This window comes from Pristis pectinata, chromosome 3 (genome assembly GCF_009764475.1).
Source record: "Pristis pectinata isolate sPriPec2 chromosome 3, sPriPec2.1.pri, whole genome shotgun sequence".
In the NCBI taxonomy this organism is placed as follows: Eukaryota; Metazoa; Chordata; class Chondrichthyes; order Rhinopristiformes; family Pristidae; genus Pristis; species Pristis pectinata.
Window position 1 is genome coordinate 37,389,353 of NC_067407.1, and position 288,358 is coordinate 37,677,710.

At 40.6% G+C, this 288,358-nt stretch overlaps 6 protein-coding genes across 13 annotated transcripts; 2 read left to right on the forward strand and 4 right to left on the reverse strand.

Moving 5' to 3' along the window:
• The first annotated feature begins 275 nt into the window (after positions 1–275).
• cpt2 (carnitine palmitoyltransferase 2) lies at positions 276–14,313 on the forward strand. 3 transcript variants are annotated; one of them, XM_052011863.1, is made up of 6 exons: positions 276–593; positions 1,903–1,983; positions 4,218–4,324; positions 5,593–6,897; positions 8,104–8,457; positions 14,295–14,313. In XM_052011863.1, exons 1-5 carry the CDS (start codon positions 397–399, stop codon positions 8,433–8,435), a joined length of 2,022 nt encoding a protein of 673 aa, XP_051867823.1. In that variant the 5' UTR covers positions 276–396; the 3' UTR covers positions 8,436–8,457; positions 14,295–14,313. The 3 variants fall into 3 exon arrangements, with proteins under 3 accessions (XP_051867823.1, XP_051867822.1, XP_051867821.1); XM_052011862.1 differs by lacking the exon at positions 14,295–14,313 and adding an exon at positions 12,374–12,448; XM_052011861.1 differs by lacking the exon at positions 14,295–14,313 and having other exon boundaries at positions 8,104–10,904.
• Positions 11,031–25,241, reverse strand: czib (CXXC motif containing zinc binding protein). 5 transcript variants are annotated; one of them, XM_052011866.1, is made up of 8 exons: positions 25,189–25,241; positions 24,994–25,077; positions 22,232–22,288; positions 21,146–21,227; positions 15,347–15,378; positions 15,075–15,152; positions 12,760–12,825; positions 11,031–11,273 (listed from the first exon to the last, which is right to left on the reverse strand). In XM_052011866.1, the coding sequence occupies exons 1-8, from the start codon at positions 25,207–25,209 to the stop codon at positions 11,196–11,198; spliced, it is 498 nt and encodes a 165-aa protein (XP_051867826.1). In that variant the 5' UTR covers positions 25,210–25,241; the 3' UTR covers positions 11,031–11,195. The 5 variants fall into 5 exon arrangements, with proteins under 5 accessions (XP_051867826.1, XP_051867827.1, XP_051867824.1 ...); XM_052011867.1 differs by having other exon boundaries at positions 25,161–25,230; XM_052011864.1 differs by having other exon boundaries at positions 24,959–25,077; positions 25,161–25,224.
• A 2,257-nt stretch (positions 25,242–27,498) lies between these two features.
• magoh (mago homolog, exon junction complex subunit) lies at positions 27,499–34,070 on the reverse strand. Its single transcript, XM_052012008.1, has 5 exons — positions 33,919–34,070; positions 31,731–31,789; positions 31,420–31,530; positions 28,403–28,485; positions 27,499–27,875 (listed from the first exon to the last, which is right to left on the reverse strand). Exons 1-5 carry the CDS (start codon positions 34,034–34,036, stop codon positions 27,776–27,778), a joined length of 471 nt encoding a protein of 156 aa, XP_051867968.1. The 5' UTR covers positions 34,037–34,070; the 3' UTR covers positions 27,499–27,775.
• A 9,706-nt stretch (positions 34,071–43,776) lies between these two features.
• Positions 43,777–67,754, reverse strand: LOC127567737 (cytochrome P450 4B1-like). The gene is given in 12 exon segments (XM_052010721.1): positions 43,777–43,942; positions 47,103–47,185; positions 50,721–50,785; positions 51,911–52,044; positions 52,773–52,963; positions 54,428–54,531; positions 54,883–55,034; positions 56,092–56,216; positions 59,031–59,158; positions 61,321–61,365; positions 65,484–65,628; positions 67,692–67,754. Coding segments are annotated over 12 exon segments (1,401 nt in total).
• Positions 67,755–75,869: 8,115 nt separating this feature from the next.
• Positions 75,870–158,105, reverse strand: LOC127568144 (cytochrome P450 4B1). 2 transcript variants are annotated; one of them, XM_052011522.1, is made up of 12 exons: positions 133,862–134,141; positions 128,295–128,439; positions 119,261–119,305; positions 116,790–116,917; positions 111,479–111,606; positions 105,289–105,440; positions 101,765–101,871; positions 92,836–93,026; positions 85,974–86,107; positions 83,779–83,843; positions 81,250–81,332; positions 75,870–80,200 (listed from the first exon to the last, which is right to left on the reverse strand). In XM_052011522.1, exons 1-12 carry the CDS (start codon positions 134,057–134,059, stop codon positions 80,032–80,034), a joined length of 1,545 nt encoding a protein of 514 aa, XP_051867482.1. In that variant the 5' UTR covers positions 134,060–134,141; the 3' UTR covers positions 75,870–80,031. The 2 variants fall into 2 exon arrangements, with proteins under 2 accessions (XP_051867482.1, XP_051867483.1); XM_052011523.1 differs by lacking the exons at positions 128,295–128,439; positions 133,862–134,141 and adding an exon at positions 157,854–158,105.
• A 113-nt stretch (positions 158,106–158,218) lies between these two features.
• Positions 158,219–208,059, forward strand: efcab14 (EF-hand calcium binding domain 14). The gene is made up of 9 exons (XM_052011524.1): positions 158,219–158,649; positions 159,956–160,104; positions 165,948–166,093; positions 168,646–168,744; positions 170,118–170,228; positions 189,736–189,924; positions 195,700–195,811; positions 203,242–203,376; positions 205,712–208,059. Exons 1-9 carry the CDS (start codon positions 158,468–158,470, stop codon positions 205,876–205,878), a joined length of 1,290 nt encoding a protein of 429 aa, XP_051867484.1. The 5' UTR covers positions 158,219–158,467; the 3' UTR covers positions 205,879–208,059.
• The last annotated feature ends 80,299 nt before the right edge of the window (positions 208,060–288,358 follow it).

A 288,358-nucleotide genomic window follows, 5' to 3' on the forward strand; every position in this document is an offset into this window, starting at 1 on the left:
CCCTCCTCACCCCCTCCCTCCCCCCCTCCCTCCCTCCTCACCCCCTCCCTCCCCCTCCCTCCCCCTCCCTCCCTCCTCACCCCCTCCCTCCTCACCCCCCTCCCTCCTCCCTCCCCCTCTCCCTCCTCCTCCTCACCCCCTCCCTCCCTCCTCACCCCCTCCCTCCTCCTCACCCCCTCCCTCCCTCCCTCACCCCTCCCTCACCCACCCACCCCACCCCAGAGCAGGTTGAGCCGTATCACTTTGCTCGCTCGTCACTTCCTGCGGTACTAGGTTGCAGCCCCGGCCTCTGCCGGAACTACCCTGGGATCGCGGAGCGGCAGGAGAGCCGAGGCGCTGATCTTTAAATCCGTTCTCCCTGGATTGTTTGCAGAGCCCTTGCGGTTTCCTGCTGCGATGGCTGCCTTGCGGCTTCCCCCTGTTGTCAGTAGGCTGAGCGCGGTGGGGCGGGCGGCGTCGCCGGCCGGGTGGTGCAGAGCCCGGATTCCGGTCGGCGGCGGGACTCTGCAGCGGGCGAGCAGCTCGACCCCCGACTCCGACTACCTGCATGAGAGCATCGTTCCCACCAACCATTTTCAGAAGAGTCTCCCGCGGTCAGTGCCACTTTCTTTCTCTGCGGACCACTGGGTGAAAGGGCATCTTGCAAAACACCAGGGTTTTTGAACCGCACGTTTGTTAAAATGCTGGTGCAAGAAATTGTGTTTTAAGAAAATACTTGCACAGTTAAATTTCTGCAGCGACTGGCTGCACTTTGAATGGATTGTGGCAGTGGAGGTTTCTGGCACTTTTTAATGCCGAGCAGTGTTGACACATTGGCAAAACACGTTACCCCATTCGTGAAAGTTCTGTTTTCCCTGAGTTGCTGCAGTTTGCAAGTGTCACTTGTGCCCCGAAGCTTCTTATTCTAAACTGTAAAGTTAGGCAAATATCACCCTCCTGCTGCTGTAAGTTGGTTACAATTATGAACCTGCTTAAAATAAAAGTTCACAGGGAAGGGGCCTTTTGCAGATTGGCAGCCCGTGGCTAGGGATTGGTGTTTGTGGCCCACCTATACACAATACATATCAATGACCGAGGGGGCCAAGTGTTAGGAATTCCTATTCCTAATTTTGATGTTCGTGTTTGGAATTTTCAGAGGATTTTTATGTTTATCTGAAACTGAGGTTACTATTAATGGATCGCTCAGAGCGTGGAAATAGGCTCCCTAAAGGCCAACAAAAAAAAGTGTAGTTTTAATATTGGTTGATCATCATTTTTGTGTGCTGTATAGGTGCAAACTCAACCCCTTGTTGGTCCTTTAAATTTGTTACTTGCTATAACAACCCATAGCACTCAGCATGCACCATCATGCTTTTCCTGAACAAGAGTTACTTGATATTGATGCCAGCTGCCCAATGCTATGATCCTTCCTCAAAGTTATTAAAATGCATATTATGTCATGTGATGCAGTCTTCCGGTAACAGCAATTCCCAGTGATCATTTTTGGATATCAAGATGGTATTTTGCCTTTATCGCCTGTTGAACTGAGGAAGGAGAACAAATTGGGTGTTTTTTTAAAATGGAATTTCAAGTGATACAAATAATTTTGCAAAAATCTTTTTAATGATCTTACTTTTCAGGTGTTGAAATGAACATTACAGTGACATAAACACTTAATAAAAGCTTAATATCATAACAACCCTCTCTCCAGTGCATGAAGTAATGGCTTTGATGCCAAGCAACAATTTGTATAAAATACAGTACCTTCAGGCTGTACCTTGTGTTAATAAGTAATATTTTATACAGCTGTATAAATGAAAATTGAAAATGATGTAAATTATATTTCAGCTTGTAAACTAATTATCCTGCAGGTTTAGGCTCTGCCAGTGAGCTACTTCCTAATTTATTTTCTTTATCCCAAAGGTTACCCATTCCAAAGCTGCAGGATACAGTCCGCCGTTTCTTGAATGCACAGAGGCCACTTTTAGATAATGACCAGTACAGGTAAGCGAATAGAGTTTTAATTAGCTAGTGTTTTAGAATTGTTATCATATTCTACCAATTTGTAATACTAAGAAGCAAACATCCAGGGCTTTGATATGAGTGTTTTCCAATATTTTAATGTATGATTTGTCCTTGGAATTTTTCCCATTCAGCCTCATTGCACAATCGGTAGCAGTTACCATACCTGTTAAAATGGGCAAGTATTTAAATGTACAAATTATACTAATCTAATGTCCTATTGAGATCACAGTAATATATGGACACAAGATGTGGACAATCCAGAAATTTGCATATTGTTTATTTTTATACTTTGCATTAAAATAACCTTATAATGTTTTGAAACCAAGTCTTTATCTTTCAATGTAAAACCCTCCTACAGTTTATGATATGTGCAGCCTATTTGCTGAAATTATGTCATGCATGAGAAAGTTTAGTGATAATGCTGCAAAGTACAGACTATGAGTCAGTATTGTAAAGAGGTGGAATCTAGATTGACCACAGCTAAGGCCTCCTTTCTACATGGAGAGGGGGAGAGACCAATTACTTGAATGTGCTCTGAGCAGGTGCTTTAAATCTTCAACTAGGTCATGTAAGGATTGCATTTTGGGAATATTGAGAGACAAGTATGTGTTTTGTGTAGGGGAGACAAAAGAGAAGGAATTAGGGCAGGCATAATGGCATATCTTTGTTTCAATATTACTTTCAAGTTTCTTTACAAAAATACATACATTAATATTTTCATTTCATTGTTTGGAAAGATGCGGATTGAAGCTTCACATCCTGACCAGAAGTTACAGGCTGACCCTTCAATCAGTACCCAAGAAGTGCAGTGTTGTCAGAAGTACAGTATTTCAGGTGCTTTATCTGTCTGTTGAGAATAGTTATTTGAATGCAGAAGGTCTGACACTAATGCCACTGCTTAACCAAGGGAATGTCCAACATCACCAACATTCCTCTTCTAAACAATACCATTTAAAAATATTAAGTGGCTTTCTATTTGTTGGATACTGGATTTGCTTTTGAAGACTTTAAAGCTAATCTGTTGTTGATGAAGTTATTTGGAATGGCATGATACAAGAAGCATAGCTATATGTTTCCCTCTTCAACTACTAGTGAACCTTGATAATGTATGTTTTGTTGGCCTGTTCAAATTCTGAACACTGTCATACCCTAACAAACTGATATACTTTCCTCCAGCAGAGATCAGTGAACAATGATCAGGACCTGTGAATGCTGGCAAAGTTTTCCCTTCCTTTCATGTGAAGTTGAAAAGCCTCAGTTGGGATCATTTAACTGGGAATGGACTAGAATCATCCTGGTGTGCTGAGCTTAGGTTCTCATTATATGAAACACAGTCAGCCACTGAGGAACTGCATCAGTGATTTTTGCACAAATCACTGATTTCTATATGCACCTTTATCATCAGCAGATATTGGTTTGCTTTTATAGCTTAATATTTTATATAAAAGATGAATATATAATTTGAAAATTGGTAATTTTGCAACCTATTTGCTGAATCATCTTTTCTCAAAAAGATGGTAGTGGGATATCACAAGGAGCTTTTGTGTTTCCAGACAAGAATGGTAGAGCATCAAATTCTGTTTTCCATTTCTGTTCACCAAATGTCCTGCCAAAGTTGTATATCTACAGACATCTCATGAAAATTGAATCTGGCTTGACAGTGAGTGATCTATGGAAGACTAGCCTACTGGTTTTCACTGTGTGGAGGTGTGCAGGGAAAATGGCCATCTTGAAGAAGCACCAGAGAGTTTCTTGCACCTTGGACATACTTGTGTATGAGTCAAAATCTGCAGAAGAGGCAGGTATCGGATTAAGAAAGGTGTATACTTTGCAGCTTTATCCAGCTTTATTGTGCTTTTAAAAAGATGGAAAAAAAAATAGTCATAAACGACTCTTGAAGCATAATCTTTCTTTAAATAGCTAATGTTTACAATTGACCAGGATTGCCTAGTGTTTGAACAAATCATTCAGATACCTCTGAGGTGTACTTAATTTGGAAAGTCCATGAAAGACTTACTAAGGCTTAGCACATGTCTTCTGATAAGCAGACATCTGAGTTCCAGCTGTGATCTTGCCTCTCTGTCTGATTTTAGATCTGGCAACAGTGGCATTTAACACATCAAATATTTTATTTCCATGCGAAGTGCACTGGCTTCTTGCTCGGTCTGATTATGTACATACCTGCCACATGTAACGTGTTTTTCTTGTTATAGGAGAACTGAACGGCTGGCTCAAGATTTTGAGCAGGGAATTGGTAAACAGTTGCATGAAGAACTCGTGGCTCAGGACAAAAGAAACAAACACACCAGTTACATTTCGGGTGAGATCCTCAAGCTGTTTGATCTGATCTGCTAGAGCAAAATTAAAGAGAAAACTTTCAACTGCTATTATTGTCCTGAAAAGATAACTCCTTTAGTATCATAACTGGAAAGATGACGTAAATAGTGCTAAATGCTTGTATTTGCTATAATAATTGTCTTTGTCCCTTTTGCCAGCTTGAAGCAAATCTGTTAATTGGTGAGAATCTCAATGGAAGTATAAATTATTGCCTGGCCATTGTATTAATTGATACAGTTTGATTTTTTTTAAATCATTCACATAATGTTCCTTGTTACAATGCTCAGTGCATGAATTAATGTAGCTTCTCTACCTGATGGCATACTGAATACTTTTAATAGGAATTATGATTGACATAAATGTCTCCAGGTTCTAGTCTGTGATATTGGTTGACTTCTGAAGATATAAGAGACTGCAGATGCTGGGACCTGGCGCAAAAACAAACTGCTGGAAGAACTAAAGGGGGTCAGGCAGTATCTGTGGAGGCACAGGGATGGTTGATGTTTCGGGTCGAGACCCTGCATCAGGACTCGCCCGCATCTTGTCCATTTCCAGCACCTCTGCTCTCGCCCCACCTGCCCCCCAAACAAAACAGAGCTAGAGTTTCCTTGGATCTTGTGTTTCACTCTACCGGCCTCTGTATCCAGCACATCACTCTTCGTCATTTCTGCCAGCTGCAACACAATCCCACCACCAGTCACATCTTTCCCTCCCCATCCCTTTCTGCTTTAGCAAGGACCACTCCCTTCATGACTTGCTGGTTTGTTTATCCCTCCCCACCTGTCAACTTTCCCTTTGCCTCCACAGACACTGCCTGACCTGGTGAGTTCCTCTAGCAGTTTGTTTTTTGCTAGTTGATTTCTGACTTGGTAGAAGTGCACTAGTTGGACTTGGGACCCCTGGTTTAGGGTAGAGGGAAAATTGGCAAATTTACCTTTGATTATTCAGTGATCCCAGATGGTAAGAGCTTGTCTAAGTGAACAAGAATAGGATCAAATTCAACTTTGATGTGGGCCAGTTGAATCTTTTGCCAACACTTGCTAACCTCATATGTGGAGAATGTTGTTTGGGTGATTTACTGGAGGACTGAAATGCCTGAACTGTATCATGAACAAGTAAATCAAGAAAAATGAAAAAGATGCTAGCAAACAAATTGGATAAATAAATAAAATGTTCATTATGGGACACATTATATTTTAGTGTTTAATATATGCAGAGCTTTTAGAAAACTTTTTTCTCATTTATTTTTAGGACCATGGTTTGACATGTACCTCTGTGCCCGTGAATCAGTCGTCCTGAACTTTAACCCCTTTATGTCTTTTAATCCTGATCCAAATCCTGCATTCAACAGTCAGCTAATTAGAGCAGTGAACATGACTGTGTCTGCAGTACGTTTCATGAAGACTTTTCGAGCAGGCTTACTAGAACCTGAAATTTTCCACCTCAATCCTGCTAAAAGTGATACAGCTCTTTTTAAAAATATCATTCGCTTTGTTCCCACTTCTGTTTCATGGTATGGTGCCTATATGGTTAATGCCTATCCACTTGATATGTCTCAGTACTTCAGACTCTTCAACTCCACTCGTATTCCCAGACCCGTTCGAGATGAGCTTCTTACAGATGACAGTGGCAAGCACTTGCTGGTGATGAGAAATGGACATTTCTATATATTTGACGTTATTGATCAAGATGGAAGGATCACAAAGCCTTCAGAAATCCTGGCGCATTTCAAGTATATTTTGTCTGATTCCTGTCCCCCTCCTGAATTTCCTCTTGGGTACTTGACGAGTGAGAATCGGGATGTCTGGTCCTCGCTAAGACAGAGGCTGTTGGAGGCTGGGAATGCAGAGGTATTGAATAAAATAGATTCTGCTGTCTTCTGCATTTGCCTTGATGACATCACCATCAAGGACCACCTTCAGCTCTCCCACAACATGCTTCATGGAAATGGCCTCAACCGCTGGTATGACAAGTCATTCAGTTTCATATTAACTAAAGATGGCAGTGCAGGTGTGAACTTTGAACATTCATGGGGGGATGGTGTGGCTGTCCTGCGTTTGATGAATGAGGTTTCCAAAGACACGACCAAGAGGCCTGCCGTTTCACCAACAACACTGCCTGCAGCAGTTGACTCCTCTCAGAATGTGCAGAAGCTTGAGTTTAAACTTAATGACGTTCTGAAAGCAGGTATTTTGAGTGCTAAAGAGAAATTTGACACCTCTGTGAGTGCCTTGACTGTTGAAGCAACTGTGTTTAAAAAAGGTGGGAAAGTGTTCCTGAAAAAGCAGAACCTCAGTCCTGATGCGGTGGCTCAACTCTCTCTTCAGATGGGGTTCCTGAGGCAGTACAACAAAACGGTAGCCACTTATGAGTCTTGCAGCACTGCAGCATTTAAACATGGCCGTACAGAAACTATCCGCCCTGCCACCATTTACACCCAGAAGTGCTGTGAGGCATTTGTGAAGCAGCCTTCAAAACATAGCATATCAGACTTGAAAGCAATGATAGGCGAATGCTCCAAGTATCACGGGCAGTTGACCAAAGAGGCTGCAATGGGTAAGTGCAGATTTGCTTGCTTTGATAGCTTGAGTTTAATTTTCTTTCTTGTATTCTTCCTCCTAAAAATGTTGAAATGTGTAGTTTTTACACCCTTTAACACCACTGGCAGCCTTCAGTTATCAACACTACATCCAAACCCAATCCTCTGCAACTAACGTCCAGTCACGCACTTTCCATTGAAGCTTGCTTTAGCAGAGCGGGGTGATTAGACCATTATGCTTTACTGGTTACTCAATTTTTATCATTTTTTTTATCAGAGTGCACATGGCAGTTATTAAGAGCAGAAAAGCAAGGTTTTTGTTTTCTTTTTCCTTAGCTCAACAATTCAGATGTCTGCAGTTATACTATATCTTTTATACTTAAATTAGAATCATGTAATCAAAGTACAAAACAATCGTGGAATATTCATTTTACCCCAGTCAGAAAAACTCATCCAATCAGCAGCCTTGGAGGCTGTCTTGGATAGGTGATACTTCTCCTTAAATAGTAAATGTGACCGTGATGCTTCTTGATTTTCTTACAGCTAATCTTAGTTAAGATATCCTATTTGGAAATTAGCCCATTTTCAAGAAACCATAAATGAGCTATTAATGCCATGTGTTAGCCTATTCTGCACTCCAACATGGCTATTTAGTGGCACAGGTAGTTTGCAGGCGTGCGTCACAGCTTCTCAAAGGTACAGGGTGAATCAGTGTTTGCTGTGCAGCTGGAAATCTGTTGCAGGGGTTCTCTATTCTTTGGGTCTACAAGAGGAATGTGTGACCACTGACCATGGTATTTCAAACTGAGAATCATTCCTGTGGCCTTTGTTTGAGCTTTTTCCAAAACTACATCATCACCCACTGTGTAAGGGACTAAAATTATGCTCCGTATACTAAATGAAGCCTGACTACAATCTTGCACCATGACAAAATTGTATGTTTAAATTTAGTATATATTTTAAAAAAACCAGAAATGCTGGAAATACTCAGCAATACTTATGGAGAGAGATTGCATGATAAGTCATCAACCTTTACATTAATACCATTTCTCTCTCCACAGAAGCTGGCTGACCAACTGAGTATTTCCAGCTTTCTATTTTCAGACTTTTATTATCTGCAGTTTCTATTGATGTGTTTATATTCTATCAAGCATAAAAGGTGGTTAATTTTCAAAAGGGTCTTTCAGACATTAGTCATGAAATTTTTGTTTTTTTTTCCACAGCTCGGGGATTTGACCGCCATTTATTTGCCTTGTCTTACCTGGCAAAATCTAAAGAAATGCCTTTGCCAGAACTATTCCAGGATCCATCGTATATTCAAATTAACCACAACATTCTTTCCACCAGCACCTTAACCAGTCCTGCCATCCACTTTGGAGGCTTTGCACCTGTTGTTCCTGATGGTTTTGGTGTTGGGTATGGTGTTCATGATGACTGGATAGGTTACATTGTTTCCAGCTATCCTGCTCGAGACGTTACGGAATTCCTCAAGTGTGTCAACAAAAGTCTGGATGATATTTTTGATGTATTGGAAGGACAACTCATCAGTGGCTGAGTTACAAAAATTGAAGTGGAAGGTGAATTAATATTATTCTGCTGTTATTGAATTTGAGGTCTTAAAATGTTATACTTTAATGGTATCACTGTTAATCAGTGTATTAGAAAGAATTAAAAAAACACGCACTTGATTGCAGAGTTTTTGAACGTTAATGTAGGTTAGACATTAACAGTTAATCCCTCTAATCTGGGTCAAAGCAGACCAGATTACTTAGGTGAAAATGTCTTCCAATACCAATGCGATGTCTATTGTGAAATGTCTATGGACCCCAAGCCAACTGCCCAAAAACATAAACTTGACATTCTTAACTAAGGAGCAACAAATTACTGGAAGCATAACTCCAATGTACACTTCTGTAGCTAGAGTTGAGGGGATATCATTTGGGGACCTTTAATTTGTATTCAACTGTGTTACCTCTGACTTGGACGTACTTGATATTAATACAGGATACTGGAAATGGTGTGTTCTGTAATCAATAGCATTAACATCGCTAACCTCGATGACCATGTACAGGCCATCCCTGGGTAATGAGCAGCTTCCATTTTTAAGGGTGTTTACAAGTTGATTATATCCATAAGTTAGAAAATACACAAAAATCACTCTATGGTAATTTTATCTCCACAGTATTATAATGAATGGCATCAAAAACACTTAAGCCTGATGAGAAAGATCAATTACCAAAAGTGGAGAGATGAAATTCATTCTGCCATTTGTACAAACGTTGAATTTTTAATTTAGTATTATGGGAGCTCTTTCATATTTAGGGGTGTCTGTAAGTCGAGCACTTGTAACCCAGGGACAGCCTGTGTTTTGATTAGATTTGTTATGTGCCTTCCTTCTCCACCTCAGACTGCTCCTTGATAAATCTACAGCTGTTGTTATTTTACTGTTATGGAGCTGAAAATATCATTCAGCCACTGGTGGATATTTCTTTTATCTATTATACTGTATTTAAATCCTGGTTCAAATCTTGATTAACTAAAGAGGAATACCAATGTGCATTAATATTAGCTTAATAATGTTTAATTTGTTTTATTAACCTGTTTGAGATGGTTTTTTAATCTATTTTTTGATCAATACATTCATTTATTCCTGTACACTTTTTGCCATAAGAGGACAGTGATGGAATCATACAATGCACGCACATTGGAAGTTAGGACTAGCCTTTTCTAAACATTGCTAATAATGTGATTGAAGGTTTTAAGGTCGGAAATTGCATTTAATGATGGGATAGAGCACTTCCTTTACAGCTTTATTTTATGAAGTTTTATGATGTAGGAAGAATTCTACATATGTATTTTGAAACATTTACAAAGAATTGTTAGGAATTGGAATATTATTGTCACTTGTCCTGAGATAGTGAAAAATTTGTCTTGCAAAATTTGATTGGGACTTTGTATTGTGTTTGTTGTATTCAGAGCAAAGCATCCATAAATTGCATTGAGTTTGCATAATTAGAAGCATTATTTCAATTTTAAACAGTTCATATTGTTGGAGTTTTCTGAAAAATACTTGATTTACCAGTTACAATACATAAGACAAGTATAGGTTTACTGGACCAGATTGGTCAGGAAGTTGGCAGTTCTAAAATAATCTAAATCTTCCACGACTGCCAGAAGGTGAAGCTGATCCTTGCAACAGTCCACCTATTCAATTTTGCTTGCTTTTTCCCCTGTCAGTTTGATAAGTGTACAGCCAAAATACCTATTCTTAGCTTTTTTTTTAAATAACACTTATTTCATGATGACAACATTAACATTAATCCTAACATTATACTTAATATCAGTGTCAGGAAAACAAAGGCTTATTTTATACAAATTAAAATTGAAGTGATGCCTCTAATTATGCAAACTTAAAGCAATTTCCAGGTGCTTTACATTATGTTCATTTTGTATTTGAATCAATAGCAGGACAAGTGCTTGGCTTATCAAGTTTGTGTGTTATTAGCAGATAAATTAAAATGCAATTGGCCTAATACTGATGCTTAAGCAAAATGTAAAGGAACTGCTTGAATATGATTGCTATTTAAAAATGAAACTAAAAATAAAATTACTTGACACTTCCACTGGGATTTCTTAGATATTCTATTTAAATAGTTACTTAGTTTGATGGCAGCTAGAATTTCCTTGAGGCTTCTGATATTGTAAATGCCAGAGGTTTAGGTGGAAACCCATTCACAATTGAAGCCTGCAATGTACACAAAGTTCATATGTAGCAGGAAATGTCTTCTTCCACCCGCATTTTTAAAATTTAAGACCGACTAAACCTTCTGATTTCTATTAGCTTTATTCTTTGAAAACTTAACTTACAGTATAAAAGGCATTTAGAGCAAATGACCTCTTATGTGAAATGTATAACAGGGCCCAAGAAAACTGAGCTGCAACAAAGACCATACTTGTGAATGACGAGCTCTACTTGATGTATCTTTGCAGTTTCAATAATAAATAAACGTTATTTAAAATGTAATTTTTTTTATCTCCACTATTGAGTATTTTGTATTTATGCTCCTTCAAACTAAATATTCAGCTTTGCTGCAGTGGTATAAAAATGTTGGGAATGAAAAGAATTTCACAAATTTAGGTTACAGTCATGTACCATGTTGATTAATTTTAATGTAAACAAACTTGTTCGACCATGGTAGATGTCGCAAATCTATTGCAATGGCAAACAAATGCCAAATGGGGACAAGCTGTTTAGCTGATTCCGGGAATTGTCCATTTAAGTAGAAGAGTGAAAAATATCAGTTGGGAGTACAGTTCATATTTTAACAAACTTGTGAGTGACATCATAGATTCCCACCGACTCTTGGATTTTCTCATCATAATCATTCCAATCCTAAACAAAAGAAAACATTAAATTATATTAGCATTTGTACATAAGCTATTTGCACTTTTGCTGCATTTTACAAGTGACAACTTTTATCAAATAAGAGGGTTCTGAGTCCCTTGCTTGTTTCCCACCTCCGGAGTTACAACATTTCCAGAAATCCTTGTAATGATTTTGGTTCCACATAAAAATTAAGAACTGAATATTTGTTTTGTTAAATTTAAGTTAAGAACAAGGTAACAGCTTGACAAGGATAGGCACATATAGAAGTTTTAAGTTCAGCCTAGTTCAGTCACTTATCTTCACTGATGTCATTACCGAAAGATACTACACTGTATTCAGAGCATTCACTCCAAAATATCCCAAGGTATTTTGCCAAACTTCGTTTCAAGGAGCTGGTTGACAAAATGTCAACAATTACCAATAACTTTTAAGAGGTAGAGGGTAGCAGTTTAGTTTCAATGTTATCATTAAAGCCCACATAGATGCAGCAGATTGTCCCCTTTAGAATTCTGGAAAATGAATATTAAATTTGTTGAGTTAAGAAAGATGTGCTAAGAGCTTTGGTCAATTCAAAGTCGAGTTTCTTAAATGAATGTCACTGATTTGAGTATAAATCACACATTGCACTGAAAGTGAAGATAAACCTCAACTGCAAAGAAACCCAGAATTCATTGACCCATCTTTGGCCTTCATCAATTTTGCAGAATTAGTGGCTTTGTGCTTTAGAAACATCTCTGCTGCCTTGATGTTCTTTAGCTCGCATGGTTGAATAATGAAGCAGGTTAGCTTTAAGATATCAATAAAACAGAAAATATTGCAAATACTCAGGCAGCACCTGTGGATAAAGAAACATCTATTGCTTCAGGTGGTATACTTTCATCAGCACAGTTCTAATGAAAATTCACTGACCTGAAACGTTACTCTTTCCAGTATTTGTTTTGATTTTCAGCTTTTTGCTTCTGTAGTGGTCAGGTTAAAGAATTAAATATAACTGGTATTTCATGCCTTCCCTTATTTATATGAAGTTGTCCCATGTATTAATTTACATTTAATATTGAGTTTAAATGATTTTGCTGACTTTGGTTCTACTTTCCTTTATTTCAAAGGTTTGAGGAAAAGTGGGGGAATTTCCCTCATACCTGTCACCACGAGGCAGGTACAAGCCACATCTGATAATTGACACCATCCTGTACTGGCTGATCGTTACAGTTGAGATAGTCCAATTAAACATAAGTGCAATTGTACTAATTCTTGACAGATACAAGTATATATTTTCCAGGTAGCATGCAGTTAATTTTAGGGCATGTTATTTATTTATTTTTAAATCCTTCAGATTTTAATTATTGTTGGAGATTTAATAAAAAAACATTTAATTTTTTTTTATTTTACTTTCTAAACCCGACTTGATATTAGATGTTCTAACTTGCAATTCAAGTCACTATACCCTCCCCACTGCAATCTAGTTGAGAACCCCTGAATGCAAGTAACTTACCTTTTCCAGCAGATTAATTTCACCAAATTGTGTTCCAGACTCTGTTCCTTCTGCAGCAAATCCAGCCTAGATCCAGAGAATAACGTTCAGTTAATATTGCAACAAAAACATGATAAAAATTTCAATACTTATTATTTTAATGGACAATATTTTGCACTCCACGGCACCAATTGTTCCTTTCAGTTCCATCTGCGCAAAGGGTGGCTGTGGGATCTTGCAATGAATGGAATGTGATTACCAAAGCTTTTTGATACAGTTGTCGCTTAAAGGGATCTGAGATCTGTGTGAATATCAAATTGGGTTCAGAAAGCAAAATAATAAGGGAAAAAAAGATAGAATTGAAAAACAAATAAAATGTTACTAAAACCTTAAGGAATGAGAGTCCAGACTTGTAAAAGTTAATTTTGAACATCAAAAATGTTGTTTGGGAGCAGTCAACATGCTTTTCAAAATTAACACTTTAGAGTGAAAGAACCTTAACTTTTTCCCGGGAGTTTAGAGTATCTAGCATATCAGATAAGTACAGCAACTTCAATATTTAATTTATTTCAGTGAGAAATGCAGTAATGAAAACAGGCTGTTTGGCCCACCAATTGTGCTGCCCATCAACCACCCACCTACACTAATCCTACATCAATCCCAAATTTTTATCAACTCCCCCCAGATTCTATCACCCGCACAATAGGGTTAATTTACAGCAGCCAATTAACATACCAACCTGCACGTCTTTGGGAGGTGGGAGAAAACTGAAGGGAGCTGACATGATCACAGCAAGCATGTGCAAACTCCATGCAGACAAAATGAGGTCAAGATTGAACCCGGGTCTCTGAAGCTGTAAAGCAGCGGCTACTACATTACAGTGCCACCTGTCTTGATGAAATGACATATTCGGGGCACTTTCTAGAAGAGAAGAATACTCAACACTTGTAGGTACAAGGGTTTAAGGATCTGGTTAATCTTCATGATGATCAGAGTGTTGAATAACTAGATGATTTTGAAAGAGGCGAGCGAGGCCCAGTAGAATTTCTTCTGGTCTGCCAAGAGCTAGCAATGGAAACCCAAGTTTGCTAGAATGACAAAATTTAAGGGAACAAATATAGGACCATTCCCAGGGAGATAAAGCATCCAAAAATTGAGGCAAGGGATGTTTCAAATGTAAAAAAAAGTCACTGAAAGGGTGAGAGCATTTCAAGGAAGACCAGCATTGTCCTAATGGTGACAAAGTGCTGTCTTTGTCCAACCCAAAGCACCTTTGGGAAGGTGGAAGCAGGCTGCCTTCCTTAGCTGTTAGGGTCCATGTTGTAAGTACTCCATACAGTTAATTAAAATTGCTAGAGTCGCAGTGAAGGAATGGCAAAATTTAACAAGTTCAGATCCGTGGAAAGTGGAACAGTTAACATTTCAGATCAAAGACTTCACCAGAACTGTGAAAGAGAGAAAACAAGTTAGTTTTGAATTGCAAAGAGGGGGATAGGGATGAACTGCCACCTTCAACCAGATTCTAACACTAGATACATCTATCCCTCTCCTTTCAGCATTGCAAAGAGATTGTTCCTTCTGCAACTCCCTGGTCTACTCTCCACCAACCATGGCACCTTTACAACCATCCAGAGATCCAGTCCCTTCAGGAATCAAGTACAGCTTGGAATACAGCTCAAGTTTCTGACACCTCACAGCACCTCTGACTGGCTTGCTTTGGACTGCTAAATTGGTTTTGAATCTATCCCAACTAGCAGAATAGCAGTGCAATGTAAAACAATAGACACCATCTGCAGTGAAAGACAGCACTTTGAACCATTAGGACAATGTGGTCATGCTTATCTGTATCATTATGAATAGACATATCTGCAAGTGAATTAGTAGATTGCAAGATCAAGTAGGTATTTCTCAGATGTTGGCTCCCTTACCATCTGCTGCAAGCCAATAGCTCAGTAAGTATGGTGGAAATTGAAGTCCAAATTGTGGAGTTTTAAACTGCAGCAGGTAGTCAGAAAGCATTACTTTCCTGGACGCAGGATCAAAAGAGAGCACAGAAACATGGATGATAAGCAATACAAATTGGGGGCTGGAAATGGTCTAATTAGTAACTGAGCAGATGAAAGTAAGGACAGCAATGGGAAATGGCAGATTCAAAGTAATGCATCTGATTACGAATAAGAAAGTTTATATCGAGGGAAAGGTTTGGGAAAATATGACTGAAGTGAAATTAGAGGAAAGAGGACAAGCAAGATGAGTTTGAACCCGAGAACATCTCGGTCAGTTGGTTTAGGTCTAACCAGAAGGGAATCAGGCTTATTATACCAAGGAGGTCTTACCTGTGGTTGAAAGTCAACTGGCTCCAATCCTCTACATTCAAAATGTACAATAGTCTTAAATTTTTCACTGTCTTCAGCCTTTGTATAAGAATTACAGCCTGATTAACATTGTATTTACAGAATCATTCTGTATGCAAATACATACAAGTAGAAATATAATTCAACAATTGTTTCAGGAAAAACAGAAAGGTACATGTTCAAGCAAAACAGATTAATCAACCACAGCATGGTACAGAATAGAAAATGATTTGTATGGTCAAAAGCTCACTTACATTATATGGCTTGATGGTGTCCTTCAGAATATCTAAGAAAACAAATCACAATTTAAACCAAAATGAAATTTTAAATTGTTGCAGTCAATAACACACACATTAAAAAGCACTTAAATTAATTCAGCGCTGTAATAGCCTATATACTATAGGTTTTAAATATCATGGGATTAAAATGCTAATAATTCTACTTCTCAAATATTTGCAAATGTTGGGCAAACAAATATAAATAGTGCATTTTTGTTTTTTAATCAGGATAATGTTTTCACTTTACAAAATAATAATTATGCAAGTCTCAAGAATACATTTTAATAGACAATTATATCCCAATTACTAACTGCAAAATCTACCTGAGCCCCAAGTAATAAAAATTAGTGGCAAGCCCTGAACAGGACACTGTTCTTGGCTACTGTTTCTGAATATTGAATATAACTACAAGAAGTCAGAAGTGACAATGATTATTCATTGCTGAACAAAACACTAATCTACTTACAAATTAGCGCAAGTAGTAATAAGCTGTCTAAAACAAGGCAAATGCCACTGATAATTTCAATATATTAAAAGCTCTTTCCCACTAAGTTTCACAGTTTCAGATATCTCCCTTATGACCAAGCTTGCTGGCATCAGCTATAGGGGTATCAATGAAATGCTGTGTATATAATTCTACAAATTTGTACAATTTTTAGTCACATTACTGATCTTGGGACAATAAACTACATTTAATGTGGCATCTCCTATGCAGTAAAATATAGCAGGCTACTTCACAGAAGTTCAGTCCAACAGAATTTCATAAACAGCTGGATAAGGAGATAAACTTAGGCAAAAGGCAGAAAGAATTAGGGATGAAATTCCAGATTTTGGGGGCAAGATTGTTAACAGTAAAAAAGCCAATTGTATTAAAACTCCAATAACCTGCTCTTCAATTGTTCAGATCGGGCTCACCAGGTGCTAACTCCCACATTCCCTTTAACAGACTGATGCTTTGGTTCCCACGCTCCCTTTAAACTTAACAAGTTCATTGGGAAACTGTATTAAAGTGTAACATCTCATTAAAAAAGTGAAATACAAGTCTGTTGGCATATTGATTGGAATGCCATCCAATAGTCTGGAAATTCTCAGTCCAGCACAGAAGTCCCAAGCATGCTGGCTTAAAGGAGTTCATGCCAAGGCAAAGAAAAATTGACAAAATATATTAATGCAGTTCTCTGAAGGTTGTAGGGCTAATAAAAGAGATAGGAAAGGAGCAAGTCCTAAAGAGATTCAAAAGACACAATTTTAAATCTAAAGTATTACTGGACCAGAAAATGTTGTTTTGCCACTGGAGAACTGAACCTGGTGCAGGTTACAGCACAAGTAGCTGCATCCAGAAGTTCAAGTTCAGGAGGGTGGCAGATCAGCCAGGACGACATTGGAATAGTAAAGGCTAGAGATCAGAAAGACATGAATGATAGTTTCAGCAGCAGATATGCTTGAGCAGTGATGGAGATGGGGGCAAAAGAGGCGTTTGTGAAGAGGGGATACGGTATTTTATGTTCAGAAGTCACAAAGAATCCATTTCTGCATCAGATTGCAAGGTACATAAGCACTAGACACTCAAATAGCACTGGATGTGTACAGCATGGTTTTTGCTTCATCAGCACCCAAGCCCAAGAAAAACCCAAGCGTCTACTCCATAGTTGACATCATTAAAATCCTTAAATGCAGAGATTTCAGAAAAATTAAAATATCAATAAACATGAGAATATTGCAGAGGAGCAGTATTTTACTTTTTACATTTTTGCACACTTATTTAAGAATGGATATAATAGTATTGAAGGCAGCCCAGAAGAGATTCACCAAGCTAATTCTTTGGATGAGAGGATGACTAGAAAAGTTAGACCCATATTCTTTGGAGGTTAGGAGGAGGGAAAAGGGCAGTCATTTACAACAGAAGTGCTTTAGAAATTCTTCCCAAAGGGTGGTAAATCTCTGAAATTTTCTACCCCAGAGGAAGTGGGGTAGATCACTGGAGGTATTTAAGAGGGAGGTTAACATACTTTTGAAAGATTAGTCATTATCATATTGAATGGCAAGTCAGGCTTGAGGGGCTATGTGGCCTATTTCTGCTCCTATTTTCATGTGTGTAAAAATAACGGTAGCTGAGCCAAAAAAAGGAGATATTAAAGCAGATGGCCTAATGTGTGTAGAAAGTGGTAAGTTTTAAGGAAAATTTTTGAAAATGAAAGAGAAGTGGAGAGGATTTGAGAGGTAACATCAGAGGCCATGGCAGTCGAAGACACAACTGCCTGCAGTGAAGAATTCCAAGGTTGCTCAAGAAAACAGAACAATCCAGCACAGGAACAGGCTCTTCTGCCCACGATGTCTGCGCTGAGCATAAAGCCAAATTAAACTAATCCCTTATGCTTACACATGATTTGTATCTCTCCATTCCCTGCACATTCATGTACCTTTCTAAAAGCCTCTTGAACGTCACAATTGTATCTGCTTCCACTACCACCCCGGTAGTGTGCTCCAGACACCTACCACTCTCTGTGTAAAAAACATTTGCCCCACACATCCACTTTAAACTTTCCCCCCTCTCACCTTAAACCTATGCTCTCTAGTATTCAACATTTCAACCCTGGGGAAAAGATTCTGGCTGTCTACCCTATCTATACCTCTCAATTTTATAAACTTTCATCAGGTCTCTCCTCAGCCTCTGACACTCCAGAGAAAACAACCCAGGTTTGTTCAACCTTTCCTTATAGCTCATACCCTCTAATCCAGGCATCTTCCTGGTAAACCTCTTCTGCACCCTCTCCAAAGCCTCCACATCCTTCCCGTAATGGGGCAACTAGAACTGCACACAACACTCCAAGTGCGGCCTAACCAAAGTTTTATACAGCTCCATCAAGACTTCCTGACCTTTATACTCTATGTCTCTAGGAATGAAAGCAATCATGCCATATGCATTCTTTACCACTATCTATGTGCATTGCTGCTTTTAGAGAGGTATGGACTTGGACCCTAAGATCCTTCTGCACATCAATGCTGTTAAGGGTCCTACCATTAACTGTATACTTTCCCCTTACATTTGACCTCCCAAAGTGCAACACCTCACACTTGCACAGATTAAAGTCCATCTATTTCTCTGCCCATAACTGTAACCGATCTATATCCTGGTGTAAATCTAGAAGCAACAAAATAATGTTATGGAGGTGGAAACAGGCAGTCTTAAAGATGGAATGGATACAAAGTCTGAAACAAAATCAGGGGTCAAATATGATACAAAGTTAAGGAAGAATTTGGTTCCATTTCAAAGAGAGATTATGGTAGGATCTAAAAACAGTGGCCTTCGATAAGAAGCAGGCAAGTGAAGTCATAATTTTGCTCATCCACTGAGCTGGATCACCGTGGTGAGGCTTTGGAGCAGGATGATATGACCTGCACGAAAGGCTGCAGTTGAGAAGGACAGGATAGAGTGTTTATATGCAATTTCATAGAGTGTCTTTTAGTGACCAAGATCAGAGTTGTTTTAGTACCATGGTTAAATCTGAAAGGAGGGAATCAAATAGAGATTTCCAGGCAGCATGGAAACAAATTTGATTTGAAAAGACCTGAATGAAAAGTGAAATTGGAGACAGATCCTAGTCTTTGTAGACTGCCACCCTATGAATCATACCTTTTCATTGCAGTGAAAACAAAAATTTAAAAAGTTGTCATTTTGTCCAAAACTATTTTCACTATTAAAGGATTTCACTTATTGCTATAATTTTTTTTTAAGAATCTTAAGGTCTTGTGATGCTAATTTCCAAAATACTCCTGCAGCTAAGTGCAGGAGATCATTTTAAGGAAATGGAAGCAAAGTGATTAATGTAATGGACTAGTAATCCAGAGGCATGGATTCAAATCTCAAAAGACCAGCTGTGGAACCTAAATTTAGTTAATTAAAATAAATCTGGAACTTAAAAAAAAGCTAATATCAGTAATGGTGACCTTGAAATTGTGTGATCTCAGAACCACAGTAATGCCTTGTGAAAAGTTACAGCAAACCACTTACTTGTATCAAGTTGGTACAACAAAACATAATAAAACTATATGGACTATCCAGTACCCACGTAGGTAGTGGATTTGGATTTGACAAAGGCATATCCACCTAACCATCCAAATCCTTCACAGAGACATCTTGGGACATTCGTAAAATGGGACAGCTATCCAATAGGATAGTCTAAAAAGAGCCTCATAGAATTATATCTTTCAGCCAAAGTCCTGGACTTCTCCATTCTGATCCTTGTATATGCCCTGTCCCAAGACATCACAGGACTATCCGAGGTGACAGAAAAGTGGTAACATTTCAGTGGATTATGTCTGTAATGTTCCTCAACAGTGACTCTGGATTTCTTAAATCTTGTGGCATTGTGTCAAGCACACGCAAGAAAACCTCCTGCTGATTAATACCTGCCACTCTCTCTCAGATGATGAAACAGTATTCTAAGTTGAACACCATCCAGATAAAGTACAGAGTGTAGCCAGTCCACAAAATGCTCTCATTACAGACATTAGCAAAATTACCAGCTCTGGTCAAACCCTAAAGATCTTGGCTGCAAATCTGGGCCTTTGCAAGTTGTGCAAGACCAACAAAGAAAAAGCTACTTGGTACATTCTCACCAATCCACCTGTTGCTGATGCATCTATCCACATTGGTAGATCAGTCACCACACAATCCTTATGGAGTTGAAGACAGCCTTTAATGGGTTATGTGGCATTACCATTGAGATTAATTCAGAACAAATGTAGAAGCTGAGAACTGGCAAAAATGAGGCTCCATGAGCCATCAGCAGCAGCTATAATTGCATTAGGCCACAACTTATAACCTTATAGGTTGACATCTCTCTCATTTTACTATTGAGGATCAATCTAGGTCACCAATGCTGGTTCAAAATCATAAGCTTGAAAAAACCAGGTAGTAGATATATAGAACCAGCTGCCAGAGGAAGTGGTTGAGGCAGATACATTAGATACATTTAAGAAGTATGTGGACGGGTATATGGATGAAAAGAGTTTAGAGGGACATGGGCCATGTGCTGGGAAATGGGATTAGCTTGAATAAACATCTTGGTTGGCATGGACAAGTATGGGCCGAAGGGCCTGTTTCCGTGCTGTACAACTCTATGACTGTAAGTAACTAACTCCTTGAATAAACAAATTTGGCAAATGCCAAAAATAAAGTTGTAGTGTCTGCATCCATCTTCAGCCAGATGTTTGAGAACGTGGTTCACTTCTGCCTCATCTTGTGGTCCCCAGTGCTATCTAACATGGACCAAAGAAGAATTCCACAGGTGAGGTGAGAAAAATTCCTCATGATATCAAGGTGGCATTTGACCAACTGTGGTGTCAAGGAGGCCTGGTAAAACTGAATTCAATAGGAAAAAGCAAAAAATCTCTAGTTGCAGCCATAATCAAGCAAAAACAAAAATGGCTGCTCTAACTTTGTTTTGCAAAGTAAACATATTGAACTTAGAGTGTCCACAGCAAATACAGAACTTGCTTCCAGTGTTAGCAGCTGCCAACATGTGTCATTAACAATTTAATCCTTTGTTGTACATTTTTGTAAGGTTTTCAATTTATGTAGGATACAGACCAAAAACACTCAAATGGAAAAATATTTAAACTTTGATATGCATTTGCAAAATATTAAAAACTCCTGTCATTAATATAATATGCTCTTAATCAATATATGATTTGTAGTCAGAGAAGATCTGAAAAGGGCAGAGTAATTAAAACACCAATTATTGAAGTTTATTTCTTCCATCTTTTACCTACCAATGGAGTTCTCTCTTGAGCACAACTTGCACTTTTGTATCATATTGGCACTTCCTCTCCCACCTTTGAGTGGGGCACTGTTCTGTACAAAACAACAACAACTTGCATTTATGTAGGAACCTTTAACATAGAAGATACTCTAAGATATTTTAAAAAATAGAATAATACTGAAAAGACTGATAACCAGGGAATGTCCACAAGGAAAACAGGGAACCAATACATTTCAGTTTCATAATCATATATGTGATAATTTGACGCCTTAACTGAAGAATATACCATAGAGGGATTGGATGTACATGACGAAGAGAGAAAGGATGAGGCCAGAACCCATGAATATTCTAAAGGTTATTGCTGTGGAAACAAAAGTAATAATTGCTTGTAATGCATTGACTTAGTTTGAAGGAGGAATGGAATCAGACACTGATATCCCACAGAGCTTCAGCAGAGGAGATAAGGTGATGCACTTATCAAGCTTTTGTGGATGAAACACCATCACCACTGCCAAAACAGGATATAGTTTGGCCAGATAGTTATGTCTGGATAAGGCAGAATACAAAATGGAAGCATTCAAATGGTAAATTTTGGAACAGTTGGATTTTGAAGGCTGGCAGAAAACAATGAATTACTATTTCATTTAACATGGGGGCGTTATGGAAAGGGGTTCAACGTTAAAAAAGCAAATGTATCCCATAGGGGAAATGAGATTGTACAATTAAGAGTGATGAGAAAGAATTGTGCAAGTCAGAAACACGTGGGCATTGAGAGAGTAAGAGGAAAGAAAATTAGGGGTGAAGGTAATTATATGAATCGTGGAAATCAAGAAAACCATAAAATCATCATTGGAAATGAAGATGGAAGAGATGGAGAAAATTGGATCTGAGGAAATGATTATTAATAGTAAGCTTTGTTCATATACTGACTGGAACAGGCTGAGAATATATAAACTGGCTGACCTTAGAGCATCAGATTAGCATTTTAAGCAGAAACTTGACCAATTAAGACCCTGTGACTTGATAAAACCTGTGAAGTTATTTAATTTCAATGATTAATGGGGAATCAATAAAAGACATTCAAAATACAACTCACCATTAACGTGACATACTGCCATTTATCAGAAACTTCACCACAATTCTGACATTTCAACTATTGTAAGAGCAGACAGAAATTAATTAGACTATTTACAATTGTGCAGTATAGTTCAGTGAATTATGATACAATCATCAATTAATAGCAAACATTATGTTAACATTTAAGTTTTGCCTGGAGAACTATGTGTCCTTCCCAAATACCATCACGGGAGCATTATCATTTTAAAAATTCCAGTGGTTCAGAAGGAAAATCCACAATCTTGAGGCTTGAGAGAAGGGGATCATCCAGTAACTGAGTTCCCCCAATGCACCCAGACACAGACACAACCATGGGCTGAGGGAGAGAACGGGAGTTGGAAGAGAAATGTTGTATCATCTGACAATAACTGGGCTCCCCTGGCAGAGAAATCTCTTGTGGGTGGGGAGGGAGGGAGGGAGGGGTGGTGAAGGTACTAAAACCCAGGTACAGCCATGAAGCAGTGCTGATGCTGTGATGTGGTCAGAAAGTGGTCTATCCAAAAACACTGAAGGACAGTTATAAGGCAGTTTTCAAGACTGGAAGTTATGGGGTTCTAGATGCGACGAGACAGTAATTCTTTTAAACTAATTCAAAACTGACTCAGAGGTAGGAACCAGAGGGTGGTAGTTGAAGGTTGTTTCTTGGAATGGAGGCCGACGACTAGTGGTGTGCCATAGAGGTCAGTGTTGGGACCCTTGTTAGTCATTATTTATATAAATGATTTGGATGCGAATCCATAAGGCTTGATCAGTAGGTTTGCAGATGACACAAAATTAGGTGTTGTTGATAGTGAAGAAGGATATTGTAGACTACAGAGGGATATTGATCAGTTAGGGAAATGGGCCAAGGAGTGGCAAATGGATTTTGTATGTGGTGATGCATTTTGCAAAGTCAAACCAGTGTAGGACTTATACTACGAATGGTAGGGCACTAGGGAGTATAATGGAACAGAGGGACCTAGGAGCACAAGTACATAGTTCTTTGAAAGTGGTGTCACAGGTAGACGGGGTGGTGAAAAAGGCCTTTAGCACGCTGGCCTTAATCAGTCAGGGCATTGAGTATAGGAGTTGGGACATTATGTTGCAGTTGTATAAGTCGTTGGTGAGGCTGCACTTGGAGTGCTGTGTACAGTTTTGGTCACCCTGTTATAGGAAAGAAGTGGTTAAATTGGAAAGAGTGCAGAAAAGATTTAAGAGGATGTTGCCAGGACTAGAGGGCCTGAGTTATAGGGAGAGGTTGGCCAGGCTGGGTCTTTATTCCTTGGAACGTAGGAGAATGAGGAGCGACTTTATAGAAATGTTTAAAATTATGAGACATAGATAAGGTGGATGGTAACAATCATTTCCCCAGGGTAGGGGAGTCCAAAACTCAGGAGCATAGATTTAGGGTGAGAGGGGAAAGATTTAAGAGAGACCTGAGGGGCAATTTTATTCCACACAGAGGGTGATGAGTATATGGAATGAGCTGCCAGAGGAAGTGGTCAAGGCAGGTACAATGGTATCACTTAAGAAACACTTGGACAGGTACATGGAGGGGCAGGTCTTAGAGAGATACAGGCCGAAGGCAGGAAATTGGGACTAGCTGAGTGGGCACCATGGTCAGCATGGATTTGTTGGGCTGAAGGGCCTGTATCCGTGCTGTATTGCTCTATGACTCCAACAAACAAAAACATCTATCGCACAATTTTTCTGAGGTGGTTGATCAGACTGGGCTGCCTTCGGTCCTAACCTTTTGTACCAACAGGCAAAGTCACAGAGCAGTGTAGTTGTGCAGCTTGATCATTGTCTTACAGTGCAGATGTTCTTTCCTCAGGCTCAGTCCTCCACCCATATCAGATACAGAGCAGTATGTCCCACAGTCACTGGGGGTCCTCTGTCCTGCACCCACGCCCAGCGTGTCCACGGTTACCGGGCGCCCTGCACCCACGCCCAGCGTGTCCACGGTTACCGGGCGCCCTGCACCCACGCCCAGCGTGTCCACGGTTACCGGGCGCCCTGCACCCACGCCCAGCGTGTCCACGGTTACCGGGCGCCCTGCACCCACGCCCAGCGTGTCCACGGTTACCGGGCGCCCTGCACCCACGCCCAGCGTGTCCACGGTTACCGGGCGCCCTGCACCCACGCCCAGCGTGTCCACGGTTACCGGGCGCCCTGCACCCACGCCCAGCGTGTCCACGGTTACCGGGCGCCCTGCACCCACGCCCAGCGTGTCCACGGTTACCGGGCGCCCTGCACCCACGCCCAGCGTGTCCACGGTTACCGGGCGCCCTGCACCCACGCCCAGCGTGTCCACGGTTACCGGGCGCCCTGCACCCACGCCCAGCGTGTCCACGGTTACCGGGCGCCCTGCACCCACGCCCAGCGTGTCCACGGTTACCGGGCGCCCTGCACCCACGCCCAGCGTGTCCACGGTTACCGGGCGCCCTGCACCCACGCCCAGCGTGTCCACGGTTACCGGGCGCCCTGCACCCACGCCCAGCGTGTCCACGGTTACCGGGCGCCCTGCACCCACGCCCAGCGTGTCCACGGTTACCGGGCGCCCTGCACCCACGCCCAGCGTGTCCACGGTTACCGGGCGCCCTGCACCCACGCCCAGCGTGTCCACGGTTACCGGGCGCCCTGCACCCACGCCCAGCGTGTCCACGGTTACCGGGCGCCCTGCACCCACGCCCAGCGTGTCCACGGTTACTGGGTGCCCTGCACCCACACATTTACTCAGACTCTTTCTTCCAGCCGCTCCACCTTCAAGAACCAGCGGAAATCCTCTCCGTCCGGCCGCAACTTGCTGACATTCTCCAAAGTCGCTTTGAACTGGAGTCCAAACTTCTGCAAAGAGAGCGCAATCTTAAAATCAACCCCCGCGAAGAGAATGAACATGTTTACACAGAAACCTCGGCACCGTCACTCACCCCCATCCCGGGCCCGACACCAACTTACGGCCTGTCGGCGTAGAGTCATTACGACAACCGTCCGCGCCGCCGCTGCGCCCCCTGCAGCGCAATCAGCTCCTGCGCAATCAGCTCCTGCACATCGCTGCCGCCGGGGAAGACGCGGGTTAACTCTGCTGTCAATCACCCTTGGTGACCACGTAGCTATAAGTGACACTGATTTATTTCTAAATTTACAAGTCACCATGATTCATTCACTGCATTTTAAGAACACAAAAAATAGTAATCGGGTCTTCAGCCGGTCTTCCTTGCGTTGCCATTCAGTAAAATGATGGCTGATGTATGTCAGCTCGACCTTTCTGCAATAACCACCCATCCCTCAATTCCCTTATCTAAAAATCTATTCCCGTGTTGAATATGATCAACAACTTAGCCTTCTCAGCTGTTTTGGGTAGCAAATTCCAAAGATTCATTACCCTCTGGATAAAGACATTTCTTCTCATCTCTGTTCTGTCTGACCTTATTCTTGTTCTGTAATTGCTGGTTGCAGGCACCCCAGCCAGGGAAAATATCAACCCTGTATTCACCCCGTCAAGATCCATATGAATTTCGTCCGTTTCAATGCGGTCAGTACTCATTCTGCTTAACTTGAGAGTAAAGGCCTGGTTCATTTAATTTTACAAACCCACTGTCCCAGAAAGCAATCTGAAGACTAGACCGGTACACAATATTCAAGACATGGTCTCACCTGGGCTCTATATACAGTAATTGGAGCATGACTTCTCTGCTCTCAAATTTTCTCGTACTGAAGGCCAACATACCATTTGCCTTCCTAATTACTTGCAAATTAACTTTGTTGACAGCATTGCCAATAAATACTTTCAAAGAATACACCACTTCAATGACAACTCAATGGCTTTATCCTGGAAAGTTTGTGGGGAAAATGCAGCTTTGCTGTGTTTAAACTATTTCATTTAAATGCTTGTTAAGTGAATTTTCCAGAAAGCTTGTTATTCATTTTTAGTTTGTGCTATTGCCACCTGGACATCATGGGAATCAAGCATCGTGTAGATAGAGCCAGAAAATGGCACCAGTCAGGGTCTCAACAAAAATAAACTGCATAGGATGGAAATCTGAAATAAAAATTAGAAAATGCTGCAGACACTGAAGAAGTCAAGCAACATCTATGGAAAGAAAACCATCCTACCACTTCCTCTGCAAGTTATTGTTATCTTTATCAGACAAAAGACAAACTGTTTACTGTTTCTTTCCACAGATTTTGCCTGACCTGCTGAATGTTTTCAGCATTTCCTGTTTTTATAATCCTAATGAATGGTGGAGCAGACTCAAAGGGTTGGATGGCCCACACCTATTCCTACTAACATTTACAAAACCTCCAATTTATAATAGGGATACATTTTTTGGTCTCTTTATTCCTGTACATTATGTAAGTGAGTTCCTCCAAATGGACCAAGTGACATGCAAGAAACAGGGTCTTAGGCTGATTTTTCCATATCATAATCAAAGCTTAGAAGAAATTTATTATGCCAACTAATACATGACTGAAATCACCTGGGAACCCTGAAGCTTTTTTTTGAAAAGATCCTACTTTCTTTTGCATCTCATGGCTATAATGTTGGGTAGTTTTCAGACCTCAAAAAATCTCTGGTGTAACCATATACCCAAATAAACTTTTAATGTAGCTACTTTCTCTTGCACATTATCCAAAAATCTGAGCACAACTTCCAGTGTAAAATCTGAAAAGCAAATGGGAAAATGAACTGTGAATCTAATGTAACAATGCACAGCAGTTTCTTGAGTAAACACAGAACATTAAAAATACTACAGGAAAAAAAATGATTCTTAGAGAGACAACTGTGATACTGTGTGAAGCTATTGGAGATAAACAGAAAAGTAACTAATGAAAATAAAATTCTTAATGGCTTTTAATTATTTCCATCATATAGGCAAACATCTAGCCACTAATCACCAGAGTGGTCATGATCTTTCTGCTGACAATACTGTTGTTGTTCTGGTGTTGCCAGCAAGTTAAAGCATATTCAGTTATGGAAAATGCTGTAAGAGGACATGAACCCCCTTTCATTTTAAAAAAATATATAAATACCAATTGCCTGTGGTTAAAATGATACAAAAGCCCTAAACTTGGCTTCATACTGACCTCTAACCACTAAACTGTATAAAGATATTTATGGCATGTTTAGCAGAAGCTGTTAAGTACCACAAAACAGATATTTGTTTTCTAGATTAAGGAAAATATTTAAAGCTCTGGACAAAAAATGTTGGCTTGCCTGCTATGAAGTATCATTAAACCTTCAGTGACATAATTATGAAATAGCAATACAGTTTACAGTGAATTCTTTAATTCTTTAAAAGTGAACTTCCAGCAGCAAACACAAATGTAATCAATGTTTATTTTAATATAAAAAGAAATATTTTATAAAGATGGAATTGTTTTATATTCACATAAAAAAATTACCAAATCCACGATCCACATTAGACAAAGTTAGTTGCTGTAACAAAGACTCACACCAAGCCAATTATTATTATCCTATTTCCCCCCGCCACCCACTTCAATCCATCCCCAAATCCATCATCCTTGTGTGAACTTCAAACTCTTAGATGGGCTTGATCTTGAAGTGCAGCCCGATAAGACTGAAAACTAGACATTTCAAGTCCTGGACCAGGTAGTAGAATACGCGCAGACCCTCTGGATCCCTAAAAGCAAACACATTTTGTTCCATTTAGAAAAGGCATTGCCAGTAGAATAACTTAAAACATACTAGCCAGATTTCTACCCAATTATTGTTCTGTGCAAAGGTAAAGCACATATGTTTTAAATTATCACAGTTATTTATTTTACCAGACCACGCCCTCTTCCTTCGCCAAAACATTGACTCATTCTGGAATCCATGATTGAAGGCAAGGACTTCTTTCTCTGCATCTCATTAAAGTAGCCATCCTTCATTTGCAGATTTTAACTTAATCAGGAAGTTATATGGTTGTGAGAGAATCATGACAAAACTAAACCTATCTTAGGATGTGGGACCTTTTTTTGGGTGCTAATAATCAAAGGAAGGATTTTAAGCATATTCTCTAGCATGATGGTGGTGACATGGATTACAAGCAACCCTACCGTTATGGGTACTGACTTGTTTTACAAGATATATTACCACTACTCAGTAAACTGATATGTTGTCTACATTTTTAATAGTTTTTCCCACCCTTACCAAAGATACACTTACTTGGATTGGTTTACATCAATTAAAGACCCAATCTTAGATGTTGTAAATGAAATATGTTCATCTCCTATTACAATCTCGAGTTCCTGTTATAAACAAAACATGAGAGGATAATTATTTGTGCATGTTTCACAATAGGATCATTTTAATTGCTAAAGGTGACCCATTTTGTTCATCGTCCACTACATTAGTCACATGCAATCAATCATCATCAATGAATGTACAGAAGACCCAGACATGATGGGCTTTGGAAACTTGAATCAAAGACACCTATTCCTTTCAACATGGTTACAATTACAAAGTTGTTTCAAAATTATTCCTGTTTCCCAATGTCATTTACTGAAACATCTGTCTTGCATTAATCAACACTATCTGTTTGCACTATATTCTCACAGTCTCTTTACACAGGTTGACTCCTCAAATGAGAAAATGTTTCCAAATATTAGTTGCAAGTTTGCCGTTCAGGACAAACTGAAAAAGTTATAGTCGTTAGTAGTCCCTTAGGACTCTCACAACTGTGATCACTTTTCAACTTTTTCTATTCCAGTGAGAGCAGTCCCAGTCACCTGCAGTCACATCTCATAGTCCAGTCTTTTCATCATCATGTTTGCTCTCTTTTGCATTCTTTCAATAACCCCAGTATCCATTTTGTACTGTGACCATCAGAAAAGTACACCGTGAAATCAAACCAATAAGTTATGTGGGCACTATAACTCAATATTTTGGCTCAATATTGACAATTTGATATAATCTCAGCACTTTTACCTACTCTTAGTACTACTGAGGGAGGTTCCACTTTAAACCAGAACCCGAGATTTCTAACATCAATGAAATTATTTCTTTTCAGCTATCAATGATTTGAACTAATATCAGATCTTTAATTTGGAAAGTTCCAAAGAACTTGGGAAACAGGTGACAAAGTCTGCATGGAATTGGAGAGATGGAGAGAAATGCACAGAGGTTTAGGAAAATAATTCTATGGAATACGATCCAGATAAATGATGGCTTTGTTGTCTAGCAATCGAAAGGCAAGTGTGACGCACAAAAACCCACTTCACTTTAACAATGAGGGGAAGGGTGGAGTGGGATGGGGAATGAATTACAGATGACCAAAAAGATGGTGGAAGGAGGTATGGAAGGATTTAAATACAAACAATTCAATTTAATGGTTTGGGGACGAGAAAGTGAATGTAGGTCATCAAAAACAGGTATAAAGAATAAGATGGATTTGAAGTGAAGCAACAGGATAGGTGCAATGGAATTTCGAATCGGCTTACATTTGTGGAGAGCACAGTGATGTAGTCAAGCCTCAAGGTGACAAAAAAAACATGCACAAGGATTTCAGTGGGAAAGCAACAGAGATGGTCTGCAATTCAGTGAGGACTCTGAAGCAATCTGAAACTTAGCATGGAGGTGAATTGTCATTTCCTCTCTCAATTAGCATTCACATTCCAACAACTGATGTTAGTAATGAACAAAGACTGTTGAGTACATATCTTAGTTACAAATTAAGCTATACTTTTACCTCCAGGAAGCCATTTATCATATTGCTTTTCAATACTATGTACAGTTCTATAGTATTTAGGGTGGCACCCACCATATCAATCAAAATGAGATCATTAAATATATCCTTGATGACATATTTAATGTGTTGTCAACCACAAAATTTCTCTTGGATATGGATGTTAGTTGTATAAATTTAAGGATTTGCATAAAAACAGCCAACAGTGCATTTTTTGGTTGGTTGGAGTACAAAATAGCATGGTTTCAGTTTTCCCCATGCTGACTTGGAAATTGCTGCGAATCTGTCAGCCAAAGGACAACATCTTCACAGAGCTGAAACTCAGCAAAAGTGGAGTAAGGATAAAGTTGCATGCAACTGATGCATGTGTAAAGGCCAACTTTATGTCATTGAGATGATGTCACCAGAAGCCAAAATAAAGATGAGAAATAGGAAGAAGCCAACAATGGTTTATTATTGTCACATGTACTGAGAAAAACTTTCGTTTGCGTGCCATCCAGGTACATCATGCCACACACAAGGACGTCGAGGTAATAAAAAGAAAACAGAATGCAGGATACAGAATATGGTGTAGCAGCTGCAGAGAAAGTGCAGTGAAGGTAAACAAATAAAGTGCCAGGGCCACAATGAGATAGATTAGGAAATCACAAATTCATCTTTAGCATATGAGAAGTTTGTTCACGACTCAGATAACAGCAGGATAGAAGCTGCCCTTGAGTCTGGTGGTACATGCTTTCAAGCTTTTGTACAATGGTTCCTTGAAGAATGGGCCAATGTTTAGTGCTAAATACACAAATTATTACAGTACTCTGAGAAGGAAGACTTCTGTTTATAGGAGGACCTTTCATGACATCAGGAAATCCCAAAGTGCTCTATGGATAATGATATATATTAATGATATTGCTCGCTTGTTGGTAAAAAAAAATTAATCCTTTCAATTAATATTCTTAGCCATCAACAAAAAGATAAAATGCTGCTGGACAAAACTAGCACCAAGCTTGCATTAAGGTGTACAAGCAAAAGCAAAGTACCCCAGATTCTGGAAATAAAGCACAGAAAGTATTGGGAATACTTAATACGCCAGACAGCATCTGATGAACTGTCATTGATATGGAATGTTAACTGCTAATATTAAGCAGATGCTGCCTGGCATGCTCAGTATTTTCAACATTCTGTTTTTATTTAACACAGGTTGTGTCTAATAAATTGGTTAGTGGTGCCATCAGAGCAACACAGTCAATTACTATTTAATAATATTGGTGAAACTTGAAAACAATCATGTGTTTTCCTACTTGAATTTTAATCCAAAGTGGGTTAGTTTTCAGGGAGAGGAATCTACATTTAAAAAATCCCAACATAGTGCAATCGACACACTAAATTTGATCCAGGCTTCATCAGCTACATGAACTGGAATCCATCATCATTTTCTGGTGAGCTTCATAACAGTTGCCAAGCAGTAGATTTTTTTTGATAGAAGAAAAAAGGCAAACGTACTGACCTGTCGCCCTACTCGGTCAGGTGGAGGCCACAAAGCATCATCTTCCTTTGTGATTTCACTATCTTCTATGATTCGCTTTAGCTCTTCCATCACACTTTTATGAACATATGCCTAACATGGTAATACATGTATCAAAACTCACATCGCAAGAAAACAGAACTATAAAATTGCAAAATGAGCTTTCATCAAATTTAAACTAAAGCATTCTCAGAAAAAAAAATGCAATTTTACCATCCAGATAACATCTAGCTCAGAATTTAACTGCCACAAATTATGGATTTTCTCCAATACAAAGTTTTAAATATGCTTACCTCTTTCCTAATCATAACATCATTTTTGTAATTGCTGTTGTTTGCATATCTGAGTTTACCTGTCAAAAAACATACATATTTCATTCTTTCCCCAAAGGTAATTAAAAAATTATAATTCACGTCTTAAATCACTTCCCTTTCTCCAACTACCATTACCCTCTATATTGAAGTGTGCAGCACATTCCTAAGCTACCAACATAGAAAGTTTAAATGTTAAAGAATAGAAAATGCTGTGCCAGTGATGTGTTTAATTCAAAATGAATAAACCTAAAGCTTGTATTTCCTTCACTTGAAAAAGTGAAAATAGTTGATGCCGTTAACTCCAGTTGAGATAAAGTCCAGAAATTTCAATCTTTCTCCCCCAGCATCCATCTCCTTCCTCCCTTGCCTGAAGGACATCACCCCTCCTTGCCGCATATTTTAATAAACAGAATACCCTATCAGCAAGTTCACATAAATTTACTCAAAATAACAACGTTTAACAGCAAATTTACTAAATATGTTATGCCCATTTTCTGTAGTTATTCACCAAGGCTTCAATTCCAAACAAGATTCTTCTCAAAATCTATCAGACCAAGCCCTTTTTCACCACTGAAATAACTCAGGCATTACTACCCATCTTCTTCACTCCATAGGTCATTTCCTTAAAGGGAGCGTAAAAGCTGAATTCAGAACTGATAATTCTGTAAAATTATGGGAACAAAGGAAAGGTGAATTTGATCTCAGATTTTGCCACAAGAAATGAGGCCCAGCGACAAGGCAGTGGATCTGATGAGAGCCACAAAAATCTTATACCATTGATTTACTTTTACAATCTTGAGTTTGGATCCAAAAGGTAACTGTCACCCAGCACTCCTGACCATCAATCCACATCTGTGTAACAAGCACCCCTCCAAAAAAAACTTAGTTTTACTACATATTAACCGCAATTTTGTTCCACTAATAATAACTTAACTGCCCAGTGGATACACTATCAAAAACAACATGTTCAGATAGGAAGGAAACAACAGCACTTTCTAGCTGATTTCCCTTGCAAATTTTGCAGAATATTTCAAGTTTTCAACCGAGTGATATTGCTGCATCTTGAAAAGTTGCACATTCTAAATAACTGCTATATTTTCTACTTTTTTTTTACAGTAGTCAGCGCAGGAAGACTAAGGCATTACCAATGCATTGATAAGGAAAGTAAAATCCAAGTCGAGCAAGAAACATAAAGGTTGTTAAAGCTTCGAAAGATACATTAAGGGAAAGACTAGCAAGTTAATGTAGTCCCTTAAAGACTGAAAAAAAAGATAAATTATAATGGAGAATAAGGAAATGGCAGGGAAATTAAAACAAATATTTTGAGTTTGTCTTTATGGAAGTAAAGGGTCCAAACCGCAATAAACTCCTAAGACCTGACAACCCACATCCTAGCATTTAAGGTGATCACTATAGAGATAGTTGATTGTGTACTGATGTTCAAAGCGACCCAGATTTGCCTGTACACTAGTCACTGAAAGCCAAAATGCAGGACCAGCAAGTGATGAGGATAAATGATATGTTATCCTTTATTATGAGAGGACTTGAAAACAGAAGTAAGGAAGTCCTATTGCAATTGTATGGGGCCTTGACAAGGCTGCACTTGGAGTACTGTGTACAGCTTTAGTTTCCCTATCCAAGGATGCACTTGTCATTGAGGACATGCAGCAGAGATTCACTGGACTGGTTTACCATATGAGGAGTCTCGGACTGTATACGCTAGAATTTACCAAAGTCTTAAACCCTACAGATTATGTAGGGAGGTTGTTTCCCCAGGCTGAGGAGTTTAGGACTGGGGGAAGGGGCAATGAAGAGGGAGAAAGGAGTGGAAGTGAAGCGAGAATGATAAGAAATGGGGAGAGTTATGTGCAAGGTAAGACACCAGCATGGACCATATGGGCCGAAGGGTCTGTTGCTGTGCTGTACATCCACCTCAGTGGAAACCCTCGCCATCCTTCGAGAGTGTGGAGGGGATGGACCGACCCCGGGGACGGACCGAGCCCGCCCTGCGGGGTGACCGGACCGGACCGGCCCGGCCCCGGGACCCCGAAGCTCCCGCTTCTGCCCGACCCAGGCGGCGGCCATGGCGGGACAGGACAGGCCAGGCCCGTCCCTCACACCAGCCCCCGCTTCGCCGCACCGGACGGCAGCTCCAGCCACCACTTACCGTCCGGCCTGAACTCAAACTCCAAGAACTCGTGGCCGAACTTGCCCTTGTGCCCGACATAGTAGCGAAGATAAAAATCACTCGACATGCCGCCTTCGCTAAGGCCGCCCCGCCGCATCGGACACCGCCTCCTCACAGCCACGCTCGGTGTTACGTCATACGCACGCAAAACGTCACATGTCAATCATTTCTATGGCCATGTCAATCATCTATCATGCCGGTGGGAAGTTGGCTGCTAGTGGGTTGGTCTCCCAGGGATTGTTTGGTCTCTCGAAGATGGAACTGCGTTTATAAGGTTTTCTGCCAATGAAATGCTTTGTTTTAAAAGAAAAAGTATCACTGACGTACAACTTGTACACAGCAATTCCTCACAACAGCAATGTGCAAATGGTCAACTAATCTGTTGGTGGCATGATGAATGTTGGCCAGAACACCAAGATTCACTCCCATCCTCACCAAATCAGAGCATCGGGGGCCTAAGAAAGCGGGCAGGACCACCGTGTAATGCGTCATGAGAAAAAAAAGCATCTCGAATAGTCCTGTGGTAATGTATCATAAAGTATACATTTTTTTTCTGCTGAAGTCTTTGGAGTTAGTGGAGATGTATTTGAATCTAGAACATTGGCTCTGAAGTGTTTGAGAGATTTAGTCATAAACACGGAGATTTAGTCATAAGCCCCTTCAGCTCACCAAATCTGACCATTGTGTACCCATTTGCGCTAATTCTGCGCTGATCCTATTTTATTCTCCCTACATTCCTATCAACTACCCCCAGATTCTACCATTCATCTCCATACAAGGGGCAATTTACAGTGGCCAATTGACCTACCAACCTGCACCAGGAAGGTGGGATGAAATTGGAGCACCTGGAGGAAACCTACTTGATCATAGTGAGAACATGCAAACACTATACGGACAGCACTTGAGGTCAGGATTGAAACTAAGTCTCTGGTGCTGAGGCATTAGCTCCACTAGCTGTGACACTGGTAACATATTCACCTTTACATTAGTTTAATTAAAGAGTAACATTAACACCTTACAAATGGCAGGCAGTGATCACCTCTGACGAATCTGGGATGGATGGGTTGTCTAATCAGGAAAAGTTGAATAGGTCAGGCGTGCATCTGCTGGAGTTTAGAAAAGTGAAAGAATGCAAACATCCAGCAAGTGGAGAGTATTCCATCACACTCCAGACTCCTGCTTTGTGGATGGGATAAACATTGGGCTATAAGGAGTTTAGTCACATACAACTGAATACTCAACCACTGACATGTGATTGTAGCCACAGTATTTATGTGGCTAGTCTAGTTAGGATTTTGGTCTATGGTAACTTCCAGGGTCTTGTCTGTGGGGAGTTCAGCAACAGGAATGTTGCTGAATATCATTTGGAATAGTTTGACTCTGACTTGTCAGAGATGGTCATTGCCTGCTACTTGTATGGTGTGAATGTTACCTGCCACATATCTGCATCTGCAAATGTCTAGAACTTAGAGCATGAAGGCATGGATTGTTTCATTACCTAAGATGTTACTAATAGAATTTAACATTGTGAGATCTTCTGTGAACATGATGCAACAGAGGCCACTGCTGAAACAATTGGACCAAGGACACTCCTGAGGAATTCCTAAAGTGTCTTCTTTGGATTGAGCCTCAAATACCCATTATTATTTTCCTATGTGCTAAGTGTGAATTCATAATTTTCTTCTTGTGCCCCTTTGGCGAGACTTACCAGGGCCTCTTGATGCCACAATTGGGCAAATGCATTTTGATGTCAAGGGCAGTCCTGCACTTCTGGAATTCTGCTTTTGTCAATCTTTGGGCCAAGGCTGTAAAAGAGCTCCGGAGCTGAGTTATCCTGATGTAACCCAAATGACCAATAAGTGGATTATTGATGAGAAAGTGCCAATGGACAGCACTATCAATATCTTCCATCACTAAGGTGATGACTGAGAGTAGACTGATTGGGCAGTTACTTGCCAGATTGAAATTATCCTGGTTATATGGACAGAAGATAACTTGGGTAATATTCCGTGTTGTAAGGTAGATGCCAGTGTTGTAGCTGTGCTGAGACAACTTGGCCAGGGATGTTGGCAATTCCTGTAGCTTTTGGTGTTTATTCAAACTCTCAGTAAAGGCTGGTTCATGTGATGGAAACCTGAGGAGGATGCTGGGATAGATCATCCTCATAGCCCCTAACTGCTGAAATACTTTAGCCTTTTCTTTTATACTCATGCACTGAGTTCCACCATCATTGAAGCTCTAATGCTGATGATGCATTCTTATCTAATTACCTGTTTAATTGTCCACCACTATTCATAATCAAATATGACAGGATTACAGAGCTTTAATCAGGTCTGATGTTAGTGGGATTGTTAAACTCTATCTATTGGTTGCTACTTCTGATGTTTAGCATGCACGTACAGTAGTCTGTGTTGTGACTTCACCGTGTTGGCACCTCATTTTCAAGTAGGTCTGATGCTACACTTGCCATGCTCTTCTATGCACCACCTTGAGACAAGGTTGGTCCCCTTCCCTGATGATAATGTAGCATGTGAATACGCTAGGCCATGAAATCACAGGTTGTGGTGAAATACACCCTGCAGTTGATGATCTGTAGTTTCAGATTTTGAGAGTTAGGCTTATTCTGAATCTATCCTATTTACTGTAGTAGTAGTGCACACATATGATGAAGGGCTTCCTCATTATGTGAAAAGAGCTTTGTCTCTACAAGAATTATGAAGTGGTTTCTCCTTACAATACTGAAGGTGAACATGCAACAGTTAAATTTGTGAGGATGACCAAATCTCTCATAATGGTTTTCTTCTACCTGCTATCAGCCCAGTCTGTCAGCTATGTCCAACAGGACCAAGCCTGCTCAGTCAGTGATCATGCTACAGAGACACTCCAGATGATAAGCATTGCAGTCTCAAACCCAGTGTACGTTCTGTACCCTTCCTATCCTCAGTGACTCTTCCAAGTGTTATTCAACTTGTATTCAAGTTGCCAGTATCTCAGAGATTGTTAAATTCACTTCTTTTTTTCTTAGGTTGGCATGTTACAGTAAGTGTAGTTTGATTGATGAGAGGAGGACGTATTCCAGAAAGCTACATTGGTGGGGTGTACTAGAAGCCATAAAACTAATGCAGCCAGAGAACGGTTTATTTTCTATGTAGCAGTTTTATTGTGATGCTGTAGCTGAGGAAGCTGGATTTCCAAGGGGCCTTTGTTAGCAATTATCCGGTGCATTGAATGGTACTGATGCAGTTTTCCTTTCATCAGGGAAATTTCAGAATCAGAAATTTGCAGTCATAGTTTCAAACTTTGTCCAAATGCACATCTGCAATCCAGTGTTAGCAAAGCAGTTTCCTCTTCTGCTCTGACTCTTCCACACTTCATGAGCAGGCTGAATCTAAAGTGCCACCAGCAGCATTATCATATCATAGAAATGTTTACTCTATTGTTAATCTTCCACCAGTGTGTAAAAAGGTACTCAGGGGATTTCTTATTTATCATTAAATTGTTTATTAAAATTCTACTGTTAGATCACATGGAGAACATTTTCTTCAGCTAGATTGCTTTCTTGTTGATTCACCTTATTTGTTTAAACAACAGCTCACACACATAGATATAATAAAGGATGAGAACATTTTTGAATCACCATACACACATTTCAAGAAAAAAACACGTAACTACAGAAAAGTATCATCCCAAGTTTACAAAACATACTAATTACATGACGTAAGCAGTTAGCGCGCAGGCAGTTTAAAAAGCAAACTGCCATATCCAGTGGGCAGCGTTGGAGCGGGCAGCTGAGTGAGAGGGAGCAGAGTCATTGGGCTTTGGCTCAACAGGCTTAGGCGTAAGGGGGCAAGGCGGGTGAGTAGCTGGTAGGTAAAGGTAAGGTTTACCTGTTACCTGTTATTGTTATAAATATTAAGTAGGATAAAACTAGGTAGGGAAAGAATTAGTTCAGATGGAGGACATGGTGGTGTGCTGCAGCTGCTTAATGTGGTAGCTAGTGGACCCTGCTGTAGTGCACGGTGACCACATCTGCAGTAAGTGCTGGAGGCTGGAGGAACTTCAGCTCAGAATTGATGAGCTGGAGTTGCAGCTTCAAACACTGTGAAGCATCAGGGAGGGAGAGAGTTATGTAGATACTGTGCATCAGGAGACAGTCGCCCCCCCCCCCCCCCTCCCCTTAGAGCAGGTACTTCTAGGGTCCAGGAACCAGATAGAAGGGTGACTGTCAGGGGAGAGAAAAAGAAAGGGAACAGGCAGATTGTACAGAGGACCCCGGAGGCTGTTCCCCTCAGTAACAGGTTTTCGGCTTTGGAAGCTGTTGAGGGGGATGACCTGCAGGGATCAAGCAACTGGGACCGGTCCTGCTGCTCAGAAGGGAAGGGAGGAGAAGAGGAGGGCAGTAGTGATAGGGGACTTGATAGTCAGGGAAACAGATAGGAGGTTCTGTGGCAGTGAGCATGAATCCCGGATGGTATGTTGCTTCCCAGGTGCCAGGGTCTGGGATGTCACTGATCGGGTCCACAGTATTCTTGAGCGGGAGGAAGAACAGCCAGAAGTAGTGGTACATGTTGGTACCAACGACATAGGTAGGAAGAGGGATGAGGTCCTGAAAAGTGAGTTTAGGGAGCTAGGCAGAAGGCTGAAGAACAGGACCTCAAGGGTAGCAATCTCAGGATTGCTGCCAGTGCCACGTGATAATGAAGGTAGGAATAGGAGGAGATGGCAGATGAATGCGTGGCTGAGGAGTTGGTGCAGGAGGGAAGGTTTTAGATTTTTGCATCATTGGGATCTCTTCTGGGGAAGGTGGGACCTATACAGAGAGGACGGGTTACACCTGAACCCGAGGGGGGGCCAGTATCCTTGCAGGCAGGTTTGCTAGGGTGGTTCAGGAGGGTTTAAACTAGTTTGCGAGGGGGATGGGAACCAGAGGGGTAGGTCAGAGGAAGAAGGGGATGGGGAAAAGTCAGATCTAACACGTAGAGAGGCTTTGAGGAAGGAGAAGCAGAGTACAGGGTATAAAAGTAGAAAGGTGGATGGGCTGAAGTGCATTTACTTAAATGCAAGAAGTATCAGGAATAAGGGTGATGAACTGAGAGCTTGGATAAGTACATGGGACTATGATATTGTGGCCCTTGCAGAGACTTAGCTGTCACCAGGGCAGGAATGGATATTGAGTATTTTAAAAGGGATAGGGAGGGGGGGAGAAGAGGAGGAGGGGTGGCATTACTTGTCAGGGATACTGTTACAGCTGCAGAAAGGGTGGATGATGTAGAAGGATCCTCTCTAGAGTCAGTATGGGTGGAAGTTAGGAACAAGAAAGGAGCAGTTACTCTACTGGGAGTATTCTATAGGCCCCCCCCCCCCCGGTAGCAGCAGGGATACTGAGGAGCAGATCGGGAGGCAGATTTTGGAAAGGTGCAAGAATAACAGGGTTGTTATCATGGGAGACTTCAACTTCCCAAATATTGATTGGCACCTGCTTAGTGCCAAAGGTTTAGATGGGGCAGAGTTTGTTAAGTGTGTCCAGGACAGATTCCTGTCACAGTATGTTGACAGGCTGACTAGAGGGAATGCCATATTAGATCCAGTATTAGGTAATGAACTGGGTCAGGTGACAGATCTATCAGTGGGTGAGCATTTGGGGGACAGTGACCACCGCTCCCTAACCTTTAGCATTGTCATGGACAAGGATAGGAGCAAAGAGGATGGGAAGATATTTAATTGGGGAAGGGCAAATTATGAGGCTATAAGGTGAGAACTTGGGAGTGTAAATTGGGATGACATTTTTGAAGGGAGATGTACTATGGAGATGTGTTTGTTGTTCAGGGATCTCTTGCAGGATGTTAGGGATAAATTTGTCCTGGTGAGGCAGAGAAGGAATGGCAGGGTGAAGGAACCATGGGTGACAAGAGAGGTGGAACAACTAATTAGGAAGAAGAAGGCAGCATACATAAAGGTGTAAGCAGCAAGGATCAGATAGGGCTCATGAGGAATATAGAGTAGCAAGGAAGGAACTTAAGAAGTGGCTGAGGAGAGCAAGAAGGGGACATGAAAAGGCTGTGGCGAGTAGGGTTAAGGAGAATTCCAAGGCATTTTTCACGTACGTGAAGAGCAGAAGGATGGCGAGAGTAAAGGTAGGACCGTTTAGAGACAAAGGTGGGAAGATGTGCCTGGAAGCTGTGGAAGTGGGTGTGGTCCTCAATGAATACTTCTCTTCAGTATTCACCAAAGAGAGGGGTCTTGATGACGCTGAGGACAGTGTTGGTAAGGTTAATGTTCTAGAGCATGTAGATATCAAGAGAGAGGATGTTTTGGAGCTGTTAGAAAATATCAGGACAGATACGTCCCTGGGGCCTGACGGAATATTCCCCAGGCTCCTCCGCGAGACGAGGGAGGAGATTGCTGAACCGTTGGCTTGGATCTTTGAGTCCTCGTTATCCACGGGAATGGTACCAGAGGATTGGAGGGTGGCAAATGTTGTCCCCTTATTCAAGAAAGGTAGTAGGGATAGTCCAGGGAATTACAGACCAGTGAGCCTTACGTCTGTGGTGGGCAAGCTGTTGGAAAGGATTCTAAGAGATAGGATCTATGAGCATTTAGAGAATCATGGACTAATTAGGGACAGCCAGCATGGATTTGTGAAGGGAAGATCATGTCTTACAAGCCTGATAGGGTTTTTTGAGAAGGTGACTAGGAAGATTGATGAGGGTAGTGCAGTAGATGTGGTCTACATGGATTTTAGTAGGTGTTTGACAAAGTTCCACATGGTAGGCTTCTTCAGAAGGTCAGAGGGCATGGGATCCAGGGAGGCTTGACCATGTGGATTCAGAATTGGCTTGCCGGTAGAAAGTGGAGGGTTATGGTGGAGGGAGTGCATTCAGATTGGAGGGCTGTGACTAGTGGTGTCCCACAAGGATCGGTTCTGGGACCTCTGCTTTTCGTGATATTTATTTATGACTTGGATGAGGGGTTAGAAGGGTGGGTTAGCAAGTTTGCAGACAACACAAAGGTCAGTGGTGTTGTGGATAGTGTGGAGGACTGTCGAAGCTTGCAGAGGGATATTGATAGGATGCAGAGCTGGGCTAAGAAGTGGCAGATGAAGTTCAGTCCGGAGAAGTGTACACTTTGGAAGGACAAACTCCAAGGCGGAGTACAAGGTTAATGGCAGGATTCTGGGTAGTGTGGAGGAGCAGAGGGATCTGGGGGTTCATATCCACAGATTACTGAAAGTTGCCTCACAGGTGGATAGGGTAGTTAAGAAAGCTTATGGGAGGTTAGCTTTCATAAATCGTGGGACTGAGTTGAAGAGCCGCGAGGTAATGATGCAGCTCTACAAAACTCTGGTTAGATCACACGTAGAGTACTGTGTCCAGTTCTGGTCACTTCATTATAGGAGGGATGTGGAAGCGTTGGAAAGGGTGAAGAAGGGATTTACCAGGATGCTGCCTGGATTGGAGAGTATGGACTATGAGGAGAGACTAAGGGAGCTAGGTCTTTACTCGCTGGAGAGAAGGAGGATGAGGGGAGATATGATAGAGGTATACAAAATATTAAGAGGAATAGATAGAGTGGACAGCCAGTGCCTCTTTTCCAGGGCACCAGTGCTCAATACAAGAGGGCATGGCTTTAGGGTAATGGGTGGGAAGTTCAAGGGAGATATCAGAGGGAGATTTTTCACCCAGAGGGTGGTTGGTGCATGGAATGCGCTGCCTGGGGCGGTGGTGGAGGCAGATACATTGGTCAAGTTCAAGAGATTGTTAGGTAAGCATATGGAGGAATTTAAAATAGGGGGATATGTGGGAGGAATGGGTTAGATAGTCTTAGGCGTGGTTTAAAGGTCGGCACAACATGGTGGGCTGAAGGGCCTGTATTGTGCTATATTGTTCTATGGTTAATTTCAGTAAGAACTTTGTGCTTTTACAATGTGATTCTTTAAGAATCTCTTTGTGGAGGTTTTTCCTGTCACCACATAGAAGTACATGTTCGACTTGAACACCATAGTGGATCTAAAACATTTGCCACCATTGGTAAACTTTTCTCACTACTCATTTCTTGGTTACTTATGTATATGTCCACCCAATGGGAATGTATTATATGCATTTCAGATTATAGGCCTGATCCACACTGACATTTTGAATGATCATGGTCAAAACCAGCCAGCATGGTTTTAAATGGCAAAATTCTGAGATATGATTCTGAAGGTCCACTCAGACACCACATCAACAGAGAGAAAAAATGCACTTACAAGCTTATCATACAGTATTTAATTCAATGGAATACTTTTCAAATGATCATAAATATTAGTTTAGATAATTTAGAATACATTCTGAGAATCAATGGATTTAACATTTTCTCCTTGTTTTCTTGCTGATAGACACAGACGCACATACCAACACAGGTATAATACAGGATCAGAGCATTATTGAGTCACCATACTCATTATACAGAATTTCATTCAATCTTGCACATTGTTACCCCACCTAATTATCACATTCCAAGAGTGCCTCAAATAAAATACAATTCCATATACAGTAGATAATTTGAATATAGGTATATTGCATTGTATATAAATTGTCAGTCAAAGATAGTAAAACAGGGGTTTGTTAAGGGATAATGAAACAACAATAATGATCCTAGTAAAACTAGAACCCTACTAATCCCTATTAATTAGTGCCATACTTATTGTTAATGCCAGCATTTTCTGTGAGAACTCATCCCTAATTGCCCATTAGAAAGTGATGGTGAATTGCGTTTTTGACCCATTGCTATCCTTCTGGTGAGGGCATTTCTACCATGCTGATGAGTAGGATGTTCCATGATTTAGATCCAGCCGTGATGTAGTAATAGTGATAAATTTCTAAATTAGCATTATATGGATTAAGGGTAGCCAGGGGCAAACCTGGCAGAAAGAGTTGTTAGGGTGAAGGTTAAAAGATAGGAAGCTCAGAGTCTTGTTTTAGAAGTAGGCGATCAACAGTAAGTAGCATCCACTTGCTTATGTAAACAAGCAAATGTTGGGATAATTACAATACATTACATAGATTAATGGATTTGCGGGGCCCATACCACAGGCAGTACATTCTATCCACAGGACTTCTGATATTAGCAGTTACGTTAATAATCATCTTCTAACATGATTGATTGTTAGGTGTAACAAGTGGTTGATTTTCACTCTTTCAATTTGCATGAGTTAAGCCAAAATTTGCAACATTTAAATCAAATGTAAATTAAAGCAGCATGGAACCAGGATTAGAGTTGACACGTCTGGTTGCCTAATGTAACAAATACCTGTTTTCCATCTTATTAATTACATAATATTTTTAGTTGGTGAAAGAGAAAAGAAAAAAAAATAAAATTACTCTCATTAATTCCTACTGTACGTATTACATAAAAATAACTGCTATAAACTATTGGAGCATTATTTTAATGATTTATGATATCGCAAGATTCCAAATTTACAATCATTGGAAGATATCCAGTATTCCATGTGGCATAATGCATGAGATGAGACTGCAGTAGTGGTGAAAAACAATCTCACCAAATGTTTATGCAATAGGTTAATCCTCTTTAAGATCACAGGAGTAGCTTTTGACTTGGTATGGTGGTGTAAGCTGAGAAATGGGGTATCAGAAGGCAAGATACATTCTCCTCATTCACTATTACCCATTTTACATCATCACACAGAGTCCCAAACCACTGCAGAGTGAGAAACATAAATTATTACCCATTTCCAGATCGATTTCTCTGGTCTTGTAGTTGCTACTTTGAAGTTCATTATTATCTTATTGATTGCCGGAAGCAAACTCTTGAGAGAGTTTGCTTGATTTTCCTTCTCCCTCAAGTTTTTTTAATCTTTAGGTATACTCCATTTTTGGACCGGAGGACCAGCTGGGGCACTTTGATTGGTAGTTTTGATTCATCAACTTCCAGCTCAAATTGGTTAAGGATTAGTGCAATGGCCACCTTCATTTCATTCATGGCAAAGTGCTGACCAGTGCAGTTCCTGCAAAAGAAGTGAAATGCTTTAAACTTACAAGGAAGCATTTTCAAATCTTCTTTGAAAATCCAGTCAACAAGGGAAGTGCATTCTACAGAACCAATATCACAGCATTCATAATAGGACACCTTTGCTTCCACAGCCCCAGAGTTTCTGTTAAGATCTACTACTATGTGGTTTTAAATGACATACCGTCATACAATTAACCAGCTATGCCTGTGGCAATTTAGTTATATTTTATGAATAGTGGCCTGCCTCCTAACTGCAAAGGGAGTGATTTAGAATCTCTGCCCACTTCAAACATAATCCCCTAGGTCAGTGGGCACAGTGGTGGGATGGGAACCTCCTTATTTCTAGCTTACCATCCACACTCAGATCAGCATAACTGTTTAAATGTTCAAAAGCATTTTTGACAGACCAGCCAGTAAAACAGCAGTCTCTATGAACTAATGTCTATGGGGTGCAGGTTAGTGAACTCATGGCATTCTACTAGCAACCTACAACTTACAACAGCTTTCTCTCCAATTCTACAGGTAAAATTGAGTCTTCTTGGAAGGAAAGGATGAGCCCAAATATTCACCCCACTATGTCCACCCAAAATCTCTGCATCAACTACCCTAACCTCTGATAATGGAAGTAAAATATCATTTCCAAAATTGTGACCATTCACTCCATGTTTTCTTTCCTAGCCTTACCCTCATCCTGATTCCCATCACAATGTAGTCCTCACTTTCAATGCCTTTCGGCCTCTCTCACGCACTCTCATTAAACTTAATTCATCTATGAAGCCAGCACATCCCTTAATAATGTTACAGAAGGGAATGTCTTGCAGTGTGTTACTTTCCCACTTTTGTACCCAAACCATCCCTGTAATTAGGCCTTATCCCCACTCCTTTCAAACCACTGTCATCATCTGCCTACTTGAAATAAAAGTCCTCAAGCCTTCCAAATACAACCTTATCTGTTATTTACTCACAGGCCAGGCCCTTGGACAGTGGTAGTAATGTCTCTCAACACACTGAACATGTCTAAATCAGGCCACAGCATTGTATTAGTCCTGATCAATATAACCAATTACAATGTTGACCTACTCACTATTTCACTTTGATTTCTCTGCTTGAGTTTAATACTGTCCACTACCTTCTTTCTCAGTGTTGGGAATGTACTTCTTCATGATGCATAGTGTTCACATCACCAAAGGTTGTCAGGTCAATCTGAATAGCCTGGGCAAGTGCCTGCTACATTCGTGGAAGATATAATGTTTCTACCTGTCTGGCAGACCATGAAATCTAACAGAGTTGTGTCTATTATTGAAGGGTTGCTCCCAAGGCTTTCACAAAATGACCTCGAGTGCCTTGTTAAGTCCCTTTGTATGGGGGCAAAAAGTTTTAAACAATTCTGCTATTACTTGGGTCTGAGTAACATTCCAGGGATAGACCTCAAGGTCGAGTACCTTTGCTCCGTCTGCCACAACAGCCAGGATCATCCAGTGGCCGCCATTTTAATTCCATCTCCCATTCCCACACTGATGTGTCTGTCCACAGCCTCCTCTACTGCCACATTGAGGCCAGACGCAGGTTGGAAGAGCAACACCTCATATTCCAACTCAGTAGTCTCCAACTTGATGCCATCAACATCGATTTCTCTAACTTCTGGTAACCACTCCCCTCTGTTTTCCCCCCCCCCCCTTTGTTTTCCCTCATTCCTGTGGCCCCTTCACCCCTTTTCTTTCCCCTCTCCCACCTTCATGACCTGCCCACCTCCTTCCCTTTATTCCATGGTCTACTGTCCTTTCCTATCAGATTCCTTCTTCAGCCTTTTGTCTCTTCCACCTATCACCTCCCAGCTTCTCATCATTCCCTTTCACCCCTCTCCCCCACCTACCTACCCTACCTCCCCCCTCTTAATTGGACTCACCTATCAACCTGCCAGCTCATGCTCCTCTCCCCCTACCCTTTTATTTTGGCTTCTGCCCTCTTCCTTTCCAATCCTGATATAGGGTCATGGCCCAAAACATTGACTTCATTTCCCTCCATGGATGCTGCCTGACCTGCTGAGTTGCTCCAGATTTCCAGCATCTGCAGTCTCTCTTATGTCATAGATCTCTAGGTGGTCCCCACTTCTGGCATTTGGCAATCTGGTAGGTTTGGCCTCAACCAGGCTGGATAATTAGGAATCCCCATGCTGTTCCCAGGTGCAGTCCTAATGTGGGTCCCTGTTTCCCCATTCTCACTTGAGCTACAGTGAGGGCTGTGCCTGAGGGGCCATGGATTTTCCATATGTTTGTTTCGAAGACCCTTCATAGGAATACACCTTACAACTTCGGTCTTCTCCATATCTCTGACTTTATATTTCTTGTTCCACATCTCCCTGGATGAGGTTGCATTTCAGCCTTTACAGTCCTGCATTTTGAAACGCAATGGCCCTTACTACTAAAGGCCTAATTTTTCAACTCTACCCATGAGGAGAGGTTAAACAGAATAGGCCTATGCTTTCTAGATTTTAAAAGAATGAGAGATGATTTCTTTGAAATGTTCAAAATTATTATGGGGCTTTACAGAAGAGATACAGGGATAATGGTTCCCCTTCCTGGGGTATCTAGAACTTGGGTCCACAATCTCAAAATAAGAGATCATCCATTCAGAACTCAGATGAGAAAGGAATCACCCAGGGGGTGGTGAATCTTTGGAATTCTCTACCTACAATGACTGTGGAGGTTCAGATGCTCAGTATATTCAAGAAATAGATTGATAGATTAAGGAATTCAAGGGATATGGGATTAATGCAGGAAAATGGCACTGAGGTAAAAGATCAGCCATCTTCTTTCTGACTGGCAGAGCCAGCATGAGGGACTGAATCACCCGCTCCCATTTCTAGTTTTTATGCTTGGTCTTTCCCTGTCAAAATGTTTCCCATGACATTTCAAAGTACGTTGAGGTACCCATTAATGTGAGATTACCTTCCACCCCATTCCATCCCCAGATTGCTTTATGTCTAAGTTTTTCATCTTAGTGTTTCTGCTTTAAATATCAGACATTATTTAACACTAACACAGGGATATTGCAGTTGAATTAGAATGTGTCCATTTGCTGTAAACTAGATTCTTATAAAATAATTAGTGTCAAAGGCAATGTCAATTTAATGGTCAAATACTTTGTTTTCCTACCTTGGTCCAACAGAGAAAGGTATGAAGGCATGATGGTGCCTGTGTTCTGAATTTTCTGGGCTAAACCTCAAAGGGTTAAACTCCTGATACATGGAAAGCAATAGTACACATTACCACTTCGGATTAATCAGAAATATATTGTTTATATACTGTATAATTACAAATTCACACAAAGATTCTCCATTGCTACATCACAATAAACCTGCTTCAGAAAGAATTCGTTTTGACAAAAGCAGTAATACCTGTCCAGATTGTTATTTAAAAATTCCTATAACAATAACTTTTAGAGGATATTCTATAGGAACTTCCCTGCAAATGAAGGAGCCAAATAGTTGCTGCATGACTAAAAGATCAGATATATACATTTATCTTACAGCTAAGACCAATTTTACATTCTATTTATGTACATTACACTAGGGTTTCAAGTATATTAACATTTTTATTTCAATAATGGATTCAACCTATTAAATTTGACTATAACACACAGGAAATGTATCTCAAATCATCTCTCTTTAAAGAACATTACACAATAGTACACTTGTTTAAATAAAACAATCCAAAGTGCGAGATGCTTGTCTATCACCATCACATTCATGCTGGTAAGACAGTGAGAGTGGGCTTCAACAACCACAATGTTACTAGTTGGAATGTGGAATTGGATTTAATGTTAGAGGGTTTCTTTAAGACGTTTGAATTGTTGAGATCAAAATAAAACCACATATATGATTATGTGTATTCAGAAATAGGTTTCAAGGCAGTAAAAACATTATTAAATAACAATCCATGAGAGCAAAGTTTGGGTGGTTTATCAAAGTTGTCTCAATTGATAAACAGAAAGTACGAGCAAGAGTATGTAAAGAGCAATTAAAAATAAGTTGTGGTATATGCTGTAATAACAATAAACATTTCAGGCATAATATGAGGAAATAAAATGAAGATTGGGATAATGGTCTGGAACCTCAATTACAAGGCATAATGTACAGTAAGTGATGGAATTTCATTGGAAAACTGATCTCTAAATGGGTTAACACATTGATTTTGAGTGCTACCATTATTTTACGGGATCCTCTATGCGTACGATGAGCTAACACGTATTGGTTGCTGGGACATCTGCAATGACATCCAGCAACATGCAACACGTACAGATGCAGCTTCTGAGAATTAAATTTATTCATACATGGCTGGAGGACAGCTGTACAAATGTGAGCCCTATCTTGGCAAAACTTAATATGGACCTGCTTCAGAAAGTCACAAATTATTGACTCTGCCACTGGCAACTGGCTGCAGGTAGGTTCCCTTTTAGGTTAAGATACCCCTTGCTCTCGCTCTTCTTCCAGCCCCCCCCAAACCACCCCCTCCCCCAAATCATTCTTAATACTCCACCAACCTCCACAACTTAAACTTGGCCCCCTCCCAATCCAATAACAATATCACTTGCCTCCAAGAGATGGTAGCTAATTGTTACCTGACCCTATCCATGATGATCTGATTGACCTTTTAAGTATGATGCTGAAACCCTTCCAACCCTCACCCCAGACTTCTTTCCAACCTTGTTCCCCTGCCATGCTGAACAGTTCCCTTATACAATGAGATGGACTCTTGACCTCACAATCTACCTTGTTATGACCTTGCACCATATTGTCTACCTTCAAAGCACTTTCCTGTAGCTGAGACACTTTACTCTGTATTCTGTTATTGTTTTTACCCTGTACTACCTAAATGCACTATGTTATGAATTGATCTGTACGAGCAGTATGCAAGACAAGTTTTTCACTGTACCTCAGTACAAGTGACAATAATAAACCAATACCAATACCCACACTCTAACTGTTATCCTCTGCATTATGAATCAAGTGGAGAGAGGTCTTTGAGAATATTGTTCTACTGCACATGGAGCTTTATGTCTTGAATTCAATAGGATTTTGCAAGGACAGTCACTCACATAAAACATACATTGACCTGACTTGCATACCAAATTTAGTATGCCTTTCCATGACAGGAAAATTTCAGGCCAATATTGATAAACTACTCAAGCTTTGGTACTGCTGCTTATAAAAATATTGCTGTGTTTTGCTATGGAACCTACTACTCTTGACTGCATATTATCCTGTATATATATTTCTTTTGATTACAACAATTTAAGGTCTTACAGAAGTTCCCTATCATGATGTACTATCCCACATTTCAACTGGTGAATTATGATTGTTGAATGTTGTTCTTAGCACTGTGGAACACTGCATTTGACAGATACCAAAAGCTCGACCTGCAGGAGAAATACTCTAATGCCTAAGTAGAAAATGTGTAAATTTCAATAAGGTTCTCCTGACTATCTAGCAAAATTCCAGTGGAGGATTGGTGGAATCATTAGAGAAAAGGTGCAAATGACAATTTTAGTAGCTGAACATGTCATTTCTCTGGGAATTACACTGATTAGCTGTTGGAAAATCCTTCTCGCCCTTGGAATTGCAAAATGCCAATAAAAACAAATGGACTCAGTTGTGTTTTGTCAGTCCTTGCCTGCCATTTTTCATCAAAAAATTATAGGGAATTTCCTGTCAGATGCAGGTGTAGGAGATTACACAGCAAATTTAATACACATTCCTTCTAACACAATTGTTTCTTCTCGCTTTCAGGCATAGAACTGGAGATTAAAATTCCACAGCCAGCTACATTCTTAATACAAGAACATAAGAATATAATTAATTGGAGCAGATATAGGCCATCTCAGCACCTTGAATCCTATCTGCAATTGAGCAAGATCAAGACTGATCTGATCTGTGTTCCAAACCCCACTTTCCTGCCCACACTATTTAACCCTTTATGTCTCTATTGTCTAATCCCTGTGCCACTGCACCAGTTGCAAAATGTTTTCTGAAAATGACCCATTTAACCTTACTTTTCTCTTGTTACCAATCCTTTATCCTACCCTGAAGCCTTTGAGCTTTTGTGCAGTCACCTTTTATGTGGCACTTTACCAAACACCTTTTGAAAATGCAAACATGCTGCATCCACTGTCTTCTTTTTATCAACCTTGCTAGTTACATACACAAAGAACTCTTATAATTTTGGTAGATATGATTTTGCTTTCCTAAAATATTTTGACTGCTTAATCATGTTATATTTTACTAAATGCTCTTTTATCATTCCCTTAATAATGAATTCCTACATTTTCCTGACAACAAGTGTTAGCCTAAATGGTCTTTAGTTCCCTATTTTCTCTCTCACTCCTTTCTTGAATAATAATGTTTTCCGATCTACTGGACTCCTTTCTTGAGTAGTAATGTTTTCCAATCTACTGGAATTTTTCTAGAATTTAGGGAATTGTCAGAATCTAGGGAATAATATACTTTTTCTTAAACATCCAAGCTATAAATGAGACACTAATACTATCAAAAAAAATGTAAAACTTCAAACAAGTGTTTCAAAATCGCAACTTTTCTCAAAAGCTGAATTACACTGTCTGCATTTATAGTAGATACAGTAAATGATAATTAAAGTAATGCAGCTCATAGAAAAAGGACTTGCTTACGGACACACTGGTGAAATGTTTGACAGTAATAGACTACTAGCATGGCTTTAATTTAATGATTTTGTTTTATATATGGAAAAGGAAATTACCTCAGGTTTTTTCCAGAACATTGGATTCCTGTGGAGGCAGTAGATGCTCAATGCAACCAGACAACCTGTGAAAATATAATCAAATAACCTCAGTCCAACTCATAAATGTCAACTGACTTCTCCTGTTAGAATTTTCATGCACGACACTACTTTCCTGGCCATTTAACAGCTAGGCAGTCTTCCTCAGTCTCCTCTAATAATACTTGTGATGCAGACTCAGAAGCTGGCAAAGGCCTGATATTCTTCTGTTAGGGAACAATTCCTGATTTCTAAATGATGATTTCCTGATGCCTCACCAACATTTCAGCTGCTGCTTTGACCACACTGGACTTAGTAAATCATGAGGCTCTACAGTATATTTAGAAATGCATTGACACACCTAATTTAACTTTCATTACCTCAAAGAGCTTCATACGTATATGTGCACCTGAGTTAAGGTCAATGACTGAAACTCATTCCCATTAACTATAGGTCCAGCATTTAATTAATGATGTTTTCTTGCATCTCCTTTCTCTTGTTGACTATTCCTCTTGGAACTCATCAAGTCTTTAATAGAACTGATGAACAAATTCTTTCACTCTAGTAAAGCTGATGATGTGATACTTTAAATAGCTCTTCCACCATTTCAAGACGCAAACTCTCAGACCACTCATTTCCCAGTAGGAGCATTCAGGAACTGAACAATGGAGGAGGAAGCTTTTTTCTAGATAATGGCACATCCATCCAACCTGACCCACCCCTTGAAAATTATAACAGGTAGGTGTGCCATTTGCAACACTAAGACCATTCATTCTTAAATCTCTATGAAATTAGAGTCTGCAAGAATAATAAGGGCAGGATTCTAGGTAGATTTCTAAGAAAACTTGCAGATGCTGGTGACTGCATTGATAATGCTCACACTCACTTTGCACAGTCCCACTATGCTGTTGTGGGCAATCCAAAATTTTAACTGAAAGGATTCACTGACTTCTTGCATGATTTTGATTAGGTATAGAAACAATATAATGACTGTTATAGTGCCAGACATCAACAATACTTCACTTATGCCACCATACATCTAATATAGAACTCACGACACCTGTTGTTCAGGAAAGCAGTTGTTTACAAACATAATGGATCCACCAAAAGTAATTCAATGGATCAATAGATAAGAGTTTTAATTCATCTTAAAAATTAATGAACTGCAAGACCTGCAGGAACTTGCTTTCCATCAGGAAATACAAGAGGTTTGGTCAGTTTCCTGGAAAGTCCTGGTAGAGGGGGGAAAAGCCGTAGAGACTCCTTTATACACATTGTGGTGTATGGCATTGTACTCAGGAATTCCCTGCGAATACAGAATAAAAGCAGAATTCTTAACAAAAGTTTTATTGAGGTGTGGCATGAACCAATAGTGAACAAAAATAATCTGTTTGCATCCAATGATTAAAACACCTTAAATAAGTCTACTTTGAGAGATCACGTGTTTAACAGTGTTATTGGTGAGTAGATGATGGTAAAAAATGTTAAATCCAGGAGAGACTCATTTACTAGTGTTGGTGTGGTTAATGAGATTTGCAATGGTCAGCTACAGAACCTTCACAAACACAAGCAGTTTTTTTTCACCACCAAATGTGGTGAGGTCTAGATCGGGTATTCTGTTTGCAGGTGATTTCCTGACACACAATTGTTCATCGTAAGGGTTTGAACTACCAGAATAGTCTTGTACAATGACCTCTGATTCTTCTTTCATAGCTTAATTTACATATTCTAGTCTTACTACATTATTATAACTCAGTGAGGGTTACTGTTAACTATTTTTCTGGATGCAAAATCATTGAACTTTAGGAATCACTTCACTTCACCCTGTCCCTTATCATTGGAATTTGTTCTTTTTACCTGCTTTATTGCCTGGAGGTGTTTTCCCCATGAAGTGCCAATCAGAATTAAAGGATTGAGCAATTTTGCATGCTATCTTGTGTAAAGCATAATAAGCTCAAGTATTTTCCTTGCTCAGGATGTTTGGTTTTTGGATCATGGAAACTTATATATATAAAAAATTATTTCAAAACCCACCACCTAAATTCATCGTGCCCATCCAGAAGTCCCTGGATTTCTTCCCTACACTTTTGCTGGTGCTCTGGGTGTTGGGCCAGGCAATACATGAGCCAAGAGATCCCACTCGCTGTAGTGTCATGGCCTTCAAACATGAAAGTTTCAACCTCTGCGTGTAAGTCTTCATCCGATAATCCAACTCCATTTTCATCCTAAAATAAGTACGTTACACTGAGTCAAAATCTACATACTTACTTTCACTGAAAAAAAAGGCAGTGGAAGAGAAATAAACTATATGTAGTCAAAAGAAAAATCATTAGAAAATGAAATAAATTATTTATTCCTCCTTTTCTAATACATTCTTGGGAAAAATACAGCTAATTGTGAAAGCATATTCAGAAATTTGAGCCTTTTAAGGATCAAATGGTCTTTATAACCCAGTGTGATCTATGCACTCTGCAGGCAGGAATTTTACTCACCAAACCTCTCTAACGCTAACCCTTCAGTAAGTTTCAGGAGCCAATAGGGAAATTGTATGAGATGTAGGGGTTTGTGGAAATTAGGAACTTCTCCACTTAAAAGGTTGCAGCAGCAAGCTGTGGAACCAGCATCTAAGGGGAAATGTGGGAGTAGAATGCTAGCTGGCTCACTTGGATGGCTATTGTCTGATTGTTGTACTTAACAGTGTACCTTCAAATGGAAGACCTCAAGAGTCACATATGGAAGGAAGTAAGATATTGAGGGAGACACAAGTACACAGCAATGTCTATATGACAAATTTCAGGAATTACTGGATGTGGTAGAGCTGTCGAATTCGGTTGGAGAGAAGACTCAAAAGACCACTGTTCTCGTTCAATCTCTTTGTTACTTGATCCGAGGAGAGAGCACCAAGCCAGGCACCTACGTCCCGGACCGGGTGGTCTCTGAGATGCATTGATCTACATACATTCTTATACTTTTTCAGAGGTGCAAACAATTACCATACAAGGAATGATCATGCATTAGTCAGGCAGCATGGCACTTATTTTCTACATCGTGATTGGTTACAGACAAAGGAATTTACTTAAAAACAGTTACTAAAGCTATAGTTCCTTAATCTTTTCAGACCATCTTGTTCCACCGGTTATCTTTGTATACGTAAGGTTTCTCATGGTGGGCTCAGGGTCAGTTTAGTGGAGCAAGAGTCAATTGTGCAGACTTGCTGAGACAGGAACTAATTGTACTTGGTATTATCACACCTCAAGGCTGAAGAAAACTAGCTGAAGCAAGCAAAATCTCTGAAGCAAGGCACTGCAAAGCGAAGCACAGCTATTTCAAGCAGTCTATTACAGTCATAGTGATGTACCCTTTAATTCTCGTTTCAGGGCTCACAATCTTTTACTCTCCTAACCTTTCATTATACACATTCTCAGAGCAGAGCAGAAAAAGATGTCTTGCATATATGTGGAAGTGACTTGGTAGAGGTACTGAGTGGCAAAGTAACACACCAACCATTATCCCTTTTCTTCCCATTATATCTGGATACTAACCTGATCATCTCATAAACTGAAAAGTTGCACAAATAATTCATCACGTTGCACCACAGAAATTCTAGAGAATGACATGATCATCACTTTGACTAATAGCATGTGGCAAAAGACAAATATTCATAACCATGATTACCTCTGGGCACCAACCTTTGAGCACAGAAGAATATCCAAGAAGTCACGATGTTTCTTTTTGATTCTTTCCGATTCTTTCTCATTTTTCAGTGCTTCCTTCCTTTGGCATATCACTTTGTCTGGTAAAAGAATAATTTGGATGAATGTGTCCCAGTAGAGAACTGGACAGAACACTCCATAGTAGGTTATGACTTTATGATAACAACAGGGAAAGGGAAGTCAATGTGAGGAATCATTGGTCTAAAGGCATGAGTCACTCAGCATGAGCCTATAGCTTCTCAGACTAATGCAAATGTGGTAAATGTTGCATATACCTCAGATTGAATCATTCTAATGTATTTTTCAGGTCAATAATATTATAAAAATGTATTTAAATGGAAAGAGAGGTAAGTAAATGATCTTCAAATTCCACTTTGATAATTCTTTTAAATAATGTAGAACAGTGAGACACACTGACAATTATTGCTTACCTGTGTGTGCATGTGCCAGGTCATAGGCTTTCTGGAATCGGTATCCATGAGGTGTGAAGTAGTAGGTGAGGTCATAATGATATTGAAAGGTTTTAAATCGGTGATTGGCAAGGAAACCGAGTTCATACACAGCCTGGATGTATGAGTTATGGCTACAAAATAAAGACAAAATTCAAATCAAAAGTATTGGATGTCATTAGATTAATGGTATTTGCATTAATGTATTATTCTTGGAACAAAATTCATTCCTTGCTATTTATAAAAAAAAGGGCATCAAAAATCAGTTTCAACTGTGTTCAGTTGGTAGAACACTGGTCTTTTTTTAAATGGGTCCTTTATCTTTCTACTATTGTTACAGCCTGTCTCCCTCACAAGCATTGCATCCTTTCCTCCAATGCCCACTTTCCAGGCAGTCAGATAGTTGACTGTCTTTCTTATTCCCTCACGTCTGAAATGCCCTTTTGCTCATTCCTTAGCCCCTGTTCCATGCTGTATGCCTATTTAAATGTTATCAGGCTATCATAACCAGAGTAATATACCATTGTCACAACATTTCTGGAAATGTAGTCTTGAGATGCTTCTCTGAACTGCAGCCTTCCCTACTATGGTTATTGCAGTCTTAACCCTAGGTTCTAGAACTTGCTGCTCCCCACCTCCATTTCCTGGCTGAGAAGGTCATGGCGGCAGGTACTTTCACAACATTTAAAAAGTATTCGGACAAGCACTTGAAAGCAAAACATAGAAGGCTATGGACTAAGCGCTGGTAAATTGGATTAGTATAGATAGGTAATTGAGAGATGGCATGGACACGGTGTGCAGAAGGGCCTGTTTTTATGTCGACTATAAGTGAACAGGAATCATTGAGAGAAGAAGAGGGAAAGGGAGAAAAAAAGGGTGAATAAAGTTAAAGTGGAAAGCAAACCTGACAATGAATTTCTTTCTTTGCTGTTTTTTAAATAAGTATTAAGTGAATAACTAATGCCCTTGTTAAAATAGGAGGAGTTTGATAGGAGTACATTTGAATGATCAGGACATATTATTCATACTAAATACTAGACTAGAAGATGAAAAACAAGTAATTGTACATTGGGGGATAGGCAAAGTCAGACTCACAGAAAGAGTAAGATTCCTGTTTTAACATTTAAGTCTAAAATTAATATTTTAACATTCAACCATTAATAATAAAAATAATGCATAAAAAGTTCTAACCTTTCAATCTGACAATTGCTGTGATAACTGAAGGCACACTTCAGGATACTGTCCAGTGTCATAAGGCTCAAGTGATGGTAGAGCTCCACAGATTTTCCATTTGTGCTGAGCAGTTCCCATTTGTCCTGTAGAAAGAGATGTGTTATTCACAGTCCAGTGTCCACTGATGGCACAGTGGAAGACTACACTCCTGAGTTTGATGCTTAGTTACAGAGCTGAAGGGAATATTGGAATACAGCTGAGTCAGGTAGGGAAAATCTTAGGCTAAGGAAAAGGTAACCTCCCTGAGTTTTAGCCCCGATTATTATTCAGGCATCCAACCATAATCTGACGTGGCTCTCAGATATACATCAATTAATTAGGACTTACACTTACCAATGCCTTGCCAAGCTAACGCTATTATAATTTACAAGATCAACTTATTTAAATATACAATTATCTACTAAAAATCCTATATCAAACAATGTTTTATGTTTGTACATCAGGAGTGAAGCCATTCTGTGCCAAAACAGGGTGAAAACATCTATATTCTGGGAGATTTAGAGTCATAGAATATTACAGCACAGAAAAGGGTCCTACGGCCCTTCTAGTCCATGCCGACCTGATCTTCTGCCTAGTCCCATCTACCTACACCTGGACCATATCCCCCCAAGCCCCTCCCATCCATGTACCTATCCAAACCTCTCTTAAATGTTACAATTGATCCCGCATCCACCACTTCCACCACCCTCTGAGTGAAGAAGAACCCGCTCAGATCCCCCTTATATATTTCACCCTTCACACTAAACCTATGTCCTCTAGTTCTAGATGAAAAAGCCTGCATGCATTCATCCTATCTATACCCCTCATAATTTTGTATACCTCTATAAGATCTCCCCTCATTCTCCTGCGCTCCAGGGAATAAAGTTCCAACCTATTCAACCTTTCCCTATAACTCAAGTCCTCAAGTCCCGGCAACATCCTTGTAAGTTTTCTCTGCACTCTTTCAAGCTTATTGATATATTTCCTGTAGGTAGGTGACCAGAACTGCACACAATACTCCAAATTTGGCCTCACTAGCGTCTTGTACAACTTCAACGTAACATCCCAACTCCTGTATTCAGTGCCCTGATTTATGAAGACCAAAGTGCCAAAAGCTCTCTTTATGACTCTATCTACCTGTGATGCCACTTTCATGAACTATGGACCTGTATTCCCAGGTCCCATTGTTCTACCGCACACCTCAGAGCCCTACCATTCACTGTGTGAGTCTTACCCTGGTTTGTCCTCCCAAAGTACAACGCCTCACACTTGTCTGCATTAAATTCCAAATTGTTTGGAATGCAGAATTCACAGCCGGGTAGTTGTACAGGATGCCTCATGTTCCACATTTCAAGAAAATCTTGTATTAGCAGTCTGACACAGAAAGCCAAAGAGGAAGGCAGTCATTTCAAAAAGAAATAAATAAAATTGAGTTAGTCCAATTTCCGTATGCTCTTCAGGAGATTCATTCAAAAGTACCTCAAATCATGTGGCACTGTCACCACAGACCTTCAGAGCAGTGCTACAATAAGCATAGTGATCTGATCAGGTCAGGCAAGGCCATGAATTAGTTGTTTCCTGTTTTTAATGAGTGCTGTTAGGACAGACATGTTATCCAACCTCTAATTCCTTCATATCATATGCTTGTTAAGGGAATCATTAACTTAGGATCAAATTGTGTGTCTCTGCAAACAGTAATTCCTTGCATGCAGAAACTTAAAATCCATTTGGCTACTGTTATAATATGGTACCACCAGATCTCTTACAGCATTTGTCCAACACAACTCAGAGATTGTGCTTTAATTGTTAGCCTTAACCTAATTTAATTGTCACAAGTGATTTTGTCCACCAGAGGGGATATCTGTTACACTTGAGAATTTATTCTCTAAAAGGAGCTTGCCAAAGAGCAACAGAAGAACTAGTATTCTCTAGCCTGAGGATGCACCAAGGTTGGTAACACTGCATTAATATTAAGTTCACTGGGTGAACATCTCTACAATCGTAAATTTCAAAACATTCAAGGCCTTCTCAATCTACTTAATTACAGACCATTGCTGATGGAGTTTCTTTTCAGCAAACCCATCCAGGAGAATGAAAGACAGATGAGAGAAAGAAGAAGACAATAATGATAAAGAAAAGGAGATGAAAAAAAGGAAAGTCATTCTATTACACTATGCTGATGATGATTGTGAAAAAGAGAAAAATAGCGTTCAAGCCATCAATGACTCTCTGGACCTAAATTGTAGCTTATGTTCCTCTATTGCAAATTCCTCCACGTAACCCGCTTGGTCACTTGCTAATTCACTCCCACGCACCACATTACACACTTTATTTAGGAAATTGGTGTTAGTGGGGATATTGCACTGATTGATTTACAGAATATGAAGATCTGGAAGAGTGGAGAATAGAGGATGATGTCTTAGGAGAAGCCATGGAAAATTGTGACCATGTCTTTGCAGCTGTGGGAAACAGGAATTAGGGGTACTCACCCGAAAAGTAGAATGTTTGTGGAAAATCACATCAAACTGGAGACTCTGAGACCAGGTTCCTAAAGCGGTGTGACTCTTGACTTTATATTTTATTTCAGTTAGAAATGTAATTCTATATTATGGAGGGGGATATATTCTTTTGCTTTTCCACTGTAACTTGGTCACATGAACAGAACCTCCGACAAAATTCTGTCAACGTTATGATGGTCCAGGAGGGAAATCCAAAGGAAATTCATCTCATGGTTGTTTGGAGCTGAGTCCCCAGCAAATGGCCCAAACACATTTCATGTAAGAAAAATTAAAAAGTGGAGACTGGGTTGGTTAAAATGCTTCAAGTGTGAAAGGCCAGTAATCATTTCAATAACCAGTGTCCCTTCCTTACTGGAAAATCACAATTCAAGAATTATTGGAAGCCTCAAAGGCACATACCAGCATGATTCTGGTGGACTCTGCAATTTCCTGCACATACGACTTCAATATATCATAGTGGAACCCAGGTGTCAAAAGTCACCGATGACGATACCACTTCTGACCACTGGACATTAGCAAGCCATGACCTGAAATTCATAGAGCATCATTTCTAAATACAAGCGGTATTCACCCTTTGAAACTGCTAGTGAAATTAAAGGACTTTTGCTCCTGTAAATAGTTGGATGGTTAATTTGAAATGAAGCAATTATGGAGCCCTTCCAAAATGACTCAGTTGATAAATACATTGAAAAATATGAAACTAAAGCCTAGAAATTAGGAAGATCCAAAGAGTTAATTCTTCATAACTTCAGCTAAGGTGACAGTTTGATCATTTGGTGAGCCTCAGAGTTCTTGAGGGTAGGAAAGGTAAAATTAACCAGGGTGGATACTCTTGCTTACTATGTAGTGTTGCACCAGTTTAGTTGAGAGTAACATCATACCGGACTGTGACTGTCTCTTGATCCCACAGCCTGCTGATGTTCACTACCTCATCTCTCACATGAAGAATGTCAATTTACTGAGGAGGAGGAGGTGGATAGGGGTGAAGTACAGTGACAGGCACTCATTGGACAATACTCATTGAATTAGCTCCTTCAAGGAAGGAGCAGAGAACTAGATCACAAAGCAAAATCAATTCTAAGCATTGTATTTGCCTGCTTGTATGTGAAAACAGTTGTGAAGGTCACTGTTACAGCGGCTAACAATTGATAAAGATTTATTAGGCATTTTTCAATTAAGAGCAAACTTGTAGCACATATAGTTACACCTTCATCAGAGTGTTAACTCAATACATGATACATTACACAAAGAATGTGTTTATCTCTGTTTATCTATCCAGTGAATATAGGGAAGACTGGCAATTAAAATTAGCTGGAGGATTCACCATCTGTTTACCTGCTTCACTTCTGGTGCCTTCTATTTGAACCCTGTTGTGCCGAACAATGACATTCACATGAAGCTAGCTCTATTAGGTAAGAAGGCAAACAGTTGTAGTTTTAATGATGGGGAGGAAAGCTGGGCCAGAGAGGCATAAAGAGAAAGCTGGGCCATTTTAACCACCTTCTCTTACTTTCTCTAATTTTAACTGATGTTAGGAGTGGCAGAAGTGCTCCTCAAACCCTACAAGGAAAGCTTAGGCCTTCCAATATAAATCCCCTTCCCTTGACTTTGTCATGTGGCAGCAAGGAAATATAGACTGCTTAGGAAACTGGCCAAGAGGGTGATAGATAGAGTGAAAAATAATGAATTATTCACTTCAATAGGAAGAACAGGAGAATCATTTTACATGTAAACATTGAAATGCAGGGGAATTTGGGGGTCCTTTTAGAGTCCGCACCTAGAGGAAAGAAACAGTCAATGTTACAGGTCTGATGAAGGGTCCCAGACCTGAAATGTTAACTGTTTCTATTTCCACAGGTGCTGCCTGACCTGCTGAGTGCTGCCTGACCTGCTGAGTGTTTCAAGCATTTTCTGCTTTTATTTCAGATTTACAGCATCTGCAGTTTTTCTTTGATTTTTCATTTACTATGTCCAAGGATTGGTCTCTCCACAGAAGAATATGCTCCCCCTAACAATGAATCACTAGATTTGATTCCTGTGACTAGAGAACTGATTTATTAGAAGTGATTGAATAGAATGGCCCATATTTTCATAAGTTTAGTTAAATGAATAAATTTGTATAAATTTCTTATGGGATCTGGTAGGGTGGAAGCTGAGAGGCTGTTCTAAGGATCATAGTCTCATAATAAGCAGAAAACCCGTCTAAGAATAAGGTAATGAGAAATTGCTTCACTCAAATGGTAATGACACTTTGGAATTCTCCACCTCAACAGACTAACAATACATAATCTATAAGAATATTCGGGACTAAGACTGCTAGATCTTTAGACACTAAAGAAATCAAGAAATATGAGGATAGGGTAAGAAAGAGCATGGAAATTTTGCCATGACCTTATAATGCTCTTCTGATAAAATGTGCCGGGCCTCGTGTACTATTGTTACTAGAGTTCAGCTGCTCCTAAGCTGATTTTACTGTAGTTTAAGCTTGAGAGTTTGGTATACTAAACCAATTAAATAATCACAGGGTTATTGAAAGGTAAAAACTGTAAGCTGTGTAATGTATTCTGACATAAAGGATATTTTTCCATGTAATTTAAGTCACAAAAGGTGCTAATTTATTGTACAGAGTTTGTGATAAAGCAATGCCTAACAGTGTAAAAATGCAATGATTAGGGCTCACAGTACATACCAGTCCAAGGAAGCATAAACCGGTAGACCACATCATCTTTTGGTTCTGAAATATATAAACAGAAGCAGATAGTTCAATAGTCCAAGTTAAAGAAATAACTTGTTAATTTCTGCATTATTCATCTGATTTTTTAAAAAGGTGAGTTATTTTTCTCCCAACTTTTTCCCAACAAAATAAATCTCAGTTTCTTCACAAATTAAAACTAGAAGTTTGTCAATGATCTTTATTGCCATTCTCTAAGATTAATCTCATGCATTATTTTCATACTGAAGATGTTTGGTACTAGACACATTTGAGGGCTGATCCCCCAGCAAGGTATTAGTTGGGAATTTTATCCAAGCAAATCCTGATTTTTCATCTATTTAAGTTAACAACGGGAAAATCAAAGATTGTGGACCCAGAAGCCCCTGACTAATACTACCTGTAAGGTCCATTATTGTTGGGGAAATCACTTAATTATTTCAACAATAACTCAGAGAAAATTTAAAAAAATCTAATTTAGCTTACGCCAAGTGGCTTTGAGAAAAAGCCAAATCCTTGTGGATAACTGTTTCATATGGATTTGATATTTTCACTGAATGGCCAGCAAGCATCCAAAATTATTTACTGCATTTGCTAATGGGCTGCCCCCTCATTCTGTACACATTTCAGGTGTCCTGTGTCAAAGCATATAACCTTATATTTCTCCACAGTGAAATCCAAGAAGTATGCACTAATATCTTTTGAATTTTATCAGTCCATCTTTTCTTACTTGAATTACAACAAGTTTTTTTTATATTTCATGAAATATACTGATAGCTTCTTTTGTGTACATTGAGAAACTGTTAACAAAGCTGAACTCTCAGGGTAAATAACACCAGTTCTTTAATCCTTCTTTTCCAAATGGCAATAAGGCTTGACTTAAAATGACTGATTTACTGCATTCTATCTACAAGTGAAGATAGATTGAGGAGTCACAGCCAAGCAGACAAACACCAGCCAGAAGTGAGAGATAGAGGGTGGTATAGATTGAGTAAAAAGGAGCAGGAAAGTAAGACTGGATAAGATAAATGAACATGGAAGTTTTCAAAGAAGCAGAATAAAGAGTTAACAAAGAGTCAGAGCAAGAACAGTGTGCTCCCACATATTATACAATGCTGGCAGCTCAATATTCCAGAACTCTGATATTTTAGGCACGATAGAGAGGAAGATATTAAAGGGGGAGGGGAGGCTTTACTCATCAGGGAAAATGTCACGGCAGTGCTCAGAGAGGACATACTGGAGGGCTTGTCTACTGAGGCAATATGGGTGGAACAGAGGCAATACGGGTGGAACTGAGGAATAAGAAAGTGATGACCACGTTAATGGGACTATATTATAGACCTCCCAATGGTCAGTGGGATTTAGAGGAACAAATTTGTAGAGAGATAGCAGACAGTTGCAAGAAATATAAGGTTGTTATAGCAGGTGATTTTAACTTTCCACATATTGACTGGGACTCCCATACTGTAAAGGGATTGGATGGGATAGAGTTTGTCAAATGTGTTCGGGAAAGTTTCCTTAATCAATATGCAGAGGTCCCAACTAGAGAGAATGCCATACTAGATCTCCTCTTAGGGAATGAGACAGGGCAGGTGACTTTGGCTTTAGTGATCATAATTCCATTAGTTTCAAGATAGTTATGGAGAAGGATAGGACTGGTCCCTAGGTTGAGATTCTAAATTGGAGTAAGACCAATTTTGATGGCATCAGAAGGGATCTGGCAGGCGTGGATTAGGATAGGTTGTTTTCAAGCAAAGAGATGCTTGGTAAGCGGGAGGCTTACAAAAGTGAAATATTGAGAGTACAGAATCTGTATGTTCCTGTTAGAATAAAAGGCAAAGCTAGCAGGTTTAGGGATCCTTGGTTATCGAGGGATATTGAGGCCCTGGTAAAGCAAAAGAAGGTGGTGCTTATCAAGTAATCAGGTATAGGCAGTTAGGATCAAATAAGGTGCTTGAGTAGTATAAGAAATGCAAGAGAACATTTAAGAGAGAAATCAGGAGGGCAAAAAGAGGACGTGAGGTTGCTCTGGCAGACAGGGTGAAAGAGAATCCCAAGGGTTTCTATAGCTTTATTAATAGCAAAAGCATAGCAAGGGACAAAATTGGTCCTCTTGAAGATCAGTATGGTCATCTATGCATGGAGCCAAGAGAGATGGGGGAGATCTTAAATGAATTTTTTGCATCTGTATTTACTCTGGAGACAGACACAGAGACTATAGAACTGAGGCAAAAGAGTAGTGAGGTCATGAACCGTATCCAGATTACAGAAGAGGAAGTGCTGGCTGTCCTGAGGCGAATGAAGGTGGATAAATCCCCAGGGCCTGACAAGGTGTCCCCTGGGACCTTGTGGGAGGCTAGTGCAGAAATTGCAGGGGCCCTGGCAGAGATATTTAAAAAGTCCTTAGCTATGGGTGAGGTGCTGGAGGACTGGAGGATAGCTATTGTTGTTCTATTGTTCAAGAAAGGCTCTAAGAATAAGCCAGGAAATTATAGGCCAGTGAGCCTAATGTCAGTCGTGGGTAAACTATTAGAAGGCATTCTAAGGGACAGAATATATATGTATTTGGATAGACAGGGCCTGATTAGGGAGGAGTCAACATGGCTTTGTGCATGGTAGGTCATTTCTAACCAATGTTAAAGGCGGTGGACGTCGTCTACATGGACTTTAGCAAAGTCCCGCATGGGAGGCTGGTCCGGAAGGTTAAGTCGCTTGGCATTCAGGATGAAGTAGTCAATGGGATTCAATATTGGCTTAGTGGGAGAAGCCAGAGTGTGGTAGTAGATGGTTGGCTTTCTGACTGGAGGCCTGTGACTAGTGGTGTGCCGCAGGGATCAGTGCTGGGTCCATTATTGTTTATCATCTATATTAAAGATTTAGTTGATAATGTGGTAAATGGGATCAGCAAATTTGTGGATGACACTAAGATTGGGGGTGTAGTGGACAGTGAGGAAGGCTATCAAAGCTTGCAGCCTGATCTTGACCAGCTAGGAAAATGGGCTGAAAAATGGCTGATGGAAGCTTGAATGAGTTTAGAGAAAATTTACAAGGATGTTGCCGGGACTTGAGGACCTGAGGTGTAGGGAAAGGTTGAATAGATTAGCATTTTATTCCCTGGAGCGCAGGAGAACCTTATAGAGGTATATAAAATTATGAGGGGTATAAATAAGTTAAATGCATGCAGGCTTTTTCCCCAAAGGTTGGGTGAGACTAGAACTAGAGGACATAGGTTTAGGGTGAAAGGTGAAATATATAAGGGGAATCTGAGGGGAAACTTCTACACTCAGAGGGTGGGTGAGTGTGGAACGAGCTGTCAGTGGAAGTGGTGGATGCGGGTTCAATTGTAACATCTAAGAGAAGTTTCGATAGGTACATGGATGGGAGGGGTTTGGAGGGATATGGTCTGGTGCAGGACTAGGCAGAAGATCAAGTTGGCACAGACCAGATGGGCCAAAGGGCCTGTTTCTGTGCTGTAGTACTTTATGGCTCTAATGGTAGTATACCATTGTACTTGTACTTTTACAACTTTTAGAATCGTGAGATAAATTTGTATATTTTGTTTTCTTTTATATATCAATGAAAATAACCGTAGGAAAGAAATCATTTTTCTTTAATCATCCATATTGTAAAATCCCATTCAATTAAGTGGCCACTTCATTTCCTGTGGATAAGACATTGCAGAACCACCAAAACACAAGCAGTCCCTGGGTGACGTAAGGCTTCCCTTCCTGAGAAGCCAATTTCTCTATAAGTCAGAAAAGTCTGTTTTCTATCGTAACCCATATCGTGCTCCACATACTTATGTTATAATTCTTTCATTTCATTTAATAGTCACTCTAACACTACCCATAATTAAACTAATGAAACATATACTATATCCAGCCATTAAGGAATACCATGAAAAATATTATTATTACTAGCTTGAAAAAAGCTTCAAAAGTGTATGGGAGAATTTGTGTAAAATCGGATTTCTATAAGCCAGGTCATTCGTTACCCAGAGAGCCCCTGTAATGCCATTTTTGTAGCAGATGAGATACAATTATTGTGGACACATTTTCATTTGGATAAGGTGATGATATCTCTTAAAAATTAACACTAAAACCTGCAGTTCATATGTCTAGGAAAAATCTAAAATTCCTCACCTGAAACTGCAAGTAATGCCTTGGCATGATCAGGATGGTATAAAGCTAAGAATGCCGTAAATGGACCAATCCACACTTGGTGGCCATATGGATAGCTCTTTGCCCATTGCACAGCCTTATCCAAATCAGCCACATCTTGAGCAAGCTATAATGAAATTCAACATGATAAAATAAAACATTGATAAGCTTGAAAGATTTTACCTCCAGAAACCATGTCAGACTTGACATTGTTGAACAGACCTCTTATATGATAAAGATGAACTCGTGATCTCTCACTCCACCTTATCATGGCCTTGCACTTTATTTGTTTACCTGCACTGCACTTTCTCTGTAACTGTAACACTATATGTTGCATTCTGTTTTTTTTCTCCATTTGTACTGTACTTGATGTACATATGCTTGGAATGATCTGTTTGCATGGCATGCAAACAAAAAACTTTTCACTGTATCTCGGTATGTGTGACAATAATAAACCAATTACCAATTACATTCAGAGTAGGTAATCACCAAAAGAAATGAAAGGCTTGAGGTAGACGTGAATAGCACAAGAAAACTGCTTTAGCCGCTGAAAATGAACAAATGCTCCTGTCCTAAATCAGACAAGGGGGGAATAACTTTTTTTTAAACAGGTTTTAGCCTTCCTCAAGGTATTGTTTCTTATTGCAGGCTTAATCCTATGAATTCCAGCAGTTCTTCAGAACATTATCCTGCAGAAGTAAAAATGTTATTAGGAGCTTTGTCCATATCACATTTGAGCATGATCCTTTATTTCCCACTTAAAATTCATGGGCGTTCCAGAAAGGGTCCCTAGATATACAAATAAGAATCCTGAATGATCTATTCCTCTTTCATTCAGAGCCCCTGAGGCTAATGTAGTATCTATTGCAGCTGCCTGCCTGTGTGATTAACTCCATAGCTGAAATAGATCCTGGGACTGCCCATTGGAAACAGCTTAGTGCGGTGATCAACAGATACATCAGGAAGTTGCTGTAACCTTTCATTATTAATAATGATAATATTTGAATGGACTTATTCTGGACAATGTGCTGAGTGAGCAAAATCTAATAATTTTGTTAATTGAATCTTAAATTGGTGAGTGATACAGGAGGTATCATCAAATAGGATTCAATAACTACCTGGACAGCCAAACCTCTGGAGGTTTTCATTCTTTTAGCTAGTCCTACCTTCAGTTTAATTAAAACTCAGTGTGGACAAATGTTTCTTTTGAGTGTTAGAATCATCTTCTAGCATTAAACAGTTGTAAAGATCAGGTAGGTAGACAAAAGTCGTGCAGGAAAAAAATAGGGCATAAAATATTCAAAGATCATTCAGCAGGGAAGGGAAAAGAGCGTTGAGCAAATATGACTTGTGAACAAGAATGCAGATAAGAGTAGAATGGACAAAATCTCAGTGAGGTGACAATATCTGAGAAAACAACATAAGAGCACTCAAAGGAGAAAGTGGGACCATACAGAACAAGCCAGGCTATGTTTATAGAACAATGTAAAACAGAAAGCAAATATTTTTATATTATAAGTAGTAAATTCATTGCCACTGTATAATAATATCACACAGCACTTTATACAATTAATTTTAAACTGAAGTAGCTTGATACATAAGCAAACTGAGCAGCTATTCTGTCATAAAGAGGAATGAGATGAATGATCAGCTAATCTGTTTTATTTTGATGACATTGCAAGGAAAGAACAAGGGCTAATAGCAGGAGAACTCAGTGACCTTCTCTAAATAATGTAATGGTTCATTGGCATGACAGACCTGAAGAGGAAATTTCCCAGATGGGGCAGTCTCTGCACAATTTCCTACAATGTATTCTGGCAATCAATGATCCTCAATGCAGGGAAGATTTGCTTCATTTCAAGAATGGCAGTTTTGATCATATGGTGCTCCTTCTCTGCACTGGAGCACCAATCTGAAGTGTAAACTCAAACCTGTCGTAAGGCTGAAACTCAGAACCTTGATCACCACAAATGAAGATGTTACTACATGACCTGAGCAGTCAGAAATACACAATGATAAAAACAGAAAAAATACCTGTTTTCCCTGTAGCTACATAAATTATAATTTGAAGCAATAGCAAAATTCAATTAATCCAAAAAACTGCAAGTATTGGCTATTACCAATATTGCTGAGAAAGGTAGTTCTCAGAGAACAAGGCAACTTCATTGACTTAATGAATTTTATACATACCTCATGTGCATGCCCATACAACCAGTGCGTAGGGGGTCCTGGGAAAGGTTTCATTGCCTCCATCAACATCCATCTCTTGCGAAAAAGATTCAATATTTTGATCAGAATGGATACTACAAAGGTACCAACTATTAGCTGAAGTAATTGATACAGATCTATAGTGTACGAGAGCATTTTCTGTAATTGTTCAAATGATGTTATTTGGATGGCAGTATTCAAAGAGGTGACTAAACACCTGAGTCTGAACTGAGAAGACTTCACACTGAATCTACCTTTTAACAGCCAAACCTCCAGTATTTATCAAATTCTGACAACCAATCCAATGCAAATACTCCAACTCTCTAACATATCTTGTTTCATACTGCAGTTTTGCAAGTGAACATTTAATCAGTTATCTGCTGCCTAGATTTGATTTTTATGATTAATTCCTCTTCAAATCAGAAATACTGTGAAATTTATAGCAGTTTTGTTTCCTCCCACCATGAAACACAGCCTTCCTGACATACATCACCATGGCAAAAAAAATTGGTTATCCTGCCTGATTAACTCAAGCTCAAAGGAAGATAAATTGTAAAACACAAATAAGCATTCTATAGAAAATTTGCAATAGCTGACCACAATCTTCCATAGTAAATATGCATAAGCTGTCCAAATATTGTGTAAATAGGAGGCAGTATCTCGAAGTTATATATTGGATATTATTCAGAATGCGATCTATAGGAGTCGTCCTGATTAAAGAAAAAATGCAGAGAGTTGTACAATGTTTGACCCTCCCAGGTCAGGCTGAATGCAGTGTAATATTCTCTTTAATTAACCTTAACAAAGTACCTTATTCTTAAGCCCAGAAAGGCTGCCTTGCTACAACAGTGTGATTTTACTGTTTCCCAAGAAGTCAAAAAACTGCAACTTCATAATGACAAAGTGTTTGTTATAGTGACTCAGCTAGAAATGCAGATACATGAACCTCAATCACAAAGTTTGCTTGAGCTGACTTTTTAAAGTAATTCAGGTATAGAAACATAGAAGAACTACAGCACAATTCAGGCCCTTCGGCCCACAAAGCTGTGCCGAACATGTCCCTACCCTAGAAATTACTAGGCTTACCCATAACCCTTTATTTTATTCAGCTCCATGTACCTATCTAACAGTGTCTTGAAAGACCCTATCGTATCCGTCTCCACCACCGTTTCCGGCAGCCCATTCCACACACTCACCACTCTCTGAGTAAAAAACTTACCCCTGACAGCTCCTCTATATCTACTCCCCAGCACCTTAAACCTATGTCCTCTTGTGGCCACCATTTCAGCCCTGGGGAAAAGCCTCTGACTATCTACCCGATCAATACCTCTCATCATCTTATACACCTCTATCAGGTCCCCCCTCATCCTCCATCTCTCCAAGGAGAAAAAGCAGAGTTCCCTCAGCCTGCTTTCATAAGGCATGCTCTGCATTCCAGGCAGCATCCTTGTAAATCTTCTCTGTACCTTCTCTATGGCCTCCACATCTTTCCTGTAGTGAGGCGACCAGAACTGAGCACAATACTCCAAGTGGGATCTGACCAGCGACCTATATAGCTGCAACAATACCTCTCGGCTCCTAAATTCAATTCCCCAATTGATAAAGGACAATACACCATATACCTTCTTAACCACAGAGTCAACCTGCACAGCCGCTTTGAGCGTCCTATGGACTTGGACCCCAAGATCCCTCTGATCCTCCACACTGCCAAGAGTCCTATCAAATACTATATTCCGCCAACATATTTGACCTACCAAAATGAACCACTTCACACTTATCTGGGTTGAACTGCATCTGCCACTTCTCAGCCCAACTTTGCATCCTATCTATGTCCCTCTGTAACCTCTGACAGCCCTCCAAACTATCCACAATACCCCCAACCTTCGTGTCATACTTTCTTCAAGAAAGTGTTTTTAAAAAAAAAACAATGGTTTATTTTCTTATTCATAGGTTCTGTGTGTTGCTGGCAAAGCCAGTGTTTTTTTCACCCTTCCTCATAGTACTTGAACTGACCAGCTTAATCCACCATTTTAGAGGGGAGTTAAAGGTCAACCACATTGCTGTGAGTCTGGAGTTATACACAGGTCAGGTAAGAATGAAGGACATTAGTGGACAAGATCAGTTCTTAACGACACTCCAGTAGTTTAACAGACTCACTGACAATAGTGTTTTATTCCACATTTATGTAATTAATTGAATTGAAATTCTGTAACTGGCATGAACTCATGGCGATATGATCTCATGTCTCCAATCACTGTCCAGACTTCATGACTACCAGATGTCATGCTACTCTATGCACAAATTGCCGAACATTTCATCCAAACAGTTTCAGCTTGCCTTGAAACTCGTCAAAGTCCTGCATTGAGAGATTCCTTTAATAAGCACCTTTTCAACCACCTCTGCCAACTTCCTCCTCTTTCAAGATCCCATCTAATGTTTCCCCTCTCCCTGAAATCACATCTTTCTCTGGTTTCTCTCCTACAACCACATATTATTTCTCTGAGCTCACCTTGCCCATGAGATCCACTTCCTTCTTCCCTGACTCTATTCCAACTAAACCAAGCACCAACTAATTTCCACTCTTTGCTTCACCTTAGCTGATATTGTTAATGGATTCCTTTATTCGGGTTAAGCACCCCCCTTATCTTCAAATCTACTCTGTTCAGTTTCCTGTTTAAAAATATCCAGCTCCTAATTACTGATGCCTTAGCTTCACCACCCCTTTCCTCTCCAAAATCCTTGAACATGTTGCCCCTTGTATCCCCACCCTTCTTTCTTGTAGATTGTGTTCAACTCCCTCTAATTAGGTTTTCCCTTGCCAGAGGACTTAAACAATGCTTAATAGATCACAAATCACTTTGGCTGTGACTGCATCTTTCCATGACACATATTCTAATGACATACAAACACAAAAAAAACTGGAGCAAGAGTCAGCCTTGAATCTATTTAATGACCCAGTACCCACATCATTCTTGTTGGTAGAGAATCCCAAAGGTCCACAATCACCTGAGAGAAGTAATTCCTCCTCACCTCAGCTTTAACTGGGCCCTTATCCAGACTCCATGTCTGCTACTTCTAGATTTCCCCATTAAGGGAAATATCCTCATAGTATTTAATATGCCAAGCCCCCTTAGGATTTTATATGCTTCAATAAGTTGCAAACATTTGTCTAACTTCCAGAAGAGATCACAGGCCTAGTCTACACAATCTTTCTTAATAAATTAATAACTTTGTTCCGGAACTAATCCAATGAACATTCCCTGCACTGCCTCTCTCCTGTCATCCAGCCGGCTGTAATTGCCCCTATCTGGTTTCTGCCTCATCTCAGCTGTTCTCTCCACTCTCCTGCACTGTTAGCTCTGGAGTCCTCAACAACTTAAATTGGTCTCTTTCATTTCTCAACTACATGCTGCCTCTTGATGATATTTTCAATAAGCTTTAGGTTTCACCAACACGCTGACATCAGGTCCACAATCACCTGAGAGAAGTCATTCCTCCTCACCTCAGCTTTAACTGGGCCCTTATCCTTGCCACAACTCAACCACGCCACCATTTCTCTCCACCCTTCCATTTTATTGGGTTTGGCACGCTGCTTGTCCAACATCAGGTCCCTCCTAAACAGCGGTGTGGACAGGGTTACTCCATGTGGTATTAATAGTGAACTGGGCAGGGGAGGGGCACAGCTGATGAGTCACGCGGAATCCGTGAGCGCAAGCTAAATAATATCAGGAATAGCGAGGAAACGGAGGACTATCAGTGAGATATCAGTATATTCCTTACACTTTGGGTGTTTTTCCCAGGATACAGGGTGATGGGGAGTCCCACATCCAGCAGCTATATTTAGCACAACAGAGATGTGGAACTCCAGCCACGAGAAGAAACCAGTGGAGAAGTACAGATATTCGAGGCATTAGCAAGGCTTTAAAAACCTTCACTACTTCTGGCAGAAAGGGATGCAGGAACCCACTTCCAGTAGGTGCAGAGTACTATTTGATTGCTAAATACTCTGGACCTTGTGAACCTCTCCAGGGACACTGCAGCTCGATCCTCACAGCAGGAATCTGTCTCACTATCCTTTCTGGTTGCGATATAAGCTCGCCTGGTTCTCATTCAGACTTGAGGTTTCAGAGTCTGCCTCACCTCGGACAAAATAATGGACTGATGGCAAGAGAGATTATTTCTACTGGGACGGTACATTTCCCTCTCGCTGGTTTCTGCACATCTCTTTTCTGCATCACCCTTGAACTAATAAACAAAAAAAATGCCTAAAACACCGGCAGTTGCTGAGGATTGCAGTTAATAGCCAACAACTCAAGAAACTGAGCACTGTAAGGTCAACAACCATGAGCACCCCAAGTCTCAACACCATTCAGAATGGCCTTCCAGGAGCCCCTCTCTGTTGTGCCAAAGTTAAGCAGGATTCTTCACAGATCCGATAGAAATAAGTCTTGCACACACAATTTTGCACACAACACACTTTATTGCTAAGTTACAAGTGGTACTTACCTCGGAAGCGCCTCTGAGCCCGTTTAACTGCAGCGCCCTGTTCCAATCGGTCCACAGTGTCAGTCGCGACCTAACCTGTGGTGAGCCCAAATCCAAGAGACCTCACCACCAGTGTGCTCACTCTTTTATACCCTGGTCACTTCTCTCCGCCCCTACCTGGGTCAATCCTTTGTCCAGGTCGACCCATCACGTGACCATAGCCTCGGCCACTGCAGGCTCATGTCTGCAGGGACAATACCTTGGTTACCTAGCACCCAGGTCACCCTTCCCCTGCACACACACATTTGATCCCAGCAATTGTTCCTTGTGCTCTCTGGCCGTTGTTTCAGGATTCTTACTATACTCTCAAACTGCAGTGATTATTCTCTGTTGAAGCAGAATTAAACTCCTTGTTAAAAGGAGTGCTGTGAGCCGCGTGTTTCTTTGCAAGAACTGTTTGTTTTGGTATCTGGGTTAAAACATTCATCCCGGACACCTTGGACTCTACAGTGTTTGTGGAGCAGCTGTGAGTCCACCTTGCTACTATAATGATAGTGTGAACATGGTCTGACTCAGTTTAAGATCAAGTGATGGGGATGAAGGAATTTGTAACTGAGGGCAGTAGGACCATTAGTGCATGGAAGTGATGTCATGAATGGAGTTTAGATGGAGGACTGATAGTGAGATATCAGTATATACTTTGCACCTTGGGTGTTCTGCAGGCCTTCTGTTTTAGTCATAGCTTACAGCCTGATCATCAACCTCTGATAACTCAAGTGCCCTTCTCCTTTCTGAATATTTTAGGCTCTCCATCGTACAATGTTATCAAGGGCACAATATTGTCACATGGATTTGCAAGGCTCTGACTGTGGAGCCGTAGGATCTCACAAGGCACCTGAATATTAACTTGAGGCAGCTGCCTAACTCATGTCTGATGTCTAATATGAGTGTAAAACAGATGTTCCTACTGCACAAACATCAAATAGAAGATTCTCCTCACTGTGAACCCATTCTCATGCACTCACTCACATGTATCTTTATTAGTCACATGTACATCAAAGCACACAGTGAAATGCATCTTTTTGCATAGAGTGTTCTGTGGGCAGCCCGCAAGTGTTACCATGCTTCTGGCACCAACATAGCATGCCCAAAACTTCCTAACCCAGACGTCTTTGGAATGTGGGAGGAAACCAGAGCACCCAGAGGAAACCCATGCAGACACGGGGAGAACTCCTTACAGACAGTGGCCGGAATTGAACCCGGGTCACTGGCGCTGTAATAGCATTACGCTAACTGCTGCACTCCAGCATTAGGGGCCTGCTGTGCCCTCTTGTCAGGGGTTAACAGACCCAATATGGCAGAAGGAAAGAAAGTGGACATTCTGTCCAGACGTGCACTACCTGCTGCATTGGAAATGAAAAAAAATCAGTGTGCCAATGCCTGGAAGTGATGGTTACACTCTGCTTATGTTAAGAAGAAGCCCAGTAGTTGTTTAAAGCCCCAATGCAATCCTGTTTGCTCTGACGTAGGTGGATTCAGAAATGTAAGATCTTGCAGCCAGAATGCAGGTCGCCATGTCCTCCACCCAGTTCCTCACCCTCCATCCAGGGAATGAGGTGCATGTTACGCATATAAATTTACAAGAGGCAGTTCATCAATTCTCCTATTTGAAAACTGAAGGGACTTGGGTATGAGAGAGAATGTGGCTAAAGAGAGAAACGGACAGAGGACAAGAAAGCTGAAACCTGGCAATGCAAGTAATGAGGAAGGTTGACTCGTTATTAGCTCTGGGTTTTCTGAAGAAAACAACATCGGCTGCTAACCATTCCAGTGCTATTCTCGAATTCACTCGGTATTTGTCAGGGACATAGAAGACGAAAACCTGGAGTTTCCTCCTGCATTCACCACCCTACCCCCTGCTTGACGCTTGCCCTTATCAGAGCGTCCACCTCCTGGGTGTAGTTGACTCTGACATTCAGAGATGTTCAAAAACCATTAAAAATTAATGACACAGTTGAAAAATTAATTAAATTTAAAAATAAAGGAAAATTAAAACATTAACAAACAGAAAATACTTCTAACTATAAAATACACCTAAACAATTAAGTTAAAAACCTGTAAATTACTTGTGTTGCTCACTGTCCTTCCCCTCCTTGGAATCGAATGTAATCACTAAATGTGCTGAGAACTGCAAGTGGTTAATGCCCACGTGGATCGCAATGCAGTGCACAGCCAGGAAATGCCAGTGAGAGTATGTCAGGCAGAACAGAGGTCCACAGTCATGTGAGAATCCAGAGCTTCCAGATAGTGACATGGAAATGCTGACATTTCTCAGGAAAACAAAACCCACATTATTCCTTCTGCAGATATGTGTATTTTGTTTATCAGGAGTCTGTAGCTTTTTTGCCTGTTTTCTTTCTCCCATGGGGGTCCCTGTTGGTTCACCTCTGTGACTGGGAGTCCTAAAATACGCAGCAGGCCGCAGAAATTCTTTGAATACATGTTAGTCTATGTCCTGGATCTTTCCAGTACCGTCAACATGTTTTGGTGCACCACATGATATCTCTGATGAATGCATTCATGTTTTGCATTTATTTGAAGCAAGACATATACTGTATAACACAATTTATGGTTTCCGAAGAGAAGCCTGATTCTCCGTAAACTATATATAACCATGTTAAATGATCCATTGGGGGATCAGATAAAAGTGGGCTATCTAGAGATAAAGGGTATCAGATGTCATTGAACTATTAGTTTACCAAAGCAATTACTGATAGTCACAAGCAAACTGCACATTCATTGAGTGGAATATTTGTTCTATTTGTGTAGGTAGCAGCAATGTGTAAGAACTTGTAGATCAAAGTATATGTAACTTATAAAATCCAAGAGGTCCCTCAAAGACTCTCCAATTTACACAACCACTCATAATCCTCTGTTGTTGCTATTATGAAAACTGCAGGCTATTCATCCGTGATTCTCCAATAAACTGCCCACTGTGGGTGAACCCTTACCAGCTACTCGTTGCTTCTGAAACTTAAACCCTTTCTGGCAATGACTCCACTGTGAACAAACCCAAAGTGTATTATAGCTATTCAAACAAGAGGTCCTGAATCTCATGGCCTTCACTGGATTTGTTAATGAACTGTTTTGGAATTAGATGGGACAGTTTCCACAACCAAGGAAGCTTCATTAATGTGGTAAGAACCTCATTATTTTCTCTCTGTTTTCCTTCAGCATTCTCTAATTTATGGGAGCTCTGGTCCCTTTTCCATTGGCTGTTCTACAAAATTTAGCAGAGCTTCTTTCCTAATTATTTTTAGCTCATTTATTTCCCACCTGAACATATATTGCATAATATTTTGAGTTCTGGTGTAATTTGCTGAAAGCGGAATCATTCTCTGCTGTATTGTGGTTATCTCAAGGCCATTTTCATAATTTTCTTGTTTTGGAAGATTTTAAAATTATCACTTGTAATCTCATCAACCAATTAAAATAATAATACAAGACACATTAGCTAGCATTGATATACTTGCTCAATTGTCAAAGAGTGCAGAGTTGCGATGTTATTCTTCCCCTTTTATGCTACCCAAATCATTTATCTTCTGGCGGAAGCCAGACTCTTGTTTTGAGACTTAGATTAATTCCAGGACAAGCTAACGTTTCAACACATTTTAAACTACAAAGGACAGAACTTTATTTTTACATTCTTTAAAGAAATTAAAAACAGTAGTTATGGTCACACATAAAATGTAAGCATAATTAAAAATACAAAGTTCACATTTTTAAGTACTACAACATTAATTTTAGAAAAGGCTTTGATTTTGGATAATGTCACAAAACAATTTTAGGCACAGTTTTCAAGCTGCCACTTGTATGAACTTATCACCATTTCCACTGTTCCCCCTGCTGACAGTCAGTTATTCCATGTTCTATATTTTCTGCAATAGGAACATTAATACAACATAATGCGCTATGCTGGTGGGATATACCTGACTCTTAAAGATGTACAGGATGAAGGTAGTATCAAAACTCCTCCTTTACAGTCACTGCTCAACATAAGGGCTTTGTCATCAGGACATTTTACACATTTACAATTTATTTGGTTTGTTTAATGAATATTTCGCTAAAGTAGAGTGACAAAGGCTGTAAGGAATGCACCAGGCCTTTATTTCCACCCCCCTCTCTGGAATCAGATTTACATGAAGTTAAACTGAAGATCCTCAGTTACCTTTTTCATCCTGCACTGCCAATGTGATATGGAATAGATTCCAAATAAAAAGTTTACTAGGTCCAAGATTATCTGGAAACCAATGCAATAATAATTTAGAGGAAAAATAATTCCAAGCCACTGAAGAACTTATGTTGTTTATGAATGAAGAGGTTGAAGTTGGAGTTCAGGCATACAGAATACCTTCAGAACAGATCCTCTAATTTTAGGCATTGCATGTGGTTGACAGGAATCCGTGTTAATGTACTGTCTGAGATATCCAAGATAAACTAGGAAGGACGGGCATTAAAAGAATTCAGCCAGATACCTGGACCACAATGGGAATAGTATGGTTACCCTTCAGAAGGGAGAAAAAAAATGACAAAATTAATTGTAACCAACTGCATTAAATAACACCATTGGAGCCTGGTAAATAAATCTGCCCCTGTTCTTACAACTATGTTTTCAATTCCAGAGAAGGTCTGGGCCAGGACAAAGATCTGTAAGCGTAATCGAGTCCAGAGTGTACTGATCATATAGCCAACCCTGGGCAGATATGAAAAAATTCCCAGCTTTAAAGGTCCTTCAGCACACCTTCTAATATCTAGGACTATGTTCTGACCTTATCTGACTACTAGCCCAATTTCTGGTATCTCCTGTTCCAATCAAAACAGAATTATATTGGTGTTGTATCTCTAGGGAGTACCAATTTTCATTCTTAAGAATATTTGTACAAGTTACCTAACAAACATAGGTCCACCCCTTTCAAAAATATGAAAACTTCAGATCTAAAATTTAATAGCAATAAGATTAATGGCATTGGAAGCGGAAGGGCAACCTGATAGATAAAATTATGAGGGGCATAGATGGGGTAGATTGTCAGAGTCTTTTGCCATGGTGGAAATCTCAAATACAAGAGGGCATAGGTTTCAGGTGAAAGGGGAATAGTTTAAACAAGATTTATGTGATTTTTTTCTCTTACACAGAGAGTGGTAGGTATCTGGAATGCCCTGCCAGGACAAGTGGTGGAAGCAGATATGATAGCAATGTTTAAAAGGCATTGAGACAGGCACATGAACAGGCAGCGAACTGAGGGATACAGACCACATACAGGCAGATGTAGAGTTTGAATGAGCATCATGCGGGGCACAGACATCTTGGGCCAAAGGGCCTGTTCCTGTGCTTTACGTTCTATAAGGTCTGTAATAATGTCAAAAATATTGCCAACTGCTCTGAAAAATATTTTAATGATGTAAAATTGTTCCTAAAAATTTTCAAGGAAATAAAATTCTAAATTAGATGGGAAGGGATGGAGGATTTCAAATATCATGATATTTATCAAAAATTTCTGGTTTAGGTGATATCAATCAACTCAAATTAGTGTCTTTTTAAATTTTAAATAAACCAACACTTAGCAATATTGCTTGGTGTTGGGAATATTTTTCGTTATAACATTCTTTCCCCTATAATAATTGACAAGTAAATTGCTTCACTTGAAAATTTACCAATTGCTGCACTCACTCAGCTACTGCTGCCAGCCTAAATTTCATACCGATGTTATTATTTTCTAGCAGCTGCTGTCTTAGAAGGACTTGGCTCTTCTATTTGTACAGTGTTCAGATGATAAACCAGAGAGAAGAAGTTCATATTACACACAACAAACAACCTGCTGGAGGAACTCAGCGGGTTGAGCAGCATCGATCGGTCAAAACCCTGTATCGGGCAGGCCTGATGCAGGGTTTCGACCCGCAACATCGACAATTCCTTTCCTCCCGCAGATGCTGCTCAACCCATTGAGTTCTTCCAGCAGGTTGTTTGTTGCTTTAGATTCCAGCATTTGCAATGTTTTGTGTCTCCAAATTACACATAATACTTCTTAGAAGTTCCAGCAACACTTCATTTACTTTTGTCCCTCATTTGAAAGAAATTGTCAAGAGCAGCAGGATTCAGATGTTATCATTTTACAATATTGTACGAACACGTTTATTCTGAAAATATTTATTCTTTTACTAGCATATTCACTGTAGTATTGCCCATGGGAAGACAGAACAGAGAGGTTTTGTTCAGAGCTTATTAGTGATATTGAAGAAATGGTTATGGGAATCTTATAAACTTCCATCTAGTGGCTGAAATGCTTTTTAGAGGCAATGACAGAATGTCCCAAGTTAGTTATCCACATGATGAGTGTAATCAAGCACCATAGAATCTTTAATAGTGAAGTAATATTATAAAATGTTTAACAACTGATTCAAATTTATGTAAATTTGAAATTGTCACAAGCTTTTACTCTTTTAACTTAATAGAGTATGACAAATACAAGTTTGATATCAGATTGGGTATGTTTATATTCATGTATTCTGAATAATGTCAAAAATTAAATGGAGGTGCTGCTGTCAGATTTTCATTTAAGTGAGTTCTTATAAGCTGGCACAATTACCTTTTACTGACTTCCAGAGACATCCTGCCAGTTGCTGCCACAGTATGAACTTTCCTATTGACTGAATGATGGGTTAAGGATGGAGAGATTGAAAATACCTGGGAAAAATTCAAGTTCCGATATAGTGAACCAGTAATATTAGAACTGCAGAATCTGAGAATACAATCCAAAATCCATCCTTAAAGTTTACTTGGTGTCAAACCATGCAATATAGTGCAGACCAATTTCTCCTGCAACAGAACTATACAGGTTGAAGCACGCAAGTGAAAGTGAAGGAAAGGGCTCCTATGTCATTTTCCTATCTGTAACCTGATTTGGGAACTTAGCTTTTCGTGAATTTACTTTATGTTGGAAAGGGCTGATAGCTGCAATTGGAGAAATAAGTCACCCTGGAGTGACGGAGGTTAATTACTGTTTCTATTCCTGGCCTGCAATTATGGCTACATTTTGTTGTAACATTAAATTTAATAAAATGTGGAATCACTCAAATAAAAATTACTCCTTTTCTATAACTCTGGTCAGACTCTGACATGACATTATTAATTAACTGTGGGTGTTAAGTACTGTTATTTCCCAGCAATTTTGTTTATTGTGGGGTTATTAAATCACAATTGCTATATGTTCAGTACAGGTATTGTGACATATGAATCATATGAAGTTGACTGTCTATCAAGTCCACTAATAGTTGGAAACAGAATAAAGTTGTCCCCAGTGAACACCTGGAGTACATATACTTTATGTACTCTATACATTGTGTGAGGGAGGAAAACAATGATGGTAGTAATCATTTTTGGGATTTGAGCATTACCAGCAAGACTGACATTTATTGCCCTTGAGAAGCCAGTGATGAACTGCCCTCTTGAATGACCAGAGTCCTTTTGGTAAAGGTACTCCCACAGCGCAGATAGGCAGGGAGTTCCAGGAGTTAGGATAAAGGAACAGCAGTAAAATTCCAAGTCAGGATGGTGCACAACTAGGCATTTTGCATTTTCTGAAATAATTTGAATGTTTCATGACATTCCAACAATAACACGAGTAATGAACAGATTTAACACAGACATGCAAGTTTTTAAAAAATATTCCTTAGTGTCATAATTATTCCCTGAATCATCTGCTTATAGGTTAATTTGTCTGACCTTGAAATTATCACTATTTTAATGTTTTTCAAAATTTATTTTTCCTGGCATCTGATTTTAATCCAATTTTTTAAGTTTTAGATGTATTCCATTTTTGGACCGGAGGACTAGCTGGGGTATTTTAATTGGTGGCTTTGAGGCATCAACTTCCAGTTCAAATCGACTGAGGATCAGTGCAATGGCCACCTTCATTTCATTCATGGCAAAGTGCTGACCAATGCAGTTCCTGTAAATGAAGTGAAATGGGTTTTGAGTCGAATTCCATGAGAAGTTTATTAAACCAGAAATATATTTTACTTAAATAGAAAATAGTCAGCCCAGGTACCTAAAATACCTTTCATTCTTCCCTTGTTCCTGGGTTTTACTCTTTCAAACTTTTAATTGAGGGAAGGCATTTGTGTAAATTGATCCGTTCAAAATGACGAAGCCCCTTTCTGAGGCTACATAAACTGTAAGTATGTCACTCGAGAGGTATTTTCTCTTGCACTCAACTCTAAGTTACATCTCACCAAGATAACAAGCAGGAACAAGATTGGGGATGGGTTGGGGGTAGTGGGGAAGAAGTGACAGAAAAACAACTATGGGCCACTACAATCTGTATTCTGAAGCCAGTCAGTGGAATATCAACTGAGCACATCACACAAACTGCCCTTAAAATTTCTGGTTCAATTTCTTACATGTACAGTTCCTAAAGTTTCAACTGTCTGGTCTATCTCAGAAATGTTAAAGGCCACTATAGCTTGTCAGAAAATACAGCAAAATACTCAGAGTTAAAGTAAGTAAATAATGTCCTAGAAACATCAGTCACAAAGCTAACAACAAGAGATTTTAAGTAAACAGTTCACTGCTTTCTCCCCTGCCACACTCATATTTTGAGTGGATCATTTACAGCAATCTGAGATTTAAGGAAAAGAACCCAAAATCCAGAAATATAAATACACAGCTGGGAATGACAAAAAACATGCCCAGGTCTCCATTCTGTAACATTGGAAATAATGGTTATCCAACTATTTAGGAGGCCCTACAACTTTAAGCAATAAATCTTACAGTCAAAACACCTGGCCATTTCACTTCTCCTTGAAGATTCAGTTATATGCTGTAATTCCCAAAATCAAATGTCAGTCCACATTGGCAAAAAAATATTTAACTACGTCTGTGAACTGGAACCCTTCTATTCAAAACAAACTGGGCCTTCATGGAAAATTATTTGCTCAAAATAACACCAGATTGACAATCAGATGCTCAACTGTGGTGGTATTAGAAATACTTTGCTACCTTGGTCCAGCAGAGAAAGGTATGAAGGCATGCGGATGTCTGTTTGCTGAATTTTCAGGAGAAAATCTTAAAGGATCAAATACCTACAAAAGAATAAGACAATATAAGTTTCAGATTTAGTTCTTCATTTGAGATTAGAATTACATAGAAATACTACATATTGCTAGGTAATTAGATCTGAAGAGCTTTCCCTATCAGGACTGATTGAAAAACCAAGACTGCAGAGTCATAGAGCAAGACAGCATGGATACAGGCCCTTTGGCCCAACGAGACCACGCCGACCACAGTGCCCACCCACCTAGTCCCAATTTCCTGCATTCAGCCCATATCCCTGTAAGCCCCACCCCTGCATGTACCTGTCCAAGTACTTCTTGAATGATACCATTGTACCTGCCTCAACCACTTCCTCTGACAGCTTGTTCCATATACTCACCACCCTCAGTGTGAAAAAGTTGCCCCTCAAGTCCCTTTTAAATACAGGAAGTCCCCGGATTACAAACGAGTTCCGTTTTTGAGTCTGCTCGTAATTCGAATTTGTATGTAAATTGGAACAGTTACGTACAGTTCACATCTAGTGTCAATTAGTCAAATGCTTGTCTTAGTATATAGTATATATTTTACCTAAAACATCATAAATATAATAATGCAGTAATAATAATAATTATTATTAGTGTTTTGAGCGTCACGCAAAGTAGTCTGCCCGTTTGTGAGTACGAACCATTGTGTGTAACTCGATTTTCTTAAAATAATGGGCTTTACAGAGGTCGGTTCGTAAGTACGGGCGTTCATAACCCAGGGACATATTTTTCCTCTCACCCTAACCCTATGCCCCCTAGTTTTGGACTCCCCTACTCTGGGGAAAAGACTGCTACCATCCACCTTATCTATGCCCTTCATGACTTATAAACTGCTATAAGGTCACCCCTCATTCTCCTACACTCCAGTACATTGTATAATACATTGAATACTGATTCAAATACACTGACTGATTAGAACCATAGAACCATATAGCACAAAACAGGCCCTTCGGCCCACCATGTTGTGCCGTCCATCAAACCACCTCACACTATCTAACCCTTTCCTCCCACATATCCCTCTATCTCACATTCCTCCATGTGCCTATCCAACAAACTCTTGAACCTGTCCAATGTATCTACCTCCACCACCACCCCAGGCAGTGCATTCCATGCACCAACCACTCTCTGGGTGAAAAACCTCCCCCTGACATCTCCCCTGAACCTCCCACCCATAACCTTAAAGCTATGCCCTTTCGTCTTGAGCATTGGTGCCCTGGGAAGGAGGCGCTGGCTGTCTATCTATTCTGCTCAATATTTTATATACATCGATCATGTCTCCTCTCATCCTCCTCCTTTCCAGTGAATAAAGCCCTAGCACCTTAAGCCTTTCCTCATATTCCATACGCTCTAATCCAGGTAGCATCCTGGTAAATCTCCTCTGCACCCTCTCCAACGCCTCCACATCCTTCCTATAATGCGGCGACCAGAAATGAACACAGTACTCCAAGTGTGGTCTAACTAGAGTTTCGTAAAGCTGCATCATCACTTCGCGGCTCTTAAACTCAATCCCACGACTTATGAAAGCTAACATCCCATAGGCCTTCTTAACTGCTCTATCCAAGTTCAATAAGAAACTGAAGAGCAACCAGAAAACCCAGAAGGCTACACACAAGTGAGATTAATTTCATATTAAAAGTGTGACATTTATCATTTTGCTTACAGAAAGTGAGAATATCATTTAATTCCATATTGCACTGCAGTCAGGTTCAGTGACATCAGAAAGACAGCCATTAAATACACAAAGGCCAAGAAAGAACTGATGCTGGAGAAGTTGATGGAGTGGTAGGGAGGAGGAATACAAGCTAAAAGGGTGTGGGCTCTAGATCAAAAAGGCAGAGGAGTTAGAGATTGGATGGGATAGGGTAAAAGTAAAGCCCTGTAAGAGACAGGAAAGGAAGAGTCATATGGAAAGCAGGTGGGCAGAAGTAGAACTCACTGTCATGCCTGTAACAGCTTTTTATGTTGCAAAAGGCCAGGGGAATCACATCTACTCAATAAAGATGGAAACTACATCCACTTTAATATACAGGGCATTCTATATCTTCTTTCTTCCTTGGACAGCACTCTGCCTTCTACCAAAATACCGGATATTAAAAAAGTCTAAACAATCCCATCCATTATCCCATGACTTTTAAATATTCTTCTTTGGGATCCAAGATGCTTCCACTCTAAAAGTGGACTCTGAGGTGGTTGATGAAGCCAAGACAGGAACCACAGTCTCTACCACAGGTGCCTTGTTGTCTTAATCTGACAGGATAACAGATGAATCCATTAAAATATACATATAGCCAAGAGATTTTCTCAAATTTCAAATTGCACTTCCTCTGAGTTTGATGTTGCAGGTTAACTGAATATAAAGACATGCAGTAGCATTTCTATCAATCTACTGACACAATCTATATAAGCAAAGAATACATATTGTTGATATGAGTGGAATAGAAAAGCAAGTTACCTCTGGGTTACTCCAAATCATGGAATTCCTGTGAATACAGTAGATACTTATACCCACCAGGCAACCTATGAAACACAAATGAACATTAACAAGAGTTTCGTAAGCCTACAGAGATACACAATTTTGCACACACTCTACATTATTTTCCTGCCTTTCACATGAGCTCAATACAGCCCCCACATCTCTTTCCCAGTTCTGATAAAGGGTCTTCAACGTGAAACGTAACTGCTTCTCTTTCCACAGACACTTCCTGACCTGCAGAGTGTTTCTACTATTTTCTGATTTTACTTGAGATTTCCAGTATTTGCAGTATAGTTCAAATCAGAATGCCATGATGGACAAAAATTGTCTTTTGGTCCTAATTAAACATTTGACTCCAATTTACAAGAGTTCACGTGGCCTTGGATTGCTTTGAGTGGGAACACTGACTTTCAACACCACAGATCAAACTGGAACTGGTGGGCAATAAGTGATGCCAACACATTTTCCCAGTCATAACCTTTGTTTCAGGTGCAAATGGAGTGATGAGCAAGTAAAAAGCACTCTCATTGTCTTCATTGTGAAAGTATTGAAATGATACAGGAAGATACTTGTTCCATGAACATGGAGGAAAAAACATAATTGATGCTGCACTCTGTCTATTTTTTTTAAAATGGCCCAGATTAGTTAGAGAGGTGAAAGAAGGACCACATGGAGCTGTTGACAAGTCCCCACATGAAATCCTGCCAGGAGGTGCAGGGATGAATGCAGAAGTCCCCACCTTGCTGATAGCTGTTCCCCAGCACTGATGATTGCCTTCTGATGCTAATAGGCTGGCCAACAAACCAGTGCCAGTTATTTCATTAGAGAGGAAGAGCTGTGAAAGTTAAGGTAAATAGTCTTGAGTTATTTTAGTTTATTTAAATGTTCCTTTCTGATTCAAAATATTTTATTAATACCTTTTTATGAAAAAAATGTTTGATTACATTTTAATGGTTCTTGAATAATTTTGAATCTCGAAATTCTTGAAACTTTGAGAACTGATCGAGCTGGGGCATGGCTTAGCAGCATAGCTGAATGCAGTGCATGTACTGATCCATTACTACTTTGCTGCCATATGTATAAAGCCCTCTGGACAGCTTAGACACTGGTCTCAATATCAAGTGCAAGCAGGAATCCCAATGGCGTACTAGCCACGAAATACCCCAGCCCCACATTGGCCATGAACAGTTAAAACCTACGAATACGTACCTAAATTGTGAAGAACTAAATGAATGGAGAGCAATAATTACCTTTGCAGTTAGCAACAAAAAAAGCCTATAACAAAACAAATATAATTCATCATCATGTACTCTGTGTGCCTCAGGGAGAAAGCGTATAAATTGTTCAATTTCTTCAGGGAGGTGAATAACTGTGGGTCAAGTAGTTAAAATGGTAAGCACTTTTGAAATTTCTTCATTTCTACAAAGGTAAATGAAGGCATCAATTAAACAATGATCTGTTATGTAAGGAGACCACAGAAATGGGCAACCCATCTCTGCTTTCAGAAGAATGGAACAGCTGATGCAACTATATTCCATACTTTTCAGCATGGGTGTAGGCACTAAGATAGCCAGGAAAAAAAATCATTTTTTCCTGAAACCTAGCATATAGAAAGAAATAACTTCAACAATTTGTTCTTCAATGGGCCATAGTCAACAGTGCAGTGAAAACGGTGACACCGTTAAGCACACCAACAGTTCTTTAATTAAATGTTCTGCTCCATCAAATGAAGTCAGTGTCCGAACTGATTAATGGATTATAACATCATGGGTTACATAGGTTATCAGATTAAAGGAAGGAAAAGCTAAAGCATTCAGAGGAAGTGGCAGCTATGCCAAGAGCATAAGCATTTTAGAAATCTGGCAATGATAACATTTAAGAGCCACCCAGTTGAATGTGCATGGTTAAACTCAAAGTTATCACAGCATTGAAAAGAAACATTATGAGTGTCAGCATTAATCACCTTGTGAAGCTTTTATTTTGACTGGATAAACAACTACTGATATGCTGGCATACGGCATGATTACACTCCATGCGCTTTACAATGTTAGATTCAGTGCACTATGTGGGAGAAAAGCCAGTTTATATAAAAACCAAATTAGAAATGCACAAACTCAGAAGTTCAGAGCTTAAGAAGAATTCTCTAATATTATAAATGTAATTTTAAATGAAACCTTCAGGTAGCGTCCTCCCATCAAAGAATGTGAGTGGTTTGTTCAGCCTCCTGGCTATTCCTGGGACAGGGGGGCAAAGACGCAGAGACTCCTTAAGGCACATTGTGATATAAGGCATCTTACTGAGCACATCCCTGCCAAGCAATAAAGAGATGTAACTTACTACGAGAAGGGCAAACTTGTATGCAAATGCCAAAGCGCAGAGGGGTGCAAGTTTACTAGTTAATGAAGAGACCACAACATATGCATGAACCAGGAGAATTGCAATGGGCCAAAACTGAGATTAAGGCCACATTAAGTAGCTGGCCTGTCTGAAGAGAGGAGTTTTTGAACTACTCACAATGAATCAGCTGTGGAATGGTTTGAATGTTCCTGGTCTTACGTTTATTTTTGGTCAGCGATTGCACTTTGACTGTTTAAGAATGCTGGAAAAAGTCAGCCCAGTTGCTGAGCCACTCTGAATTTTGACCTTTTTGGCCAGGGGACCTAAAATGTACAAGCATTCCACCCTCCCCTCCACACACACACACACACACACACACACACACAATCACAATCTCCCTCATGCTAATAAATAACCAGCCCAAATAAAACTGGCACGTTCTGTACACAGCTGATAATCAAGAGTAAGAATCTGGGTGGGCAGGGGACAGACTGACAGTCCAGAAATGACCTTAACTCTTCTGCTTTCTCTGTACTGTCGATCAGCCACCAAAACAGAAGGGGAGAGCCACCCAATGGGCAGAATGCCACCTCAGGTGAGTGGAGGGCACCAACTACCATCAAAAATCAGCTCACAGACTCTCAGGCAAGTTGAGAGGAGAGCATCTGGGAGGGTAGGGAGAGGGAGAGCTCACAGTAGAGAATCCTGAAATGAACCAGGGTTCTGGACCTGCTCATGCACGTCAATGCTTTCCCTGATAACTTGAAACCATTTTCTGCATGTTTAAAGGACCTCACCAACTACGGCTCCACATTTTTACAACTTGCTCAGGAGAGTGGATTGACACTGAAGGTAGGACCTGTGGTTTCACTCATGGACGTGTCAGGGTTTGTTCTATTTATTCATCATTTTGGGATCTGGGCATCACATGCAATACCAGCATTTATTGCCCATCCCTAATGGCCTTTCAGAAGCCAGTAGTGGACTGCCTTCTTGAACTGCTGCACTCTTTCTAGTGAAGGTACTGCCACGGTGAATAGAGAGTTCCGGGATTCAGACCTGGCAACCATTAAGGACTGGTGATATCTCTGCAAGTCAGGAGTGTGTGCAATTTGAAGGATAACCTGCACATGGTAATGATCCTGTGTGTCTGTTGCCTTAGTCCTTGGTGGTGCTGGTCTTAGGTTTGGAAGGAGCTGTTAAGGTAGCCTAGGCAAGTTACTGCAGTGCCCTTTCTGGATGGCACACACTGCAAGCCACTGTATTCCAGAGGCAGAGGGAATGTACTGTATGTTTAGGGGAGTAGGTGGGGTGATGCTCGTGAGCTGCCTTGCCCTGGATGGTATTGAGTGTAGTTGGTCTTGCACTCATCCAAGCAAGTGGAAGGTGTTCCATCACACTCCCAATTTGTGCCTTGTAGACGGGGCAAAGGTTTTGCAGTGTCAGGAGCCAAGTCACTCACCACAGGATGCCCAGCTTCTGACCTGTTTTGCAGCTGCATTACTTATGTGGCTGGTACAGTTGAGTGTCTGGACAATGATGACCCCTAGATGTTGATGATGGGGGCATGGTAAATTCTAACTGCACAATCAGCTGCTTCCTGTCAAGTGGACACATTTAAAATCTGGTCCTCCCAGACATAGGCTTCACTGGGGAATCCTCAGCAACATGAAATTTCATGAGTTGTTGGGAGAGAGCGCTGGGTGGTGAGAGTGCATCAGCAGTTACAAGATTTCACTGCCGTAGATAACTTGCTTGGATACAAGGACAAAATACATCTCCTTGTTCTGGCCTACAGTGGTACAAACACATGTCACAGCAATAAACACAGCTGCTGTTCTTTAAGAATATAGGGAGATTTTGTACAGTTACAGGGTATTGGTGAGGCCACACCTGGAATACTGTTTACTGTTTTGATCCCCTTACCTACAAAAGGATCTATTAGCATTGGAAGCAGTCCAAAGGAGATACTCCAGGCTAATTACCAGGATGAGAGGGTTGTTCTCTCAAAACAGGCTAAACAGGTTGGGTTTGTATTCTTTGGAGTTTAGAAGAATGAGGGATGACCTATTCAGATATACAAGATCCTAAGGGGGCTCGATAGGGTAGATCTTGAGATGTTCTCACTAATGGGCAAGTCTTGAACAAGGAGACATAGCTACAAAGTAAGGGGTTGGTCATTTAAAATTGATGTGCTTAGAAATTTCTTCTCTCAGGAGGCACTGAATTTTTGGAACTATCTGCCCTCAAGGGTGGTTGAGGCCAGAGCATTAAGGTGGAGACAGCTAAATATTTGAAAGATCAAGTAATTGAGGGAACTGACACAGAAGAGGAGTTGATAGTCAGCACAAATCAGCATGATCATATTGAACAGCAGGGCAGGGTTCAGGGGCCGAGTGGCCTGTTCCTATTTCCTTATGCCCAATCCTCTCCTCCTGCTGGGCCAGATGGGAAGGGGCAGTGTACAGGGGAAGGTTCTGAGTAAAAGGTTTAACAGTATCTCCATAGTTTCTGTTACACTTTAATCTCATAATGGATTATTTTTTTAATGCCAGTGATTACCTGCAGTAAAGACTGTGTCTTATACTTTTCACACAAGGCTGGCAAGCTCTGCTCAGCGCAGCCGTTGATCTGGTTATTCTCTGATTTTCTGCCAAACTAAAGATAAGTGGACTGAGACAACAGAGTAGATTTTTCAATAGATTGCACCCTGCCAAACTAAAGATAAGTGGACTGAGACAACAGAGTAGATTTTTCAATAGATTGCACCCGATGTAAGGTGATTACATCCAGTCAGAAAACGCGGTGGAGTTCTGTGTTCCAGTTCAAGAATGCTGCATATTTCTGGAGGGTGACATGCTGACCACAGGTGACATTGTTGAAACAGGTGATTAAGTTGTTTCAATGTTAAGGTGGAGACAGGTAAATATTTGAAAGATCAAGTAATTGAGGGAACTGACACAGAAGAGGAGCTGATAGCACAAATCAGCATGATCATATTGAATGGCAGGGCAGGGTTGAGGGGCCGAGTGGCCTACTCCTTGGCTCAATGATCACAGTTAGAAATATTAATGCAATTTCCTGACATTTGTTAATACTTGATAGAGTCATTTAAACACCCACATGATGTGAGCTCAAAAGATTCATATAAATTAAACTGAAAGCAAAATTTAATTTAAATACCAGTTTAAAAAGAATCCTCTAGCCTAAAATCCTGCTGTGAAGTCAGGGGTTGAATTTCCCACCAGGTGCCAAAACAGGCATAAAGGGTACGGTATTGCTGTTCTCCAGGTTAAACCAGTTTTCATCTGCACAGCAGTGAGTTTTTTTTTGAGCTGTGTGAGGGAATTGTTAGGCCATAGATATTCAAGTAGCACTTTCAATCCTGCCTAAGAGCTTCCTGCTTCCATTTAGGAGGCCAATATTTTTCAGGGGTGAATGTACCAAAAAGAATACTCTCTCAATGCCAATGTTAACTGCAGGTGAAGATAGGTTGAATTCCTCCCCCCCGCCCCCCCCCATGTCTTTTATGGCATCCTTTATCCAACTCCAATCACAGAGTATATATGCACTGAATGCTTCCTTTCTCCATGTGGTAGTTTAAACTTGAAATCTGCCACTGTTCTGCCCAGATCTTATATATTAAATGCAACATCAGATTAACCTGTGATTTATTAACTTATTAGTTTCTAAAATCTCACAGCATTTTCTTTGATTTTATCTCAATAGAAAGCATAAAGATCCTCGATTCACAATATTTATTCAAAGTGAAGATCCTATGCTATAATACAGAGACTTCCTTAGCAGACAATGGAGCAGATCTTCGGCTAACCTGAGATTACTGTGTCCTGGACCATGGCATGCTCCTGGTTGCAGTCTTCCATTCAGAACCCAGCTCCCTACGTGTCGGCGGGCAGGGACTCTCCTGATGCGAGTGGCAACAGTACTTACAGTGGTGAGGACCCGCAGCCCACCCATTGTGCCTGCTCCACTCCACCCCCTAGTTCTCTTGAGATCAAACCTATTGTCTAGATCAATGTGAATGTATTTGACGTTCACAATCACTCAGGACCAGTCATAAACTGGTGTTAAAATATTTTAAATTAATTTTTAAAATGTTTCATGTTTAGAAAGATGCATACACTTAAAAGAACAAGAACTTTAAACTAACAATTAAATCAAATAAAAACCTTTCCTCAACTTTCTCCCAGCAGCTTATTTCTCCCATTGACATTCAATAGGTTCACTGTACTCATGCCAGGTTAACCTTGTGTGGATTCAGTGGGTAGATTTTTGAGCCTGAGAGCTGGGAAGATCTATGGAAGTTTGTGCTGCCCATTGGACTCCATGCAGGCAGCACAGATGTTCTGGGAGTCACAGAGTTGTACAGCACAGAAGCGGGCCCTTTGGCCCAACTTATCCATGCCGATCACAATGCCTATCTACGCTAATCCCACTTGCCTGCATTAGGCCCGTATCCCTCTACTTCTTCCCTATTCAAGTACCTGTCCAAATGCTTTTTAAATGTTCTTGTAATTGTATCTGCCTCCACCACCTCCTTTGGTAGCTCCTTCTATATAACCACCATCCTCTGAGCGAAAAACTGCCTCTTAGATCTCCTTTAAATTTCTCCCCTCTCACCTTAAACCTGTACCCTCTAGTCTCCCACCCAAGGAAAAAGACTGTGACTATCTACCATATCTATAACCCCAATAATTTTATAAACCTCTAAAGGTCACCCCTCAGCCTCCTATGTTCCAGTGCAACATCCTGGTGAATGTTTTCTGCTCTCTTTCTAATGCTACCACATCCTTCCTGTATTGTGGTGACCAGAACTGTACACAATACTCCAAGTGCAGCCTGACCAATGTTTTGTACAGCTGCAACATGTCGTCCCAACTCTTATACTCAATGCTTCGGCCTCTGAAGGCAAGCATACAAAATGTCTTCTTCATTGGCCTATCCACCTGTGTCACCATTTTCAGGATGCTATGAACTTACACCACAGGGTCCCTCTGTACATCAACACTGCTGAGGTCCCTGTCATTTACTCCATATGTGCAGTTGGTATTTGACACCCCAAACTGCATTACATAAATCCCAAAATGCACTGGACTGGCACAATGCTGAGCAAAGGTTGTGCTGAAGCCTGTTGTGGATCGTGGCCTTGAGGATCATTTGTTTACATTGCAAAGAAAGAAAGATAAAAAGAGAGGCTTACATCCATATTATGCCTTTTATGGAATCCCTGAACCACTTTATAGCTGATACAAAGTTATTGTCAATTCTTGCAATGCAGAACATGAGAAACAGAGGCAGGAGGTGTTATGTTTGTTCTTCATCAAGAGACAAACTTCATGTGGGTTTAACATCTGAACATTTATTAAAACAAAAACAACAGGCTGCAACAGACAGGCTGCCTTGCTTTCCCGCTCTTTTACAGCCACTTCTTGTTCCCCCACGTGACCCCTTGCGTTGCCTGCTGGGAACTGTAGTTCTTAATTATAACTACATAACAACACATAATAACACAGGAGGTGGTCATGAAGACTGCGTTGGCCCACAGAAAGATGTGGATGATCCTCCATCTCAGCTCAACATCCCCACCACTCAGCTACGTTGTCTCCATCCTCCCTTGTTTACCTCAGGATGTGCAACTATCACTCCTTCGATAGTTACAGGCGTATCATCTGCTTATATGAGGGTGAAGGCTAGATAGTTGGTTTAATTTTGAATTATTCATTCGTATGCTGGCAATGCAGATATTTATTGTCCATTCTTAATCACCCCCGAACATCCACATCTAAGCGGCGGGAATCACATACAGGCCAGACCAGGTAAGGATGGCAGATTTCCTTCCCAAAAAGGAACCAGATATTTTTTCAGAACAATTGGGTTACTATGACAAAGACTAGCACATTACAAATTTATTTAATTACTTGAACTTAAATTTCCAGCTTCCATGGGGAGATCTGAACTCATGTCTCTGGATCACTGGCCCACTCAGGCAGCTTGTCCAGTAGCTAATTTACTATACAGCATGTCTTTAATGCAACATGATCTGGCTTGCCAATTCGTTAATTCTCTTACTGCACAAAAGCCTCATTGTTGGATGTACCCAATGACTGAGCATCTGGGGTAGAGGATTCCACTGAGCAGGATACATGATAGTCAATTTGTACAGAGCCCATCCCTTCAAACATCTGTTTGAAAGTGAACAAATCATTTTTCATTAAGAGGTGTTGGTTGAGGGATAAATGTTCACCAAGAGATTTTGGATAATTCTCCTACTCTTCTTCAATATAATTCTTTGGGGTCTTTTACATGGAGTCTAATTTGAAAGACAGCACTAGATGCGTGTTTTGTGAAAAACAACATAGATAAAACATGTTGTAACAGTAAAAACATGCTAAGGTGCATCTGATCTGCAGCTCTCATTATGATTGTGTTAGTAGTACAAGTTCTTTGAAGTCAACTGCAGAATTGTTCGAACATCAGTGGAATAATGGCTGCATGGTTCATAAGGGAAAATATTGTACCATATACTTGAAAATGTTCTGTAGCCAAACTCACTTACAGTCCAGTAGCTGGTTCAGGCAGAGAGAAATACTGAAAAATCATTCTGAGGCTTTTTGTATAACAATCTCAAAGCCTAGAAAAGTACAGTAACAATATACAAAAGGTTTATTTAAAACTCACCATTCAATTTGTTTGTGCTGCATGAGGAGCTTCTGGATTTCTTCCCTACACTTTTGCTGGTGTTCTGGGTGTTGGGCCAGGCAATACAAGAGCCAAGAAATTCCACTTGCTGTAGTGTCATGACCTTCAAACATGAAGGTGTCAACCTCTGCTCGGATTTCTTCATCAGATAGTCCTTTTCCATCTTCATCCTGAAGCATATTAAATGAGCCTTAAGTGAACCTCAGTCTTGTTAACAATTAGGATTTTCAATAGACATAGAACAAAAAAAAAGTCTGTGATTAATACTCTTAAACAGCAGTTATGGTCTTGCTTTCCCAAGTATGCAACACACAGCTGTTTGGAATTTTACCAAGGAAATCTGATTTTCTTTACAGTTTTTTTGTAGACTATCTGTATTCAGCAAACTTCCTTTAGTTGTTACAGAGAAATCACATTACAATTTCTCTAAAAATTCCAGGGAAACTTTTCCCTGATCTGCTTACATCACTGTTCACTAGGAGGAAATTATCTTCCTTTTTTCTTTAAATAACAGCAGCCACCACAGTTGCAGTGAAATATACAACAACTCACACCTAATAACCAATGAAAAATACATACTCAATGTTTAAATTCATCATTTTGCAATTAGGGATTAACTTCCCCAATCTGTTGTTGAGTTTTATCACCAAGAATAGATACAAGATAATAGGGCAGGCTTTTCTGACTATGGAAATGAATGGTAGGAAAATTGTGAGTAGGAAAACTACTGAATCTGAAAATAGTTTATTACCCAGAAACCTTTGTTAACCAACAACTTAGCATTCCACAATCTTTTGACTTTAAAAGAGCTACCTTAGTGAGTTTTAAAAATGATGAAGAGTACAGATAAATATTGATAATTAGATAATCTAACTTGGAAACTATAGGTGAGAACATTTTGTTTCTTCCTATTGTGCATCTATGCCCATGTTATTACATGTTCAAGAGGCTCTTAGATAAGCACATGAATGTGCAGGAAATGGAAGGATCTGGACATTGTGCAGGCAAAAGAGATTAGTTGGGCATTTGATTAGTTCGGCACAACATCGTGGGCCAAAGAGCCTGTTCCTGTGCTGTACTGTTCTATTTATTAGCAGAAAAACTGTTCAGAAAATATCTAATTGTACTCCATCACTAAATGATTCCACACTTGTGTATGTTTTCCATGATATATGCACAATGCCCATTTATGTTTTTTTTTGAGAATAACAAATATTTTTCAGCTGGTTCTTTCAAAAGGCGGCTTAAAATGTGGTTCATGACACTGACTGATTGAATGGACAAAAACCTGGCAAATGGTATTTAATGTGGGAGTGTGTTTAAGTGTGAGGTCATGCACTTTCATTACAGGAATCAAAAGGCAGATTATTATCTAAATGGAAAGAGATTGCAAATGAATGAAGTTCATAAAGATCCAGGTTTTCTTGTGCATGATGCACAAAAAATTAGCAGGCAGATGCAGCAAGTAGTTAAGAGGGCCAACAGCATATTGGCCTTTATTGCAAAGGGACTGTTTTGTTACAATTGTACAGTGTGTTGATGTAGCCACATCTGGAGTACTGCACCTAGTTGTGGTCCCCTTACTCAATGATATGGTAGCACTGGAGGCAGTCCAAAAGAGATTTTCCAGCCTAACTTGGGATGAGAGGCTTGTCCAATCAAGAGAGGCTAAATAGGTTGAGATTGTATCCTTTGGAGTTTAGAAGAATGAGAGGCGACTTTATTCAAAAATACAAGATCCAAAGGAGGTGTGACAGAGTAGATGTTGAGACGTTTTCACTGGTGGGAGAAGCTTGAATGAGGGGACGTAGTTTCAAGGTAAGGGGCCAGTCATTTAAAACTGATGTACGTGGAAACTTCTTCTCACAGATAGTGATGAATCTCGGTAATTCTCACTCCAGAGAATTGCAGAGGCCAAATTATGAGAAGTAATTAAAGTGGAGGTAGATCATTTTTTTTTTGAAAGATGGGGATGATTGAGGGTTTTTGGGATCTGGCACAGAGAAGGAGTTGTGGCTATAATCATATTAAATGGTGGGGCAGGCTTGAGGAGCCAAGTGGCCCATTCCTGCTCCCATTTTCTTGTCTTCTGGTGTTCTTCTTATATCCTGCTGCAAAGGTTACATGGCTGATAAGTAGCACAGGTATTTCAGAGGCAGAATTGGATATGTGCACGAACTGTCTTCTGTATTTTTACCATTCTTTAAACTCTAGAATGTCTCTCCGAGAGCTGGCAGAGTGGCTGTGGTATGGAAGATGCACATAGTTGTTTGTAGAAGAACAGCAATGTGGCACAGGAGAAATGACGAGTGCAGGATGGAGACTGAAGGAAGCTATCAGAAGCTCAGCAACTTTTGGAGAAAGCAATAGGTTCACTAGCTGTTGATCAATTCATTTTGGGGCCTTTTTATGTTGCAATTGTAGTGGTTGCTACCGCGGAATAAAACAACTCTACTCGGAGGATTGCCAAACAGAACTGGTTTATTTTCCCACCTTGCGCGGGCCCTTTAAGGGAGAATGTTCCCGCCCAAAACAACCGGCAATGACGTAAGTCCTACGTCATCAGGACTTTCCCGCGCGCGGGTTCTCCCCGTCGCTCGGAAAGACGAGGCCCGCCGCCATCTTGGGCCTCGTCGCTCCGACACCGCGCGACCCGACTGCCGAGCTGGTTCGCCCGACTAGACGGTGAGTCGCCACACAACCCCCCCCAGAACCGGCGAGACAGTCCCCAAGGTCCGTGGGCTGTGCCAGCTGCCGCTTAGGGGGGCAGCCTCTGCGTCGCGGCGTGGCAACCTCGACAGGCTGTTGCAGATCCAAATGGGCCGGTTTGAGGCGGTCCGCCGTGAAAACCTGTTCCCTGCCTCCAATGTCCAAAATAAAAGTGGATCCGTTATTCCGTATGACTCGGAACGGTCCCTCATATGGTCATTGCAATGGCGCCCGAGGTGTGCCCCTGCGAACGAAAACAAACTTACAGTCCCGTAGTTCCTTGGGCTGACAGGATGGGGCTTGACCGTGCCATGAGGTGGGAATCGGGGCCAAGGCGCCAAGCTTCTCGCGCAGTCTTTGTAGGACTGTTGGGGGTTGTTCCCCTTGGTCCCGAAGGGCAGGTATGAAATCCCCGGGGACAACTAGTGGCGCCCCGTATACAAGCTCAGCTGACGAAGTGCGGAGGTCTTCTTTGGGGGCAGTGCGTATGCCGAGCAGGACCCAAGGCAGCTCGTCAACCCAGTTAGGTTCCTTCAGGCGGGCCATCAAGGCCGATTTCAGATGGCGGTGAAAGCGTTCCACCAACCCGTTTGATTGAGGATGGTAGGCCGTGGTGGTGTGCAGCTGCGTCCCTAGCAGGTTCGCTAATGCAGCCCAGAGACTGGAAGTGAATTGGGTGCCTCTGTCTGAAGTGATGTGGGCCGGAACACCAAAACGTGAGACCCAAGTTGTGAGCAGCACCCGGGCGCAGGAATCAGTTGTGATGTCAGTCAGGGGGGTTGCCTCAGGCCACCTCGTGAACCGGTCCACGATGGTAAGGAGTTACCGGGCTCCTCTTGAAACCAGCAGAGGGCCCACGAGGTCGACGTGTATGTGGTCGAACCTCCTACGGGTAGGCTCGAACTGCTGTGGTGGGACCTTGGTGTGTCGCTGGATTTTTGACGTCTGGCAGTGCGGACAAGTCCTGGCCCACTCACTGACCTGTTTGCGCAGGCCATGCCAGACAAACTTGCTGGCGACCAGTCGGACAGTAGATCTGATGGACGGGTGCGCCAACCCATGTACCGAGTCAAAAACGCGTCTCCGCCAGGCTGCAGGGACTATAGGGCGGGGCTGACCAGTCGCAACATCGCAAAGTAGGGTCCGCTGACCTGGACCAACCAAGAAATCTCGGAGCTGCAGACCCGAGACTGCGGTTCTGTAGCTGGGCAGTTCGTCGTCAGCTTGCTGTGCGTCAGCTAGGGCTGTGTAGTCGACACCCAAGGATAGGTTGTGGATGGTTGGTCTGGAAAGTGCATCAGCAACGACATTATCCTTTCCGGAGACATGTTGGATGTCAGTTGTGAACTCGGAAATGTAGGATAAATGTCTCTGCTGACGAGCTGACCAGGGATCGGAGACTTTGGAGAAGGCAAAGGACAGAGGCTTATGATCGGTGAAAGCGGTGAAAGGCCTGCCTTCTAGAAAGTATCGGAAATGCCGGACTGCCAGATACAGCGCTAGAAGTTCCCGATCAAAAGCGCTGTACTTCAGTTCGGGCGGTCTAAGGTGCTTGCTGAAAAATGCCAAGGGTTGCCAGTGGCCTTCGAGTAGCTGTTCCAGTACCCCACCCACCGCGGTGTTGGACGCGTCTACCGTGAGGGCAGTCGGGACGTCAGTCCTGGGGTGTACCAGCATCGTGGCGTCTGCCAGGGCGTCTTTGGCCTTAACGAAAGCAGCCGCAGCCTCGTCAGTCCAGGTGATGTCCTTGCCCTTACCAGCCAGCAGCGAGAACAGAGGGCGCATGATACGGGCTGCTGCAGGGATGAAACGATGGGAAAAGTTGACCATCCCAAGGAATTCCTGTAGGCCTTTGACTGTGTCGGGGCGGGCAAAATGGCGGATAGCATCCACCTTGGCGGGTAGGGGTGTTGCCCCGTCGCTGGTGATTTTGTGGCCGAGGAAATTGATAGAGTCAAGTCCGAATTGGCACTTGGACGGGTTAATCGTGAGGCCGAAATCGCGGAGGCGGGAATACAGCTGGCAGAGGTGGGAAAGGTGTTCCTGGCGGTTACGGCTGGCGATCAGTATGTCGTCCAAGTAAATGAACACGAAGTCCAGGTCTCGGCCTACCGCGTCCATCAGCCGCTGGAAGGTCTGCGCGGCGTTCTTAAGGCCAAACGGCATCCGAAGGAATTCGAACAGGCCGAATGGGGTGATAATCGCAGTTTTGGGGACTTCATCCGGAGGGACCGGGATTTGGTGGTATCCCCTAACGAGGTCCACTTTGGAAAAGATGCGGGCCCCGTGTAAGTTCGCTGCGAAGTCCTGGATGTGAGGGATGGGATAGCGGTCCGGGGTGGTGGCGTCATTCAGCCTGCGGTAGTCGCCGCAGGGCCTCCACCCTCCGGTGGCTTTGGGGACCATGTGCAGGGGGGAGGCCCAGGGGCTGTCTGACCTGCGAACAATCCCCAGCTCCTCCATGTGACGGAACTCTTCCTTTGCCAGGCGGAGCTTGTCTGGAGGTAATCGTCGTGCTCGGGCATGAAGGGGTGGCCCTGTGGTAATGATGTGGTGCCGTACCCCGTGTGTGGGCCTAGAATTTGTAAACGAAGGTGCCAAAATCGATGGGAATTCGGCTAGGAGCTTGGCGAAATCGTCGCCAGAAAGGGAAATGCAGTCCAGGCGCAGGGCTGGTGGGCTGATTTCTCCCAGGGGATAGGTCTGGAGAGTGCTAGAGTGAACTAACCGCTTCCTTCGCAGGTCGACTAACAGGTTGTGGGCCCGAAGGAAATCGGCTCCTAGGAGTGGTCGGGCGACGGTGGCAAGGGTAAAGGTCCAGGTAAAACGGCTGCCGCCAAAGTGTAATTGAAGCGTACGGGTGCCGAAAGACCGTATCGTTGTACTGTTGGCGGCATTGAGTAGAGGACCTGGTGGCCTGTCACGAGTGTCGCGGCCTGTCGGGGGCAAAATACTGACCTCTGCTCCAGTATCAACGAGGAAACGCCGTCCAGATTTCTTGTCCTGAACGAAGAGGAGGCTCTGTCGGCGGCCAGCCGCCGTAGCCATCAGCGGCGGCTGGCCCTGGCGTTTCCCTGAAACTTGCAGGGTGGGCGGCATCGATGGGCCTCCGCACCCCACCTCTGATGGTAGAAGCACAGCTGGTCACCCGTGTCGTCGTCTGCGTTCCTGGGGCGTGGCTGCTCGGTTGCTGGGGCCGGGTGAGGTGGGCGTTGGGCTCGCGGCCTGGTGATTTGACTGACGGACGAACCGCTCTCGCGCTTGGCCCTCCACAGGACATCTGCCCGGGTGGCCACCTCACAGGGGTTGCTGAAGTCGGCGTCAGCTAACAACAAGTGGATGTCATCGGGGAGCTGTTCGAGGAAGGCCTGTTCGAACATCAGGCATGGCTTGTGTCCCTCGGCCAGTGCCAGCATCTCATTCATTAGGGCGGATGGGTATCTGTCCCCCAGGCCATCCAGATGAAGCAGGCGGGCGGCGCGCTCACGACGGGAGAGGCCGAAGGTCCGGATCAAAAGGTCTTTGAAAGCCGGGTACTTATCTTCCTCTGGAGGCGACTGGATGAAGTCTCCAACCTGGGCGGCTGTCTCCTGGTCCAGAGAGCTAACCACATGGTAGTACTTCGTGGAGTCGGAGGTGATCTGCCGAAGGTGGAATTGCGCTTTGGCCTGGTCAAACCAGACGCTGGGCCGAAGTGTCCAAAAGGTGGGCAGCTTGAGGGCCACTGCGTTGGCTGCTGCGCTATCGTCCATTTCGCGGGTCCAAAAGCCGTTTGGACCGTCGGGGTCACCAATGTAGCGGTTGCTACCGCGGAATAAAACAAGACTCTACTCGGAGGATTGCCAAACAGAACTGGTTTATTTTCCCGCCTTGCGCGGGCCCTTTAAGGGAGAATGTTCCCGCCCAAAACAACCGGCAATGACGTAAGTCCTACGTCATCAGGACTTTCCCGCGCGCGGGTTCTCCCCGTCGCTCGGAAAGACGAGGCCCGCCGCCATCTTGGGCCTCGTCGCTCCAACGTCGCGCGAACCGACTGCCGAGCCGGTTCGCCCGACTAGACGGTGAGTCGCCACACAATGGATTTTTTTTCATATAGAGGAACAACTGGTTCCCAAAGTGTTTGTTTTTGTGTAACTGTGTAATTTTAAAAGTACTAATGCACATTTCCCTGTGATGTCCATGAGGAGAAGCCAGCTACTGTGAATCAATGGGCATTGTTTATATTTCTCCTCAGCTGGATGTTCTGGTGAAATGAGTGTCAGTGACCTGCTTGATGCAACTGTGCTCTTTGGATTAACAAACACTACACTTATCCCACCAGAATGACTTGATGCTTTTGAAGTTAGTTACCATGCAGTTTTTGATAGCAGACAATAGCAAGGATATAAAACCAAGACAGAGGTCAGCATAGTTTTACTCAGAAGTTAAGAGAGATAAATAGTTGCAGTGAAGAAAAGAAGAATGTTTTCTTTGACCATAGCTGAGAAAGCAAAGGGGTGGCCTGATAAAAGCAACCGAAAAATAAATGGAAGATTACATTTGGATAAATGGTGACAGATTATTTTCACTGAACAGTGACATGGTGCCAAGAGGATTTAAAATAATCCAAAAAGAATTAAAAAGGCGATTAGGGAAATGTTACTTATATTGATGGTGATTAGAATATGAAATTCTCCATCACACATCATTATGAATGAGTATTTTTAAAGGGGAATTAAATGGAACCTTGAAATATAAAGAGAATCAGGAGATAAGCAGGAGAGTAGGATTCAACAGTGCAGCTCATGTGGAGACAATCGTAGTGCACACTTGAATATCTGAATGCTCTGTTGTTATGCCATAATATTTTATGATTCTAAGTTGATATGAAATTTTGAGATTGAGGTGTTTTGAATGACTACAAAGGATTTTTTTCTCCTGCAGCCAAGCTAGCTGTACCTGGATCTGGAAACATATCTCAGTGGATGTTGCCGACACAGATGCAAAGCTTCTAGTTTAAGAGCACATACCTGGCATCCTTTAATTCCACATCTTCATCTGCAAAGATCACAGGGTAGGAGAGACACAAATATCCTACTTATCTGCCATGTAGCACATTTAAACTATTAACATGTCATATCTTTAAGCAGGCAAGCTGAATGTTCCAGACTGTCTGAGACAACGGCACACCGCTGCAGAACAGGCTCACCATAGGACTTTCCTATTCAATAGGATCATAATATGAACACATGCATGAAAACAGAGAGAACAAGATAGCCATGTGCTACAGATTGCTGTACCCCTATTTTCCACAATTTTAGCTGCAGGAGTAAAAGTCCCAGTGCACTGCTTCCTGATTGTGTGGAATAGACTGCTATTCCCCATTTTAAGACCAGGCATAAACCAATATGATTCATTATGAAATATGAAACTTCTGAAAAAAATTAAGATATTCAAAGGCAGACATTAATTCATTATGGAAATCTTGTGGGAAGTTAAAAGTAGTTATGAGATCTTATTGCTCCTGAACAAAATTTAATCAGGCCCATTAATTATGTTTTGTGTAAAATCCAGCCCCACTGGGATACAAGGGAAGGTTGAAGCATTGAACATTTATTGATTAGAATAGTAAATATAATTGGTGACCAACAGGGTGTGTTGTGGACATAAATAAATGCAGTCTAATTTTACTCCTTTGGGATGTAGTGCCTCATAGAATAGCAAGGAGTCTGCCTTCAAGGTTTACTGTAAATCCAGTGATTTAACTGGCTAATTATCTCAAATGCCTTGAATTGATGTCTTGGTCAAGGCAGGTGTAGGAACTTGTTTCTTTTGGTAGCTTCTCCAGTCACCTATTTGGAGATATACAAGGGCAAAAGGCAGATGACAACCTCAGACCCTCAATGGAGGACAAGGTCTCATCTTAACCATTGCTCTTTTCATCACATCACTATGAAGCAAGGAATCTTTCAGTCATGGCTCTTAAGTGTCTGTTCCAAGAACAATGAAACGAGCTTAATCAAATGATATATGCTGATCATGTATCAATACCTTGATATCATTAATAGTATTCCTGATCTATGCTTTGCTATTAGTATTAAGGCTATAAGGAAAATCTGAAACCACTGTAGATATCACTGCAAAAGTTATTTACACAGCAGAAAACATCTACTTTATGCTTAACCAGAACTACTAACTATTACTATATGTAGTCACTTACCCTTGCACAAAGCAGAATATCCAAGAAGTCCAAATACCTCTTGTCCTTGATTTTTTCCAATTCTTTCTCATCTTTCAATACCTCCTTTCTCTGGCATATTACTTCCTCTATTAGATAGAAAAAACTCATTAGGACTTAATGTACACTCAATTATCATTACAACTAGGATGATTATACTGCTGCAGGGAGGCAATAATGCTGAGCAGAAACATTTCCATGTTTTCATTTATGTTCTTTCTAAAGGCTTTTTTATCTGTTTGGATAAAGTTCTGTGGCATCGACTTAAGGGATGTTGATGTTGAGAAACAGGTAACCCTATATTGCTTACTAGGTGCTTGAATATTGTTTTGTCTTGAGCATACATTTCCAATTGAGAATTGGAAATGTATGCTCAAGATAATGGGTGAGCCATTTAGGGCTGAGAAGAGGACAAATTACATGCCTATTTAGGATTAGAATCAACAGATTTTTGGAACAAAAATTGATTAAGATAAGTCATGAACTTACAGAATGATGGTACAGGTTCATGGCCTACTCCTGCTGCTATGTTCCTATCACAATCAACATCAAGTGCTTCCAGGTCAAGGATTATAAAGGTCAAAGAAGCACAAGAACTTTAAAATGGCAGCAGGGCATTCAACCCAAGTTAATGCTTAACCTCCAGCAGTAACCTTCATTGCCTGCACACACCTTATTCCTCTCCCTTTTAATTATCATTCCTTTCAATCACTTGCTCTCAGATTGTGACGTTTTCTGCTTCAATTACTAATTCTGCAACACTCACCAAGTAAAAAAAAAAGTTTCACCTGCTCCTGTTCTAAATCTTTATTTCTTCCTTCTGCATCACTCAACCAATGCTGAAAGTATACATTAATATTTTGTTCCATGTCTCATAATTTTATGCATCGATATTAACTTTCTATAAATTTCTACAATCACCTAAAACTCCTATAACCAAACTGGTGAGCGTTGCACAATTAGCAGAGTAATCCCTGGCAGTTTTCTAGTGATCCAGTTGCGTAGATGGTTTACTGCCACAATATCATCCTGATGTTAATGTGTTCATTTTTCAGGCAAGGCCATCATTTGTTGCCCATCCCTAATTGCCATTGAGCTGAGTGGTTTTCTGGGCTATTGCAGAGGGCATTTAAGGGTCAACCAATCACCGTGGTGAATCATATAGGCCAGACTGAGCGAGGATGGCAGATTTCCTCCTCTGCTGGACCCAAATGAACTAGATGTGGTTTTACAATGATCCACAGGTTTAGTGGTTATTACTACCCATGACCAGGGCTTTGCCAGATTGAGGCAGAACACAAAGCAACACAAAATCCTTTCCAACATCCTCAGCCTTCCATCACTATAAAACCTTGAGCCCAAACATTGTCAAGTACCCATTCCCCATCTTCACCCCCCCCCCCACCCTATGTACCAATCTTCTTTTCAAGTGTCTCCTACAAAACCATATTCCCCACCCCACCTCTAGCCGGACCCTCTCTGACCACGCTCCCACCTCGCTGATATCTAGCACAGCCTTCTCCACCTCAATTGTTCTTAAGCATAAACCTCTCTGATCTCCATCCTCACCCATTCAAACCGAACCCCAAGCATACAGCACAGAAACAGGCCCTTTGGCCCAACTGGTCCATGTCGACCAAGACGCCCATCCAAGCTCGTCCCATTTGCAAACTAATCTCCAGCCCAAACTTCTATCACCACTCTAAGTTGCAAAGTTGTCCTTCCACCAAACATAAGCCAGACGCTCACCATCCAGCAGCCAAAGGCAGCCCAGCCCTTCTTCCCTCATCTCCGATGACCTGAACCACCAGACTCATGGTCCTGACTTCATACTTTCCTGTTCTCTCCTCTGCATCGCAAACAATGCCTTCGACCTTGTGTAGAATAGAATTTTGTAGTTTTGAGCTCTCAAATGAAATGACATCACACAATTTCTAGACTAATATTTTTGACCTTTATATTCTGTACCACTTGTAATTAAACCCGGTGCCTTGCATTGTCCTGTAAATCTAAAACCTTTGCTCTTCCAGACCATCAGTATGGGATTTTGGGTTTTTAATTAATAGAAACCAGAAAAGCAAGAAAGTTATGCTTTTTTTTATATAAATCAGTGGTTAGACCTCATCTGGTGTCTTATGTCCAAGGCAGGTAGGAACTGAGATTTTAGAAGCATGCAAAGGCCTTGAAGAGAGTGCATGGCACCAGGGATGAGGGGGGTTTGCTTGGTGCGATAGATGGGAGTTAGCATCATTCCTAGAGCAGAGATTAGTGTGAGACCTAAAGAGGTGTTTAAAATTATGAAGAGTTTTGAGGGAGTAAGCAAGAGAAACGGTTTCTTCTAGACATGGACTTAAGGTAATTCGCAATGGAACCTGAGGGAAAATGAGGAGATCTTGTTTCACACAGTGAGTTGTTGTGATCTGAATTCTCTGTCTGAAAATAATTATAAGATAATTGGATATATACTTGGGAAGAGAAAAAAAAGAGCACAGCCATGAAGAAAGAAGAGATAGACAAAACAACACAAGCTTAAAGGGAAAATGGCTTAAATGCAGCCTCATATGTTACATGATCCTATGAAACTTTATCCACATCAGATGTTATACTAAATGATCTATTGTTATCCAATGGTGATGCACTACCAATTCTACAGCCCTATACAGCAATTTACACATTGGAGGACTGAAACATTCTACCCAGCTTCTATTAACACTTCATTAACTTCCTTCAGTGACCTGTTTGAGTATCATAAGAAGCCAATGACATCCATGTAAATTTAATTTTTTTAAGGAACAATTACTTCTACCATCTCTAACAAATTTTCCATATCCCCTACAAGTACACTGACATGCTCTGGGTGTCAACCTTGCCTCAGGGTCAGAAGGTTGTGGATTCAAGCCCTACTTCAGGGGTACGTAGATGATCTGACCAACTTTTCAGAGTCAATGGTGCTGTATTTCAGAGGAGACTAGAAGCCCTCCACCTTCCCTCTTCAATAGACGTAAAAGATTCCATGCTACTGTTTGAAAAGAGGTGAGTACTGGCAGATATTTATTACTCAACTTACATCACTGAAACAAGTTACATGGTTATCTTTCCTGGCCAAGATGATACCCCTGAAGTAGGGCTTGAATCCACAACCTTCTGACCCTGAGGCAAGGTTGACACCCAGAGCATGTCAGTGTACTTGTAGGGGATTGGTTCTATCATTTACTAATGTTTCAGGGAACATAAGCAAAAATAAACAGCCTTGTTGTTTCAATACAATTTTTTGAATCACTACTCACTATTTTAGTATAGCTGATAATGAAAGTCAAAATGGGTTAAGGTTTTTATTCCCCTTATTGACTTTCTTCAATTTGATGAGGAAAAAAGTCATCAAAACATGCAAAGATATATTCAATGACAAACTCCACAACTCTCACAACCTTATTTTACTTTTGAACACTTTATTAGAGCTTGTATATTTAATGACTGCATTAACATGGCAAAGGCTTCACATTTACCAGTATGACGGTGTGCCAAGTTGCAGGCCTTCCGAAAACAAAATCCATGAGGACTCAGATAGTAGATAAGGTTGCTGTGATATGGAAAGGTTCTAAACCGCTGATTGGAGAGGAAGCACAGCTTGTACACAGCCTGGATGTATGAGCTGTCACTGGAAAATTAAAAAGGGCTCCTTAAAACTCCATTCAGTTAATACTCATTCCAATAGATAATGCAATTAAAATCTGACATTTACAAGAGCAGCATATTAGAAATACACGTTTATCAGGAATTCATCAGGATGTGAATTATGATTCAGATCTGACCGTGCAGCATTTCAGGAATTTATGAGACCAGGTCAGGAACTCCCCTTCTCCTTTATGTGAGGAATATCTCCAGCAATGGTAGGGGCTAAGGGTTAGGTCAGATGCCTGCACCTGATATTAGAGGCACTTACATTTTGAAAAAAGCTCTCTGTAGTCACTGGGAAATGGTATCATCTTGGGGACGGAGCTTAACCACTCCCACTTCATCAATGACCTCCAAGTGATTGACAGTATGCTGGAAAATAGGGCATGGTCGTAATTCCTTTCCTACAACATTCAACCTAAACACCCCTCACACTAGTGAAAGTTCAGAAGTGGGAGGATGCATTTCACTTATGTGTGTAATTTCAATACTAACAATGACAGACTTGCAGAGTGGGTTGTGTGGGCTGATCCATCAAGGAGCTGCTGCATCTACCCCTAACATTTTTTTTTCACATCCACAGGAGAATAGCAAATTGATCAGTTTGTTATCTTGCAACTTTTTTTTTCCCAATGGTAAATTTAATTGATTCAACTGGGCAAACTTCAACAAGACTGTCAGCAATAGAGGTTATTTTGTGAGTCTTTAATATCCTGAATTGCTTGTTTGTTGAATGAGCAGCATTAGAGAATTATCACTTTGTCAGGGTGTCCACAGTCAATGGGTAAAATTATTAATGAGCTGCCTTATTAAATTTGGAATTACTGGTGAAAGGTGAAATCAATTTTTTTTAAAAAATGAGTGAATTTGTATATTAGCAGGAAACTCTCCTTGGACAATAAAAATAGCCAGTGGAATACTTTTAACTTTACTATCATGACATTCTTTTGGACATGTATCATGATCTTTTTCCAATGTTCTCTTAATCACAATCTGCTGTTTTTCTACAATCAAGTTAATTTTAAATCCAGCTACTTTCTATGTTAGTAATGCATTATAATCCTTTTAAAGCCTTTATTCAAAACCTCAGTAAGACAAAATTAAACAAATTAGACTGAACTAAATTGCATCCTTCTTTCATCAGTTCATTTATTTCCTATTTCAGATTTGCTTGGGTGTAAGGTTAAAATCCCAGCCTGAATCCAAACCGACTACAGCCAGTCCAAAACTGACCAAAGCCCAAGGACACATAGTCAAGGTTGTAGTGGCACAGACTGGGGAGGTAGGTGCTACAGTGAAGTCACGCATTGAAAAATAGGAACTGCTTCCTATGCTACCTCCACTCACCTGGATTTTGTGGACAATCAGCATCATCATGTCCCATACCACCAAGTCGGTGCATTTATTTATAACGAGCTGGCCCAGCCCAAGCCAATCCAAGCCCGTGGACTCATTATTTCTTTTTATACCCGGCCTGACTCCAACACGTGTAGTTGGGCTTCGTCAGGCTCTAGTTAGGAGGCCAGGCTGTGTCTCATACAACAATCCTAACAGATTGGTCAGACACAACCTGTGTGCCTAGATCTGCTGAAAGACCCATGTATACAGGGTAAATGTTTCACATATGATGTACACCACAGTCTTCGAAACATATTGAAAAGCTTTTCAAGGAACACACACATATCATGTCACATCTCTGGGGCATTTCCAACCTTATCATTCTTGAAAAAGTTAATCTGTGGATCTATCTCTTGTATATGTATCAAGCCCAGGTTGCTGCAACAGCTTCTATCTTGTCCAGATTCCTAGGTAAGTATTTGGTAAAATGCGAAGCAATTTAAATGGAAAATCCTCTATGTTGAATGTTTCCAGAAACTGGGCATAACCTTTGCTTTAACTGAAACTCTATTGCTTTAGCTAAGTAATTAAGGCATCGTGCTTTTAGAATTTAAGATTAAGTACATTTTAACAAAAGACAAACAATGATTAAGTAACCTAGTTATCAATTTCTAGTGTAAAGACTATTATCGGATTCAAGTAGAAAAACATTGATAGAAAGTTCAATACCAGAGCTGTCACTTTGTAAATAACTTTCCCATATGCAGAGTGTCCTGGACTTTCGGAAAAAAATGCAGTTTGCCAAAAGAATCAGGCAGAAAAATCTCCTGTGGAAATTTCACCACAAAAATCATCTTCTGCAATAACCGTGAGCTACCTGACAGATGCCCATGCCAAATATACATTGGGAAGGATCATGCTCAAGTGTCCTTCAAGATGTCTCCTCATTCCCACATTTTTACTAGATCTGCAAATTGCTGCCACTATGGTGAGCCAGTGGGGCTGCTTAGGTGCTTTGAGAGCCACAGGCAAGAAAATAAAATGGGAAAATTAAAAGGTTACAAGGCAGTGAAACTCCACAGCTGGGAGTTATTCTCATCACTTGCAAGCTGCAGCATATGAGCTTTACAAGGTGCTCTGATAAGCTCAAAGGGAGCCTGAACACAAACATAATGACCCAAGATATTGTAGCAGTTCTGCATGAAACTACTGGCATTTCCTTATGGAGCTGTCAGGGATTTTTGGTCTCCCACACCTATTTGATAGGATTTTTTATTCCTGCTTGTGTACTGTGTATGGTTTTGTTGTTCACATTACAGGAAAAATGTGATTGCCCTGGACGGAGTGCAAAGGATGTTGCCAGTACTGGAAAGTTGTAGTTATGAGGAACAATTGGCTACGGATAGGGTTTTTTCCTGATTGACCAGATGATCTATACATTCCTATGTTCTAGATTCTTTATGCCACATTCAAAAACTAAGAGGTAAACTACAGTTAACAACTTGATCCACTAGGACATATGTGGGAAATGGGAGGAAACTCGAGCACTGGGGGGCACTCATGCAGTCATAGGGAAAGAAATTCCACACAGATGGCACCCAAGGTCAGGATCAAACTTGGGTATTGGGAACAATGAGACAGCAGAGTTAATTTGCTTATTCTCAGTTAACTGCAGTCAAGGCAGTTTTGCCATTATAAAGGGGAAAAGAAAATGCTGGAAATACTTAGCAAATCAGGTAACCTCTGTGAAGAGAGAAACAGAGTTGATGTTTCAAGGTCAATGACCCTTTAACAGAACTGGAAACATGAGAAAACAAATCAGTTTTAACTTGCCGTGAGGGGAAAGAGAAGAAAAGAACCGTCTGTAAAGGGGTGGATACCAAGGTTGTCCAGATAACAATTTTGGTGCCAGCACTTAGAGACAGAAAAGAAACATGAGAATATGACAAAACTGGCAAATTAACTTGATAGTTACTGGAAATCTGAAACAAAAGGGAAGGCATTCAGTTTTTTTAATCTCAGCCTTTTCTTTCAGACTTCTGGCAACTGCTGCTTTCAACATCTAACAATTCCACATTCTTTTTATTTTTCCCTGTAATTGTTAATACTAAAAATTACCTGGACAACCTTTATGTTTATCCTATCAGAGACATTCCTTTGTTCTTTGTTTCCAACCCTCCCCCTCTGTAACTTAAAACACATGTGTTTTCTCACTTTTCCAGTTCAGTGAAACTGAATATCAAGAGGGTAACTAATCAGGTGCATGCCAGTTCCCATAGAACAATCCCACTGGTCTATTCCCTCTTTTATTTCCCTGCAGCCCTGAAATTTATTCTCACCCAACAATTCCCTTCTTATTTAGCCACTTGCCTACACTAAGGAGCTAATTCCAATAGTTGATTAATTTATTGCCACATCTTTGGGATGTGGAAGGAAGCTGAAGCACATGGTGGAAACCCACATCCATAGGAAGAAGATGCAAACTCTACTCAGGCGGATTGGGATTGAACACAGGTCACTGAAGCTGTGAGGCAGCAGTGCTTCCAGCTGCATCACTGTGCCACCTGTCAGAGCATTGTGGCACAGCATTAGTGGTTGGTTTTACATTGAAGTCCTCTAAAACTGAAGGGGCACCTAATAATGAGCCTGGTGACCTTGCAGGAACTGGTCAACACAAAGACACTACAGTGGTGCCAGTACATGATCACTATGATGGAAAACATGACGATGCTGGAGGAACTCAGCAGGCCAGGCAACATCCATGGAGAAAAGCAGGCGGTCAACGTTTCGGGTAAGGATTCTTCTTCAGGACTGAAAATAGGTAAAGGGGAAGAAAAGCAGAGCAGTGATAGGTGGACAAATAATCCAGTGATAGGTAGACAAATGATAGGTTGACACGTGATCACTATTTCTGAGCAAAGGAACTCTGAGTCATCCATGGGGTTAGTCACCATTGGCACTGTGGAAATGAGCAGCCTTTAGGGTTACATGCATCTGCAGTGAAATACTCTGTTTCCTTCTGACTGCCAATCTATACTTTTGAGGCATGATTTCTTAAACCGAACTTTTGTATGCTGCCTTTCATGGCCTTGGGTTGTTTCTAAGCACAATTCAGCCAATGACGTGCTTTTGAAATGTAGTCACTTCTGTAATGAGCAGCAAAGTTGAATGGAGCAAACTCCCTCAAACAGTTATGCTTTAGTAGCCAGACAGTTGGTTTTACAGTTTAGGTGAGGGATAGATATAGCCTGAACACTAGAGAACAATCTGCTTTTCTTTATAGTGGCACTGAATCTTTTAAATGCAGCTGAGACAGACAGCAGCTTCAGTTTAACTTATCATCCAAAAGATGACCCTAAAGGCAGTGCAGCACTCCCTCAGGACTGAAACACATTTAGATTTTTGAGCTGAGATCTCTGGAGTGGAACTGGAGCCTTCAACTTTTGAGGCAAGTGTGCTACCAATACGTCACCCAAAACCATGGTCTTTATAAGCTATCCTAGCACCTAAGTTTTCCCCTACATGAATATACTCACTTATTGGCATACACATTCAGCCATAACAACCATGGCCCATCTGAAAAACATTCTACCTCAGTTTCTCACTGGCATTCTCCTTATTTATCCCAAATCATTCGAGACATCATCTGATTGCTGATAAACTGGAAGAAGACCTATGAGTTACGACACTTTTTACTGCCAGTGTTTCCTTTTGATGCCTACAATTCTTTCAAACAACTAAACTGAGGTTCAAATTTGGCAGATTGATGTTATTGAAGGTGACTGAAGTTACATGGAGAAGGAAATGGAATGAAAACCAGCTGTAATAGGGGACACAAAATACAGTAAAAATGTTTCACTAAAAATGATCAAAAAGAAAAAAAAACTGCAGATGCTGAAAATCTAAGAGAAACAGAAACAGGTCTGGCTGCATCTGCAGAAAGAGAAACAGAAAATTCCTTTACTAATCCTTGCGTTGGCCTTTGAATAAAGGAACACACAGGGGAAGCAAGGGTCAAGGATCCTTCATTTTAGGTGTGCAGAAGGCCAGTTGGCTGAAAATATAGAATGTTTGTTAGGGTGCACTGTCACTGTGTTTAGGGGCCTTCTGTTAGGTCTTTGATGGTCTTCCAGAAATAAGACATCATGTGAAGCAAATAACACTTTGGTCTCACTACCTTCCACCGCCTCAGGAATGTGCCCCTTCAGGAATACTTTCCTATGGGCAGAAAGACAGGGTACACTTTTGGCTATGATTGGAGTCCAAAATTTGGGAATCTGTTGCTGAAAAGAACAGTTAAGACATTACAGAAATCTGAAATGGTTTAGGCACAGAAGGACAGATATGCTTCCTGGATGGGTTTTATGTGTAGCTACATCAGCTTTTCACTAGGTATTAATTTTTACAGGATGAAAATAACATGGGGAATCAGCTGACAATGAAATTAACCACTGAAAATTACACAGAGTCATGGCAGGAACAAGGACAGAGGTTTAGTCTTGATAAACTTGCCATTGGGAAAATATTCTATTCAGTTTTTATATGTACAGATTAATATTAGATTCAAATTACTTAGAGCTCTTCCTCCTTCTGACACATTATTCCAAGCACATTTTTCATGCATTTCTTAACAAAAAAAAATTAGTACCGCAAGTTATTTTGTAATATTTTCCAAATGCTGACCTTTCAATCTGGCAGTTACTATGGTAACTGAAGGCACATTTCAGAATACTATCCAATGTCATGAGGCTGACGTGCTGGTAGAGCTCCAATGAATTATTTCCTTCTGCGCAAAGTTGTTCCCATTTGTCCTATACACACACAGATATTTATTTTCAGCTTATTTTTAAAAAATTTATAAACGTACTATTTAAAATATTATTAATCAGCACTGAAAAGAAAAAAAAACACACATCTTTATCTCTCTTCTCAACCAGATTCATGATTAAATATGAGAGAAAGATAGAGCGAGAAATAAATAAAAGAGTAATCTGAAAAGGCATACTTAGATCTTTCAATGGATTTTAATAAGGGTTTGCCTTGTAGATATATGACCAAAGTCAGAGGAAAAGTAGCAGAGTGACTAGCAAACCATAAACAGAGCCGAGATTAAAGGAAGTTGCTTAGGCTGGCGCAGGTTCCACTAGATTCAGTGCTGGGATCTTTGCTGTACACCATTTCCAAAGAACCAGTTGTACATCACTCTCCTCCTCACTATCAGGTCAGAAGAATCTAAAGCAATTTCAAAGTTTAGAGATAACACCAAGTTAGGGAGCAAAGTTAATACAGAGGAGGTCTGTGACCTGTGACACACAATACAGCATTAATAAGTAGTGTGTAATAGCCACAAGAAGTTCAATGTTGAAACATGAGAGCTGGTCTATTTTAGCAAGAAGAATGGACCTCTCTCTCTCTTAGGACCAAAATTCTAGCTTTGCTTTTACTGAATTTCAGTCAATTATTGCCAAATCCCTCAAGAAGTACTGCATAGAGTTTTGGTCTCCATTTTTGAGGAAGGATATACTTGCAATGGAGGCAGTGCAGAGAAGGTTCACCAAGTTGATTCCTGGGAAGAGAGGATGAAGAGAGTTTGAGTAAGTTAGACCTATGCTCACTGGAGTTTTGAAGGAGGAGTGGTGAGTTTATTGAAACTGTAAAGATTCTGAGGGGGATTGACAGGATATATGCTAAAAGGATGTTTCTTCTAGCAGGGTTATCTAGAACTTGGGAGCGTAGTTTCAGAATAAGGAGTTTGGCATATAAAATGGTGAGGAGGAGATTAATATACATTTGAATTACAAGGGAGTTATGAATTATGGGGGGAGGGAGGGAAAATGGTGTTAAGGCAAAATTAGACTGCCATAATCTTATTGAATGGTGGAGCAGCCAAATAGCCCACTCCTGCCCTTATTTCTTATGAACTTAGGCTGACAAATTTTGTAATGTTGGGAATACAGTACATCTGTGTTTAAGCTATTACAGGTTCACACACTTCTGCGGTTTCAGTTGGAATTTTTGGAAACTAAATGTGATAGCCGGCTGAAATTGGTGCCAGGCTCATGAATCATGATGCACAATGGAGGCAGTCTGACAATTTCAGAGTCCACCCAGTGCAAATTCCTATATCTGGGAACTCTATGGGTTAGACTTGGAGTCCTCAGTAACTGGAACTTTGGAGGAAACTTATTGGCAGAGCTGCACGCGTCTCCAATACTGAACTTACTGTGCTGTACCTTAATTGCCTTTGGTACGTGGAGGAAAGTATGTGGGAAAAAAAAACAAACTGCTGGTGAAATTCACTGGATCAGGCAGCACTCGTGGAGACAAAGGGATAGTCAATGTTGATGCAGTCCTATTGCAGAGTCTCAACCCAAAATGTTGACTATCTCTATCCCTTCGGCCCCACATAGCAAGTTTGCAGATGACACCAAAACTGGGGTATAGTGGACAGTGAAGAGGTCATCTAAGATTGCAATGGGATCGAGATCAACTGGGAAAGTGGGCCAAAGAATGACAGATGGAATTTAACTTGGACAAGTGCAAGGTGTTGCACTTTTGTAAGTTAAACCAGGGCAGAACTTGCACAGTAAGCCCTGGAGAGTACTGTAGAATAGAGACCTAGGGGTACAAGTACATAAGTTCCCTGAAAGTAGAGACACAGGTAGACAGGGTGGTGAAGGTGGCATTTGGCATGCTTGCCTTTGTTGGTCAGGGCATTGAATACAGGTGTTGGGACATTATGTTACAATGCACAAGTCTTTGGCGAGACCACACTTGAGAGCATTGTGTGCAATTCTGTTTGCCCAGCTACTGAAAGGATGTCATTAAGCTGGAAAGGGTGCAGAAAAGATTCACAAGAATGTTACTAGGACTGGAGTGCTTGAGCTATCTGCCTGCATCTACTGGTCACCACCTTGTGCCCACTCCGCCTCCCCTCTTTTGTCCACCTATCACTGCTCTGCTTTTCCCTCCTATATATTGGGCTTCCCCTTTTCCTATCTTCAGTCCTGAAGAAAGGTCCTGACACGAAACATTGACCGCCTGCTTTTCTCCACAGATGCTGCCTGGCCTGCTGAGTTCCTCCAGCATCATCATGTTTTTCGTCTAGATTCCAGCATCTCTGCAGACCTTTGTCTCTCTAATTTAACAAGGTATTTTTACTGAATATGCAATAATTTAGAAACAGTAAAATTGGGTATTTTCTGCCTATTATAATTATTACTTAGAATCAAATCTTTGGTTATTATGTCTTTCTAAAAATGAATGTCCTAGTTCAGCATTGCCATGAGTACAGAATGGATAATGGCTTGCAATTAAGCCAGAGTTTATTTTGTTTTATACTGATGTGAATAAAAAGATGGTCACAAATTCAGAATGAGTACATGGAATTACTTAGATAATTTTAAATGTTTTGTTTCTGCTCAATTTTTATCAGTTAAAAATTCTGCTTATTCTGATATTATTTTCTTTTGTACACCAAGGTGATCACCCGCAGTTATTTTTTTAAGTTGCGGAGCCATGTTAATTCAATGATTTTAGGATAATGGACCATCAAAGGAGTAGAGTGAGAGTGGTGGTGAACTTTCCAAATATGTTTTGTGACCACTTTGAGAAAATGGTGGTGCTTTAATTGAGGGCATCTGCCCTAACCAGATCTGACCATGCTTAAGATAAATCTTTCTTGAATTGGGTATGAGTTCAAGTAGCAGCAAAAACACAAAATTGCCAACAACGTATGCAAGCCATAAATGTTGGCAATAAATGTACATGAAAACAGATAGAGATTTAGTAAATATTAAGAGGTATATTTGCTTGCATGCTCGAAGGCAATTGGAGCAGATAACAGAAGAAATCAAGGCCAGAAATTAAATCCCAATGACCCAGCTGCAGTGTTTACAATGACTACATGAGTGGTTAAAGCGAGCGAACCTTCAAACAATCTTACTGACACAACTCTTCCAATGCTCAATGCATCAGACGCCATCATCACATGTAACAATCTCCATCATGACTCATGCTCTACAGTTATAACCTTAATTGCACCCTCACACACATAGCATTGCTAGAAGCTGCACACCTACATCTCACAGCCTGTACACACACCACCAGATATTTAGTCAATGCAACCACATCACCTAAACCTACCACACAATGCTCACTCCGGTCTCTTACAGAATAAGGAGGTGCACAACATGAGGCAGCCGTGCAGTGCTAGATGATTCCCCATACCACAACCTGACCCATTTCCCTTTCTTATCAGAGATAACCAAGGGCCGTAACCTTCCAGCCAGTGAACAGTAAGAAGTCAATGAAGACACACTGTCACATGACTTCATTCAAAGCTACTGAGGTGGGCTTTGCATGTGGTGAGCCACTGGGCATGAGTGACCAGTGGCCAGAGAACAAAGCACAGAGACTTTGTACCCAGCTCAGAGGGAGAGAATATTCTGCTGCAGAGGACTCAGATGGGAGCTTTATTGGTGGCAGCGCACAGAAGAAAACTGTTGGCTGTGGGCAATAAAATGCTTGCGGAGAGCTGCCAAAAGCCTCTGAATGGTGTTAAGGAATTGAGAAACCAAGCACCAATTTGGCACAGGACTCTCTACTGCGGTTTGAACTCATTTCTCTAGTGCATAACTAGTGGTTAATTCTAAACACACAATTGTGAAGTTGCCCATGATGTGGCATCTGAAGGCTTGTTTTGTAACCTTCACTGCAGTACAAGCAGCAGCTACCTCGTGTCTGTGTGCTCAGTGGAAGCTCAGACTACCAGCATGCAAGGGTCAGCTTGTAGCTAGGAAACCTCACACTTGTTTCTCATGGCTGTTGATCACCAGGACTGGTCTCAAAGTAGCCCAGCAATCTGTCCTTCCACAGATCGCGAGGACTGCTGAGAGACAGGAGTACAGGCAACCCGTGTTACAGAAGGTGGGGGAATTGTGCTCCTTGGAAATAGTCTGTATCGCAATTCTCTGTAACATGAAGCTGCATCATCTGCACATGCGTCAAGAAATGCAAATTGAATAAAATATGCGTTATATTCATTTACTTTTTCCCCACATAAATTATGTAAGAGCAAATTTTTATTCTGTATCCTAGATTCTTTGGTAGCAATTTGAGAATTCTGTAAGAGCGAATTTCCATTACCTGAACTGGTGTAATGCAGAGGTCACCTGTACTTCATTTTTATCCCCACATTTACCAATCCAACAGTTCCCATGCTGTTGCCTAACAACCAACCAGCTGGGATGACTGCCATCCCTGCTGAGGTGCTGCTGTCTGCAGCTAGGCCTTCTAAGCCTCCAGCCAACACCACCTGCACTCTTCTCTATTGAAAGTTAGTAGCCTTTGAACAGCCCCGTTTCCACTGGTATAACATAATGCTGGAGCAATGCAACATGCAAAGGCAGAGAGATGACAAGCATTAAGGGTGATGAGTAGAAATTTTTGCATGTGGTGCTATGTAAATTCATTTATAAATTTGGCAATTTTTGCAGTAGCATTTATTTTTTGCTTTGTAGCCATATATCACTGTGATGGCCAGTGATCAAAGAAAAGAAAGGTAATTGGAGCAGATGATAGCACATGGTCACATAACATTCGACAGGTTTCAGGAAAGAATGGCAATAACCGTACATATATTTCCCACTGTAAAACTGAAGTAGGGTCAGTTATAATTTATTGTGGGACAAGGCATGGCCACATAGTTAGTAAACTTTTGTACCAGGTGGTGGGAAAGCTGTAGTGGGATGGAAGTTGGTGTTCAACGACTGAATGTGCCTGTTTCTTTTTGCAGCAGCACAATATCTTTTTCAAGACTGATTACCATTTCAGTACAAGGGAAAAATGTAAAACATGCACAATATGCACAAAGTATATATTTAAAGTGATCTCTACCAAGGGCTGGTAATTTCCTGTGATAAGAGAGATCACTTTGTTTAAAAAGACAGAAATTAAACCAGGAAAGAACAAAGTTAATTACAAAAGAACATACCAGCATGGATTTGGCTGAATCAGCAACCAGCTTCACATATGGCTTCAAAACATCATAGTGAAATCCTGGTGTTAGGAGTCTTCGATGGCGGAACCATTTCTGCCCAGAACTCACCAGTAAGCCATCACCTAGGAATCAAACATTTTTACTCCTGAACATCATTAGCATTTGAACTGTAGATCTCCCAATTCTCCAGTGAAATCGCCTTGAGTTTTGCTATGACTCTGTGAGCAAATGTACTACGAACCACATAGATCAAGTTCAATTCACTATTCTGCAGAAATTACTGGCATCAGTTAGATTGATGTTCAGGACATTGTAATTTACTTCAGTGGCCTTCAACAAAACATGAAAAATGACTGCTCCCAACTCCAATGTTATCAAGACAGGATTTAGATTAGATTGGATGCACCTTGTGACTCCAAACAATTACAGATTTTGCTGAGACAGTTCAAGATAGGCGAGTTACATAGGGACAAACTACAAAACAAAAACATGGGACAAAACCATAATTTTGCTTTAAAGTATCTGTACCCCTTCTAGAGCAACCTGTCACTAAGAACCTATGTACACTGATATAAAATATGTTCAAAAGTCACCCCACCCCCCCAAAAAAATCTGGTGGTTAAGGAACAGGTCTAATCCAGTCATTCTGCGCAGACACAGTTAACAGCAGTTGAGCAATTTTTGGTCACCAGAATGGTCTCAGCACCCTCGTGGGGATATAGCTTGGGATGGTTCCTCCTGACCTCTATGCAGTTATGTTTAAAAAAAACATTTAATAAACATTGGGCAAGAATGAGAATTGGTTCTGCTGGGATACCCTCCATGTTCAAAACTTGCTAATGGTCACTGTCGCGATTCAACCAGGAACTGCCTTTTGGGTGACATGCCAGAAAGTTTCTGGTGCTGATGGATCTGTAACCAAACAAAAGTCAAAATCTCTAAGCAAGTCAGGAGAATGCTTGGCTGAATTAAAAAAAAATGTTGTTAAGAAAGAGACTCTCCTCAAGGCTTCTGCCTGGGAGTAATACCTTATACAAATAACAATGTGACTAGGTTAGACTAGGCTAGACTAGGCCATCACTACTTCAGTAATCAGTATTATTAATAGAGAGAGGGTGCAGAGAAGATTTACCAGGATGTTGCCTGGATTGGAGAGCATGTCTTGAGGATAGGTTGAGTGAGCTGGGGCTTTTCTCTTTGGAGAGAAGGAGGATGAGAGGTGACTTGATAGAGGTGTACAAGATGATAAGAGGCATAGATCGAGTGGACAGTCAGCGACTTCTTCCCAGGGCGAAAATGGCTAACATGAGGGGGCATAATTTTAAAGGTGAGTGGAGGAAGGTATACGGGGGAATATCAGAGGTAAGTTGTTGTTTTTTTTTTACACACAGAGTGGTGGCTGCATGGAACGCACTTCCAGCAGAGGTTGTGAGGGCAGATACATTAGGGACATCTAAGAGATTCTTAGATAGCCACATGATAGAAAAATGGAGGGCTATGTGGGAGGGAAGGGTTAAATAGATCTTAGAGCAGGATAAAGTGTCGGTACAACATCATGGGCCGAAGGGCCTGTACTGTGCTCTAATGTTCTATTCAATTGTTCAGGTATCCCCAATTTGAATTAAGGTAGAAAGATGGAGGAAAGGAAAATTTCCAGATCCACTATCTGAATGCCCTTCCTGTCAACATTATTCATTCTATATCTTGAACATGCCAATGTAAAGCATATCATCCTACAAGTGTCCCTGACTCTGGTGTTGGAAGACTCTATATTACAGATTTTATAACTGTCAAAAAAAATAAAGGAAGTATAAATACTGAATTATAAATTCATACCCTGGTCCAATTATCCCATTCTCTGACTCCATTCTGAAAACTATTCCTGACCATGACTCCACCCCGAGTTCTACTTTGTGTTGATTGCCCAACAATTTAGAGGTATTCAATTCCAATTTGTATTTACAATTTTAGGTCAACCCGAGAAAGAAGCACTTCTTGTTTTAAGTTGAGGTGAGGGAATTTTGGAATTAATGTAGAGGACTTGGGAAGGGAGGTAAAGATAAACGCAAGGGAGATGGGAAAGAAAGCAGAGGAAGAGATGGGAGGAACAAGCCAATGAAAGTAGAGGTCAGAAGGAAAAGGAAGTAAAAGAGGTAAAAAGGAATAAGAAATTAGAATTCAGATCAGCGTGAGTAGTAGTGGAATGACATGTAGAATGACCAACCATTAGTATAAGAGAGATACATCGAGATGTTGGGGGAAAGGGTTACTGTGAAGGAAAGGGATGATTATGGTAAAGGGATGTGGAGCAAGGGTGGTGTGTGAGGGACAGCTGAGGGCTATGGTGCTTGAAAGAGAAGGGACTAGCAGCCACCGAGTAAGTGTTAATATCGTTAATAGTGGACGTCTCGTTCAATGGGGCACAATATTGTGATGTTGCTAAAAATAAGGATGACATTACTTACCAATCCAGGGAGTTATAAACTGGTACACCATGTCATCTTTTGGTGCTGTAACACATTTAAGCATAAGACCATTTTACTTAAAGACAAGCAAACAATGAGCTTCAACTTGAGTCTCTACTGTTGAAACACAATACATTCTATGCAAATAGAAATGCATTCACATGTGGGAAGAGTCAAGCAGAATCCATTTATACCATTATATCACACTTGTCTTTTATGATGAAAAACTGTAAAATTAAAATTTGGATGACAGCAGTAGCAAAATTGCAACTTGGACAGAATCTTTAAAAAACAACCGTTGCAGTACATCACTGTGTATTTGACCAAGTTACTTGAATTAATGTTTTTAGAGTCAGTGAAATTGAGAAAATCATGCTTGAAAGCAATTTCAAGAGACTGGCTGTTACACACACATAGCTTTATTCATTTGTTTTCTAATTGCCAACACATTTTGATTGAACTGGTTAAATTTTTGCAATGGAACAGTTTCTGTTGCAGTGTAACAGTGCTCTTAGAACCAATATATACTTAAAACTATGCATTTTAATAAGGAACTGTAATCTAAACTTCTTAATAAACTTTTTTCATAGTATTGATGGGGTTGAAATGCATCCCTGAGAATGCATAGTAACAGGACATCTCAACAAGTCTGCAGAACAAGCAATGCTCAGAATCAATGTAATGGAAAGTCAATGGGATGTATAATGGAATAGCTAACAAAAAGGAAAGACTTGTACTCAATAGTGCCTTTCATTTCCTTTTCAGACATCCCAAGGTGTTTTTGTTCCCCACAATGATTCTTGGAACACTGAACCACAACAACATCCCACAAACAAAATTTGACGTTAACTGGATTTTGGCCTGGACTTTTGAGACATGCCAGCAGTTTTGTGTGGAACTGCTGTCATTTCACCATAACTAGCATGAAATTTAGACTCTTATGCAGGAGTGTGGGAACACAGAAGTTCTGAGCTCTCTCTTAACTGATTACCATTTACATCCTGACTGAATTGCAATGTTGGATACTTCATGCAGTTCAGTGATGCCTCTTCTGCAATTTGCCAGCAGTTACACTGTGAAATCTGCTTGTGGAACCTATCCAAGATTTGCAACTCCAGTCATTTCAATTGAGTGGAATGATGCAAATGAGGGAGGCATTTCAGGCAATTTAATGTCTTTTTAATAAATACAGTACATCATTTATTTATTTTTGTGTTTTCTAGAATATTAAAGTATAATTTTAATTAGTTAACATTATGATTAATTTTTGATAGTGTTTTGAATGTTTGAGGAGACATTACAATGAGATTCACTTTCATTGGGAGTATCCAGCACTATCTTACAATACGCAATAAATGTTCAGCACTTTCCTGTTCAAATAAATTTACGTGTAAGCCCACTAAATCCTGAACACAGATGCACAAAGCTCCCTTATGGAAAATAACATATGAAGTAAAAAAATACAAAAACATAAACCTGTAAATCAAAACTGGTCTCCCTGAGTCTGCTTCAGACAAGTGCCCATCAGAAGGAGTGGAAAATGTTTTATTTACTGATTTTTTCTGATAACTATCAAAATTTTCCATTAGCTGTAAATATGTATTTTCCAACTTTGCTTAGTATTTCTTAGATACGATACAATTCCACTGTGTTGTTATAGGGGCAAGTTACTCGGTGTAGTTCAAAAAAGATTACATTTATAACATGACCACAAATTTCAAATTTGGTAGTCCTTTCCTTCAAGTAAGTATTATAAGTGAAACTTGAACTTTACAAATGCGACAATTTTTTTTGGTAGCATCATGCCAGTTGAGATGTACTGAGAAAATGACATTCTTAAATTTGTTACTATTAGCATCCTCAACTGAAGCAAGCTCCAAACATAAATGGAAATGCCCACTTTAAGAAAGTAAGCCAGCTCCATCGATGAAAGGAGGAACAAAATATTAAACAGTTGCATCTTTGCTAACTTTAAAACCCTCTGACATAAATCACTTTAATATTAATTGGGAAGTTTCAATGCCTACATCATGAACCATTCAAGAATTTGAAATAGTAATGAACTAGCTGTTTGTCAACTGGCTATGTGAGAACAAAGGAGACTCTTATATTTCCAAGAGAAGCCTTCATTGTAATGGATGGGAGGATCTCTCCTGTTTCAGACTCTAAATTATGTGATTTTCTGGGAACTTCCATCAATGTCACTTTTGTAACAATGTCAGGATGGCTTCAGTTACTGATTTTAGCATGTAATTTTTCTATGTTAGGTGAAAGTTGGGCATACAGAATCCTTCCTAGAGTGATGGCTGTCCCAGCAGAGAGATGCTTAGAGAGATTCTTATACATATTCAGACCTTTGCTTTCTTCTAAAAAGGTAAAAAAAATTGTATCAGAAAGCCCAAAAGACAAATGCAACTCTGGAACACCTGAAATGATCACCAGGTCTACACTGCTTCACAACTCTGAAAAACGGGGCAGGAGATCCTCTTCTTTTGCATTGCACCAAATATCAAAGATATAAAAATAAGCAGCTTCATGACGATTTCACTCGCCAAGTTAAGTCTCCATTGTGATTTCCTCTCACCGAAGGATTTTCATTATGGATACATAGTCCAAGATTACTGGAGCACAAGAAAGACAGAAGTTTTCAGCAGGTGGTGGAAAGTTGTGAAGTAACGTAATCTGATTTTCTTTTACATTTGATCTTTAATTCTTAGTAAACACTACATTTTTCATGTTATTCTGATCTAAGAGGCTGTCAGAATAACGTTTTCTGTGTCTTTGCGAGATCAGACAGTGATATTACAAATTACTTCGACTATACACCCTAAATGTAAAATAATTAATTGTTTACAATGGAATTGCCATCAAATGGCAAAGCACTTGGAGTGATTGATTCACCAGCAGAAGTCTGTGAAGCTAAAGGCTTGCATGTGGCTCTGAAATTGGCTGAATTCTTCCAATCAAAGTGAACCCAAGGAACTGTATCCTGGAAGTACGAACATGTATCCATCATCCTCTTATACAAAGGGAACTACACAAAATCTGGCCACATTGACATTTCCTGGCTATTATAAGTTGACCATATTCTTGCCAAGTCCTGCTGAATCACCCTTGTGCAACACAGTACCTAAGGGTACATGTGGCTTCAGGAAATGAAAATGAGTCACAGAGATGATATTTGCAGCTTATCAACTGGAAGAGAAATGGGAGAAACAAAACTCTGATGACTTTCATTAACCTGACAAAAGCATTTGATCCAATCACTTTGGAAGGTCCTGACTAAATTATGCTATCTGGAGAAATTCATGCAAAGGTTCAACAACATCACAATGGCACGATCACTTGTGTTGTGGATGGTGCTGAGTCCTTTGAACCATTCCTAGTCACCAGTGGAGTCAATTATGCATTAGGCAAGTCTAACGGAGACTCCCTCACCACAACGGATGTCCAAACCATCGAGGCACTGATAAGTTTGCCTACCTAAGCAGTACACTGTCATGTGCCATCCACATCAATAATAAAATCAATGCTAGTACAGCTAAAATAAATGTAGTGTTCAGCAGACCATTTGCAAATATGGGGAGAACACAGAGGCATCAGTCAACAACAAAACTGAAGTTCACCAAAGCTATTATGCTGCCAGCCCTGAAACATGCATATAAAACCTGAGCATACTGACACCATGCTTTAAACTAAATCACTTTCAAATGGGTTGTCTGAGAATAAAGTAGCAGATAGAGGTTTTCACACACATGCAGTAGGCACTGAAACATTCCTTAGAGCTATTCTTGAGATGCTTCAATATGGACCCAGAGACATGAGGATTTCACTCATGATCATTCCACCTAATGAAGTCTCATCCACATTGAAGTAGAGCTGCTGAGGCAAAGCTGAAGGGGAAGCTGTGTGGATCCAACATCAAATTCACATGCACTGATAACCATACAATATATTCGGTATCCTCTACTAGTATACGACGCAGTTCAGAGTACAAATTGGCTTGATCAGCTACTTACTAAAACCTAACTGATCATGAATGCCATGGGCATTTTCAAATGTGTAGGGAAAACAAAATGTTCCATGTTCAGTGAGGGGATGCAGTCGTCAGTGACTCTTGAATTGAGTGCAAATAAAAAAATGCTTGCAACCATGTCCTTCTCAGAGGGACAGTATCTACACCCTCATTCCTCCAGAGAAGTCACAACACTCAAGTAAAACCATTTAAACACATTTCACCCATTAAGAGTTGACAATCTGTAAATCAGGAGCAACAACAAGATGAAGATGTTTCAATGGCAACAAAACTAAGAATATTAATAGAATAGAATTAGTTTTCCAAGTAGCATTGTATGGTTGTGAAAACTGTACTTTTATGAAAGAGTATGGGGAAGATGATGGGCCCATGTGAAATGTGGTTTTGGAGAAGGAAGCTTAAAGTCCTGGAGGCATTTTCCAAACATTATTAGTAATAAGTGATCTCGGAGAGAACAAGTCCATTACCCAACCAGAAGTCAACTCTATGATTGATTGAAAACCGTTTAACTTGGCAGACCACAAAAAAAAAGACAATTTTCGATTGCACTTTGGATTGTAGCACTGCCCTTGAAAGGAACAAACATATTTACTTTGACAGGAGGCAAGGCTTTTGACCTTACCAGATAAGTGCTGAATAGTTTATGCTAACTCCAAGACAGAAATATACTCTGACTGTTGTTGGCTTTGAAAAACCTTCCCTAGCAAAATTTAAGAGCATCAAGAGCTGATATACTGTGGAAAAATTTTTAGTTGGAGGATACAGTTGGTGGGGGGGGGGCATCAATCATCAGTAAAAACCTTTTACACATATGGATTGTGGTTTAGTAGCAGTTTTTGTTCAATAATCCTCCCTTGAAGCCCCTTGGAAATGCTTTCCACATTAAAGATGTTTTAAATACAATTTATATTTCTTTGTGATACTACCTGATTGGAAGTAAATGTTGAAATTAGGAAATTAGACAGAAAAGTAGTTGAATTACAGCTCATCCCACCCAGTCTCTTGCAACTACGTGATCCCTTGTTCTCAATTTCTCTGCCTCATCTGTTCCCATGTTGAGGTTTTCCACTCCAGGACAACCGAGATGTCCAACTTCTTTTCTAACCGTGGCTTCCCCCCCCTCCCCCCCCGAATGTGGTCAAGAGAGTTCGTACCCATATCTCTGCCATTTCCCGCACCTCTGCTCTCACCCCCACCCCTGCCGGACCCAATAGGGATAGGGTCCCCCTTGTCCCCACATTTCATCTCACCAGCCTACGTATCCAACACATCATTCTCCGCCACTTCCGCCATCTCCAATAGGACCCCACTATCAAGCATATTTTCCCCTCCCCACCCATTGCTGCCTTTTGCAGGGACTGCTCTCTCTGCAACTCCCTAGTTCACTCCGCCCCCCCCACCCATTCCGCTCCCACGAACTTTCCACTGCCCCCGCCATAGTTACAACATCTGCCCCTACACCACCTCCATCAAGGGACCCAAACAGTCCTTTCAGGTGAAACAGAGATTCAGCTGCACCTCTCTTAATATCATCTACTGCATTCAGTGCTCCAAGTGTGGAGTCCTCTACATTGGTGAGACCAAACGCAGACTAGGTGACAATTTTGCAGAACACCTGCGCTCTGTCCGTAACCACGACCTGCATCTTCCCGTTGCCAGTCGCTTCAACTCCCCCGCCCGCACTATCACTGATATGTCAGTCCTCGGCCTCCTCCACTGCCAGGAGAATTCCAAGCACAAACTGGAGGAACAGCACCTCGCTTTCCGTCTTGGAACCTTGCAGCCTAACAGCATGAACATTGAATTCTCCCACTTTAAATAATCCCCACAAACACCCACACCCACCCCAACCACACCTCTTCTTTCCCTTTCCTAGCCTACCTCTCTTTTTTCTACCCCCTCTTTTCTTTTCTCTCTTTTCCTGTGACCCATCCATCAATGGATCTGTCCTCCTTTCCTTGCCAGCATCTGCCTATCACTATCTCTTACCTGCATCTACCTCTCACCACCTTGTGCCCACCCCACCTCCCCTCTTTTGTCCACCTATCACTTCTCTGCTTTTCCTCCCTATATATTGGGCTTCCCCTTTTCCCCATCTTCAGTCCTGAAGGAGGGTCCTGACCCGAAACATTGACCGCCTGCTTTTGTCCATGGATGCTGCCTGGCCTGCTGAGTTCCTCCAGCATCATAGTGTTTTTCAAGTAATTGAAGCAGTACACTTTTATAATTCCCAGAGAGATATAGTTCTGTACAAACTATGGTCAGTAGCTAGAATTTCAGAGAGATGGTGGATTCAAAGGGTTAAATTGTGAGGATGCAGCATAATCTATGCCACTGTAGAAAATCCTACACCACTGCCCAGGCCTTCTCTGGTTTCTCAACTATTTGCTCCCCCATGGCATCATTCAAAAACTCTACATCAGTTTCTGCACCCAGCAATACCCTGATTTGTGAGGTGCTTTGAGATGTTTTACTACATTATATAGATGATGTGGAGATGCAGGTTATTGCAGTTCTTGCTTTTACCAACCCTGAAACCCTTCAATACTGTTCCTGTCACAAACCAGCAACAAAAGAAACACACTGAGCATGATTCAGTGTTAAAAACTATTTTATTAATCACTACTTATGATAATACGTAAAATAAAAGTAAAAATGTTAGTATGTTAGAATTCAAAAATGTTAAACCTTGAACGTTAACCCCAAAACTAAACTCGTCGTGTGTGTGTGTGACAAAGTCCAAAACTCCCAGTTCCGGAATGGTTCTTAAAGTTCAGTTCCGCAAGCCATAAGGTGAAACATGAGCAAGGGCTTCTTCAACAACCACCGTTGTCTGAAGATAAGATGTAGATGTAGAAAAACATAGAGAGAGTACATACGAAATCCAAATGTTCCACGATGGAACCCAAACGACACTTCAGTGTTTACTCGGTAGTGACTTCCTCACCCCGAAAAGCATCCGAACCGTGGTCGTCCACACACAAATACATGTTTCCTTCTACAGGTCAGCAACAAAGTGAACTCCACCGGATTACTTCCAACTTCCATACATGGATTTCAGTGGCAAACACAGTTATTGTTTCTCATCCATCGATAGAGAAAACAAGCAGGCTGGTGTCTCGCTCCCTTCTCTCTCTCTCTCCTTCTTCTTCTTCTACAACGTCATTACGTCCTTTATTTTCTATTGATGTAAGCACGCCCCACACACACATACACACACACTCTCTATCTTAAAGGGACTCTCACTGAGTCCGTAACACCTCCCACCTAAAAAAAAATTTTCCCAAGAAAATTTTAACCGCGCATACAGTTAGTGTTTTGCCATTTGCCATTTGCCAAATGTTTTGCCATTTGGGATGAAAAATGCTCCGGCAACATTTCAAAGAATGATTAATTCAGTGATTCATGGGTTAAAACATACAGATGCCTACATTGACGACTTAGTGACTGGGAATGATACATGGGAGGATCACATCTCTGCGTTAGAAATGTTGTTTGAAAGACTTTCCAAGGCTAACCTTACAGTTAACTTGGCTAAAAGTGAATTTGGCCATGCCACTGTGACGTATCTTGGTTATGTTGTAGGTCAAGGCAAGCAAGCTCCTGTTCAGGCAAAAGTTCAAGCAATATCTGAGTTCCCTATTCCCACAGGTACGAGGACTGTTAGAAGATTTTTGGGAATGGTTGGATATTATCGAAAATTTTGTAAAAATTTTGCTGATATTGCTCTTCCCCTAACTAATCTTCTGAAGAAGGGAGTAAAGTTTGTTTGGACAGATTCTTGTCAAGAAGCATTTAAGAAGCTGAAAGCCATTTTATGCTACCATCCCGTGCTCAGAACACCTGACTTTGAGCATCAAAAGAATTATTCCACCATAGAGAAAGAATTACTGTCGCTTGTTTTAGCCTTGCAACATTTCAGTGTATATGTTTGCACCACTCAGAAACCATTGACTGTGTATACAGATCATAACCCATTGGTGTTTCTGTTCTTGCTTTTACCAACCCTGAAACCCTTCAATACTGTTCCCAAGAACTTTTAACCATCTTTTCTTGTTCCTAATAGTCCTATGATCTTATGCAGAAAGCCAGTGCCACAAGTAGTTTACAGTTTTCTTTGAAGAATTAAAAAGGATATGACAGTAAATTTTACATAATTTTTAATAAATGCCACAAAGTTCCCAGTTGAATATGTGTGCAGTCATCCATTAATAATATAAACTTCGGAGCTACACTGAAGAACAAAACAATTAATAGCCAGTTCTCTTCTGAAAAACATGCATGAAATCAAAGGGAAAAAAAAAACAACTAATATTTTACTGAGGTGTTGTTAGCGTGATAAATTGCTGGGCAAATCTACCTCACCACTACGTAAAAACACAAAGAATCTCACGTGTTCAAGAATACAATAGTGTAATTAAAAGGGTATAGTAGCATAATGGTTAAGTACCTGGACAAGCATGCAGCGTTCTGGGTTACTAATCTGGTGTTTGAATCTTAACACAGCAGATGGTAATTTTGCATTAATGAATTTAAATACATTTGGAACAAAATGCTATTATCAGTAATGGAGGCCATTAAATTAGCAAACTACTATAAAAGCCCAGTCGGTTCATGTGAATGTACTTCAGGGAACTAAATCTGCCATCCTTACCTGGTCTGTCTACTAGTATTGTTGACCCTTAACGGCACCCTGAAATAGCCTAGCTACTCAGTTCAAGGTCAACCAAGGATGGATAATGAATGCTGGCCTTACCACTGACGCCTACATCTTGTGAATGAATAAATAAAAAACTTAAGGATATCGGATCTGTCTATTTTCAATCCTTTCAAATTGTTGATAATGAGCAGGTGAAATGATATTGTCCCTTTTATACTAGTTCCAAAATTAAAATTAGTTCCTCATGTACAATCTTGTGAACAAATACCGTGTTGTAGTTCTCCTAGTAACAGACATTAGGAATATGTTACATTCCAACAAAAAATTAAAAATCTTACCTGTAGATTGAAATACAGTTTTAACATAATCAGGGTGGTTGATACTTAAATATACTGTGAACGGACCAAACCAAATTGGGTAGGCATATGGATATTGGTTTGTCCATATCACGGTCTTGTCTAAATCTGTCCCATCCTGAGGAAACTGCAATGAGATATTAATGAAACAAAAGAATGACAAACTTGAAAGAATTTCCAGCTGGAATCCTTAACTTAAAAAAATATTTTCCTTATTTCAAAATTTTAATGATGTTATTAAGAGTCTTTAACACATTGATTAGTAGCCTTAAATCATAGTGGCTGGTGAATTTTGTACTGTTAAGCTTTCATTACCCAAACAAAATATCTTGAAAAAGGATGAGGTTGCAGAAAGCGTTCTTTTTTTAAAGACCAGATTCAGTGACCACTACTTTAAGGAATGTAAATTTAAAACTACAGAAAAGTTTACAAAATCTGGACAGAACTTCGGTTAGAGTAAATAGAAATGGGGGTTTGAGGGGTGCACACTTAACAACTTTTCTTCAAAGAATCAATAAAAGCAACATCCATCTGTGATTTGTAAACAGAACGAGGATTTTGTTTTTTTTAAACAACATTTCTATTTTAGTTTCTGGACTGTGCAATGTACTTACAGATAGAGCACATGATCATGGTCAAAGTACGATGATGGAAGAAAACAGACAAATTATTTCACAGGCATATTATTGTTTACTAAATGTAATCAATGCAAATCTTAAATGCATAGCAAATTAAACTGGTAGGATTGGTTGAGACCACTCCAACAGGAGAATAATAACTGTAATCTCAATTGCATTTGATAATTAAAAGAAAATTTTTTATGATTCAAAAACTGTTGGTAAAAATTTGAATTTATTTCCCTTTAAGTGAATTAAAACAATTTAGTTAAAAGGAAAAAAGTCTCTTGGTACTTCTACAATAACTGTAATGAATATAAATGTTGATTCAGAAAAAAAATCCCATGTTACTGAGCTAAAGCAGGAATCCATCTTTCATCATAAAATTATTTTGTAAAAGTTCTGTATTTTTTTAAATTAACAATGAAATTAAAAATCTGATTGTTTTTTAAAGATTGGTTTACATTACACATCTAAGGATGATTTTGTTGGTTAGAATAACAATGTAATTATATACATTGTTCAATAAATAACTGAAATTATTATTAAAAACACAAACAATTCTTTTTATGTCAAGCATTGCAAAAAAGCATTACATTGAAGTATATTTTGAATTTGGTTGTTATTCCCAATATAATGCCTTGAATTGCTTAAATATCTGCCAAAATTTATTGCTCAGGCTCCATTTCCAGGAAATAAAACATTTGCATAATGCTTTGGAGATTAGCTGGCGTTGAAGGAAATGAACCACAGAATCAATGACCATCATCGGAGAGAAAGGAGAAAATTAAAAGAAGCATTATTCAACAAAATTTGTCACAAGTCACTTAGAGATATTTGGGCAGATGACCAAAAGATTAATTAACAGGGTAGATTTTAAGGAACTTAGAGGAGGAAAATCAGGTAGTAAGGAGGAGGATTTTAGAGAGGCAATTCCAAAATTCAGGGCCTTTAGAGCTGAATGCTCTATCAATGGTGGAACAATTAAATTCAGAAATTATCAAAATTGGAGTAGTACAGATATGTCAAAGTGTTAGGAGTGCTGAAGAAGGTACAAAGGTTAGGAGAGACAAAGCCAGAAAGGGGATTTGAAAACAAATTAGTAATTATAGATATTGCTTAGTGGAGAAACAATATGGTTCTCGCGTACAAAGGTGTTGGGTGAATGGGAGGGAGTAGGCATTGGGACACTAGCAGAGTTTTGGGTGAGCTCAGCTTAAGTTCTTGGATAGTGGAACAAGCAATGCCTGCTGGGAGTGCATTGGAACGGTCAAGTTTAGAAGTAACAAGGTGAGCGTGAAGGTTTCAGCTACCACTGAGCTGAAATAGTAGTGTTGAAAGGTTATGTTACACAGGCAGATGGCTGAGATACATGGACCCAAGTTCACCTTGTGGTTAAATATGACATCAAGGTTGGGAAAATTTTCTGGTCGAGTTTCAGACAGATGCCAGAAAGAAGCATGGAGTCAGTGGCCAAGGAATAAAGTCTGTAATAGGGTCCAAAGACAGGGTTTCATCTTCCAACTGTACAAGACAAGTAATATGACAATTTAGATGCAGTGCTAGGATCAAGAAAGGTATTGTTCAGGTGGAACTGGACGTTGTCAGCATTCATAAGGAAACTGATTCCATGCTTTTGGACGACGTTGCTGATGGTCAGAATGTAGATGGGAAACAAGAGCGACCAAAGATAGATCTTGGGGGTTTCCCCGAGATATCAGTGCAAGCAAAGGAAGGGAAACCATTGCAGCTATTCTCTGATTTTGACAGGTTAGGCAAGAACAGAATCGGCCAAGTGCTGACCAAACCAGGTTAGGTGACGATGGAAAAGCATTGCAGATTGTTGTCGTGGTCAATCATTTCAACAACTGATGACTGGTTGAGAAGAATGAGGAAGGACAAATTAACTCTATAATAATCTCAATGCTACGATTAGTGGCTTTCATATGAGCCCTTTCAGTACTTTGACGAAGCCACAATCCTGACTGCAGGGAGTTGTCACAGAGACAAATTTGGAAGGGCACACCATATTCAAGGACTTGGACAGCAAAAAAGGGAGCTTAGAAATGGGACATAGGTTTGCTAGTATATAAAAGTCAAGGATAGTGTTTCTGAAGAGAAGACAATGATAGCAGGTTTGAAGGGTAGGGAACAATACTTACGGGTAGAAAACTTCTAATCAAAAGGAAATGAGAAGGACATCAGATCAGACATGTATTGTCACCTCTGACACAATGGGACAGGGGATATTGTTTTCAGGGTGGGCTGTGAGCAGGAGTGCAGGAATTCCCCCCAACCATTCCCTCAATAACCACTGAGTACATTAAAGTTATGATGAATGCATTTATACATGCAGTCTGTACGTGTTTAGTGTGCCCCTCTCCTAATTCATTTTCTCCACCCAGTCAGGGAATTCCAAACACTGCATAAAATGGTGATATCCTGCATATTCAGAGTTACTTACCACCTAAATCCACATAATGACAACAACCTGGGTAAGATACCCCACTGCTCGTCAAATCCTATCCCAACAAGTGCCTCCTCAAAATGAGAGGAATAATTAATCTTTATGATCGTCATAACTAAATAGTCTGGGAGACTGCATTCTTAACATAGTCTGTGTACCACAGAGGTCAATCCAGGCTTTCCCAAACAGGAAACCATGGATGAACTGGGAGATCCCCTCCCTACTGAAGTCTAGGAGTGCAGTGTTCAAATCAGGTAACGCCGACCTATACAAGAAATTGAGATACGACCTCCGTAAAGCTATCAGGGATGCCAAGAGACAATACCAATCCAAAAATAGAGTCTCAGACCAGCCGCCAGCCGTGGCTGGGCTTGCATGCTATAACAGGCTACAAAATGAAGTCAGGCAGCATCGCTGACAACAGCACATCCCTTTCTGATTAGCTTAATGCATTCCATGCACATTTTAAACAGAAGGGGAATGGAATGTCACCACCTGCTCCGACAGTCTTCAATGCACCTGAACCCACAGTCTCCACCGCAGACGTCAGATCAGTCTTCTGGAGAATGAACCAGCGGAAAGCATCTGGCCCAGATGGAGTCCCCAGCCGCGTCCTCAGATCCTGTGCAGATCAGCTGGCGGGAGTATTTGCAGACATTTTTAACCCCTCCCTACTTCAATCCGAGGTTCTCACCTGCTTTAAGAAGACCACTATCATCCTGACACTTAAGAAAGATAAGGTAATGTGTTTAAATGACTACCGCCCAGTGGCTCTAGCATCAAACATTGTGAAGTGCTTCCAGAGGCTAGTTATGGCACACATCAACTTCAGCCTCTCAGAACACCATCCTCAGCAATTTTCCTAATGCTGAAACAGGTCCGTGGCAGAAGCCATCCTCTGGCCCTAGGCTCATCTCTGGAGCATCTAGACAGTAAAGACACCTACGTTAGACTACTGTTTATTTACGACAGCTCCTCCTTCAATACTACATTTCCAAGCAGACTCATCTTCAAACTCCCAGTCCTAGGACTCAACACCTACCTTTGCAAGTGAATCCTTGACTTCCTGACCAACAGACCACAATCAGTAAGGACAGGCAGCTACACCTCCACCATGACTATCCCCAATACTGGTGCCCCACAAGGCTGTGTCCTCAGCCCCCTATTTTACTCCTTATAAATTCACAACTGTGCGGCCAGATTCTGCTCTAACTCCATCTACAGGTTTGCAGATGATACCACCGTGGTGGGCCAAATCTCAAATAATGATGAGTCGGAGTACAGGAAGGAGATAGAGAGCCTAGTAGCATGGTGTCATGACAACAACCTTTCCCTCAATGTCAGGGAAACAAATGAGCTGATCTTGACTTTAGGGAGGGGGTGGTGCACATACTCCTGTTTACATCAATGGTGCTGAGTTCAAGAGGGTTGAGAGCTTCAAGTTCCTAGGAGTGAACATCACCAGTAGCCTGTTCTGGTCCAATCACGTAGATGCCACAGCCAAGAAAGCTCACCAATGCCTCTACTTCCTCAGGAGGCTGAAGAAATTTGGCATGTCCCGTGACTCTCCCCAATTTTTATCAACGCACCATAGAAAACATCCTATCCAGATGCATCATGACGTGGTACGGTAACTGCTCTGCCCATGACCGCAAGAAACCGCAGAGTTGTGGACACAGCTCAGCACATTACAGAAACCAGCCTCCCTTTCATGGACTCTGTCTACACTTCTTGCTGCCCCGGTAAAGCAAAAAACATAATCAAAGTCCCCACCGACTCTGGACATTCTCTCTTCTCCCCCCTCCCATCCAGCAGAAGATCCAAAAGCTTGCAAGCACATACCCCCAGGCTTAAGGACAGCTTCTATCCCGCTGTTATAAGACTATTGACCAGCCCCCTAGTACAATAAGATGGACTCTTGACCTCACAATCTACATCGTTATGGTCTTGCACCTTATTGTCTGCATACACTGTACTTTCTCTGCAACGGTAGCACTTCTGCATTCTGTTATTGCTTTCCCTTGTACCTCAATGCACTGTTGAAATGATCTATACGGATGGTATGCAAGACAAAGTTTTTCACTGTCCTTCAGTACATGTGACAATAATAAACTAATTTACCAATGAAGTGATAACTTCTTGCAAACTGTCTTCCAGGACTAACTTGGCAAATTATTTGATGCCGCTCACGCTGTATACATTTAGTATCAAAGAAAACCAGAGCTAAACATGTGGAGTGAACAGACGGCATTGTGCCATGTTTATACACAAGGACATGGTATAGTGTTTTGCTCTGAGTCAATGTTGAACCGCTGAATTCTTTAATTGCAGTCAAAGACAAACGAACCCACCTCACACCCAATGCGTGCGCGTTTTTTGAACAGATCACATAATTGCCATTAATTTCCCCTGTCATATTTCACCGGATAGACATTCAAATGCCCGGGCCGGATAATACTACCGACCTCCAGTACGTGTCCAAATAACCAATGGGCTGACGGTCCCGGGAAAAGCTGCATCACTTCTTTCATCTTCCATCTATGGTCACACAGCTTCACCGTTTTGAGCAGGAGGAAAACCAAACAAAACACCGCAATCAAATGCAACAGCCTGCAGAGTTCGACGGGAAAACACAGCGCCCTTAACGCTTCCATCAATGCCATTTGTACCGACAACGATGGGATCGAGATACGAGCCTCACAGATCTCCCAACTGCCAGGACTGACATTAATGATTGACTTTGCCTGTAGCCGCACCTCTCCGTGTCATTTGCCCGTAAGACGAATGACATCGACAGCACTCGCTGTAAGTGCTCCCACTCTTAAAGCTGTTACTCTCATCAGCAAATCACCTGATACATGCTCACCGCTTCTCTGTGATTCAGTTTTGTAACCAAAACCAGGTGCAGTTGCCTGTGAAGTGAGCTTAACGAATAGGTTTTTGGACCAGGGCCCTCTTCAGTTTAAATTCATTACGTTTCCCTGGGGTGGCGGTGGAGGCAAATACGATAGGGGTTTTCAAGAAGCTCTTAGATAGGCACTTAACTGTGAGGGAAATGGTTATTTACTGAGAGAGTGGTGGATACCTGGATTGTGTTGCCTGATAGGGTGGTGGAGGCAAATTCATTGGGGGCTTTTAAGAGGGTCTTGGATGGGCACATGAATGGGAGGAAAATAGAGGAATATGGGCATTCTGTAGGTAGGAGGGAATAGCTATGTCGGCACAATATTGTGGGCCAAAGGGCCTGTTCCTGTGCTGTACTGTTCTATGTTCTTTCTCTAAACCATTTTATAGTAGTTGAAAGTAAGGCACTATGGCAATTTGGAGAGCTGACATTGATAGTATTGTTGCTATTTGAGGTATTTTACAGGTGGGAAGGTAATGACTGACATTATTAAAATAGAGTTATACAGCAAGGAAACAGGTCCTTTGGCCCAACTCGTCCATGCCAGTCAAGGTACTAAGTTAGTCACATGTGCTTGCATTGTACCCATGTCCCTCTAAACCTTTACATTACTTTCATTTTTGTCAAGCTTTTGTATAATTTTGTCATTATAAACAGAGACATGTAAATTTTTACTGGGAAAAGTTGGGGAAAAAAAACAGATTAAAGAACAAATGTGCATACACTATGCAAGAATCACCATTTGGTCTCCAGAGACACACTGGGAATTCTTCAGCCCTGTTACATGCTGTCACTGAGACCACCTACACTCACCCCAAAGTATCGCTTGACTATACCCTTGCCTCAGCTCATTTCAATCCCTCATCCATACTTTCATTACCTCCAATCTAAACTATTCCAAAACACGCCAAGCCAGTTTTTCTTCCTTTACTTTCCTTAAGGTTGAGGTCCCATGAAGCTCTGCTGTCCACATCAGCTCGCAACATCCCATCCACCCATCAGCCCGAGCTTGCTGATTTAAGAGAACATTTTTGATCAGTACTTCTCTGGCCCAATGAGTATAGCAGCATTTCCTGAGCAGGTTCTGGCAAATAAGCCAGGCCAAGTGAGACAAATTGGTCAACACCTAGAAAACAGCAAGCATAATGTTTAAAGTGGCTATAGAACTTGACATGAATCTGATAGCAGTATTTAAAATCATAAAAGATAGAGATAGCTTGAGATAAAGTGTTTCCATTGGCAAAGGGTTCAAGAACTCGGGGGCTCAGAATGAAGGGGATTGGTAAAAGAATGGCCGATGAAATGATGATAACTTTTACACAGTGAGTAGTCTGGTTCCACTCATTGTCGTAGTAGAGGCCGATTCAATCATAGCATTCAAAAGGAAGCCAGATAAGTACTTGTAAGGAAAGAATTTACGGTCTATGGTTAGAGGACAGCTGAGTTAGACAAGCTGAATTGCTTTTACATGGAGGGAGTATGGTCTCATAAGAGAATATAGCACAGGAACAAGCACTTCAGCCCACGATGTTGTGCTGAACTAATTAAACTGGTAATTAAATGCCTAATTAAACTAGTCTCTCCTGCCTATGCAAGTCCATATTCCTCCATTCTCTGCATATTCATGTGGCTAAGAGCCTCTTAAATGCCTCTAGCATATTTGTCTCCAGGCACCCACCACTTTCTCTTTAAAAATCTTTCCCAGTACATCTCCTTTGAATTTACTCCCTCTCACCTGAAAGGCAGGCCCTCTAGTATTAGACATTTCAACCCTGGGTAAAAGATGCTGGCTGTCTACTCTATCTATGTCTCTCATAATCTTATAAACTTCTATCAGGTCTCCCCTCATCCTCAAGAGAAAACAACCCAAATTTGTCCAACCTTTCCTCATAGCACATGCCCTCTAATTCAGGCAGCATCCTGGTAAACCTCTTCTGCACCCTCTCTAAAGCCTCCACATCCTTCCAATAACAGGGTGACCAGAACTGAATACAATACTCCAGATGTGGTCAAACTACCGTTTTATAAAACTGCAACATAACTTCCTGACTCTTGAACTCATTGCCTCGACTAGTAAAGGAAAGCATGCCAAATGCCTCCTTTATTACCCTATCAACTTATGCAGCCTCTTTCAGGGAGTTATGGACCCCAAGATCCCTCTGTACATCAACACTGTTAAGGGTCTTGCCATTAATTGTGACCTGTCCCTTTACATTTGATCTCCCAAAGTGCAATACTTCACAATTGGCCGGATTAAACTCCATCAGCCATTTCTCCACCCATATCTGCAATTGATCTATATTCCATTGTATCCTTTGGGAATCTTCCACTCTATCCACAATGCCACCAATCTTTGTACCATCTGCAAACTTACTAACCCATCCAACTGTGTTTTTATCCAAGTCATTTATATATATATCAAACAGCAGAGGTCCCAGTACAGATTCCTGTGGAACCCACTGGTCATGGACCTCCAGCCAGAATAAGTCACAGTGGGCTGAATGACTTCTTTCCATGCTCTAAGTATTCTGTCATTTTGTGATGCTGGAAACGTGCTCAGTGAAAGCTCCTATAAATGGCAATGCGATAATTAGTTTGTTTTACTCAAATTAACCGAGAAAAGAAATTATTAGGCAGGGGAAATCTATGCAGTTCTTCAATCCAATAGTGCCGTGGAATCTTTTACATCCACTTGGGAGAGCATATGAGGCTTCAGTTTACTGCCTCAGCCAAAAGACAAGATTTCTGAGCCCTGCAGTCCTATGTCAGTTCCTGCTACTGCTAAGCACAAAAAGTTAAGCGGGAACACTAGTGGAGTTCCTGCTTAACTTTTTGTTCTTAACCTTCTGAATTTGAAGCTATAATCACTGACTCAGGGGCAAGATGCCTTTGTAAATAAATACATTGTATGGTTGATTTCTGGAATTTCTGTCACAGAGGAATGTCAACCTACTTTTGTTCCCTACAACAATGTATACCTTTATTATACAGGTCAAACTCAGAGCAATAACATAATAGATTTTATTTTCAGCAAAACTTTGTTAGTAGTTTGCAATATTGCTTGAAGATCCTTCATTTTTCTTTCCATTATTTTACTTTGGAGATTATTATACACTTCCAAGCATACTTCAATATTTATCAGAAATTATTTGGCCATTTTGCCAGCTAATCATCTATTCACTACTTGTCATGCCATTACATCGATTTTCCAATTTGGGAAGTTTAGAGAGGCAAGGAAAATTACAGATAAGTAAATCTATTTTCTTAATTTGTAAGGACAAAACATGTTTTTGTTTTCAAAAGTGTCAGTCACAGGGTAAGGTTACTATTTGGAAAATCTGAATAGTTTGTAATTGGGAAAGCAGTTTCTGATCTGCCTGTTTATTGTGTGAATTTTTGCACTGAGCATTAATGTAATTTACACCTTAGGTAGATGTTCAAAGCAATAAAACATAAAGTGTAAACTTCTGGAGGTGTGCTTAGAACTGAATCCACATTCACTGCCTTAAGCACAAAATTGTTCCACTGCCTCACCCATCCTCCAAGTGACCAAAAGGATCAGTTTGCCAGTTTATAGAACCATAGAACAGTACAGCACAATACAGGCCTTTCAGCCCACCAAATTGTGCCGACCTTTAAACCTCGCCTAAGACTATCTAACCCTTTCCTCCCCTATTTTAAATTCCTCCATATGCTTATCTAACAATCTCTTGAATTTAACCAACGTACCTGCCTCCACCACCACCCCAGGCAGTGCATTCCATGCCCCAACCACTCTCTGGGTAAAAAAACTCCCTCTGATATCTCCCTTGAACTTACCACCCATTACTTTAAAGCTATGCCCTCTTGTTTTGAGCATTGGTACCCTGGGAAAGAGGCACTGGCTGTCTACTCTATCTATTCCTCTTAATATATTGTATAGCTCTTATCATGTCTCCCCTCATCCTCCTTCTCTCCAAAGAGTAAAGCCCTAGCTCCCTTAGTCTCTCCTCATAATCCATACTCTCCAAACCAGGCTTTCAATAAAAACCTAAGTGAAGCTGTTTTGGAACATTAGAATTTGGAGCAGGAGTAGGCCATCTGGCCATTGAAGTTGCTCTACCATTAATCAAAATCATGGCCATTCCTAGAACATAGAACAGTACAGCACAGGAACAGGCCCTTTGACCCACAATGTTGTGCGGATCCAATTACATTAGTAATCAAATGTCCAACTAAACTAATCCCTTCTGCCTACACAGTGTCCATATCCTACCATTTCCCTCACATTCACATGCCTATCTAAGAGCTTCTTGAACACCCCTATCATATTTGCCTCCACCACCACTCCAGGCAGCACATTCCAGGCACCCACCACTCTCTGTGTAAAAAAAAAACTTGCCCCCCACATCTACTTTTAACTTACCCCATCACCTTAAATGCATGCCCTCTGGTATTAGACATTTCAACTCTGGGGAAAAGATACTGGCTGTCTACTCTATCTATGCCTCTCATAATCTTATAAACCTCTATCAGATCTCCCCTCGGCCTCCGCCGCTCCAGAGAGAACAACCCAAGTTTGTCCAACCTATCTTCATAGCACCTGCCCTCTAATCCAGGCAGCATCTTGCTAAACCTCTTCTGCACCCTCTCCAAAGCCTCCACATCCTTCCTATAATGGGGCAACCAGAACTGAATGCAATACTCCAGATGCAGCCTGACTAAAGTTTCATAAAGCTGCAGCATAATCCTGACTCTTGAACTCAGTGCCTTGACTAATGAAGACAAGCATGCCATATGCATTCTTTACCGCCCTATCAACCTGTGTAGCCACTTTCAGGGAGCTATGAACTTGGATCCCAAGATCCATCTGCTCTTCAACACTGTTAAGGGTCTTGCCATTAACAGTGTACTGTCTCTTTACATTTGATCTCACAAGGTGCAACACCTCACATTTGGCCAGATTGAACTCATCTGCCATTTCTCCGCCCATATCTGCAACTGATCTATATCCCGCTGTGTCCCTTGCCAGTCTTCTACGCTATCCACATCTGCAAACTTCCTAACCCACCCATGTACATTTTCATCCAGGTCATTTACATACATCACAAACAGCAGAGGTCCCAGTATGGATCCCTGAGGAAAACTACTAGTCACAGACCTCCAGCTAGAATAAGTCCTAACGGCCACTACCCTGTCTTCTATGGGCAAGCCAGTTCTGAAACTGCCAATTCACCATGGATCCCATGCATCTTAATCTTCTGGGTGAGCTTCCCATGAGGGACCTTGTCAAATTCCTTACTAAAATCCATGTAGAAAACATCCACAACTATACCTTCATCAATCACCCTCATCACCTCATCAAAAAACTCAATCAAGTTAGTAGGGCACGACTTGCCCTGCACAAAGCCATGCTGACTGTCCCTAATTAGGCTATGGCTTTCTAAATGCTCATAAATCCTATCCCTAAGAATCCTCTCCAGTAACTTCCCTACCACTGACGTGAGACTCACCGGTCTATAGTTAGTAATATTATCCCTGTTTTCCTTCTTGTATAATGGAACGACATTAGCTACTCACCAGTCCTCCGGGACCTCACTTTTGGCTAGAGAGGACATGACGATATTGGTCAAGGCCCCAGCAATCTCATCTCTTGCCTCTCTCGATAACCTGGGGTATATCCCGTCAGGCCCTGGGGACTTATCCACCTTAATGCTCTTTAAGAGACCTGACACTACCTCCTCCTTTATCTTGAAATGTCCTGGCATATTAGCATGCTCCACACAGATCTCCCTATCTCCATATCCTTCTCTTTGGTAAATACTGATGCAAAGTATTCATTAAGGCCCTCACCGACATCCTCCACTTCCAAGCACATGTTCCCTTCTTTATCCTTGAGTGGCCCTACCCTCTCCCTAGTTATCCTCTTGTTCTTGATGTATGTATAAAGTGCCTTAGGATTCTCTTTAATCCTCCTTGCCAAGGACTTTTCATGGGCACTGAGTATAGAAGTTGGGATGTTACATTGAAGTTGTACAAGATGTTGGTGAGGTCGCATTTGAAATATTGTGTTTAGTTTTGCTCACCCTGCTATAGGAAAGATACCATTAAGCTGGAAAGAGTGGAGAGGAGATTTATGAGGATGTTGCTGGGACTCGAGTTATGGAGAGAGGTTGAACAGGCTGGGACTTTATTCATTGGAGTATAGAAGAATGAGAGGTGATACTATAAAAGTGTATAAAATCATGAGGATCATAGCGAGGGTGAATGTGCACAGTCTTTTTCCTATTGTTGGGGAATCAAGAACTAGAAAACATAGGTTTATGGTCAGAGGGGAAAGATTTAAGAGGAACCTGAGGGGCACTTTTTCACCCAGAGGGAGGTCAGTATATGGAACGAGCTGCCAGAAGAAGTGGTTGAGGCAACTACATTAACAACATTTAAAAGATACTCAGACAGGTACATAGACAGGAAAAGTTTAAAGGGATATGGGCCAAATGTAGGCAAACGGAACTAGCTTAGATGGAATCTTGGTCAGCATGGATCAGATGGGCCAAAGGGCTTGTTTCCATGCTGTAGGACTAAGACGCTATAAATCCATTTTCAATATTCCTTGATTTCCTTAATATCTAGAAATCTGTCTCCATTTTGAATTTACTCAATGATCAAACCTCCACAGCCCTCCAGGGTAAAGAATTCTAAAAATTCAGAAGCCTCTGAGTGAAGAAACTTCTCTTCACCAATAATGTGTCATTTGGTTACATATTCCTCAGCCAGGGAAAACACCTATCCTGTATCCAATCAAGTCCTTTAAGTATTTTGTAGGTTTCTGTCATCGCTGATATAAACTGGACTCTGACAACTTGCACTCATTTCTTAATCACTCTTTATTTACTTGTGCACAAAGAGAACAGTCCAGCCCCTGTCACCGAACTATTCTAAAGTTTCAACAAAGAGCTGTCTTTTTTTGAAACAGATATTGACCAATTAAAATCTTTGGGCACCTTGGAAACCCTCATTTGTGTACATAAAATACTAATCACATTCCATTAATATAGGTGTTAATGACCAATAGAAACTACATGTTAACGGCCAATAATACCTTCGAGTTGGTAAAGTAATTGTCCAATAGTTAGTGTGTGCCTTGCAATCCTTTGTTTGCATCCTAATCTTGTTTTGGTATGCCTGGTGACCTCGGCTCCCATGCTGTACAAAAGGGGCTATGCTCTCAAGGACCTTGCTCAGCACGGGTGATTGTAGACTGTCTGCAAATCATCTCTGCCTGCACATTATCTTAACCCTTGCCCTTGCCACAGCGTCCACACTTCACTGAGATCACTTTTCATGCTTCTAAACTCCAGAGAATACAGGCCAGTATATCTGGTAAATCTTCATTGGAATTTTTTTAAGCAAGGAGACCAAAACTGTACACAAATCTCAAGGTGCAATGTCACCAAATCCCCAAATAATTGAACTATGACATCCATCCTCCACTCAAATATACTCATAAAAAGCCCAAAATAGCATTTGTCTTCCTAATTGCTTGCCTCACCTGCATGTTAGCTTTCAGCGACACATGTGGTCCTAGACCCCTTTGAACATCAATATTCTGCTTTTCTGGTTTGTGCACTGAGGTGGAATGACCTCACATTTTTCCACATTACATTTTATTGGCCATGTCTCTGCCTGCTCACTGAGCTTGACTATTTCCCAGTTTTGAATCCTCTTATCTCCTTGTAGTCCAAACTTATTTGGCGACCTCCTCATTTAAAGCTGCCTGAAAATCTAAATACTCAACATTCACTGGTTCCCCCTTATCTATTCTACTAGTCCTGTCCTTAAAGAACTCCAACAAGTCAGTCAAAAATGATCTTCCTTTTACTCTGCTCAATTCTATTATTAACTAGGTTTTCTGTTTTTACATCCTTCATTATAGATTAGAGGATTTTCTCTACTATTGATATTGGACTAACAGATCAGTAGCTGCCCGTCTTCCCTTTCCCTCCTTTCTTAAATAATGGGGTCACACTTACTATCCTCCAATCTACAACAACCATTCCAACACCCAGAGAATTTTGAAAGATGATATGCAATGCATCCACTAATTTTATTGTCACCTTTTTCAGAGTCCAGAATATCAATCATTGGGTCCACAGGACTTGTCAGATTTTAGTCTCATCAGCCTTTCTCGTACTGCTTTTCTAGCAAATACAAACTCCTTTAGTTTCTCATTTGCGGTATATCCATGGTTTGCTAGCATTTTTGTCATATTTTGGGTCTTGTTATGTGAAGGCAGAGAAAGTATTTGTTTAATTTCTTTGCCATTTCCTTATTCCCTGTTAAAAATTCTCCAGTCTCTGTCTTTGAGGGCCCACATTGGCCCTCACTAGTTTGACATACAATCTCCGGCTCATGACGATTGAAAGTGGAGAAGGAGCATTTTGGATGGTATTGAGAACTTCGAGTCCATGCAATCAGAAGCACAGAAAAGCCCAAAGAAGGCCCACACCACCTCATAAATTAAACATACCCCTCCCTGACCATAACCACCCCCCCCCCCACCCCATCAGGCACCTCTTGACTGATCTGCAGAAGAGAGTGGTTCCCATGTTGGCCTCATCAGTCACCTCAGAACCCCAAAAAATGAACTGGATACAAGTCAGCTTTAATTTTGAGGGACTGCCTAAAAAGATGACAACATACCTATGTATCTATTACAGTCCAGTTGTATGTTTCTCACCAGTTTACTCTCATATTCTATCTTGCCTTTCCTTATCAATTTCTTGGTTACCTTTTCCAAGTTCTAAAATGTTCCCACAATGTCACTGCACCTGGAATATTGTGTGTAGTTCTGATTATCACATTATAGGAAGGATGTGATTAAGCTAGTTTTTACCTGTACTACCTCAATGCACTCTGTACTAATTCAATGTAACTGCAATGTGTAACAAATTGACCTGTATGATCGGTTTGCAAGACAAGTTTTTCACTGTACCTCGGTACAAGTGACAATAATAAACCAATACCAATACCAATAGTGAGGGTGCAGTAAAGATTCAAAAGGATGTTGTCAGAACTGGAGGGCTTGAATTGTAAGGAGAGACTGGTTAGGCCTGGATTGTTCTCCCTGGAGCAAAAGAGCCTGAGGGTGATCTTATTAAGGTTTGCGGAATCATGAGGGGCATAGATAACGAGGATGATCAGTCTTTTTCCTAGGGTAGGGGAGTTTAAGATTAGAGGGCATAAGTTTAAGGTGAGAGTGGAAAGATTTAGAGGGACCTGAAGGGCAAGTCTTTCCATACAGAGGGTGGTGGGTATATGGAACGAGCTATCAGAGAAAGTGGTAAAGTGGTACAACTACAATGTTTAAAAGAGCGGACAGCGTCAGAGTGGGCAGCGGAGTGAGAGGGAGCAGAGTGATTGGGCTTTGGCTCAAGGGGCTTAGGCGCTAAAGGGGCGAGGAAGGGTAGGTGACGTGAGGAAAGGAAGTAGTAGGAGTGCAGCTTTCTGTACTCGGTGTCAGATGTGGGAGTTCCCGGAGTCTCCCTGCCTCCGGGAAGGCTACATCTGCACCCAGACTGTCGAGCTGCAGCTCCTAAGGGACCGTGTTAGGGAACTGGTGATGCAGCTCGATGACCTTTGTACGGTCAGGGAGAATGAGGAAGTGATAGAAAGGAGTTATAGGCAGGTGGTCACACCGGGGCCACGGGAGTCAGGCAAGTGGGTCACAGTCAGGAGGGGGAAGGTGAATAGTCAGGTACTAAAGAGTACCCCTGTGGCTGTATACCCTGACAATAAGTACTCCTGCTTGAGTACTGTTGGGGGAGACAGCCTTCCTGGGGGAAGCAACAGTGGCAGTGCCTCTGGCACAGTCTGGCCCTGTGGCTCAGAAGGGTATGGAAGGAGAGATGAGGGCAGTAGTGATAGGGGACTCTATAGTTAGGTGGGCAGACAGGCGATTCTGTGGATGCAGGAAAGAAACTCGGAAGATAGTTTGCCTCCTAGGTGCCAGGGTCCGGGATGTTTCAGATCAATCCAAGCTATCCTGCAGAGGAAGGGAGAACAGCCTGAAGTCGTGGTACATATTTGTACCAACAACATCGGTAGGAAAAAAGGATGAGGTCCCAAAAAAAAGACTATAGGGAGTTAGGAAGGAAGTTGAGAAGCAGGACCTCAAAGGTAGTAATTTCAGGATTACTGCCTGTGCCACGTGACAGTGAGTATAGGAATAGAATGAGGTGGAAGTTAAATGCGTGGCTGAGGGATTGGAGTAAGGAGCAGGGATTCAGATTTCTGGATCATTGGGGCCTCTTTTGGGGCAGGTATGACCTGTACAAAGAGGATGGGTTGCACTTGAATCCCAGGGGGACCAATGTCCTGGAGGGGAGGTTTGCTAAGGCTACTGGGGGGGGGGGGTGGGGGGGGGGGGGGGTGGGATCCGAACTGGAGAGACTGGGGAAGAGGTGTTTGGCTCTCAAATAGAGAAAACTAGTAGTAGGTACGAGAGGAAGGATAGGCAGGTGATAGAGAAGGGACGTGATCAGACCGGTTTGAGATCTGTCTATTTAAACGCAAGGAGTATTGTGAACAAGGTGGATGAGCTTAGAGCTTGGATAAGTACTTGGACCTACGATGTGGTGGCCATTACAGAGACTTGGATGGCTCAGGGACTGGAATGGTTACTTCAAGTGCCGGGTATTAGATGTTTCAGAAAGGACAGGGAGGGAGGCAAAAGAGGTGGGGGAGTGGCACTGTTGAGATAGTGTCACAGCTGCAGAAAAGGTGGACATCATGGAGGGACTGTCTACGGAGTCTCTGTGGGTGGAGGTTAGGAAGAGGAAGGGGTCAATAACTTTACTGGGTGTTTTTTTATAGGCGGCCCAATAGTAACAGGGATATCAAGGAGCAGATAGGGAAGCAGATCCTAGAAAGGTGTGATAATAACAGAGCTGTTGCAATGGGAGATTTTAATTTCCCAAACATCTCCAGACAGTGAGGGGTTTGGATGGGGTGGAGTTTGTTAAGTATGTTCAGGAAGGATGCTTGACACAATATGTAGATAAGCCTACAAGAGGAGAGGCTGTGCTTGATTTGGTATTGGGAAATGAACCTGGTCAGGTGTCAGACCTCTCAGTGGGAGAGCATTTTGGAGATGGTATCATAATTCTCTCTCCTTTACAATAGCATTGGAGAGAGATAGGAACAGACAGACTAGAAAGGTGTTTAGTTGGAGTAAAGGGAATTATGAGGCTCTCAGGCAGGAAATTGGAAGCTTAAATTGGGAACAGATGTTCTCAGGGAAAAGTACGGAAGAAATGTGGCAAATATTCAGGGGATATTTGTGTAGAGTTCTGCATAGGAACATTCCAATGAGACAGGGGAGTCACGAGAGGATACAGGAACAGTGGTGTACAAAGGCTATAATAAATCTAGTCAAAAGGAAAAGAAAAGCTTATAAAAGGTACAGAGAGCTAGGTAATGTTAGAGATCTGGAAGAGTATAAGGCTAACAGGAAGGAGCTTAAGAAGGAAATTAGGAGAGCCAGGAGGGGACATGAGAAGGCCTTGGCGGGCAGGATTAAGGAAAGCACCAAGGCCATTCTACAAGTATGTGAAGAGCAAGAGATAAGATGCGAAAGAATAGGGCCTATCAAGTGCAGCAGTGGGAAAGTGTGTATGGATCCGGAAGAAATAGCGGAGGTAGGTAGTGAATACTTTACATCAGTATTCACTGCAGAAAAAGATCTGGGGGATTGTAGTGAGGACTTGCAGCAGGCTGAAAAGCTTAAGCATGTAGATATTAGGAAAGAGGAGGTGCTGAAACTTTTGGAGAGCATCAAGTTGGATAAGTAGCCGGGACCGGATGAGCTGTACCCCAGGCTGCTGTGGGAGGTGAGGGGAGGAGATTGCAGAGCCTCTGATGATGATCTTTGCATCATCGATGGAGACGGGAGAGGTTCCAGAAGATTGGAGGGTTGCGGATGTTGTTCCCTTATTCAAGAAAGGGAGTAGAGATAGCCCTAGAAATTATAGACCAGTGAGTCTTACCTCAGTGGTTGGTAAGCTGATGGAGAAGATCCTGAGAGGCAGGATTTATGAACATTTGGGGAGGTATAATATGATTAGGAATAGTCAGCATGGCTTTGTCAAGGTCAGGTCCTGCCTTACGAGCCTGATTGAATTTTTTGAGGATGTGACTAAACATATCGATGAAGGGAGAGCAGTAGATGTAGTGTATATGGATTTCAGAAAGGCATTTGATAAGGAACCCCATGCAAGGCTTGTTGAGAAAGTAAGGAGGCTTGGGATCCAAGGGGACATTGCAATGTGGATCCAGAACTGGCTGGCCCACAGAAAGCAAAGAGTGGTTGTTGAAGGGTTGTATTCTGCATGGAGGTCGGTGACCAGTGGTGTACCTCAGGGATCTGTTCTGGGACCCTTACTCTTTGTGATTTTTATAAACGACCTGGATGAGGAAGTGGAGGGATGGGTTAGTAAGTTTGCAGATGACACAAAGGTTGGAGGTGTTGTGGATAGTATAGAGAGCTGTCAGAGGTTACAGCGGGACATAGATAGGATGCAGAGTTGGGCTGAGAAGTGACGGATGCAGTTCAACCCAGCTAAGTGTGAAGTGGTTCATTTTGGTAGGTCAAATATGATGGCAGAATATAGTATTAATGGTAGGACTCTCGGCAGTGTGGAGGATCAGAGGATCTTGGGGTCAGAGTCCATAGGACACTCAAAGTGGCTGCACAGGTTGATTTTGTGGTTAAGAAGGCATATAGTGTATTATCCTTCATCAATCGTGGAATTGAATTTAGGAGCCGGGAGGTATTGTTGCAGCCATATAGTACCCTGGTCAGACCCCAGTACTGTGCTCAGTTCAGGTCGCCTCACTACAGGAAGGATGTGAAAGCCATAGAAAAGGTGCAGAGGAGATTTACAAGGATGCTGCCTGGAATGTAGACCATGCCTTATGAAAGTAGGTTGAGGGAACTCGACCTTTTCTCCTTGGAATGATGGAGGATGAGGGGGGACCTGATAGAGGTATATAAGGATGATGAGAGGTATTGATCGGGTAGATAGTCAGAGGCTTTTCCCCAGAGCTGGAATGGTGGCCACAAGAGGACATAGGTTTAAGGTGCTGGGGAGTAGGTAGAGAGATGATGTCAGGGGTAAGTTTTTTACTCAGAGAGTGGCGAGTGCGTGGAATGGGCTGCCAGCAACTGTGGTGGAAGCGGATACGATAGGGTCTTTTAAGAGACTTTTGGGTAGGTACATGGAGCTGAGAAAAATAGAGGGCTACGGGTAAGCCTAGTAATTTCTAAGGTAGGGACTTATTCGGCACAGCTTTGTGGGCCAAAGGGCCTGAATTGTGCTGTTTAAAAAAAACTTAAAAAAAGACATTCTGACAGGATCATGGAGAGCAAAGGTTTAGAAGGATATGAGCCAAATGCAAGCAAGTGGAAGCAGCTTAGATGGGAATCTTGGCTGGCGTGGAGTATTTCATAATAAAGAAATTTAACAGTACCTTTAATTTCTCCTGTTGGTCACGGATGGAGCAATTTTCCTGCTGAGTTTAGTGCTTAAATGAATTTTGTTTTGCAAACTAAATGCTAGCCATTGCTTGTCCACTGTCATATATTTTTAAAGCATTTTCCCAATCAACCACATCCAACTCGCCTGCCTGGGCAGCAAAATGTCAGCAAGTATGTCAAACATTCCTTGTATCACTTCTTCATCAAAGTATACAAAGAGAACATTCTGCTCAGATGTAATAATAGTAGGTAAAGAGTCATTTAGGTGTGTAGGATACTTTGAAGCCAGGTAACCTTTTTTTGTTTGCTTATTACCACTAGAGGGTGTAAGTAAAGTTTGTCATTGCCTTTAAAAGGTTACAAGCAATTGATGTGTAAAATGGCATGATCAGTCTTGGACTTTGCAGCAACGGGACTGACCCTTCGAATATTCCAATATAATTGTAGAATTAGTGGGTCAGGAATGAGGCCTTGGTATGGTGTTCTGATGTGCAGTGGAAACAGAAGACTCCAGAAAAGAGCGACACAAGCTCCAACAGAGGGAGGAGGCTGAGGGAGCCGGTGGAACCTCCAGCATCAGAACTTCCACACAGTGCAGGAAAAGGTTCAATGACCTCATAAGGAAAATCAAGGATTCTGCAGCAATACACAACTTATATTGTTAGGTACTTTCATTCACCTTATCATACTCTTAATTTAGAATTTGTAAGAAGAAACAGAACTTGATGGACTAATATAAATACTTTTTCATCTCATCACTTTCAGGCACAAATCACAGTCTGATGCAACACAGAAGTGGGGCATTTGGCCTATTATGTTCATGTTACTCTTTGAAAGAATTGCCTAATTCATCACACTCTCCTCTTCTTTCCTTATGATCCAGCAAATGTTTAAGCTTCAAGTACTTAACCTGTGTTCCATTAATTATAATGCAGTACCCAAAGCAATGTCAGCAGTTGTGATTCAAGAATCAGATATGACTGCTAAAGGCATGAGAATTATGCGCTAAATGGATGCCTACACACAATGTTTTGATTTTTGACATCTGATTCAACATATTGTTAGAATATTTTCATATTTTTCTCTTAGAGTCAATAAGTGCATCACACCAGTAAATGTTTACCATATCTTATTTTTAAAAATAAGCAGCTTCAATCTGTCATAAAAACAGAAAATGCTGAAACTTAGCAGGTCAGGCAACATCTGTGGAAAGAGAAACAATTGATGTTTCAGGATTGGGAGCCTTTGTCAGAGTGCTGAATCTTTCCAGCACTTTCTGTTTTTATTTCAGATTTCCAGCATCTGCAGTTTTTTTAAAACCTGTTTCAGTCAGTCAATTAGGTATGTGTCAACTGATTATTTTCTAAGAAAATAAAAATGTGCTTGGAAGTTGAATTGTGATAATTTGGTAAATATTCCCTTCGAGAGCAAGTAGTTAAAATTAAACTGGAATTCTCTAGAAAAGAAGATGATTCTATATGTTTCTGTTTCACAGTTGCCTGCGATAAAAATGAGGTAATTGATATTCAATTAATTACACTTGACTTCCTTTTCAAATGATCTGATTGACACCGCCATTTTTCTTGTAAAGCATGGAAGAACTGTCAAATGGTCTGAAATGTTGCCATTTAACAGCTATGACTTTTTTTAAAAAGTAAAATTACACCTCATGAGCAATGTGTGCCTGAAAATTCAGTCACTTGTTTTGCATTTGAAATTTAATCCCACTGAAACTAGCTTGGCTGCATCTCTTAAAGCAGTGATGTTTTATGCCTTAAAAATTGACAGGGTGAGTGAGACATTGAATGCAACTTATTCAAGACATGACACAATATGGGAGGGAGTGCAGTCCATGCATTTCCATTGTTCCACTGGAACTACTGATTGAGGAGGAGGAAGCAAGAACGATGTCAGATATCCAAAGGAGGCTTTCAAGGTACTGTGAAAACAGAGGGAGGTGATGGATAAGGAGGTAACATTTACAACCAGTTGCTGAGGATCTGGATGCGATAGTGTGGAAATTTCATTCACCCTACAGAGTAGTCAAGATATGACTGCATTTTCAAACATTGTATTCAGCCAAGCTGCATAGCTTCACACACAGCTTGAAGTACCATATCCCATCTCATGTACCAACGTCACAATGACTCAGAACCCATTTCCATACATTCAATTTTTTATTCTAAATTTATTTACCGCAGGGGCTTACATTCATTTTTCACAATGTGCATCTAAGCTACAGACAGACACATTATCTAAACACATTGTGCATTACTCATTAACACACTTCCATCTCAGAAAACAGGTGGTGCATAATCTCTGGTAGCAACATCTCACCCTACTGGAGAAAGTGATGCAGTCGTATTTCAAGCAGCATGACTGAGACTGTGGTCAATGACAGCTGAAACTAATAAAGATGACAATCCCTCTTATCCACCTCACATCACATTTCCCTCTCATAATGCAAGCAAAAACTTCTTTCACCGTTCCCTCATTACTACCCTAACATTTTCTGATAGCCAAGAATTGCAACCTAGAAGGTAAAGAAATAACCTTTACACAATTTAACACTATCAAACAGCAGCTCAGACCATGACACTCTACATAATTCAAAAGTTAGTTTACGGCCAAGTTCTGCACATAGTCAGTTTTGACCAAGAAAACCCTGTGCCTGTAGGCTTTATAAACAATGAAAAACACCAGAACCCACTTTACTCAAACAAACATTCCACTGAAATCAATCAGCAAATGATCCTTTTAAATATTTTTGGAAGGTGGGAAGGTTGCTCCTGCTGTTGAATTGGGTGCTTAACACATGGTGTTAGCTGGAGCTAATTTGGCAAGCCTATTGTCAAATCAACATTTCACAAATATTGTGAAAACACAAACATTAAAAGGGTTTACACTTTTTCCAATAAAATGACTGCAACAAGTTGCACTACAAATGTGAATACATGCATCAAATGCATATTGGAATTGATTTGCCACCATAAGCACCCAAACATTGATGATGAATAGAGAAATTCTGCTACCTATACAAGGCAGAGAAGCAATGGGATATACAGAAACAGATTTAAACGTTATTTGAAGGAGTAAGGCAAGTTTAAAAATGCAAGCTACCAAGGTTTATGTCAAGAAGAAAAGAATTTGAGAGCAGTCGTTATTTTAACTTTTTATCGAAGTTGGTCAGACCATACTAAAAAGGAATGAAACTTGGTTAGATCACAATTAAAACATAATTTGCAGTCTGTCCCCATATTACAAAAAGCACTGGAAAAGTACAGAAAATATTTACGTTGATGCTATTAGAAATGAGAGTGTACAACCATCAAGAAAGACTAAACAGATTAAAGATCTTTCCCCTTGATAAAATGCTGAATGAAGGATGGTCCCATTGAAGTAAAATTATGGTCTGATTGAGTGAATATTGACAAAATGTTTCTGCATATGATGTACACAAATATAAGACAGTCATCAGTAAATCCATAAAAAAGGCTCTTTGCTCAGAGTGGTGAAATTTGACACATTTGGTGACTGAAGCAAAATAGTTGATACATTTAAATGGAAACTTGAAATACACAAGGCATAAAATGGAAGATTTTACTGATAGAGTGAAATGAAATAAACCAAGGGGGAGCCTGATGGTGAGAAAAAAGCTGTCTGACCTAATAGGCTATCTCTGTTTTGTCTAATTTGAATTAAATAAATGGCATGTGGAAGAAAATATTTTAAGTTAACAATCATCACATATATTCCTTGTAATTATGTGATTATGTTGAACAAAAAATATCAATTCATGATTAGCTGCGTCTCTGATCCTTCCCTTTTTCTAATCTATCGATGGTATTGTCACGAACCAGCAACAAAAGAAACACACTGAGCATGATACAGTGTTAAAAACTATTTTATTAATTAATACTTATGATAATACGTAAAATAAAAGTAAAAATGTTAGTATGTTAGAATTCAAAAATGTTAAACCTCCAACGTTAACCCCAAAACTAAACTCTTCGTGTGTGTGTGTGACAAAGTCCAAAACTCCCAGTTCCGGAATGGTTCTTAAAGTTCAGTTCCGCAAGCCATAAGGTGAAACATGAGCAAGGGCTTCTTCAACAACCACCGTTGTCTGAAGATAAGACGTAGACGTAGAGAAACATAGGGAGAGTAAATACGAAACCCAAATGTTCCACGATGGAACCCCAAACGACACTTCAGCATTTACTCGGTAGTGACTTCCTCACCCCGAAAAGCATCCGAATCGTGGTCATCCACACACAAATACCTGTTTCCTTCTACAGGTCAGCAACAAAGTGAACTCCACCGGATTACTTCCAACTTCCATACATGGATTCAGTAGCAAACACGGTTAATTGTTTCTCATCCATCGATAGAGAAAACAAGCAGGCTGGTGTCTCTCTCCCTTCTCTCTCTCTCTCTCTCTTCTTCTGCTGACTTCTTCAAACAACATCATTACGTCCTTTATCTTCTATTGACGTAAGCACGCCCCACACACACATACTCTATCTTAAAGGGACTTACACTGAGTCCGTAACATAATACTATTTCTGATGTTCCCTGCCATATTTCCTTCTTTGTGTTTGTCTGCATATATGTTTGCAAGAATAATTATGATTCAGAAATAATTAAATATTAATAAATATGCTTCAATAATCTGGTCTGGATCGCTCTGGCTCCTTCAGGGTTTTCAAAAGGTTCATTGTGTAGCGGTTGCTACTGCGGAATAAAACAAGACACTAGTCGGAGGATTGCCAAACAAGAACTGGTTTATTTTCCCGCCTTGCGCGGGGCCCTTTAAGGGAGAATGTTCCTGCCCAAAACAACCGGCAATGACGTAAGTACTACATCATCAAGACTTTCCCGCGCGCGCGGGTTCTCCCTGTCGCTTGGAAAGACGAGGCCCGCCGCCACCTTGGGCCTCGTCGCTCCGACGCCGCGCGACCCGACTGCCGAGCCAGTTCACCCGACTAAACGGTCAGTCGCCACAATTGGAACATTCTGTCCTGTAGTATTTTCCCAATCTTGATAACAGCTTCAATTTTACTTAAACTCTCCATGAATAATGACCAAATCATCCTAGGCTGGTGCCACTACATAGAATCACTGCTTGAAGTCAATGCTCACCACCCACTTACCTTGTCTGAATGTACAGGGCCAAACCTGCTGGCCCTCTGCAACCCAGCAGCAAGGCATGGAAGGTGAATGATCCTCAGAACTTGCAGTAAGGAGGACCTGAAATGTTCCTGACAGTCCATAACAATTGACAAAGCATGTCGGCAGGACTGTGAAAGCTATCATCACGATTAATAATTTTTAAACATCCCTGACATTTAAAATCTTTCAAAGCAATAATTAATAAAACAAAAATTAATACCTTTTAAACATAAAAATATTGTTAACTAGAACGCTTAAAATGTTAAAGCAAAATAAGTAAAATATAATAAAGCATAAAGAATTTATGTGAAAAATATGCAATGATTAATGGTAAAAGTGATTAACTGGAGAAAATATGTACAATGAAGGGAAATAAACCATTTATGAGACTCAGGGAACATGTGGTTAGATGAAGGAGATACAGTTTAAGAAGGTAATATACTTGGATGGAACAATGGATGTAAAAAAAGTTTATGATCATGGATCCTCATGATTAATGGAAAACTTACTAATCTACTAACTCAAAGGAAGTTGATTAATTAATATATTGTACATTAGTAACCAACTTGCACATAATTTTCTCACAGCACAATTTCAGATTGCTAGCACTGTAGTCCAAGCTGTAATATTCGGTTAGTCAGTTTCATCAAAGAATTATCAAATTTAAATAGAATTTATTAGATTAGCTTTCATTTGTGTGTCCAATATAGTGCAACAAAGCCTATGGTATTTGAACATGGATCATTTCAACATGAAAGAACACTAAAAGATTCCTTTTTAAAGATATGACACAGCTGAGTTTTACAAACTTGAAAGTAAAAATCTTCTCACTGTTGTTACAGGAAACATTTGAGAACTGATTAGACCCTGCTTGCAATATTAACTAGCCATTATCTTTCAAATGCTGAATAACCTGTGTTTTTCATTTTCCACTTCCAGCATCTGAGGATTTTTTTTCATTGCAATTAGTCTGTGACTGGATTGTCAGTTTGTACAACCTATACCAATAAAACCAATCAATGTCATCATTTCAAAATAAAAGTTTAATTACCAGGCAACAATTCTTAGAACATAGAAAAAACCTACAGCACAATTCAGGCCCTTCAGCCCACAAAACTGTGCCAAACATGTTCCTACCCTAGAAATTTCTAGGCTTACCCATTGCCCTCTATTTTTCTCATCTCTATGTACCTATCCAACAGTCTCTTAAAAGACCCTATCGTATCCGCCTCCACCACCGTTGCTGGCAGCCCATTCCACACACTCACCACTCTGAGTAAAAAACTTACCCCTGACATCTCCGCTATACCTACTCCCAGGCACCTTAAACCTATGTCCTCTTGTGGCCACCATTTCAGCCCTGCAGAAAAGCCTCTGACTATCCACCCGATCAATACCTCTCATCATCTTATATACCTCTGTCAGATCCCCCCCTCATCCTCCGTCGCTCCAAGGAGAAAAGGCCGAGTTCCCTCAACCTGCTTTCATAAGGCATGCTCCGCATTCCAGGCAGCATCCTTGTAAATCTCCTCTGCACCCTCTCTATGGCTTCCACATCCTTCCTGTAGTGAGGCGACCAGAACTGAGCACAGTACTCCAAGTGGGGTCTGACCAGGGTCCTATTTCGCTGCAACAATACCTCCCAGCTCCTAAATTCAATTCCACGATTGATGAAGGACAATACACCATGTGCCTTCTTAACCACAGAGTCAACCTGCGCAGCCACTTTGAGCGTCCTATGGACCCGGACCCCAAGATCCCTCTGATCCTCCACACTGCCAGGAGTCCTACCATTAATACTATATTCTGCCATCATATTTGATCTACCAAAATGAACCACTTCACACTTAGCTGAGTTGAACTGCATCTGTCACTTCTCAGCCCAACCCTGCATCCTATCTATGTCCCACTGTAACCTCTGACAGCTCTCTATACTATCCACAACACATCCAACCTTTGTGTCATCTGCAAACTTACTAACCCATCCCTCCACTTCCTCATCCAGGTTGTTTATAAAAATCACAAAGAGTAAGGGTCCCAGAACAGATCCCTGAAGCACACCACCGGTCACCGACCTCCATGCAGAATACAACCCTTCAACAACCACTCTTTGCCTTCTGTGGGCCAGCTAGTTCTGGATCCACATTACAATGTCCCCTTGGATCCCATGCCTCCTTACTTTTTCAATAAGCCTTGCATGGGGTACCTTATCAAATGCCTTGCTGAAATCCATATACACTACATCTACTGCTCTCCTTATCATCGATGTGTTTAGTCACATCCTCAAAAAATTTAATCAGGCTCGTAAGGCAGGACCTGCCCTTGACAAGCTATGCTGACTATTCCTATTCATATTATACCTCTCCGAATGTTCATAAATCCTACCTTTGTACACCACGGTTCCTGTATCCTCTCATGACTCCCCTGTCTCATTGGACATGCCTATGCAGAACTCCACACAAATATCCCTGAATATTTGCCACGGTTCTTCCGTACTTTTCCCTGAGAACATCTGTTCCCAATTTAAGCTTTCAATTTCCTGCCTGAGAGCCTCGTAATTCCCTTTACTCCAACTAAACACCTTTTAGTCTGTCTGTTCCTATCTCTCTCCAATGCTATTGTCAAGGGGATAGAATTATGATCACTATCTCCAAAATGCTCACCCACTGAGAGGTCTGACACCTTCCAGGTTTATTTCCCAATACCAAATCAAGCACAGCCTTACCTCTTGTAGGCCAATCTACATATTGTGTCAAGAATCCTTCCTGAAAACACTTAAACTCCACCCCATCTAAACCCCTCTTATATTTAATTAGGCACTCTAAGATGATTTGTAAATGAGTTTAAAGGTTTATGGATCATCCATGTCATATCTACCACGTTTAGCTAATTATTAGACTTTGAACCAGGATACATGGAGGATGTTTAGGGTGTGTTTCTATTTATCATAGATAGCTTTCTCACATGCATCCAAAAACTTTCATCAGATAAATGTTAAATGGCAAAAGCCAGATAAAATATTTAGAAGTGTCAATGCTAAAACATTATCTTTGCTGTCATCTTTCTGAATCAGGGCCTCCAGGGAGCCATTTCAATGTTTTGAATGTTTTCGCTGGTGCTCATTGCCAGAACAAACCTTCCTTTTGTAACAGGTACAAGCAAGATGATTCACTTTGGTCAGAAAAACAGAACTATCGTATTAAAAAATTAGAAAATATGAAACAGAGAAGCAAAGGGATCTCGTCATCAGAGGCAAATAGATGTTTGTAAAAGGAAATAGACAAACATAGGAAATAAGGATGAAAAATTGGTGCAGGAAGGCTGAAAAGAGGTGGAGGGAATGGAAAGATGTGCGAAATGTAAGCACCTGCCTGGACTTCCTTGGACAAATGGTTCATTCCCATGCTGTATATTCCATGTAAACCAGTGGCTTTCCCAACATCCAAGGATAGATCACATTATACCAAAATGCTGTGCAAAACTAGGCAGGAAATTCATTATATACTGATAAATGAAATCATTGAATTAATAGGAGTAAACATAATATTCAACAATAACTATTTAACAGCAATCAAAATTGATGCAGGAGGAGAATCCTACTTGACAAACCAAAGTGGAGTGTGCCAGAGCTTAGTGCTGATGCCTTTCTGGTTCTTAAATTAAATAAATGCCTTTGATTTAGAAAATCGATACAATACAGTGATTTTCAGATGCTGCCAAACCAGGAGGGAAAACACAACAGAAATTACAGGAAGAGTCAGGCAAAGTATGTATGTGGGCAGGTCAATGGCAGACGAAATTTATTACTGAAGTTGCAAAGCACTAGACGTACAAAGGAAAAATATTCTTCATGTGAATCATGTTAAAATAGCCATGAGTGAAGCTGAACAAGCCTTGTGAATATTTCACAAGCATGATTAAAAGTCTGGATTATATTTTCAAAGTAATTAATTTTAAGTCTGAGTTCGAAGGAGCTTTGTTCCCCAAGGATATACAACACTATGGAGCCAAGACCAGATTAATTGATTTACAATATAGATCAGCCAAATTGGTAATTAAGCAACATTGACACTCCCTAACCATGAATCCACCATTGAACTTCACCCCATTGTCTCCTAGAGTTAGTGACCTCATCCTCATTTCCTCAGATCTTCCCTTCCAAGCCTGTAGACTCATGGTCTGGGAACCCCACTTTTAATTCCTCTCTAAAATCCACGAGGAGGACTGTGCTGGTAGACCCATTGTCTCAGCTTGTTCTTGTCCCACAAAATGTATTTCTTCCTACCCTGACTTTATTCTTTCCCCCTTTCACCAATTTCTTCACATTTACATCCACAACACCTCTGACAATTTCCACTTTCCTGGTCCCAACTGTTCCAAACCAGGATAGCATCAGGGCTCCACATTTCTTCCTTGAACAGGGCAACTAGTTTCCCCTCCACTCAAACCACCTACTTCCCTACATTGTACAATTTCTCCTTTAACTCCATTTACCAGCTATGGGAACCTGCATGTCATGCCCTTCTCTTTTTGGGATATGTGGAAAGGTCCTTCTTCCACTGTATTGATGATAGTATTGGTGCTGCTTCTAGCTCCCGTACATAACTTGATAGTTTAATCAATGGAGACACAAAAGACTGCAGATGCTGGAATCTGGGGCAACAATCTGCTGGAGAGAACTCAGCAGATCAGGTATCATCTATGGAGGGAAACGTCCACTATTCATTTCCCTCCAATAGGTGCCTGCCCGACCTGCCGAGTTCCTCCAGCATTTCGTGCGTTTTGGTCGCAGATTTCCAGCTTCTTCAGTCTCTCTTGTATCTCCGAGTTCCTCCAGCAGATTGTTTGTTGATGGTTTAATCACCTTCGGTGCCAAACTTCCTCCTTACTCTCATTTTCAACATGTTCCATCTCCGACAGGCCATCCTTCCAAGTTCACCTCAGGGGGTAGGTAGGTAGGCAGGCAAGGACTGTCCACGATAAACCCACAGATATCCCAACAACACCTCCTGCTCTCCTGTTTCCTCGCTGAACCCTGGAGCTCTGCTAGCTGCAGGATTGTCCTGCCGGGTACTGAGCAACAACCTGATGGAGGAGAGGCTACAAACACTGACTGACTGACAGACAACACACCGCCACCTCTCCGGTACCTACACACCTCCATCCTCTTCCGTCGTGGGTTCGCGCGCTCTTAGCACGTCAAACGTCGCCGCATCCCATGACGTCCTCGAGCGTGCGGTTGCATTGACCAACGGGGGGACGCGGTGTGACGGGGCGGTGCCGGGTGGACTGTCGGCGCTGTGTGTGTGGGCTGCTGGTTGATCGGCCGGTTCCCCCCCCCCCCCCCCCACCCCCTTCCTCCACAGCTCCTGCCTCCCCCTCTCTTGGGTTATATGTTGGCTTACGAACCGCTGCAAACTGGAGAGCAAGCACGGGCAGCTTGATGTGCAGTATAAAGCGGCCACCCCGCAGAAGAAAATGAAGAAGCGGAAGGAGTTGAACGCGCTCATCGGTCTCACCGGCGACGGCAAGAAAAAGAAGCCGAAGAAAAGCTCCGGGCATCAGCTGCTGCTGAGGACCGAGACCATGGCCTCGGATTCAGAATCATCTTCCGATTTCGACGAGTTCGCCGAGCCGGCATCCAGCTCCCTGTTCGCAAAGTAAGAATGAGCGCAGGATGAGGCCCTTTAACTCCAACTGCGTTTTCAGATTTTGGTGTTCGGGAACGGAACGGCGCCGGGTGGTTCTCTGGCGCGGAGATGAAGCAATGTAGCTTTAAAATGCGACTTGCCACGATGATCCGGTTGCTTGACTTTGTCAAATTTTGTTTGCAAATCTGTTGCCATGAGAACAGTGTTTTACACCCCACCGACCCTTCTAAGGCGGCTCTTCAATACCCTTAACCAAAGTCTGTTGGGTGTATTCTGTTCCATACCAAGTCCCTTTAGCCTATCATCCCTCCATTGTAGACCTGCATTGATCGCACAGTGTCTCAGTTCCGAAGAACCCATTTCAAACTTCTCTATAGCTATGACCCTTTGTAGCTGCAATCTGTTTAAGGCCTGTATCCATGGGTATACGTCTTTCATTATTGATAACAGGATCTTCATCCAAATAAGTGATATGCAATGGAACCTTCACCGAGCTCTCATTTGCTACTAACCTAAGATTTGTAATTTTGACCAAGCTTTTGTTTGGTCAAAGTTTCTGTTGCTAACATCTTTAATTCGGTATCCATTCTCCTCATTTAGACTATATATTGGCGTGTTTTTGCTGCAGAGGCACCACATGTGCAAGTTAAGTTTGAAGATGTATGGGACCCCTTATATTTTCAAGATTTCAAAAAAGCCCATTTAATAGAGATCAAAAGTTGAGTTTAGATATTTTGATATTACTTGCCCAGTGGTCACTGGAGAACATGTTCAAATTGAACATCAAAACAGAGATCGGAGTAATTGGGTAAACCCTTTAAGAAAAAAAACTGGATCAAGAATCTGAGAAAATGTTCTCTGTGGATATCTTCTACAGGTGGTATAGGTGTCATGGGATGAATGGCTGCCTTCTAGCATGTAAAATTGAATGATACTATTGTATTGGTTTGCATCCTTATACAGTGTATGCCATTTCTGCAGGCACATTTCCAGGCATTTAGAATATACAGGCAGTGCACAATTTCACCTTGCGTCTATATATTTCTTTTATGTAAGCGTCAATCTATGTAGAACAACTTTAACTGAATGTCATTATCACTCTTGATCACTGAAGTAATTTTTTAAAAATGTCAGATGTGTACTTTTAAGTTTTTCATTTCAAATGGCATTGAAATGGTGGCATTTAACTTTTTTGTCCATTACTCAAGTTTATTCAGGTGTTATACAAACTAAATGGATCAAAATGTCAGTTACTGTGTTTAGAGTTTCAGATAATCTATGTGCATTTCAACCTCTGCCTTTCGTTCTTTTGCAGGGGAGGCTACGTGAAATGCTGCAGGATTTGTTATCCACTATGTGCATTTGTTATGCTAGCTGCTTGTGTGGTAGCTTGTGTTGGTTTGGTCTGGATGCAGGTTGCTCTCAAAGAAGATCTGGATGCACTGAAAGAAAAGTTTAGAACATGTAAGTATAAATAGAATATGTATGTACAATCAATCATAAATGAGAAGTACTTAAAAAAAAATGTAGTTTGAGATATTCTCACAGGATCAGGGATTTTAGTACTTTTGCATTTGACATGAGGAGCAAAAATGATTGGCCTGTGGAGAATAGGAATGCCAGGATGCAGAGATAAACATTAAATTTATGTTAGATGAACAAAACTTCTAAGGAAATCAAAATGTTTTTGTGGTTCATTGCCAATACAACATTGGTCAGTTTTTCCTTAAGTTAGTTTATCAATTGTTGGAAATAATTCCAGTATTTCAAATGATTAATGGGAATGTCATAATGGACAGTACAGGGTGTAAATTTTATCTACTCTTCATAGTGTACGGGCTTCATAAGTAAGGCCAGTATTTATTGCTCATTCCTAATTGTCCATGCAAAGATGGTGCCAAACTATATTCTGGAACTTCTTCAGTCTTTCTCATGATGGTACTCTTGTTATGTTGTTGGATTGGGAGTTCCAGTATTTAGGCTATAAGATGATGACTTGGTGATAAATTTCCAAGTCAGGCCTGGGTGACATGGAAGGGAACCTTGCATGAAGGTCAGTTATTAGGTGTGGCAGGAGTTTTAACCTGTCTCTAACTGGTGTTTTACCTAATTAGTGTTGATTCTGGATGCAAAAAAAAAAGCAAAATGCTATATTCCACCAGCACTAAAGTACAAATGCATCTGGTGTCTCAAAACACTTGGAGTTTTTGTATTGATCACTTTTTCACCCTTAAGTCCAAAGCTTGTGTTGTGAAAGTTACAGAAGAGATATTCATCAGAGGTTACTTTCATCCCATAAGTTATGATTGGATCCAGACTTGACTCTGAATTTTGAGGGACTGGTTAAAGAGAAGTTCCCGAGATTTGCATTAGAATGGGAAAAATGCTACCTGCTTCATATTGCTGCATATTCAGTCAAAAGCAGAATTTCCCCAGAGATGTATAGCACAAGACTAATTCCTGGACTGTAAAGTAGAAGCCTGTATAGAAATTAAGATGTTGAATTCCAGATAGGAGGTCCAAAGAGGTGTGTTTCTTGAGAAGGAAACCCTGCTATATGTTTCTTTGAATATAATTTTGACGACAATGTTCTATTTTTAGTTCAAGCTTTATAATTGTAGGTTGTAATGGTAGAAGGTTTAAAGATAAGGATGAAGATAACGTTTTCCACCCAGATTTGGAACTTGGAATTCAGGATGATGTTAGAGGCTTAAACCCTCTATTAGTTTGGTAATCCAGAGGCTTGAACTAATGATCTGGAGATATGTTCAAGTTTATGTCCATGGCAGCTGGATATTGCAAATTCAGTTAATGAAATGAGCGTGAAGCAAAAAGCTGTTTTTAAAAAAAAAACATGCAGTTCTCCTTTCGGAAAGTAAGTCTACCATCTTTACCATTTTTATCAGTCATTCCAGATCCACTGCAAAATGGTTAACTTCACTTCTCCAAGGAAGTGCAGTCATCTTAGAACTGAACAGACTGCCCAGTGTTGACCTAGATACTTAATTTGATAAAGGCAGGCACACTAACCTGAGCGATCCTGCTGAACCACTTCATTAACATTGGGGAGGTGACAAGAATAGGGAGTGTTGTTCCACAGTTCAGACAAGCAATAACCTGACAGAGTCATTTAGAAATATCCTTTTCAACAAATGTCCTCAACGATCATTAATGGAGTCTTCCAATCCCAGTAGAAGGATAGATAAGTAAAAGTGCCAGCATGCATGTTTGGTGGTCATTGCACTGGAAGCCTTCAGTATTGACCCTGGACCTCTGCATCTTTCATGCTATCAGGTTAAATGGGGTGAGGTATCTTCGTGATTACCAGCTACTACTCTTCCCTCAGCTAATGAATCAATAATATTCCATATTGAGCATCACTTGGTAGAAACACTGAAAGCATCAAGAATAAGGAGTAACATTCTGGGTAGATTAGTTAGATTCTCCAGCCTCTGGGAGAAGAAATTACGCGGCCATAAATGAGGTACTATGTGAGGGTGGCATGATAGTGCAGCAGTTAGTACCGCTGCCTCACAGCTCCAGCAACCTGATTCAATTCATAACCTTGGTGGAGTTTGCACATTCTGTATGTGACTGCAGGGGTTTCCCTCACATCCTCTGGTTTTCTCCCGTTCTAGTTTGTAGGTTGATTGGCTGCTGTTAATTATCCAGGGTGTAAGTGGGTGGTAGAATCAGGGTAGAGTTGATGGTCATATGAGAAAGAATGGGTTAGATGGAACTAACTAAGGGAATGAGATTTCTCTGACAGCCACTATAGACTCAGTGGGATAAATGGTCTTCTACATCGTAGGATAATACGAGTAAAAATATGGGGTGGGCAAAAAGGCAAGAGAATTCATGATAAATGGCTGGATACTTAGAAGTGTGGAGGATCAGAGGGATCTATAATGCACGTTCACAAATCCTTGAAGGTAATAGGACAGGTAGGTAGGTTGTTATGAAGGCCTGTAGAATGCTTGCCTTTATCAGTTGAGGCATAGAACACATGAGCATGGACATCATACTATAAAACATTTAATTAGACTTCAGTTTGAATTATAGAAACTGTTCTGGTTCCCACTCTACAAGAATGCAATAGTATTGGAGGGGTTCAGAGGACATATGAAGGTGCTGCTGAGGCTGGAGAATTATTGTTGTGAGGAGAAACTGTAGGTCATGGTGGTTTTCTTTGAACAAAGGAAATGGAAGGTTTAATCATGGTTAAAGAAAAAAGATTGAAAAAAAAATGATAAACAAAACCTAATTCTCTTAAGTGGTCAGTAACTGGAGGGCATGGGTAAGTTAACTGGTACAAGAAGCAAAGGGGTGTTGATTGGTAAAGTCTGAAGCAGCATTGAATGGCTTTCTACATCATAGAAAAATATAAATAAAATATGGGGTAACTCATTTTTTTTTTAAAAAGTACCTGGATACGTACTTGAGCTATAATTTGCAGGTCTACAGAACAAGAGCTGGGATGTGCTATTTATGTAAACTTATTTTTGAAACTCGCAGATACAATGGACCAAATGGCCTCCTTTTGTACTATGATTCAGACTTCTTGCTCTGATCATCACAATGTCAGTCTTGGACCAATTGAATTCACCCCATGTGATATCATAAAAGCCTGATTACACCAGATACATTGAAGAGGAAGTCTAACCATTTCCACTTTAGGTTCAATCCCAATACAATTGCGTAACTTCCCACCACACTAGGGTCATTATTGGCCTGAAACTTGCATAGTCTCTGGATACAAGGTCAAAGGCTTTGGCTTTGCATTTTGATTTAAGATCCCAGGATTCCCTAGCGTGGGAGTTGCAATACTATGGCAATAACAACTTTCAAAAGACAGTTGGACAGGTACATAGATTGGAAAGGTATAGAAGATTATGGGCCAAACACTGGCAAATGGGACTAGCTTGGAGGGACATTCTGGTCAGCATGGACCTTTAGGCTGAAGGGCCTGTTTCTGTGCTCTATGACTCCATAATACTGGTCACTGATAAAAGTAACAAGTTCCATTCAATTTGAAGCTACAGGATTATTTTTTCCTTTTGTGTTAAAGCTCTTGTAACTAGGAGACATTAACTTTTTTTGAGTGGGAAGATGATTACTGGGTTCATGGTAAATTTTTCCTTTAGCTTTGTGACCTACAATAATGTCAGCCATCACACAATTTGTAGCTTTTTCATCTCTGGCAGTAGTTCACAAGTTCAAGTCTCATTGCAGAGACTTGCACACAAACATTAAGGCTGGCATCCAGCATAACAGGTACCGAATTGTGCTGTTTGAGACTCCAGCTTTTGCATAAGGCATTAAAATTTGAGGCCCTGCTCACCGTCCTGGAATAAATATGAATAATGTGCTGGTACTATTTTTTACTAACAATGGAAGTTATTCCTGGTCTTAGTCGATATTTATCCCTCGTTTGACATTTACTTAAACAAATTAACTGGTCATCACATTGTTTGTTTTTTGGAGCTTGTGAATTGTGCAAGAATATTTTATAATCTGCTTGGAAATGTATTTCCTTATTCATCTGATTGAGGTTAAACTGTTGGTGTGATACAGTGTCTCATTGGATAAACATGAAAACCTGTTTAGCATATTGGTAATGAACCTGTGCTCAACCCTGACTCTGGTAGCATTTTGCAACTGAGTCAAAAGTCAGTGGGTTCAAGTCCTGTTTCAATCTAGGCTGGCATTTCATTGCATTACAGATTAACTGTTGCATGCTATACTATGAGAGTGCTATACTGTTAGAGATGCTCACCTTTAGGTGAAACATTAAATTGAGGTCCTTTCTCCCTTCTCAGGCTTGTATTTTATATTAAAAAAATCTTATAGCAATATTTTGAAGAAAGTTGTGGGAATTCATCTTAGGGTCATGGCCAGTCTTTATTCATGATCTAAAAATACGACTAGCTAGACGTTATCACACTTGTTGGTGTTAATTGTTGTCTTCCCAGATTACAACAATAACCACAGTATAAAAAAATTATGTGATTGGCTCCTGGACATTTTAGTTATGTTCAGAAGTTGTGAAAGGCTTTTGTGATGTTGGAGGGTGTACTATTTTGTGGTCTAAGTGTTATGCAATGCTTCTGTTATTATAAATTATGATAGTTATTACTTGGCATTAACCATGGAGTTGTACAGATTATGACATTGCTGGAAACATTAAATTACTAAACAAGCTAACGTGAGATTAAATAATAGTCAGAATGGAGCAGTTTAAAATAAACATGTAGGCAGTAGACTGATTAAGATACTGCTGAAATAAAGCTGTTTCTTTTAGTTCCTGGGAAAGGCAATTATTAGTTTAGTATAATACACATGCTGATTTTTTTCACTACTTTCAGTTGTTGAGCTGTGACATTTTTAACTTGGTCTGTTTGAAATATTATAAGAGAATCCCTTTGAAATTCAAATGATTCAGTACAGCAGTAGGTTGATCTGCTATTTAGATAGAAAAATGATTAGAAAATAACATAACTCGGTGCTTTGCAAAAGTAACTGCATTACTTGCTCATTTCCCTCAAATGGAAGTAATGATCAAGTATTTTATGTTTGTTATATTCCATTGACATATCTTGCAAGATCATAGTGTGGTGGTGACTAATTGTAATTGCTGTGGTTACAGTTGCACATTCGCTAATGGTAGGAGCATAAGTACAACTTTGAAATTCTTTTTCAGCTGTTTTTGTTCCAGCTAAATGGCTCTATTCACTGATTGCTGGCAGTGACTCATGACCTAAACACATTGTTCTTCATGTCTCCAATGTGATTTGTGTGGTTGACCGATTAAATTGCAAACTCCAACTACCTCCGTCAACTTTCTATTCTAAATAGTAATAGGCATGTTTACAATATAAATGCCAATGAACCTGTTGTAAAGAGTCATGAATGATTGGTGTATGTCTTTCTTCATACAGGGTTTTGCATTTAGCCTTTTAGTGTCTTTATTGGCATGCAATAATAAAGTTGTAAGAAGCAACACTCGAGGGAATGTATTTTTCCCCTATTAGCAAGTTTCCCTTCTGGCAAAAGTAATTCTGATTAAAGTAGGCTTTGTAATTGTCAAATTTCTGCTGCACCACTCTGTTATTTTGATCAAAAGCTATGTAGTAAAAGCCTGCATTTGGCCCACTACTTCATCCAGTTTTCCCATTCCTTTCATGAGTATACTTTTGAGAACACAGATATGGAGTAAATCAGCTTTCCATTTGGACTTGTCGTCTTTGTATAGATTTATCTTTCTTCAAATTTTAGTTTTAAAACTAAAACATGTTTTGTCCTTGTAGTGGAATCTAGTCAAAAGGCCTCGTTTAGTGACATTCCAAAGCTAAATGAAGATCTTCTTGCAGTACAGAAAGATCTTATCAATTTAGACGCTGGAGACAAAGGAATAAGCAAAATATGGACCAACATCACGGAACTAAATAAGCAAGTAAGCAAACAATGTGCTGTTTTTGCATAATGAAGAAAGTAATGGCTCAAAAGACAACAGAAGTAATTTATTGCAAATCTGGAATGTACTAAATGGATGTTCTTGTACTATCTAAAACAGTAAGTGATGGTTGGTGAAGTGGCAGTGAATACATATCACCAGATATGAAAATAGAAGGATAAGAGGATAGCAAGAAGTAAAACAAATGAAGAGAGAAGGCTTTAAAAATACCTAGGAAATTCCACATCTGAGAGTCGGTGACCAGCAGGAAATGAACATTCACTTGGACCATTTCTGACACTTCTCAGCTTTTCCTGGATCTTCGTCTGTTTCAGGAGACACACTATCTACTGACATTTACTTTAAACCCACTGATTCCCACAGCCACCTTGACTACACCTCCTCCCACCCAGTCTCTTGAAAAGATGCCATCCTTTTCTACCAGTTTATCGGTTTGCGCTGCATCTGTTCTTAAACTGAGGTTTTCCATTTCAGGACGTTTGCAATGTCCTTTTTCAGGAAATGTGGCTTCCACTCTTGGTGCCATCACTTGCATTTCTTCCATTTCCTGGACTTCTGCTCTCACCCCACCTCCAGCCAGACAGAACAGAGTTCTCTTGGTTGTGGCAATTCACCGCACTAGACTTCGAATCCAGCACTTCATCCTTCGTCATTTCTGTCAGCTGTAATGGGATCCCACTACTAGTCGCATCTTCTCCTCCCCACCCCTTTCTGCTTTCTGCAGGGACCACTCTGTAACCCTGTTTTGCTCATCTCCACCCACTCAACCCTCCTTGTCCCCTGGCACTTTCCCCTGCAACCATAGGAGGTGCAGCACTTGTCCCTACCCCCTCGTCCCTCATTACCATCCAGGGACCTAAGCAGCCCTTCCAAGTCAGGCAGAGATTCACGTACACCACCTCCAACCTCGTCTACTCCATTCAGTGCTTCCAATGCAGCCTCTTCTACAATGGCAAGACAAGTGTAGACTAGGCAACCATTTGGCAAAACACCTGTGCTCTGTCCCTAATGGGCATCCCAAGCTCCCAGTTACATTGCACTTCAGCTCTCCATTCCCACACCTACCTGTCTGTCCTCTGCCTTTTCCATTGCCAGGGTGAGGCCAAATGCAAACTAGAAGACAACACCTCGTTTTCTGTCTGGATCATCTACAAACCAATGGTATGAACATTGGATTTTCCATTTACAGGTAATCTAAATGATTACCCAATTTCTCCCCTCTTCCATCTGGTTCCATCAGCCTATCACCCACACACTATACTTATTGGGTCTCCAGTCCCCTCCACCACTGGTTCCATCTGCCCGTCATCCCTCCCTTATCATCATCCTTACTTATTAGATTCCAGCATCTACAGCCTCTTGTGTCTCCACTTATCACCTTTAAGATTCTTTCTCTACCTCCACCTCCCCTCACCCTACCTGGCTCCATCTGCCCATCATCCTGCACCTGGTCCCACTTATTGCCTGTCAGTCCCTGCCTTACCCCTCCTCTCGCCTCTTTATACTGGCTATCTCCCTTCTGCACACTCAGTCCTGATGCAGTAACTTGATCTGAAATATTGAGCATCTCTTTCCCTCCACAGGTGCTGCTCAAGGGTGGTGGGTATATGGAACAAGCTGACAGAGGAAGTGGTAGAGGTGGGAACAGTTGCAATGCTTAGAAGACATTTGAACAGATTCCCGGATAGGAAATGTTTAGAGGGAGATGGGCCAAATGTGTAATCCACCAATACTTTGCAATGTTACTGCAATTAAGTCCGGCTGTGAGATTAGCACAGGGAATAACTGTTGGCAATAGCTCAAATTAAGCTGATCTGACCCATGCAGTTACAGTTTGTTTTTGGTATCCTTTCCCAGTTTTTTTTAATATATATATTGTATGGCTCTTCACAGTCCTAAACATACACTGCTGCCTAGTGAAACTTGGGCTTCTAAAGTGTGGCATTCCCATACAAGCAAGCATGATTACTATTGAAATAGCATAATTGGTAAAGTTCTGAGAAATCTGTTCTGATTCTTTCCTTCCCAGCTTCCTCCACCTCTTGTATTTATAGCCCTGCTTTATCTTTTCTACTGTGTCTTTTGCTTCTCTGGTCTTCAGCCCAATCTTTGCCTTTGTCTCTACCAGTGCCATGTTTCTGATGTTTTGCTATTTTCAGAACTTCCTGACTAAGTCCAATGACAGATCTGCCTGCTTTTTTAAAAAAAAATTGTTCAAGTTTTATCTGCTGATGAATGCTTTTAATTTAGATTATTTATTTGCTCTGTCTGCTTAATATTATTTAAACTCTGAAAATTTGCATATTGGCCAACTTCAGCAAAAAGTTGTTTTTTTTTGGCTTGGGGCAGCACATTTGCAGGAATTGGGGAAAATATTATGAACTGAGGATAATGTTATTGTCTGAGAAAGCAATAGATGTCACATAAGTGGAAGAGAAATTGATTGCAAGCCTTTAAATCTGATTTTTTTAAAATTTATTTTCAACTTGTATTTGAATGTAACTCAAATCACATTTTTGTTTTATTACTAGATTAACCAACTGAATTCAGCTGTTGCTCATTTAAAAGCCAATGTCAAGTCAGCATCTGATCTAATCAATCTTCCAGTCACTGTTGAAGAACTCCAGAAGGTATTTTTTGTGTAGTTTTATTTGCATGATCTATTTGACTAAAAACACTGATTTTAATCTTTTACATCAGATGTAGCAGTTCTTCTGTTTATACGTACAACTACTTGCTTTTTATGTACCATTTATTGCAACAGTAAAATATTATTTTTTACTTTATAATTGGGATTTAAACCCAAATAGGTTAGAAGATCAAGGAAGTGACTGAAAGCATTAGCAGAAAACTGTCAAAAGAAGTCTTTGTAGGAGAATATATTAATATTACGAAGGAGTGTTTTTTATATATTGATACACAATAGGCCTAGAATAGTACTTTTTTTTAACTTGGCTATCATTTGATCAAACTCTTGCAAAAGATAGTATGCAGAGCATATGTTTGACATATCCTATTTGGTCTTTGCAAATCAATTAAGAGTTGACAATCCTAATATTTCAAATATGTGAGTGAAGAAGACCAGATTTGGAAGATAGAGGTACATTGGCAAGATGTTACACTAGGTCAGCTTGCAGAGAAGAAGTGTGGATCTGTGGAAAGGGACAAACAAACAATATTAAAATATGTACACTTAAGAATTTTGGCCCCTTTGGAGGCTAATCACAGTGGGAATGTTAGGTGAACATCATTTATGTGGGGCTCTAGAAGAGTTGGATTTACCTTGTGTGCAACCATGGGCTTGGCTGTAAGGATGGTTTTGATAAAGTAAAATGTGCAGCCTTTATATTGAACTTGTATTCCATTGTGGTAAAGTATAAAACCTAATTTATAGGTTTTAAAATATGTCTGCGACATGTAATTTGCTGATTTTTAGGTTGTTGAAAGGACTCAATGAATAGACAAAATGTGTAGAGTCATTTCTCTTGTACATATTCTCTTACTGTAGGTCTATAATGTTTAGGTGGAATTAAATCTGATCAAAGGTTGTGGGGGCAGCTACAATAGGGACATTTAAGAGATTCTTAGATAGACACATGAATGATAGAAAAATAGGGAGCTATGTGGGAGGCAAGGGTTAGATAGATCTTAGAGCAGGATAAAATGTCGGCACAACATTGTGGGCTGAAGGACCTGTACTGTGCTGTAGTGTTCAATGAATAAAATTCTTTAGCCAACAGAATTGTGGGAGGACAGCCATTCAACTTTGTAGTGGCTGAAGAAGGCAGCCAACCATCACTTCTGAACATTAACTGGGGCTGAGCCATAAATGCGTCACTAGTATCTAGAAAATCAGTATTAAAAAAGACTGATGTACATTAAACTCTGATTTCTGGGAGCAAATGCTTCCAATTTTTGGAAAGTTTAAGAAGTTAATAAGTTGCAGAAGAGAAATGTATGTGTAATTTCAAAAAAACTGAGCTTACTGCATTGATCATTATAGAGTGTTGCCACAATCGGGAGCACACTTACAAGTGTTCAGCATGATGTTGGTACTATAAAAGCAGCCTTAGAAGATCAGAAGAAAAAAGTGGAGACACTTCAGCAGAGTGAGGTAAGGAATGCATTTGAAAGGAATGAGGAAAAGAATATTCCAAATAGATTTTTTTTCCGATTTCATGTAGAATGCACAGACAATTATTTTTCCTTGTATCCTTAATTTGCATTTATAATTTGTTTGTGATACTGGAGTTGTAATAAGATTGTTTACATTAATGTAATAGTTCTATAATTGCTGTTGACATGGTTTACATACTGGCATTTCAATTAAAATAATGCCTGAAAGGAAGTAGAAGAATATTATTGAGGTTCGACAGCGAATGCCACAACTTTTCTATCATTTATTAACCTGTTAATTTAACAATTTCTACCGATATTGCTTAGTGCCATAAACAGGCTAATTTGCAAAATACTTCATAGAAATATTCCTTTTGAATAATAGGTCTGTTAGTTATAGTGTTTTGATGTATAGAATAGCTGTTTTTGTATCTCTGTAGATAGGCAAATTATACAGGCATTCCCCCTCCCCATATTACAGAGGGTTTGGGTTCCTAAAAAAAAGGCCATATTGCGATTTTCTGTAATGAGAAGATGCGTCACCTGCGCATATATCAAGAAACGCAAGTTTAAAAAGATAAATGTTGTGTTGATTTATTTACTTTTTTCCACATAGATTAAGATTCACTTTTATGGAATTTGTTCTCAAATTTTTGATTAGTGATTTGTGAATTCCGCAAGGGTGCATTTCTGTTACCAGAACTGCCATAATGCAGGAGTCACTTGTATCGTCTAGTGTTAAGCCATTCAGGAAAGGAACTTACCGGGTTCAATCTCTGGTCAGACTGGCTTAGCTTCCTAAAGCTTTTCCACTAGACCTCCCTCTCCCCACTGGCAATTGTTTTGTGGGATTGAGTGGTGAATGGACTGTCATTAAAGTTAAATAATCTATTAATGTGGATTTTTGTGCTTGTAATATTGTTGGCTAGTTGAGATGAAAAATGAGAAATGCCAAAATTTTGAGCATAATTTTCCTTGCATGTATGCATTTATATAAAAACCTTTTTTTACCTGAAAGCATAGAATAGTTGTGATAATACTCTTAAATTAGGTAAAGATTTCTCTATTTGATTTAGTAAAAGCAGAAAGCCTTCTAAATGTACAACAGGTCTATTAATATTTGGAAAAGATGATAAAAATGTCTATTATCAAGGATAGATCCATATGGATTTGGAAACTGAACAAACTCTCTTGATAAAACTGAAGAAAATGAAAGACAGATTAGAAGGAAAGGAACCAAACTTTCCACTTGACTTTCATTCCTTTTATGGCACTGTGGCATAAACTACCCAAGCTTGTTCTTCTACCCCTTCCTGTAATTTTTCTCCTTCTGCACTTAAGAACATTCCATTTTCACTATGTCAGTTTCGGATTCAAAACTGTGGAAAGCATCTCTATCCAGCTGAAGTTGGTTGTCAACTATGTAACTTCTCTTCCTGTTTTTCATCAGACCATGACCCAACTGCTAAAGATTTCTTTCTTCTTCCTCACTCTCTCTTATCTGCCACCCTCTCAGGGACTTCCCAGACTTGAGCTCTTACTCAAATCTATACATATCAATTGTATTTTTTTTTGCATATCCTCAAAAATATACAGATTGGACTGTTTAACTAAATTCCTTCTCTTTAAACTAGTTTCCTATACCTGGAGTACTTTCTACCTTGCTTCTGCTCCTCAGAACTAATGTGGCATCTACCAATCCATGCCCTTGTTTTCTTTGGTGTCAATTTGGTCTCTGCCAATCCATATACTTGTTTTCTTTGGTATCTCCTTTTAACAGCTTTACAGCCTTGGTCCCTCTACACCATTCCAAATCATACCCAGGCTTCTCTCTATATTCACCTGCCAGACCCCATCTAGCAAGCTGTTCTCTGTTTAACTGAATTTGTTTCCACCTAAAGACTTCTGTTTTGGGCTGGCTTCATTGTTATGTTCAGCATGTTTGCTGGGCTTTGCTGGCACAATAGGGAGGCCTCATTTCCCAAAATTCCCATGACTTCCTCTCTCAACTGGTAAAACTGGAGGTGATGATTATCAACTGAAATTGGTCATTGATTTTAATTTGGAGATATGCAAGAACTATTAAGATTTTAAAAAAATTATAAAGAAAAAATATACTTAAAAAGATTTGATGAAAAATAAATTTAAAAAAACTTGCCTTTCCCTTTTCCTCATCCTTTGCCCTTCAATACAATCAATGGGCCTCTGACCTGGTGAAGGATTTGACTGGCAAAATTTTTCTCTTCCATGCAATGCTGGGTAATCTCTGCGAGGTCCCACTGCTGTCCTCAGTGTGGGTTCCATCAAACCAACATATTCAAACTGAATCTGTCAGTACACACAGGACTTGACAGTGCGTATGTGATAGTATGGGACAATTCAATTTCAGTGACTTAATGCAGGCGATTCCAATTGGAACTGCAGAAGTTCATCAGCACAGTCTGGCTCTTTATGTCCTCTCCTTGTAGATGAAAAGTGTGTATCTGGAGACCTTTGGTCCAAAATGTGCCTACCTATCTTTGAGTATGTGAGAAAGATTCCAGTTCTGCTGACATTCTCGCTGATTCCTTTCTTTTATGATGAATATATTACTGCTCCTTTTCGCTTTCACTGTGATCTAGAGAGCTTAATCAAGTAAATGTTATCCTCTTGATTTTTGTACACCATCTTTCCTTCCCTTCTTGCATGAGTTTATCCAGATCTTCTAAACCCTGTAGTCCCTGTGCTCTGACTTTCACCTCCTGCAAAGGTTGCATCCTTTCCCTTGTTCTCATCTCTGTTGCATCTACACTAATGCATTCATCTGAATCTGTGAATCTCTGCTCTCACCCTTTCACTGTTTACATAGTAACGATGCCTCCACTGTCACCCCACCCAACCCCACAAGTCACTACAGAATCCCACTATCAAATACATTTTCTATTTTCTCATCCCTGCAATTTAACACATCGGGAATATTCATGTTTACTTTGCCAATACCCCTACTTTTGGCTTTCGTTACTGTGGCTGTTTTCAAAATAATCGTAACAGATATGGTGCTTGTCAATTCCACTCTTAAATGTTTTTGCATCTGGGATATTGATTTGTGTGTCAAACTCAAGCTACCATACAGTAAATACTGCTCTAGTGTGACTTCTAAAGAGTCCAAATGCATGGATGACAGCGTGGTTGAACATTCAATTTTTCTGAATTTTTGGTAGTTTCCCAGTTCCAATCTATCTGCTATTATTCTCACTTTAGCATTTGTCCCTCGCTGTTCTGTTATTTGAAAGACCCTTTTGTTTTTCTGGCTTGTTTTTATTTTCTTCCTGCTCACTGTTTTGGCACAAGCAAATGCACTTCAATGTAGGAACAGAAGTTGGCTGTTTAATCCCTAAGGCACTCCTACTCCCCAAGACACTAAGACAGTGATTGATTGGTGACCTAATTGCAAATACTTTTGCAATGTTATTAAATACCTTTTGATTAACAGAAGTCCATTAACTTCAATGTTAATGTTACAATTGATATATTCACCGTTGTTTGTGGATGTGTGTTCCAAACATCCAGCACTTCTTGCATGTAGAAGCATTACCAAAGTTCACCTCTGAAAACCCTGGTTCTAAATTTTAGACTTTTCGCACACGGTACTCTCCTTTTCTTGCTTTTGTATCAGGTCCCCTTAATATATTGAAAATGATAATCAAATCACCTGCAGAACCTTTAGTTCAGGAAACGCAGCCCTAATTTAAGTGATCTGTTCATGTAACTTAATCATTGGTGCCCATGGTATAATATTGGCGAACCACTGCAGGAGCCCCTATCAGTCCCTCCTGAGGTTGGTACATGCAACTCTGGATTTGATTATAGGAAATGAACAAGGCCCTTCAGTACTCTGCCTTACCCCTACCATTTAAGTCTGTGATCTAAGAGATTCATTTTTCCCTTGATCTCTTAATAACTTTTGGTTAACAAGAATCTATCAACTTAAAGTTAACATTTGAGATAATGTTCGTTGTTACCTGCAAGAGGGTATTCATCCATTGCACATTTATATGACTACTAATCAATTCACTTCTCAAAACGTCAGTTCTTTAATCAGGACTTAGTATAGCTGTAGTATAATTTCAGCCGTGTGATATTCTTGTCCTTGGAATACGTTGTCCACCTCTTCATTTTCCTTTTATGTAACCATCAATCATATTTTAATAATCTCTGTAAATGCAGCCACTAAATTTCTTCACAGATCCATTGTTGCCAGCTTTTCACTAACTTGAAAGTTCTATGTTATATTCTTTTGTCATTTCAAAATGAATGACTTCATTACTGGTTACATGCCATAATTTTGCTGAATTACTTGATTTGTTTTTGGACCAGATCTTGCTGATAATGCCATGTACTAGCCCTGCTACTGCACTAAATTTTTGCCACTGCATTACTTCCATTGCACTGTTGGTGATGCCAACATGGCCTTTCCATGAGATGTAATGGGCCATGAACAACAACTAAGTGGCTAATGTCCCACCCATGGATTACCTTGATGACATCTTGATGGCTTGTGCTGTGGAAGGCTGTTTCACTGTTTCATAACAACTTTGATCAGAGACATTTGGTGATTGGGGGGGGGGCGGGGCTGGGTAGGAATGAAAAAAATGAATTTTAAAAATTAATTAAAACATAAATGTATATTGAAATGGAGAATAGGAATAAGTGGGTACCTTATGGGTTTATAGACTGCAATGTGAGGGATGCCAGAGGAAATGAGCTGGGGACCCCATCTACTAACAATTCAGTCACTTGGATGAGAAGATGGAATGTACAATGTTCAAGGTCGCTGATGATATAAAGTTAGGTGGCAGTGTGGGATATGAGATGGATGCTGAGAGGCATCTTGAGGATACAGATGAGTTGTGAATGGGCAAGGTCATGGCAGATGGAATATAATATGGAAAAAATGTGAGGTCATCTACTTTGGCAGGAAGAAACAAGGGAGGTTTTTTTTTTGAATGATGAGAGTTTGAAAGGTATTCAAAGGGACCTGGGTGTTTTTGTGCATGAACCATTGTAAGTTACCATGCAGGTAAACTAGCTATTAAGAAGGCTTTTGTATGTTGGCTTTTATTGCAGTAGGATTTGAGTACAGGAATAGAGATGCCTTGCTCCAGTTATATGGTGACCATATCTGGAATATTAAGTACGAGTCTCATCTCCTTATCTAAGGAAAGATATACTTGTGATGGAAATTTCTGGGGTTGCAAGTCTGTCATATGAAGAGAAATTAAGCAGACTGGGCCTATTCTCTTGAGCTTAGACGATTCTGATGGCATGGCAGACAAAGCAATGAGGCTGAATGGCCTGCTCCTATTTTTTAAAATTTCTTATGTTCTTGCATTCTTAGCTAAACTTGCCATTCAAATGAATAGGGGCCATGCTAAGTTTGAAGCAGAAATTTTCAACATTTGGCTCTTGACAAACATGGCTGTCACAAGTGGATCCACCATAACACTGTCATATTCAGGTCGTGGGCTAGTTTCCTCAGAAGGTTCTGCAGGATATGGCTCTGAAGCCTTTGAACGTGATGTTTTTGTGAAACAAAACATTACTGGCTATGGTGTTAGTGCAAGTTTAAAATCATTTTAACACAGAACTCAATAGCAGAGGAGGAGGCCATTTGGTATTGGTATTGGTTTATTATTGTCATTTTTACCGAGGTACAGTGAAAAACTTGTCATACAAACCGATCTTACAGGTCAATTCATTACACAGTGCAGTTACATCAAGTCAGTACAGAGTGCATTGATGTAGTACAGGTAAAAAAAACAATAACAGTACAAAGTGTCACAGCTACAGAGAAAGTGCAGTGCAATAAGGTGCAGGGTCACAACAAGGTAGATTGTGAGGTCATAAGTCATAATCCATCTCATTGTATAAGGGAACTGTTCAATAGTCTTATCACAGTGGGGTAGAAGCTGTCCTTAAGTCTGGTGGTACGTGCCCTCAGGCTCCTGTATCTTCTACCCGATGGAAGAGGAGAGAAGAGAGAATGTCCCAGGTGGGAGGGGTCTTTGATTATGCTGGCTGCTTCGCCAAGACAACGAGAGGTAAAGACAGAGTCCAAGGAGGGGAGACTGGTGTCCGTAATGCGCTGGGCTGTGTCCACAACTCTCTGCAGCTTCTTGCGATCTTGGGCAGAGCAGTTGCCATACCATGCCGTGATGCATCCTGATAGGATGCTTTCTATGGTGCATAGGTAAAAGTTGGTGAGAGTCAAAGGGGACAAACCAAATTTCTTCAGCCTCCTGAGGAAGTAGAGGTGCTGGTGAGCTTTCTTGGCCATGGCATCCACGTGGTTTGTCCAGGACAGGTTGTTGGTGATGTTCACTCCCAGGAACTTGAAGCTGTCAACCCTCTCGATCTCAGCACCATTGATGTAGACAGGTGTATGTACACCGCCCCCTTTCCTGAAGTAATTTCTTCTCTTTGAAAGAACTGACCAATTTAGTCACCTGAATTGCATGGGAAAAAATGTATTCATTTGTAGAATCATGAAAGTGCAGAGAAAAAGTGCTTGTTTTGGTAGTCTGTTGTCGGGTATGCAAACGACATGGCCTACTTGACGTTGCTAACTGGGTAACTAAGACCTAAATTCTAGGAGACTACAATGATGTTGGAATGTGGAGGATTTTGCAGAGACAGCATAAGTAGTCATTTTTCAGTCGCTTGAGGTGCTTGCTGCTGGTAGTCCAGGTCTCAGAAGCGTACGAAAGAGCAGGGATCACTGCTGCCTCGTAGACCATCAGTTTTGTGCCAGGTCTGTGACCTTAAACTTTTTCTCAATTGATCAAAGGCTGTACTGGGGCATTGAAGGCAGCGATGCTTGCCTTTGCTGAGGTGACATGTGAGATGTAGCAACCAATCCATGTTTTTGTGAACATTTTTTGTCAGAGGGCAGTGTTTTTATGGATGTTTGGTGCAGCAGGGACAGGTTGGTTGGGGACTTTTAGAATGTAGATCAGTATAGCACAGGCCCTTTGGCCCACCGTGTCTGTGCTGATTATGATGCCAGTCCAAACTACTCCCATCTGCCTACACATGGTCTGTATCTCTCCATTCCCTGCCTGTTTGTGCCTGTCTAAATGCCTCTTAAGCATCGCTATTGTATCTGCCTCCAACACTTCCTCTGGCAGTGCATTCCAAGCACCTACCAGTCTCTGTGTGGGGGGGAGAAAAAACTTGCCTCATAAATCTCCTTTAAACTTTGCCCCTCTTATCTTTAAAGCTATGCCCCTAGTGTTTGACGTTTCCATCCTGGGAAAAAGACTGATCTCTCTTTATAGCAAATGTTCTCTAATCCAGGCTAAGTCCTGGTGAACTTCCTCAGCACCCTCTCCAAAGCCTCCACATTATTCCTGTAATGGAGTGACCAGAACTGCACACAGAACTCCAGATGTGTCCTAACCAAAGTTTTATACAACTGTAACATGACTTCCCAATTTTCATACTTGAGGTTCCTACCAATGAAGGCAAGTATGCCATAGACCTTCTTTACCACTCTATCTATTTGTCTTGCTTCTTTCAGGGAGTAATGGACTTGCACGCCTAGATTCCTCTGTACATCAATGCCCCAAAGGGTCCTGCCATTTATTGTATACGTTCTTCTTGCATTTGACCTCTCAAAATCCAACACCTCACGGTTATCTGGATTAAATACCATCTGCCTTTTCTCTGCCCACATTTTCAGCTGGTTTATATCCTGCTGAGTCCTTTGACAGCCTTCCTATCTATCCACAACTCCACCAATTTTTGTGTTGTCTGCAAACTTACTAATCAGCCCACCTACATCTACCTGTATATCACAAACAACAGAATTGCAGATGTTTTGCTTTGCAGATGTTGAGCGTAAGGCCCATCCTGGTGTGCTTCAGTGAAAGAGTCACAAAGGCTTGGCCTCTTGAATGTGTGCAAATGCAAACATCATCTGCATACTGCAGTTCGACTGCTGAAGTTTGGATGACCTTGGTTCCAGTGTGTAGTCATAATGAGTTGAACAGTTTCCCATTGGTAGTGAAGATTAGTTCCACTCTTCAAAGAAGTTTATTGGATGTGGGTGCAACATTGCCATAAGAAAGATTTAAGCAATAGTGCAATCTTGTTTGACTCTGATCTTTGACATTTGGCTCTGTTGAAGACCCTTTGGTTAGTATTGTGGAGCAAACATAAAGGGGAGATGAATCTCTGTGGGCACCTGAATTTAAGGAGGTTGTTCCACAGTTGCTTCTGATTAATTCCTGCAGCCCTTATCATACCTTTTAACACTTTCTAAGATGAGTAACAAGCTTTCCTAGTCCAGCCAAGCTGAAACTCCTCATTCCTGAACTATTCTTGTAAATCTTTACATTCTTGAGGAGCTTCACATCTTAATGTGTGGTGACCAGATTTGAACATGCTACTCCAGTTGTGGCCAAACCAAAGTTCATATGTTTGCATAACCTGTTTTGTATTCTGTCTCTGCTTATCTAACCCAGGATTCCATATGTTTTACTAACAACAATTTCAATGTGCCCTGCTACCTTTTGAATGGACATATCCATGCAGGTCTCTATTTTAATGCACATTTCTACTGTAATATTAGTCTACGCAGCTGTTTAACTTTTTTTCTACCAATATTTAACACTTCAACCTTTTCTGCATGAAATTCCTCTTTACTTGTATGCCCATTATATCAGGCTGTCATTGTTATTTGCTGTCCATCGGTATTCTTTGCTGCCTATCAGTATCCTGTTCCTCACTGTTCACCACCACTCCAAGGTTGATGTCATCTACAAATGTTTAAACTTTACCCTGCACATCCATACTTAAATCATTACTACCTGTAAGTTCTGGCACTGACTCCTGAGAAATGCCGCTGTCTACCACCTTTCAGGCTGAAAAGCAGCTATGCTTATTGTCCTTGAGCAATTTCCACACCCCTCCTCCAGTTTTCCCTTCTAGATCTTTAGTTATTGATTATTGAATCTATTATCTTGCCAGAGGAAAGATTGTTTCCTTGCATGAGTGTTTAAAATTTTCAATATTTGAAATACCTTTGCTATCTTGGGAGAAAACTCCAACTTTTCCAATCTCTCCCCAAAATTGAAATCCCTCATCCACGTTATTATCCTAATAAAACACCTCTGCAGAGTTTTGACATTCTTCTTAAAGTGTGTGCCTTAAATTGTGCACAGTACTCCCAGCAGAAATTAGGAAGTGATTTATAAAGATGTATATTTGAGTGAATTTGTTGCTTTTGTATTTCATGCTCTAATTTACAAAGTCAGATATCCTCTCATGCTCTAATCATCAACATAATCTGTCACCTTTGATTTGCAAATCACACATCAATGTATTGCCATTTAGATTGCATATACTTGGCTTTTAAAGTCTACATAGTTATCAGTATGTTTTTCTTTCATAATATCATTTTACCCATATTAACTTTGAGTGTCCCAAGCAGATGTAAAAATCAATTTGTTTGAGGTCATTACAAGCAATATAGAATTCGTAGAACTATGTTGTAGTTGAACCTGCAACCTAATACTGCAATTATAGTATAAACAAATTGTTGGAAAATGACTGCTGCTAAGAATCCATCAAAATGTTTTATTTGCAGCATTCATTAACTAATTTTAAAATGCTACTCAGCTTTACGTAATTTTTCATTCATACTTTATAGTTTACTGGAAAAAGAAATGCCAATTTGAAATCCATTGAATGTTTTATGCAAAGTTTAAATCAGTATAAGCATATTTTGCCATTTGTAATATTGTTGTGGACAGCTGGCCTACATTTTAAAAGTTTCAAAAGTAGAGTACTGCAGATGCAGGAAACTTGAAATATAAACTAAAAAGGGTGAGTGTTTACAGCAGGTCAGGTGGCTCCTCTGCAAAGAGAAACTGAGTTGGTGTTTCAGGATAATTACGTTTCATCATTTGAGATGCTGCTGTTTGACTTGCCTGACCTACAGACTGTTGACATCATTACTGTTTTATATTTTTGAGGTCTGCACCTAAGACAAAATGTGCTGTTCCTCAGTCATTTATTGTCATGACTATGGGCTGCATTGAGGTGACTGACAGTCGGATGTTCAGTAGGGTTCTGCTAGCTGTTAGCCATTCACAACTCAAATCCTTTCTGACTTCCACATTGCTTAACCAAATACAGAAGCCTAAAATAACTGGCTCTGCACTTCTATACCATGGGTGAATGGCCTTGCAGGCATGTGAATTATCAGAGTCATTTAAAAATAGTTTAAAAGCCTTTGATAGTGACAAATTGTCAAACAATGTTATAGCTGTATAAGACATTGGTGAGAATGCAGTTGGAGTATTGTGTGCAGTCCTGGTCACCACGCTATGGGAAGAATATGATTAAGCTAGAGAGGGTGCAGAAAAGATCCTCAAGGATGTTACCTGGATTAGAGGGCTTAATTTATAAGGAGAGACTGGATAGGCTGGGTCTGTTTACCTGGAGTGAAGGAGGCTGAGGGGTGACCTTATAGAGATTTATAAAATCATGAGGGTCATAGATAGGGTAGATAGTCACAGTCTTTATCCCAGGGTAGGGGAGTCTAAAACTAGAGGGCATAGATTTAAGGTGAGAATGGAAAGATTTAAAAGGGGATTTGAGAGGTGAGTTCTTCCATGCAGAAGGTGGTGGTTATATGGAATGAACTGTAAGAGGAAATGGTGTAGGCAGGTACAATTGCGATGTCTAAAAGGCATTTAGACAGATACATGGATAGGAAACGTTTAGAGGGAAACGGGCTAAATGCAGGCAAATGGGAATAGCTTAAGCGGGCACCTTGTTGGGCCAAAGGGCCTGTTTCCATGCTGTATGACTCCATAACACTATGACCATAAGAGCATCTGGGTGAGTCTGAGGCCTGCTCCCCTTTAAGAACCCACAGGGTGCCACTTGTCAGTTTGTTCAGCCCTCCACATGTGGAGAAGTTGAGGGAGTGAGTCCAGGCAGTGGACTGGGTCCTGCATGATCTGGCCCATTGTGTTAATTGCTGCTTTCCAGTTTCTGTTTTTTCTGGATAAAGGGATTTGAAGTTTAAATGCAAATAAAGTCAGATGGGCAGCACGGTAGCGTAGCGTTTAGCACGACGCTATTACAGCACCAGCGATCGGGGTTCGATTCCCGTTGCTGTCTGTAAGGAGTTTGTACGTTCTCCTGGGTCTGCATGGGTTTCCTCTGGGTGCTCCTGTTTCCTCCCACATTGCAAAGATGTACGGGTAGGTTAATTTGGGTTTAAAATGGGTGGCGCGGACTCGTTGGGCCAGAAGGGCCTGTTACCATGCTGTAAATAAAATAAAAATAAAAAGTCACAAAAGATTGAACCATAAACATTTGTTGAGAAGATTCTGCACTTGGAGCGGCAGGGTTCAGGCAGAATCAGCATAGCTTTAAGAGGACTTTGTCTCTGACTAATTTGATTGAATTTTTCAAGGAAGTGACTAAATGTGTTAATGAGAATAGTGCGGTTGATGTAGTCTACATGGAATTCGGTAAGGTCTTTGAACCTGTGTCATATGGAATCCAGGGCAAATTGGCAAATGGATTTAAAACTGTCTTGGTAATGGGAGGCAGAGCATGACAGTAGAGGGTTTTTTTTTTACAATTGGAGGCCTGAGACAAATGATGTACCACAGGTATTGGTTCTGGGACCTTGCTGTTATGCATGTTTAAAAATATGGATGTGACTGTAGGAAATATGTATAGATGACATGGTGGTTTTGTTGATAGTGAGGGTAGTCTTCAAGTACAGAATGATATTGACTGTGGATTAAATAGGTAGCAAAGGTGAGTGGAACTTAATCCTGTAGAATGTGAGATGGTGCATTTGGGAGGACTAAAGGCTAGGATGTACACAATGAATGGTAGGACCCTAAGTACTGAGGAGCAGAGGGACCTTGATGTACATGTCCAAGGGTCTCTGAAGGCAATAGCACGGGTAGGTAAGTTAATGAAGAAGGCGTACAGAATACTTGGCCTCATTAGCCAAAGCATAGTATACAGGCCCTTACAGAATTGACAGATCGTTACCTAAAAATTTGAGGTGCAGAATAAAATTCGCTCTCAGGGCATTCATGTGGGGGGAGAAAAAAGTAAGTAAACACAATTAATTTGTTTCAACATGTGTTTCTTGACTCTTGCACAAATGATGCAGCTTAACATTACCCAAAATCATAGTGTGGACCATTTTCTAGGAAGGCAACCTGCCCCCCACATAATGGGGCGGGGGGGGTCGTCTCCTATGGTACAACCGTGTATAACATTAGTTAAGTTACAGCTGGAGAACCATCTGCATTTCTGGTCGCCATGTTATAGGAAGAATATGATTGCACTGGAAAAATTGCAGAGAAGATTCACCAGGATGTTGTAGTATGAGAGCACATGGCTGTCACGTAACAGTAACAACACTGACCCCTCTGGTCGGAGGACAGCATTGCTTATCGGATCGGAAGTGACACCACTGTCAATCAAGGTTTGGTTCCACCCCACCCATCAGGTGTGGGCATAGGGATTGGCCTTGGAGAACACCTTTGTCCTTGACCTCCCTGCCATTGGCCTGTCTAAATTACCTGGCCGGGCTCCACCCAGCCTTCCAGCACTGTAAAGGGTGTTGCACATTCCTGGCCCTTCCTCTTTGGACTTCCCCAGGAATAGTGAGACAACGCTGCAGAGACCACTGGTAAGGGTGTGCACCACCACGTGGTTTGGGAGCATCTCAGTCAGGTTCCAGGGAGTGTTAGGGCCAATGCTTGTCTGGGTCAAGGAGTTCAGGCATTGAAGTGTTTATCCCTTTATTAAGCTGTACCTTATTTATTGTGTGTGTATGTATCTCATCCTCGTTGCGATTTCCCCCTCACGTTCGCGGTCTCCTGTGTGTGTGTGTGCGAGTGTGTATCTGTTCCCATTCATTCTGTCCCCGCGTTTGCCTTTGTGATTAAACTATTTTTAAAATCCAAAGCCTGTGTCCAGAGTCCTCCATCTTTAAGATTCCAAAAGAACCTTTTCACACAACAGATGTTGTCTAGGATGAAGAGCTTCAGTAGTGAGGAGATTTTGGAGTAGTGAAAGCTGAGGGGTGATCTGATTGAGGTATGCAACGTTGATGAAGCATAGATGAGGGAAAAAGTAAGACATTTTTTTCCCTGAACAAAGGTGACTATAATCAGTGTGCATAGCTTTGAGGAGATTTAGGGAGAATTTGTGGATTTTCTCTTTCACCCAGAAGGTGGGTGAAATCTGAATTGCACTGCCTAAGGGGGTGGTGGATGTGGGTACTCTCGTAGCATTTGAGCACGTGTATGTTGTGGCAAAGAAGACTATGGGCTAAGTACTGGAAAATGGGACTAGTATAGATTGGAAGGGACATGTTGGGCTCAAAGGCCTCTTTCTGTGGTGTATGACTCTGTGACTCTTTATACTTTTTATAAAAAAGGGTTTAAAACAAAATGCAATAATCCAAAGTAGAAACCTGACAGGAAATAAAACCCTGAACATGAATAAAGTCAGATTTTAGACTAAGTAAAAGCAGAATAATTAAGAGCCTAATATATTGCCTTTGAAAATAAACAGATCTCGATGCTTGCCTTATGTACTGTATAAGTAGAGGAAAAAAAGTAGTGATTGCTTTAAATATTTTTTAAAAAATGGGAATGTTCAAGTGTGTTGTTTAACTGTATTGTGTGTAAGTGATTAGATCAATTTCTGCAATAGGTAAGTAGAAAGAAATGTACTGAGAATAAATTTCTTGGAAATTCCCAGAAACTACAATGAAGCCTATTCTTACTATATGCTTATGCTGTGCACACATTTGATTATGTACTGCTTACACAGAGCTGTTTCTATTTCAGCAGTTAACATTGTTCACTTTTGCCGGTACAGTAAATTGAGTTACTGAAAGAAATCTATTGTACAGATCAGGGTAAAATTATTTATGTAAATTCAGTGCTGTAATCTGTTCAGAGTAGAAAAGCTGGAACAGCTAACTGAGCAAATTATATTGAAAAAGAACATCTCCCAATATATACCATTTTTTTTTTCCTGCACTTTCAAACTCAAACCTTTAGTTCCCTAACCTTCTGGAGGTGCCGTCTGATGATGCAATGGACAGCAGGAACTTACACTGTTGATTCTGCTGTTTATCTCTTTAATTCTCAACAGGATTGAGAAAGAGGCAACCAGGAAAGAGGGTAAATTAGATGCAGAAAACAAGGAAAGCAAGATTGGATGACGATAACAGACACTTTCAAAATAAAATTAAAAATGTAAATTTGAAATTTCTAAACTAATGGCATGAATGAGATTTAGCAGTTTGAATTCTTCTCTCTGAGCCAGAGAAATTGATCAATATTGAATTATAAGATTACTGATTGATCTTTGTCTCTGGGGTAAATTATTGGTCTATTAATATGCAAATCCAGCAAGTTCCTAAATAAAATATCATGGAGGCCAAGGTGAGATGGCAGTTTTTTTTAAGGCAAATACGAAGGCAATGAACAAGCAAGTTCTGGTATTTCACAATAAACCTAAGCCTGAATTTGCTGACTAATTTGCATATGAACCACACATTGGGGGAATATTTCAAAGTAAGAATATCAATATCTGTCAGAGTTGCAAAAATAAGCTCAGTTCCAGAAATTTCAGCATTGATTGCACTTTTTCCACAATAGAAAGCTGCTTTTCATTACTAATGTGGCAATGAATTATTTAATGCCAATTTTGAGCTTTTCCATCTTCTTTTTGCCCTAAGTAAGGACTTGCTACTTAGATTAGGTTGATGTTTTTGGAATTTGTTCGCGTGCAACAAATCTTGCCCTATAAGAGGTGGTCCTAAATGGTTAGAATTTAAAAAAAATAAACTAGTTTTGAAATAGTGAAATAATGGACAAAGAGGATATAAATTGGATTTCACTATTGACAGATACAAATGCAGAAATGAGTGTTAGAGGTTTTCCTGAATAACAGTCCCACTTAGCCCGTAAAAGGCTAGACAGAATAAAACAAATAACATTCTGGAGTAATTTTGTTTCGTTGTTTACATTCTTTCTACTTCTAAATAACTTGTAAGTACTGAAAACTGCCAGACAAAGATGAGGCCTCATTTTCTTTTAACCTGTGGCAAATAGAATTGCCATGCCCAAAGATGCCTGCCATTCCCTTGAAGCAAATAAATTCTGAAGGCAAATCTCTTAAGATGTGACCAATCAAATTGTTGATATTTGTGTAACTGAAGTGTTACTCAAGCAGTGGTTTTTGCCAGTTTGCTGTTAAGTCATGCTACTTGATAGGGGGCCAACAATGTGTCAGGTTCAGGTACAGATTCTGATGGAATGTTTTGGTTAGGGCAGGCTAGATAGTGTACTGAGAGCAATGGACATTGAGGAACTTAAAACAGCTGATTTTCTTGTGCATTTCCTTACTGAGATTTATGCATTGAGAAAGAAACAAGGAAAATGAGTACTATTTAGTACTTTTGGTCAGAATGATTTGCTTAGTAGTCATGCATGTGCTCTCTGGTCTAGGTCACCACTCCCCCCCTCCCCTACTTAGAGCAGGTAATTCTGGAGTCCAGGAAGTAGATAGAATGGCAACTGTCAGGGGAGGGAAAAGGAAAAAGAAAACGAACAGGCAGATAAAGCAGAGGACCCCGGAGGCTGTTCCCCTCAGTAACAGGTTTTCTGCTTTGGAAGCTATTGAGGGAGATGACCTGCCGGGTCCTAGCAGCAGTAGCCAGGTCTGTGGCACTGGGACCGGTCCTGCTGCTCAGAAGGGAAGGGAGGAGAAGAGGAAGGCGGTAGTGATAGGGGACTCTAGTCAGGGAAACAGGAGGTTCTGTGGCAGTGAGCATGAATCCTGGATGGTTTGTTGCCTCCCAGGTGCCAGGGTCCAGGATGTCACTGATCGGGTCCACAGGATTCTAGAGCGGGAGGGAGAACTGCCAGAAGTCGTGGTTCATGTTGGTACCAGTGACATAGGTGGGAAGAGGGATGAGGTCTTGAAAAGTGAGATTAGCGAGCTAGGCAGAAGGCTGAAGGACAGGACCTCAAGGGTAGCAATCTCGGGATTGCTGCCAGTGCCACACGATAGTGAAGGGAGGAATAGGAGGAGATGGCAGATAAATGCGTGGCTGAGAAGTTGGTGCAGGAGGGAGTGTTTTAGATTTTTGGATTATTGGGATCCCTTCTGGGGAAGGTGGGACCTGTACAGAGAGGACAGGTTACACTCGAACCTGAGGGGGGCCAATATCCTTGCGGCCAGGTTTGCTAGGGTGGTTCAGGAGGGTTTAAACTAGATTGCGAGGAGGAAGGGAACTGGAGGAGTAGGTCAGAGGAAAAAGGGGATGGGGGAAAAGTCAGATCTGACAGGTAGAGAGGCTTTGAGGAAGGAGAAGCAGAGTACAGGCTACAAAAGTAGTAAAGTGGATGGGCTAAGGTGCATTTACTTAAATGCAAGAAGCATCAGGAATAAGGGAGATGAACTGAGAGCCTGGATAAGTACATGGGACTATGATATTTTGGCTATCACAGAGACATGGTTGACATCAAGGTAGGAATGGCTATTGAATATTCCTTGTTTTCAGTGTTTTAAAAGGGATAGGGATGGGGGGAGAAGAGGAGGAGGGGTGGCGATACTGGTCAGGGACACTGTTACAGCTGCAGAAAGGGTGGATGATGCAGAAGGATCCTCTTCTAGAGTCAGTATAGGTGGAAGTTAGGAACAAGAAAGGAGCAGTTACTCTACTGGGAGTATTCTATAGGCCCCCCCCCCTCCCCCGGTAACAGCAGGGATACTGAGGAGCAGATTGGGAGGCAGTTTTTGGAGAGGTGCGAAAATAACAGGGTTATTATAATGGGAGGCTTCAACTATCCAAATATTGATTGGCACCTACTTATTGCCAAAGGTTTAGGCGGGGTGCAGTTTGTTAAGTGTGTCCAGGACTGATTCCTGACGCAGTATGTTGACAGGCTGACTAGAGGGAATGCCATACTAGATCTAGTTTTAGGTAATGAACCGGGTCAGGTGACAGATCTATCGGTGGGTGAGCATTTGGGGGACAGTGACCATTGCTCCATAACCTTTAGAATTGTCATGGACAGGGATAGGAGCAAAGAGGACGGGAAGATATTTAATTGGAGAAAGGCGAATTGAGGCTATAAGGTGAGAACTTGGGAGTGTAAATTGGGGTGACATTTTTGAAGGGAAATGTACTATGGAGATGTCATTGTTCAGGGATCTCTAGCAGGATGTTAGGGATAAATTTGTCCTGGTGAGGCAGAGAAGGAATGGCAGGGTGAAGGAACCGTGGGTGACGAGAGAGGTGGAACAACTAGTTAGGAAGAAGAGGACAGCATACATAAGGTGTAAGCAGCAAGGATCAGGGCTTGTGAGGAATATAGAGTAGCAAGGAAGGAGCTTAAGAAAGGGGCTGAGGAGAGCGAGAAGGGGACATGAAAAGACTTTGGCGAGCAGGGTTAAGGAGAATCCCAAGGTGCTTTTCTCGTATGTAAAGAGCAGAAGGATGGCTAGGGTAAAGGTAGGTCCAATTAAAGACAAAGGTGGGAGGATGTGCCTGGAAGCTGTGGAAGTGGGTGAGGTTCTCAATGAATACTTCTCTTCAGTATTCACCAAGGAGAGGGGTCTTGATGTTGAGAACAGTGTAGGTGAGGGTAATGTTCTGGAGTATGTAGATATTAAGAGAGGGGATGTGTTGGAGTTGTTAGAAAATATTAGGACAGATAAGTCCCCGGGGCCTGATGGAATATTCCCCAGGCTGCTTCGTGAGGCGAGGGAGGAGATTGCAGAACCGTTGGTTAGGATCTTTGAGTCCTCGTTGTCAACGGGGATGATACCGGAGGGTTGGAGGGTGGCGAATGTTGTCCCCTTATTCGAAAAAGGTAGTAGGGATAGTCCAGGGAATTACAGACCGGTGAGCCTTGCATCTGTGGTGGGTAAGCTGTTGGAAAGGATCCTAAGAGCTAGGATCTGTGAGCATTTGGAGAATCATGGACTGATTAGGGACAGCCAGCATGGATTTGTGAAGGGAAGATCTTGCCTCACAAGCCTGATAGGGTTCTTTGAGGAGGTGACCAGGAAGATTGATGAGGGTAGTGCAATGGATGTGGTCTACCTGGATTTTAGCAAGGCATTTGACAAGGTTCCACATGGTAGGCTTCTTCAGAAGGTCAGAGGCCAAGGGATCCGGGGAAGCTTGGCCGTGTGGATTTAAAATTGGCTTGCCTGTAGAAAGCAGAGGGTTGTGGTGGAGGGAGTGCATTCGGATTGGAGGGCTGTGACTAGTGGTGTCCCGCAGGGATTGGTTCTGGGACCTCTACTTTTTGTGATATTTATTAACGACTTAGATGAGGGGGTGGAAGGCTGGGTTAGCAAGTTTGCAGATGACACAAAGATTAGTGGTGTTGTGGATAGTGTGCAGGGCTGTCGAAACTTGCAGAGGGATATTGATAGGATGCAGAGCTGGGCTGACAAGTGGCAGATGAAGTTCAATCCAGAGAAGTGTGGGGTCGTACACTTTGGAAGGACAAACTCCAAGGCAGAGTACAAGGTAAATGGCAGGATTCCGGGCAGTGTAGAGGAGCAGAGGGATCTGGGGGTTCATATCCACAGATCACTGAAAGTTGACTCGCAGGTGGATAGGGTAGTTAAGAAAGCTTATGGGTTGTTAGCTTTCATAAGTCGGGGGATGGAGTTTAAGAGCTGCAAAGTGATGATGCAGCTTTACAAAACTCTGGTTAGGCCACACTTAGAGTATTGTGTCCAGTTCTGGTTGCCTCATTATAGGAAGGATGTGGAGGCGTTGGAAAGGGTGCAGAGGAGATTTACCAGGATGCTGCCTGGATTAGAGAGTATGGATTATGAGGAGAGACTAAAGGAGTTAGGGCTGTTCTCATTGGAGAGAAGGAGGATGAGGGGAGACATGATAGAGGTATACAAGATATTGAGAGGAATAGATAGAGTGGACAGCCAGCGCCTCTTTCCCAGGGTGCCAATGCTCAAAATAAGAGGACGTGGCTTTAAGGTATTGGGTGGGAAGTTCAAGGGTGACGTCAGGAGGAGGTTTTTCACCCAGAAAGTGGTTGGTGCATGGAATGCCCTGCCTGGAGTGGTGGTGGAGGCTGATACATTGGAAAAGTTCAAGAGATTGTTAGATAAGCATATGGAGGAATTTAAGAGAGGGATATGTGGGAGGAAGGGGTTAGATAGTCTTCGGTGTGGTTTGAAGGGTGGCACAAACTGGTGGGCTGAAGGGCCTGTATTGTGCTGTATTGTTCTATGGTTAAATAAAAATGTGTTGGCAGCATAGCAAGTCATCTGTTTCTGCTTTTCTGCAACCTTTCCAGATTGGGTTAGGTATTGGAAAATTATAAGTACTTGGACTGAGTTGGGTTTGGATTAGCAATGGTTTTAATTTGTGCTCTAACACCATTAGAAATTCAGCCTTTTTTTTGTTTCAGGAAATATTGGACCTGCAAGATGAAGTAAATGAGTTGAACGCCACCCTTCTATTTTACCACACGCATAACGACCAAAAGCTGCATCACATTGATTTAGTTGTTAGTCATCTGAGCCAGAGAGTTACCTTGCTGGAAGGAAATATTTTAATTGCTGATGCTACTAAAATCAAAAGCATAAATAGTACTATGGTAAGTATAATTATTTTTAGTTTCAAACAATGTGCTGGCTGGCTGACAGGTTTATCCAAACTGTGGTCTATTTGACTTTCTTGCATTTGACTGTAAGAAGGTACACGTATTACAAAAAATTAGAAATGAGCAAAAATGGAGAAAAATAATTTGATGCATAAAACGTTCTTTATTCTCAACTAAGGCTGTTGAACAATTTAATAGAAAATAAATTGGATCATGATTAATTACATAATTTTAAAATAATCATGTTAATTGTGGTCTTAATCACTATCAAATGCTAATATTTTCAGAGCAAATGGAAAATGCTCTTCCTTTGTAATGGAATAACAAAATGTAAAATTTTCCTATGTTCTAATCACTTTGTGGGCTTACCTATGCCTATCTAAACTCTAACCCTACACTCCTTGGATCTCGTGTTTCTTTAATTCCAGCTATTTGTCATTTCCTGATTTTGTTCTTAACTTCACAATTGGCAACTCTGCACATACTGTTAAATAGCTTGCTGGTGCTCTCTGCAGTTTGTTTTGGTTGAAAACCTGTGGGGCAAAGCAAAGATGTGCCTAGGAAAGGAAATTAATGAGCAAATTTGGGACTCTTTCACTTGCCTCAGCCCCTCCACCTGCACTGTATACGGTTTCAGAGCCAGAATAAGATCAATTGGACTGATTTTTCAGCATGTCAGTTGACACCAAATGGATCTGGATCCAGGCTGCTGTGAAATACCCTGAACGCTACATTCTGGAAAGGTCTGGACTTCCCTCTATACACCGTCTCTATCATTTCATCTCTCTTGCCCATCCACCTCCCCCACTCCTTTTTGAAGTGCATAACTGTTGATGGAAATAGGAATTTAAACTTTTTTAAAAAAAAGATAGGTTGCATTTTTGCTGAAGTGTTCAATTTGAGGGATTAGTTATTTAAGTGTAATTGACAGATCATTGAGCGAAGTCCCTGTTTGGATAATGATAAACTGAGTGATAGAGGAAGTGACAGAATTCCAATGGTAATAGTGCACCACTCAACAAGATCAGTAGTAAAATTAAATGTGTTGTAGCTGAATATGTAGAGCATTTTTATATAATAATAAAAAAATAAATTTAAGCTCTGGGATACTATGTTACAAAGAAAAGCAAAATTGGAAAAAGTGGCGAATGTTAGCACTGATAACTAAGGCCAATATAAGGGCATTGCTGAGGAATGATTTTAGCTTGGAATAACAGGAAGGAGCTCTGTGTGGGTTAAGAGATGAGAAGGGATGAAAGAAGAATTTTGGAGTTCCTTTTTTTTTTACTGGCCCTCAAAGGAAAAACTCAGCTGAAGAGAGAATTTAAGAACTAAATTGTGGCAAAGGTCATACAGTAATCTTGGACGACTAATCTTATAGACTGGGCAAGGTCAAATGGGGTAAAAATAGTGTGGAGAATGAGTTTGCAGGATTCGATGGGACATTTTTCTGGAACGTTGATGAAGATTCATCTAGGGAATACGGTGTCATGAAAGGGATTGTACAGATTTGTATGGATTTCAATAGGGACATAACTGAGTTGGAAACAGAACTCAAGTATAATTATGTAGATATAAGGATGTATTGACAGGAAATTTAGATTAAACATTTTCACCAGTGGATAAGCAATGGCAAGCATTTAAAGAACAAATTCAAAATTTTCAATGGATGTACATTCCACTTAAAATTTTAAAAATTCAAAAACAACAAAAATGGTCCACCCATGACGGATTAAGATGGTTGAGGATAGTGTTAGATCAAGAACATCAGAAATATTATCAGGCCATGCAGCCTATTGTACATACTCAGCTATTTACTAAGTTCATGGCTGATCTTTTATCTCTCTGCCATTTTCCTGTATTAATCCTGTATCGCGTGATTCCCTTAACATCTGAAAGTATATTGATTTTGTCTTGAACATACTAAATGACATGGGCCTCCTAGGTAGAGAATTCCAAAGGTTCATTCCCATTGGATTCCCATATTTTGATACTATGACTCTTGGTTCTAAACATCCCAACTACAGGAAATGTTAATCCTGTCAACTTCTGCAGGCAATTTGTATGTTTCAGTGAGATTCCTTTTCATTCTTTCAAACTCTGTATGGCCCAGTCAGCTTAATCTCTCCTCACAGGACAACTTTCCTCTTTCTTTCTGTCCCTTCAATCACCTGGACAAATCTGATCAAACTATGTTGCACTCCTATTGCAGTATCTCCAGTATCCAATATTACACATGCAGTCTTACTAAGTTCCAATATAATTGGAACAAGACATCTCTTGTCCTCAAAACTTCCTGCAATAAAGGCTGATATACTGTTTGCATTGCTAATTGCATGCTGTACCTGCATATTAACTTTCAGTGGTATGTGTGCAAGGATATTTAGGTGCCTCTGAACACCAACACCTTTCAATCTCTTACCTTGTAAAACAAAAATTGCTTTTTTTTCTGCTAAAGTGGATAACCTTGAATTTTTCCCATTTTATATTCCATTTGCCATTTCCACACTCATTCACCTAGCCAGCCTCTCTGCATTCACTTCACAACTCACTGTCACCATCAGCAAATCTTATCTAAATCTGTGAACAGCTGAGGTCCCAGCATCGATCTCTGTGCCATTAGTCACAGCCTCCCTTCCCTTGATTGCTAAAGTTTGTCCCTTTTAATTGCGTACTCAGTTTTAACTTTGCCAAAATTTTAACATTTTAAAAATATTAATCATTCTTTCATCTTGTGTGGGCTCCTTGTTTCTCTGTTTCTGTGTAATGGCAAATACCACATTAACTTTTTGTAATGGTTTAACAAAGTTACATTAATTTCTTTTCTTTCAATTTGTTATGGCCATAGCTGATGTTCAAATCATTTGGGAAAATAAATACAAAATGTAATAGAGGCAAGAAAACATGCTGCACACTGCAGGCTCTCAAAAGAATTGAACTACATCAGGAAGGGAATAATCTATATTCATCCAGTATGCACAGGGGTATCTAGGCAGATTGGAATATTACACAAGGCAATTACAAATAAAATTCCAAGGAAGATTATTGAGACACGGGAAGTAGAATAAGTAATATAATCAACTTCTGATGATCTGTCCTTTTAATATTATTTAAAATATCAAGGCATTAGGGAATTGGGAGCCCCTGAAGGGCATTGAGATCCAAGTAATGGGCAACTGTCACTTAGTGCGAGACAGAATACAGATAGCTGTATTTAGGATGAGCTGGTTTATAGAGGGTAGAGAAGGAGAAGCTGGTCTATAGGGAATTGGATTACTCTTTGATGTTTCCTTTAAAAAATTTAATACTTTTTCTGTAAAGCAATTGTTTTGAGTTCTGAATAGAAATAAAAGAAATAAAATGTGCAGTGTAGCAACTTAGAGATTTGGAAACAGTTAAATAAGATCAACAATGAGAATTAACACAAGACTTGACCCTAAAATATGGATTATCTATTGTGATATTTTAATGTAAAACTCTTATTAAATCAACTCAATGCTTTTATTAAATCAAATATGGATTCTGTGTTGACGCTATTTGTATATTAGTGAAAATAAAATATTTTTGTAAGAGTAAAAAAATTCTGTAGGTGAAATAAATGTTACTCCTGAATGGTTTAAATCAAACTATCATTGATATACTTATAAATAATAATTGTTTCAATCCTTATCATTGAGTTCTTTAAGATTTGTCCATATTTGGGCAATTTCATGCCCACCTCAAAATTGTCATTGAAGTCGTTTCAACTATGAAACAAATGAAACACCAAGAACAGGTAACTTGACATTTATAAAACAAACTATTTGCGGTGTCTTTTTCTGCATCAGTTCATTGCGGGAAAAAAAACAATGAACCAGCAGTACAAATAGACACTTAATGGACTTTGGAAATGTCAAACTATGTAGCTAGTAGTGGATATGCTAATTAGCATTCTTGTACCTCGTAAGGGGGAATTGCTGCCAATAGTTGTTTCCACAAAGGCTTCCCAACTGGCTGACATTTATTGCTTGCCCAGCAGCAAAAGGCTGTTAGCTTTCAGCTAGCTGTGCTGAAGGTCAAAAACAAAATGAAACTCAATTTATTACACCACCTGCGCCTCTTAAATATCTCGGAATTTGAGAATCAAAAGGTTTGACAGAGAAGAAAAAAAGGTGTGAGCCTTGATGCTGACCAAAACATTGCTGTCAGTATTTGAAGATTTCTGTAGCCTTAAAATCCTTTTTTTTTAGTGGGCCTTGAAGTGTGAATGAGACTCAAGTTTAAAACTCTATCTGCTCTCAATTGTACCCTATTACACTAACAATTCGTATATAAGCCTGGATAACATCAGATAATTCAAGTTTAGCAGCAGACACACAAAAGCTGAGCATATTCTTTGGTTCATTGGCCATCAATATACCCAGTTCTTCCATCAGACATTGTCATTATTGCCGTTAAAATTAGGAATCTTGCTTGATGATCTGTCCTCCCACCAACTCTTCTTCAAGATATTCTGCAAAGGGATCAATGTTTAGTGTTCTCCAGTGTGGAAGAGCAGCAAATACATTAAATTGAAAGAATGCAAATTAATTGCTGTTTCATGTGGAAGAATTATTTGGGTCCCTGGATAGTGAGAAGAGACAGGATAGTGAGAAGAGACAGGACAGGTGGGCAGGTGTTTTCTGTGGTTATATAGAAAATACCATGATAAAGGGAGTGGTTGGTACAAATGGCGATTCGCTCGAAAAGGAAGTCACAGAGAATCAAAATTTAGTATATTCACTGGTTTCCCACTAGTCATTCTGCCATTTGCAGCCTCGGTACTGTACTAAATTTGTCATTTATTTCTCTTCCAAAAGTAATGTCAACTGCACCCAGTTGTGTTAAGATTTTCTAAGTGTCCTGTTACCACTTCCTTACATGTAGTTCTCGCTCTTACTGTTTCTTTTCTCTCTAATAATAGTAATAGTTAAACATTCCTCCCTTTTTATCAAAAATAATAGGTGCACATTTGTCTGTCCTCATTTGTACAAACACTATTTACTTAATGTCCCTGCAATTTTGATAATTTCCATTATTAATTCTTAGTCACAATTTTGAGGGATGTTTATGTTGCAACTCTTTCTTACATACTTGTAGAAGTGTTCAGGTTATGGTGTGTCATTTTGAAATTCATCTTGACCCATATTCCTTTATCATGGTATGGCCAATTGGGGAGTGTATTTTGTGTTGTAATGAAACACTGAAAGAATAAAACAGATTTTTTAAACTCTCTATTGCCAGTTCATTTGGCTTAGCTCCAGTCTCTTCCAGGAGCTTATGAACTTCATGTACAAATAATTTGACATTAAAGTTTTATAGGCCTCCGCTTACTCAGCAGTTCCATTATCAGGTGTACCCGAGGAATAGTCCTTGTATTTGAAAATGTAGACTAGAATTCATCTGTAGTCTTGAATCAGATGGTGAAAGTGTCACATGTTTGAATGAATCATTTAATTCCCTTTGCTGTTATTGTTGACCGGTTGTACTAATTATTGCTTTGACACCAATAGATCTGAGGCTTAATGACCTTTTGTGGCTCAAAAAAAGGCTGATACACCTTGGTCTTTTATATGCACCATATTTTCCAAGTGTGCAAGACCCCAAAACCTTTTTAATTGTGTTTAGCTTTGAAGTGAGCATTCTTACCACTGTACTTTGAGTTCCTTTTGCAACTTTCTAGAAGAAGACTGCTCTACTTCTAATAATTCCTGATCTTAAATAATTATTTTCAATACTTGTTTCTTTCAGCAAAATGACAACATTCAAACGCCAAATTTTAGGGAAAGGTTGAAGGTTATGGTGAATGCTCTTGCCAACAAATCTGATAATCTAGGCAATACAAGTGCAGTCAACAATCAAGGTAAACTAATTTGAAGATGAGGAAGAAGTGCATTGTGCATTTAGTGACCTTTATATGATGTATTAAGAAAATGCTATTCATTTAAAAATTTTCTCCCTGGAAAAAGACAGTTTTAGCATCTATTTGGTTCCTTCACGGGTAAAGTATTAATATGTTCACAATTATGGTTATCCCATCTGTAGTATGACTACAGACTAAAAATCAGTAATGCGTATTCTTTCCTAATAATACAAAGATCAAAGTTTACACATAAACTACATTGAGAGCTTCCATGTTGGCATTCTTATAATCAGATTACCGGTGTGTTTCCCTGCTGCTCTTTCCTCCTGTTAACATATGCCACGTTAGCCTACCTCTTTGAACTACAATAAGAATGTTGATCAATGTCAAAAGTTGTTTATTAGCACTTTGTGAATTGTCTCAGTACTTTTAATGTCATAGAATATTCCATGTAATCCATATACTATATAACGAAATGGAATTTAGTGAACATGGCTTGAAAAATGTCTTGAGGCTGCAAGGGGAGAAAAAACTCAATCCTGAACCAAACCAAGAGATGGGTTTTCAGGAAGACACCAGGCTAAGAGGGTCGTAAGTTTAGTGGACTAGGGTGGTTGAAGGATACTGCTTCACGTGTACATTGAAGCACAGTGAAACGCATCTTTTTGCATTACTGATAATGTGCTGGGGGGGCAGCCCGCAAGTGTAGCCTCTCTTCCGGTGCCAAAATAGCATGCCCACATCTCCTAACCTGTACGTCTTTGGAATGTGGGAGGAAACCAGAGCATGTACAAACTTCTAACAGACAGTGGTGGGGATTGAACCCGGGTCACTAGCACTGTAATACTGTCACACTAACCGCTATACTTCAGCAAGGGAGTAGGAAAAATTTATCTTGCCTCAATTTCAAGGAGATACTTGAGACACGAGGTAATAGATTTGTACCTGCAATTATGGGACAAATAGCTGGATTTTGCTGATTCCTGCCCAGCGTTTTTCTGAACTCTGAGGTATTTAGAACCAGGGATCACAATCTCAAAATAAGGGTTTCACATTCAGTACAGGGATGAGATGAAATTTTTTCAGTCAGTGCGGTTAAAACTTTGGAAATCACTGCCTAGAAGAGTACAGAGGCTCAGTGACTGAGCATGTGCAAGAAAGTGGCACCAAGGTAGAAGAACTGACATGTATTTCTCTCCCTCCATACATAATTAAACATTCCTCCCTTATCACTAGTTTTGCCAACTGTATTTTGAGAGCAGAGCTTTCTTACTGCATTTCCTGAGGTCCTACCATCATCCAGACTAATTACAGTAGTACTGTATATTAAGTTCTATGTACTGCTGCTGCTAGTGGAGAGGTTAGATGGCCTTAGCTATTGGTCATTCAAATGATAAAGCATGCAAGTACAATCTAATTGTATTGTATTCTTAATGACTGAAAATTGGTAATACTTAACAAATTTGAGGAATTCACCCTTTTAGATGTCCACCATTTTATCTATGTTAGTACCTCTAATGTCCTTGGATTAATGAAGCCAGAGAACTAAATGTGATATGACAGTTTAGCTCCCTGGTTTCTTTAAAGAAGTGCTCTTGCATATTTTTGATAAGGAATTACATTTATAATTTTAATTCCTTTTAAACTATTGAGCTTCTGGCTTTGCTAATGTATTTCAGTTCACTCACGGAAAGCTTTTAATGTATAAACTTCCTGATTTTTTTTTTATTTTAAAATTCTAAAGAGACATTTAGGCCAATTGTGAAGATATATGTAAAGGAGAAGCTGAAGGAGAAAGGGCAAAAGGGAAGAAAGAAGGGGAAGAGGAAAACTGGGTGGGTTTGTGTGACTGGAGTGAGGAATGGAATAAGGAAAGGTGAACTGGGAGAAGTGTGAAGGGAGGTGCAAGAGCTTTTTGTAGTACAAGGGAAAATTAATTTTAAGGAAGCAATTTGAACTTTTTTCTGGAGAATATATTATGCATGTTAAAATATTTTCAACTTCAATGTGTTTCAATTCAGCACCCAACTACACATACAAGAAATACCAGCAGATGTCAGTGGTGATATACTTCTGAAATTCATTCACTGTCTTATTCTGCTTTGTCTATCTAATACTGCTAAGCACATGTTGTCTCATCCCAGTTTATCTTTTCAAGTTTTTTCAGGATGTGGGTATCACTGGTGAGGCCAACAGTCTTTTGTCATTATCTAAAGGTTCTTGAAGGAGGTAGAGAACTGCCACCTTTATCTCCTGTGGTTTTTATGGGGAGTGAGTTATACCAACAATGCAGGATTGGCAAAATTTCTAAATTAGTATGGTGTATGACTTAGAGGGGTATATTGCAGGTGGTGGTGGTATTCTAGTGTGTATGTTGCCTTTCTCCTTCTTGGCCGTAGTCATTAAGCGATTGGAAGGTGCTGTTGCAATAGCAGAAGTAGGTAACTGCCTGTAGTATATTTTTAATTCTTCTAAGATGCAAATGATCAAAATTAAATGGAAAGTGCAGAAAGAACTGTACAGAAAATTAGGTCCATTTAATATTTTAAAAACAAGATCTTCCTGGGACCTGCTCCTCATCCGTGAATTATTTCTGTAGAAAACTAGCCTGTAGATCTGCAAGATTGGTAATTGGCTTATTGTCACATGTACTGAGGTACAGTGAAAAACTTTGTTTTGCATGCCATACCTACAGATCATTTCATTACGTCAGTACATTGAGCTAGTACAAGAGAAAAGCAATAATAGAATGCAGAATATAGTGTTACAGAAAACAATAAGGTGCAAGGCCATGCCGAGGTAGATTGAGGTCAAGAGTCCACCTTATCGTACAAGAGGTCCGCTCAATAGTCCTATAAACAGCGGGATAGAAGCTGCCCTGAGCATGGTGCTATGTGCTTTCAGGCTTTTGTATCTTCTGCCTATTGGGAGGGGGGAGAAGAGAGAATGTCTGGGGTGGGGGTCTTTGATTATGTTAGCTGCTTTATTGAGGCTGCAAGGTGTGTAGACAGTCCATGAAGAGAAGGCTAGTTTTTGTGATGTGCTGAGCTGTGTCCACAACTCTCTGCAGTTTCTGGAGTAGAGTCACCTGGATTGGAAGGTAAGTTGTTATTTCTGGACAGGTCTAGAAGTCCTGGTGAGGAATGAGCTGCACTGTCAGGTAAATGGGGGCATCCAGTGGAGCCTCGGCCTCGGGTGCTCGTAGGGTTGGGCCTTTGATCCAGAGGGACCTCTGTGTCAGGTGCTCCCACAGGTCAGGCCTTGAGACTTGGCCACTAGAACTGCTGTTGGCTCAGCCTCCAGTCAGGTCAGGGCTCAGCCACTGATATTGCGGCGGGTCAGGGCTTCCAGTGGGGTCCGGGAGTTGGGTCTTGGCTTCACTCTGCACAGGCTACCACATGGACGGGACCATCCTAGGCCTTGCTGGTTGGTTCCAGGAGTTGGGTCGGTAGTTCATTCACTCCAGGAGGTCGCCAGACCTGTAAATAGGTTTAAAAGAACATTACTAGTAATTCTTGGAGTCTTAGAATTTGGATTTAAGAGTAGAACGATAATAATAGAAATAATGAATAGATTGGCAGAGAGCAGCTTGCAACAAGTTGCTATCTATCTAGCGATCATTTCATCAAGTTAATTTTTTCCATATACCTATAAAGTATGCAAGTTCCAACTGTCATTTGAAAAATAATGGCTCAAGTCTGCTGCAGAAATGCTGGCAATTCCACTTAGGACTGTCAGCACTTATCTCCATAACTAGAAATTTAAGGCTTCCGTGCAAATGTGGACGTTGTGAACTTTCCCACAGCTTTAAGATTTATTTCTGTATTTTCTGTTTCATGTGTGTGGGGAGGGGTGAAGGCACTATAGAAAGCAGATTCTGTAATATAATAGAAGCATCAGTTCTCTAACGATGTCGTCCTTCAATATCTGTCCCTCTTACTAGGTGAAAAATTTCTCTCCCAACTTTCTTGAGGCTCAGGTGAATAACCAATGAAATGTATTGTATACCTGGGGTGATCTTGCCTGTGTTATGCAAACTGATCATATAAAGGAGAAGAATCCAAAGAATGAAACAACTGTGCAGTGCAAAGATCAAAAGCCAAATAATGATTACTCATAAAACATTGCTTAGACTGTTTTAAATGCCTGTGCACCTATAGGACTATGCTGTGCTGCAGGTTTAATTGCAAAGTAATAAGTGACTCCACATGAAAATTCTAGCACGTCTAGAAAGACATGCCCCCAAGTGCAATATACCCTTAATTTGAATTAAGAAACATTGAATTATGTTAAATCAATTTTGAAGCACTTTGGGGCTCATGGTTAATTCAGATGGTTAGTTAATTCAGATGGTTAGTTAATTGACATTTTAGCACAAGAAACTTGAAATTTTGAGTAGTTTGCATATAAAATTAGTGTTTCTAATGAGACTTGAACCATGGACCACCATAGATCATAACAATGTATTACACTGCTCATTTGGAACACATTGCTCATTGGTAATGTTACATGCAAATTAAAAGCAGCTAGAAAGTTGGTAAATTTATTAGGAAGAATAGACTTTGACATTCAGAACAATGGAAAAAGTGATGTTCTGGAGATTTCACAAGCCTAGTTGAACTTGGAGTCTCTCTTTGGCAGGTATGTATTTGCTTGACCACAATCTGGATTGTGCACTAGTTTACAGTAATGCACATTGTTACCATTGTGAGCAAGAGCATGAGCAATCTCAAAGATGCATACTGGAGATGAATCCATTGTCATACAGATAAATCTTTAATAATTTCCCCAGGTGCAGCTAATATATTTTTGAGGAGGAACTAAAATGAACTTTTCTAGGGCATTATTATGTTTCTCTTAAGAACATTCTTCCATTTTAATATCAGCTAAATATGCAAAATTAAAAACCTATGAGCTTTTCAACAAATTATAATAGTTGAAATATATTTGCCTTCACATTTAGCTGGTATTCCTGGATCACCTACCTCGGGGCTCACTTTTTTTTAAATTGCTTTTTGGAGTTGGCTGAAGTAGTGCTCATTAGGTTTCAGTGCAAAACCTAAAATAGATGTGGATCTTCCTGGGCAAAATGTATCTGTTCTAAGTGACTAACTACGGAGCCATTTAGGAGATCTCCAGTTCTCAGATTTGCATATGCTATGTAGTTTCTTCCAATTTAGTTTTTTTAAGCTATACACTGCCCAAGATGGTGGAATTTGTTTGTGACAGCAAGATAAGAAATTGAGGGATTCTACTTGTAATGGATATTTGGAATATGTATGTGTGTTGGCTTCAAATGAGGAAGGGATGTAGGTTTTCTGATCTCCAGAATTAAATAACTTTTGTGTTTTGCACAAGCTTGCACATGATGAATGCAACTTGATGAAAGTCTGACTGATGCTTTTGAAACAGTGGTGTCATAGAATTGGAAGATGTTATCACAATCAGGAAGGGTCAATACATTTATTGCCTGATGTATTGCTTCCAAAATGTGAGAGAAAATGGAATTAAATATCATGATTTTGGTTTCAGAAAGTCATTAATAATTGAATTTGGGTAAGTGTTTGGTTTAGTTAAGAAAATTTAGTAAGAGTGTAATGAGTGATTATGATTATCAAGGGGAATCTTGATAAATGTTGCAGGCTCTTTCCACCTAGATTAGGAGAGATAAGTACAAGAGGACATGGCTTTAAGGTAAAAGGGGAAAGGTTTAAGGGGAACATTGGGGAACTTCTTCACTCAGAGTGGTGGAAGTGTGGAACGAGCTGCCATCTGATGTGGTAAATGCAGGCTCGCTCAGGTTTTAAGAGTAAATTGGATAGCTACGTGGATGGGAGAGGTCTGGAGGGTTATGGACTGGGTGCAGGTCAATGGGACTAGTGGAATAAAGTTTCAGCACAGACTAGAAGGGCCGAATGGCCTATTTTCTGTGCTGTAGTGTTCTATGGTTCTAAGCTTTTCCTGAAATTTTTCTGGAAGAACAGGATTTTTATTCTCTCCAAGGAATTGGCATGTGTATGATAAAAATCTTACTGTAAGGGCAGCATTGCTGTATTCATTGAAGAATGATGTCGGAAGCATTAGAGCGGATCAGTGGTACTGCAGCAACATGCAACTTGATGGCAAAGTTAATTATGATGAGCGTGGTGCTTGGAAATGAAGGATGGGATAATCAGTTTGTTTCTAGCATTAAGTACTTGTAGGTCCAGCATAGAGTAAGCCATTTTTTTTTTCAGACTGTATGCTCACAGATACCCAACATCACCTTTGTTAAAATCATTGAGCACATTTCCCAATACAAGTGTTTAGGAATTGTCAGACATTCACATTACAGCAAAGAATGTTTCTGGAAGTTGCCAATGAAGGGCAGCAAGTTTGGGGAAAATGGTAATGTGTGAACATTCAGAATGCCTTCAGTAAGGTATTGCATAAAGGATTCTTGGCAAAGCTGGAGGTATATGGATTCAGGGGCTAGATAGCAGAATGGATTGAAAGATAGTTAATAGATTGAAAATAGATGCTCCGTTTAAAGGGAAGTATCTTAGGAAATGTAGCCCACAAGAATCTATGCTGCAACTATCATTGCCATTCACATAAAGGAATAGAATTGGAGCTGTGATGTCAAATCATGTACCAAATTGGGAATGGGAGGTTGATTACAAGGTGGTTACTGGAACAAAAACACACGCATAAATTTTGGGTGAATTTATTAATTCAAACATGAGAAAGCATATTTATGTAAGAAGAGTCCATTTGTTTTTTGTTTGGAAACCAAGAAACTAAATGAGATCTGGAAACGCAGATACACAAATTACTGAAGCTGAAGAATGCAAAACCTAGGACTGCAGTTAACTTCTGGAGGAATAACAAAGTAATTAGAGATAATATTGAATTTATGTAGAACTTTTGTTGGGTCACCCAAGGAGAAGTAAATAAAGTGCAGAAACTATTTTCAGGATTATAGAATTGAGTACCATTATCAAGAAAGATGAAGGCTCTTGAAAAGATTTTGGAAATATGAAGTCTTTAAAATTGTGTAGTAATTAGATAAGATGGATATGGAAAATCTATTAAACATGGGCTAGTAAAACAGAAGGTACAAATAAGATAACTAGCAGATCAAAAATTTCAGATCAATTTCTACATTGTGAAAATGCAGATGTAGAATTGCCACATGAGTAGCAGAAAAAAGCATTGACATATTTCATAGAAATATTTCATAGAAGCTTGATCCAAATATGAGAGAGTAGAGGAAGTATAAGGGCAGGGTGACAAAGTAATTGGTGTGACATATTAATTACAAGCAGAGAGCAGCTGGACAGAATGACCTGATTCTGTACTCTAGAATCCATGAACGTTTTCCCTAAAGTCTGGAATGTGAGCAATAAATGAATAGATAGCTATCTGCAGCTGTACTTTTGTTTTTACAGGTAACACAAGCTCAACTTCTACAGTGAATCCCTTAGTTTCTCCAAGATTCCCAGTAAAAGCAGTAGCTAATAAAAACAGTAAAAGGAATGTCAAATTAAAACATCTATCATTACCTGGTATTAACACTTTAAAAGGTAAGATTTACAACTATATTAGAACTACATTGAACATTTTTCATAATTCAAACCTGATGTACATTATTTGTAATTTTATTTGTACTTTTAGAGATCGGTTTTAGGATCTCAGCTTAATTGGTGGTGCTATCTGGAATAGTTTGCTTAAGTGTTTACAGGGTCTCTATGATCTTGTATCTTTTTGGTATAGATCAATGATTTGGACTTGATTAAACAATAAGCAAGGCCCCAAATTTATACACATTACCAAATTTGGCAGGCATTCATCGTGAGTAAGAAAATTGTGAGCCGTATGGACTGGTCAGGTAGCCAAAGTAGTACTAAGTGGAATTCATTGTGGAGAAATGAGGGGTAATAAGTGGGCAAACGTGGCAAGAGAATAAACAACAGTGATAGAATACTGAAAAGCATGAGGGAAAGGATCTCAGTGTGAGCCCACAGATCCTTAAAATTATTGAGGCAATAGATAAGTTGGTCAAGAAAACATACAAAAAAAAAAACTTCTTTATTAACTGGGGCATAGAAAACAAGAGTAGGAAGGTTATTCTAGAATTGTATACAATACCAGTCATGCACCAACTGAAGTACCGCATACAGTCTGGTCACCAAATGAATGTGGTGGCATGAGAGGGTGCAAAAGAGATGGAAGAGGATGTCACCAAGGCTGGAGAACTTCAGTTCTATGGGGAGAGTGGTGAGGTTGCATTTATTTTCTTTGGAACAAAATAGGCTGAGAAGGGAATTGGCAAGTGTGTGTAAAATTGAGACCATGAGATTGAGTGAGCAAGAAAGACCTTTTTCCCTTAACAAGTGATTAAATAACTAACTAAAAGTAATTGATAGAAGGGAATTGAGGATTTTTGTTTTCAACTATGGATATCAGAGTGGTGGAAGAAGAAATGTATCAAAAAGATTTTAAGTACCTGGATGAATGCTGGGCTATGAAGCTCGGAAGTAAGTAACAGGAAAAACTAGTGAAGCATAAATTTGGGATTAAATTAGTATGCTTAACTTTGATCAATGCCTAGAGCGCCTCGCTAGCTTTATTAGAACAAATAACTTAAAATTACTTGAGAAACATTTGGATACTTAAACAGGGGGAGTGCTGGATTAATAAACTAAAAAGCTGGATGGCCTCTCGCATCTATAAATTGCTGTCATTATTCTCTAGAATGACTGTTCAACTATGGAAATTCAGTATCTAGTACTTGTTTCTTCAGGGTTCAAAAGTTGTGGCTAAGATCTTAATTTACATTAAGCATTGAAACTTGGTAGGACTTGATTTTACCTCTGACTTTGCATGCATGATAATTAGCATCAGATCATGGAATCTGCCTTGTGTGATTCTCCTTTGTTCACTATTTGATCGATAGTATTCCTACTATTACAAGCTATAAAATTTCTTCCGTTATTTTCATTCAACAAAAAAGTGATGTATCATTAAACCTTTTTATTGTGTGCGCGCATACACCTTCAAAACCAATGTGTATGAAGTGTTCAGCTGACTTCAGATTAATAAATTGATTAATATTTGTAAGGATGTTAAGGGAAGGTGAAGAACATAGGGGGAAAAAACTGCTTTTCTTTGAGGAGCTTTGATGCATTTGATAACCCATCACTATACTTTATCTCCAAACTAAGCCACTAAGAAATCCACATGGGGTTCTATTCAGATAGTCTGCACACTTCTTTGCTGCAAAGTAACAACCCACAATATGGGTCCAGATACCTTGGTTACAGTTCAAAGACATCTGGATTAGCTAAAACCATGCAGCTTACCAACAATATCCTGACTCCTTGGAAAAGAATTGGGCTAATAACATTTTTACTTTATGTAGCAAAGTATTATTTTCATATTTTGGTCCTTGATTGAAGAGTAATATTTCTAATTCTGTTAAGTTTTTAGTACTGCCACTTCTAAAACTTAATATGACACAGTAATTCATCATGGAAAAAGGCTCTTTGGCCCATCAAAGCTAGTCCAATTTGACTGCATTTAACCCATAGCCCTCTAAATTTTTCGTGTCCAAGTGTCTTTTAAATGTTGTTAATGTACCTGCCTCAACTGGTTTTTGATTTCCTCAACCCTGGGAAAAAGACTGTGCATTCACTCTATCTCTGCTCCTCATGATTTTATACACCTCTGAGATTACCCTTGTACAGCCAAAACATAGCATCCCAACTTCCACACTCAGTGCCCTGACTGATGAAGGTCATTGTGCCAAAAGCCTTTTGCACCATCCTGTCTACCTGTGACACTGCTTTCAGGAAACTATGTACCTGTACTCCTAGGTCCCTGTGTTATACAATTTTAATACTGTTTTAAATGTTGCAGATCTGCAGGACCTGTTCCATAAATCTACTGATGGCCAACTTTCTTATCAAGATCTTTACAATTTATTCGGTACCCAAACCCCTGATCTAGAAGAACTTCAACAGTTTGATGCTAATGAAGATGGAAAATTCTCCCAAACAGAACTCATCAATGCAATTGGTTCATAGGAAACTGAACAACACATCTATTTGGACTAGTGGAGTTTTTTTTAATTTGAAGTGCTGACTTCTAATTTGCTACAATTGCACCTTTTTAAACAGTATTTCATTATTGTGCAAAATTTGCTTAGTACTTAGAATAAATATTCCTAACATTAGCTTTGGGCTTGCCCAAACATTGTTTTAATGAAACAGACCGCTTTTGAATTGAGTTATCCAAGTAAGGGTTGAATCATTCAGGATAAATTCTTTTTGTTTAAAATTTTACTCTAGTCTTAAAAAAAAAATAAACTGGCTTAATATACCATTCAAAATCAAACTACTGGCAGGTTCTTAAAACCTTGTATAAAATAGGTTTCCTTTGATTTTGGTGAAGATTAAAGTAAATAATTCATATTTTGAATCTTCCAGTGGTGCTGAAGGGAGAAGGAAGTTTGCCAATTTGAACTCTCCTCTCACATTTTTCCACCCACTGCTGCTGCTGCCAACCCCACCCCCGACATATCTATCCAGTAGTTTCAGAAATCCCCAGTATTTTAAAATGGAAACAAATCTTTTTAGTCAGCCTTGAGGACTAGAATAATTTTTGGCTGCTTATCTTGAGATTTTGCATTTCCTGATCTACATGGCATTGCCAACTTTGAAAATTTTCAAAGATCAGAAGTCCCATATGTATAACACAGTAAATGCAACCATTTTTGTGCAGGAAATTAAGACTTTTTATTTTGGTTCTGTGCTTTAATGCTTGCACTTCTCAATGTGTGGATTGTAAACAGTCAGCAGCAAAATTAAACTTGCTGGATTTACTAACACTGGAGGGTGCACTGAAAGGCTAGCCTTTATAAACGTGGCAAGTTTATGTGAGGTTTCTGCTCTGTCCAAGTCCTGTAGTACACTGACACAGTTCAAAACCAGTGTAAAGAAATTCTTGGAACCAAATGCTGTATTTTTTTTGTCTTTGTTTATATTCATTTACACTTTATTATTTCTTGTAAACCATTCCATAGTTTATTTAAGAACTGGGGTATCTTTAACTTAAGTCTCTCTTAGTTGCTGTCCAGTCAGAAAAGGGATTTTGTTTTGCAGCTTGAGCTTGTTAACAGCTGGAGCAAACAGTGTTATTTAACTGCAGAGCTAACATGTACACTTAGTGGTTTACAAGACTATAGAACTTGTTTGAAGTTTTTTGACTTGAATAACTTTTGACAATGTTTCTTTTAAGGTGACAAAATAATTGTATAATATAAATGTAGATAGTTGACAATATATTTCTAATGTTGAAATAAATATGCATTAAAATCAGCAACTGATGTCTCTAGCACATGCTTAGCAATAAAGTCATATTTTGGGTTAGGAGTGAGATTTCATTTGTTATTGACTTTACATCCCAAGTTAACATTCTGAATGAACTGCTCACATTCAATACACTTCACAAATGCAAAATTAATTAGGCAATTGTGGAAGAGTTTTAACTGTCAATACTAAAAATGCTGGAATTTCCCAATTCTCATTGGTTCCTGGATGCCATCTTTATATTGAATCATAGTATTTTATGAACAAATTTTTAATTAAAATTTTACCTTTATTGCAAACTATTAGATCTTGTCCAATAATGGCCTCTTTAATTATACTAGCAATAAGAGATCAACCTTTCCAGTACTATGTGTTTTATTTGGAAATTTGTAGAAAGGTTGGTCTAATTTTGTAAACTGGGTACAGGGAGAAAATGTAATTCAGGTTGTTTGCACTGTTGGTTGTTGGCTAAATTATTTACATATTATAACCCAATGCTGGTGATGATGCCTAAAGCTGAAAACTGGGCAAGTGCTCTGAATAAAACTGCTTTCGAGCTAAGATGTTTTGGTACTATCATATATGTGGTAGTCCATAAATGTCCTGTGAAATTTAAAATGTTTAATTATTCCTTTTTGTTGTATACAATGCACCAAAATATATTTTTGAGATGTTATTCCTACGATAAAAGGATTCGTTGTATTAAAGTAACAACCATTGTTTTGATGACTTGTTTTGCATGTTTTATATCATGTAATGATCAAAATATTTATAATTTGTCAAACAATAAAAAGACCATATTCTAACTTGGGTTCAATTTGTGCTTTGAATTTTGCATTGGCATAATGTGGATTTGTAACAAATCTATTAATATTAATGGAATACTTATGATCAGTGATAATAAGTTCTAGAAGTACAAGAACTAATGCCATTACCTTATTAAAAATTGAGTTACTGTAACACCATGTCTGTTGTATCTGCTCAAACAGTGGAAGATTAAGAAAAACTTACAAATGGGGAAAAACAGTATGCAAGTGTGAACCCATATTCATTTAGAGATTGGATAACATTGAGTTGTCATTTAATGTAAAACTCTTACTCACTGTTCCTTTCATAGTATTGCAGTCACAAATTTAGTGGTAAATAGGTTATAGGTCAAGATAAAGCCAATACATCTGAAGCCATATTTTTAATCAGAATACCATATTCAAACTCCCAAGTTTTAAAAGAATTTCTCATAGCATTACAAATAGTTTAAAATGTACAGTTTTACATACAATCTTACAAGAATGTATTGAACAGTCCAAGATTAAAGTCAGACGACTGTGTTAAAGGGAACTCTTTTCAATTTTACATATCCCGAGTCTAGTTTCATTGGTTTGCATTCAACCCCCCCCCCCCCCCCCCCCTTGTTGTTTAGGTATGGGCCTCCAGTCTCTCATAACCAAAACTTTCTAAGTCAGCCACCACCCTGTCTAGTGCAGTCATGACCTTCCAATGGTGTGACAACCAAAACTTCACATGGTACCCCAACTGCGGCTTAACCAAACTTGTGCCACAACCTGCTTGTTCTTATATGGACTAGCCAATGAAGGTAAATATCCCATATGCTTCTTCACCACCTTGATCTGCCTGTGCTGTCACTTTCAAGAATCCTTCGACTTGTACATCAAGGTCCTCAATACTTCCTAGGACTCTACCATGCATCATGTACACTTGACCCTAATAAGTCCTCCAAAAATGCACAACTTCACACTTAATCAGAATTAACTTCCATCTGCTGTTGCTCTGCTCATTTTACCAACTCAACATTAGCCTCTAAGACTTCCCTCCTCACTATGAACTCAACCAATTTTTGTATCATCTGCAGACTTACTAATCATACATCCTACATTCAAATTGCAAACAGCAAGGATCTTGATACCAATCTCTATCACTACTCATAGACTTCAAATCTCAAAAACAATGCACTTCTGTCACCCTCTACCTCTTATTACCAAGCCAATTTTATATCACACAGGCTCTAACCTATTGGACTAGTCTCCCATCTGGGACCTTGTCAAAGACCTAAATGAAGTCTAGGTAGATCACATTAACCACACTGCTGTCATCCATACACTTTGTTACCTCTTCTTTGAAAAATTTAGTCAAATTGGGCAACAGGATCTTCCCTCTAACAAAGTCAAGCTGACTTTGATTAATCCCTGCCTCTCCAAGCATAGACAAGAGATGAAGTGAGAGTAACTGCCCTTGACATCAAGGCAGCACTTGATCGAGTATGGCAGCAAGGAGCCCTGACTAAATTGGAGTAATTGGGGAAAACCCTCCGCTGGTTTGAATCATACCTAGCACAAAGGAAGATGATTGTGGTGATTTGGAGGACAATCATCTCAGCCATAGAACATCTCTGCAGGAGTTCCTCAAGAATAGTGTTTAGTGAGAAAACACATGGCTTTCACGTGACAGTAACGACACTGACCCCCACTGGTTGGAGGACAGCATTGTTCCTCAGATTGGAAGTGATGCCACTGTCAATCAAGGTGCGGCTCCACCCACACCTCAGGTGTGAGAGTACCTTTTGTCTCTGAACTTGCCTGACCATTGGCTGTGACAGGCACCTTTGTCCTTGACCCCCCAGACCACTGGCCCATTTAAATTACTTAGGCTCCACCCAGCCTCCTAGCACCATAAAAAGGGTTGCAATCCCCTAGCCCTTCCTCTTTGACGACCCCAGGAATAGTGAGATAATGCTGCAGAGATCACTGGTAAGAGTGCATCACCACATGGTCAGGAAGCGTTTCACTCAGACTCAGGGAGCGTTAAGGGCCAATGCTAGTGTGGGTCAAGCATTGAAGTATTATATCCTGAAGTTGTATATTGTTATTGTGTGCTTGTGTGTGTGTATCTTATCCTAGTTGCGATCCCCCCTCACGTTCGCGGTCTCCTGCGTGTGTGTGAGTGTGTATCTATTCCCATCCATTCTGTCCCCACGTTTGCCTTTGTGATTAAACTAGTTTTGATATCCAAAGCTCGTGTCCAGAGTCCCTCATCCTTAAGGCTGAAAGGAACCATGTCACACAACAAGTGTCCTAGGTTAAACATCTGCAGCTACTTCATTAATGACTTTCCTTCAACTGTAAGGTCAGAAGCAGGTATGTTCACTGATGATTGCACAACCTTCAGCACCATTTGCGACTCTTCAGATAATGAAGCAGTCTACAATCAAATGCAGCAAGACCTGGGCAATATCCAGGCCTGGGCTGATAGGTGGCAAGTAACATTTGCACCATACAAGCTCCAGGCAATGACAATAACCATCAAGAGAAAATCTAGCTATCACCCCCTGACATTCTCTGGCATTACTTTCACTGAATCTCCCACTATCAATATCCTGGGGGTTACCACTGACCAGAAATGCAACTGGAGTAGCCTCTATAGAGACAATGTGGCTATAAGAATAGGTCAGAGGCTAGGAATCCTGTGGTGAGTAATTCACCTCCTAACTCCCCAAAGCCTGTCTACCATCTACAAGTCAGGACTGTGATGGAATACTCTCCACTTGTCTGTATAAGTGCAGTTTCATCAATGCTCAGGAAGCTCGACACCATACAGGACATAGCAACCCGCTTGATAGGCACCCCATCCACAACCATTCACTCACTCCACCACCAACGCACAGTAGCAGCAGTTTGTACCATCTGCAAGATGCATCCTAGCAACTCACAGTGACTCATTAGACAGCACCTTCCAAACCCACAACCTCTACCAGCCAGAAAGACAAGGGCAGCAAAAGCATGGAAACACTACCACCTGGAAGTTATCCTCCACATCACACACCATCGTGACTTACAACATAGAACAGTACAGTACAGGAACAGGCCCCTCAGCCCACAATGTTGTGCCAAACTAATTAAACTAGTACTTAAAAGCCTACTAAACGAGTCTCTTCTGCCTACGCAAGTCCGTATCCCTCCATTCTCTGCATATTCATGTACCTATCTGAGACTCTCTAAAACGTCTCTATTGTATTTGCCTCCAGTAGCACAGCTGGTAGTGCATTCCAGGCATCCACCGCTTTCTGCGTAAAAAAAAAACTTGCCCCACACATCTACTTTGAATTTACCCCTTCTTACCTTAAATGCATGCCCTCTAGTATTAGACATTTCGACCCTGGGAAAAAGATACTGGATGTCTACTCTATGCCTCTCATAATCTTATAAACTTCTATCAGGTCTCCCCTTAGCCTCCACCACTTCAGAAAAAACAACCCAAGTTTGTCCAACCTTTCCTTATAGCACATGCCCTCTAATGCAGGCAGCATCCTGGTAAACTTCTTTTGCACCCTTCCCAAAGCCTCCACATCCTTCCTATAATGGGGTGATCAAAAATGAATGCAATACTCCAGATGTAGCCTAACCAGAGTTTTATAAAACTGCAACATAACTTTTTAATGCTTGAACTCAGTACCTCAACTAATAAAGGCAAGCACATTATATGCCTTCTTTACTACCCTATCAATTTGTGTAGCCAATTTCAGGAAGCTATGGACCCCAAGATCCCTCTGTACATCAACACTGTTAAGGATCCTGCCATTAACCGTGTACTGTCCCTTTACATTTGATCTCTCAAAGTGTAATATTTCACACTTGGCTGAATTAAAGTCCATCTGTCATACCTTCACCCATATCTACAACTGATCTATATCCCATTATATCTTTTGGCCATCTTTTGTACTATTCACAACGCTACCAATTTTTTTTTTTATCATCTGCAAACTTACTAACCCACCCATCCATGTTTTCATCCAAGTCATTTATATACAGTATATAACACAAACAGCAGAGGTCCCAGTACAGATCCCTGCGGAACACCGCTGGTCATGGACCTCCAGCCAGAATAAGTCCCATCAACCACTAACCTCTGTCTTTTATGGGCAAGCCAATTCTGAATCCAAGTGGCCAAGTCACAGTGGATCCCTCACCTTCAAGCATATTCCCTCCTTTATCCTTGAGTGGTCCTACCTTCTCACTAGTTATCTTTTTGCTCTTAATGTAGGTGTATAAATACCTTGGGATTCTCTTTAATTCTACTTGTGAAGGACTTTTCATGGCCCCTCCTGTCTCTCCTAATTCCTCCCTGGAATTGGAAATATATCGCCATTCCTTCACAGTTGCCGGATCAAAATTCTGGAACTCCCTCCCTAACAGCATTGTGGGTATACCCACACCTCAAGGACTGCAGTGGTTCAAGAAGGCAGCTCTTCACTCCGCCTTCTCAAGGGCAACTAGGGATGGGCAATTAAGTGCTGGCTCAGTCTTCGAAGCCCACATCCCTTGAATGAATATATAAAAGATCCTTGTAATTAGGATTATATACAAGTCAGATAACTACTTCCCTACCACAGATATTAGACCCACAGGCCTGTAATTACGTGACCTATTCCTGCTACCCTTCTGGAATAAAGGTACATATTTGCCTCACAAAGTCAACTGGCATACTTCTCATCAGGCCTTGGAGATTTATCCACCTTTAAGCCTACTAAGGCAGCTAATACTTCCTTTTATTGATAGCAAATTTCACCATCCTCCTCCCTAAAATCTCCCAAAGCAGTGTCCTCCTCAGTCACTACAGATGAGAAATATTCATTTAAGGCCTCACCTACATTCTCTGGCTTCACACACAGATTGCCATTATGGTTCATAATGGACCCTACTGTTTCCTTGGTAACCCTCTTTAATAAACTTATAAAATGCTTCATAACTTTGTTTAATCCAGTCTCTCCACATAACTACAACATACAATCTCAGGCAACATCCTGTCTCCCTGCATCTTCTCAATTGCAATCATGTCCTTCCTGTAATGTGGGAACCAGAACTCGACACAGTACTCCAGCTGTGTCCTAACCCAATGTCTCATAAAATTGTCCCATAACCTCCTTTTCTTATATTCTGTGCCTCAGTTCATTAAGTTGTATTTCTCATGCCTTTTTCTCTACCCTGTCTACCTGTGCTTCCACCTTATACATCAAGGTTCCTTCGTTCCTCACAACTACTTGGGCCCTAATGTTAATTCTGTATGTTTTACTCTTATTAGTCCTCCCATAGTGCATCACCTTGCACTCATCAGGGTTAAATTCCATCTGCCCATGCTCTGCCAATCCTGTAGGCTATGACCATCCTTTTCGCTGTCAACAACACACCAAATTTCATGCCACCTGCAAATTCACTAATCATATTTCTGACATTTACATCCACATTATTAATGTATATAACAAACTGTGAGGGTCCCAGCACTGATCCCTGCAGTGCACCATTGGTCACAGCCTTTCAATCACAAAACAACTCTCCGCCATCAGACACCAGCTCTTATCTTGGATCCAAAATACCAACTTGCCTTGGATCCCATGGGCTCTACCTTTTTGGACCACTTTCCCACTTGGGATCTTGTCAAACACCATGCTGAAGTCTATATAGACTACATCAAAGTTATGTCTTGGGAAAAATTCAATCAGATTGGTCAGACAAGATCTCCTCATAACAAAGCCATGCAGAGTCCCTTTCCACATGTAGATTAATCCTGTTCCTCAGCTTTTTCCAATAACTTCCCTACAATTGACATGAGACTCAGAGTCTTTCACTTACGTGGTTTATCCCTGCTGCCATTCTTGAATAAAAGCTACCACATTTACTGTTCTCCACTCATTTGGCACCTCACCTATGGCAAGCGAAAATTTAAAAATCTGTCAGCACCCCAACAATCTCCTCCCTTGCTTCCTATAGCAACCTGGGATAAAGCAACCCATTAGGAGCTATTAGATGTCTTAGAAGGCTTAATATACCTCATTTTTAATGGCAATATGTTTTAGAATTTCACCATCCCCTTCCTGAATTCTCCAACTACAAGTCAGATCTGCCACTATATCTTCAACATATAGAGACTTGAAGTCCGCTATATCAACTCTCCAACGAATAGCTGAATGTCTGTGCTGAACACAATGCCAAATTAAACTAAATCTCTTCTGCCTGTACATGATCCACATCCTCCATCCCCTGTATATTCATATATCTAAAAGCTTCTTAAACGCCGCTATTGTATTTGCTTTCACCACTACCCCTGACAGCCCCGGTCCAAGCACCTACCACTTGGTGTAAAAAAAAATTTCTTCACACATATCCTTTAAACCTCCCCCCTCTCACCTTAAATGCATGTCACAGAGTCACACAGTACAGAAAGAGGCCCTACTGGTCCATGCCGACCAAGATGACCATCTAAGCTAGTCCCATTTGCCCACATTTGGCCCATATCCCTCTAAACCTTTCCTATCCATGTACCTATCCAAGTGTATTTTAAATGTTGTTAATGTACTTGCCTCAATCTCTTCCTCCGGCAGCTCATTTCATATACTGACCACCTTCTGGGTGAAGAAGTTGCCCCTCAGGTTCCTATTAAATCTCTCTCCTCTCACCTTACACATATGCCCTCTAGTTCCCAACTCTGGGAAAAAGACTGTGTGCATTCACCCTATGCCCCTTATGATTTTATACACCTCTAATATCATCCCTCATTCTCCTGTGCTTCAATGAATAAAGTCCTCAACCTCTCTCCATAACTCAGTCCCTCAAATCCTGGCAACATTCTTATAAATATTTTCTGCACTCTTTTCAGCTTAATGGCATCTTTTCTATAGCAGGGTGACCAAACCTGAACACAATATTCCAAATGCAACCTCACCAACGTCATGTACAACTGCAACACAACATCTCAACTTCTTATATTCAATGCCCTGACTGATAAAGGCCAGCATGCCAAAAAACCTTCTTCACCATCTTGTCAACCTGTGACACCACTTTCAGGGAACCATTACTTGTACTCCTCGGTCCCTCTGTTCTAATAACACTCCCCAGGGCCCGACCATTCACTGTGAAAGTTCAGGCTTCATTTGTCTTCCCAAAATGCGACACCTCACACTTATCCAAATTAAACTGCATTTGTGACTCCTTGGACCACTTTCCCAGTTGATAAAGATCCCTCTGTAATTCCTGATAACCATTTTCACTGTCCATGACACCACCTATTTTAGTGTCATCTGCAAGTTTATCAACCATGCCTTGTACATTCTCATCCAAATCATTGATATAATTGACAAATAACAACGGGCCTAGCACTGACCTGAGGGACACCATTAGTCACGGGCCTCCAATCCGAAAAACAACCTTCCACCATCACCCTCTGCTTCCTACCATCAAGCTAATCGTGTCTCCAATTAGCCAGTTCTTCCAGGATCCATTGCTATCTAACTTTCCATAGCAGCCTACTACGTGGAAACTTATGAAAGGCCTTACTGAAGTCCATACAGACCACATCAAGCACCCTCCCTCATCAGCTTAATCATCCCGTCTTTCCAAATGCATTATCGCTCAGAATCCCCTCCATACCACCTACCACCATACTAATGCAGGGTTAACTGGTCTAAAGTTCCCAGGTTTTTCTTTGCAGCCCTTCTTATATAAAGGCACAACATTAGCCACCCTCCAGTTCTCTGGAACCTCACCTGTCGCTAACATTGATGCATATATCTCAGCCAGGGCTCCTGTGATTTCTTTTCTAGCTTCCCACAGTGTTCTTGGATATACCTTACGTCTGTGGTGGGCAAGCTGTTGGAAAGGATTCTTAGAGATAGGATCTATGGGCATTTAGAGAATCATGGTCTGATCAGAGACAGCCAGCATGGCTTTGTGAAGGGCAGATCATGTCTCACAAGCCTGATGGTGTTCTTTGAGGAGGTGACCAGACAGATTGATGAGGTTAGTGCAGTAGATGTGGTCTACATGGATTTTAGTAAGGCATTTGACAAGGTTCCACACGGTCATCCCGTACTTCAGAAGGTCAGAGGGCATGGGATCCAGGGAGGCTTGGCCGTGTGGATTCAAAATTGGCTTGCCTGTAGAAAGCAGAGGGTTGTGGTGGAGGGAGTGCATTCAGATTGGAGGGCTGTGACTAGTGGTGTCCCAAAGGATCTGTTCTGGGACCTCTGCTTTTTGTGATTTTTATTAATGACTTGGATGAGGGGGTAGAAGGGTGGGTTGGCAGTTGTGGATAGTGTAGAGGATTGAAGGTTGCAGAGGGATATTGATAGGATGCAGAGCTGGGCTGAGAAGTGGCAGATGAAGTTCAGTCCAGAGAAGTGTGAGGTGGTACACTTTGGAAGGCGGAGTACAAGGTTAATGGCAGGATTCTGGGTAGTGTGGAGGAGCAGAGGGATCTGGGGGTCCATATCCACAGATCCCTGAAAGTTGCCTCACAGGTGGATAGGGTAGTTAAGAACGCTTATGGGTTGTTAGCTTTCATAAGTCAAGGGATCGAGTTTAAGAGCCGTGAGGTAATTATGCAGCTCTATAAAACTCTGGTTAGGCCACACTTAGAGTACTGTGTCCAGTTCTGGTCACCTCATTATAGGAAGGATGTGGAAGTGTTGGAAAGGGTGCAGAGGAGATTTACCAGGATGCTGCCTGCTTTAGAGAGTATGCATTATGAGGAGAGACTAAGGGAGCTAGGGCTTTACTCTTTGGAGAGAAGGAGGATGAGAGGAGACATGATAGAGGTGTACAAAGTATTAAGAGGAATAGATAGAGTGGACAGCCAGCACCTCTTTCCCAGGGCAGCAATGCTCAATATAAGAAGACATGGCTTAAAAGTAATGAGTGGGAAGTTCAAGGCAGATATCAGAGGGAGGTTATTTACCCAGAGAGTGGTTGGGGCATGGAATGCGCTGCCTGGGGCAGTGGTGGAGGCAGGAACATTGGTCAAATTCAAGAGATTACTAGATAGGCATATGGAGGAATTTAAAATAGAGGGATATGTGGGAGGAAGGGGTTAGATAGTCTTAGGCGAGGTTTAAAGGTTGGCACAACATTGTGGGCCGAAGGGCCTGTATTGTGCTGTACTGTTCTATGTTCTATACCTGATCAGGCCCTGGAGATTTATCTACCTTCATATGTTTTAAGGTCCCTCTACTGTAATACGGACTATCCTCAAGCTATCCTCATCAACTATCTCAAGTTTCAAGCCCTCATGTCTATCTCCATGGCAAAAGGAGAGGAGAAATATTTATAGAGGACGTATTCTATACAGCTCCTGCAGCTCCACACATAGGTGTCCACTTTGGTCTTTGAGTGGCCCTATTTTCTCTCTAGTTACTCTTTTCCCCTTTATATACTTGTAAAATCTCTTTCAACTCTCCTTAATCTTCTCTGCCAAAGTTATCTCATCCCCTTTTTTACCCTTCTTATTTCCTTGTTAAATCTCCTGCACCCTCTCTACTCCTCCTAGGATTCACTTGATCCCAGCTACCTGCACCTGACCGGCATGTCCTCTAGTATTTGACATTTCTACTCTGGGGAGAAAAATTCTGACTGTCTACCCTATCTATGCTTCTCAACATTTTATAAACAGTTCGCTGGAGAGAGTGTTCTGAAAAATCAGTCTATGTACTTTCAAACTGATTTTTTTCTTATGTCATAGAGTCAGAGTGAAACGGCACACAAACAGGCCCTTTGGCTCAGCATTCCAGTGCTGAACTCTTAATCCATCTGCACTAATCCCATTTGCCTGCATTAGGATTTTATCCTTCTTTGTCTTGCCCATTTAAGTGTCAAATGTCTCTTAAACATCATAACTTTATCCGATTCTGCCACCTCCTCTGGCAGAAACTTACCCTTCAGATCCCCTTAAAGGCTCTTACCTCTCACCATAAACCTATGCCCCCTTGTTTTTGATACACCTAAAACAGGGAAAATATTTTACCCTCTTTATGCTTCTTATAATCTTATATACCTCTAGGGGGTCCCCTCTCAGCCTCTTTCACTCCAGGGAAAACAAGCCCAGCCTATCCAAGCTCTATGTTCTAACCTTCCCCATAACTAAAGTCCTCCAATCCAGGCAACATCCTGGTGAATTTCCTTTGCATTTTCTCCAGCACAATCACATCCTTCCTAGAGTATGGTGGCCAGAACTGCTCACAATAATTCAAGTGCAACCTACCCAGTGTTTTGTAAAGGTGTGACATGGTGTGCCAACTTTTATATTCTATGCCCTGGCCTATAAAGTCAAGCATGCTATATACCTTCTTCATCATCCTATCTACCCATGTTGGCACTTTCAGGGAACTATGGATTTGGACCTCTATATCCCTCTGTTCAGCAACATTCCTTAGTGCCCTACCATTTACATTAACCTGATTGATGAAAATATTTAGAACTGTAAGTGCAATTTTGGATACCTTGCTCAGAATAACATTCACGTACTGGGCAGATTGCACAGAGATTAGCAACAGCAATGTGTAGAAACCGATTAATTATTGAGAAATACCACAAGAAGGTTTTTAACATGCCAAGAGGCATAGATAAAGTAGATGTAAGCTGTTACTAAGAACGTGAAAGAGTATTAAGAGAGGAGTGTTAAATTAATCAGCCTCAAGCAGGCCACAAATAGATTATCTTTTCCCCATAGAGTAACATTGCCAGAATTTGCATTGCCAAGTATGAGGTACCATACTTAGTTTAGTCACAACATACTTAGTCACAACATAACCCTAATTCAAATCAAGATCAATAATTTGAAGTCCATTTAACTACCAATGGTCCTAGACTGCATGTATGCCACATTGTTCTTCAGAATTGGAGGTGCATGAGGCAATGATATGTTAAGAATTTTTATTTATTTAACTACAAGTAACTTAAACCTCTAACACTGCCACCTTGCCAACAATGAAAATGTTTGCTTCATTTATGATTGCATTAATTGCTTTTAGGTCAACATAGCGTCGGATTAGAGCCATGGCCCAATGATAATTCAGTATTCAGTCAACTGGTACACTTACTTAGATCTTCAATGATTCATCTTCAGTTTTCATCCATTTCAAAATGTCAATGGACTTTTTATACTGAATTTCTAATAGTTAGGTAATTTTTCTTCCTTTTATAATTCTCTGGTATTGTGCATACTTTTCTGTATTCACCCATTATTTCCACAATTTTTAATTATGTAATTCCATATTCAATTAAACCTTCAATAATATTAAGTTTCATTAAAAAATCCAACAAACTAATAAATCATTCATAAACAAAGGCAGAATCTCTGAGTCCTACCAAATCAAAACTTCCAAGTAATCTTCTCATCTTGAATGAATTTAGGAACATTTAAGTTTTAACTTACTGTGAACCATCATTCAAAACACCTCAATGGAACGAATGGAATGGTACAGAAATAACAGGATGGAAGAGAGTGCATGTTTTGCTGAGGATAAAGACAAAGTGCCAACAAAATTTCAATATCTTCCCATATTATCAACTACAACTTAAAAGTTCATGAGTCTAGGTGTAACACAGGTTCTTACCTTCAATTTCATGAACCATCATGAAACCTTGAGCTTCATTTGTGCTATCAAGTAGGAAAGATATTTCTCCCTCCTGTTGATAAATTTTTTCTCACTTGAATGAAATAAAAATAGAAACACATCAGAGCGCAGATGCTGGAATCTTGAGCAACAAACAACCTGCTGGAGGAACTCAGCTGGTCAGACAGCATCTGTGGGGGGGGGGGGGAAGGAAAGTCCTGATGCAGGATATTGACCTGAAACATCGACAATTCCTCCCCCTACCAAGTTCCTCCAGCAGATTGTTTTTTGAAATACAAATAGATGCAGTGAGATTGACCAATTCAACCTGGTTGCTGCTGCAGTCTAATTCTTTCCCTCCAGATATCAGGATGTCCATAGGCCACACATTTTAAGCTATACCCATTGATAAGGACAGCCAGAGCCATAGACTGTGGAAACACCTTTTTCGACCCACCGAGTCTACATTGCACAGAGTTTACAGTAATCCCATTTAGTTTTGCCTATTACCCCAGTAGACTTGACCAATGTCCTTTGAGTATTTGCTGAATAGTTAGTATTCTTGGACTAACATGACCACCATAACAGGCTAAGTTAATAAACTCTCAATAAATAATTAAAATATTGGGGAATGGTAGAGGGAGTCCTATAATGGTGCCGGAGACGTGACACTTTGCAGGCAGCTAACAGCAACATAGATTCATACTCAAGATATAATTTGTTTAATTTATGATTTTCTTGTGAATGCTGCTTATACGATGCTATGTGCCTATGATGCTGCTGCAAGTAAGTTTATCATTGTACCTTTGCAAATGTGTACTTGTGCATGTGACAATAAATTTGACATTGACTTTGAAAACAATAATAAAAACAGAAAATGCTGGAAACACTCAGCAGGTTAGAAAACATGTGGGGAGAAAGATACAGAGTTAATGTTTCAGGTCAAAGATCTTTCACCAGATCCAGGAAAGAGAGAAAACTAGTTTTAAGTTGCTGAGAGTGAGAGGCAGGGCACAAAGGGAATATCTCTACGATGAGGCCAGAGTTGTTGTGGCCTGTTGGCAAGGCCAGTTGGAGAGCAATAATACAAATAAAAGGAACACATAAAAGCTGTGAAATGCAGAGCTCTAGGAAAGACTCTGCAAATTAGGCTATATCAGTGGAGATAGGAAAACAGTTAATTTTACAGAGAGATGACTAGTTCTGCTACAAACAGAGACAGTAAGTTGCAATTGTTAATTTTGATATTGGGTCCAAATGGCTGCAATATGCCTGGACTAAACATAGGGTACTGTTATTCAAACTTACTTTGGGCCCCACTGGCATAGTGTAGGAGGCCACGGAGAGGTAAGTCAGAGTGGGAGAGAAATGGAGAATTAGTGACAGGTGACTGGAAGTTCAGTGTTACCCCTCCAGGTACACTGCAAAGTGATTACTCAATCTGTGTTAGGTTTTTCTAACATAGAGGAGGCATTGCCAACACCGAATGAAATACACTTGGTTGGTCAAGGTGGAAGTGAATCACTGCTTCATCAGGAAGGGTCAATGTAAAAATGCAGACATCGAATCTCATGCAGTTGCATGGTTAAGTGCCTTGAGATAGGGAACAATGGTGGAGATGGAGGAGTGGATCAGGGATTCATGAAGGGAATTGACCCTTTGGAATACTGACAAGGAGAGGGAAAAGGGAAAATGTGTTTGCTGGTGGTGGTCCCATAGAGGGTGGGCAGAAATTGGAAACAATGATCCATTGAATGCAGATGCTGTTGGAGTGGAAAGCAAGGGTCATGGGAACTCTATCCTTGCTCTGTCCAGGAGGAGAGGGTGTGAAAGCAGAGGTTCAGAATAAAGATGAGATCTGGTCAAGGGCCTTTATTTCCACCCCACCACCCCCCCCCCCCAACATGGAGAGGGGAAACCATGGTTCAAGGAGGAAGACATTTCAGAGGCATGTGTCATAGAAAGTCTTGTAATCAGATGGAGGAACTAGGAACATAGTCCTTACAGGTGGCAGTACAGAGGTGGGGGCCTTTGGACCTGTGATAGATATTTGTCATTAACCTATCCCACGAGTTAGTGACTGAGGTCCAGGAAGGAAAGAGTCAGAGTTGGACAATATGAAGGTGGGAACAAAGTGGGAATTGGCAGCAAAGGTTAAGAGAATTGAGTTCTGTATGAGTGCAGGAAGAAGCATCAATACCGTTGCCAATATACCAGAAAATGGGTTGATGGATGGGGAGTAGAACTGAAACAAGGGCTCTTCCACTGGATCGCACAAAAAAAAGGCGTAGCTTGGGTCTATGTACATGACCATAGCTACACCTGATCTGTAGAAAAAGTGAATGCAGTTGAAAGAGAAGTTGTTCAATGGGAGAATGAGGTCAGACAGGCAAATAAATACGTTGGTGAAAGGGAGCTGTTTGGACCTCTGTTCAAGGAACACACAAACAGAAATCCCTCAAACCATCCTGGTGTGGAATGGAGACAGCCAGATAGGATCAGTGAATTGGAAACTGTCAAAGTGGCAGAGGGTCACCACTGTAATTGGGAAGGGACTGGCCCATGTGAGAAGGGATGGAGTCAAGGTAAGAAGCAAGTTCATTGGGGCAGTGTAGCACAGTACCTCAGTCTCTGGTGCTTGGTGTCATTGCCTTATCGAGTGTGCCATTTATTTTCATCAGATCTGAAACCTTTTACTTGTAAAGCAAGATGAAACCTTATCACTAGTTGAATTCAGTGTACAATTAAAATTACAATACATTTTGAAAGACAAGTGTGGGAAATCTATTTTGGATGATAAAACATTTAAACACATTTGAGATCCATTGATAATTGAAAGCAGTATTATTCATTCACAATCCACTACTACTGGGAATAGCTTCAGGAATTTTGAAAACATAATTATAAATATTTCAAGAACTCTTTCCTCAGGTAGAATACAAATCACCTTTTACACATGGTCAGAATTGTGTTTCTCTCACGCAAACCTTACAGCTAACTTACTGTAAAAAGGCTGAAATTCCTAAAATAGTCATTACTTTCACTTTTCTCAGGCAAACAATTAGAAATAAAGACTACTGCCCCCCCCCCACCCTCCGCAAACATTTCTATCCATTCAGTGAAATTTTCCTAAATCTGAGTCAACCTTCCTGTGTTCCTCACAGTCCTAATCAAGGAAACCATAGTATAGCCATGACTTGACTTCTTTTCCTTACTACCCAATAAATCAAAGAAATAGAAAATCTATATCAGCAATGGACAGTGAGATAATTAATAAAATATATCTTTGAGGAAAGTGACTGAGATTGCAAGTGGACAAACAATGAGATAAGCTATGGTCAGATCAGGTCTTGAAATACCATGACAACAAACTAGCTGAGATCAGATAAGAGTCAATGTCTGTAACAGAGGTGCATTCTGCAAAATTCTTAAGCATGTTCAAGTACTATGGCTAATTAATGGTGGAGTGGAGGGAACAAAGGTTGTAAAGATGCCAAGCGTTACAAGGAGCTAAATGCATTTACATGTGTACAAAATAAAGAGAGACAATGAAAGTAACTTAATGCACTTGCATCAGAGCTTGGAGGAGGTGTGTGGAGCTCACTGTAGCCAAGCAAGCAGTTGCAGCATTTCAAGAGGAGGAGGGATTGTTATCAGTAGATTTAAATTAAACTTTGGAGAAGGGAACATGCAGAAGGAATCGGAAAGAGGACATAGATTTTAATAGCAAAAAAGAAAAAAATGCAATAGTAAAAAATGGTATTTTTTTTGTAAAGGGTGCTCTTATCAGGCAACAAACCAACTCACCTTCTGGTGTAATTGAAGGAAGTTTAAAAAAAACAGGATCCTAGTGTTTCTGGCAAAAAAAAAATCACATTTAAAGCCCATTCTTAATTTGCCTCATGCTCCTTGTTCAAACATCTGTTGTCTTTCTGATGAAGGTAGTCTTGCAGTGATGTGGTAAGTGCTTGAGCCAACTGAGAGTTCCTGGTCACTATGCTCTTCTTGGTCCTGGATTCAACCTTTGTAGGTACAGTACCCAAGTTGGGAAGTTATCGGACATTCTCATCACAAGATTTCTATTGAAGTAAAGACATCCCATTTCATACTGTATTGTTGGCAGCCCCACATGTTAATGATGACAGCATGAGGAGCTGAGTAGTGCAGTTAGCAGCACATGGCATTTGAAGATCAAGTCACTGATCAGGGACATTAATGAGAAGTCATTTAATTTTTTTTTTGACCTTGCATTCAGTTCCTGAGGTCTTGAATCCCAGCATCAACTACCATAATTAACTACTCTCACAGCCTCCCAACCCTTCAGAGATGGGAGCAATCTCCCTAGGTTTCCACTTTCTCCACCAAAGTCTCCATTGCAACATTAATAGATATCACAGACAGTCCTCTCCCACAATGTGACACTCATTAGTTTCCCAGATCATAATCACTTCTTGAACAACCACCTGAACTCACTCCAGCTGCAATGCATCTTTAAGAAATGCAGACAAGCTTTAAACAGTGCAGGCTAGTTTTCAATTTAATTAGCCAGTTTTATTGGTCCCTTGCTATTATGTCCAGCCAATCCACTGCACAGTTACCACTGGCTGTGTGAAGAAATTATTTAAATGACTAAGCAGCATGAAATTGCTGTTAATGATAATTAAAGTCTGAAGAAATGAGACTCCATGCTTGTAAAAGTTAATTTGTAGGCCAGAGAGGCAGTTTGGCAGTAATTAAGAATTATCATACTGTTTAAATCCACTTTGACTTCAATGGATAAGTCTTAACTTTTTCTGATGTATTTAGTGTGTTTATAGTTAGCATATAACACAACTGAAAACTCTTCAATCTATTTCAATGCTGGGTCTATCAGCAAGATACTTGTGAGACAGTTTAAACAACAAATCCTTGATCTCCATGTAAGACTGCTCAAGTGTGCTTGTTGGAAGTGAGGTACTGATGCCCTGACTGGTATTTGAACCACAGAATTCAGGTATGCATAGCACAGTAAAACATGTTAAGTGCAGCATTAGGTAATATTAAGAGAGATCAAACAAAAAGATGGCAACCATTCATGCATTCTGTGATGAAGCTAGAACATGCCAGGCAGAAGCTGAGCTTAGCAAAAACTGCCAGTCCCCAGGATCATTTCCAGATAGCAAGTGTGAAAATTCAGAACATTTTAGGGTGGGAGAGTCCTTAATAAGATAAGTAGTCACTGAATAAGGAGTTGCTGTGTAGTCATGTGGAATTCAGTGTGATGTCAATTTTCATTAATTATCATTATTTTGTAGCAGAATATTTACATTTATATCATGGCTCTATCAAAACTTATAAGACCATGTTTTCCTTTGGAATACAAAATTCAGTATGAAGTCTACAGGAACCCACCTTCCTAATCCCATAAAGACTGGCTCCAATCTGTCACCCACAGAGAGAATACTGAGGTTGTGGAGTGAATTGCCTGCAGGAATCTGCTGCCCTCTGCAGTTCCACTGAATTGATGGGGCCACACTCAGGAGTAGTTGCAGAAGTAAACAGGGAAGGGGTGGAGAAAATGCACACCAGTGATTGCTGTTGTAATAACAATACTCTCACAGAAGAGCAAAATATTATTTCCTGAAATGTAATAAATGCACATGGAATAACCAATCACCATTAGACTTTGATTTTCAAATAAAGTTATATTGCTCAGAGCATAAAAATTTGGTATCTGATGTACATATCATTCAAGTTATTTTGGCATGGAGGGGAAGTCAGGCTGAACCAGACAGCTCCTACCTCTTCTCTACTTCTGCTCTTCCTCACGTGCCCTGTGCACATTTTCTAACTTTTACCACTTCCTGCTGCAGGCTGTGCTTTACTTGGAGGAGGCCCAGCTGCTACTCACCAGGATGATGTTTGGTGGTGGCTGTCCCTCAGACAGCTGTGTGTTTAACCAATTAGGCACTGGAAATTGCTCCTTTTAATTCTTCTCCTTCTTGTTAGATGCTCTCTCAGGATTGGGGATGAATTAATTCCACTCTGGTTTTGTGGGTGCTGAGGTGGGTAATGAGGCCAATGTGGGAAATGCAGACTCTTCCACAGATGAGGTGGGTAGTGGCCGGTTGGGTAGGCTGGTCTGTATTTTCTGAGTTATTGTGGTTCTTCTGTTCCTTACACAGAGCATCTGTCTGCTCCTAAAGCATAGCCTCGAGATTCTCAAATCATCCTGAATATTCCTCCACTTTGAGGGGACATGGGCCGGGGATTCCCAGGAATCAGTGGGAATGTTGCATTTCTGGCTTTGAGCACGTTCCTTTCCTCTGTCCAGCTGTTAATCTCTTCCAAAGTTTTGGGAGCTTGCTATCAGGCTTATGATCGACATAACCTGCCCAATATAGCCAAGTGAGTGTAACTAGGCACTCAGTGCTGGCGATGTTGGTCTGCTTCATTTAACTTTCTTAAGGGGGAGGGTGAGCAGCCAGAAGTCGTGATCCACATTGGTACCAATGACATAGACAGGAAGGGTGACGAGATCCTGCAAAGCAAGTTCACGGAGTTAGGTGCTAATTTAAAAGACAGGACCTCCAGGGTGGTGATCTCAGGATTGCTACCCGTGCCACGTACTAGTGAGGCAAGAAATAGGAAGATAGTGCAGTTTAGCACGTGGCTAGGGAGATGGTTCGGGGGGGGGGGCGGAGGTCATCAGATCTTTGGATCATTGGGCTCTCTTCCAGGGCGGGTAGGACCTGTACAAATGGGACAGTTTGCACCTGAACTGGAGGGTGACCAATATTCTTGTGGGGAAGGTAGTTTTCTTGCGCTGAGTGGGGTGGAGGGGGAGGGGGGGTTTAAACTAGAGTTGCAGTGAGATGGGAACCAAGAGTGGCAGGGCAGAAAGTGGAGTGGCTGTGGGAAAGCAGATGTTAAGCCTATAAGCAAAGACAGAAATCGACTGGTTGATGAGCATGGTGGGACTAATGTTCTGAGACGTTCTATTTCAATGCAAGAAGTATTGTAGGTAAGGCAGATGAACTCAGAACATGGATCGGCACGTGGAATTATGATGTTGTAGCCATTAGTGAGACTTGGTCGCAGGAGGGACAGGACTGGCAGCTGAATGTTCTGGGGTTCCGATATTTTAGAAATGATAGAGAGGGAGGTGTTAAAGGGGGAGGGGTGGCATTATTCATCAGGGAAATGCCACGGCAGTGCTCAGAGAGGGATACACTAGAGGGCTTGTCTACTGGGGCAATATGGGTAGAACTGAGGAATAAGAAAGGGATAACCACGATAATGGGACTATATTATTGACCTCCTAATAGTCAGCAGGATTTAGAGGAACAAATTTATAGTGAGATATCAGACAGTTGCAAGAAAAATAAGGTTGTGATAGCAGGTGATTTTAAACTTTCCGCACATTGACTGGGACTCCATACTGTAAAGGGATTGGATGGGATAGAATTTGTCAATGTGTTCAGGAAAGTTTCCTTAATCAATATGTAGAGGTTCCAACTAGAGAGAGCGCGATACTGGATCTCCTCTTAGGGAACGAGACAGGGCAGGTGACAGAAGCGTGTGTAGGGGAACACTTGGATCTAGTGATCATAATTCTATTAGCTTCAAGATAATCATGGGAGAGGATAGGGACTGGTCCTCGGGTTGAGATTCTAAACTGGATTAAGGGCCAATTTTGATGGCATCAGAAGGGATCTGGCAGGCATGGATTGGGATATGCTGTTTCCCGGCAAAGAGATGCTTGGTAAGTGGGAAGCTTTCAAAAGTGAAATACTGAGAGTACAGAATCTGTATGTTCCTGTTAGAATAAAAGGCAGGGCTAACAGGTTTAGGGGAACCTTGGTTATTGAGGGATAATGAGGCCCTTGTAAAGAAAAAGAAGGGAGCGCATTTCAGGTATAGGCAGTTAGGATCAAATGAGGCAGTTGAGTATAAGAAATGCAAGCGAACACTTGAGAGACAAATCAGGATGACAAAAAGAGGACATGAGTTTGTTCTGGCAGACAAAGTGAAAGAGAATCCCAAGGGTTTCTATAGTTATATTAAGAGCAAAAGGGTAGCAAGGAAAAAAAATTTGTCCTCTTGAAGATCAGTGTAGTCATCTACGCATGGTGTCAAAGAGGTGGGGAGATCTTAAATGAATTTTTGCATTCGTGAACTGAAGCAAAGAGTAGTGAGGCCATGGACCGTATCTGGATTACAGAAAAGGAGGTGCTGGCTTTCTTGAGGCGATTTAAGATGGATAAATCCCAAGGGCCTGATAAGCTGTCCCCTCGGACCTTGTGGGAGGCTAGTGCAAAAATTGCAGGGGACCTGGCAGAGATTACTTAAAACATCCTTAGCCATGGGTAAGGTGCCAGAGGACTGGAGGATAGCTAATGTTGTTCCGTTGTTCAAGAAAGGCTCTAAGAATAAGTTGGGAAATTACAGGCTGATGAGCCTGATGTCAGTCATGGGTAAATTATTGGAAGGTATTCTAAGGGACAGGATATATAAGTATTTGGATAAACAGGGCCTGTTTAGGGATAGTCAACATGGCTTTGTGTGTGGTAGGTCATATCTAACCAATCTTACAGACTTTTCTGAGGAGCTTACCAAGAAGGTTGGTGAAGGAAAGCAGTGGACGTTGTCTACATGGACTTTAGCAAGGCCTTTGACAAAGTCCCACATGGGAGGCTGGTCCAGAATGTTAAGTCTCTTGGCATTCAGGATGAAGTAGTCAATTGGATTCAACATTGGCTTATCGGGAGAAGCCAGAGAGTGGTGGTAGATGGTTGTCTCTCTGATTGGAGGCCTGTGGCTAGTGGTGATGCTTCAGGGATCGGTGCTGGGGCCTGTTGTTGTTTATCATCTATATTAATGGTTTAGATGATAATGTGGTAAACTGGATCAGCAAATTTGCAGATGACACCAAGATTGGGGTGTAGTGGACAGCGAGGAAGGCTATCAAGGCTTGTAGTGTGATCTTGACCAGATAGGAAAATGGGCTGAAAAATGGCTGATGAAATTTAATGCAGTCAAGTGTGAGGCGTTGCAAATTGGGAGAACAAACCAGGGTAAGACTTACACAGTGAATGGTAGGGCTCTGAGGTGTGTGGTAGAACAAAGGGACCTGGGAATACAGATCCATAATTCCTTGAAAGTGGCATCACAGGTAGATAGGAATTGTAAAAGAGAGTTTTTGGCACATTGACCTTCATAAATCAGGGCATTGAGTATGGAGTTGGGGCTTTACGTTGAAGTTCTACAAGATGGTGAGGGCCTAATTTGGAGTATGGTGTGTAGTTCTGGTCACTTACCTACAGGAAAGATATCAATAAGCTTGAAAGAGTGCAGAGAAAATTTACAAGGATGTTGCTGGGACTTGAGGACCTGAGCTACAGGGAAAGGTTGAATAGGTAACGACTTTATTCCCTGGAGTGCAGGAAAATGAGGGGATTTCTTATAGAGGTATACAAAATTATGAGGGGTGTAGATAGGGTGAATACATACAGGTTTTTTCCCCTAAGGTTGGGTGAGACTAGAACTAGAGGACATAGGTTTAGGGTGAAAGGTGAAATATATAAGGGGAACCTGAGGAGAAACTTCTTCACTCAGAGGATGGTGTGAGTGAGGAACAAACTGCCAGCGGAAGTGGTAGATGCGGGATCAATTGTAACATTTAAGAGAGGTTTTGATAAGTACATGGATGGGAGGGTTTTGAAGGGATATGATCCGGGTGCAGGTTGATGGGACTAGGCAGAAGATCAGGTCGGTATGGACTAGGTGGGCTGAAGGGCCTGTTTCTGTGTTGTAGTACCCTATGACTCTAATGGTAGTATACCTTTGTACTTGTACTTTTACAATGTTCTGATAAATTTGGAGGATTTTGTGGAAACAGCATTGGTGGTATTTTCCCAGAGCTTTGAGGTACCTGCTATAGGTAATCCAGGTGTCAGAAGCACGTAGGAGGGCAGGGATCACTGGTGCCTGTGAACCACGATAAGACTGAAGTCTGGATCTTCAAAGAGCTTTTTAGGCAATTGACCATCAGTTGTGCCACTGGATTAATTTCATCATTAATGTCTGCCTTCGTCAAGAAGAGGCTCCTGAGGTATGGGAAGTGGAACTCATGGCCCACCAAGCATTGGTAATCCGATGCCTGCCCCCTTGTAGACTTCTGAGACCTGGACTGCCTACAGCTGGTACTTCAAGACACTGGACAAATATCACCAACACTGGTGTCACAAAGTCCTCCAAATTCACCGGAAAGAGGAGGGAACCAATGTCAGTGTCCTCCCCCGGGCCGACATTCACAGTGCTGAACTCCGTCATGGGAATAGGTCACAGGCAGATGTACTCGAAGCTTCCTTGAGGAAATGAAACATTCCCATTGAATCCGAGGAAACCATGGCCTATAACTGCTCAAAGTGCCATAGAGTCATAGAACAGAAACAGACCCTTCAGGCCACCAAGTCTGCAATGACCATTGACCACCATTTATACTAATCTTACATTAAGCACATTCTTTGGTCTCCCCAGATTCTCAATTCCCTCCAGATTCTTCCACTCACCTATGCACTAGCAGCAATTTACAGTGGCCAATTAACCTACTAACCTGCATGTCTTTAGCATGTGGGAGGAAACTGGAGAACCCACACAGTCACAGGGAGAACATGCAAACTCCACACAGACAGCACCTGAAGTCAGGATTGAACCTGAGTCTATGGTGCTATGAGGCGGCAGCTCTACTGGCTGTGCCACTATGCCACCCCAAAGGGGAAGAAACATTTGGAATGGCATTACAAACCTTGAGTCCTTGCATCAGAAGCACACAGAAACCCTGTACCTATGGCAGAAGAAATGCACCACCTCACATACTACCCACCTGCCACCCCATTAGGCAACTCCTGCCACCTCAGTGGATGAGTCCACAGTTTGTTCCCACATTGTCCTCGTCAGTCACCTCAGAACCCTCAAACTAAAGGGTTGCCAAAGAAGAAGCTGAAGATATGGGACAACGTGTGTAGAGCAGAGCGAAAGGTTAGAAGTAGATTGTTCTAGCAGAACTGGAAAAGATACAACATACCAAATAGTCTCCTTCACTGTGAATACCCATGTTTGAATGATTTCATGTTCATGTCACAAAAGATTAGCATTATTCTTGTTAAGTCCTTATACTAATTTTTGGCCATAATATTTACAATTCTTCTGTTGGGCTATGCAGTGACAAATTTAGGATTACATTTGAGCAGTACTTGGATATGAACTATAACAAATGAAAAAACCTCAAAAGATTAATTTTTTGAATAAGAATTTCACAATGACATTCAAACAATAACATTATCATTTACATTAATTTGAGAGATATATAAAGGAAATGTTAAAAATTGACAAAATAAAAAGTGGCATCAATTCCAGTACTTGTTGAGTGTTATTCATCTAACCCTAACTTAATTATTATTCACTACAATATTGCAATGAATATTTATTTATGCAAATCTAACTAATCGTGTTTCGTGGGTCGAATTGCAGAACTGATTATCAGGAAGAACATCCATTATTGTTTCTGTAATTTATCAATTGACCTAAGGTGTTATTCCAAAAGACATTTCTGGAGATGTTTGAATACCCTGAACATCCCACAAAAACAAATTCCCCCATGCTCACCTATGTTACCAAGTGAAAATCAACCTTGTCCTAGTTATTGTGAAGCATTAAATTATTATTGTGTTTATTAATTTAAAGATTTAGATTGTGTTTCCTAACTCTGCCAGTTTACTTTGACTTTCTTCCAATATACAGGCTGTCCCCAGGTTACAAACACCTGACCGATAGACTTCCCTACTTATGAACGGGCAGCCAAAATGTTATTAAATTCAAACATTTTGTTTCTACGAAAGGCACAATTAGTTTCCCCTCTCTTTCCACTTTTAGTAATTGTTCTTTCTTATCAGTCTTATGTGCTTTTGCTGCCATTCATTACAATACTATTGACGCATGGTTATGGTTACCATATAGAGTGATTTTTGTGTATTTTCTAACTTATGGACAAAATTGATTTATGGATGTCTGTAAAGGCCATAAGATAAAGGAGCAGAATTAGGCCATTTGGCCCATCAAGTCTGCTATGCCATTCAATCATAGCTAATTTTTTTACAACTCTGTTGAAAGAAAACAACCCATACAGGACATGGCCTGTACCTCCAAAAATCTCTACTTAATAGTGGTAATTCCCAGAAAGAATGAATTTTATTATTGCAGGGTTGGGCGTGGAGTGGGAGTCAACTAAAGATGTTAGTTAGCATGCATTTATGTTTTGCTCAATCTTTGACAACCCTGAAAAATGCAAATTATATTGCAGTTCACTCAGTATTGTAGTGTATTCCAGCAGCCTTTTTTCATAGCTACACTTCAAACCTGAATAAGTAATAGAATAAGGTAGCATTTTGTAATAGCAATGAAATCAATTGCCTGTATCCTCACAGTATTGGAATAGAGAGAGAAATGCAGCTGGTTTAATGCTGGAACAAAGGTCATAAAAATAATTACAGCAGGAAATAAAATAGGCTGGTCTCTGCCAGAACAGCAGGAAAACTGCTGCATTATTTACTCAGCTTACAGCACATATTTCAGGATAATATATATTTCCTTACGTTTTGTCACAATCAACTGTAAAACGTGTGATTAGTATTGTAATTCTGATAGATTTTAATAACTCACTGGTACAAATATCATTAAGTAATAAATTGGTCATTGGATTAACTTGAACAGGTGCAACATAAAATTGTCATGTTCCACATAAAATAACAATCAATAAACTAACTTATTGATTCAAACTTTGTAATTTGTTCTATAATTAATATATAGTGTGGTGGAACCTGTCATGGTTAACAACTTATCTATTGGGATTTTCACAGCCATCTTATGATAGACGAATGCTGTTCAGGGAGATATATCTTGCCTTCTATCTTCATTAATTCCAACCTTGGAGGCTCAGAGATCTGAAACTGGTCACATTGCTGATATAATGAGAATGACAGTCTTTTTTTTTTGCAGAGGTAGAAAATATAAGATCTCCATCACAAAAATAATTGTTTTGGGTGTTACCTCTAAACATCCTAGAAACCTGGCTCTGAATTTCTTGTAATTGAAGCTTTGGCAACAGTAAGTGTCAGATGCAACATTTGAATCAAATATATCATATAAATAATTCCAATTTCATCTACTTAACATTGTTATTTTCTGAGCTTTATCATGAAATCATTGGTTAATTTTAAATTGCATTTTTTAACCTGATTGCATCTTTGTCTAATTGATAGCCAAGGTTGCATCGACAGATTGCTTTAAGAGATTCATCAATCTCAAACCACTGACCCCCAAAAAATTGTTATCAGATAGAAAATTAAATTTCTCACATTTAAATTCCTCATAAACACCAGATCAACCTGACTTGTGTAATCATCTCTATTTTTAGAATGATGCAAAATCTGATGTCTATAAATGTCAGAGGTCTCTGGCATCACATGATAAATGTATGAGACGAATATTTGAGTTGTGAGCACTCTGAATGCTGTAATTATTTTTTTCCATTCCATAACTCTTCAGTTAAATGGTGAGTTAAATGTTGCTGCACTGCTGCGTGACTGCAGGGATTCCACTGGACCTGTATGAATTTTACGACGGTTACTGCCATTTATCCTGCTTTTGAAATATTTGTTTTTCTACTGATATTCTCCCCCAAACCATTATTTCTTGAGCAGCACTTGGCCAGGGTGTCTGGGCTATTTTACCTGAACCTTATCTTTTCAGGTATATAAATCTCTACATTTTGAGAGTTTTGTTGTGGACACTACTGGTTGTAGGACAAAAGCAGGGTGATGAAAAACAGAAAGTGATCAAGGTACGGGTGGGAAAACAGGGAAGAAATAGTGTCCACAAAAACTGGAGGAAACAGAGATCTGGAGCTGAGAGTCTGAATCCTTGGAATACCTCTTGCATTATTTGCTAAAGCCAAAAATCTCACCTTTGGAAACAAAAGGGTACATTTCTGAACTTCACAAATATAAGTTCAAGTTCAAGTTTATTGTTGCAATAGGCATACATATAAATGCCATGAAGGTTGGCTTTTTTCAGCAGCAGCACAATACATTAAAAGATGAGGACAAATATAAGTTAACACAAATTAAAATTAACATCAATTATACATAACTAACACGTGTGCAAAACTAACAACAAAGTAAACATATTGGCACAAGTGCAAGACTGAGAGAGAAAGTAAAAAAGTATAATCTGAGCTAGTGTTAGGGTTTTACACTTAAGAAACCCAGTGGCAGTGGGGAAAAAGCTGCTGTTGAACCTTGAGGTGTGGGTCTTCAGGTTCCTGTACCTCCTGCCTGATGGCAGCATTGGGATGAGGCCACGGCCCGGATTGTGGGGGTCCCTGATGATGGATGCAGCCTTTCTGAGAGATCACTTTTTGTAGATGTCCTTGATGGTGGGGAGAGATGTACTCATGATGGAGCTGGCTGAGCCCACCACTCTCTGTCGCCTCTTGCATTGCTGTGCATTGGAGTTTCCATACCAGGCCGTGATGCAACCTGTCAGAATGCTTTCCACTGTACATATGTTGAAGTTTGTCAGAGTCATTGATCAAATCTCTAAGGCAGTATGGATGCTAGCATGCCTTCTTCATGGTTGCATCTGTGTGCTGGGCCCAGGATAGATCCTACAAGATGCTGACACCCAGGAACTTGAAGCAGCTCACCCTTTCTACTGCAGACCCTTCAATGAGGACTGGTGCTTGTTCGCCCGACTTCCCCTTCCTAAATTCCACAGTCAGTTCCTTGGTTTTGCTGATGTTGAGCACAAGGTTGTTGTTATGATACCACTCAACCAGCTGACCTATCTCACTCCTGTATGCCTCCTCGTCACCATCCGTGATTCTGCCAACAACAATGGTGTCATCGGCAAATGTGTAGATGGCGTTAGAGCTATGCTTAACCATACAGTCATGGGTATAGAGAGGCGAATTGAAGCAGGTCTAGGTCCTCACTGAGGCAGGAGTTGATTCAAGCCATAACCAACCTCTCAAAGCACTTCATTACGATCGATGTAACCACTTGCAGACAGTAGTCATCGAGGCAGGTCACCCTGCTCTTCTTGGGCACCAGTACAATTAATGCAACCTTGAAGCAGGTGAGGACCTCAGACTGCAGAAGTGAGAGGTTGAAGATGTCCCTGACCACTTCAGCCATTTGGTCAGCGCAGGTTTTTAGCACTCGGCCAGGTCCACCGTCAGGACTTGATAACCCTGCGAGGGTTCACCCTCCTGAAGGATGTTCTGATGTCAACCTCAGAGACAGGTCACAGGGTCTTCAGATGCTGTGGGGACTCCCGCAGGTGTGTCATTATTCTCCCTCTCAAAGCGTGCATAGAAGGCATTAAGCTCATTGTGGAGTGATGTGTCATTGCTGTTTATGCTATTTGTTCTCGCCTTGTAGGAGATAATGACATGCAAGTTCTGCCACAGCTGCCGAGTGTCTGTGTCTCCAGTTTCATCCAGAATTCCCTCTTCATTCACACATTCTGGAGGTCATACCTGGACTTCTTGTAGGTCTCTGGATCGCCCGTCCTGAACGCCACAGATCTAGCCCTTAGCCGTCCATGAATCTCTTGATCATCTAGGGTTTCTGGTTTGGGAAGGCTTGACATGTCTTTGTAGGCATACACTCATCCATGCAGTGCATGACGACTGTGGCATATCCGTTCAGGTCTGTCGATGAATTCCTGAATAAGGTACGGTCTAGGATTTGAAATAGTCCTGTATATGCTCCTCCGCCTCCCTTGACCACACCTTCGTGGTCCTCTCCACTGGTGCTGAGGTCTTCAGTCTCTGCCTGTAACGCAGGAAGTAGAAGCATGGCCAGGTGGTCAGATTTCCTGAAGTGCGGCTGCAGGGTGGCTTGGTAGGTGCACTTGATGGTGATGTAACAGTGGTCGAGTGTGTTGGGTCCTCTGGTGTTACAGGTGACATGCTGGTAGTAGTTCAGCAGAGGCTTCTTAAAGCCAGCTTGGTTGAAGGCCTCTGCGATGATGGGGAAGGCATCGGGGTCCACCTTTTCATGCCTGTTAATCGCGGCACACAATTCTTCCAGTGCCAGTTTGACGTCTGCCTGGAGTGGAATATATACTGCAACCAGCGTAATGGAGGAGAACTCCCTCGGCAGATAGTATTGACAACACTTGTCTGCAACACAGGGGAGGCACGGTAGTGTAGCGGATAGCATGATGCCATTACAGCGCCAGCGATCGGGATTCAATTCCCGTTGCTGTCTGTAAGGAGTTTGTACCTTCTCCCCGTGTCTGCGTGGGTTTCCACCGGGTGCTCTGGTTTCTTCCCACATTCCAAAAGATAGGTTAACATGGGTTTAAATGGGCAGCGCAGGCTCGTTGGGCTGGTAGGGCCTGTTACCGAGCTGTATAAATAAAGTATAAAGTTTAAAGCCAGATGTTCCAGACTTGGGGAGCAGGACCAAGACAGAACTGCCACATCTGAGGAGACATTCTTCAAATGTTTCTATGTTTCTAAGTCCAATGCTTCATTGATTATACACAGATCCACAAGATTATCCTACAAAAAGCCAACTACCGTCAGGAATACCAAGAGTCCTCATGGCATATGCGACCCCAGCACTGCAGCCTACAAGTCTATGCCTGCGCGCCTGGCAACTACATCAATACTTTCATTTTGCAACCATCATCCTCTTTGTCCCGCACATAAGGGAAAACAGACAGAAAGTGCTGGTAAAATTCAGCAGGTCCAATGGTATCTGCAGTGAGAAAAGGACGGTATAGAGGCACACTAATAGAGCTGTTTCCGTGTAGCTTCAGTGACCTAGGTTCAATCCTGACCTCTGGTGCTATCTGTGTGGAGGTTGCACATTTCCCCTTTGTAGGTGAGTTAATGGGAATGTGGGAAGAATAACAATAGGATTAGTGTTACTGAGTGCTTGATGGCTGGCTTGGACTGTTTCTATGCTGTTTAACTCTATAAACAGATTTAATATTTCAGCTAGATGACTTTTCATCAGAAGTAGTTGGTTTGGTTCATCAATAGTTGGTTCATCCCTTCACAATGAATCCACACTTTTCACGGCAACTTGCTAAGACCAGATACATGGGAAGGAAAGCTATTATGAAGCAGACAATTGCATTTCTGAAGCAACGTATCTGGTGGTTTCCTCCGAAACAGCCTATATTACTGTAAGCTGCATGACTTTGCCTTGCAATGGGGATGACACAAATAGCTGTCAGTGGCTGTAATCATCTGTGGAATGAGAGAATTGACATTGATGACAATGGACGTAAAGAAACAGGAAGCCTCCAGCATCTGCCTGCAACCACAGCTCTTTGTCAGCAGCTCATTCAATAGCATGTCAGGTGATCAATCTTTGTTCCCCTGCATTAACAGTCCACAATTTCTCTCAGCTCTTGCAATCTTCAACCAGTTACATCTGTCAAAAGGCCACCACTGAAATCCAAGTTAGCTGACACTGTAGAGTCACCAGATACTCAGAAAAAAAGCAACTCAAAAATATTTCAAACAGTTTTATCATTTTACTGTCTTTTTCAAAAGCCTACACACTAATTAGCTCCTGAATGTGAGCCGATGGTGTCTGCCTTATTCAATCTCTGTACCTACACTACTGTTCATTCAAAATGCACCGCCAGTGGCTTCAGCCTGAATAGTGAAAGGTTGCTGATGCCTTGATGAGAGCTTCTGAGGTGTCTGTTGTGTCTTTAGCAGCTCAGGTCTGATAGCAACATCTTTGTTTGAAGCACTGTGAACGTAAAATGAAGGTGGAGTCATGCCACCCTTCTGAGAGAGACCACTGTCTCTCCCACACACCTCATCATCCCCACTAATCTGGGGGATGGTAGACAGGATGCATCAGCAATGTGACTGAAGACTCCAATCAATGACTTCCTCGCACCTTTCAATGGCAGATGGTGAAGCCCAAGTCCTGACTGGCACCAGTTAGAACTTTGATCATACCACTTAAAGCTTTGATCAAAGCTGTAAGAGAGCTCAGGTGTGACATCCATGGAGGAGACCCTGCACACAATTGTAGGTGGCAGGCAGCTGATACCTTGCATCAGTGGCCACATAATCCATGAACAATCTGCTCCGCATCCCTACAAAGGCTGCTTGGCTTTCCAATATATCAATGATAAAATTGTCTTGAAAGAAGTTTTATTCTATTGAAGTTGGACCTTAAAGTTGGCATTTCTGACCTCTTCAAAGGAGCTATGACCTAACTGCCCTGTGATGAGCTGTCCCAGGGCTGTTTTACACACGTCATTTCACTCTGTTATTTGCCAAATGCAGGACTTTCCAATATGCTTACAGGCTCTCAATCTGCCCTTTTAGATAACTTCTTGCAGAAAGAACAGGGGTATGAGAATCTGGCAGATGCCATGTTGAATATGGGCTTCAGCCTTATCAGTGTCAATGCTCTAGGAGTTGCCTGGTCTAATGATTTCTGTTATCTGAGTTGGCCTTCCCTGGTCCTGGTCCTGTTTTGGTTGTTGAAAGTCAGGTCATCTGCAAAAAACAAAGAGATTTAATGGCCGGTTCGATTATCATCTCTGTGGACCAGAAATGGTGTGCTAGGTGAGAGGAAAAAGCAACAAATTCTGAGTAGCAAATGAACATTAAAGTATTCAGCAGGAGACTGAATTCTTTGCAGCTACTATTAGGTACAAGCATTAGGTACATGCTGTCAGTTTCTGTCATAAGTACAGAAACAACTGTGTGCATTGGAATGTGCACAAGAGTTGATGGCTGTGTCTTTTTGTGATTGGGGAAGAGGCATTTGGAGCAGGGAGTAAATACTCAGATGTCAGGCCAAGTTAGGGAATGCAGGACATAAAAGCTCAGAGAAAGAGAGAGGTATCTGAGTTAGGTCATTGAAGCTTTCATGCATTTATCATGTTGTGGGAGTGATGTGGATGTGTTCATATTGGCAGGCAGCTGCCTGCAGGCAAACAGCGTGTATCCTTCCACCCCTGCTGCCCCGGGGAACAGGAGCAGCTCGTATTCTCTCACCTGTTCCACAAGGATCTCCACCATTGTCTCAACGAATCCAGGGGCTTGTGACTGTGATATCCTACTGATCAAACCATATAAATTTTGAGTAGTAATATCAGGAGAGTAAAAGAACACTTTGCCTTAAATCGTGCAAGCAGGTTATAAATAAATGCCAGTCTGTCAAAGAACCTAACCCTCATTATCACTACAATGCTTCAAACATTGAAAAGATGTGGGAAAATCCAGTGACATTAATTAGATCAGATAAATATGAAAAGCAGCAAATGGAAAGAGAATGCAGGAGAAATATTGCAAGTCAGTCAGCACTTTTAAAGATAAATGAAACATATTTTGGATGTGTATTCATCGTCACATTAGTTGTTTTTCGATGTTTTTCACAAATATTAAGGTTTGGGCTAAGATAGAACCATTGTGTAGAGTGTTCTAACAAAGGAACATGTGAAGTTCGGTGGAATCTTAATTTCTATCATTATGGTCAATAATCAAGGTTCTGCGACAAACTTAGCCTCATTAAAAGACTGCAATTTTGAGTCATGTTATTAATAATCTGGGAAAATAGGATTATCTGCCTGCAATTGTTGTTACACAGTTGTGGATTTTTCATAACCTGGGTTTATTTCTAAGTATCAAGTAAGAATTACTGCAATTTGTTACAGTTGTATTTCAAGTAATATACTGACCTGGCTTTTAAACCACTTGACTAGCATATAAATGGCCACTGCCTATGAACTGCATGCTAATTTGACTTTTTTTTTCCTCCTATAAACATCCAGAATATGTATCTAATTTGCATTCAAATAGACTTGAATGTCATTAAATGAATAGAGGCAGTGGAATTGGGATTTAAAAAAAAGTATATGTGAATATATTTTGCATTTTAATTTGCATATGAGTGAATTTGATTATACCATCATTTGAGCAATTATTGACAAGAAATTGTTTCAGGAGAACCCCCTGCCTCCCCTCCAAAAAAGTAATAATTAAATAAAACCTATAATTTAAAAAAATGGACTTTTCCAATTTATAATAAAGACTTGTAATGTATCCTGAGAGAATGCTGGGAACTGTTACTATCAATTAATACCATCTCACAGGTGTAAGTACATTGGTAATCATCTCAGTATGGCTTGCACTACTGTAAGAAAAGGGTTGCAATTATGTAGCACCTCTCATGAACTCACGGTCACCCCAAAGCACTCTCTGGCCAATGAAATACTTTTGAAATTCAGATATTGCTTTAATGTGGGAATTTCTCAGCTAATACACATATGGTAAAATCTCACAAAAAGCAATGTGATAATAACCAATTAATCTGTTTGTTTTAGTGATGCTGTTTTGGGAGATAAATATTGCCTAAGACACAAAGGATAACTTCTCTGTTATTCAGTGCAATGAAGTCTTTTACATCCATCTGAGAGAGCAGATGGTCTTCAGTTTAATAACTTCAAAGGATAGCAACTCAGTGTACCACTCCCTCAGTATTGTACTGGGATATCAGCCTAGGTTTTTATACTCAAGTGTCTTGTGTTGATCCTTTTAAAGTTATAATGGTCAATATATTAAACTGTTAATCATGTGCTTCATCAGGGAAAAATTGCATAATAGATAGCCTCTCATGGGCCAAATCCAGCCTGCATGTTTCCTTAGAGCCCTATTTGCCCCTTTGTCACGGACTGACCCCGGCACTGCTCCCCTCCCCATCTCTAGGACTTTCAAAGAATAAAAAAGAAGTTTTGCAATACATACCATGAACCAAGATCAGGCCACCTTGCTTCTTCAGACACCAACTGCCACATTTTCTTGGCCCAACTGCACATTCATGGGGTTCTTTCACTGATAAAGCAAAGCTGTTTTCGTGGAACAATTTGAATTAAAAACTAAGCATATTCTTTCCACTGGAGAATTAAAAAGAAAACATATTCTTCATATAACAATGCATTCAAATTGAGTTTAATGCACATGTTTGTTTCACAGCTCTAATGTATATGCTTATACAGAGAGTGTTTATAATGTAGCTAAATATCACAGAAGCAAAATACCACTGATGCTGGAAATCTGAAATAAAACAGAAATACTGAGAATACTCAATAGTCCAGGCAGCATCTGTAGAGAGACAAACAGTTAATGTTTCGAGTCAATGACCTTTCCTCCATGTTTTCAGTATTTTCTGTTTTAGTTAAGGTGTCATGGGAGTCTTACTAAACAAAATTGACTGTGAGCCACACAGGGGCCATTAACCAAAAACTTTGTTTGAGGAGAAGCAGTTAGCAGCAGAGATGGAAAGTTTTGAGAGGGGGAGAGGTGAAAGCACAGCTGGCAAAGGGTGAATAATTAAATCTGAGATCGAACAAATAAGCAGAGGAGCACAGGTCACTCAAGGAGTTGTAAAGCTTGAACTGAATGGCATGATCATGGAGGATATGAAAACAAGGATAAACATTTAAATTTCCTGAGTGAGCTCATTGACACAAACATTTGCGCAAGAATTGGTGTAAATGTGTCATAAGAACAGATTTCTGAGCAACCTTTTATAAGCTGCATTTCTCTTCAGCTGCTCTTCACTCTCAGTTGACTTCACTGCATGTCTGTCAATTATTTTACTTAACAGAATTACGACAATTCAAGTGGCATCTGTATCCAGAAGGCAGCAGGAGGGGAGCAAGGAACTGTGATGCAGAACTTAAGCCATCAGGTTGAGACTAGAAATAGAAAGCATAGATTCTAGTGTGTACAATCTACCAAGCTAGCCAGCACTTCCACTTATGTTGATTCTAGGCAGGTAGCACTGCCTCCATGAGCAAACTCACTCAACATCAGAGTTGCAGAGAATGCTGCAAGAAGTTCAATGATCTCACCAGGGCTGGGAAAGTAACACATCAACTCAGGCACTGAATTTAGACAGGGCAAAACCATTTCCAGCTTAGTTAGCCTTGCAAATTCCCCCTCAGTAACATCTGAGGGTTGATAACTTACATTGGAGTCCCACAGACTAGTCAAGCAATAGCCTGACCTATTTATCCTCACAGACTCATATCTTATAGTGCCAGATACATCCATCTCATTACCTGAGTACATCCTGTCCCACTAGCAAGACAGATTCACCAGTCAGGGTTGCACATACAGGCAGGAGTGAGTCCTCAACATTGACTATAGCCCTACGAAGCCTTATGGCATTAAGTAAACCGTAGGCAGGTAAACACCTTCCTTATTACCGTCCACTGTCCCTCCTCCCTCAGTTGATGGTCAATGCTACTAATGTTGAACAGTATATGGAAGGATCACAAATAGTAGCATAGGTCAGGATGTATTCTGGATGGGGTCTTCCATCACCAAGGGTGGCTTGGTGAGCACCTCCAAGCCAGCTGAGTCCTGAAGGACATGGCTGCCAGAGTGAGTCTGTGACAGGTAGTGAGCAAACCACCACGAGGGATATCTCATTCTCACCTATCTACCTGTCACACATGCCTCTGTCCATGACAGCATTGATAGATGTGACCACTGCATGGTTCTTGTGGAAGTAAAGTCTCATCTTTACCCTGAGCATATCCTCCATCACATTGTCTGGCATTTTGATCACGATGGCTGAGATAGACATATGCTAGACAAAATAAAAACAGCAAATGCTAGGGATTCTCAGCTGGTCCAACAGCATTTGTGGAGAGAGAAACAAGAGTTAACATTTATCTCAGAACAGATATGGCAGCTCAAAATTGGCCATCTGTTGTGGGCAATGAACCATCAGCAGCAGCAGAAATGCATAACATCACAATGAGTAACCTGTTGACTCAGCAATCCCTTCACTCTACCAATGCCATCAAGCAGGGAACCAATTCTGGATCAATGAGAAATGCAGAAGGACAAGCTGGGAGCAACACCAGCAATACTTAAAAGAAAGTACCAACCTGGTAAAGTTGCAACATGGGACTACTTGCATACTAAAAAACAAAAATAGTGTGCAATAAACTGAGCTAATCAATCTTAAAGCTGACAGATCTGATCAAAATTTGTCAGTACTACCACATCTAAATGTGAATGGTGGTACATATTAAACAGCTAATGGGTGGAAGAAGTATAAAGAATATCCTCATCCATAATAATGGCTAGGCCCAGCATGTGTGTGTTAAAGACAAGGCTGAAGTATTTACAACCTCATTCTGCCAGAATAGCTTGGTGGGTGATTCTTTTCGGCCTCCTCCAGAGATCCCCACTATTACCAAAGCCACCCTTCAGCCAATATTATTCAATCCACATGATGTCAAGAAATGGCTGAGAGCAATGGATACAGCAAAGGCCATGGGACCAGACAACATCCCAGCGATAGGACCTATGCTCCAGAACAAACCATACTTCAAGCTAAGTTGTTTTGGGACTGTTACAAGGCACCTACCTGATAGTGTTTAAAAATTGTGCAGGAATCTCCTGTCTGTAAAAAGCAGGACAAATCCAATCCAGCTGTTCACCATATAATCAATCTCCTCTCATTCATCAGCAAAATGATGGAAAATTTTGTGACAGTGGTATTGAGTGTTACTTTCTCACCAAAAATCTGCTCACCATTGCCCAATTTGGGCTTTGCCAGGACAACTCAGCTCCAGATCTCATCACAGCTTTGGTCCAAATGTGAACCATGGGACTGAATTCCAGAAATGAAGTGACAATCACTACCCTTGACATCAAGTCAACATTTGAATGAGTGTGGCTTCAAGGTGCCATAGTATTACTGAAGTTAATGGGTACCAAAGGGAAAACATTCTATTGGCTGAAGTCATATCTTGCACCTGGGAGGTTGGTTGTAGTTGTTGGAGGTCAATCATTTCAGCCATGGAACATCACTGCAGAAGTTCCTCAGGGCAGCATCCTATACCTAACCATCTTCAGCTGCTTCATCAGTGATCTCCCATCCATCATAAGGTCAGAAGTGGGTATGTGTTAGGATATTAGGAGCGTCAGGAGGTGAATCACTTGTTATAAATTACTTAGCCTCTGACCTGCTCTTGTAGCCATGGTGTTTATGTGGTCGCTCCAACTGAGTTTCTGGCTAATGGTTTCTCCCCAGGCTATTGATTGTGGAGGAATTGTTGATGGTAATGTCATTGAATCTACCACAACAATGGGGAGGACACTTGAAGGAATTTATGAGGATGATCTGGGGAACTTTGTTCTGGATGATGATGGGCGGGTGGGATGAAGGCTATTCCATTCCGAGTTTCCAGTATCATAGCTCATATTCTTCTGGCTACATTCTCTCCAGCTTACCAGCTAAGGAACCCACTTCCTCTTGCTTGGTCACCAGCTCATAAAGTTTCACCAGGAGCAGGGTTATGTGCAAGGGGAGGCAACCAAAGGCCTGGATCATGGGAAATTTTGTAGCTTCTTCCCAGTAGAGGATGTCGATGCGGCAAACTTTAGTTCAGAGTTAAAGGGCCCATAACTTGTGGGTGTGCCAGAAGTGACAACCAAATTGTCCATTAATTACACGACAATTAAAAATTAATTTACTTTGGTCAAACAATGAATTTTACTATTTAAATGCAGATATCTAAGATTGTCAGAAATAAAATCTAATTTCACTCACTATTTCTTAACTAGTAAATTATTTTCAAAGTTCTAGATACCAGAGTGGTCTATGAAGAGTGCATAACTGAGCCATGGCAGTTGCAGTAGTACTTGTAGTTAATATTCTTTAGAGTGGCTCAAGTATGTTTAATTGTATGCAGCATTAAATGAATATTTTTTTGTCAAGTGCATTGCATCCAGACAATAACCTCAATTACAATTATCTCTTGCTTCTAGCTACATGTATGCCTTTAGAGACTCTTACATTCCTATTAACTTGTGATATTCTAGTATTTATTAAAATTGAAAAATTATTTTTCTGAATATGAATTTTAGTTGATATGGTGCATTTACAGTTAATCTAATCTTTGACTTTGAAGTGGATGTCAACAAGAAAGATTAAAATTAATTGGGAACTGACAAATCCAGAGTGAGGTTCTTTATTTCCTGACTGCTTGACATGTTAGGATATGGGTAAAGAAGATTATGAAATATATTGAATTAGCATAAATATCATCCTAAGATATGTCATGTATTTTGCCAATGATCTGTCTGTGAAAATGGTGACCATTATATTCCAATTTAGTTCTTCTTTTAATAAATAATGACACAAATCAGCCTAATTTCCATGAGTACATCCTTTACATTTTGGAATATTGCTTAAAGTACACTCCAAATATATAAAGGAGCTCTATTTTCACTTTCAAATATGCCACAAACCTATTATAACCTTTCCTTTACTGATTATAAGGCAGAATGTAAAACTCAGACCTAATATTCCCAAAAAAAAGCAGACAGGCTTAAATTTTCATTAGACAGGTACTAATTCATGATGCTTAAAGTAGAAGGGAGTTTGAAAAATGGTGGGGTAGAGAGAGAAAGGGTGGGAGAGGGATCATTTTAGGTAGTCACAGATATCCTTTGGAGAACAGACCATGCAATATAGGTTTGGAGAGGGGAGTATGGCATTGATAATGTTTTACAATAAAAAAGAGCAGCCTGGCAGCTGGGAGGGAAGAGTTCTGGGATAATATTAGTGGAAGGAAAGATAAAGGTGTGAGGTAGTTGAAGCAGGAGAGTGAAGAAAAGGAGGATGTGGAAAGGAACTGTTGGTCAGGTGTCTCAGTGTGTACAGTATGAGGAGAGAGAAAGAGATGTTCTGGTCTGGTGCTTAGATGGTTGAGGGGAGAGTGAGAAGGCAAGGTTGGCCAACTGCAATGAATACCAGAATGAAAGAAAATGGAAAAGACACAAAATGAATTGGCATTAGATTTGGGGAAAATCACTTCATTCAAACCTTTGTAGTTTAAAAAAACAAGAGTGTCACTAATTGGTGAAAACCTATATGAATCCCGGGCTTTCAATTTAAAGGCTGATTTTCAACCATTCCTGGGAGTATAATTTTGAATTAGGAGAGTCATAGCTTTTAATAGTGCTGGAAGATGTCTAGTATTGTGGGGACTGCTTCCAGAGATCACTGGGAATTTGATTTTGAAATGTTTGAGCACAGGATCAAAATGAAATTGGAGACATTAAGAGCTTTGGAGTGAGTAGTGACAGAGTCCACAGTTAATGGCATTGTTCTGGGATCAAAACATTGATGGGGTAACTGACTGTACACGAATACTGGCAAAACAGCCCGAGAGGCCTACAATTGGATTGAGACAGAGACGATGTTTTTAACAGACTAAAAGGGATTGAGTGTACCACTTAGGAAGGAGTGAGTTGCTAAATGTTATGCAAAAAATACATTTTAAAAATGTAGTTTCAGCATCATCAGGGATGTATCTGTATCTGGGAGGGAGCAAATTCGAGCAGTCACAGCAGGTTTTATTTGCAATCATAAATAATTCTTGCAGGTGGCCATGTTTAAATGTTCAACATTTACAAAAAGAAACACACCCACATGTTGGGAAGGGGAGCTGTGTAGATTGAACTTCATTAGTCAGTTTAAGGACCACTGTTGGACAGATATGGTCTGACCCCTTGCCTGCATTCATTCCCGTGCTGTTCCTACAGCTACACATTGTTCTCACTGCTGTCAATGATCAGAGATGCTTAGAAACAATTCAAAAGGACTAATATAATTTTTTTTAAATGATTAAAAAATAATAATACTCTTACATGTAAGTGTTAGCAACTAATTAAACGTATGGATATTAAGTGAGATAAAGGAAAAAAAACCCTGCACTTAACCATTTAATCAAGATCAGTGACCCCATTCAAATGAATGGGATGATGCCATATACATCAATTATCTCAAGGGGGAGGATTAAACTGCATATACTGTAGATCACCAGGTCAAATTATCTCCATTCATCTCCAGGTCTACGTCTTACCTCCAGTGTATTCCTAACTTCTGCCCTGCAATGTACAGGCACGGAAGTCAGGCATGAGCTGATCCACGTGCTGCAGTCAGCTGGCTGGCCTCTGTGGAACCACTATTCAAGATCAATACATTCTATCCCTTTACATCAAATTTACACATGGTTTCCCTGAATACAGCCTTTGGGCAAGCCAGCCCTGAAACAGTTCTCAAAATCCTTGTTAGTACATCCAGAAAACCTAACAGCACATTCTGGCCTGTACACTAAATGGTGATTATTTTGCATTTATGTACAAGGTTGGCAGTGCTCCATTGGCTCTTAATGAGTGCATTACGTCCATTGTACAGAAGCTCAGAAATCCAGTTTGCACTCATGAAACTAATGCTATGCAGATGAATTTCTAGCTCATCTTCTTATAATTGCTTAATCAGATTTTAGGGTAGATTTCCCCTGTAAATTCCTCAAAATCATGGTACCTTGAGTATCTAAAATTATGATTTACATAACATTCTGAACAAGTTACCTGTACTATTTTCAGAGGGGACCAATTTGCCAAGGTTTGGTTAAAATGCTTCATACTTGGTGCCAACAGGTGGACATCACATGGAATGCTCAACAACTGGAAAAAATCTACCCCGAACTCTACCCAAACGCATCTCAGTCATTTGTCATTTTTCAAAAAAAAAGTTGGATTATAAAACTAATTATACCATCTGTGTTTAGCTGACAGCTGAGGAATGCAATTGCAAAAGCTGTGAGAAAAAAAATCTAATTTCTAATACCTGTGAGATAGAGAGTGAAAAACATCAATATAGACACAAAAGTAAGCAATGTCTTTCCTCATTCTGTTTTAAAACAATGATGACTCACAGAAACAATTAGGAAGACAAGATAAGGCAGGACAGTAGATTAATAATTAGAGGGCAAACCTGGAAGCAAAAATGGGAGTAAGGGGGAATGAATGAAGGGCGAACACCTGGGAGAGGAGGATATGGGATGAATAAGTAATGTGCAGGAGGAGAGGTTGAGGGATGCAGGAGGATGGGAGAAAATACTGCCTGGATAATTTTCACTGACATAACAGAATGAGAGTTCAGAACTCCTGAGTGAAGCCAGAAGTTATAGAGTTATATAAACATGGAACCAGGACCTTCCTCCCACTGTGTTCATGCTGGCCATTAAGCACCTATCTATACTAATCCCATTTTCCAGCACTCAGCTCATAGCCTTCTATGCCACGGTGCTGCCTTCAGGGATTCATGGACATGTACACCAAGGTCCCTCTGTTCCTTGGTCATCAGAACGTGAATTCTGATGAAGGATCATCATCCTGAAACATTAACTCCAATTCTCTCTTCAAAGATGCTGTCTGACCTGCTGAGTAATCACAGACTTCCCCATTTTTAATTCTAATCCAGGTTTAAATGTCTTTTTGCCCAATTTCAAGTTTTTTTTTCGCGGATAAACAAATGGGTATTAGCATTTATGTTGTGCCAGATTAGTGCTATGGGTGAAATCCTGAAGCATTCATTTGGTGAAAACCACTTTGGAATGATCTGAGGTCATGTAAGGGATTGAAAAAAAATCATAGATTTTAGTTACATTTCACTTAAAATGTCCCCTCCTCTCCCTGAAGTCCTGTCTCAGACTCAATGAGTACATTGAGGCTGAATTTGGAACATGCAGTGTATCCGATGTAAATTAATGCCAGAGAATACTGTTCAGTCAGCATTGCTGATAGAATACTTCTCTTTAGTATCCATCGTTTCTTTTATCAAGAATTATTTGAAGACAGCACAGAGAACACATTTTAAGAGCCCAGTTGAGACTTAATGCTACCTTTTGAACAAATGAAAAACAGGATGCCTGTGTCTATGTGTGGAAAAGGGAAAGACTAGGAAAAAAAATAGATTATACATTTACTGACTTATTTTGCATTCTCAGAAAAAAAATGAAGCTGAGAGATACACTCTTTTATACCACGCACATTTTTAAAAAGCTGAAATTAATTAGCTCCCCAGTACTCTGTTCAGAGGTAGAGATGGCAGATTTTACAATCTCCTTAATTGGTGTCACCTAAACATTAATTGTTGCCCACTGTGGTGGGTGGTGTGCACACACGTTCAACACCAGATGTTTACCACCCACCAAGGCCCGGACTTAAATTGGAAAATTGCCTTGAATCAAGCCTGCTGCATTTCAAGATAACTAAGATTATCTGTGGCTTAAAGGAAATACTACAGACTGAAAAAGAAATTTAAAAATTCTTACCTGGGTGTCGAGTTGGACAGTTCAGCAAAATGTGAAAGTGGAGCAAGAATCCAGCAGTTTACAAATTTGGACCTTCTCCCACCTCAGGGATCGATCCTAATAAGTTCTGATTACCATTCAACAAATACTTGACTCAGAGTTTTCTTTACCCTTTAGCAGGTAACAATACATTTCTCAGAAGCAGTGTCTGCTACAGAGTCCTAGAAAGTGCATATAGTGCACATAGGTGGGTGTGTTAGATGGTCTCAGCAGCGGGCTGCTGCCACCCAATTCATTTGCAGGCCTGCTGCTACATATCTCAGTTGCACCTGAGGTTCAAGGTCTCCAGGCTGCCCAGAGGACATTGCACGAGTGTGTGGCTGGCAATGTGCAGCCTGGGATTAACACTGGGCCCGGCTTGGGGAGACAGTGAGGAGGTCAGGGGTGGTACTTTGAGGATCAGGACCTTCGTCAGAATGGCAATCAGTTAACTGACCATTAGGGGTGGAGGGGGGTGGGGGTTGGAGGGTTGTTGGTGAAATGATGGTGGGTAAATGGAGATCAGGGTTTCCACCATGAGCCTCAGCTGAGTTGGTGGGAAGGCACGTTAGGAGGGAAATTAGTGGGTCTGGAGGGAGATCAGTGGGTTGGGAAGGAGTTTGGTTGGTTGAGAGAGAGAGAGATCAGTGGTAATGGAGAGAGAAGAGTGGGTCAGGAAGCAAATGGGCAGGTCTGGAGGAAGAATGGTTGCAGCACAGGTTAACAAAGGGGTGAAGAAGCATGTGAGATGCTGACTATCAGATGAGGCATAGAATATGAAAGCATGGAGGACAGCAGAGAAGATTCACCAGGAAAGACAGGATAGGCTGAATTTATTTGCCTTGGAATGGAGGAAGCTTACAAAATTATGAGGGAATAGATAGGATGGATAGTGAGAAACCTTACCACACTAAACATCAAAAACCAGAAGACATAGTGAATGCTGAGGATTAAAGGGGTTGAATGGGATCAGAGGTAAAGATTTTTCACCCAGAGGGTGGCTACAAACTGGAATGCAGTGCCTGAGAAAGTGATGGAGGAAGACACTCACACAACATTTAAGAAGTATCTGGATGAACACTTGAATCAACAAGGCATAGAAGGCAATGGACCAAGTGCTGGTAAATGGGATTAGTATAGATGGTATCTGGATGGTTGGCATAGACATGGTGGTGTGTGACTCCATGACTCTAAAGTGATGGGTCAACAGGGCAAACAGTGGGTCAGCAGGCATATTGGTGGTTCTGGGGGGAGATGTGTTGGTTGGGAGGGAGGCTGGATGAGTTGGGAGTAGGTGCGGGGGGGGGGGGGGGAATTGGTGCTGTGTTGATGGACCCAATGGATGAAAAGTAAGTGCACAGCCTAGCTCAATGGGCCCCAAACCAATTCTGTGCTGTGTAGACCTAATTGTTCTGGGAATGACCAACAATGTTCACTGCAATGCATCAAAAGATGTGTTGCATGCTGAATGATGTCATCTCTTGTGCAACTATTATAGACATTGAACAAGAGGGATTTGTGACTGGAAGCAATTTTTGGCATGGTATGATTTGAACTAGAAACTTGATTGGCACCTCCTTACTGTAAAGGGGATAGATGCGACAGAGTTTGTTAGGTGTGTACAGGAAGGATTCCTGACACAGTATGTAGACAGGCCGACTAGAGGAGAGGCCATACTGGACCTGGTACTAGGCAATGAGCCTGATCAGGTTTCAGATCTCTCGGTGGGAGAGTATTTTGGAGATAGTGACCATAACTCCTTGACCTTTACCATAGCCTTGGAGAGGGATAGGAGCAGATGATGTGGGCAAGTATTTAATTGGGGGAGGGGGAATTATGATGCTATTAGGCAGGAACTTGGGAGCATAAGTTGGGAACAGATGTTCTTGGGGAAGTGCACAGTGGAAATGTGGAGGTTGTTTAAGGAATATTTGCATGGGGCTCTAGATAGGTTTGTCCCATTGAGGCAGGGTAAGGATGGTAAAGTGAAGGAACAGTGGTTGACACAAGCTGTAGAATGTCTTGTCAAGAGGAAGAAAGAAGCTTACCTGAGGTTTAGAAAGCATGGATCAGAGAGGACTCTGGAGAGTTACAAGGTAGCCAGGAGGGAGCTTAAGAATGGACTTAGGAGAGCTAGAAGGGGGCATGAGAAGTCCTTGGCGAGTAGGATCAAGGAAAACCCCAAGGCGTTTTACACGTATGTGAAGAATAAGAGGATGACTAGAGTGACGGTAGGACTGATCAGAGATAAAAGAGGGAACGTGTGCCTGGAGTCGGAAGAAGTAGGGGAGGTCCTTAATGAACACTTTGTTTCAGTATTCACCAGAGAGAGACCTTGAGGTTTGTGAGGATGGCGTACGACAGGCTGATATGCTAGGGCATGTTGACGTGAGGAAAAAGGATGTGCTGGAACTTCTGAAAAACATTAGGATAGATAAGTCACCGGGGCAGGATGGGATATATCCAAGGTTATTAAGGGAAGCGAGGGAAGAGATTGCTGCACCTTTGGTGATGAGCTTTGCATCCTCACTGGCCACAGGAGTTGTGTCAGATGAGTGGAGGGTGGTAAATGTTGTTCCTTTGTTTAAGAAAGGGAATAGGGATAACTCTGGGAATTACAGACCAGTGAGTCTTACTTCAGCGGTGGGCAAATTACTGGAGAATATTCTTAGAGACAGGATTTATGGGCATTTAGAGAAGCATAGGCTGACTAGGGACAGTCAGCATGGCTTTGTGAGGGGCAGGTCGTGCCTCACGAGTCTGATTGAATTCTTTGAGGATGTGACAAAGCACATCGATGAAGGTAGAGCAGTGGATGTGGTGAACATGGATTTTAGTAAAGCATTTGATAAGGTTCCTCATGGAAGGCTTATTCAGAAAGTCAGGAGGCATGGGATCCAGGGAGACTTGGCTGTGTGGATTCAGAATTGGCTCACCCATAGAAGACAGAGGGTGGTGGTAGATGGAGCGTATTCTGGCTGGAGGTCCGTGACCAGTGGTGTTCCACAGGGATCTGTTCTGGGACCCCTGCTCTTTGTGATTTTTATAAATGACTTGGATAAGGATGTGGAAGGGTGGGTGAGTAAGTTTGCTGATGACACAAAGGTTGGTGGTGTAATGGATAGTGTAGAAGGTTGCTGTAGATTACAACAGGATATTGATAGAATGCAGAGCTGGGCTGAGAAGTGGCAGATGGAGTTCAACCTGGATAAGTGTGAAGTGATACACTTCAGGAGATTGAATTTGAAGGCAGAATACAAGGTTAATGGCAGGACTCTTAGCAGTGTGGAGGAACAGAGGGATCTTGGGATCCACATCCATAGATCCCTCAAGGTTGTCGTGCAGGTTGATAGGGTTGTTAAGAAGGCATATGGAGTGTTAGCCTTCATTAGTCGAGGTATTGACTTCAAGAGCTGCAAGGTGATGTTGCAGCTCTGTAGAACTCTGGTCAGACCACACTTGGAGTATTGTGTTCAGTTCTAGTCGCCTCATTATAGGAAGGATGTGGAAGCTTTAGAGAGGGTACAAAGGAGATTTACCAGGATGTTGCCTGGATTGGAGACCATGTCTTATGAGGATAGATTGAGTGAGCTAGGGCTTTTCTCTTTGGAGCGACACAGGATGAGAGGTGACTTGATAGAGGTGTACAAGATGATAAGAGGCATAGATCGAGTGGACAGTCAGAGATATTTTCCCAGGGTGACAATGGCTAACATGAGGGGACATAATTTTAAGGGGATTGGAGGAAGGTATAATGGGGATGTCAGGGGTAAGTTTTTTACACAGGGAGTGGTGGGTGCATGGAATGCACTGCCTGATGAGGTTGTGGGGGCAGATACATTCGGGACATTTAAGAGACTCTTAGATAGACACATGAATGATAGAGAAATGGGGAGCTATGTGGGAGGGAAAGGTTAGATAGATCTTAGAGCACGATAAAATGTTAGCACAACATTTTGGGCCAAAGGGCTTGTACTGTGCTGTAGTGTTCTGTGTTCTATGTTCTATGCTTTGGGAAGAAAAACCTTTTTCAGGTGTGTAGATGTTAAGCTTAGGTGTTCTAGAACAAAGGAGGGAATGAAATTTGGTTGAAGTATTTACTGAGCTTTAACTTACTCTGATATTACGGTTATACTCAGAACTCATTAGAGTATTTACTGAACTGGCAGATGTTAAGTTTACAGGTCAGATGGAACATCAGGAGTTTTGACTTGAAATTTCAGACAATTACTTTTCTGCACTTCAATATTTCACTGCACTTGTAGCAAAATGATCGTGGGGTATTGATTGGCACTTTGAAGAGCAGAGAATGTAGGAAATTTAATGATTGTTACAATAAACAGTCAGGCCAAGGTGAAAATGATTACATTCTGGACATTGATTGAAAGATACTCTGATTTCTCAAACTTGCTGCCTTGACTTCTCTTTCTTGTCATTTGTCTGACAGGAAATTGACTACATACTTTACAGAAAATATTTCCCTTTAGCTGAACTCCAGTGAACACTTTAAAATATAATTGAGAGGTTCTGTCAGTCCTCTGACAGAGATTAAGTGCTTTAAGGTTGCAATAACCAGTTACTCTTGATCTTTGATTCATTTGCCTCTTTTCATTGGAGGTTATACAATCAAAGATTTTCTTTTAGATTATTTTCCCAGTAGGTGTATCATACAATAAAGGGCTTTGGTCCTCCATTCACCATGATAGTTATCTACTGATCTGTTCAACCACATCTTCACCCCCACCTTTGATGTCTTATTCCCCATAAAAAACATTATTTTCTCTCACCCTTTTTACCACCACTCTCTTTGGCCTTTGTTCTTTTTGTCCAAGGGATACAGATTTAAACAGAAATATTGGACATCAGGTTTTCTGAGAGAAATATCATTCCTCATTCCTATCAACCTATCTGTTGAAGGGAGAAAATTGAAAGATAATGGATTAACTGTGATCATAAAACAGCAACAGTATATACCTGCTACTTAGCAGTCAAAGTTACAGAGGTGGCAGACTCAGGGAGGAATGGATTAATGGGAACTCAATGGTACAAGATGAGGAACAACGTACTTCAAAATAAGACCTTGTATATACCAGGGCTACATGCCCGAGACATCATACAAGAAAGTATCTAGGGATAACAGGTCAAGCTCCAAGGTGATTCCTGCAGTGACAAAGATAACTCCAAAGTGTCTTCCAAGGACGTCTTCATGGTATCAGGGACCTGATTAGAGCAGTCACATATCCACATAATTGGGTCTGATCATGAGACCACCAGAGAAAAGGGGTCTTCACATGAATTGATCAGGCAGCTAATGATGTCAGAAGTGACTAATAACGCACTCAGCTGTACCTGATTGGCTCAGTGCTGATAACTGAATGTCTGTACACTGGGTGAAGATATTAAATCTTATCTACAAATTCCCTTACTACTGATTCCAACCCTCTGCTTAGCAACCTTAGTCACTCTACAGTAACCTTTTAACACCACTCCACCCTCTCATATTACCCAACCCTGTCCCAGCCTCAGCTCATCTACTACAAAAACCTTCAAACAACTCTTAACCACCTCTGGACATGACTTATTCCAATGCTCTCCCAGGTGACCTGTCATATTCTACCATCATTAAATTTGAGGTACTGTAATTGCCTGTGTCCTAACTCTCATCATCCCATTCACCATTAGTCCTGTTCTTCCTGACCTACACTAGCTGCAGTTAAGCAATACCCTGATTTTCAAATTCTCATTCATTTTTCAGATTCCATACAGGGCTTTTCCCTTCCTAGTTCTTCAATTTCCCCCAGGCCTACAACCTTACAAGGCATCTACCTTCCTCTGACACTTGCCTCTTAAGCATCTCTGATTTTTAATCCCTCTCATTTGGCAATCATGCCTTCAGCTGCTAAGACTTTAAGCTCTGTAATTCCCTTCCTAAACCCTTCCATATCTCTATCTTTATTTCCTCCTTTAAGATAATCCCTAAAATCTATCTGTTTTCCCAAGCTTTTGATCATCTGTCCTATTATCTCCCTGTGTGGCTCACTGTCAAATTTTGTATGTTGACGCTCCTATGGATCACCTTAGGACTTTTGCCAGGATTTATAAATAAATGGTTTTGTTCTTGTGTAGGGGTTCAAACTGCAAAAATTGAGGAATTAGTTACACAGTTAGCAGTTTTCAGTACATCTTATTATAACAACAGATGAAGGCAAATCAATACCAAAATATTATTACAGCCCTTCTAATTTTTCAGTGGCTGAAGGCACTTCATGAACTTATAAACTGAAAGATATGAACTCAGTCCTGGAGATCTAAGGTTCAAGGCTAAAGTTTGCTCTCCACAATGCTTTTTTCTAAATATAATCTTTTCAAAACAAAAGTGATGCTAAAACAATTTGCTTTAAATCTTTAAAAAGATTTTTTTGACTTAACGTTAACAAGTAATTGTGAAGAATCATGGAACCAATCATGAAATGAAAGTTATATCTAAATATAGGCCTGTGCTGATCCATGGACTTTACAGCCAAAGAAGTATAGTCACTATCATATCGTACAATACATGGCAAATATTTCCCATTTAGCAAGCTCCCGCAAGCAAGAAAGTGGCACCAGCATGATAATCTGCTTTTTAGAAATCTTGAGTAAGGGTCAAATATTCACCTCTACCTATGATGTCCTGCTTTATTGGACCGAAGAACATTGAACCGGCCTGCCGTCTGAAGGAGCTGACCCTGGTCCCCATCTGCCTGTACTCACCAGGTCTGGATAAGGAGCCCTTATCTTTCAGGCCCTCTGTATATTAGAGTCAGGGGCAAGGTGTCAGCAATGCAGGCAGTGCATTCCAGATTCCAACCAAAAAATCTTCCTCAGAACCCCTCTAAATTTCCTGCCGATTACGCTAACCTTATGCCCTCTGGTTTTTGACACCTCTGCTATGTTCAAAAGTTTCTTGCTATCTATCCTATCTGTGCCCCTCATAATCCTACATCACTTCATCAAGTCTCCTCTCATCCTTCTCTGCTCAAAAGAAAGCAAATCAGTCTCTTTGCATAGCTGAAATGTTCCATCCCAGGCAACATCCTGGTGAATCTTCTCTGCACCCAAGCCCTTGCTATAGTGTGGAGACCAGAACTGCACACAGTACTCCAACTGTGACCTAACCAATGTTTTGTAACATACTGTAACCTCCCTACTCTTAAATTCCATGCCCCAGCTAATGAAAGAAAGTAACCTGCTTGCCTTCATAACCACTTTATTTGCCTGCGCTGCCACCTTCGGGGGTCTGTTCCTCAATACACCCCAGGGCCCTAACATTTATTGTGTATATCCTAACTTCTTGGGTCATCTGAAAATGTATCACCTCACACTTAGTAGGATTAAATTCCATCTGCCACTGCTCTGCCCATTTTATCACCTCATCAACATTGTCCTGTTACCTAAGACTATCCTTCTCACTACCAGATTTTCGTGAATGTGCAAACTTGCTAGTCTAACTTCCAATATTGATATCCAAATCATTAATCTTTATAATAAACAGTACATGTCCTGTCACTAATTCCGGTGGCATACCACTGGTCATGGGCTTCCAACCACAGAAACCATCATCCACCATCATCCTCTAGCTCCAATTACAAAGGCAATCTTGGATCAAATTTGCCAATTTGCCCTGGATCCCATGGGCTTCACTCCCAAGATATATGGATTCAATCAACAAGAGTTGCATAGGATTTTATTTTGAAAGCAGCATCCTCAGATTTGCACTGGAACATTATCCTAGATGTCTTGTGTTCATGCCTCTGGACTGGGAATCAAATCAGGGCCTTCTGATCGAAGGCAAGAGCCCTACCAACTGATCACAGCTTGTGCTTGAACCCACAAACCTCAGTCTCAAAGACAAGAAAGTTACCAACTGAACCATTCCTATTGGTATCCTTCTTCTTTCTCAAAAATGGTCCTTCAAATTGATTTGGTCCTTTTAATAAATGAAGATCATTCCAGAATATGCCAAAGAACAAAAAGAGGAAAGAGGAAGAAAGCCATGCCCACGTTTGGAATGTATTTACTGTTGACGTAGAAGCTAATGAATACAGGGGAGGTAACAGTGATATCCTGGAGCATTTCAACATTATGAAGGAGGAGGTGTTAGAACATAGAACATTACAGCACAGTACAGGTCCTTTGGCTCACAATGTTGTGCCGACATTTTATCCTGCTCTAAGATCTATCTAACCCTTCCCTCCCAAACAGCCCTCCATTGCTCTATCATTCATGTGGCTATCGAAGCATCTCTTAAATGTCCCTAATGTATCTGCCTCCACAACCTCTGCCGGCAGTGTGTTCCACGGACCCACCACTCTCTGTGTAAAAAACCTACCTTTTACATCCCCGTTATACCTTCCTCCAATCACCTTAAAATCATGCCCCCTCGTGTTAGCCCTTTTCGCTCTGGAAAAAGTCTCTGACTGTCCACTCGATCTATGCCTCTTATCATCTTGTAGGTGTTGCAGGTCTTGAAATGCATAAAGGTGGATAAATCCCCGAGACATGACCAGGTGTATCCTGGGAAGTTATGAGAAGCAAGGGAGGAGATTGCTGTAGCCCTGGAAGACACTTTGGTAGCTTTGTTAGCCACAGGTGAGGTAGTTCTGGTTGCCACACTACAGGTAGATGTGATTAAGCTAGAGAGGATGCAGAGAAGATTCACAAGGATGTTGCCTGGACTGGAGGGAGAGATTGGATAGGCTGGGTCTGTTTTCCCTGGGGCAAAGAGGCTGAGAAGTGATACGATAGAGGTATATAAAATTATGAGAGGCATTGACAGGGTTGATAGCCAGAGTCTGTTTCCTATGGTAGGGGTGTTTAAAACTAGAGGACATAGGTTTGAGATTAGAGGGAGGAAATTTAAAGGCAATCTGAGGGGAAATTTTTCACACAGTAGTTGGTGTTTGGAATGAGCTGCCAGAGGAGATGGTGGAGGCAGGAACAGCAAAAACATTTAAGAGGCATCTGGACAGGTACCTGAATGAGCAAGGCATAGAGTGATATGAAATTAATGCAGGCAAGTGGGATTGGTATAGATAGGCATGATGGTCAACATAGATGTGAAGGGCTGAAGGGCCTGTTTCTATTCTGTACAACTATGTGGGGAACTGCTATAATCCTCAGAAAGAGGCATCTAGTTAATTCCCCCTTTCAGAGATCTGCCCACACTTAGGTTTAGATGTACACGTGCAATAGAAAGTTATATGGAGATTGGCAGGACTCCAAATTACCAATTAAACAGGGGAACATATGTAATGTCTGCTGGGATAATTCTGTAAGAAAAGGAAAATAGCCACAAGGTTATAAATTATCAGGTCCAATGAGCACAGTAACAGGCCTTTCCGCCCATGGAGTCTGTGCCATCAACCACACATTTACAATAATCCTACATGAATCCAACATTCTTGTCAACTCCACCCCAAATTCTACCACTCACTTACACACTAGGGGAAATTCACAATGACTGACTAACCTACCAACCAGCACGTCTTTGGATATAAAATAAGACCAAAGAAGGAGTGTGGAAATCTGAAGGAGAGTTGAAACACTGGACCACAATGATACTGTTATTTCAAATACTCCTTGGGAATAGTAAAAAAAAACTTCATCCAATGAAATGCATTCTATTGCTTGCATGAGGGATGTGCAATAGCCTGGTGCAGGGCTGGTCTGATGATGCTGAAGTCTTTTAAAATTGAAAATATCAAGCAAAAATGCAAGAGACATGCAGAAACTGTTCTACCAAAAAAACAATAAAGTGCTGTCAGGCTGCTTGGCCTGCATATATCTGCCTAAGAGGATAACACACTTCAACACTTGGTTACTTTCCCTCATGTAAGAGTGAAACAGATGGCGTGAGAAAAGAGATAGTCTTGAGACCTGATGGGAAAGACCTTGCGGTGGCATTCATCTGTTCATTTTGTCACATTCTAGGCAGCAGAAGGAACTCATCTGATTTAAAGAATGTGACCCTGTCTTTTAGAATGTAACCAGAAATAATTTGCACTATGTCAATGCCTCATTAGGTAAAATCCATGGCCGAGAATTATGGTCTGACAAACTCCCAGAAAGATCAATGCAATCTGAGTGCTGACTGATTCATTTCTCTGTATCTTAGAGACCCCAGCTGCATCATGAAGGCTTGGCAATAACTCCGAATTCAATTCATTCTGTCAGCATTTGCAACAGCTAGAACAAACTTACACATGGAGAATTCTGAGAAAAATAACACTAGAGAAGAAATATATTGTGAATCTTTTTTGCAGAGGTGACTAAAGTAATAGTGCCTATGAATTTTATGTATGTCGACTTCTAGAAGGCATTTGATAAATTCTCTTGTAAGCGCCACTAGCTAAAGTTAATTCTTGTGAAAGTGAAGGCAAATTATTGACTTGCTTAAGAAATTGGCTGAGTAGCAGGTGCCAAACAGTAGGGATAATGGGCAAGCACTCAAGCTGGCAGCATGTGATCCACAAGGATCTGTTTTGGAACCACATCTATTCACCATGTTTATAAACAACCTAGATGATAGGATAGAAAGCCAGTGGTTCTTGTTTGCTGATAATAAAAAGATAGGTGGTATTCTAAGCATTGCAGATGGAAGTATTAGATTACAAATTTATAAATTAAGCAAATATACAACAAGATGGAAAACAGATTTCAATCCAGGCATAATGTGAGGCCATCCACCTTGGACCTGAAAAGACAGAGCGACAAACATTCTATGGCTAATGGCTAAGAAGTGGAGGTTCACATAGATATAGAGATCCTTGGACTTAGATCAGTTATTATCATGAACTGATGTACCAAATAATCAGAACAGCTGGTGAAATGTCTAGAAGACAAGAGTACAAGGGATAGCTTTATCAAAATGATGCCTGGATGCCAAGGTGAGATGATAAAGAGAAACGGCACAAACTAAAGTTGTATTCCCTGGAATTTAAAAGGTTAAAAGGCGATTTGAATCAAACTTTCAAGAGATTAAGGGGAATTGGTGAGGTTGGTAGCAAGAAATGCTTTCTGTTTGTTGGGGAGCGTAAAATGGCCAGATTGGAAGGCTTGAGTTATACGGAGAGATCAGGTAGGCTGGGCCTGTTTTCCCTGGAGCAAAGGAGGTTGACCTGATAAGAGGTATAAGATTATGAGAGGCATAGATAGGGTAGATAGCCAGACTCTGTTTCCCATGGTAGGAGTGTCGAAAATCTGCGGGATACATTTTTCACACACAGAGTAGTTGGTATCTGGAATGAGTTGTCAGGGGAGATGGTCGAGGCAGGAACAGGAACAACATTTAAGAGACATCTGGACAGATACTTGAACGAGCAAGGCATAGGGGGATATGGAATTAATGCAGGCAAGTGGGATTACTATAGACAGGCATGTTTGTTGGCATAGAAGTGGAGACCCAAAAGGCCTGCTTCTATGTGGTACAACTCCATAACTCTATGACAAGTAGCCATTGTCGCGCACAGAGTGAAATTACGTAACACTTTAAGTGCAGAAAGATGGTGGAAATTTGGAACAGACCTGTGCAAGCAGGAATTAATGTTAGGTCAATTGTTAACTTTAAGTATGAGACTGGTGAATAGTTTTAACAGAAACTATAAATGGGTATGGAGAAAGGGCAGGTTTATGGATGTAAATTTCCATGATTACATTGAATGGTGGAACAGGTACAAGGGGTTGACAGCCTACTGCTGTTTTAATATTCCTGTAAAATGGGGTCAAGAAACAATGGAGTTAGAGAATATAGAGCTGCTTTGACTAAATCATGACACCAAGAGGAAATCGTACCCAGGAGGAATGAACATCAAAAAATCACAAGCCTGCTTCTTCAATTTCACATTCAGGATCAGAATCAGAATCAGGTTTATTATCATTGACAAATATTGTGAAATTTGTTGTTTTGCAGTAGCAGTACAATGCAAGACATAAAGACATAAAAATTACTATAAGTTAGAAAAATAAATAAATAGTGCAAAAGAGGAATAATGAGGTAGTGTTCATGGACAGTTCAGAAATCTGATGCGGAGGGGAAGAAGCTCCATGTCATAGAGCTCCAACATACGTCAAGACTTTGTGCAGATCTTGGTTCTGTCTAATATGCAAAGAAGAATGAACTTCATCAACTGGACAGTGATTATCGCTGTCAGAGCCTCCCTTGAGTTTCTCATCTGTGGTGAAAGAGATGTAACTGCTCCCTGGGGACAGAGAGATTCCCTGATATAATGGCAAACTGTGATGCCAGCTGCCACAAGCTGAAAAGGTAACAGTTAAAGGTAAGAGCATTGTGACCTTGAATACCACAGGCAATGCTGCTCTTGGCCTGGGCTGAGGCTCGAATTTTGAACGTTTCAGGTGCAATTGGTGGCAGTGAAGTGAAGCCATCTTGGAAGCTGTTTCTGTGAGAAGTTCATCTTGGAGAAGCTTACTGAATGTACACTGTGGATTTTGTATCCTGCACCATACTCTCTTTCTTCTTTTTGCTGTTGCTCCCACGCTCTGTTGTCATCCTCCCTCCTCCTCCAGCTCCAATGGTGGGTCTTCCACAGCCAAACTGTTTATTGTCTGGCTGATAACAGGCCACAAAATGTCTTTGAGTTAACTATAGTCTGAATGATCATCCAGTAACTAACTAGCACATCGTGCATGGTTCCTTTAAAGAGAGATTTTTGCTGTGTCTTAGCATCATCAGCTGCCAGCTAAGCTTAACATGTGGTAAATCAGAGGCTGGGAGCTGCACCTATTTAACTCATGGAAAACAGGAGAGGTATGTTTGAACTTCTTGTCTAATGTCTCTTGGAACAAGGAAAGTTAGATCATTATTAAAGATGAATAGTTACTGGCAGTGACATTGAAAAAATGATTACAAAGACCACATAATGAGAGCTTGCTAATTGAGGAAAATGCTTAATGGCAAGAGAAATCCACAGGCTGCCTCTGCAGGGGAAGAGTAATCATGAACATGGCATTGAACCAAGTTTGGTTCTTGTACTTTGCACCATGTGTGTGAAATTTCTCACAATGGGCATTCTGCCACCCAAATAATTTCACCAATGCAACAAAGATACTATTTTACATGAGGGTGGATTGACTGTTTCTGATACACAAACACCGTTCCATTCAATTACATTATGTCACCCTCAACAATCCTGCATCAAGGAACTCCCTTTTATATCAGAAACAGCAGCTAAATTGGTGTTGTTTTGTCTGAAATTGCTTCTCTGAACCACTCAGTTATATTCCACTATGTTAAAGGTGTTACAGGAATGTATACTGTTGTTCAAAATTTTGTCACAGACACTTAAACAACTTGAATTAATTTTGCAAGTTCTAAGCTCGGATTATTTTTTACTATTAAAATTAACTATGGTATATTGAACGTGGTGCTATAGTTTAAATGTTTACGTGGTGCACACAATGTGAAAAGTCATAATTGAGTGAGGTTGGGCACAAAGTAACTGCACACACGAGTCTGCAGTGAACTGAGAGGCAGTCTGTGTGCCACTATTGTAGAGGTGGTAAGTACTGCATAAAATAAACTTTGGGAGATACCGAGAGATAAAGAATATGTACTACATCTCTTTTGTTGAAGACTAACCACTAATTACATGCATGTTCATGTCACATGAGCTATTATATCATTGTGGCATACTTGTGTCATATGGCTCACTTGTATATTTACATACAAACACAGCATGCTCACTTTGCCCTTCGAAAGAATATTTCACATATTTAGAGCAATTACAGGTTCAGTCTATCACCTGTCTCAGATCCCTGGAGCTTTTTAACTGTATTGAGGTCTTTGTCATTGTAGTTATTGCTTATTCTCAAAAATATCTCCTCTTCAGTGGTTAGTTCCATATCCAGTTCTGGAATAAATCGGTCATCGCACATTTCTTCAATATGTTCTGCTATGTCTCTCACTTCAATCATTTTGTCAATGTCGACATATCTGACCTTCCTCCAATTCCTCCAGCGTAGTCGACTTGCACTATCTACCCAATATTCTGGTGCTGTGTGTCATTACCTGTTCATTGGTCTTAGAATCTTACTTTCTTGTGTTGATTGAACTGCTAAATTGAGACTTTGCTTTTGTTTCAACTCCCATTCCTCCACTCTCTCCTCCAAACAGGTTGCAGTAAACCCAAGTATGCCTGAAGTCTGCATTGCATCAACAGCTCTGCTGCTGAATCCTATGTGGAATGTGGACTGGTCAGACCTGAACCCTGGAAAACTTGTCTCTTCAAAGCTTCTTTGAGAATCCATACTAGCCTCTCTGTGGCATTGTTAGAGGAACGAAGGTGTAGGGGAATTAATGGTATCATTACCAGCAAAAAAACACTCAACCAGGTGTGATCTGAATTGAGGCTTGTATGTAACACAAATTCTTCAGGTGTACCATGAGCTCTGAAAATTGATCTCAGCTCCTCCAGTGTACATGATCCCACACATTGAACTTTGATCAATTTGGAAGGAGTATCAATAAAGACTGGTAGGTTTGTTGGCTTTCTGGCAAAAGTCATTGTACACTCTCTAAAATGGTTGCACCAGTGAACTTCAATTTATAGAGGAGTCTTTGGTAGTTTTGCTCTGCACTCTTGACAGATTATATATGATGACACTAAATCTAATTTAGACAACTCCATTAAATCAGTCCAAAGCAGTTGAAAATTGGGTTAACCTGGAGGAGAGCAACTGTGGACACTTTTCTAAATGAACCTGGCTCCTCATTTTGGGTTGGATTTTTGTCCTCCCCAGCAGCAATTACTTTTCCAGCATACAAAAGACATCAGCAGTACAGCATAAGAATTCCTCTGCAGTGAGACTTTCAACCACATTGCTCTGAAAAGGCACAGCTGGATCAAGTAGTCCAATGTCCCCCGAAACTGTGCTATTTAAAAGACCGGCACTTAAAGTGCATTCTTTGCCCTCACTGAGATCTGTGACCTCCTCTGTGATGTAAGATATAATATCACATGTGTACCTTAACTGGAGGTCAAGGCTGTGGTCACTCTAATTTTTCTAGCCTCACAAACATTCCTGATGGCTGCTGCTGATCTCTGCCGCATCTCTCAGTTGCCGTTCACTGCTATATTACAGAGGTCACCCAAAAATCCACACTGAGGGAGAGAAAACTTCATCAACCTTTCCTTTTGCTCACCAAAGAATAGCAGGGTGGGTATGGTGATTTGCCTGTAGTGCAGGCTTTCCAAAGTGCAAGTGTTCCTAGCTGGCTTCAGGGAATAACATTTTTACTTACAATTGAAGATTCACCTTCTGAAGATATTGGAGATGAAAATCCCAAGGCCTTGATCAGTGGGTAATTCAAATCATCCAAAATGCTTGCAGGACCACATCTGACACTTACCTGCATTAGTCCACCTGTTGAGTGTGTGCTCATAGACTGCCTTTGGAGGAGTATCTTTTGGTTTTGTCCCAATGATTTCTGTAGCTGAGACTGGAAAGTCACCACCCACTAGTTAGAAGGTAAAAGTTGTGTTCTTGCTACCCATGTCAGAATCCTTGTGTGGCAGTCTGAATAAAGTACCTATGATTGTACTTTACTGGTACTCTGTGGTATTGGGATTACAGAATCACCCATCTCTGCATTCTAGAAGTTTCAATGGTCATATTGGTGACTATGGAACAAGAATGGCTAATAGAGGTTTGTGATCTGCAATCAGAGTAAATGACCTTCCCAGGTACACCAAGTAATCAGAAATGGAACAGAATGTTATTTTTTATTCTGAGGGAAATTGAATATAAAAGTAGGACAGTTGTGCTTCAGTTATGAAAGGTAGTGGTGAGAACATATCTGGAATAATGTATACTGTAATGGTCATTTTACTTAAGGAAAGACATTAGTGCACTGAGTTCAGAGAACTCTTACTAGACTAACACTTGGAATGGGAAGGTTGTCCAATGAACCGAGGTTTGACAGGCTAGGTTTGTATCTGCTGGAGTTTAGAAGATTGAGAGGACACTTGATTGAAACATATAAGATCCTGATAAGGTGGATTTGGAGAAGATGCTTCATTTTGTGGGAGACTCTAGAACCAGGGATCACTGTTTAAAAAATAGGGTTTGCCTTTTTAAAAAAGAGATGAGGTGAAATATTTTTTCTCAAAAGGTGATGAGTATTTGGTCCTCAAAAGGCAGTGGAAGCAGGGTCCTTAAACATTTTTATGGCAGAGATAGCTAGATTCATGATAAGCAAGGGGATGAGAATGCAGAGTTGAGGTTACAATCAAATCAGACTGATTTTATGATGTTCGAGCAGGCTTGAGGGCTGGTTTGTATGGAGTAGAAACTGGTTAAACCTCTTCACTCCAAAATACTTTTTCTTTCTGTTCACTGTTACTTAAAATGTGAGAAGCAAGTGCTATCAGCTTCTCTTGGCCTTCAGCTATGACGTGCCTGATAACACAGCCACTCCATAGCATGAGAAATAACAAGAGTTTTAATATCTTCCTCAAGTTATAAACTACTAGTAAGGATTTTCTGCCTGAACTCATCATTCCATCTTCATCCTTTAAAAACAGCTGCTGCTAACTCTGGTAAGTATCTTAAGTAATGCTGGATCATAAAAAAATGAATCTGAGCTCTTCCCTGTTTCTGGCCTCATCACTTTTACAATGGTTTCATCTTTATGCTTGACTCCATGACAGGTTATAAACATTGGCATCCACTTTAAAACCAAGAGACCTTGTTGGACAACAGTACATTAACTTTGAGATTCACATTATGATATCAGAATCAGATTCCTCAGTAGTAGTAACAGAAATAATGGAGGAACACAAGTCCAGAATACATGGGGAGCTCAAAGAAACCAGCATTTGTAAAATAAAAACCAATCCTGGTGAAAATAATGAGACTGAAAGATGATAAATCCCTGGGGATTGATAACCTGCATCCTGGAATTTTGAAGGGTTAGCTGTGGAGACTGTGAATGCACTGGTTGTTATTTTCCAAAATTTCATAGATTCTAGCATGTTCCCACAGATTGGTGGGTAGAAAATGTAACTCCACTGTCTATAAAGGAGAGAGGGAGAATACTATACATCAGTTAGCCTGATCTCAGTTACAGTAAAACTGATGTAATCTATGATTACGGAAGAGGTAACAAGGCATTTAAAAAATCATAATAGAATTAGGAAATGTCAACAAAATTTGAATTAGGAGGAGTCAAATTTATGACAAGGAGATTAGAGCCATGGACTCACACAGAACAGAAACAGGGCCTTCGGCCCACCAATTCCTTGCAGACCATCAAGCACCCATTTATACTCATCAGGTTATATTCTCCTCACATTCCCATATACTCCCCATTACTGCTACATATATATACACTAAGGGCAATTTACTGTGGTTATGTAACCTCTTCGCTGACTGCTTCTTCTGCTCTTTGATTCCTCATGCTAAATTTTAACCTTTCTCTAATTTCTGCATTACCGCAGTGAGTGAGACATTATTGGCTTGTTGTTAGGCCACCAGATTAGTGAGCATGTCAGTCTCAGATCCAATCTCTGCTGACAGTAACTCTGTGCCCATATATTTTCATTGCAACCTCCACTTCCAAAATATTATTTGCAATAAAAAACATATCTGCTCTTTCCAATATAAGCTGTGAAAAATGTGACATTCATCTGTGCATTCCAGGCTGCCTACATATTCTGTGTGAATAACTCGATGATGCTGGAGGAACTCAGCAGGCCAGGCAGCATCCGTGGAGAAAAGCAGGTGGTCAACGTTTCGGGTCAGGGCCTTCCTTCGAAGAGAGGAAGAAAACTTCTTCAAAGTGGGCATCCTTGAAGAGACTTCGCAGTGGAGCAGTAACTGACCCGAAACGTTGACCGCTTGCTTTTCTCCACAGATACTGCCTGGCCTGTTGAATTCCTCCAGCATCATCATTTTTCATCTAGATTCCAGCATCTGCAGTCCTTTATTTCTCTACATATTCTATGTGCTTTGCACTGCTATCTTATCCTATTTCTCTCCTTAGCAGTGACAGCGTTGCGTTCAAGGTTCTTTTCACTATGTTTCCAGTGATTAGGTTTCTTGTGCTGTTCCTAGTAAGCAACATCTCTCTGCCTCTCAAAGTTCTACAATCGCTGTGTTCATAACTATGCCGCCTGAAGACTAGACACGAGTTCACTGATTCACGATACTCCAACGATCTTTGAAACCTTAGATATCACTGCCATTTTCTTTTACAGCTTCTTCAAAATGTGCCACATTTTTCTCACTGGCCCTGATCTGCACCTTTTTCAAACTATCCATGTTGCTGGTTGCAGCGAACCAGGAGGTGATCTGCAAAGTGGGTGAGTACTAAATGGAATAAACTCTGTGAGACACTGGGAACTTTGGAATATGTGCTAACTCTTTATGGAAAATTAACATTACCTACTTCATGTGCTTCTGTCACATGTATTATTGAGTTATTTTGTCACTTGTACTCATGGCTCCTTTATATATTTACATCTGAATACACCTTATAATCAGAAATGCACTTCTGGCCATATTCACCATGGACAAAATGTATGTTATTTACTCATGCAGATTTGTCCCTTAGTTTAGGGACCTAATAGTTATTTGATGCTTTCTCTCCAAGACTGGTTTCCACTGTGAATCCTGGCTCACAAACCCTGTGATTCATAACGCAATTCTGTTCACTAGTCATCAGGTTAGGCAGCATCTGGCACATGCAACTACTTACTTGGAGCCCTGTGATATTAACGTGATCGTGATCTTGAATCACCATGCTGGATTCAACAAGGCCTGAGGCTCAATATCACATTCCAGCAAAATAAATGCACCCAGCAACAACACATGCTCAGAAGGAGTGTGCCTGACTTTCTGGGCCATGTTGTGAAATATTACTATGGAACTACTTTGAAATTTCATAATACAATATGCAGTCAGATTCATTCTCTGCAGATCCCCCAAGGCTATTCATGGACTGCTGTTGCTGGAATATACAACATCCCTTTCTTTTCCATTTCTCAAGCTAACAGACAATTTCCATACACAATGAATTGTCTGATTACATGTATAAATATACAATATTACTAAGCTAATTATTCTGGTAAAGTCCTAGTTCTGCTCTTGTGTGGCATTTCAAAATTAAAATGAATCACAATGACTAAAAGAGGGACTAGCACTAAACCGCGTAACAGAAATATAAATAAAACATGGAGCTACCTTACAAAATGAAGGCCCTTCACTTCAGACAAGTGCATTCCTGTAGTTCATTCTTGTCTCAGTCCTTGCTCCCACTGGATGATATCTCTTGCAGCAGTAGGTACTTTACTGCAATACAGAATACCTTCTGTGCTGATTGACTGATCATCACTATCCCTGGTTCATAACACTCTCCTCTGACACTCCATAACATTCATATCCATAACATTCATAGAACTTCTGAAGCTTCTTTCTGGAGCTTCTGAACTCAGAATAATATAACTTCATCCAGAAGCTGCCATCACCAGCTTTATGTCAGTTGCTGGTCCCCCATGCTATAATCCACCAATCTTTTATTTTTCCTCCCCAGGTTTTATAAATTCACTTAACACTTGCCTTGATGGTGAGATATAGCTTTCTACCTCTGGAAATTTCTTAATTGTTAATTGTATACCAAAACTATCCTTATATTGAAATATATTTTCTGCACTCCCCTTTCACTTCTCTTGCTTGCTTAAAGCAAACATCAGAACTCAAATTATGTGTTTCTTCTCCTGTCTTTTCTTCACCCTGCCTCTCATGTAATTTTAGTCTTGACAATAGGTGGCAATCTTAACCACTTAGTCGACTAGTAATGCTAAAACACACCAATACCAATGTCAGCACTGAGAACTGACGGAGGTAATCCACTTCAAGAAAAACTGTATCCTTTAAACTATCTTCAATTTTTCAAATGACTTGAAACTCCTATTGGATAGAATACTTATTAGATTGGCAGAACAAAAATTAATAACATTTAAATATAATAAAAACAAAAAGTGCTGGAAACAATCAGCACACAAGGCAGCATCTGTGGAAAGACAGTTAACGTTTCAGGTCAAAGACCTTTCACCTGACGAAGGGTCATTGACCCGAAAGGTTAGTTCTGTTTCTTTTTACAGATACTATCTGACCTGCTGAGTTCCCAACATATTCTGCTTTTATTTCACATTTCCAACACTGCAGTTTATTTGATTTTTCACATAAAGCTTGTAATAACTTGTTCAAGAATTCATCAATAATCAGTGAAAAGAAACTGCCACACTCAGAACAAATTCCCACATAAAGCTATCTCACAATGGGTATACATAATTCAAGCTTTTCTGTAGTACATGTCCAATTCAGTCAAAATTCACATTGGTTTGCAAAGGCCTTTCATTTAAAAATCCAACTAAATGGTGCTGAATACTTGTGGGCTACATTCATATCGTTTAAAATTTAATGACAAGAAGCTATTATGATAGACTATACTTTTACTTTGGATGTCCAAAGGCAGGAGTTTCCAAGGAAAAATACATTTCCAATAATAATTGAGTTAGAACGATATACTTCAAATAGACTTCCAATTTAAAAAAAATGCCATTCAATTAATTTAAATATGAAAAAATGGTGATACTGAATTATATGAATTCTCAAAAAGGTAAATGGAGGCACTTCAATTGAACAACTTAGCTTGGACCTTTTATAATTTTTATTATAGTTAATTCTTCTGAAATTTTATTTGTAGTATACAATCCCAGGACAAGTAAGGTTTTGTTTGAATGCTGGTCCAAGCTTTCACTATTATACCCTAAAATTGTAATCTCAACCCAAATCTTAGAGAAACATTTCACCCTGCATGAATGCCCTTTCACTTCTTGTACCATTTATTTTTATGGCTTCTCTAGATCTGGTGCCTTAATTATACCAATTAGTGTGCACTTTTTCACAGTACAAAATGAAGCTGGAACTTCTAAGCATTATTACAAATTGGTTGCACAGCCACCATGCTATGGACTCTTATACTAACTGTCTGGGCTGGATTTTTACCCGAATAATTTATGAAATAATGGAATGGCAGCTTAGTGTGTGAAATTCAATAGTTTCTGAAAACAGGTACAGGAATCATGAAGTGCAGCCAACCCATGCCCGCTGAGTGGGAATCAGGTACAATGACAACTTTGGACTGCTTGCTCATTATCATGTCGTGGGCAACCACACTTTGCATTTGCTGGGTGCATCTGCAGGAAGCCGATATTGAGGGTGAATACCTCTGTATAAGTCTAGATGGAGATGTAGAGCTGCATCAGTGTATGCATTGAAACTGGTGCTATGTTCTTGCTGGTATTGCTGAGGATCAGAGTGTAGATGCTAAATGGGAGGAGGCCCAGGACAAATCCTTGCGGGACAACAGAGGTATCGGTGTGGAAGAACAAAGGCAAGTTATTGACTGGATGGATAAGAACAGAACAGCTGAGGACAGCCCCATCTGGCTGAACAATGATGGAGAGATGTTGGAGAAGGATGTTGTGGTCAATCTTCTCAATGGCTGTGGGAATACCAAGAAGGATGAGGGCGGATAGCTTACCTTTGCCACAATGGTATAGGTTGCCATTTGTGATATAAGTGATTTTGTAATGTGGCCAATGTGGAAAGCTGACAATCAATATTGGGTGTTCACATACTTATTCATAGTGAGCACGTCCCTTATTTCACAGATTCAGTTAGAATGCCATTCTCACTGACTGCCATTATGATAAAGGTTTTCTTCCATGCCATTTAACCTCACTACACAGCAACTGTAATGCTTGTTATCAATCCAGCAACATACCTAATGAAACAAATGAATATTGCTTCATTGCTTTATTCATCACTATAATGTCAACATCAACTCTGATCATTTCTGGACAGAGTTGATCTTCCATTTATAATCTCACAGCACACAGGTCTTGCTGTAAATGTTAGTTGCAAGTAAAATGAACATGCTTAACTGGGAAGCAGAGAAATGTTAACGATTATTTCAATGAGAAAACTTCTATTAGATTGGCCTCAGATATGGCATGCTAACAACAACATTACTTTATTCTAAGATGCTGTTCCCACAGTACCACCTGCTCTTCCAGTTTTTTCCCTGGACACAGTTCCTAATAGATTGCAGTAGCTCCTTACGATTAGGTGTCAAAACTAAAAGGTGCTGGCTGTTCACTCTGTTTATGCCCCTCATAATCTTATACACCCCTATCAAGTCGCCTCTCATCCTGTGTCGCTCCAAAGAGAAAAGCCCTAGCTCACTCCACCTTTCCTCATAAGACATGTTCTCTAATCCAGGCAGCATCCTGGTAAATCTCATCTGCATCCCCTCTAAAGTTTACACATTCTTCCTATAATGAGGCAACCAGAATTGAACACTATACCCTAAATGTGGTCTAACCAGAGTTTTATAGAGCTGGAACATTACCTCATGGCTCTTGAACTCCATCCCCTGACTAATGAAGGCCAACACACCATACACCTTCTTAACCACCTTATCAACTTGCGCAGCAACTTTGAGGGATCTATGGACTTGGACCGCAAGATCCCTCTGTTCTTCCACTCTGCTAAGAATCCTGCCATTAACCTTGTGCTCTGCCTTCAAGTTCATTCTTCCAAAGTGTATCACTTCACACTTTTCCAGATTGAACTCCATCTGCCACTTCTCCGCCCAACTCTGCATCCTGTCAATATCCCGTTGTAACCCATGACAACCTTCTACACTATCTGCAACACTTCCAACATTCATGTCATCTGCAAACTTACTGACCTATCCCCCTATTTCCTCAATCAAGTCATTTATAAAAATCACAAAGGAGTCCCAGAACAGATCCCTGCGGAAGACCACTAGCCACAGACCTCCAGGCATAATATTCTCCATCTACTACCTTTCGTGGGCAAGCCAATTCTGAATCCACGCAGCCAAATCTCCATGGATCCCATGCCTCATGACTTTCTGGATGAGCCTACAATGGGGATCCTTGTTAAACACCTTACTAACATCCATATATACCACACCCACCGCTCTACCTTCATCAATTTGTTTTGTCACCTCCTTGAAAAAGTCGACTAGGCTCATGAGGCATGACCTTCCCCTCACAAAGCCATGCTGACTATCCCTAATAAGACTATGCTTCTCCAAATGCTCATAAATCCTGTCCCTAAGAATCGTCTCCAATAGCTTGCCTACCACTGATGTAAGACTCACTGGTCCATACTTCAAACATTGTTGGCCTTTTCAGCTGGATGCAACATTTTCCATGGCACTATCAAACAAGATGATCAAGAGCCTAACCTATCCATCACCTTTAGTCCAAAAATCTATATATCTGTGCCTTGGACATACTTGGAGGGATGAGTCATGCTGGCTGTAGATGGCAGTTCAGCCATTCCCACATAAGTAAATCCCAGACTCTTGCAGATCCATTGTAAACTCAGGATTCATGGAGTGACAGATGCCACTGCATTAGTTAATCTGCTCTGTCACAGGGCTCCACATAGATCCCAACAGTGTAGCCAAATGTGACTGGTTTTCCAAGCATTCAGTTGGGTAATCCACTTCCCAAATCCCACTGGAAACAAAGTTAATGAAGACTCAGAGACCCTATTAATTTTAATGAGAATTTTTCTCCTGGAGATTTGGAAAGATTATTAAAATATTTTATATTAATTGAAGGTTTTTATTGATTTATAAATATTTAAAGAAACATTCAATATAGGACCAGTAGTAGGCTATTCTGCCCTTCGAGCCTGCTCTGCCATTCAATAAGATCATGGGCGAACACTCAAATTCATCCCTTGTTCCAAGTTTGTCCCTATATCCCTTGATCAATTTAGCCCCAAGAACAACGTCTAACTATTTCATTTAGCGTTTTTAATTAGCTTTCTTATTTTATTATGTTTTTATTTTTTGATTATTTATGCTGTGTTTAATAGTTTACAAATTTCTCTTGAGGCCTGTTCACCACTAGGCTTCGGTATGTCTCATAGCCACACACATGAGTGCAGTTAAGTGCAGCAGGTGGGACTCAAAACCCTCTGAGAGAAAAAAAGATTTTTATTTCAGCTTATAACAGGTTAGCATTTATCCTCAGACTATTTTCCAGTTTTAAGTTCCTCCACCAGAAGTTTTACACCCCCAAACCCCTTTAGAATTTTGAAACAGCAATCAGAAAATGCTCAGAAAAAACTCAGCAGGTCAGGCAGCATCTGTGGAAAACGAAACAGTTAACGAAGATCCTTAGTCTTTGACCTGAAACGCTGATGTTTCACTTTCCGCAGATACTGCCTAACCTGCTAAGTTTTTCTGCTTTACTTCAGAATTTTACATATTTCAAGAAGATCAACTTTCATTCTTCTGAGGTTTATAGAATCTGGGCTCATTGTTTTCAGTCTTACCTGATAAGGCAATTCCTTTATTGCAGCAATTATGAACCTTCTCTGCACTGCCTCCTGGGCTAATATATTCTTCCTTAAGTAAGGAAACACAGTACTCCAGGTATGGTCTTACCAAACCTCTGTACAGTTGTAGCAATGTTGCCGTATCTTTGTACTATATCCTTCTTGCAAGAAAGGCTAAATGGTTGCTTTGTGCAAGAGCTGAGTATTAAGAGTGAGTAAAGAAGAATCCCAAAGTGCTTCCCATAGTGATATTATTGGACCTTTTTTTTGCATAGTCTGCAATCCTGGGAACGAGGGAGTTGGTACACAGTGCCAGTGCTATCTCCCTCCAGGTTCCACACGCAACAAGTCTATTTGGTTGATTACTCTATGTTTTTCAGAAGGACTTTGAGGTCAAAGCTAATAAAACTTTTCTCCTCCCGCTTGATGCTGCGCCTTGCTGCATTGCGTAGCTGCTTGGTGTGAGTGTTCTTGCTGTGGATATAATTCTAGAAAAGTCAGATAGAAATAATTGATGAGCGAGGCATTGAAGTTAGCTAGCAGTCAAGTGACTGAGTATTTCTTTGTTCCTCAGCTTTATACTGAACTGCTTTTTTTCTATAAGCTACACCAGTTTCCTCACATTCCAGCTGTATGTACTATTTTTATAATGGTACCTAAATGAGCTTATTCAGGAAATTCTCATATAAACACCCTTTTACAACTGTAGACGATGTTCTTTCCTCTGACATTACTACAGACAGTTTACTATAAGGAAATTATCGTCACCTCAGAGGAAAATGGATCTATCGTTAATGTATCTGGAATATTCAGAGAATAAGAGATTATGCTAAAGCTAGATAATCTTACTTTATTTACTGAACAGTAATATTCCACAAATGAGATTTCAATGGTCTCAACAGAACTGCAGCTGAAGTGCTTTGTTAAACAGCACTTATCCCCATAACCTTCAGATTCCATTACAAAGTCAATCCCCTTTCTGAAGGAGATAAAAGCATATTATTAATTACTAAGTGAATATATTCCATTTATCTGTTGACCTGTGGATTTTTTAAATCTATTCTCACTCGAAGTATGTTAATATTTTATTCATATCTGTGACCAGAGCTTAAGTTAAATAAATGCCAATGCTTTTTTGGCGAGATTTGATCCTCTGCTTTCCCAGTCTGCTTTTCTCCAGTGAGGGCTAGTGGTATTTCTTTAACTTCTGTTTCATAATAATGTTTTCAGGTCCAGATTATCCTGTTTCCTGAATCTCACTAAAGCCTCAATATCCTTCCTATCAAAGGTATTTTTAAACTGCTCTGTGTGCATGAGGAAAGGAGTGTCAGTCTGGAGATAGAATTTTTTTGAGTACAGTCAAGGTAACAAACATTCCCATGTCAGGTATATCCTAGGTCAATTGCTGAGTAAGGCTTGCATGAAGGCATTTTCCTCTAAACTAATTGTCCAATACCTGACTTTCAAATGTTCATTCCATCTGATATGGAAGTGTTCCATTTTTCAACATCTTGATGTACACTGTAGTGCCATTGGGAACTAGCTTGGATTCTAATCTACTCCCAAACTGGAGAACGTGAAAAAAAAAATCTGCCTTTGTGGTCATTGATATCCCAGCTAAACCTGACAACACACACAAAATGCTGGAGGAACTCCGCAGGTCAGGCAGCATCTATGGAGAGAAATAAACAGTCGACCTTTCGGGTCGAGACCCTTCATCAGGACTGGAAAGGAAGAGGGCAGAAACTGGAATAAGAAGGTCAGGGGAGGGGGACGAGTACATGCAGGTAAGTGATCTAATCCTGCTTTCTGTTCACTTTCCTAACTGGGATTGGTATCTCCAGCTTCTTACTTTCTGAGTTGCCAGTCTTACATTATTCACAGCTGGAGGAATGTAAAGGTGCTAATGTTTCCTTTTGTTTTATTAATATCCTGTAAAGAAGTGAATGTTAGTTAGAGGCAGAGCCATTGAAACACCTGTGACACATGTGAAAGGTCTCCATTTCGAACCTAATAGCTTAATGGGGTCTTTTAATAAGTGCTATGGAATCTTTGAAAAGTTTTCTCCAGAGTTCCCCCGATGCAAGTGTGAAAGTACTTGCATTTATTAAGCATCTTTTATGTCCACAGGATGTCCCAAAGTGATTCACAACTAATTAGTGACTTTTCAGGTATAATCTCTGCAGTTTTATAACAGATGTAACAGCTAAGTTGCCCCACAAGAGGAATTAGAAAAATGACAGGGAAAAATATTGTTTGAGTCTTTGCATAATTAACAGCTGTTTCAGATTTGCATTTTTATGGAGCTATCTCAATTTGCAATAGACAAAGAAAAACTTGGGTAAATGGATTCTATCCCTGATGGCCTGGAAGCATAGGACTTTTTCTTGTGCCTCAACAGGTATGTGAAAAATAACTAATCTACCACTAGATATAATGGGCCTGAGCTTACTGTATGAGTAATGGGGAAACAAATGATGCTCATCATAATTAATGTACAAACGAGCCATCAAATTCTCTTGGCTGTATGTGTGCAGAAATCCTCAGAAAGTGGTGTCCAACATGCGATGCTTCTCTAAATCCTTCCCAGAAACAATATCTCATTCTCTGACTTCCCATTCAAACACAGAGAACAGGATTAAGTGCCCATGTTCACCTCACAGATATGAACTAAACCTGACAGAAGCACTTAGGCTTTGATCATTTGAATGCAAGTACCCCACTACTGAGATAATAAGCCATAACCCCTGCCATGTGACCTCGCTGGCATGGAATATTAAATTTTATAAGTGGGGAGGCTCTTTGCACAAGATTAAATATCGTTGATGCTTTAAAAAAATAAGCTGAGTTTTTAAGAAATATTTTCTTTGTCTCTTTTACTTCTCTCTTCCAAATCCATCTTTGACTTGTTCTTTATTTTTCATTCTCCATGAAATTTGATTTTGAATTAACTAATCCCATAAACACTTCCTTGTTTTGACACCGCTCAGTAGCAATGATAAATGGGATTGTGGGCGAGGAAGAGGATGTAAAGAGGCTTCATTTTACAATGGAATAATCAACATTACCACATTAACCACAGGTTTATAGACAAAGTAACCAATTGCTTCTCAATAACAAAAGGAGGGGTTTCCAATCAGCAAATACTGAAATAAATACATGTGAAGACATTTACAATGGGAAAGCTGTGTGGAGGCTCCCAATTGTTTTCCCAGTTTAGTAAACAAAAGTTCAGCCAATTTTTGTTCTTAAGACCTTGATTTAACTTTAAACTAATCCCAGTCCTACCCTTGCCTAATTCAAACTATGAAATAGACTGTTCTCACATATAACACTAGTATTGTTAATCATCAAATTAAGTGAAAAAATATTTTTTTTAATTAGCTCTTTTTTTCCTGCATAATATTCTGTACAGAGACCACACCTGAACATGTGAAGTGCCAGATCTTCCAAATGCCAAAGGTCACTGGTGAAAAGAAAACCCAGTTACTTTGTTCAATTATCTAAAAACACATTTGTATATACAGTCTAGTAATTCTGTGTAATCTGACCCAAGTCTCTTATAGTCAAAATTGCGAAAAGAACCTTTCACCCCTCATGCTGTGCCTGCATTCAAATTAAGATTCCAGAATTCCAGTTGAATACTAAACTCCTTGTAAAACTAAACACTTGCACATAATATTATAAATACAATTTGCCTATTAACTAAAATGGATTAAAGTAAGTGTTGAAACAGTGAAGTTTATTTACAAGTCAATAGTATGCTTTCAAAATTAGTGGAAAATATTTGATTGTTCAAGATTTTAGGGATACCATTCAGATGCATACATTTGCATATTGGCAATTTTTTTAGTTTCAGGATGATATGACCAAATAAAAAAGAATCAATGGTATGACATATGGTGGTGATAACTACAAAATGCAAAGCCAGTTTTAACAGTAAACTACTCAATTAAGCAAAATAGCCTACATTCTCGAGAGTACAAGGTCTCCAGAGTAATGGTAGCAGTGTAGGGAAGCATAGAGGTTAAATTGCTGAACTAGTAGCCAGAATTATACACTATTGGTCAGTTGGGGAACTTACATTCAAATGGTTAAATAAATCTGGATTTTTTAAAAAAAGGCTAATCTCAGTAATGATAACCATGAAACAACTGGATTATTATAAAAACCCATCTCATTCACAAATCTGTGACCCATATGTGACTCCAGACACATTGATATGATTGACTCTTAATTGCCTCCTTGTGTACATCCTGTGAATGAATACATTAAAAAAATAAAAGTTTGAATATCAGTACATTGTAGTCTTCAGAATAAAACTTGCATTTGTGAAGCTGGTGATGTAATTGCTGAGGTTTATGCAGGCACACTGTCTAAATAAGCCAGCAGCCTAGCTGCCCTCTTGTTCACAGCCCTGCTAGAGCCACTGCACTCATGCTTTGCCATGATGTTCAGTACTCCCTTCCAAAATCTCCTCCTCTGCATGGCATCATGAACAGATTTTCTTTGGAAAAAAAGAGGGCCAGAGTAAATGAGTGGCTGTTGAAAAGGTAAGGAGAGGAGTGATGGTAGGTGTGGCTAAGGCTTGAGTATGTAATGAATTTCCTGAGAACCAGAGAGGCGAGGCAGAAAAAGAATTGTGATGTGTGGGATAAAAAAACAGGAGACGGGAATGTGAAATGGAAAAGGGTATCTGGAAGGAGTTGATAGTTCCGAGGTGCTAAAATATCAGAATCAGAATCAGATTTACTATCACTGACTTAGATGACATGAAATTTGTTGTTTTGCGGCAGCAATACAGTGCAAAGAGATAAAATTACTATAAATTACAAGAATATATAGTGCAAAAAAAAAGGAATAATGAGCTAGTGTTCATGGGTTCACGGACTGTTTGGAAATCTGATGGTGGAGGGGAAGAAGCTGTTTCTGAATCATTGAACGTGGGTCTTCAGGCTCTTGTACCACCTCCGTGATGGTAGTAACGAGAAGAGGGCATGTCCTGGATGGTGAGGGTCCTTAGTGATGGATGCCGCCTTCTTGAGGCACCGCTTCTTGAAGATGTCCTCGATGGTGGGGAGGGTTGTGCCTGTGATGTAGCTGGCTGAGTCTACAACCCTCTGCAATCTTTTGCAATCCTGTGCGTGGGAGCCTTCATACCAAGCTGTGATGCAACCAGTCAGAATGCTCTCCACTGTACATTTATAGAAATTTGTAAGAGTTTTTGGTGATATACCAAATCTCCTCAAACCCCTTATGAAGTAGAGCTGCTGGCATGCCTTCTTCATGATTGCATCAATGTGTTGGGCCCAGGATAGAACTTTCAAGATGTTGATGCTCAGGAACTGGAAGCTGCTCAGCCTTTCCACCACCGACCCCTCAATAAGGACTGGTGTGTGTCCCCCAACTTTGAATGCGAAGTTGTTGTAGCAACACCACTCATAAGGAGGGAATGATGTTAGTGTATAATGTGAAGAGCAAAAAGGGAGAGGTGCTTGGAATCAGAAAGAGAGCTGCTGAGGTGTGGCCTTGTAAGTTGAAGGGGAGAGAACTTAAGGATGTGCTGAGAATGAGGGGAAAAAAGAGTCTGCCAGCTGTACTGAAAACTACCCATTTTCAATATGCCTGTTGAGGACTGCTGGTTATGTGTTAATAATATAGGCCTGGACTTTGTAGAAGCAACATTAGTTAAGTCACCAGTATAGTCTTCTATTATTTTGTGAAACTAATAGCAACTTAAGGATTTGTGAGCATGTATAGTTTAATGTGTGCAGTTGCTGTCAGTGATTTGATGCAACTCTGCAAGATGTGTTCTGATGTTGTATTCAACAAGGAGATCAATGAATTTTGACTAATTGCCAGAATTTACAGCAAAAAAACCTGGCTTAAGATTCTGCATCAGTTCTGAGCAAAGACAAGGAACACCTCGCAGCAGGAAGATTGCAGAAGGTAAGAGGGCAGTTTTAATCACGATCAGCAATGAGCACTGTCAGGTAGCCAGCCACTGATCGTGAATCCAGGCCTCAGAGAGGATATTCTAAAGAGCCTGAAATTAAAAAAAAGTTATCAAATCACAATACCAAGCTGAACAGCATTTCTCGCCATTAGCATCACCCCCTACCTTACTCCGTCTCACTTTCCCAGAGTCTGCAGCAGCATCAACCTGGGGTCTTCACTCCACCCATTTCTAAGATTCCCACTTTACAGCTGAATGCTTGTAAAATCTGGAATTGGAGAGTGCATCCTTGCTTTAAGACATAATTGTGAGGAAGATATTGAAACAGGAGAATATATTAAACAGAGGAAGACTACCTCACTCACAGACACTCTAAACAAGAAGTCGCGCTTGGAATTAGCACTCCTTTGTCTCTCCTCTCCCCACATCATATTCCAACCCATAGCCACGCATTTCTTGGTTCAGAGCCCAAAGATGTGGGGCCTTGCCAACTAGATGAAGTGAGTGGTCGTGAGGCTCCATTCCCTCTTGGTCTTATTCTCACAACACCGGTTCCAGTACTAGAAACTCTGGAGTATGGAAAATAGCTGTTGAAACCGAAAGGTGTAGGACCCAAGGGAAGGGGAAAAGATAGCACATACTATATTCCAACAGGCAAGTCTACTGTCCAGAAATAAGCAATACAACAATAAAAGTTAGTGTATCGGTAGGAAAGGCAAAGTGAGAGAAAGTGGCATTGACTAATTCCAGGTTGAGATATCTAAATCAGATCACGCTCAGGATAAGCCTGGAGCTTCCTGGTCCCTTTTATGTACAGCTGGACTATTATTTTATTTCCCCATTTGTGTGACTCTCTATTTGTCTGTTGACTTTATAATTGCAATTGAATTGCAATAGATGAATTTCTTTCTTTCATTGTTGCTTCAGTTGAACCTCTATCAGAGCATTGAAATGTAACAATCAAATTGGCTTCATTGTAACTGAAAACCTTAAAGGAAAACATGCATTCTTTGAGCTCTTTGGGTAATCTCAACAATATAAAAGCTGCATTTAACACTTTGCAAACAGTAGCAGATATGGATCTAAATATAATTTTAAAATGCCTGGAAAGTGTCTTTCAGAATATAATGGCTGACAGTGGAAAAACCCTGCACTAATAGGATTCTGTTATCCTTTTAATGACCTGCAACAGGCTCGATGGCTGTTTTGTGCAACGCTTCTTTCACTGTGTGACACTGAGCTTCCAACTGCCTGTAGCTTTAATGTTCTGCTGCCACTCCCTCTCTACACTTACCTAAACAGTAACACGGGCTTTGGTTTAACATTTCATTCAAAAATATGCAGAATGGTCAAAACGTTCTCTAGTCTGTGTTGCCTGTGGATACTGCTTCCTGAAAGAAGGGGCTTGCTAAGTTACCTGGCATCTCAATATGAAAAGAATTGCTTGCGTTGCACAGTCTTTTAGAGTTGACTATTTGCATTTGAGTTTTGCAGATGTCAAGGGTTGGCTATCAGAATTCTCTATTATGTCTCTGCATGTCTTCTTAATAGGATTTCCCATTGCTAAGTGCTTAGCTATAACTATAGCTATAATGCTTGGTCCTGGCATTCCTGCACCAAAATAAAGCTTCAGCGCTTCTACATTGTCACAGTATTATTACAGTTGGATGTTTCACACTCTCAGGAAATCTTCAAATGGAATTTGCAACCATCCAATAGGTTTCAGAACAGTTGCTGATTATTTTCATTCTCTCTCATGTACTTCCAACTTTAACTTTGTTAATTAGTATTTTTAATCTATGATTAGATTTGTCCAGGTCAGCTTCTAGGACCCTCTCTGCTGTCTGCTTGGTCTCCCATTTGTAGTTTTTTAGAATTTGCTCTAAGTCTGTCCAGTCAATTTTTAATAATCTTTTTCCTAAATTACTGATACCCACTAGATCCTTGGAGAGCAATGCTTTTCATGCTATTCAAAATTTTTAAATGTTGAGTTGATATATACTAATTCAGTGGCATTTAAACAATAATAAATAACTTTTATTTGCACTGAATTATAAAGTTAATGTTAACATTGGATGAATGAGTTACATAACTAAGTGAGATTCGAACAGGTGCCTGTCTATGCAATGACCAAAAGTGGGTGCAGCAAAAGTGGGATGCAGCTCTTGTACTTTGATATTTATGACTGAATTCACCTTCATATCTATGAGCAATGTCAAAGGCCATTTATTAACAGTTCTCATTTCTCACCAGTAGTTTAAAACAACCATTCAGTTTAAAATAACAAAGCCCTCTACATGAATGTGCAAACATATGCTTTTATGGTCTTGGAGGTTTGTCTTGACACTGTGACCCATGTACGTGATTGCACCGACTAAACTTCAACACTACACTTCCAATCACTAACTTCACCCTCTTCTCAGATCCTGGCCTTAGCTGCCCTCCAGGTCCCAGGCATCAGAACTCTTCCTCCTGATTGCCAACAATATACCTCTATCATTTGTCCTCCTTTCACCATAGTCCCCACATTCACAGCCATCCCACTCTGATAGTCTCCTCTAAGATCTTATAAGGGAGTCATTGCCAGCAATGCAGCAACTCAATCTGGAGTCACCTTCTCTGAAGCGCTGTCTTGGGATACCTATTAGACAGTTTCATCTTGCCAGTTCGATTTTAATGAGAAGAGATCTGATATCAGGAGGGCCTCAGCCCCATCCATCCAGGCACAGGGATTGCTCCCTTTGTGCTCATTTTTGGGGTTGTTCAAATTTCAAGGCTTTGATCTATTGCTTGCTATCTTCTTATGCATCAAGGATAAAAAGGACCATTCTCAATCAGCAGGTGTCTTGTTAAAAGCAGATCCATGATACCACGGGTCAGCAATTATAACAACTCTGTCTTCCTTTCAGTACTTTAGAAATCTGTGTGTGTAGGGAATAAGAAAATCGGTAAGAAAAGGCCACCTAAAATCAGAGGCAGAGCTGCATGAAGTCTGCTTATTAGAAACAGAATGTTGTAGAATGCCAGAAATAGAATAAGAAACAGAAAACAGAAAAAAACCTGCAATGTATTGCAGATGAACCAGTATCTGTTCTCTGCAGAGGTGCCTAGAAGCTGCAATTCACCCTCTTTTGGTGCAGTAAGCATGTATTACATAAAGCACTAATGGCCAATTGGATCCCACACAAAACAAAAATCTAAAATTAGCCAAATATACATGAGAATCAGCACTATGACTTGCACCCAGAATTAAGTTCTAAAATGAGACCTGTGCAGATCCTGATGATACACCTGCTGTTAGCCTTTAAAGGCACACTCCCAACTGCACCAGCAACACACACTATGGCTGCCATGACACCACAGAGGAGGCCAGTATTTACTGTCCATCCCAAGTTGCTCTTGGAAAGGCAGTGGTGAGCCAGTGATGATGAAGGACTGATGATATACTTGCAGATCAGGGTGGTGCACAGCTTGGAGGGGTACACGCAGGTGGTGGTGCTTCCATGCATCTGCTGCCCATGTGCGTGGAGGTAGGAGTTGTGGTCTTGGGTGTTGCTATAGAGTAAATAACTGCAGTTTATTATGAAGATGGTGCACATTGCAGTCACTGTGCATTGGTGGACAAGAGAATGAATGTTTAGGGTAATGGATGGGCTGCCAATCAGTGGAGTGCCTTGTCCAGGATGGTGTCAAGTCTTTTCAGAGTTGTTGGCATTGCGCCCATTTGAGCAAATGGGCAGTATTCTATCACACTCCTGCTTTGTTCTTTGTACATGGTGGATGTCCATTGAGTTACTTGCCCAACCTTGGACCTGTTCTTGTAGTCACAGTACCTATGTGGCTGGTTCTGTTGAGTTTCTGGTCCACAGTAATCCCCAGGTGTGGTGGAGTGGGAGGGAGCTTCGTGATGGTAATGCCATTGAATGACTCTGTCATGGAGATGGTCATTGCCTGGCACTTCTGTGGTGTAAATGTTACCTGCCACTTACCATGCCATGCCGGAGTTCTATTTTGGGCTGAATGCGTGCAAGTGAGGGTGGCTTCATTTAATAAGGAGTAAGAGTACTGATTATGAGATTTAGGACACACTCAGCAGTGAGATAAGGGCTAGGAGGGAGGTCCAGTGTGCCGGGGAGTGAGGAAAGGGTAGTTCAGGAGGCCTGTTAGTGTGACAATGGCAAGGGCCTGGCAGGCAGTGGCTCCAAATGACTCCTCCAGAAATGTAGAAATACATTCCATATCCCGCACACTCCTGAAAACAGGCAGCCATTTCATCAAATGGATCAGGGATTGATTCATTTAGGTATTATGATCAGTGCAGGTGGTCTTGGCAAAGAAGGATGTGAAGGATTATTATGCATCATCTGCATTCCTCTGGTTAATTACTGGTGAGCGCTGTTGATGTAAAGAATGGAATACAGAGGGGTCAATAAACACAATAATTTATAGATTCTTTTATGAAAATATTCTCTCTTATTGGCTGTGCAGTCAATCCTCGTTCCTACACTCTGCTTGGAGATAAGGCTGATGATGTTCTCTGGGACTTCTCCAGGAGCTTTCTTCATCTTCTTACATAGAGCATAGGACAATACAGCACAGGAAAAGGCCCTTTGGCCCACAATGTCTGTGTTGACCATGATGCTAATTTAAACTAATTTCATCTGCCTGTACATAGTCTATATCCCTCCATTCCCTGCCTGTTCATGTGTCTGTCTAAATGGCTTTTAAACATTGATATCATTTCTGCTTCCATCACTCCCCTGGCAGCCTGTTCCAGGCACCTAACATTCTGTGTAAAAAAAACTTGCCTCGTAAATCACCGTTAAACTTTCTCCCTCTCACCTTAAAACTATGCTCTCTAGTATTTGACATTTTCACCCTGGGGAAAAGACTCTATCTACCCTGTTTATTCTCATAATTTGACATACTTCTATCAGGTCACCCTCAATCTCCAATGCTCCATAGAAAACAATCCAAGTTTGTCCAACATTTTCTTATAGCTAATACTCTCTAATCCAGGCAGCATCCTGGTGAACCTCTTCTGCACCCTCTCCAAAGCCTCCACATTCTTCCTGTAATGCGGTGATCAGAACTGCACACAGTACTCCAAGTGTGGCTTAACCAAGGTTTTTTATGGCTGCAACATGACTTACCAACTTTTGTATTCAACACCCTGACTGATGAAGGCAAGTTTCATGTATACCTTCTTTACTACCTTATCTACTTGTGTTGCCACTTTCAGGGAGCTATGGGCTTGCACCCCAAGAGCCCTCTGTATATCAATGCTCTTAAGAGTCCTGCCATTTACTGTATACTTTCCCCTTACATTTGACCTCCCAAGTGCAACACCTCCTGTTCCTCTTGGTCCCACAGTCCTTCAGCCTCTATCTCAAGCCCCTCAGCCTCCAGCTGCGCTTCTGACACCGGCTATTGTCTTCAGGTTCTGAGCTTGTTCAGTGTGCAGCATGCAATGAAGTCTCCGCACCTGTTGGGAGTGTCCTGCAGGGCACCCCCAGACTGATGCGAGCACTGGAATCCCAGTCTCAGAAGATCCGTGGTGTTTTACACCATCATTCGGATACATGTTGTAGTGGTGCCCAGAAGCTTTAGTAGGGCTGTGCATTGGTGTGAAAAGCCAGGGGAACAGAGAGTAGCCCTTGTACCCACACCATTGAGCAGAACTGGCCACAGAACATATTTATCACATTAGTCTTCCTGAGGATGAATACACTATGTGTGCTTCCTGGAAAAATGGCTTTCACCATCAGGAACATCTTCTGGTGATCCACAACCACCTGCACACTTAGAAACTGGAAACCCTTTCTATTGAGGAAAAGGTCTGGGTCGGTAAGGGGAGTCCTTTTAGGCACACAAGAGCAGGTACTGGCTGCCTGCACTGTGGGGGAGAAAACCATGCTGACAAATCCCAGTGCCCAAGCTGTCACCTGCAGCAAATAGTGAGGCGTAGCATAAATCTGCTTTGGCTGCCTGGAAAGACGTCGTGGTAAGAAAGCTGAGAAACAACATGACCTTGACTCCTGCGGAGAGAGCACAGGGGTGTGGGAGGTCTTCCTATAGCATTTCACATATCTCAGCGATGACAGCCTGCACTGTTCATCAGACAGATCCATGTAGCATGTGGTGTCTCTGAATATTCTGTGGGAATAGTCTCTTTGCAGATGGGGCAAAAAGCAAGCTGCTGGAGGAACTCAGTGGGTCAGGCACAATCTGTGGAGGGGAAGGGATAGCGATGTTTCTGATGCAGAGTCTTGATCCAAAATGCTGACTATCCTTTTGTCCCCTCAGATGCTGCCTGGCCTGCCGAGTTCCTCCAGCACCTTGCTTTTTGCTCCTGATCCCTGCATCTACTGCCTCTTGTGTCTCCTCTTTGCAGATGGGCATACCTTTGCTTCCACAATTAGGCCTCGATCCACTCTCTTTGGCCAATTATACCAATGCCTCTAGTAACGGCTGCTGCCAGTCACCACTGAGGCACCCATCACATGCTGAAATTTGCACACTCTGTAGACCTTGGAAGGAGTTTGAGTAGCCTGCAATCAGTTGTGAAGCTCCCAGACAGTCTTCTGATGTCGCAGCTTTTTATATAATCCTTTGTTTTCTCCCTCTCTCTCTCTTTCTTTCTCTCACAGGAGAAGAAATATACATCAGGTGTACCTCTGACAGTCGAAGAACATTAGCAGTGTTAATGTAAATTGCTACTGGAAAAGACAGGTCCAATTTCCTTTTGGGCATGATCTAACACAGGTAAGTCTGAGGTTTCTGTTTGAATGTTTGATTGGCACATTTCTTGTAGTTCCCACTTCTTAAAACTGAAATGCTCTCAGATGTGCAGGCAACAGTAAAGAACTAGGTAAGCACTGGATCTTGGTATCCTGGGAGATATATGTCAAGATCATAGAAAAATTGTTCAGCCCTCACTTAGTCACAGTTTGGATTTACCAACCATGCCTCCCACTCCCCTAATCTGGCCCAGAAATGTATTTTTCCTTTTATTTTTCCTTTGCTGATAGAGTCTTCAAATGCCTCATCCTAATTCTCTGGGTCTTCCTTGCTAAACCACTACATCAATTGGCCTTTGGCTATAAAATCCACATTAATTTTATGACCATCAAACTCTCCTATTAGAGTTTTAGAATACTCTATACTAACCAATTTGCATCATTTAATTTCAATGCAGGCATCTGATTGAATCCTCAACTATGTTCCTCCAATATTAATTCTGGGTTGCCCTGAGAGTTGGTTAGTCCAATATCTAGTGGGAAAATCAGAGGTAATTTCAGCGCGTCTATCCTTGGCATTTTAAAATTGAAGCCTCTTTTATTTCCTGGTGTGGCATTAATGCACACATATAGACATGGTGTGGACCCAAATGACATGATTTCTGCTTCTGTGGTTACAGGGCTAATCCAGAGATCAAATTTGAAGTTGAAAGAGTTAGCACAGAGCCTATAGTTCCAGAAGAAGGAAAATGGGAATGTTTTCACAGTCCCTCTCTCAACGTAACATGAGTGGTTGCTCTACCCTAACCATGGGAGGAATAAACCAAAGAAAATGTATCTGGAGGCGCTCAGGAGGTCAGCAGTACCAAGCTGTAGGATTCCGTGCGGGAAAACTTTCAATGACCTAACCTGATCATGAAAGGAAAATATAGTTGCATATTCACTTACACAGAACCTCTCCAGCTTATGAATACCTGAGCTGTGTACAGCTGTATTTACAAAGGAGCATTTGGGAATCTTTTGGGATGGATTTGCTGGCTCCTGTGGGGCTCCAAGCATTTCCTGCCGCATGGGAACTCGGTTCATGGCCACATTTCTGACTTGCGAACTGTTTGGATTACGAACAGTTCTCAGGAATGGAACCCTGCTGTAACCTGGGAAGGACCCATATCCTGCTGTGCACATCACCCTTCCCTCACAGGGTTTTGTTAAGCATTTTTCTTCACATCTCTACCCCTACTTCCCTTTCTGCATATTTATCCATCTATTCATCCACCACTCACCCTCCTCCTTCTGCAGACTGAGCTTCCTCCCTGATAAGCACCCCGACCAAATCCAATCCATACACATCCCATTACTGTCACTTGTTTGTCTCCTTTTTTCCTCTGTGGCAGAAAAAGAGAGCTCAAAGCATAAGGAAGAGGGAGGGAACTGGAGCTGGTCTTCCACTGATGTCCTAGTTAGTAAATGCAGAGGAGGAAAGCACTGGAAATCAATGGTGCTTTCACCTTTGGCGATGGTGACCCAAAGACCCTGTCACAGATTGCTATATCATCAGCTGACTTGTCATTGTACATTCAGTCCTCTTGAGGTGACTTCAGCAGAGAGTGAAATGGATCCTCTATATAATGACCAGTTGCAGCATTCTTGCCTTTCTAGCAGTAACTCATATCTTTCTGTCTGCCGGGTACTTCACATGTGCAGAAGTCAGAGGATTTTGTGAACAATAAATCTATGGAGGAGGTGACTAGTTCTGAATGTGGACCTTTACAGGACTCATGCTTACCAGGTCCCAGCTGAGGTTTTCACACTTCAATTGATCCTGCTGGATAGAAAGTTCTCTAGTGATGCACAAGTGAACAAGAGCAGACAATGGTGACTGGGGTAGGACTGAAGTGTCTGAAACCCTGCTCAGCTGAACACAGATGCTAAACCTCAGGGTTTGCAGGTCATTGAATCAGTTCTCACGTGCAGAACCTAGATGCCAAAACATCTGGTGTCTTCAGAGGTGTCTCTTATCTGGATCAAGCTGCAATCTGGCAGAGTGTTAAAAGTGAAGTGCATCTCTGGTCCATGAGAAGTTATTGAAAGGAGCTACAGACATTGAACCCAACTTAAAGCCCTGCTGCTTCTTACTTGTTGGTTCCCACAGTCACGACCTGACATCCTGCTTCCTGTTCAATGGACGGGTGCAGAGAAAGCAATCTTTGGCAGGGTTCTCGGGACTCCAAAGCCTAGAGGCCATTACCCAAGAGTATCATGGAGTTTGAGCAGTCTATATTTAGCCCTGCTGAAGCCATTGTGGTTTTATGGGAGCTATAGGAAAAGGAACACAAGAAAAGAGAAGCAGGAGTAGGCTACCAGGCTCCTCAAGCCTGCCTTACCATTCAA

Bases quoted from the DNA above. Each gene is read 5' to 3' on its own strand.
- cpt2 (XM_052011863.1), top strand. From the start codon at position 397: ATGGCTGCCTTGCGGCTTCCCCCTGTTGTCAGTAGGCTGAGCGCGGTG. The intron at 594-1,902 runs GTCAGTGCCACT...TTTATCCCAAAG, and splicing joins TTTCAGAAGAGTCTCCCGCG to GTTACCCATTCCAAAGCTGC. The intron at 1,984-4,217 runs GTAAGCGAATAG...TTCTTGTTATAG, and splicing joins TTAGATAATGACCAGTACAG to GAGAACTGAACGGCTGGCTC.
- czib (XM_052011864.1), bottom strand. From the start codon at position 25,209: ATGACTCTACGCCGACAGGCCGTAAGTTGGTGTCGGGCCCGGGATGGG. The intron at 21,228-22,231 runs GTGAGTTGTATT...TGTTTTGTACAG, and splicing joins GGCAGTATGTCACGTTAATG to AACAGTGCCCCACTCAAAGG. The intron at 11,274-12,759 runs GTAAGTTACTTG...TCTTTTGTTTAG, and splicing joins AAATTAATCTGCTGGAAAAG to GATTGGAATGATTATGATGA.
- magoh (XM_052012008.1), bottom strand. From the start codon at position 34,036: ATGCGGCGGGGCGGCCTTAGCGAAGGCGGCATGTCGAGTGATTTTTAT. The intron at 31,790-33,918 runs GTAAGTGGTGGC...GTTTTTTGACAG, and splicing joins GTTTGAGTTCAGGCCGGACG to GTAAACTCAGATATGCAAAC. The intron at 31,531-31,730 runs GTAAGCATATTT...TTACCATGTTAG, and splicing joins ATGTTATGATTAGGAAAGAG to GCATATGTTCATAAAAGTGT.
- LOC127568144 (XM_052011522.1), bottom strand. From the start codon at position 134,059: ATGGCATTGATGGAAGCGTTAAGGGCGCTGTGTTTTCCCGTCGAACTC. The intron at 86,108-92,835 runs GTGAGTTTTAAA...ATTGCTTGGCAG, and splicing joins CAGCACAAACAAATTGAATG to GGATGTGCTCAGTAAGATGC. The intron at 81,333-83,778 runs GTAACTTGCTTT...ATTCTTTTGTAG, and splicing joins TGATTTGGAGTAACCCAGAG to GTATTTGATCCTTTAAGATT.
- efcab14 (XM_052011524.1), top strand. From the start codon at position 158,468: ATGAAGAAGCGGAAGGAGTTGAACGCGCTCATCGGTCTCACCGGCGAC. The intron at 189,925-195,699 runs GTAAGTATAATT...TGTTTCTTTCAG, and splicing joins AAAGCATAAATAGTACTATG to CAAAATGACAACATTCAAAC. The intron at 203,377-205,711 runs GTAAGATTTACA...TAAATGTTGCAG, and splicing joins TGGTATTAACACTTTAAAAG to ATCTGCAGGACCTGTTCCAT.